Below are 239649 nucleotides of genomic sequence, written 5' to 3'. Positions count from 1 at the left end.
ACATAATAGACAATGAGTCGGATGTAATTAGAAGTTGCACGAATAAAATCATTGTATTTTTTAAGTTGCATTATTAAGAAAGTTTTCAGTTTTTTTTTAACTGATAGTTTTTGGTCTCTCAAAGATATTTTTTGTTTTGTTTACTGGTGTAAGAATCATTTATATATTAAAAGCTGCCACAGAGCGGAGGACAGGTACGGTGGTCCAAGTTCAAAATCCACGTGGTGTTAGAGTGCTGCATCGAGCGCAGCTTGAGCCGGGCAGGGTTTCGGCTGACAGGGGCGCAAGTCCTTTAAGTCCGAGACTGCGAGACGATAGACACATTTTTGTGCACATGTTATCACGACGCGGAGTTGTACGTTGTACTCCTATCGCGCGCAACCCACCAGGTGAGTGTACGTTCTACGTGTGTGTATGTGTGTGTACTATCTCGTATTGTAGGTCAGTGACCGATTATATCAAACAAACCCTTATTCTAAAATTTCAATAGATCATCCATACGCAAAGCAATTGCAAAAATTTACAAAGTTTCTATTTAAAATTCAATTAAAACAAATAAATATATAATTTGAGTATATTTTTTAATCAAAGTTTTTATCAAAAATATTTCATAAGTAGTTAACAAAAATGTATTAGAAACAGTTCCTTTAGGAACATTTCAAACAATATCTACTATATAGTGGATATTTATAAAAATTAGAAATTTCGGATGCAAAAGTTTGATAACAGTAACATGGGTGGTTACGTGTTTATCATCATCATATATACTGTATTCAAATAAAAATACAAAAAAAATCATAATTAGAGATCAGTTTTCGAATTATTATAGGTAATGATAAATTATATTCCGTTAATGATTTTTTTTATCTGTTTTAGCATTAGTCCCTGTGGCTTTAATACATTGAAAACATTTCTACGGTTTTGATTTTCATTTATATCATATATCATATATTTTTGGGTTTCTGGAAAACAAAAGTATATTTGTGTTTATCGAGGAAATCGGTTCATCAACAGGAGACTGTTTACCACAATTCCTTATCCTTAACAATATTAAGTGATTGCTGTCTTAAAACAGTTATGGGTTATTATTTTTAATACTATGTTTATATCTTGAAATCCTGCAATTCAATATTTTTTTTCAATTTATTTGAAATGTGGTCTTATTAACTAATGCAAAAATCAACAACGTTAATTGAAATATTTTGGTTGCATTATGAAATGACATAAAATAAAATAAATCCAAACAAAAACTCCCATAGGAATACTTACCCCTATTAATAAGTAATATCATATTAGTAATGTTGTACGTGTACATTTTTCTATCAAGAAAGTGGATGCGAATTACCAAAATAATTATTATTGTTAGAAAACCTAATAACATGAACAAAAAATGTGTAATGAAAAAGTATAACAAATTCATAAAGATTTTAAGCTAATAGCTAATGAGTATCTTTTTCAACAAATTTCATCAAACAATTATTCTTTAATTTTCTTTATAGTGAAATTCTATCAGATCAGAATATCATCAGAAATTGGCAAGTTCTCATAAAAATCATGGCAGTCTCAATGAGTGTAAGGAAGAACAGCCAAAATATTTTGTTCCTTTTTATAAGGTCTAGCTATCCTTGCGGTTGAAATAAATACATTCTAAATCAATATCGTTGTTTGCAGTTTTCCCAATCGTTTGGAAGACAGTGTTTCAACTTCATTTTCTTCACTGCTGTCTCATATTCAACAATAAATTCTTCAGGAATTTTTGTATTTGTAGTCTTCTTATTCAGAACTGGTGGTCTTTTTAAAATTTGTTAGACATTTCTACGACATTAAACTGGTTTTCTGTTCAGTTGATCTGACCAATTGGTAATGTTGAATGACGAATATGAAAGGTACTTTTGTGATTAATTTCTTTATAGTTCATTTCAGAAATATATAGAGTAATAATATCTCATAAGGTATGCAAAGGGAACACAGAGTGGCCCAATGAATATTTAAGCCACTCTCATAGTTTGGCATTGATTTCATTGTAAAAATTTTATTTTTATCAAGTGCAGTGGATTAGCCTATGGTTATCCATTCACAAACACTGAAAATAATTTTATTTTAACAGCACTGGCTATATTTTTGTCTTGCCACATTTTTGGTACTGTATACCCTTCATTAATCCACGTCTCATCAAGTTAAAAGATTTTCTTCTGCTCTGTTCTGTACTGTTTTATACTTTTTAAGTATTTTCGTCGTCAGCAAACAATTTCATCGCTTTCCAGTGAAAGTGCGTCTCAAAGTGGTCCATAAAAGTTCTTTAGTTATCAACGGAATACTGTCATCCTGGCCAAGCTCCATTAAAATCTTATCTAGGGTGGGTATATCTTTTTTAAAATAAAAAGAATGAACTTTTCTTCGAATTACACTTTTCGTGTCTTCATTAAGGACTTTTACTGATCTGCCTGGACTTTTTTTGGGAGGTTCCACTTGGTCTGCTATCTTTCTTCCCCGCAATAATTTAAAAATGTTGCACTCTCCAACTCCAGTCATTCGGGAACATCGATCGACAGTTTCTTATACATTTAAAATAATAAGTTTCTCAATCACTGATAGTGGAGAATTATTGGAACATCTTTTTGTTGGTGTAAATGTCGCCATTTTATTACTAATCTTATAATACTCTGAGCACTATTTACGGCTTAACAGCAAATACTGATGCGTTAAACTAAACAAATATACTTATAAAGGTCTAAAAATTTTAAGGTTAAACGGTACCTGTTGAACGCAAAACGTAACTGTATAATCTACTACCTAAGGAATCCCTATCCCTACACAATATTTCAAGACCTACACCTATGGCCGACAACGAAATTTAGCCGAAATGAATGGAATTCTCCATTTTATTTCTCTATACATTTTTGAAATATACTATGATATGTGAACATTCTTTTATTATGGCCAAGAACATAGCACTGAGAAAATAATTCTTATTTTGTCCTCTGCACGTGTCTGTATAAAGCATAATTTGTGTTAAGTAATCCAAATACTTTTTTTTAAATAATAATAAATACATGACACAATTAGATTTTCCCCACGTATTCCAATTTATTTGTGTTACATGTAACACGTATCTTCCTTAGACTTGCGGTCATATACTCGTATATTCATGTAAAATATCCAAAGGCTTCTTTTATTACTACATGGACGACGAGGTGTAGGCAAATATTGTTGAATGTCAAACGTTAGGTACCACTAAAATAAAGTATCGTCTACTTTAGCTAATTGCTTATCAGTATCCTCTCGATCATAACCTTTTTGAGGCTTCCTAGTGTTCCGTTAGTATTCTCGTTGTTCTTCTTTTTCTTCAAAAAAATTGTTCGCATCAGTAATTTTAGCTTAGAGTATGTCACAAGTTGAACAGATATACATTTTGGTAGGTTTAAACGAAAGAGTTAGGGAATTAACAAATTTCGTGTATTCCTTTCCTTATTACAGCAGAGCTGAAAATAATTTCAATTATGTCGTACTTGCAATATTTTCGTTTATAAGGTATTTAGTGAAATTATCGCTTTTCACAATGTTTATAAATGTAGTTATGTCTGAAAAGTCTCGATTCATGCTTTTGTGGACCTACTCATATCTGGATAATCAATATTTAAATCGATATACATGACGAGTAATGCCTCTATAATCCTTTTCCCAGAGGATTTCACCTTACAAGAGGTGGGGTAGAAGATTTTATTTTTTTATTTCGTTTTAATGGGTTTAAAAATATCAAAAATGTGACTTAATCTGGGCTCGGTACATCTTTTGGTAGCCGAAAAACCTCGAAATTTTCGGACACTTTTCGGTTTTTTCGCAATATCTCGAAAAGTAGTTCTAGCAAAAAACAGTTCCTATACAAAGTTGTAAAGCATTAAATTACCTATAAATTGTATACTTAACTTTTTCTTCTACGACCAATAGTGAACGAGCTACAGTATCTCAAAGATGGACAATTTTTGTTAAAATGGTAAAAAAGTCAAGTAACGCCTTCTTTTGTGTGTGTTATTGCATTATTTGATTCTATTTTTGACTTAGATTTTTGTCGAATAAGATTCTCCAGACTCCCCTACATCATTTACACCACCAATCCCAGGCTTTAGGAAGAATAAATTCTTGTACTGCTGCCCAGGCCCTGTCATGAGCCCAAGATCAAGATCCTCCCCAATCTGCACCATAGCATCACATTTCTGGGCCTTGGCCTGTCTACTATGTTTCTACTCATGTACTTGATTGACTTTCCACAATCCTTGAACTCTGTTTTGAGTAGCTCAATTAACCTGATCTTGTTATTGGCGTTCGACAGAAACTTGTCTTGAGCAGCTGCGTTGATTGTGGTTTTATCAAAGATCACATCAGGAGAAGTTTGGATCTGTGTTCGGCGTAACCTTTCAGCGCTATTTGTGCCAGACTCTGCGGGGTACCCATCAAAAATAACTGCTAAAATCCGTAATGCCTTGTCAGAAATAAGCAGTAACTTTGTGAAATGGCACTGAAGGAGTCGTTTTTCTGCCAAACCATTTTATGGAGAAGATAGCCACCATCTACAACAGCAAACGGTTTCTTCTCCAATACGTATTCACAGTTCATTGGAGTATAGACAGTTCCTTTTCTCATATAACCTGCTTCAGAGAACAAAGCCATTTGGTAGGGTGCAAGTTCATACTTTAAAAAGTTAGCAATATCCGATTCTTCTTGTTTCGACAGACACATTCTTTGGAAAAGTGTCAGAGGATCGGTGGAAGGTATTTTGAGGTTACCAATTTTGAGACTACTGACAACGGTTTCCAGGGTTTTAACCTTGTTCTTCTTTGAAAAGATCACATTGTTGAAATTGCCACGATCTCGCATCTTTTCTACCACACCCATGCCAATTGATTCTGCCAAATGCCAGTTGATGTCTGGTTCACCAACAATTCCACTGCTTAGCTATTTTACTCCATCGGTGTCTGTAAAGGGGGGTGTTGTGTAAGCCACTCGGGCAACTTGTTGCAGTCACCAGCATCTCGGTCCACTCGCGAACTTCGTACATCTACGTCTTGATGTTTCATATTGTTGATCACAGAAATCTTCAAGTTGATCCCAGACGTTCTGTGAGTATACCATGGCAAACAACCATTTCGCCAAAACACTATATGTAATCCCTCTTTGTATGACACCTCCACGGGATTTCATGTTTTTCTGTTCGAGAGATTGGGACCATTCTTTGTTCCAGTGTTAATATATTCTTCAGATAAAGAAGTGCACTATTGGCGTATAAGTAGTGATCTGATGCGTGAATGAACGGTAATGCATTTTGAACAGAGTCCAGATATGATTTACAGTTGCCTGAGTTCTTAGCTTGGATGAATTGCTTGAGAATTGTAATCATACGAAAATACTGGACCCATAACTTAGCTGTGGGTCCTCTACTTTCGAGTTTCGTCATGGCTTCGCCAAATCTTTCCCTCACACCACAGAGGACTTCACTATCATCATGAGTTCAGTACGCTCATTCTCATCTATCTCAATTTCCTGCCATATAAGAGAAGCCAGTAAAGAGTACATCAGAAAATGAGCTCGTACAGCTCTTGAGTATGCATGGCCAGTCATAATTTTTTCCACACTTTTCTCAGCATATATGGTGGTCAACAATTGTTACAATCCACTGCTAGCCATTATAGTGCCAATAGCTCCCATGTACGACATTGCTAAATGGAAACCTCCAAGTCTCACCATGATGTTCCTCAGCTCAGGGTGACCGCAAGCTCTAAGATCTCTTGCTTTTAGGTACAGAGGCTGATCAAATGTTACAAAACACATGTTGTTACCGACTTTTTCACTTTTCTTTGAAGCCGAAATTAATGATGTGTATGTGGTGTTGAGGTCAGATGGTATGTTGTTTATGAATGGAAGGGCTATAACTTTTAAACGATCGTACGTTTGGTCCTGTGTTATCTGCTCCATTCACAGTTTGATTATTCATCCATTTACTGTAAAACCAAACTACATCAGTGGTCAGTGGCACTATTTCTGTGGAAATTGGTTTCAATTCATGTACTTCTTGCATAGGCACCTTTCTCAATCCTCCAGCGTTTGAAACTGTTAGCAGTTCAATGTGTCCTGCGTCTCCCACACTCTGAGCTGTTGTCAAGTACGAGGCACGTGTCAAACCATCATCAGGGAGTACTGCATCGTAAGGGGTGACACACATGATTCCTCCCATAGCGTGGAAGGTTCCGCTTCCATCAAGTGTCATGACATGATCGGCATTGTCAAAGATGTATTGACAAAATGCATTCTCATTAAATTGGTGTTATATAGGCTCAAGTACAACAGAGGTTTCGAGATGGCAAGCTTTCTTGTAATCAGCTGAAAATCCAAGAAATGATGATATGTTGATGAGATGTTTAGAACCAAACTTTCTGTAAAGGTACGCGCTTATCCTTGTCAGAAGAGATGAAAGAAAAGATCTTGGCCTTGCTGCTTTGATGATTGAGTGTGATAATATAATATATAATATATAATATAATAATACCAGTTGTCAGTATTTTGTATCCAACATTTTTCAAACACACCACAGTACTTTTATTGTTTCCGCGTCTGCTTTGTAACCCCCTTGAATCAACTAAAGCAGGACTTCCATAGGAAATCAACATTCCTCTTGTTCGCTTTTAAGATAGAAGTAAATTGTCTCCATTGCCTCAACAAAATTCGTCTCTGATCGGTAGCCTAGTTTCATCCAACTTTTAGGCCTCCAATACAAGTTCTTATAGCAAAAAACCAAGTCGTTCTCGTTTTTTATTCGGCTTGCCCACTCATCTCCACACAGTTAGGCTTGTGTCATGACACTTTTTTTCAAGCTTCGTGATTCTCCACAACACGTATTTCATTTTTTTTATTCGGCATCCGTCTCTGTTTTCATGGAAGTTTAATGGAAAATGACTCACTTTTTGATCGAACTTTCGGAACCATACCATTTGAACACCCTTGCTCACCTTTTTTTAAAGCTGCTGTTATATTAAACTCCTTGATGTATTGCAAATAGTAGTTACTGTGGACTGTCACTTGTGTTTTGTCCTTCAAAAAACGCTGGCGCGTCTTCTCCTTACGTCTAACACTGCATTACAAAACACGTTCAAGCGATTGTTCACCCAATTTTCGTATTTCACCTTCACTTAACCATTTATCGCATACGAAACAATCGCCTGAATCAGGCGGATGTGAATTCCACAAGGAGACACTTAGATGTATTTGAAAGGTTGATTCGAATTAAACTGGAGCATTGGTAGGATGTTTCACAATACTAAAATGATATTTCTACGTCGCAAGTAAACCCCGTTTGAGAGAATATGAGAGTAAACATTTTAAGTATTATGCCACAAGGGGGCTAATCCTAATTTTACCTGTTCGGAACAATAGGCAAGAGTCTTAACTATGACTTGGGTTGTTTTCAGGTCAACACCGTAACTCCATTGAAGATGAAAAAGTACATTGAACTACAGTAGATGCTAAGCTCAACAAATCAGAAGTTTTACTTTATTTGCAGAAGATGAAAATAAATGCATAAATTTGCTCAAATGTCTAAAATATGCAAAAATATGCTCAAATCTCTAGAATATGCTCAAATATCTAAAACATGCAAAAACATGCAAATTAAATTTGCGATTTGATTCATCATACACACCTAAAAAATATGCAAATATGCAAAAATCCGAGTCCTAGTTATTACAAATAATTTTTATACAAATGAAAAACACTTCTTTGTTAACTTCTCTTTTCATTGGTCAATTTTTCATTGTTTTAATTGTAATTAAATACTTCATTTGCTTAATAACAGTTTTTTTCATACACTTGTTTTCTCACTTTCTCATCTCCTTTATTCCTTTAGTTGGTAATTAATTTTGTCATAGGGGGCTCACAGAAAAGTTATAGATCATTATACATCATTTTCATGGAGAGAGGTAGTCTGAAGAACCTTATTCGACAAAAATCTAAGTTAAAAATAGAATCAAAGAATGCATGGGTTGCAATAACACACATAAGAGAAGGCATTACTTGGCCTTTTTACCATTTTAAAAAAAATTGGCCATCTTTGAGATGCTGTAGCTCGCTCCTTATTGTTAGTAAAAGAAAAAGTTAAGCATTAAATTTGTGGGGAATTTAGTGTTATACAACATTGTATAGGGTTTGTTTTATGCTATAACCACTCCTTCTCGAGATATTGCGAAAAAACCGAAAAATGTCCGAAAAGTTTTTCTGCTATCAAAAGTTGTGCCGAAATCAAATTTAGTCACATTTTTGATATTTTATTCTTTATACCCATTAAAACGAAATAAAAAGATAAAATCTTCTACTCCTACTTTTGTAAGGTGAACCCCTTTTTTGGTCTCTGGGAACTGGACTACTAGTGCTTTTTGGAAATAAGATGTAGAAGTAAAATAGAGTGACACCGATTTGCTAGTGTTGGGCCAGCAGGTGCTTAAAAACGATAAAAATATCGTAAGGGCACAACTCAACTTATTCCTGTTTTCACTAGAGGCAATGGAATAGAGAATGGAATATTTTGCCTTTGAGAGAAAAATTTTTGTGGATTATTCAAAAACAGTAAAGTTACTTCTTTTGTAAATATATCAATCTTCTTTTCACTGTAGAAGTATTCAAAGGCAGATCCATAGAAACATTGATATGAGCTGCTAACTCTGGACTCGTGAGTCGTTAATGACGTTTAATGATAAATAAAATACGTTCATCACCAGTGGTTGTGATTTTTCGAGGCCGCTCGTAACGGTATCGAGGTATTTTTAATTCGGCGGCATAGGTACACTTAATTTTGTCTAGACTATGAACATTCAATCGCTAGTTCCTTGGTTTCACCAATTTTTAAAATTAAATTTGCAAGAATGAAAACAATTCGTATTAAAACTTCACAAAAAGATGTTTTGCTACAAAAAGTATAAATCACAGACGTTCTTGCGTCTCACGGGGCTAACAAGTTTTAACTTGTCACAATCACAGACAAAATATAAATATGCGCTCCTATAGAGTTAACAAATGATGGACACTATTATTTTTGGTTTGTAAGATACCGTATCGATCTCCGCTTGACAATATCTCTTGAAACGTATGATTTTGAAATGTAATGAATGGAGTGGGCAGAAACTTTTAACCGGTAGTGTGTATCTGTATTTTTTATAAACCATATTACCCCATCATCATAAATCTCAAATTTCATGAATTGAGTTGAAATATAAGTTTAATTTAAAGGTGACACAATTTTCTAGCGTACCAATTAAATCCAAAAAAATACTATATTCCAATGACTAAGAAAACTCACCGTTTAACAAAAATAACCCAGGATTCTGGATAAAAATGACCTTGAATTTGTTCATAGACGGTTTTAAGGATTATATAATTAAAGCAGCTCATACATTTGAATTCTAAATGATAGCTTACTGAACTTCCAATCTAAGTTTAGAAGAACGTATTATGATGATTCCATTCTTAAAAATTTTCCCAAGTTCATGCGTCTTACAAATGTTTTTTTTTATTACAAAATTCGCATCAACCGTATACTGGTTATTAGCGATTTAGTAAAGATTAAGTATTTTATCTATGAATATTTTTATTATGAATATTTAAATTAAATTTATAATCGAGATCTGTTTAAGGTAATTTTTAAGGTAAGTAATATTCTATTTTGGTCCTAAAATTTCACGTATTGTTAAGTTAAGAGATGGACATTCTGCGATTATATGTTTTAGAGTCAATTTGCAATTGCAGTTGCTACATTTTGGTTCAGGTTTCGCATCAAATAAGTAGCTATGCGTCAGTCGCGTATGGCCTAGACAGAGACATGTTACAAATGTTATTTATAGCTATTGTTCATCTTTAAAAGCTTTGAGTGATATACTAATTACGCATGCATGTTTTCCTGAGTGTTGAAATTTTATAGTTAACGTGCGATAAAAAGTATTATTGTGGAAAATGGAATACATTTTTTGATATCTGTTGAAAATATACATGTACTTTGATATTTTTATGAATTGGTCAAAGTATGATATTTCCGAATAAATAAATAGTGAAATTTCATGTATCAAATTTCATTATCAAAAAAAAAAAACAAAAACAATCATCCAAATTTTTTTGCTTGCAAATGTAAGAGACTGACCATATTAAACATTTCTATAGAAAAATCAATAACTCCCAATGTATGCAAACATATAATTTTTAATGACTTTATTCGCTGATCACAAAATTATTGCGACGAACATGATCTCTTCTTTTATTGATAGATTTGAAAACCTTGGATCGAATTTATTGGAAATCAATAATTTTTTTCATCCTAGCTCATATAATAATAGATCATTTTGTCGAAATTTCTGGGGTAGATTTACCAAGTTTTCTTTATTTATTGTTAATAACTATTTAATGTATTTCTTTTTATTTAGAACTCTTTCTATGCTATCGAGCATCAGTGTATTGGGGTTATAATTTTTCATTTCCATTTTCATCCATTTTTTATACTCTAGCTGGTCATTTATTTGTGGTATTGTTTCTCATTCTTTCTCCTCCTAGCTTTCTGGGTTAATTGGCGTTTCTTATTCTATTTGCTATCTCTAGGTAAAAATGACTCTGTGGTATTCAAATGTGGTTACACTATCTATTACTTGTCTTTTAATAATTAACCTTTCTGCATGTTCCCCTTTTCAGTTTACTACTATGCCTTTGCATTTTTTATTATTTATTTCCATTTCAAAGTTTACTTTTCCATTTTTTTGAATGCATGTGTATCTATTACAATATCGTCTGCATATACTAATCTTCTATTTTCAGCGGCTCTAGGATACTACAGCCAATTGGTTTCTCCAGTTTCTGGTTCTTTCCTTTTATTGTCTATATCGTCCTACTCATGACTGATATATATATATATATATATATATATATATATATATATATATATATATATATATATATATGTATATATATATATATATATATATATATATATATATAGAAGTGAACTTTTCACTTATATTTCTATCTCAAGCCCTCCCAATCTTCTTTCATATGTTTGAAACTCTCCTCTTACGTTTTCATATATTCTTTTTGTAACCTTTTATATTATGAGAATTCCTATTTGCTCATCTTGTCCCATACTCATGTATATTGAGTGTGATACTTTATATCGATAAATGTAATTTGCACTTATTCTCCCTGTTCTATATTTTTTTCTAATAACCTCTTTAAATATATATGTGTCGTTTGTTTCCTTTTCTATATATACTTTATTCCATTTTCTTCTGAATTTTTGGTATAGTAAATTTACGTATTGCTAGCATTTTATGAAATATTCAATATGTCCATATATACGTAGTGCTCATTTTCTATACTATAGATTTTTTCGGTACGCGTTTAAGCTATTTCGATCTGATAGAATTCGAAGACGAAATCTGACGTAATATATCAACAACATGCTAGCTTATCTAATAACGTTAAAATAACTGTATAATAATAAATAACGATTCAAAATCATTGCATACTCTATTAAGACTGAATGTACCGAATAATTTTTTCAATTAACATTTTTTGGATTTGTAACTTTTCGTGAATCTTAGGAAATGTATACTGTTTTAAGTAGAGGTATTATAGTATATAACTATCATATTTTTCCGTTCTGAAAATCAAATTCAACATTTTCATACGAATATGTAAATTTGAATGATGTGTATCGAACGTCTCATTAGAATGGCTTAAATGTACTTGAAAGTTGGATTCTGAGTATTCAAATTGTTCACTATGCTACATTATTTTCTTTTCTTGTCAAACCAAACGTATTTCTTAGATATTAGTTTTAGGGTCTCATGAAAAATCCTTGCTTCATGTATCGGATGAAAAGAAAACTGTTCTTGTTGGGTAACTATTAGCAGAAAAGAATATCGAGCATTAATTAAATTATTTTTTAACGTAAAAATACACTAGAAGAAATTGAGAAGCTTCGTAAATACAATCCTGAAATTACTCTGTTCTTTGGAATAATTTGTAACTAATTCTTTGCTTTTAAAAGTAACCATATGATTCACAGTAACTACTTCAGAAATTATCAATGAAATTAGTGCATTTGTCCTGGCAATCATCGAATAAAAGTAAGTGATACAGCTAATGATGTAAATATCTCAACCAAATACTGGTACAAAATTTTGCATGAAAAGTTACATAGAAAAAGGAAAAAAAAGTATAAAAAAGGTTATCTGCAAGGTGGGTGCCTAGAGTGCTCGGAATAAAAATTCCAACGACTTTTTTTAATATTTTCGACCCAAGTTCAAGTAAATTTTTCCATAAATATTCACCCAGTGAATGAAACTTGAGTACACTATAATACCCAAGAAATAAAAATGTAGTCGAAACAATAGACTTGCGAGGAACGTGCTACAAGGGGAGCAAAGTACGTTTAGGTCGTGACCTAATTTGTTGAAGGAGAGAGTTTCATTCTATCACGATAATGCACTTCTAAATTTGTCTGCTATTATTTCATAAACTGCGCTAGTATTTATTGCCTTGTCCACAATATTTACCTGATCTGGCTACTTATGACTACTTTCTGTTTCCACAGACAGTAGTTTGTGAAATGTCATATTTTGGATGATTTGCAAAAATTGGCAACCTGCTGGATTAAATGTGTAGAGATGGAAAATAAAATACTTTCTCATAAGTTTTTCATTGAAAAGTCATTTTTACATAATTTAATTAAAAATCTTCACATCTATCATCACAAATATAACTATTTTTTTAAGCCAAATTAAAAAACATTAACAACGTAAGAACAAGATTTTTTCATTATTTCGTGAATGTAGAGTTATAACCAATATTGTTCTCATTTCTCCAGTTTTTTGCATAATACAGATTCTATTCTTTTCCATAGTCAATACGTCAGTAAGATAATTATGTTATACATATTATTTTATGCCGATTTGACTATCCCTACTACAGCTTTTAATTTCGTGATTATGCTTTTAAAACTTAACTTTACTTTTATGCACCAATTTCTGATCACAGTTTTCTATCCAGTTGAATTTATTTTTACGAAAGTGAGTAAAAGAAACTTTCTATAGTAACAATAGTAAGTCTGTAAAACTGCACCACCTTTTTATATTCATTTCCTTGGCACGTAGTTTGTCGCTCCTAGAAGAGGAAAACAGCTACTTTCTTGCTAAATCCTGTGACCAATATTTACTCTCTTTAGAACAACATAATACTGACCTTTTTGTTGATATCGACACCTTTATGGCTAACTCTATTTTATATAGTTTATAAAATAATTATATATGACTATATCCACAAATGTATTTGAGAACAATTGTTTGGCCAGCACTATGGCTTCTTAGCATCTCATCTATTCTGATTTCGAAATATGAGAAACCATAGCGACCTCGAAAATATTGTAATTGATATGATTATATGAAAGTTAGTATACTGTTTTAATTTTCTCTTGTTTCAATTCAGAAACATGTGAAAAAATGCAACGTAGAACTCTAACAAAATTTATTAATAAAGCTTCACAAGACTTTAAAACAATAGTTTTTTTTAAATTATCGGTTAAACGTTGCTGTCAATTGTTTGTTTACTGAGTCATATCATTGGTTCCAAGGAAAAAGTAGGAGATCGAGGAACGGTGTTATTGAGGCCAAAGACAGAGTTTTCAAATATATTCTTTTATTTTTAAAATAATTGAAAATAGACAATTCTTCAAGGTAATAGCATACTCGTATCTTATAGTTTTTCTGTCAACTAGCTCTAATTTTCATTTATTTTATTCGATTAATTTAATGTTAGTCACAAGAAACCCAAATCTTACTCAATCGTACTGATATAAATTGTAGCGACTGTTTGTAGATTATTTTGAAATGATGATAACTTTTCTGATTAATAATAAACTACAAGGCAAATATTTTTGAAATTATTGCAGGAGCCTGATAAGAAGTATTGAGTTACGAAATAAGTTAAAAGAAAATCCAGCTCCGTATAGATTATGAATTTGGTTCGAAAATAATTTGGTTCAAAGTATGTCAAAACCAGTAGAAAATATTTCAAGTTCAATGAACTCAACTTATTTTTAGTACATCCAGTGGACAGTACATTAGTAATGTTTCACTTTCACATAGTTTCATCTCAACAATCAATTTCTCTTGCAATATTCACTTAATTGTATTTTTTGATGATTCAATTTTATAGTGCCGCTATAATTTTCTCTTACTATATACATTTTTTGATTAAATCACTATTAGGTACGTATACTTTCGAGTTAATTCACTTTTAACTTAATATATGAGTTGTTATACCCAAAAGGGACAATTTCTTGACCTTGATTTTTCGTTAATATTATAACCAGCCTGAGATATATACGCTAGGTAGCTAATGAAGTAGATATATCAATTGAGCTGGTTTGGTGGATTCTGCCACGATTGTATTATGCTGATTAAAAGCTCACTAGCCTCAAAAATTCAAAAGAATATTTGGGTATTCTCAAAGTCCAGAATGAGTAATGTATCAAGAAACGTGCTCATAAGAAAGTAAAAGTCGTTTTTCCTACCAAGAACATCACGGTTACAGAAATTTCAATTTCATTGCTGGTACATTTAGATATTAAATTGAGAATAAACGATCTCATTTGATGAAGCAAAGTGTTTTGTGCTATGACGGTAATTCTTCCACTATTGCTGTCAAAAATTTTGCCGATCTGCATTACGATTTGTTGTCTCCTTCTTTGACTACTGTCTGTTTCCAAACTTGAAAAATGGCTCGTTGGGAAACGATTTCAGTCAAACGAAAAGGTGATATCAGAGACACCTATTTTGCAGAACCGAAAGATTATAATTTTTATAGTTTGAAAAATATGGAAACTTGCTGGAATAAATGTGTAGAGAGTTAAAATAAAATTATGATAGAGGTAGTTTTTCATTGCAAAGTGGCTCTTCCGTCAAACAACACTTGTATTTATTTTCAAATCCAGTTAATATTATTTACAACTGAATACCCTTCTGTATCATTCTTCAAATACTTTATTTATTGTAATTCAATACTCGAATAAAATGAATTTGGGCTTCAGATTCTCTACTTGAAACTTCACTGAACTGTCTAATATCATGAAGTAGAGGATGATCAATATTATATAATGCTTTCAAATGCAATCCCGATTATTATCAAGTTGCTCAACTTTGTAATAATATTCTTTTAATATGAAGAAATATTCTAGCAGAAAAGTCGCTTCGAAGTAATATGGAACCTGCACATATCATGTTTCAAAACAAAATAGTCCCTTATTAAATATACTAGCAAACAAAAATATTGAGATAAACCTATTTCAATATGAAAGAGTGATCACAAAAATATGAATAACAAAGTTCAACTTGAGATGTGCTGTTAAATTCTGGAACTTCCTCTGTCTACATCTACAAGATATATACTAATACCGATTTATTTTCGTAACATTAGTATGGACTGTGATTTTATAACATAATAATACCAAGTGTACAGAGCTTTTATATGGAAGTACCTCACAAGAGGTATTTATTGATTTGTGAATTAATAACAATATTATAATTTAAAAATAGACATATCTTCAGTATTATTTAATCAGAATCCTTCATCAACCAAAGTATGAAGTCAAAAACTCATTGGAAATCACCTTTTGGCCGATTATTCATCATGTAATATTGATTCAGAAAAATATTTCGTATAATATCCTCCGATAGCTAAAAAAATTGAACACTCTATTGTCTATTGTATACATTTGAACATTTTTTTGTTAATTTTATATGAAAATAGCCACTAGAAACACATATGACCTAAGTGAAGCTAATAGTGTAAAAACAAACATGGTAAAGGAAAATGTATGCAATTGTCTCTATTTATTAATAAAAGAACTAAATAAGTACATTGAAAAAATGGGAGAGTATATTAAAAGGAGAAAAACTATTGGATTAATTATTCGATGCGTGCAATATACGTAAAGAGTATACGTTAATTTTTTATGACTATCTACCTATCTACCTATCTTCGTTTATAAAATGGAAGGTATTATTAAAACAGAGTATATTTTGAACAGATTTCGGTATATTCTTCTATACACACGGAAATATGTTATTTATGTTATATCCAATCCTGACATCCTAATTGATAAACTGAATCAGATTTTTCCTGATAAATGGGTTAGACGTACAGTTTTATAGCCAACACATGTCTCAGAATTCAATGAGATTCATTCATACATGGAATTTTGTTTGTGGATAGAATAAGGAGGAGTAAGACGAGGACGATCCATGAAATGTATCTCTTTGTTTCTGTATTACCTTCCATATTATTGAGACAGTTGGAGGACAAGGACACGATTTTTAGAATAAGAATAGTCAACACTAGTGTTGAGTGGAAAATGAAAGCAGCAATAGTTTTTATTATTGCTAATGTGATCTAATAAGGATCAATGAAGACAGCCATGGAAGAGATCCTCAAGTCGTGACATCACTATTACCAGCATTTATAAGGTTATATGAAAATGTTTGGATTCATGGAATTTATGAGCAATCTGGATTCCTAATTTATTAACAGATGTTCCCAAAAACTGCTAGTATCGATTGAAGTAGTAGAATATTTGAAAACTAGAGCTATAGTAGATCCAAAGGAGCATACGCAAATGACATCTATATAAGGGAAGACTTACAATCTAAAAAGAGTAACAGAATTCACATATCTAAGTGTACAGCTTACCCTAAATTGAAACAAAAACATAGAGATCAAAAGAAGTATCAACTAAGCAAATAAGGCATACTCCTGCATATATTTAGATCTAGAGATGTACATATAAACAATAACGTCAGATTTTATATGGAACGCAAAGGGAAATATGACGGAAAATACGAGCAACTACACATCTCGAATCTAATAGAGTACAGGACTGCGATGGGCAGGCCACATAGTACGATTGGATTAATAGAAAAAACCAAGAAAAATACTTGTTGGCAATTATTGAAAGACCTCGGTAGGAAGAAATCGCAGAAGACGCAATTATGACAGGAACAACTGTGGAAGAAAACTTAGAGAGGTTAGTATTATATGAGAGGATGAAGATCGAAAGCCGTATACAGAACAGTCACGATGAGTCATGGACTTACAAATATTATCGCTAAATGCCTCGTTTAAATTTGAATAGAAAGCAACCTCCCTAGATTTAGAGGAATTTAGGAGTCAATGTTAATACCAATTCAGTGTAATATAAAGTAATGTGGTTATTTTTCTTTTCTTTGTAATTTATACTCCTTCTATCGAATATCCTGGATTACTCTCAACATTCGAAAAGTTGAAGGATATTATTGCGCTTTCACTTAATAAATAAAAGGCACATATTTGATTGAAATTATGATCATCCGTCTTATAAACTCTGATTTGAATACCCAATAATATTATTTGCTACTACGTGGATACGGAAAACATCTCCTCATGGTTGAGGTCTCTAAAATTCATTTCATTTCAGAGTTGTTCACGGATGTTTTGAAAAGCAATGAAAATATATGTCATGAAATTCATAGCTTCTACTGACTCCTTTAAGATATTACAATACATATCCTAGAAGTCGTCAGTTAAAATTATATAACCTTATTGAAAATATATTTTTATAGTATCTACTTTCACTTACTTACAAGGATATATTGAAAAATTGAAAAAAGTGCAACGTCTCTAGACGTTTCAAAAAAATGTTTCTTCTTGCTCTGCAAACCAGACCTCCACAGCTTTTATTATCTCCTCGTTGGAAGAAAATTTACAACCTTTTAAACTTTTTATCAGTTGAGGAAAGAGATGATAGTTGGACGGAACCAAATATGATGGTCAAGGGGGGTCAAGGTAATTCAAGCCCTAAATCACTAATTTTTTGTATTGCAACATGAGATTTGTGTTCAGGGGCGTTGTCCTACAAAAACAAAACACCTTTGGATAGCTTTCCAAAAAATCAATCAAGATTACTCCATGACAATCTCAAAAAACTGAAGCAGGAACTTTTCCAGCATATTTTTGGACATGAAACTTCTTATGTCTTGTATCTGGATCGTAGAAATGTACCCAAGTCTCATCCATAGTAACAATTCGGTTTAAGAAGTCTACAAGTCTACGGTTTTCAAATCGAGCACAGATCGAATGCGATGCTTCTACCCTTGCACGCTTTTGGTCAATATTGTCATGTCCAAATTGACGTGGGCTATATGATGAACGCGTTCGTATGAAATATTCAGTGCTTCAGATATCCGTTTTAGCTCTATTCACGGTCGCATACGAAGGACATTGATCACCATCTTCGTAAATCTGCTTAACTATTAACCCTTTAAAATACAGGTACTTGATGATGGCTCGATAATTCAATTTTTCGATTTTTACAATTTCGGTGGACATCTGTTTTCTTTTAATTTATTGCGTAACTCTGGTTTACTTTTTTGATGTTGAACTTTACACTGACACTTGTAATAAGTTATTGTTCGTTGCTATGGTAACGCTATATTTTGTTTATGCTTGGAATTGGTCTAGGCTAACTAAATATCAATACATCCTCGTATGTATTGATATTTATTTCTTGTTCAATTGGCCAGCTTTCAAATTTATATCGTTTTCCAAAATGATGCAAACAAATTACTTCACTCTATATATGCTTCGATTTTGAGATTACTTCGATATAGGGGGAAATTCGATTATAAATTTCGACCTCCACCTCTAAGTGATCTGGAAAACATTGGGGCGTCATGCCCCTATCAACGTTTTCTCGTCAATGCAAGGAGAACAATTCCATTTGAAAGTGTGTATGAGAAACCGGGCGTGAAAATGCTGATTCACGTCAATTATTTAAAAAGGATGAATGGAAAATGATGAGATGTTCACCCTGAACTTTTATTCTCATATAACTGCGAATGTAAAAGGGCCATTTTGAACGAATAGCACCCAACACGTTAAATTCTGGGGTGCATTATATAAGTGGAATTTATTTTCACTAGGTACTATTTTGGTTTCAGATATAAAAATAAATCTTAATATCCAGAATGAACTAGTTCTAAGCGCGGATCATGTCTAAATGCTGTTGTTTTACAATCTACAGCATTATCAGTGATGTTTATTTACCAACTAGGTTCCTAGTGATTGCATTTATATAATAAATAGACTTTTGTTAATAATATTTATTTGTTGAAGGTTCTTTCTCTGCGAAAGTCAAAACCACTAAGTACTTTTGTACAAATATCCATTCGAAAAAGCAGCCTTGTACACCATAGTAAATCAGAGCTGTGATTTTCCAAACTATTCCTTATTTAGTATAATTATCAATTGAATGATCATTGTGAAACAATGAACAAACATTGATTTTTGATGTTTGGTTTCGTTAATATATTCATTACTATTTAAAAAAAATATTGGAAAAGTAGTGAATTTACAAATTCAGTTTTTATTTTTTAGCTTAAGTTGTATTAAATTTTTTTTAGAATAATTGAAAAGAAGGTTATTTGGCAATTGATACAAGGGATTTCTGCAAACAGTTTACAACATCACATTTTTAGATTGATATTCATCCAAAAAATCTTGAAGCTTATTTTTCTTTCATTGGAATCAATTACAAAAAAATGTTGTACGGCTCGTTGTCATGATGGAGAAAATGACACTTCCCATATTTTTATTTGTTCAAGAGGTCGAAAACAGTAATTCTCCTCATTCGGCCCATTTCGTGAACTAGTTGGGACTTTTTTACCTATTCGGAAAGATAACTTAATATTCATGTGTTATTTAAGAATCTTGTTTCATGACATAATAGTAGACTGAGAAGTATAAACATCAACACACGTAAGGAAGTGCTACTATAAAATTTCATCGACCCTATTTTTTTGACCACACCGTATAAGTATTTAATTGTAGCCTAAAAAGCTCATTTTAAAAGAATATTTGTACATTAGAAATACCCTGTACCTTTATCTTGATGTAATAGTTGGTAATTCAAGTTTTTTATTATTACAATGTTATTAAAAAACCATTGTAATTTTTTTAAATCGTGTAACTACAGGGAAACCAATACGTTCTGGATGAAATATCATTTATCTTTCTTATCACCCAAGTGATACTAAGATTGATTTAATGAAACAGATGAAAAATAGAGTCCTTAAAACTTAAAATATCAAAGAAAATCAAATTATTAAAAATGACATTAAAAAGTGGTATAACAAACATAACAAATAATATTTACGCACCAACAGAAGAAGCAAAAGACGAAGACAAAGATGAATTCTATGAAAACCTGGTAAGGTATGCGAGGACGTCACAAAAAATGATACATTAATAATTATTGGAGATATAAATGCAAAAGTAGGAAAAGAAGACTATTTGAGTAGTGTGGCAGGAAAACACACCTTACACGAAACAACTAACGATAATGGAAGGCGAATATGTAGTCTAGCCGAGCTTAACATGTATATTAGTAGCATTAGCTTTAAACATAAGACAGAATATAAAATTACGTGAATGATACCAGGAACTACCAAGGAAAACCGAATAGATCACGTCTTAATATCAAAAAGAAGATAAAAAATGATACAATATGTAAAATCGTAAAGAGGAACAGGAGTTGAGCCTGATAATCACTTAGTAATAATCAAAATTGAATTAAGAATAATTAATATAGTGAACAAGGCGATAAAAAGCAGAAAACGGAATATGCAGAAGCTGAAAACGAGGGAGAACGAATACAGAAAAGAAATAGAAAAGCAACGACAAAAGAGTAAAGAAAAAGATACTATTGATGATCAATGGAAAAAGATTAAGAAAAGTATTATAAATGTAACGCAGGAAGTCATTGGTACAAATGTTACAGCTACGAACAAGTATAGAAAAATAAGAAACGAGAGCACAAAGATATTAAAATGGTTAAATAATAATGGACACCTTGTAAAATGGTGATAAAAATATTGTAAAATCATATCAACATATAGAGAAACAAAATAGAAAAACAACTACAACAAATATTAATGAAAAATAATGGAGTAAGTATTTCAAAAAAATTTTAACGGAAGAAGACAGTGAATACGGAGTTGATATGAATGACAATAAAATAGGAGTAATAGGGTATATAATAAATACAAAATTATAATGCTGAGCAACCAAATTAAGAGTATATAAGTCTGCGATAAAACCAGTAGTTACCAGTGAAATTTGGAAATAATGAATATAGAGGACTTATTAACTATGAAATTGAGAATATATCAGGAAGATTTGAATATATAAAGAAGATTTTCTGTGAATAAATTTATTAAATTTATAATTAATCTCTCTGATTGCTATCTGACTACTAGTTTCTGCTTAAATAATTATGCAATATGTTATTTTCACCTTAAAATATCCCTCAATATCCAGGTACTATCGAAGATCAATATTAATAGTTTTAACTCAGTGAAACCGCATTACTCTAAATCATATTTGCTGCCTCTCTTTCCCTAATTTAGTTATTATGGTCGTGTCAGTGGCAATTTTTGGTCTCATGCATTGATGAATGGCCCAGATTAAAATCGGCCTTATTGATTGATTGATAGATAAACGCTCCTCGACGTACTTAGTTATAAGGAACTTAATTTATCAATGAACTCATCACTGTTTTATTGAATCATGTATTTGCTATGCTCACTTGGAAGCAGTCAGGAACTGAGAACTTTCTAACTTAATCTCCATTACGTATGTATATATGTTGTTATATTATAACATTGAAGATAGATGTCTTATTCGATTTATTGTGAAAGTATGCATAAAAAAATGATGAATAGGAGCACTGTACACAACAAGATGACATATACTCTCTCTATATTATCACTTGAACTTATTGATTTTGTTAGTTTCTCCTCTGTATGAATTAATTATTCATGGTCTCCGTCAACCTCTATAAAGTAATTCGTTCCATTTTCTCCAATGCTGTAAATATAATTGTTTTCAATTTACATCCAGGAGAATTCATTATTAGAACACCAGAAGATACAAACATTTATACACGTAGAAGTCAGATTTTACAAAGCATTTATTATTCAAGAGACACTTCCTTGACACATAATTTAAATTTGAAATACTTTATGTCTATCAGTGACAGCTGAAACTTGATTTCCGACAAAATTTACCAACTGAAACAGTTCCCTATATCAAGCTTTTGAAAAACTGATGATTTGAAGTTATGCAAAGTTTGTTGATCATATTTTGTTTTAAAATAATGGACTGTTCATTGTAAATGTATCTTCACGCAAGACTATTATCACCAATGACTGATGAAATATTTCTTCCAGCATCTACTTATATAAGCACGATAAACAGATTAAAAAAAGTGGTTGATACCTTGTGTGTAATAACATGTTTATTCCTTTTTTCTATATTGATTGCCTACACATGTTCTCAAATCTTATCGGTCCCATTCCTGCATTTCCCCAGACAGCATTCCACCATGATCTTATTAGTCTACTACTTCCTCCCTTTTCTGTTGTTATTTATAAGGCTCATTCCTTTAATGTATACAATATAAGTTGACTAATACGACTTTTTTTAGTGTGTCTTCCATTTTTGCATTGACCTTATTGCTATCGTGATTTTTTTCGGCATATTCTTGATTTTGATGTGTACGTAACTATAGTTATTGCAATTGTTTAAGACAGCTTGACTCTCACATTCTTCGGTAATTATTGGGGCTTGCAAATAACAAAATTTAGGTTTGCCCAAATTTAATTGAAACGTGTAACGCCGCCAAGTCAAGACTAAGTTATTCTGTTGTTTCAAATCATGGTTTATCTATATAAGTAGCTTGTTGCCAGTGTACCTTATAATTTTTCTTTTGATAACGGACTTTTGAATCTTTTCTGTTTTGTGTACCGTACTTAAATATATTTACAGTCTTCCCTGTTTTTTTTAAATGACTCTCGAGTTATGCTTTTCAAGTTCTTGTTAGCCCTTTGTTTCATTTTCAGACTATATATATATATATATATATATATTGCAGACCTCATTTACCATCGAAATCTATATTATTCTCGACTTCTTCTCTAGATTTCTACCTGACCAATGGTTTACAGTTGGAAGTGAGGATGGCGCCATTTAATGCTTGCTGGGGAAATGTTTAACTACATGAACCAAATGCGACGCTCTTTAACGTTGTCTTCAGTTCGGATCTCAATCCTGAACGAGGGGTGATAAACTGCTCTGATGAGACGTGATAACGTCGAAATTAGTCAGTAGCTACACTCTCTTCTTGCAATTGCGAGCCATTGGCGATCTTAATATCGACAAAAAGGAAAAGGTAGATTTACGTCACGCTCTTCAGAGGGGTTGTTATTCTATATTCGTCGAGGCATTAGCCAGGAAAGTAGTTGTTTATCCCTTTAAAGAATGGCAAAATATATTCATGAAATATTGATTTTCGAAATTATTTCAGAGGTGAATAGTAGAAGTCCTTTATTTTGATATATCTGTATATACGTAGTAGTAGTAGGGCTTCAAAAAAGGAATTATCACGGCATCGCGCCAGCATGAAGGGAAGATTTTATTAATCCAAATATAGTTGTTTAGTTTAAATAGATAGTTTTTGGTGGTGATTGAGAGTTTTGTTGCAGGTATATGGTCTGGACCAAGAGCTGTCTGTTTTTGCCATTTCAGTGCTTCGTAAAGTTCTCTTTTATTGAAAGGGTAATTCATGGGATTTGTTTCAGTTTCAGGAAAATCTATTAGTTTTTCTCTCTTGATGTCTCTTGTAACTTGTATAAATGTCGGGTTGAGTTTGAATCACTAGAGTTATGTTCGTATTGTGAAGCTACTGTTTCTGCTATTTCACTGGGTTTCGTGATAAGGGTATTATTTGTGGCTAAGAATGAAATTCTTGGTTGTTGTTTATTTCCTGTCATCTTTCAGATATTTTTCCAAACTAAGGATGATGGGTTGAGGATGTTATTGTAGACACGAATTTAGTCCACGATTCGCGTTTACTCTTTTTCATAATACATCTTGCTTGAGCCCTTTGTTTTTTATATATGATTAAATTTTCTGTTAAGTTATGTCGTTTAAACTTGTTAAAGAAGTGTTTATATGTTCTGTTTGCGTTTTGACAATCTTTATTTCACCAAGGTAGGGTTTTGTGGTTTACTAATATTTTACTATATCCTATGTGTGTTTTTGCTGCTTCTATAATAGTAGATAATAGTGGAGGTTTCTATAAGATTTTCTACGTTTGTGATTGACATATCTTCTGTAGTGTTAATCTTAGTCTCAATTGTTTCGCCAAATTTTGTCCAATTGGCATTTTTTAGATTCCATTCTGGGTTTGGTAAACTATTGTTTCAAGGGTAATTAGATGAATATGAAATATTTATGGGAAAATGATCGCTTCCAAATAAATACGGTATTACATCCCAGGTGAATGTAGGTGCTAAAGCTGGTTCGCACAAAGTGTAAATCGAGCTTTGTTGGTCTTCCGTCGTTCAAGATGTTGAGAGGGAGGTTGTCATATTTTCTATCGATTTTCCTTCAGCTGTACCAAACCCAGAATGGAATCTAAAAAATACCAATTGGACAAAATTTAGCAAAACAATATTGAACATCATTTACTGCAACTTAACCTCATCTAACCTTTAAAAGTTCAACGTCTTTCATAATCTAACCAATTAAAAATTGATAAAAATTTCTTGAATAACCAGGATCAATATTTCAATTAATCAATCTTTCTATCAACGTTACTTTAAATATTGGATTTTGAATCCTATGAATTTAAAATTTTTACAAGAATTTATACAACCCAAAGTCACTACAAATCTCAGTTATTATAATTCATTGATAAGAAGTGATCCGATACCGTGGTGTCAATCTACCCACTCCATGCAACGAATTACCCCTTTTCCCTGGTTGATTCCAAGGCCTCAATCTGCCTACTCCTTAAAATTTTATGTTTATATATATACATATATATATATATATATATATATATATATATATATATATATATATATACGAGAAGGCTGTCAATGTCAATAAAAAAGACATAAGGAATTTAAGCAAAATTTCAATGCTCCTTGTAGTAGTAATAGTGGCTGCTAAATATTAATTTTTTTTGTTCAACCAAATTTCTATCTTAGTTTTATTATTATTTTGATATTTATGTTATAGGTGATCTATTGATTGATTGCATGAGTTGTCGATGTCAAGTCATATTTTGATAATGACCGATTATTTGAAATGATTTCCTATTAAAGCCTAAAATCAAAAACATCTTTCATAATGACGTTGGATGTCAACAAATCATCAACATATTTATCTATCTTCTATAGTTCTATGTTGTGTGTTTCCAGTGACATCTTGAACCTTAATAACACCTTTGTGGTAAAAAAGTGTAATTAAATAGAAACGTTTCGTTGTACTTTATCAATCATTCGCATTAAGTTCCTATAAGTATGTGTCACAATTCAAACCATAGAAATATATGTCGTTGTATAGAATCAAAGTAAGCTTACAAAGAGCAAGATGTCAACAATCGATGAGTGCAAAAAGCAGCAAATCATTTATGAAATATGTGTCATTACAAATTTCAATATCTACAGGAGAAAATTGTAGTAGTTTTTAGTACTATCAACCAAAATAATTTAACAGTTACAGTAGAATAAAAAGGTCATTACGTAGCTATTAAATTCCGATCGACCGATGACCATTATTAGTAATCAGAACGTTTTGACATTTGAGAAATATTTATATATGGCTGTGGGGATTTCTCATATGTTAAAAGAATCTCACAAAATGTTGATTGAAGCCGAAAAATTATTATCAAATAAAAATGTGGAGCAATGGAGTCGTTTACAATAATTTATTCCTTTGATCTATAATAGTGTTTTATGTAAGAATATGTATTCAAAGTTTCTCGTTCTCTAAGCATTAAGGAGTAAATAGTGTCGGCATGTGACAACTTTACCTCCCGAAAATAGGGACAGTATTGATTCAGCATTGTATACAAAAATTTTTGTTTGTTGTCACTTAACATACACGTAACACATAATACAAGGGAATATTTAAGAACAAAAAAATTAGAATTGATGCTATAACATATTAACTTGACAACCAATTATTCCTTTTGTTTCTACATATTGTTTAGATAATGGGATTGATCGAAGAATTTGTTGATTCATTTAAACCCACGGTCCAGAACGAACATATCCTGTTCAGATGAAGTACTTTGAAGATCTTAGATATTAATATTTTGAGAAGCTACCAAACTTCATGTGTTTGTTGTCTGTATTCCCAACATTAATTATATCAACCAATGAATTGAGTTACAAAATTTATCTATGGTATTAAATTGATTTGTTGTTCGACATAACACAAAATTGAGTCATACAAATGTCTTATAGGATATTGATTTTAAAAAGTTTGATATTTGTAGTTATCTTAAACGTTTTTTATAAAACTATGGAATAGAGTTGATAGTCCTAATAGCCTTCTGGACCTACGAACCGACGTGTAACAGAAGAATCATCCGTTTCAAGGTACACTATTCATATTTAATATATTTTTTTCTACTGGATAACTCCGAATTCTCAAGAAAAGCGGTAGTCAACACACACAATATATTTCTAGAAGTACAGGTAGACAGAAATACAAACCAAAATCCAATAAATACAGCAGTAAATTATGGACAAAACTAATACAACAACAAATAATTATAAGTATGTACTTCATTCACTAGTTGCACCTAAAATAAAAATTTTGTTTGGAAAGAAAAAACGCAAAATTGCTCAAATCATTGATAACAATGTCGAATCAGATGTCATTCACCTCATAAAAAACTATATCAATCTAGATAGCATTTGTTATATTTTATTTCGAAAACCCCAACAAATTTGAAAAATTTTTAGTAACCTTGCACTAATATTCCAAACATTCTTCTATATTTTTTAAAAGGTACACAAAAAAACTAATAGTTCTTACAAACGAAAACCACGTGAAAGAAATTAAAAAAACTTATTATGAAGGTAAGCCAAACCACATGTTTGACAATTACTTCTGGAAAATTTGCAATGCAAACTTACATAAATAGTTGCGACATTTACCAAAAAAGCAAATATGAAAGGAAGCCCGTAGCAATTAAAATGGATCAAACCCGAATAGCAGCGAGCTCATTCCAATATTTATTTTAGATACGTTGGCTCTTGAAGGAAATAAATTCCTCATAATGTTTGATACATTTTCAAAATATTCTCAAGCATATCGAATCTAAATCGTCAATGGGACCCAATTCAAAACTTCTGGAACTTTACTAAAACTTTTAAATTTGCTTAAAATTGAAATTAATTTTCCATGCCCACAACGTCCCCAATCTCAAAGATCAATTATTGAAAGACTACATTCAACAATTCTAGAATATATTAGTTTATTATATATCCAATGATCTCTCAAAACACCAATTAATTTAAATGCAATACCCTCAACGACAAAAAAACCTATAGACGTAATTAACGGTCATTAAAACTCTGATGATCCTTTTAACCTAGATATTGAAAAAATTCTTATTAATGACTATATCATAGACCAATAGACCACAAAGAAAGACTTAAAATACTATACACTAAAATTGATTAAGACTTCAAATAAAAAGCAGAAACGGATTGAGAAAATTAATAAAAACCGTGATGCTCCAGAGATTTCTCAACAGAATCAAAAGACATATGTAAAAGTTCACAAAAGACAAAAACAATAGAACGGCAATAATAAAAGGTAAACGCACAAAACAATTTAGACCAATTCAAAACCAAAAATTCACATGGACAATTTAAAACGGCTTTCACAAAATACCTAAGATTTTCTTAATTAACCTTCATTATTTTCAATTCCTGATTATTATCATAATTCAGTATATTATTGGGACGTCAACCCGCTTTTCAAAAAATTAATTGTATCTCCAAGAAATTTAGATAAGGTAAATTATCTATAGAGAATTAATAGCTATATTTCTAATAATAGAATTATTCACATGTTACGTACCTATAACTTCACTCGATAATTTCGTTTACTATCATTTGTACCCAATATCAATTGGTAAGTAATATCGGTTAAAACCAATAATTCCTCAAAGACATTTTAAAAAAATAAACAGTTGTCACAACGTATATATGAACAAACTCTGTCCTTAATTTTATCCGACAAATCAGTACTGCGAGAACATCGAACTACAAGACATTGAATCGTCCATTCCTCGAGCGATTGGAAGAAGACAAACGATTGGATTGCCAAATCCTAGAATAAGTAAGTTTCGACACCAATATTTCACCAGATTGTTATTTGAAATCAAGCTAAATTAAAATCTTAAATCAACGACAATGGCCCTGAATCAAATTCTCTACTAGAAATCTACTCAAGGTCCAGTGTATGGATACTAATTTATTATTGTTGTCTTACTGAAATGGTCGGTGGATGCAACCTAAGTTGAATTTTCGAAGGGAGCAGTTATCTCACCACTCCTGATGGGAGCCATTAGGAAATGTTAATCATATAAGTGAGACAAAGTGTCCCTTATTTTACCCTCCTTTAACGTATCGTCTCGGATTACCTAATTTTTGTCTTTTATTAATATGACTGTCAAGGACAATAAATGTCCGTTGTCTACCAGAATTTATAGTTTTTATTGTATACGATAACGTATAATTTAGTATTCAAGTGATTCCAAGTGTCCCTTGGACACTTAAAGTTCAATTAACGTATCAAATTACTTACTTTTATTTTATATTAATGTGAATAAACTATCCTAAATATCCATTTCTATAATTAATAATAGCTTTGGTGAACGATAAAATTTAGTATTTAAAGGAGCTTGTACACGAATACCGCGTTATTAATAGTTTGACATACGTGGAGTGCGCTATTAGGATTATTGACGAAAAGTTAAATTATTTTTTTTTGTCTAATAAATAGTTTTCACAAAGTTGTAAATTAAATTATTCAACTCGTCCCTTTTCCGATTAATCTTTTTCAAAATTCATTTTTGAGATGATCTCGTATAGACGCATTATTATGAAGAGTATGATGAGGGTGTACCATCCTGAAAATATTTGTGGCCAAATATTGAGTGGGACTTCTAATGAAACTGGCAGGTGATTTTGAAATAAATTTGAATGAACGGCACCTATCGATTTCTTTGAAAATTACGGTCAAGTGATTCTTAAAGAATTCCTTGAACAGTGTCGTGACTAATGACTTGCCGTTGTGGAATGTCTCTCACACTTGTATTCAAATCGTTTGTACTTTCATTCCATTTTTTCAGTTAAGGCTTCTTTTGGATTTGGTAACGCTGATCATACTTCTACTGCTTTACAACAAATGCAAGACGAAAGATATCCAAGTAACACAAATAAATAATTTGTTATTACCAATTAATTTATAATTATGTAAACTTATCTACTCCAGACATGCTTTTATACATTACATAGTTTCAAGAGAAATTGATAAGCAAATAGAAAATTGAAAACAGTATTTTTTATAGTATGAGGAATAGTTTAATAGGAGCTAATGCAACAAATCCTATTTCGTACCATAACCTGGCCGAGCAAATGATAGGAAGATCCAAAATTTTAACTGATACTCAATATAAAAATAGAAATTCGTAGATTATTCACCTTCACATTAGAAAAAAATAGGAATTATAAATGCAAAAGGACAAATAAATAAATGACTTTTTGGAACTCTTGATTGAGATAATGAAGAAAGATATGATAATTCAATAAATATTTCACAATAAAATCAAAAACAGATAATTCAAGAAGTAACTATGCAAATATTATCACACAAAAAATTTAATCAATTAACCAACAAAAATTCCATATATCATTAATAAATAAATTAATAACTTAAAATGATAATATTACATTTTGTTCTACACATATATTAATTGATAAAATTGAGAATGCAGGTACATTTTGCATAATATTTTAACATATCTTCTCTTACTGGGTTCCCAAGTAACCTTTCCCAAATCCAAAATAATTTTTACTATCCATATACGTATACTAAAATCCCAAATCGCTGAATTTTTCCACTTTCCACCCTATTGTCTAAAACCAAAAAATATTCATTCCTCACTTGGCCAGAAGAAATTATTATAATAAAAGAAGAATGTCCAATCCTTCACTATAGATTTTTTAAACGGCCGTTCTTCTACAAACTATTGTGAATTTTCAAGAAACTGTTTTGAATAAGTGACTAATAACGAAATTTTAGATTTTGCTAATTTGGTAACTATAGTGTTATCTAAATGTTCTTCAGATCGGTATTTAAGAATAATAGATCATTAGTATTCCAAACAACTGCAACATTCAAGAGGAAAATGAATTATTTTCAACTAATGTAGAAATCATAGAAGGAAAATCGATAATTAAGAACAGAAAAATAATTCCATTATTTCTCAGTTTCAGGAATGGAGGAGTTACGATATAAAAGATTATAAGCGACGCGAAATTATTAAATCGCAAAAAGAAATAATACCTAAAAAACAATATATTTTGTATATACATGAAATCAGCAATATTTTCAATATAAATAGAAATGCTGCTAAATAAGTAGGTATGAATTCAATAGATGAATGAAGATGAATTAACTAGAGATTAAGTTATTTCATTCAATAGTTTAAATTAAGTTTTGATTTTATGAACTTAATAGAGTTTTCTTGTGTCGAAATATATAATTCGTGGAAAATGATTGATTTAATTCCATTAATTTGCCCTTATCTCTGTTTGTAAACAACAAAATATGAGCAATATTATTTTCCAAAATGTTATATGATGTTTAATTATAGGTTTTATTTGTTAGAATTGAACATGTTTCAAACTGGGAACAATAGTTTTATGTGCCCATTTTTTATTATGTTTTTTGATGTAAAGTATTTCTATAGTTGTTGAGAAGTATTATCCGTAGTTGTTCTCCCCACACAAATCTCCCGAACTGAAGTAGAATGGTGAGAATGTAATAATTGCTCTACAAATATGCCTACCCGTTCTCATATCATTGAGCCTCGAAGTTCTCAACTATGTCAATTTTGGGTTACCAGTTGTCGAAAGTGAATACTAAATATTAAGTATGAGAGAATTTTTGCATATGTAACCATCTGGTTTTGTATTTCTAAAATATATCTGGTTCTTACTAATTCTAATATATCATAAGTCAAAAGAAATAAGTATTACATGTCACAAACTACCCATGATTCACAAATTATAAAATTTGGAAAAAATGGTCCTAACTTCTCTGTCAGTATTTCTCTTCGACCAAATTGATATAGTTTTCAACTCGTAAAGGATGATAAGTAAATTTGCCGAACATCTCAGAAAACAAAATAGTTTCAGTAGCTTCAGCATACTTCCACAAATAAGTTCGTGACCTCTCTTTATATCCTCTATATATATATATATATATATATATATATATATATATATATATATATATATAGGGTTTCCCACGACGAGTTAAAACTATTAGGTTTTCGGGAACGATCGTTTAAACTAAAATATGAAAGATGGCACCAAAAAACTGAAGAAGTAATATTATAGATAAAGTGCCTTGTACTAATTCTGTTGCTGTCTACATAGGGCAGACCTCTCAATATTTAGAAAATAGACGAAAAGGTCATCAATACGATAAAAAACATAAATCGGCATTAATGAACCATGAAGTATAAAAAAAAAAACATTCAATTATAAAGATTCAAAAATTCTTGGAATGAAATCTAATTCAAGAAAAAGAGAATTTTTAGTAATGGTTCACATTCGTAAGAACGAAAAAGCTATAAATGATAAACAAGACCTAAATAATTTAAGTCAAATTTATAATTCTATTGTATAAATTATAATAAAACTACCAATAATTTGATTGATTAAGTACTGCCACATATTTGAGATGTAATAAACAAGGAAAAAATTTATTTTTCTTATTAGAACAAATTTCTATTTTGATTTTATTCTTATTTTTATGTTCATGATGTAGGTGATCTATTAATAGATATAAATATGCAAATTGTCAATATCATATTTTAATAAAGACTAAAAATTAGTCGAAACTTCAATTTTTATCTATCTTTTAAAAATTATAGAAAAAACTTATTTTGAAACAGAGCATCGGGAGCAATTAAAATTATTAATATATCGAAAGGTCGAAGAAATAAGAAATTTATATATATATATATATATATATATATATATATATATATATATATATAAATTTTTTAATGTATGCTCTTGATTTTAGGTCTCATCTGTTTCAAAATAAGTTCTTTAATAATTTTTAAAAAATAGAAATAAAAAAAAATTTTTTTCTAGGAAATTCAATTTCAAATATCCAACCTCTTAATTTTTCAGATTGATAATCATTGAGTTTTGATTTACTGTTACAAAATCGATGGTCGTAACGACACACACCTTAATATTATTACTAGTTATAGTTATATATTACTATTATAGTTATAACCAGCAGGCCTGGATTGACGGATTGACTTTATGCATTAAGGTATCTTCATTATTTTCTGTGATCATCATCGGCATAGTCTATTAATGGCATTACAAAAGTAATTTTAGCCTAAGAAGGTCGTCATATATAACGTTTCACAGCGTTGGTCCAAGAACTGAACCTTGAGGTACTCCGCTGCATATCGTTACTACCTCTAAGTTACCTCCGGCTTCCAGTCTGGAAGGGATAAGAAAGAATTATTTATAAGAGATTCTTTTCATTATTTCGTTTTTGAGGTAGCTTATTAGGTTTGCCGAGTAAAACAAGACGCGCTTTCTCCCATTCTTCTGGAAACTCTTCTCTAGTCAAGCCTAGATTAATTTCTATCAAAAATTTGAAAACTTCTGGTGGTATGTAACCTGACCCTAGAATTTGAAAGTCAACTTTTGTATGGACTATATGTGAACAGTTTGGTCACTACGCTCTTCACCGTATTCATTTACAAATATGTATGAAGAGTACCCGCTTATTTTTCTTATGATTATTATATAGCCATCTCTCAGATGTCCTGATTCAGTTCCACTTCAATCCATTTCCTTGTTTTTGCGGTTTTAGTCTCCCACGCATTCCATGCGCAAAAGTGATAATTCTCCTGTCCACTAATAGGCTGGTTTACTATTAAATATACACTGCTTCTTAAAAATATCCGTCAGGTGAATGGAAAATCTTTCAGCACAAGTCGTTATTGTCTTATTTTCGATGCTCCAAAATCAAGTTTTTGTTTGTCCTATTTTCTAACGTTCCATCTTTAAAAGTTTTGTTCGAACGTTTTTGTTGAGAGCTGTAATTATTAATCTATTATAGAGAAGCTTTTGTTTCTACGGTTATATGGGTCCACCACAAAGTATCTGTCAATATCTTACCTCTAAGTCCTCTAGTCCCTTATTTGGTAAGTCATCGCAACTATTTATTGTATGACCTGGAGTTTGTATATAGTCTAAATCAGACTGTATGTCATATGTCTAGTCTTTACTGTTTTGTATTGCCCGACGGTTAGGCTCAGATATAATCAAGATGTCTATATTTATTTTTTTGATGGTAACCAGATCGAATGCCGAATAACTTCTATTCGTATTAACTGGTAATATTTTCATACTTATTTTGTTGTTGCAGCGAGGTAGGATACTTTCCAGAGCTAAATATATCTTTTCACAACTCTATGTACCGGTTCAATAGTACTATGGGCAGATATAAAACTAAACAGGGGGTTTGGAGTAAGATTTCTGCTTTCTAGAATTGGGATCAGTGAAACTTAATAAAGAAACTCTACTAGAATTAATAACATTCATTTTTAATAATACATATTCCTCTCATAATAATAAAAACAAATTTTTGAAACACCTATGGGGTCTTCATTATCCCCCATATTAGCAGATTATGTAGTAGATTATACTTTGGACTTTGTTCTATCTGTTTTACTCTTCAAATTATTCTTCATTAGAAAGTATGTAGATGATATAATTCCATCTCTTCTATATAATGAAATTCAATTTACCATTTTACTTTACATGAGGGAAAAAGCTTATCAAATTATTGATGATTCCGGTGCTGGATAAATTATTAAAAGGTTATGCTTTAGTATATATTGAAAATGTGTCAATCATTATGAGGAATTTATTTCCTTCAAGAGCAAACGTATCTAAATATAAATATTGAAATGGTCTCATTGCTATTCAGGTTTGATTAATTTTAATTGCTATGGAGCTCCTTTTATATCAGCTTTATTGGCAAATATCGCACTTATTTATATAAATTTGTATTGAAGTTTTCATGTAGTACCAGAAATTATTGTCTTGAGTCTTCATGATAAGTTTGTATAATTACTTTTACGTGGTTTGAGTTTGTAATATCTGTTGGTTTTTTGGCACAACTTTCAAATTTTATAGAAAAATGTTAAAAATATTTTTGCAAGATTATTAGAAATTTTTTAAATATGTTATGGGTTCTCGAAATAAATATAATGAAAGCTATCTGTATTGATATAGTTTTTTATGAGGTGAATTACATTTGATTCTGAATTGTTATTAAAGATTTGTACGTTTTTTATTTTCAAAGAAAATTTTTATTTTAGGTGTAACTAGTAAATGAAGTACGTTAATAATAATTATCTGGTTTTGTCCGTAATTTACTGTTATATTTATTGTAGGTATTTTAAAAGTGGGTTTGTGTGTTTTATTAAAATGTATAGTATCATTATCATCATTGTTGTTTTCAAGAATTTCAAGTTCTTTGTTGTCGATATTTTGGTTTGTTGTTCAGATTCGATATTTGTATTTCTATCTACCTGTGTTTCTAGGAATATATTGTCTGTGTTGTCGTTTGTTAATGATACCAGGAAATATTGAAAAATTCTTAACCTACTATAGAACCAAACAAAACTTCAATGTCAAAATATTTTATTACTCAACATATTCTCCTCTTAATTGGATACATCTATTCCAGCGAACCTGTTCTAGACCTTTAAAAAAATGTTTCTTCTTGCTCTCTGCAAACCAGACTTACACAGCTTTTATTACCTCCTCGTTGGTAGAAAATTTACGACCTTTTAAAATTTTTTTCAGTTGAGGAAAGAGACGATATTCGGGCGGAGCTAAATCTGGTGAATAAGGGAGGTGTTCCAGTAATTCAAACCCTAAATCACGAATTTTTTGCATGGCAACATGATATTAGTGTGCAGGGGCGTTGTCCTGCAAAAACAAAAAACCTTTGGATAACTTTCCGTGTCTTTTCTCTTTAATTTTTTCCTTTAGAGTGGTCAGTAATGTCGAATAGTAATCTTCAGTTATTGTTCTACCCTTATCCAAAAAATTAATCATGATTACTCCATGGCAATCTCAAAAAACTGAATCAAGAACTTTTCCAGCAGATTTTTGGAGACGAAACTTCTTAGGTCTTGGAGAACCAGATTGTCGCCATTCCATCGATTATTGCTTTGTTTCTGGATCGTAGAAATGTACCCAAGTCTCATCCATAGTAACAATTCGGTTTAAGAAGTCTACATCGTTTCCAAATCGAGCATAGATCGAACGCGATGCTACTACCCTTGCACGCTTTTGGTCAACATTCAAACATTTGGGGATCCATTTTGCAGCAATTTTTCTCATATCCTAATTGACGTAAACCATATGATGAACGCGTTCGTAAGAAATATTCAGTACTTCAGATATCCGTTTTAGCCCAATTCGATGGTCTGATAAAATCATGTCATGAACTGCATCGATATTTTTGGGAACTGACACAGAAACTGGCCTTCCCGATCGGTCATCATCTTCAATGGAAAATTTACCTCTTTTGAAGCTTGTAGTCCAATTTTTCATGGTCGCATACGTAGGACATTGATCATCAAGGGTATTAAGCATATCTTCGTAAATCTGCTTATCTCTTAACCCTTTTAAATACAGGTACTTGATGATGGCTCGATACTTTTCAATTTTCACAATTTCGGTGGACATCTTTTTTTCTTTTAACTCTGGTTTACTTTTTTGACATCAAACCTCACACTGACACTTCTAATTGTTCGTTGCTATGGTATCGCAATATTTTGTTTATGCATGGAACTGGTCTAGGCTAGATATCAATACATTCTCGTATATCAGGGATTGGTATATTTTCTGAGTATTGGTCAATAAGGTCATTGTCATTACTATGTTGTGGTCGATCATAGTTAAAAAGCTCAAGGTTTTATTTATTGTATGAGTTTACAACTTTTAGAATATCATCCAATTGTTGCCAGAAATGGATTCGTCTCCATAGTGTGGAGTCCAATCCATGATATAGTGTCAGCATTTGAATTAAAACTACCTTCTTTATATATTATGTTGAAATTGAATTCTTCAAGTTTCAATTTTCATCTAGTGGATTTAGAATTTTTTCTTTTATTGAGAAAGCCATTTTAGTGATTTATGGTCAGTTATAATGTTAAACATCTGTCGCCACAAGAACGGCCTACCAATAGGTCGTTGAGAAAGGAAAGCTCCAGGAGTGACATTACTCGCATCAGTTGTAAGGTTTAAAGTTTTGGAAAAATCAGGATATTGTAGAATCGGCTCATTAATTAGTTTATTAGTGCATATTTCAAAGCAATTGATGAATTCTTGATCATATACGATTTTTGCTCCTTTTTTCAAGCATTCAGTCAAAAGTTTTGTTTTAATCGTAAGAATCTTTGTTTAGTAGTAGATGATATTGGGGAATTTTGTATAGCTATTATATCAGGGTTTGCTTTTACGCTGTGTGGTGTAACAATGTGACCTATGTAGGCTACCTCTTTTCTTAAGAATTTTGACTTATCGAGTTGAATTTTGAACTTCGATTCTCTAGGTCACTAAAAAAATTTTTTTAAACGATCAATGTGTTTTTGCAATTACGTTGAAAATATGATTATATCATCTAGATAAACCTAATGTTCCTTTTTCTGGGTACCACATACTATGACACGTGGAAATGTCGCTGATGCTCCTTGGGAACTCCCATTGATCGTTTTCGGTCATAAACGCCGTTTTCTCAATGCCATTTTCATACATTTCGATCTAGTGAAATCCACTGTCCAGATCAAGAGTGGTGAAATACTGACATCTACCGAGTTTATCTAACAAATCTAATTATTTTATCGTCGAACATCTTTTTTATTTGTTTCCTAGCTTTATTTTTACAAATAAGAGGGTATCTATATGGTCGTGTATATACAGGTGTTTCGAAAATTGTATCAATTTTATTTTATTTGTGAGGATTAATAGCAAATCATCTTGATGAAATATGTCTGCGTATTCTGTTAAGTTCGATACGCGACAATTTTGGAAATCCAATATGACAACGGCAGTTAAATAACTCGATTCACAACTTTGTAAAAAACTATTTATTAGGCAAAAACATAAATGAAGATTTTTCAATAATCAGATAATAGCGTACTCAACGAATTTCAAACTATTAAAAATCCCAGGGTCAGTGTACAAACTGCTTAAATACTAAATCTCATCTTATACAATAGTAACTATAAATAATAAAATCAGTATATAAGGATATTTATGGTCTTTTATAATCACATTAATATAAGATAAAAACAAGTAATTGGAGACAATAACTATGTACATCGTATTTATCATTATTAATTCATATACAGCTATTAATTATGGCGTTAGTAACCCACATTTTCAGACAACAATCATAATGTAATTTTTATAGGTGCTTATTTACACAGCATTATTAAAACTTGGAGTTGACCAACAACACTTATAAGTCAATATTCTGCGACGTTTATATTAATTAAAATTTTACAGAGCGTATATTATGTTAAAATCAATTTTATTAAATCGCTTTCAGCAGCTTGCTCGTGGATAGTCATGCCATGGTTTTGTCAACACCTTTGTTATTCTACGCAGACGATTTCATTTGTTTTGTTATATTTCAATCGTATCAGTTTTCGATTTCACGATATGATAAAATTTTATTGACAAAATTTAACGGGAATTTTCTCCATGTACATCGAAATAACATAAAATATTTCCAGTATTACTGAAAATTCGTATTGCACTGAAATTTTATAATTTAAAAATTTTACATAATAAAACTATATCCAGCAAATGTCTCTTCATATTTTGATTATTTGAAATTGGCAAATTGTTGCCTATTGTTAATGACTAATGATAGATTATATCGAGTTACATGAAGAAAATTCTTTAAGGACATTTTCATAAAGCGCAATTGTATTAAATATCGTAAACACTTCATCAGCATTTATTTTATTATAAATATGAATTATTGTAAACAACTTGGCAATGTTTATAGTTAATTCGCTTGAAAGATTAATTGTAACCATTCAATAATTGTAATTTTGGTATCAAATAAATTTTTTAAAAATAAAATTTGATTACCGAAAAATATAATTATTGTATCTATGGAACAATAAATATTATTTGGCTGTTTTATTAGTACTAATGATAAAAAATACTAAATCTCGTTGTGAGACAATTCGATATTCTTGTGAGAGCAAAAATAATAATTATTAGTATGAATAAATTATAACAGTTATTTTCCTTCTATAAAAATCTGATTCTGGACACCAAAAACTGGACTAGTTAATTTCCTGTATACATTGTGTGTCAAATTTTCTGCAATGTTAGTTACGTGGATGACTAGCGATCAAAAAAAGTTTATAGATAACATCAGAAGAAAAAAGAACGCCACGGATTTTCAATCAGCCGTCAATGTAATGATCAAAATCATCACAATCTTGATGACTAAAATGTGTATACAGATAGAAAGGATCTAGTTGTGTATTCTATGTAGTATACAATTATCACTACAAACGAAAATCTGTTTCCTCGTATGCTGTTTCTGGTAAATCCGTTAGATTAAACTGACCCATAAAGAACACATGATAACAAAAACAGAGAATCCTACTTCTTTGACTTTATTGAATACTATTGACTAAATTTCCAACTGAACTGAAACCAATAGACAATATTGTCAATAATAAAAATTATCTAGAATTTAAAAAATCCGATCATAAGGTTGGCAACACTACGATCAATCGACCCGTGTTCGCATCCATCAAACGGAACGGGGAATTCCCTGTCGCTTGTTTTCGGTCGGTGTATTCCGTGTATTGTCTATTACCCTCTGGTTCCTCTGAAAACGAAATTGGTGTTCAGCAGAAGAAAGGTAATACCTATACCGAGGTGGAAAGAAATTTAGAAAATATTTGTTTGAGTTTGAGAAATATGTTGACGTGGGCTTGTGGCCAGATTTGCTAAATAATGATTTTATTAATTTCGTCCTTTCACATGAAATGAATGACTTTCAAAATAAATATCCGAAGAATATATATTCAACTTCAATGAAGAAATATAAAGAACAAAACTGATCTTACAGTTTTTGAACTTAAAAATTTTTCTTTCAATTAAAAATTATAACAAGTTCATTCGAATTAATACAATGTTGAAAAAACGCAAAAGTTATTTATTGTTTTAAATTCCACTTTTAGAAGTAATCTCAGCCTAATTTATTATAAATACGGAGTACCCAAAGTAAGAAATAGAATAAAAATATCTTCAAACAAATATCTGAAAATGTAATAAAATTTGCAAAAAATGTATTCAAGTAATAAATAAGGTTCTCATTCGACTCGATTGATTTGTTAATCATTTTGGTAAAAGATTTCATTATTTTTAAAAATATATAAATGACTTCAGAATGCAATTGACAAGGTGACCATTTTCATTTTTTTATTATTAATTGCGCAACACATGTAAAATGGTGTGCGCATTTTTTTAAGTATTCGAACATTTGAATGTTGACTTTACTCCATAACTGCTTATAATCCTCTAGTGTTAGTTGAACATATTCTCGCGTTTCTCATTTGAAAAATTATTACTAGGTTGCAGTAAATTTTGGACCTAATGGATCATTTCTAACTACTGTACCTAAACTTTATTCATTTAATTAAACTCAATGCGAATAAATCCTACTATAAACATACCTAAAAATTTGAATACACGCATAAACTTGCATGAAAAGTATTTCCAAAGTTTTTCTCGCATTCAAGAGCTTTGAAGATCTATTTCCATAAAAAGAAATCCAAATGCGATATATCCGGTGATCTGTCTCTACAAAAATAAATCCTTACAAAAGTGCCTACAAAAATAAATGTAACAGAAGTAGTGATCTGGCGGGCATTTCTATTACAAACCCTCTGCCAAAATAAAGCACTGAAAAATGTTATTTTAAAAATTGTCGCTTTTTATGATGTGATAGTGCCCTGTCCTCTTTGGAAGTTATTTGGCTCTCTAATATATTCATGTTCCAATGCGTCAGTAATTATCGGGTCCATTCAAGTTTTGAATAAATATACATTACCCGACTTGATGATGGCCTGAGCAATCATGATATGGAGATGACATTTAGATTCATCATCCTAAAACCTTAAAAGATGCTCTGAGTGCTCCTCTTGAATATGATCCAGCCTCGATGGCTCCATATAACAAGATCACAACCATATAAGAAGAATGTGATGAGGATAATGAGGATAAGATCGTCAACTTGTTAAAGGGATAGTCAACAAGAAGCCGAGGAAGCGCAAATGTCGGAATTTTAGTAAGTCAGGACATGTACGCAAATCGTGTAAGCGTCCCGGATTTTCCGCAAATAACAAAGTACAGTTATAGGGGAAACAAAAACGGATCGCCGACGAGGGGAGAGCACCGAACCAAGATTATAAGCTTACCTCCTACCATTGTGGTCATCGGAAAGCCAACACTTTTTCTGGATGCAGTACCCAGCGGACTGTGCCCGGTGCAATGAAGCCGAATCTAAGGAAACTGTAGTTTAGAGAACTACAGTGGTCAACGAAGACTGGTTACCCAGAAGAATCGAAGAAGATCAGGAGAATGATCCTCACCTAAAAATGATTAGGCAATGGAAGAAAAAAAATTGGCGATCTACCTGACAAGAAATGTCAATGGTAATCCCTTGCCCTGTAAGAGGGCCTTGTAGAAAGAATCCTTGAGAATGATGATGGTTCCGTGAAGAGAAGACAGCCAGTATTTACAAGTACGAGAGTAGCCGAGATACTGAAGAAGATACACGACATTTTATCGGGAAGCCATCTGGGAGGTCATCTAGGCAGAAGAAATTTATCTAAGTTAGTCAAGTGATAAGTGAATTATATAAATTATTTAGGTGTAGTGTAAGGTATTTAAATAAATTAGGAACGTGAGAGACAGTGTCTATTAATTTACCCTACGATTAGAGATCGTATAAATAAATAATAAAAACATTACAATACTCATGGAATTTTAGATGTTGTGAGTAGTTGTTATCATTAATTTATATTAATCTATGTATTTTCACTGAATTTTTTTTTCATACTTGTTTCTGTCGCTGTATTATTTTAAAGTCACTCGTGTCTTAACCGTATTCGCAACTGATATAATTCTTGAGCTTCAGAATTCCAGCATGTGTTGGAACTATTAATATTAATTGGAAAAAATAATATATTCATTATTATAGTATAAACTTAATACATGTAGCAAATATAAATTCGAACCTGAGTATTTAGTATTCATCCAGCTTTTACTTTACTATTATTCCTTTTTATTAGAGTTCGACTTTTTTACCCCAATCAGCAAGTATTCCAAATATTCATTTCATTCAATTGGTTAGATAACCTATTTTGGAAAATTAAGTTAAAATGAGATTTCTGATTTTCAATGAGAAATTTTGTTCTTATTCTAGTTATTTTTCTAATTTTATATCCTAATAACGGCAAAAATTCGTAATAGAAGTAATTGAAATCATTTGGTTTACATGCAGAAATTAAAATTGGTTCTACATGAATGCTGATAGGTGATAGGTAATTACTACCAGCTTTAAGGTTGTACCCTCAGCTTCATCTACATCTCTATAGGTCGAATTCAATATTTTTGTAATAAATCTTTGGATTGAAAAACAGACTGTCAACTACAGATACCGTTCTAGATATATAGTGTTCTAAGTATAGCTTAACTATACCAAGAAAATTACTTAGAAGTAAGAAATAACAAAATCATGTCTCTTCCAATTCTTGTATTTGTAATCTTTACTTGAGAACTAAAGTTTTTTTCTCAGAAAAATTAAGGTGAAGAGATAGAATAATTCACATTATTTGGTAATCAAATATTCTAAATTGCTCAAGTTGAACATTACCCAATTTAAGTAGTTCTCATTAAATCTAGAAATACCTTTTCAGTTGATCACATGACAAAAGTAACTTAAAATAATAAGGCAATGCAGTAAATACTAGATATGAAAATTTATTCCATACACTGAGATTTCTGCAAATTTGTGAATCTTCATCATTGTAAGATATACTGAATTGCCAGTTAAACCATATAATTTTAACCATATTTGAGTAAATATTATCATTTAATTATGTTTTAATTATATTGTTGGTGATATTAGTTGAGTGCAGTTAAATTTTTTATTTTACGTACAATGATTTCTATCGTCAGATATATTTTTTTCATGTTGAGTTCGGAAGTAAGTATATTATGTACGATACGGTAGAAGATACCAATATCTTTAAATATTTGTCTGATAGTCAAACGTCCATCTTGCAACTTGAGATACTAAGATTTTTCAACATTTCCGTGTGTGGTAGCGATTGGGGGGACTTCACTTGAGTGTGTATGTGTGCATCTGTAGATCAGCCACATTTAAACTTTACGGCACCAATTTTATACATGAGTCCAGACAAGCCCTCGTAATACTCAAACTATCACCAGCCTCTAACAGAAAATATAGTTTATGTGGCATTAAGACACAGAATCGATATCTGCTTTTTGTTCGGACCAGCTTCATTGTACAATTGTCATTCTGTTCGTTTTTCGCATAATTTGATTCTTTTTCAAATACCGACCGAAGTTTTAAGACCATATTTAAATGGTAAGCACGAATCAAACATCGCATTTCAACGCATCTTTCCTACGATTCATAACAATAATCTTACTGAACTCAAACCAGCCATGCATATATTTTGTGAAGAAAAGAGATACAGAATGTCTAACCGAAACTAAAACATTGTTAAACACACTCCTGAGGTTTATTATTATTAGGATGAGCGAAAATTCAAGATTTAAGCGCTTCTTAGACGTAAGTACATAAATAGGCTGATTTCATTGAATGCTCGCTTAGAAGTATGTAAATATGTGTTATGGTATTATATTTTCTTTAAAGGTCACATAGATTTTAGCAGCTATAGTTAACTCAATACCAACATATATTTTTTTGTCAAGTAAAATAGTCATTTGCTGTGTAAAAATTGAATCCGAATCAAATAACCTATATCGTAGCATAAACATATCTCTATACTGAACAGAGCTCCTAGACAGATATAGTTTTGGGCGAATAAATGTGAAGCCTTTATATTACTGACACGCCCTAGAATCATTCATATAAAACAAGTAATTGTTAAACTTCTTTGAATAGCAATTTGCTTTTTGAAATGTATCAAATATAACGTAAATTACAGTCTAAAGAATTATTTTAGAAGATATTTACTAATGCAAATGAGAGACCTAATACAATATCTGGAAAGATATTGACAATTAAGAGACGGCTCTGTCTCTGGATATGAATGTAATTGATAACCATTTCCATGTGTGGAATATTAGCAAACAATGTATGTTTTTGTGACTCGGCTGCATAGAGACAGATATATGATTGGATGCTGCTTTTAACTTGTAAGAAACTATATCTTTTTTCATTTATTCTTTTTCTTTCCATTTTTCAATTCGAACTTGATCAGTAGTTAATCAAATGGATTACTGTTGACAACTGTTACATTTTCTAATCATAAAGTTTGTTTAGCACCCGATCATATTTATTTTATTGATTTCGCGAATATTTGTAATATATATGAGAATCCATGATTATGATACATGAGGCGTTGAAACTTATTAACTTAACTTAACATGCCTAATTTACCACAATTTCTATTTATCAAAATTTTGATCGAAATTTGCTTCCTATCGAAATTAACAAGGTTCAAAGTCAATCATATATAAGTAGTCATCTTAGAAATAACAAAATCTCTAGAAGTCTTCTCGGTAACTGAAAGATTTATAACAGCGATACAAGTGGTATAATGGCAAAAAGAAATTACCAAAAATGTATCATTGACAGGTATGATAAAAATAAAAGAAACAATAGAACACATTACATAAGGTTGCAGAATACTATATAGATAGACACAAAGCATCAAGAAAAATCGTTTATCAGGAGTTATGAATCAGATATAGGCTAATGAAAATGCATACTATAAATACACACAATCCAACATTATAGAAATTAGAAAATATACTCGGATAGGACCATACTAAATAGGCACAGTATCGCACAATAAACAAGACAAAATGATTGTCAATAAAAACTGGCAAATAAACAAACTACTAAAATAGTACAGAAGGTGAGACAGTAAAGGCCCAATGGACCAAAAGGTTAATACCAGACATCAAGCCGTGGGTTAAGTGCGAGCACCGCCAAGTAGACTACTACCTGACACAGGTCCTAACAGGACATGGCGTCTTTCGATGTTATGCCAAAAGGTTCAGAAAAGACACCACGGATAGATGTATATACTGTGCCGCCGTAGACACTGCCGAACATACCATCTTCGTATGCTACAAGTGGAGAGAGGTCAGAGACAGGACTTGCAGACAGCTGGAATGCGAGCTCACTCCAGACAACATTGTAGAGAAGATGCTTGAAAGCTCAGAGAACTGGAAATCCTAACTCCTAATCCCGAGAGGGGAAGGGAGACGTAGGGTAAAAGGAAACCACTGATAGCCCGTCACTCATGAAGTATGTTCCAGGAACGATGCCATAAGTGACAAAAGGGGCCATAGACGACAAGAAGGACACTCCAACCGTCCGAGCCCCTCTGCTGAGCAGGACTCCGCAGAGGTGGTGAATGTTTCCCAGCAAATTGCTGAGAAGTGTGAGGAAGTCGTTTAAAAAAAAAATAAAATAGTACCGATCGATAATAACATTACACAAAAGGGTCAAGAAAAAGTTACACATGACTAGCAATAGGATTAAAAAAAATATAAAACAAAACAAATCTCAATAGTACTGATAGTTTCGTTATATCAGGGACAGCAATAACAACAAAGAGTTTCACAAAATACCTCACAAGAATAGACATCGGTCCACGGGTTCATAAAAATATACAGAAAGCAGTACTATTGAGAGCAACGGCAATATATAGTAATATTCTTTATCACCAAAAAAAAAAGGAGGAAAACACTAAGATACGGCATGAAACTTAATACTACCAGAATATCGAAAACTGAAGCCCGCCTTCCCAAAATGTAGAGAAGAAAAACATTATTCCTTATAAATCTTACTGTTACACATAATTATATTTCATTAATTGTCTTATTAAAAACAGCTAATATATATATTTTGAATTTTTAATTTTGAAACAGAAGAGACCTAAAATCAAGAACATTTTGGTGCAATATATATATATATATATATATATAGTTTTTTTTGATAATTTTTAAAAGAAAGATTAATTTTGACGTTTCATTAGAATTCACATAATAGAACTATACTTTTTACTCAAATTATTTAGATCTTTTTTATCATTTATAGCTTTTTCGTTCTTATTAATGTGAACCATTTCTAAAAATACCCTTTTTAGTGTGTTAGATTCCGTTTCAAGAATTTTTGAATCTTGAAAGGTTTTTTTATATTTCATGGTTCGTTAATGCAGTTCTATTTTTTATCGTATTGATGACATCTTAGTCTATTTTCTAAATACTGAGTTGTTTGCCCTCTGTAGACAGGGTCACAATTAGTTCAAGGCACTTGATATATAATATTACTTCTTTTGTTTTTTGGTTTTTTAGATTTTAATTTAGTAAAATATTTGTATAATGTATTATATCCTTCATGACATACTAATATCATATTTATTGAAATAATTCGATAATTGTTGGGAAAATCCTTTTATATATGGTAAGGAGAAATGTTTTATATTTTGATGTTTCGTTCCTGTTTTGTTTAAATTGATTATAGTATCTGTTTATCCTTTTCATTTTAATTATCACTAATTTCAAAAATAAATTGGAAAACAAACAACAATAAAACAATATCAAACCTTAAAATATAACTAAAACCAAAAAAAACACCAAAAAACAAATGAAAAACTCAATTCTTATCACAATCGACATAAAATCAAGAACATTTAGAAGCATAAACATATCAAAAAGTCTAAAAAATAAGAAATTGAAGAAATATATATATATATATATATATATATATATATAATGTAATCATCCCTTTTTAGGATAGATAGAAGACTGAAGACTGAAAAATATTTTGGACTTGCTTAGTAGAAAATTTTCGTAACGCCTTCCGTAATCCAGATAAAAAGCTTTAAGGAAAAAAAATGTACACATCTCTTACGATTTTGCTGGTATTTCAATATAAAAAAGGTTATTTAAGAGCCCAAAAAAATAATATGTCAAAATATTGTTCTTGTTGATTGATCCATAAAGTTGTTATTGATGTATTAAGAAGATCAATCAAGTTTTTATGTAAAGATATTTACATATTAACTTCTGGATTTATTTGTTTTTGATTTTGTTCTAAAATATTTATTGAATTATCGTATCTTTCTTCATCATCTGAATCAAGAGTTCCTAAAATACATTTATCAATTTTTCCTACTGCATTTATTAGTCCTTTTTTGACCTAATTTGAGAATAAATATTTACTGATTTTTTATCTCAAGTAATAATTAAAATTCTTATTTTTACCATAATTTGTTCGGCGAAGGTATGGTACGAAATAAAATTTGTAGCGTTATCTTCTACTATTTTTTATACTATAAAAATGTCGCGTTGACTTTTTATCTGTATATCAACTTATCTTAAATCTATAGAATATATAAAAGTTTGTATGGAATATATAAGTTCACTCAGTCCTAAATTAGTTTATAATAACAAGATATTTATTTACGTTACTTCTAAATACTCCATCCTCAATTTTTGGTAAAGGGCTAGAAGTATTTTCTTTCTGCCTTTCTAAATTTAGGTAATTATAATAAAAATGAAAATATGAGAGGGTTGATCAATTCTATTTTCGTTTCTCTCATTATAATGACATATCACTAATTGCATTTATATCGAAAGAGACTGGATTGTTAATATGTCCTCTAATTATTTGAAACCATGTAAATTGAGTAACAGAATGAATTATCACCTCTAAGATATCAAAAATGTTAATTAGATTAAAATTAAATTGTTCAAATATGAATTATCATCTTTTTTTGCAGTAGCAAAATGCAGTTCAATTTTATGTGATGTACAAAAAGGCGTTGTTTTTGAATTCCGATCCACAATAGGTTGTTGTTTTATATGGTAATACATGATGAAATTAATTTAATAAATTATTAGATAAGAATGATTTGCTATTTTAAAACCATCAATATTTATATGACCAAATGGTTTAGTAGCTGTTGAATGGGGTTGAATTGAACTTTTTAATGGAGGATTTCTGTCAGTCTCATTTTTCTAACAAAATTTGTTATGTCTTCTGACATGTTTGGTCAATAATATTTTGCACTAAGTGAATGTTTATGTTTATTAATGTCTATGTCCATTTTTGTATACATGATAATGCTCCATCTTTTTTCTCTGTTATTCAATAGTCATTATATCTTCAACAACATTTATTCAATGAACAAACAAATAATTATTTAGGATCAATAAATTCTTTTATACTTTGAATTATATTTTGTTCATATATTTTTCTCTTTTATTCCTAATATCATTTACTTCACCGCTTGTTATAAGTATATAAGGCTTTATTTGTAATTGAATTATTTGATAATCAAATATATTATTTATTTCATTATTATCACTTTTATTTATACTATTTTCACTATTTTCAATTTTTTTATTCCTATATTCATTACATACTTTCACATTACAAACCTATGTATGTAAATAACATATTGCTGTAATAATAATTCCTCTAATTATATTTTTTTTTCTTTTTTTAATTGACTTCCAGAAATATATCATTAACATAAGCAGTATATTTATAGCGTGTGAATGTAGTAACATTGCTCTGAAAATTAATATCTTCGCCATCATGTGCCTGATTTCTTTCTTTCTACTTTTTATTATTTTCTTGAAAAGTGTGGAGTGATTTCTATTTATTTTGCCATGGAATTTATTATGTTCTAAGATAAATTTTTCTCGAGTTAGTTCATTTTTAGTTTTATCTCGTAATTTGATATTGATAATTTTTCTTTCTCTTCCTAATCTCTTCGATTTCGCTTTTGTAATTCTTTGTTTTCCATCTGCGTCTGTTTCTGTATCGTTTCCAAATGAATCAATTGTTTTGAGTTTTGCGTTATAATAATCATTGTTTTACGGTTCCTTTGACGCGAAATTTGGTTGTTGTTTCTGACTGACAGAAATATTGATTATTATGTCATCTATTATTGTTCATTACTTTAATTCAGAATATGATTAAAATTTCTTAATGTAGCAGACATCAGCTCTGGTCTACAAAGTTTATATACAGGTAACTGATTTGGTCGGGAAACATTTTTATTCAGACCAAATACCTAACCTAACCAAACACCTGTGCATTATTCGGATAATTACGATGTTGTGATGAAGGTTTTATGCTAATCGGTTGACTTGTAAAATTGTTATTATTATTATATATTATGCGAAAGACTTATGCACTACTCAGCTTAAGGCTGATAACATTTAGCACATATAAAGTATCAAAAGGATAAACTTGCGTACTGTGTGGCAAGTATCCAATATTGCAGCCTTTTGAATGACGTCGTAGGTGTTTTTTGGTAATCCCTGTTTGGCGATGCTATCGTACAGGGTCTTAGGCATGACACCAGTTGCTGATATAATATCTAGAACTATTTTCGCTGTGCCACATCTGTTTAATATCAATTGTGATATACGCGTATTCAGCCAGTTTCTCCTGGTGTTTGTTGAGAACGTTAATAGACTCTACTATCAACCAGTACGATGTCAGGCTGTTATTCGTTACCTGTCTATCGGTGAAAATGGACCTACTCGTAATACGATGTATAAATTTTCAGAAGACCGAACCCGTTAGCCAGTTTCTGGTGGATGATGTTACACATTTGATTATGCCGATGTAGATAGTCAGTATTAGCTATCTAACACACTACAAACAGATGTTATAAGTTAAATAGTTTCTGGTGTTAGTTGACACTTTCTGCATTTGTCATATTGAGTGCTAGGATCCTTAATAACATTTTTCCTGTAGTTATTCGTATTAATAACTTGATCCTGGATAGTCAACATGAAGCCTTCGGTCTCTGGAAACAGATTTCCGTTATTAAGCCATCTATATGAAGCTTCTTTGTCAACACGTGGCTGGTAGAGGTCGTGCTGATGTCTACCGTGTAGTGCTTTTGTGTCGTTAGATTCTGGCGATGCAAGGTTGAGGGTTGAGTAATCCTTATACGCCTTGGATATAATTCGATATAGGGCAGAATTTTCTGTTTTTCTCTGAAAGAATTCACGTAGTGTCAAAAGTGAAGGTTAACAAAGTCGATCAAAGTTGTTCTAATAGTGGATAAATTCGGATAGTGATTGTTGTTATTCGTAATCATTGTTCATCTTAACCTCTGAATACCCTCTAGCTCTGCTTTCGTCCACTTCAGTATTTCAAAAAAGTACGTTAAAACAGGCGTGGTGTAGGTGTTGATTGTATGGAGTAAGTTGTCTGCATTTAATTTGGACTTCATATATATATATACATATATATATATATATATATATATATATATATATATATATATATATATATATATATATATAAATGCATCTAAATGTTCTTGATTTTAGGTCTCTTCCGTTTTAAAAAAGTTTTTTTAATAATTTTTGAAAGAAAGATAAAAATGACGTTTCGTCTTTTATTTAAATCTTTATCGAAATTTGATAATATTGACACTGACAATTAATAGTAAAACACAAAAAATTTTAATGATTCAACAGTCATTAATAAATCATAATCTTCCATAGATCTTAATTTTGAATTATACAATACGGTATTATAGAACTTAACTAATCAATTTATAATCTTTTGATAACTCTACACACTTAGTTCAGCAAGTTTCCAGCTTTTTCAAACCATCCTAAATATGATATTTCGGAAGTTTACTAAAATCAGTTTTCACCAAGTAATATTTAGGATATTTAGGAATTAAAAATTAGCGGATGCAATCAGAATAGATAGATATGGCAAATGAGGCAGTAAAACGTAACGTAACGCAGTCTAATTGGAGGATGATGTGATAATAAATGTTGCACTGGACAACGAAAAGCACACGTGTTCTAATGTAATCGAATGTAATGAACTGAAGCGCCCTAATTCAAATACTTCATATGTTTTCAAATACACCCATAATACTATCTGTATCAATTCACAATATTTGAAGAAATGCTGGTTTTATTGAATTATTTTTCAAAATTACTGTCCAAACGTTGACTGTAGAAATTCATGGGCAATGAGCTATTCAAAATAGCTTGTTCAATAAACTAATATGATTCCAAGCTTTTTTCCTCGATAACCAAATCTAAAATTTCATTGTTTCAAGTTAACCTTCCAAACCGGTTAAGCAGACGTTTTTTGAATTGTTTCCAAATAATGATCTGAATCAGCAGCTACTATTATCACGTGAAAATTTTTGGAGGAATAATTTTTTAACTCAAATACATTTATTTTCATAAATGGAGTGATATTTTGTTTCATTACTTACATGAAACTAAATAATATATTGAACAAATATGCGGCTAGAAACATATTAATAGAAAAGATCATCTTATTTCTACATGAACGACTGATTATTTTTTCGTTATCAATACATTCTATGGTGAATTGATACATCTGATTTTATTTTAGAAAACAAAACTAACTTGAAAAAACTACAAATAAATAAAAACTTTCCCGCTAAATGCGTTCCCAAATTCCCTAAAAAGATCAAATGAAGGCAAACAATGTACTATAATATACATAATATTATATTTGATTTTTATATTACTTCTATGATCGTTCTGCTCATATAAATGATTTTCTAAATGATCTTCACAATTATTGTTATTAAATATTTCATGGAAACAATAAAAATTCTAATATTTCAATATTAAACACCTATTTTATAATAAAAACTTTGTTTCAGATACAACAGGTCTGTTGTAATAAAAACAATGATGCTATAGACATGGTTGACCGACACTTTCAGACTATCGACCCAGAAGACATAAAATCCAGGCCAAGGTAAAACTTTGATTGAATTTCAATTAATTTTAATTCAGTTTAAATTTATTATGACTGTTTCACGCATTATGGGTTTCTGCCCAAAAAGTTACTTTTTACTCTATCAAGAAAATAGTAAATAACTAAATTCACTTTTTTTATATCAATTACAAATCGATTTCATATACAGATGCGTCAGTGAGCTGTTGTTTCTGAATTCTTTGTTGAAATTTGAACAAACAAAACTAATGGTAATGATTGATCATCATCTTGGATTTCTGGCCCTTATGGAGTCCTATGTAGAAGTCTGTAGAAGTTTGTACAGTCCTAGTACTCCGTAAATGATTAAAATTGTGTAGATTGAAATCATGCAGAAGTGAGAAGGGTCTTATGCTGATTAATTGGTACTGATTATAGCCGCAGATTGAGTCGAGTTTGGTCTTAACTATGTTTATAAGGTAGTTTTGATTTTTGGCAAGACTCTAGCTTCTCTTAGTAACACGGATTTTCTGTTCGCAAATGTTTCTGTATTTATTCCGAAGTGACATGCTGGATGAAGTTCGATGTGGTATTTCTGGCGTAGTACACGCGTAGAAACTTTAATAGCCTGGGTTCCTACCTGTTGAATAAATGTGCAGTTTATTGAAATATATGAATATTCGCAAAACATTTGATCGTAGGCCAGCTTGATCATTGTTAATAATAATAGTTGTTGTATACATAGATAGTCCATTGATTCGTAGGCTATCTTCTTGATTAGATTATAATTGTTCATACATTTTCAACTACCCCTTTTAACGTTCCTAAGTCAATCACATTCAAAAGTAAAACTGTTTTTCAATCAGTGAAAAGCTGTAGAGCAGTTTAAGCAATTATGTTAAGCTGATCTAATATGTTCTATAATTTTATACAGGGTGTTCAGAGACATGACGTAACAAACTCGGGAGTGAATATATGACGTGAAAATAATACTGTAACATAAACAAAAATTGTATGCCTTTAAAGTTGTGAAATCAGAATTTATATTTTCTAAATTCTATATTCGAACATTAAAATTTTTTATGGATGATTACGATGTCCATGTGATTTGTTTGTCGGAGTAAAAAATTCTACACTACTACCTGAAGACCAGGGGTGGCTCATGCCCAATGGTTTACAATCCCTAGCTTTTACAGGACCAACCTGTACAATCTAAAGATAGCAAAAATAAATTTTTCAATCGATTTTTCAGCAAAAAGGTACTCTTTTGATTCAATCAAAAGTTCTTACATTAAAAATTAGGGGCTATTCAGTTTCAAGAAGTTCTTAAGTATAACATATAATTTCTATATGGTTATTAACGCAATAAATTATATAAGGTATAAAAATAATCAGAAATATAAAATGCATTATTATTTATATCAATTCTCTTGGTCAAAAAGTTATGTAGATGTGATGAAAATAATCTTTGGTACATTTATCAAATATCATCCTGTCCTATTATTCTTATTCTTCAATCGGGAACAACAGAGCATATTAGATGTAATGACATTTTTTTCTCCAACCCAACTGTTTTTTTAATGCAAAAGTATGTCATGATTAAACAGAAATAACAGAAATCAATCTACTATTGGAATCCATATGACTAAATATGCTGCCCTTCTTTGTCTGCAATTTCAATAAATGGTGACTTTGACAATCGTAATTTCCCTGTCACTTGAGGAAACTGTAGTATAACCTATTTAAAGAATCAAACAATATTTTAGTAGTGCCGTTCTATTTCTAACCTGACCTAAGTATAAAATTGTTGAAAATGTTTCGAAATTTGTATGCAACATTAGATTTTATTATTGTTTGTAGATGTTTATATTTGAATTACATATAACAACCAATTTAAGCCTACTGCTTTTATCGTTCTCATTGAAAATGTTCCAATTCAACTGTAGGAAAGAAAATCAATGTTATTCCTATATAAGTGAAGGTTCATCGCAATTTAAGTGAAAAAAAAATATTTGATCAGGTTAATCTAATCTCAGGCGTGTTGCCGAATATATTTTTATCAAAAAATCGACAAATGTAGACATTTATATACTTTGAAGGGATTTGAATGAATTCTGTCTAGTGTTTAAATCTTATTTTTAACGTTCCCAAGACAGAGATGGATGAAATTGGAAAAATTTCCTTTGAAAAACATATTTGTAAAGCACTTAATAGAAATTCTTTATGTAAAAGTTTGATTCGGTGTGCAAACTACGGTTTATCTAGTGAAATATATATTTCCCCATTAATCACTTTAAGTTGAGTGAGCTAAAAAAACCTAACCTAACCAACGTAAAAGTAGTATAGGAGAGCATCTAAAAAATTGTCTGACTTATACTGCTACCACTGACGGATATACTGCACTTGAATTTTCAACTAAGACGCTTATTGTTTAGTTATTATTTTGATGTACGAGAGTTGTTTCTTAAGTTTTGAGACAGACAAATGAAAACAAATATTTATAATTGGGTATGGCTTTATTGTTTTTTCCTAAATATTTTTCATTAAGATCATGCATGCGTTTGAACCAATTATCGGAGCATTTTACATTCCGATTGAGGTATCTCCAAAACATGTGTTTTGGACGCATCAACCACTTCTTCAAGTGTAGAAAAACGTTGACTTAAAATTTATATTTCATCTGTATATATTTCGATGTTATGACTACTCAAAAACATTTTTGTTATAACTGATGTGTGGGAGCTCGTATTGACGTGGTGCCTAGATTTTCCTAACAATATATTTTCATTAATCGGTCAAATCAAAAGTACTACGTTTTAAACCAATATATGTACTATTTTTGCTAAAACCATAACATATAATTATTGAAAGTATTCCTCTGAATTTGTTTGCCTATGCTAAAAATTAAAATGATAATGAGATCAAATAATTATTAGTGCTGTTGAGAGTCTGTTGAGAGTAGCTCTGGTAGTCAAAAGAAATGACTGCTTTCAGTTTTTGCAAATAGCACATCGTAAAATTATGTGCACAAAGTTTGGTTTTATAATAAAGAGCATGCGTAACTAAGTGAAAAATTGTTCTAGAAAAGCCATAGAATCCTTCTTGTATATACCTTCTTTATTAATGTTATTATTAGATGTGTTTACTATCCTATGCTTTGCTGAAGACACCCCTAGTCTATTGTAGACTCCCCAAACCATAAAATTTTTAAATCTGTCTGCATACACAGCTGAATGACCTATTATGCTATTTTTTAAATACTGATTCTGTCCTATTTAGACAGTCCTTGTACTTATGCTAAGGACAAATGTTTTATGTTTTGATGTTTCGTTTCTGTTTTGTTTTTAAATTGATTGTAGTATCTATGTTATACTTTAATTCATGTCATCCTGTCACAAAAAAGATCAGTGATAAAGTTTGGCGGATAGATCTATCCAACTATGAGATTCTGAATTTAGATGCTTAGCTATTTAAAAAGCAAACATTGCATTTAAAGAAAATACTTACCCCGAAAAAAAGACAACATATTAAAGAAATGGATAAATATATACTATAAGCAATTAAGAAGTGAAACAGAAACAAAACATAAAAACAAAAAACATTTCTCCTTGCCATAAATACAAGAACTTTCCTAACAACTGTGGAATTATTCCAATAACTATGATATCAGTATAAGTCATAAAGGACATGATATATTATACAAATATTTCATGAAACTAAAATCTAAAACACCAAAAAACATATCTATATTTTGATGAAGACTAAAAGAAGTCGATACGTAAAATTTTTATTTGTCTTTAATTAAAAAATTATAAGAAAAGAAGAGATCTTATGTATTGATCGTCTGGGAAATAATCAATTAAGATTTCTGGTATTTGAAAATTTTTACAAGCTTCAATAATATCAAAAATCACAAAAATCACAATTAATTATTTCCCAGACGATGAATACATAAGTATTCGAAAGCTAGGAAAATATATTGAAATTAGTCCACTTTGGTTTTCCTTGCCACGTTCCGAATAAAAAACTACTTATATATATACATATATATAAGTAGTATTATTCATATATATTTATTGGCGTTCCATCTATTGTGGATAATAGCCCGCCCTATTGGATTCATCTTTGCGATAAACCAATCATCTGTGAGTTTTTTTCATCCACTCTCCAACTTGTCACAGCTTCAAGTTCGCTTTCCTCACTATCTTGTTCCACTCCTTTGTATCTTTCCTCACCTCCACCGCTGCGATATTCTGCATTACTTGTTGCTTTCAGTGTGCTTTAAGTCCTATGGTTGGTTACAGTCTGTTACCTTCCGCATTAAGGCAAACCATTTAAGCCCTTAGATCTTTATCACTATCATTATGTCACCGTGAATGAATTTATACAATAAAATCCATAAAAATAGATAAACATTACATATGCTAAAGTTCTGTGTGGATTAGATGTGAAACAAACTAAAAAAATATTTCCCAATTTGGCACTAAAGAATCATATATAACCAGTTTTTGTTGCTGCCTTCTCTGAGAGGGAGGTAGGGAGGAGTACACACTTTACTGGGTGATTGTGAATAAGAAAAGCCAAATAATCTTTAGCACAACATATTTGTGAAGCATTGCACTCATATTCTTCATCCAGGTGGAGTGTGTTTACTGTTTAACATTACCTTCAATTATTATAGTGTCTCTCTCTACTGCTCTATGGTCTATCATGAACAGAATTTGAACATTTGAATAGAATGAAATATTTTTGTGAGGTTTGTTAGATCTTGTGTATAAATGTCGTCACTCATGAACTTCTTTTCTTTTCATTTATTTTGCCTGTGGAATAAAAATCCATATTTCTCTATTTCAAAGATATTAGGAGTGATAAACAGATTTAAAAATACAAAATGTTATGCAGATAGTCTAAACGAATAATCTTGGAAATTAATTTGTTTGGTAGAATATAATGTTAACAGCTCTGATTAACAAAATTAGCGATTCTAGACTATTGTAATGTTACATATTTACTTACTTAGATTGTTTATTTTTAATAGTTATATCATTTTTTGAAGCACAAATATTCGGATTCGATAATACGTAATAATTAATTAACAACTGTTTAGAACACTGGTTTTTAATTAATTTGGAAGTGTTGAGGACTCAAAACATATTTGTTAAAATAAATCGTGATAATTAAATAACTTCGACGATTCTGTTTCATCGCCCTGATCGCTTAAAGAATGTGGAGTGTGGTAGAAATCCAGGCAATCCATAAAAATTGAGGATTTTGTCCTTCATCGGCACATCAATCAAATTTGTTCACATCAGACTGGTTCGTTGTTGCTACGAGCTTTCCTAATAAAAGTAGAAAAAGAAGTATAATAAAAAAATATCGGAAATGATTGGAAATTTTCATGTTTTTATATTTCACATGGATAATTTATTGTATTTAAAAAGTTAATATATTTTTAATCAACAAAATTACAACCTGTGATCAAATGAATCTGTATAAGGTGCAAAATAGATACTCAGGAGTCAATCTGATATAGGAACCAAGTATAGCTGAAAATATACTAACAATTCTTCTTGATATTTGACAATTTATTTAGTTAAAAGTTATGAAGATCCGAAATAGTCTAACTCAGCTAACTGCGAAAATTATTTTGGTATCTTCGGAAATATGAGCGAAATTATCCGAGTATTGTATAAATGTTTATTTTGCGGATACTATTTGTATGTAAAAATATACGCATAACTACCAATATTGCCAATCTTATATGGGCAAAAAGGTTCCTCGGTCATTTTGAATAATGAGATAATAACTTGCGTAAAAATGCGAATTCAATGGCTCAAAATCTAAGAATAAACAATAACTTTTAGTCAATCAGTCATAATCCCTCATTTTTTGAATGATCAATTTTAAAAATAATGGTAAAATTCTTATATGGTAGCTTGTATTGCCACCACATATCATTATTGGAGCTTTCATCCAGTTTTTTCTTCGCCTTCAGTAATGCTTTCATGACTCTTGAGTTATAATTCCCCACTGTTCAATAACCACCTCAAGGTATTGGAAAACTGATGTGGTCTTATGTAGTCGGGCGTTTTTCTATATTAACGTGAATCCTTCCTCTATTTGAAACGGCGTATGGAATAACATATTGCTTAATACTTCTTGGATTTGTTGTTGTACAGTCAGATTTCCTAGATGGAGCCCGGATATGAAATTAAACTGAATTTTTCTATAAAAAAATTTCACCCATAATTGTTCAAAAATCTTCTCTAGAAGTGACTCATTTCTCCCTGTATATTTTTTCAAACTCGATCGTCTATTTAAACATAATCTCTAATAACTTCTGACTTATTGTTTGAGTATGCTGCGAACTGAAACCTGAGAGATGGGTCGATTTTTTGCATGCAAGTTTAGTTTGCTAATAATTTAGAAACGTGTGATATAGAAATTTGTAGTTTAATCTTACACTGAGAACTGAAATGCTATTTGGAGCATTTCATATGCTATCAACTTTATGGTTTGGGAACATACAAATATCCATCATTTATATTTATTTCGTTCCTCTTTATTTAACTACCTCTGCATTCATGCATGAAATTTGAAACGGAACTTGGAAAGTAATTAACCAACATTGATCATGTTCGGTTCTCACTGAAAGTTTACAAGCTTGGCAACTTTGCAAGGTTTTCTATTCCGGAGTTTGGAAATATTCCGAATGGACATACATCATTCGGTACACGTGACTGTAAATTTTCATTTCTAATTACGAAAATTACATCAGAATTTAATCTTAATATGTCTATAAACTTTTCATCGGAGTTGACGTATAAAAGATAGTAAAAACTGGGAGAAAACAGCTAAATTGGCATATTATTACTGAAAAATTATTTTTCACATTCACAAGACCGGTCTAGACGCACTGCAGTAGGGTACCAACTTTTTTGTTTTTTTCAGAGGACACCAGTCAATGACAAAAATGCCGTTGAAACCAATGCAACGAATAATCTAAGGGCAAAATCCCCAAATTGATTTCTCAACATGCTTTAAGAAGTGGAAATACCACTGGGATTGTATTATTCAATTTCAAATATTTTTTAAGGATGATACAGAATAAAACCATTTCAAATATAATCAGGATAAATCTCGTATGTCAACGGACTTCTAGTTCTCATGGCACAAGGTATGAGCTGTACTATTAGCTTTCTTGCTAATAGTACTAATTTGAATGTCGTACAATATTGTAATGACATTATTTGGATAAGCAAATCATCAGTCTGCTTCAGATTAAAGCTGCAATTAAAAAGTTTTCATGTCGATAATGTAAAAGGAGAGTTTGTGGTTAAATTTGTGGAGAGAACTGAACTGGATATAATTATTTCTGTTTCATACTAATTGATGATAACTCACACCTTACACCTTACGTTATTTACAAGATACACTTCATAAATTTCAAAACATACCAGTTTTGCAGGGATAGTCTTCAAAGGCTGTGACTAAATCTCGAAAGGTGAGATGAACTGATATCAGTTGATATAATTATTATAATATCAAGGAATCATAAATAAGTGATATGTTTTGGACTACACCTCTTAACAATTTATGTAGATAAACAGGAAAAATAATAATAGTCGCAGTTAATTTCTTAGGTAATTCCAAAAACTGTTACTATTAAAAATTGTTTTGTCCAAACAATCAAATAATATTCTGTAGTATCTAGTGTCGAATTATTTCACTCATAATTGAGAACATTTCGTCAATACTTTTTTTAATTAAGTATTTTCTTTAAAACAAATCCTACAAAAAAGATAAGGTAACAACATGTCTTTCCGTCTTGTTTGGAATAGATCTGTAAATTGATGGAAAAAGGGAAAAAGTTTCCAACAATCTCATGAACACTGAAAGATTTTAAAAGTTTCAAGAGGTTTTCCGGATTGAGTTCAACTTATTTTTCTGATCTTGCACCTGCAATTAATTAAATTATTTCCATAAACATAAATCAAAAATTATATTTCTGAGTCTGACGTCAAATATAGAGTGGCACATAAGATTTTTGAATAAATTTGATTGATATTATGTTACATTATTGTTTCCTAGATTGCTAATCATGGGACGTTAGTATTTCTATGGTAAACATACACTTTCTTATACAATTGTAGATGCCAATTTTGGATTAAAAAATCATTTCCAGTTCATCTTATTTTATTATCTTCATTTGATCACAACTAGAGATAAGAAGGTGAAACTGTACATACAATCCAACAAAAAAATATGCCGTTAAATAATATGCACGTACATAACATGTAATTCGGAAAGAGTCTCAGTAAGTTGAGGGTAATTAGGCAAATAGTTAGTTACTGTTTGTTTATAGGTTGTTTGCCTGGTGTTATATGCCAAAATTTCGAATAAATCTGAATATATACTATTTTCAATATTCATATAAAGAAAACTTTGATTATTTAGTAAAAGAATATCTTTATATTAAAAACCAATTGAAGAATTCTAGGAAAAGTTACTTAAATAGTTTCCGTCGCATAAAATGATTTATTAGTTATTCTCTGCTTTTCACATATAACGACGAATGGTGTTGGAGACCGTCAATTACAGTATTTTTTTCTTAAAATCCCTGCTCTTGTACCTAGCGATCGTTGAATAAAACTACGTGAGATATCAATTCAAAATGAATATGTCAACCAAACAGGTATGCGATATATTGCATATGGGAAAGCTATTACTTATTGCCGATCAAAAGCTCATTCACATTAAAAATTGGTAAGATTCGGATACACCATTTTATCCTAAAAATATAATTACATTCGTAACAACTAGAACGTGGAAAAATCATTTTTTAAGCCAATAAGGCCACGGTTTCTTGATATCGCATATTGATTTAAAAAAAAAACGAAAAAGGCAACTAGCCAATATTATGAAGGTTTGCTTGCACGCTCATTTGCCGAAAAAACTACCTCATTTGTTGGAGAAACTAGTTTTGCACCGTAATGTCAATGCACCTGTCCATTCGTCAGCTATTGTTCAAGAAAAATTAGCCGAACCCAAATTTCAGAAAATTCTTTCAGATAAATAGCTTATTTTAAGGAGCTCCCTTAATTTTATTTATTTTTGGATAATTTAAAAATAAGAAACTTGCTAAACTGAAGATCACTTTTCATTAAGCAATAAAAAAATGTGAAGGTGATATACATTAGGTAGATTAGCTAATGTTCACAAAAAATGTAAAATGAATGAATTTTAGGTTTATATGAAAAGTCGAAATTTGGTCAGTGGGCTGGTTGACCTTTTTCTTAAAATTTATGTACCATACCTTATTCATTTTCTATGAAAAACGTGCAATTTTTTAACAATACCATATCTTACCAAAAAATTATTTCTTAAATATACATAGATCCATATGGCTATGTGAACTAGAAAGTATCAATTTATATGATAAGAATTATGTAAAAAGTCAATATAAACTAGGGAATACAATGATCTGATTATGGCGGTCTCCTTTTAAAGAGAAAGGAAATAGGATGAGTCTTGATTTGATATTAAAATAATATCAAAGTTTCATTGAGTTTCAGTTGAATGATAATCCAACATTATTTGTTCAGTTTCAACATTTTAAAACAGAAAATCACAAAAAATTATGTTTTATATTAAATATTACTTTTTATAGAGTTGTGAAATTATATTATTCTTATTTATTGCAGATGGGGAAGTCTGGCTAACGAGCGAACTCTATTAGAAATATTTGAAAGGGATCACTCGGCACTACAGCCAACATCACTCACTTTAGCAGCCGTTAACTCAAATATCTATGCTAGAAGACATTCTGCACATGCCTACTCCACTTCAGAAGAAAATGCGAAACATCCAGCATCAGTAAGTATATATTTACAAACAAAATGAAATTGATTGAAATTTATGGATGAGAATTGGGTGTTGTTTACACAAATAGAACATATTCGGGAACACAATCCATAGTAAAGAAAAAAAATATGTTCTTTGATTGCTATGAGATTTCGCTCTTGTTATTACTGAGAAGAGAATTTTGAGAATAAAAATATGTTCTTTTAGTATTTATTAAATTATTTATTTTTATTAAAAATTATTTTCTATTATTAAATTATTTTATTACAAGGATTGCAAGGTGGGTCGTAGAAGACTTTCAAATTTTTTGGTATCCTAGCTCTGGGATCACAGTTTTATTTTAGTGGAAACGTGAAATTTCAGGAAATATGTGTGGAAAGTTCACTTATTGTAAACCTCCGTCTCCTCGAAATCGTAGTCCACCAAACTTCTAATAGCAACAAAGTTGCGCCCTTGATTATCTTCGTCATGAGCGGCTGTTCATCCTTCGGAAACTTTACGATACTATTGTCTGACAGCACTGGCACTCATACAGTATTCACCGTACATGACACTCATCTTGTGATAAATATCAGCAGCACTGCATCCTTCATTTCGTACAACACGAATCACAGTTACGACAAAACATGTTTTTATTATTTATACAATCTCTTACACTTCGTATTAACTGTTGGTAAACTTCTTTTCTTGCATAAAAATGTATGTTAAAAGAACTCTGGCAACACGTGACCCGTTCTCGGCAATGCGCCAATGAACAGAAATATGTTTATTTCGATACAAGACCATGAATATCGAAAATTACTCAATGATATTAGCACTTTTTACAGAAATAATATCAATTTATAATTCAAGAGAGCCATTCCAAATACATTTTTGAAATATTCAGTAACTACTTTACTAAATACGCAGGTTTTCTCCAATTAAGTTTCATTCTCTATAAAAATATGTAACATAAACTTGTTCCATTGTTATAGACATAATAATTATGTTATCCATAATTATTATGGATGCTAAGAATTTGCGAAAAAATAATGACGCAATGTTGGTAGTATAATCTTGCATGGTTCAGATAACTTTTAATTTCAGATTCAGGCTTCAATTTCCATACGTCCACCACCAGTACCAAAAAGAAATTTGCCTGTTACTACAAATACAACTAACCAGGTAAAAGTAGTGGCACATGTTAAGTCAGCAGAGCCTCCACCACTTCCTCCAACCCCAAAATGTCGTGCACTACCCACTATATTTTCTGAAAACAAACCCAAACCACCTGCTCGTCATATTTCAAATGAGATCAGTAACATCAATCGACGACTTGATTTCAATAGAAACTCCTGCCCCAAACAAAACTGTAAATCATCTACATATAAGTTGCCGCCAGTACCTATAGGACCTCCCCCTCCCGCACCCGGATCTAAATGTCATAGAACTAATAACTCAACAAACAAAGCTCAAGGCCAGCATTCCCAAGGGAAAGTATCCATAAGACAAGATTCTAGTATATCAAGCGACAGTTTCAGTCAAACTTCATCTCCAAGCTATACAACAAAAACAATGGAAACTCCTTTACTGCCCCCAAAAACTCCCGTGAAAGAAAATGGTGTTCACATATCAAAGGCGAAAACTCCGGATGATGACCCAAATGGAAATCCTATGATTACTAAAAGTGCATCAACACCCGCAAGTCTACAAACTATCGTCAGATTCCACAATGGTTCCAACATGTCTCTTCATCACAGGGTAAGTTCAATCAAAATGATAGATCACAAACCTTTTCGCCTAACTTGATAAGAGATTAAATATGATATTAACCGATTCATAAGGTATAAGGCATAATACCTATTCTAAACCAATGATAAATGGTCAGTTGTTATATTTTCTGTTTTTGTAAATGGGTGTGACACTACCTCTGTAGTAGTAATCTAGTCCTTGTCCCAGGATCCCAGGATATTATTCGATTTAAATTTTTTAGAAATTTTGGAAGTAACCGATGTATGGATTGCTTGATTAAATTGTTTTAAGTATAAATTAGTGAGTGGATCATTCATCTTCTTACCACTGTTATTTCCGAATCAATTAAGTTTTTTGGCATATTTATCAAGTACTTTCGAGTACTATATTATTAGGGAAGCTCATTGACACGAGAGAGGTGAGTTCAATACACTTGCGGTGCATTGGAAAAGCTATTTTCAAATAATAAGTCGCAATTAGCATTTATGTGATTGTATTAGAAGAATTGTGATTTTTCAGATATTATTCTTATGCGTTATACGTATCCAAGGTTTTTTATTACAGATAATTAGAGATATGCGACGACCTTCGTCAATGTACACCAATAGATTAAAGTTCAGATTTGCACAGTTGGTCATTAACGCTGTAGCACTTTTCGCTATTGGAGCTGGAATGGCTGCTTACTTCAAAGGTAAATAAATGAAATGATTTTGATTATTAATGTATTCCCACTATCACTTTATTATTTTCAGCCTACCCTACTTCAGTTAAAGTAGTTAATAAATCTTTAAACGTAACAACTAATCCAATAATAGTAGAAAAGAAGAGTGAAAATCCAGCTCCTGGTATATGCTTGCCAGTCATAGTACAGTTTTGTAAACAGCATAGGATACCGTACAATTTCACAGTTTTCCCAAACTATATTGGTCATTTTGGACAAAGGGATGCAGAACAAGAGTTGGAAGTGTATGATGCTGTGGTCGACGTGAAATGCTATGATTTGGCAGCACTGTTCCTCTGTTCCTTATTTGTTCCAAAGTGTGGGCCAACAGGAGGGGTTGTTAGGCCTTGTAGAAGCTTATGCCTCGGTAAGATTATTTTACGAATAGTTAGTATTAAAACCTGTACCTTGCGTGATGTTAATAATGAAATGAGGTTTTAAAATGCGCAATTTTATGAAAATAATAAGAAAGTTGATAAAACTATGCTCAAAGAAGAAATTGGTTGGATACACAGCTCTATTATTATCGTCCAATTTGTTTTTGACTAGTTATGTATGAGTTGAATTATTTATAATTGTTTTTATTGATGTCAGCTTTGGGTTTATTAGTAATGAAGCTTTTGTATATTGCTGTTTTTTCTAGAAAAATGACTCATCGAAATGAATCTTTCTTGATGTGCAGAATTCTATCACAAATATACTCAATTTCTGGATTGCTGTTATTTAAATTCGTGATAACATGTCCATTATAATACGTATAATATAATAATATGATAACGGCTGCTACTGGATATAATACCCAAATAGTTTTTGGAAAGAGCTCATATTAATATTTTTTTAAATTATTTGTTTTGTAGATAAATCATCTTGAATTTAGGTGTCTTTTAATTATAATGTTGATGTTATATGTTGATTGGTAAAAGGATTTTAGTAATGCTTCAATGAATATCATAGCATAATGTTTCTTTTTCGAAAACTGGACAATTACTACAAATTTATAGAAATGATTTTTGCAGACCTAATTTCGGCGTTTATCATTATCATATATATTACTGCCAGTGTCTGCATCAAGTACTGTTTATAATGCTATACTATAATAAATATACGCTTCTGAGTCTAATAGTGCCATGTTGTGATAAAACAGATTCATTTCTTAATAGGAAAGTAATTTACGTAAGCTTGTCCTAAGCTTGTACATAGTTTGATAGTGATCAACTGTTCATTGTTCTGCAACATCATTATCATCTATTACCAAATTAACGTAGCTCAATTGGAATGTTCTGTATTTACTTCAGGTACAGAGATTTGTGATAGACTGAAGCTTCGATAATTTAATTTAATATAACTAGCGTTAGAAGCTGTTCAATTATTCAAACTGATCCTTAAATAATTTACTTGTTATTCGAATTAAATAAATTTAGAATAGGGAGGCTATCAATGTCACAGAGAGGTGGAATGATATTAGTGAAGAATCTCCATTTTACCGTATTCAGTTGAAAAATATTTTTGTGTTATTTTTCATTTGGTTGTAACAAAATTTGAAAATATTTGCTTAAATTACAACAAGAGCTTCACCTTATCTTTTCAAATGCCTGCGTCGCTGATGGAGCCCATCGTAACTTTTCCTTTCAAGTATTCCTTTAGCATATTGTTTAAAAGGACTTACATGTGCATTGTATGTGGCATACCATTTCGGTAAAAATTTAACATGTCGAGATACTGACGTACATGCTTGGCGGTCTGCAGCTGTGGGTAATCATAATTCTCTGTCGGGGGCTTGATTTCATAGTTATTGATGGCGTAACAAAGGAATACTATCTTGTTGACGCCGAATACGCACTTATGTACGTTGATTATGACGCCTTATTTCGCTAGCCAATTAAACACTTGGTTGGTCTCGATGATGTGCCTCATTATCGGAAACTATGAAATTATCATCTAGATAAAAAAATACCAGATCGAGACCTCGAAGAATTGGTTCCATAAAACATTGGAAGGATTGGGCCGCGTAACTGTGACTGTTGTTAAATCAGATGGTCGTTAAAAAATAGCTAAATATAGGCAACGATAAATCGAAAACGTGAAAGTCGACAGTCACGTACCATTAGACATTAGGCGGCATTAAAATTATAATAAACCTTGTATCTATAACATTCACCTTGTAACTCACAACATGATATTGTTTAAAATATAAGATTGAGCATATACATGCGAACAGTTGTTGATAGTATCAAAGTTATGAAAGTACTCACTCACCGACATATTGTCGGAGATTAGTAACGACAATATTAGATTACGGTTAATTGTTATGGGATATGTGAGTTGAAAATATACCTGAGAATTTGAAGATATGGTTTTATTAAGTTCCCACTGATTGGAAACCCCTCACCTTCAATCAAGACATGGTGACTCTACTATAACTCTTGCCGATCCTACCACAACACATGGCGATCCTGCCCGCATTTATAGTCAAATCAATCATATCAGGGAAAAGCTGATATATCAAAGTTCTAAATACGAATTATATGAGTATTTCAAGGGTATTAAAATCTTGGACTTAGATTTATTTGATGTATATACGATAGTGAATAATCCTAAGAACAAAATGAAAGCACTGTGAATTTAGAGGTCCGGAATATGTGAGGAATGATTGAAGAAGTTTATGTGGAAATTATGCAGACTATTAGTAAGAGACAATATCTCTGTATACATAAAAAATAATCGCACCCCACACTCAAAAACGACAGAACTGTACAGTCAGGTTGAAAAAATTATATCCCAAGGAATTATTGAATCCCTCAATCCCAAGTCCAGTATTTCTTGTTCCGAAGAATTCGATAAGTTATGAAGACGAATGGAGGCTCAGTATAGATAGTCTCAGACTGCAACTATAAAAAGCATTTCCTTATATGTATGATATAGTGGTTATTGGAATTTCAGAAAATCATCATCCAAGCAATCTCAGAAAAGTGTTTCACGCATGTCGTAAACTCAATTTGAAATTAAATCTGCAAAATTGTCAATTCTTCAGGCCAGAGGTTGCGTACGTAGGTTACAATTTGTCAAGTGAAAGTGTTTCCTTTGACAAGGCAAAATATTCAGCTATAGAACAATACCCAGTTCCGAAAAATCGTAGCGAGGTTAAAAGATTTGTTGTATTTTGTTAACTATTACAGACGTTTCATTCCATATCTCTACTTCTAACCTAAATTCCAAGAAAACATGTGAAATTTGAGTGGTCGGGAGAGTGTGAAAACTCATTTCAAATTCTAAAGAAAGCTTTAATCACACCACCAATTTCAATAAACAATGTATATTAACTAGAGATGATAAAAAAATACGTGTTCGGGGATACTCAGTCCAAATTATGACTGTATTGACTTACCTGTAGCATTTGCTATGGGTTGTAAGAGAAGTGAAATTAACAAATCCATAATCATAAAAAAATTGTTAGCAATTCATTAGGGAATAAATCACTCTGAATATTATATCTTATGGCTCATCACAATTTATGGTTAAAACGGATCATAAATCTCTAGCTCATTTATTTTCAATGAAAGACCAACCTCATCAGAATAAGATTTGACTTGGACGAATACAATTTTGGAATACAGTACGTTAAATGAAAAGCAAATTACGCTGACAGCATATCACGATTCTCCATAGGAGAACTCAAAGACTTAAACATAAATAACTCACACATTTTACCGATCACAAGAGCACAAATGCAAAAGGAAAACCCCCAATTAGAAAAAGATATCGTACATGAGCAAAAGGGAGAGGAAATGCCATTAGAATATCCATCAGAGATAGAAGTTTTAAATAACTTAAAATGAGTATAAATTGCCTATTCTATATTTTGAACATAATTGGGTCTCACTTTGGATAAGCGTACGGATCAAAAAACAGGTTGAAATTTAGCGAAGCCCAACCTACCGGAAAATTCAGCTTCGATTTGGGGCGAACGTTGATAAGCTATCGGAAAAATGTGAAGAAAATGAAAATATACGTAATTGATTACTTTTTCAAAAAGTGAACAGTAGAAGAATTCATATAAGAATGTTATAGATGATTAAAGAATGTACAAGTCAGTATCTACGAAGTTCCAAAGATGGTGGAGTAGAAAGATGAAATTAAAAAGATCTTAGAAAGATACCTCAATGATCCAATATTTGGAGGGCATGTAGAAAATAATAGACTATTTGAGAAAACACGAGCAAATGCCAATGAAACAACATGTAGAAAGATGTGTATGTGTATGTACGTATTGTTTTAGTCTCTCTCCTATTTTTTTGCGTTCGCAAATCCAAAGTTTCCAGTCGTTGTTCTTGTAATCTCCGTTTTCCGATAAAGGCATTGAAGATGCCTATCAGATACTAGGAATAGTTTTTCTTATTTTCCTGGCTTACTTCGTTACAGAACTCTTCGAGTTTTTCGTCCGAGTAACTAATTGTTGGGGCGTAGACTTGTACAATTTGTTTATAATATTGGGCCTTGTGAGGCTCATCTCGCACAATCTACCTCAGGCGGGTTAGCAAAGGACGAGGGGTGTTGTCCATCAACTTTCGCTATATACTGGTGAACTTTGAACCCCCGGATTTCAAGTGGACAATTTCTGGTATTCTAAAATATATATAGAATGTATGTATCATAGATCAAAGAAACAAGTACTTGCTTACTCATCGTTCATTTCCTATTTATTCACTTACTTCGTTCCATTGTAGTTGTCACTATTATATTACTTAAGAATTAGGTTATTATTATAGCATACTTCCATTTATCAAATTGAAAATACATCTGTGAATACCGCATAATTCAAGCTTTTTTCATTCTACAGGATATTGATATAAATGGGAACACTTTGTATTTATCAAAATAATAGTAGGAACGAATATGAACAACTAACTCCTTAATCTCACTTCATTCGATATGAAAATTGTCTTCCTTCTTTTATTTTACAGTATCCAAGTATATTATAAAAAGCTGATATCAAGTTGTTATTTCACGGGCTGTTGTCTGTGTTCTATTCAAAGTTCATTCCGGTTATCAAATATAGTCTGTACACACGGTTTTCAGATATCCCCGAAAAAATAAACTAAAGGCGATGAAATCGGACGTCTGGCAAATCTAATTTACCTCTTCTCCCTATTCCAGTTCTTCTTGAAAACCTTCATATAAGTAATTTCGAACAGCAACAATAAGCTTAGTGTTGTATCATCCTACTGAAACCGAATGTCATCACAATTGTTACCAGCTGTATTTGTTTGCAAGAATATTCGATTTTTAAATGAATGCAAATTCAAAAAGAATGATCCAATGTGATTTTTTGAATAAGTCTATCTTACATGTGATATGGGGATCTTTATCCACCTTTTGCTTTATAATAAATCTTATTCTTCTCCATAATGTCACCCTAAGATAATAAGGTAATGCTGTTTTCAGAACAGATGTACACATATTTTTCACAAAACTTTACATAATTTTTCATCATTATTTACAATCTTTTGTCAGTAAGTTTTGGGGCAAATTTTAGTTGGACACACTTCTTCAAAAGTTTCATAATCCTCAAAACTATTTTAGCAAAGATTAAATATGCATAACTGTAAACATAAACAAGGTTTCCTGTGAGAAATATGTTTTGTTTTAAAGTTATTTTGTAGTAAAGGTGCACCTTGTAAACTTCCAATTTACTCTCAGCTATTTTATTCTATATACAGAATTATAGTTTCTTTTTAGTTTAATTAAGTTTTTTGTATTCAACTATAATTCATTTGTTAAATTCTATCTAATTAAAATATCATATGAGTATATTTGCAGTGTAATTATCGTTACACGAAACTCTGTCGGTTAATATAGAACAATCTAGATCTTCATATACTATCCAATGTGTGTACGCTTTTACGTTATGAGTTTATCAAAAATTTAACAGTCAAAAACCTAGATAATGACAACATCGTTATAGTCTTGTATCTTATATTCGATGACAATTTGCCATAGGTGAATGATTCTATTAGTTTCACGCCCTCTTTCGATTGATAATATTTATCTACTACAAAAGCATATTTTTTCTATAATTCAATATACGTTTTGATTTCGAGTATACTAAAAGAATTTCCTCAATGGAATACTGAGAAAATTATATGCTTTGAGAAGTGAAAAGACGGATGAAAGAACAGCAAAGTTTCTCTCGCTCTGTTCAAATCATTCCTATAATAAGACGAGTTAACCCACATACTCTACCCCCTATCTAATATTCTGCCAGGTGAATTATATTATTCGAGTTTGGAAATTAAGTTTATTTGGTATCTATATTTCCAGAATTATAAATATGTTCAGGTACTAAATTACTTATTTCCGATACTATACATGCTTGTAAGAAAGTCTGGTATAAAACTATTACTGAATATACTGTTTACACCAACACTAACAATCATACTGTCTGACGCGTTTCGATAACCAAGTTATCGTCTTCTGAAGGCAAATTAAAATCTAATAACTTACTTACCTGTTTTATTCTAAACTTTCCCACCAATAAGCCAACTCGCGCGAAAAATTAATTCCAGCGGGAAAAAACTCCTTGGCGGGAATCTTCATGTTAATTCTTTGACTTCTAAACTAAAGAGTGGGCTGTAAGGAATTGGCCCTATGTCCCTATTTAAGCTACTCTTACATCTAGTAATTTCAATGCTCTCAAATGCATCCAATAATTTATTATTGGATATATGTTTTAACAATTTTACATTATTAATATTTATGCAATGATTGTGACTGGCAACGTGATCGGCAATACTCGATTTTCCGGTCCGTCCATATTTCAAATGAGCTATGTGTTCTTTAAACCAGACAATAACGGATCTCTAGTCTGCCCAATATACTTTCGGTCACAATCACCACAACTTATTTCATATATACCACTCTTTGCCAAATTTGGTATTTTATCCTTAGGATTGCCTAAAAATTGTTTTAATGTGTTGTTGGATTTATAAACCAATTTTAAACCCACTCTGCTAAATATTCCTTCCAATCCTCTCGTGTAAAGAGGATTGAAAGATATCAAAGCAAATTTTTCTTGTATTTTACTTTGGGTTTGGAAAAAAGTGGTTTCACATAGAGATTACTATAACGATTGATTAACCTATTTACAATTCTTTTTTCATAACCGTTGAGTACAGCTACATCCTGAATGAAAAACTTTACCTTATTGTATCTCTCGATGGTGAGTGGAAAGTGGATTAACCGATGTACCAGAAAATGGATACTGGCCGTTTTATGTTGGATACAATGAAAATAATCAGCGAGAATGTACCTGCACGTAGCGGTATTTTTCTAAATACTTCAAATTCCAACCTATTACTATTCCTAATTACTAAAGTATCTAAAAATGGTAACTTTCCATTTTTCTCCTTTTCATAGGTGATCTTTATAGATGGATATTTTGAGTTGAGTTCCAAAATGAATTCGTCTACGTTTGCCTTCTTCGTATTGAATATGGCGAAAATATCACCCACATACCTGTACCATACCCTTGCTTTTCAAAATGACTCATGAACAGTTCAGTCATGAACGGTGATAGGCAGTTTCCCATTGCTGTTCCTTCATCTTGCTTGTAGAATTCGTTGTTGTACTGGAAATAGTTTTATTCCATACATATTTTTGTTTAAATGTAAATATTCTCTCACATCAGCTCCCAAATTATTAGATCTTAGTAAGTCCTCAAGGTACACGAGGGTCTGCGGAATGGCACGCTGGGAAATATAAAGAATAAACATGAATATTCCCGCCAAGGAGTTTTTTCCCGCTGGAATTAATTTTTCGCGGAAGGTGGCTTATTGGTGGGAAAATTTAGTATAAAACTTGGTTATCGAAACGCGCGTCATACAGTGTAATTGTGAGTGTTGGTGTAGTGGTGTTGTAAACAGTATATTCAGTATGAATATCGTCAACGGTTACAGAAATCTAACTTAGTTAAAACTATTACTGCTTAATCAGTAACATAACCATAGTATGGAACATGGAACTTCAGTTGCAGCTCTACTGCAGCTTACAAATAAAAAGGTATGTCGTGTGTAGAGTTCTTGAAAAATAGCATTAACATTCGTTGAAATTATGTTTACAAAAAAAACTAAGTAATTGAGCAGTTTACTCCAAAAAATTGTTGCATTTTTGTATATAGTTTCTTGGAACTTCAGTTGCAGCTCTACTGCTTCAAAGAAACAGTGCATCGAATTCTTCATTTTATGGAAATAGAATGCTAAATCCAAGTGAAATGTGTAGTTTATTTAAAGCGAAATATGCGAAATATCACATCCACACTATACTTTTAGTGAGATCTTTCACCTTCCATTAATTGGAATATGATACAGTGAGGTACTTTTCCAGAAGTGAGAAGCACTTGTTTGTCCTTGATTTCATCGACCCAAAACGGGTAAGTTCACCAGTTTCCAAAGATGTCATTATGGCAGAATAAACACAGTGACTCAACAATTGGGCAGCTAATTTAACCTTCATTTTTTTGAAAGAATTCGGATTGATGTGCTTATCAGCCAGTTTCAATAAGGCCTTTCCTGTTTTGCTCCTTTTATCAAGATCATAAACTTTTCGAATGTCAGAAAAACATATGAACTGCCCATTAAATATGAAACTATTGTTCAAAAAAATTGTTTCTAACGCATTTCAACAGATGGGGAGCATCAAAAAGAGCATAATATTTTTTCTCATTATGGAAAAAATAAGGTTGGTTTTTGTTAACCCCCAAATGCTTTATGAGTTTCTGATTGGTAGTTGATAAATCACATACTATGCCTATAGTGTCTAGTTTTGTCTCACTAAATTTTTCCAATGCCTTGGTAATTATACATCATATAGAAGCATATGACACCCCACCATTCGATACAAAGTATGCTATAGGAATTTTCCAGTTGCTATAGATTCCTCTGAACATGAGAACTAGAGCTTCACTGGCAGGGAAAGGCTTTCTTCCAAACTCTGTTTTCATGATGTACTCAAGATTCCTCTTAGACATTTCGTCGAACATCAGAATACATTTCTTCTCCGCCTTTGAAGTAAGGTGCATAAAAATTTTTTTATTGAATCCAGGTTTGCCACGGAAATTGGCAGCCCATGATTTCACTGTTGATATTGCTGGCAAAATAAACCTTTTTTGTCGCAAATGTCTATGTCTTAGGTCCTTTATAAAATAATGACAGGGTAGTTTTCTTTTCAGATAGTAGCCATGGGAATTCCATCTTATGTAGTAATTGCATATTCTCAAGAGATTTTGTAAAATTCGTGAGAGTTCCTTCTCCATACAAAACGTTCGCAGAGAATTGCGTTTTCATAACCTTTTTTTTGTAGCTCTCAATTGAGTATTCAGTTATTGACTTTTTTCCTAGCATTGGTTAATTCCTTTCTCAACCGTTCATTTTCTTCTTGCAATGACTGCTTCCTACCTCCAATTTCCATAGAACAAGATGGAAGGTTCTGTAACTCTTTCAACCACTCTTCATCTTCATGGTTACTGATAGAACTATCTGTCATGTCAATGTTTCTAGAATAAATCGGGGCAATAAAATCACTATTTGAATATGTTTGTGGATGTGAGGAAACATTCGATTGGATTATTTGTTCATCCAAATTTTCCCTATTCGAATCACTTTCTGAACCTTCATCATTTTAGTAGCGGAACGGTTTGCCAAAAAAGCATTACCTGAAATAAGTAACATCAATGTTAACATACATATTTATTGTAATGGTTATGGTAAAGTATTTTTTTATGTTCAAAAACTTGAATTTATTTCATTTCAATAACGGGTATAAATGGAATAACGACTAGTAGTACCCTAATTTGGAATTTCCCTAATTGTATCTTATGTTATCGTCGGAATGACAGAATTTTCCCGAATTGTGTTAAGATAATTCCATACCTGTGTATAGTTCTCAAAAACAACTACACATCATTGAAATTTCTTGGTATGCGCACAACAACACAACAACGTTAAAAAAACTCTCATACTTATCTTTAATAAGGGTTTTTAAAATCAAAGAAAAAAGACCAGAAATAAAAAATATACAAATAAGTATATACGTACCAAAGATATCTAAATAATCTGATTTTAATATAAATATTATATTCACTGGCTTTGTATTGAAAGTTACGGATCAATGCGAAAATTTGGATAAGACGAATAAATAAAAAAACTCTTTCTAATAAAGAAAAAAAAATTGTCCTATTAACTAATACCAAAATACCTACTTATAATCGTTTTGTCAGTTTTATCATTGTGTAAAGATATTTATACAAAGGCCTCATCCTTACCGATAAGTGTACCAACTAACCCAGGACCGGTCTCGGTTTTACTTTGAAGAGCCACAAGTTATAATAATCGAAAATATTATTTATTGTATTATCTATTTATACTTTTTGGATTGACCACAAAATAATATAGAAATGTTAAAACTGAGCTCATTGTTGAGTTAAATATATTTATATTACTACTGGTACTAATTTAACAAAATGATTTTATTCACAAATCTGTTATAGGTAAATCAATGACTCATATATTTTTGAAATTATAACCTACTAAAGTGAAATACAAAAAATATATACTATTAAAAATATATCCAAGGCGTCATATTTAATATAGTTATAACCTTAAAAAAAAGACACCAACTACTACAGTTGAAAATAGAAATTGCTCTTCTCCAGGATTTTTTATACATAACATTTTTTAAAAATAATCAATTTGTTCTATAGTTTTAAATAGGCTGTTTCTATTATCACTGTAGGAAGTTATGGATAGGTAAATCTTGAAATAAATAACTAAGATCAATATTTGTTGGGATGATAAATTCATTCATAATGTGCAACTGGAAAAATGTACTTGAAGAGCTTATTGCTACCTTCAACTTTCAGATATTTTACAATGAGAACATAAATGCTTACAAAACCATCTGTTTGTTTAATTGAAACTAAAATTCATTTTTATTGAAAGTATTCAACAATCCCATGATGGTATATGGCATTACTATATTCTTACCCTTGATAGATTCGAGGACAAAAATGAACAATGGACAAAAATGGTGATTATATTATGGAGGGACATTACATTGGTTAAAAAAGTTCTTTTTTATATCGAAAACACCAGGTAATGTTAGTTATTCGAGATAAAAGTGTGGTATATCACTTAAATTGACTAATACTTATAATAAATAAGCATATCCTCATTAAAAACCTATATGTTTGCCTCGTGAAGGCACGAAACGTCGTGTCGAAGATTTGTTGGTACATGTCTATTTGTTTTCAAATTGAACTAGTATTTGATATTATTTAATTCAAACATTCTATGCTGGATGAAACAAAAGCATAATTTTCTTGTATAACTTGGGAATGGAGGAAATTATAATTTTCTCTCTAATTGTTATTATTCTGTTAATCTGTTATGACATAGAATATAGTATTATAACCATATTATATGTGATACACAGTCTATATACATTTGAACAGGTGAAAATTTTTGCCTCATTGACAGGATAATTTCCAAATATAAACACACAGACACACTACCTTATTATTATGTGCTTAGTTCAAAAACATAAAAAAATAACAAAAAATACAATTTCAATTTTTGTGAAATATTAAAGTTCAGTCCTTTGTATTCGGTTATTTGTGTTTATGTATAAGTTTGAAATATTTTCAAAAATGTTTTATTCTATTCTGTTCGTCTTTACTATAAAGGTGGCTTCTAAGTTTAAATTTAGGTATGATTCAAGTACTTTTGATAAGTTTATAAGATTTAATGGATTTGGAATTTGTAGTAAATCATTGTACTCCTATAATATGCAATGCGACCATAATACAAATAAACTCATTATCAGAAGAAACTATTGGACGAATTATCTTTTATTTGACGATAATTAAATACCTACTTATGTTTAGTATTGAACATTTGTAAACAGTCATTTATTCACATTCACTATTTTTTATTCCTTTAGAAAAAATAATTGTCTTAAGAATAACTCACCCGAGTGTATGATCCATTTTTGCATTTTTGACATCTGGTTGGGGCATTCACAGGAAATCGGTATATTTTAATTGTAGGATCTGATCTCTTATTTATTCCACACTTCAAATAAATACACTTATTTCCAGCCATTTCTAAAAAATTGAAAAGAAGAAAGAAGTGATTATTTGTTATATAAATACATTTTAATAAGTAATTCGCTAAATATACAGTTTTTTTTCGAAATTGTAAGCTGTAGCATTTATACATCTAGCGCCTCTTATAATTTAAATATATTAACTAAGAGAGTAGTGATGTATATTAATTGTAATAATATCCACTTACCTTAAAAATGAAATATATATCAAGTTCAAAGATTCCCAAATAAAAAAATAATCCAAATGCACAACCAACGAAACTTAACAATAACACAACGAACACACAATACAATAATGAACTCAAATTGCAACTTTGCTATAGGCACCCAAAATAAGAAACTTTACAACACAGCTTAAGGTTCGAATATAATATTTTAAATAATTTTTGCGCCATCTGTTATTGGGGTAATTCGGCAACCAAAGCTAAGAAAACACGTAATTCAAGCTACGACGTACAGTAAGAAAAGACGTGCTGGGGACGCCAACTCTCCACTGCCATCTATTGGTGTCGTCCACCTCGTCAAATGATGTCCTCATAAGGTTAACCCACTATCCTATTCTTTATACAATGATAGTATGTAATATGATGTGCAATATGATAAAAATTAAATTAATTAATTCAAGAAATATTAGTAAATATATAAGTATGTGTAATTTCATTTCAGAAGGTTGATTGAAAATTTGATTAGGAAATTCCATATAAACACACAAACAGACAAACTAACAGAGTAATTTAAATAAAGCGTGGTAAAAATGAAATATTAATCGATGTTTTGAAAAAAGTAATACTGTCGTATAACAAAATACATAATACCCTTACTTGCACAGGAATCAGCCTAAATTAATAATCGAATTCATTTTTTACAGAAACGAAAAGGCGATGTGGCTTTTTCTTGGATGTATTTGGTTTAGCGCTACCCGACTACCTTGATTGCGAATTATTTCCAGAATCTGTCAATCCTAGTCAATGTGTAGGGCATCATGAAGTTAAGTTATCTAAACTACAAGCTGCTAAACCTGGTGAGTATTTTTTTATGAATGGAGGCATAATAAGGAATTTATTATATTTTTCAAGTAAAAATGTTAAAATCAAGTTGTCTCAGTTGATTGCCGATAACACAGATTTATATTTCGTATTTCTTGCTGGTGTTCCGTCTCTAGTGAATTCTTTTCCGAAGATACCTCATAGCTTTTGAATCTACTGTAAAATTAGTCAAAAAACTGATACAGAAAAAAAATACCCGTTGTCTCTCCCATGCTAAAGGCTTGAGACGGCTATGAAAAATGCGAATTTATGATAAACAATTTATTATTATATGTTTATACAATGTATCAAATTTTATGTTTGTAGGTAGCAGACAAGATGTGCTTAAAATATTTTCATAAACGTCAATTAGAATACCTTTGGCGTAAAATTACATCTAGTATCTGTAATTTGCAATTAACAGGAGAGTTTCTCAATACACGCCAAGTCGGGCAAAAAAAGCGGTACGGCCGTACCATCTTTTTCTCGAAACAGTTCAGGCTATTTTCGACCCCTATAACTACGTTGAGGATTGAACTAGAAGCCTGTATTTCTAGTAACCAAGCAAGCATTGTATAAACACGGTATATTTCAAATTTCATTCAATTTGAACTAGTTGTTTGAGAATTATAACTAGTTCTTTGGTATTGTCACTCACTTACTGATTGATCATCAAAACTCTAAGGCACCTCTAATAGACATAGATATTCAAATTTTGAGTACAATCATTGTTTAGTAAACAAATTAAGGAAAAACTGGAATATTTTGCAATTTCAGACCAGTAGATGTGATGGAATGTACGACTATAGGTATAGGGATATCAATGAGTACGAGAGAGATAACGTCACACGATGTCACCAAAAACAAAACTTTTAAAAAACCAAGTCACGCAACTCAGTCAAATTTTTCAATCGCACTAAAAAATCTTATTTACTACCTATAATATGTATTGTTTGTGAGTTATATTTTGTTTCATTTCATCAAAAGATTTTTAATATTAATGTGATCACTAAAAGATGTTTTCAGATTAGCTAATTATATAATAACTCAAGACAGAAAGTCTCTGAAGTAGGGACTGAATAAATCAATAGACTTGGTATCACATGGATCTCACAACTTTTTACGGTAGAAGAACTGTGTTGCTAGACTGGGTTTTTTTCACAAGTTTTCACATTTCTTAGAATAGAACTTTTTGTAGTCGTAAAAAATTGTACCTGAATGTAGTAAGCACTATATTTATATGTTACATATACACACGTTTGCCATAAATGCATCCTGTTTGGAAAGTTTAACAAGTGACCAAAGTCTGTACTTGTTTAGATGAAATATTCCCGGCACAAAGAACTAAAATTGTTCCTTTTCCTATAGTACTAATTGTAGATGCACTAACAAGAAATAAGAGTGATGAATACTTAAATGGGCCTCTTTTTGTAATCTGCAATAACATAATAAATGTAACTGTCAATGATATTCATTATCAGTTACATTCATTCCATACTTCAATCTCTTCACAACAACACCGATATGTTTAGATAACCATTTGTTAAATAACCACATAATAATCGAGAAAGAAAGAATAATAGTGGCTATGTTAATGTCACATATCCAAGTTCCATTAATAAAATTGTGAAGGAAGGTCTTGTTCCTGGAAGCAGGTTTAATTATAGAGATATACAAAATTCGAGAAAGATACTGCGGATAAAGATAATGACATTTTGGGAGCTATAATATTTCTCAATTTTTCAAAGTTAAACACTTGTTTACCATTGAAAATTAAACTTAAAATTTTTATAATTTGAATCTTGCTCTCAATATTTTCACAAATGATTAAGTAAAACTACTTTTCAATCCATATAGGCTCTTATATATTTTCACGATTGAATTATTATTTCGCATTTATTTTTTGTGGATGACAGTATGTGCTATAAATTATTTCGCTGAATCGGCCAACTAGAAGAAAATTTATTTTATTAAGACATAATTTAAAAAAAAACGAGAGAATCGTTGCTCTAAAACACTGCAAAGTGAAAAATTAATCAAAAACTTAGAATATTTGAGTTCATTAACAATCCTTTGTTTTGTGGAGCAAAATTTATTCCAGTCTAAACTTATCAAACAATACTTCACCCACAACAAACCGCGGGACATCCGTTTGTAGGATTCAATAAATTATTGTAAGCAAAGAATGATATTTTTGTGGAGGAATAAAAAAAGCTAAACAAGTTATATGAACGAGATCAAGTAATCGATATGTTGACTTATCAGCTAAAGAAGTAGCGTTCCAAATAATCAGCCATAATAAACATTCATTTTAAAAATAATTATACTGCGTATAATATTGTATAATATTATCTTCTGAACGAATTATAATCGAGAATGCGCCAACTAGGAAGAAGTTCGGCAGATCTAGAAATTCGTCTTACTCCGCCCTTTATAGTTCGAATATCCTAGTTAGATGGTGGGCGGTATCAGAAACCTCACTATAACGAATTCTTCGGAAAATTGATTTTCGATCTATAGTCGAGAATACAAAGCAATAGAAAAATTTTGATTAGAAAAAAGTGAAATGAGGGCTCTAAACTGAAATATTTGAGCAAAATCAAATATTTGTACCCAAAATAGGCTCATTGTGTTTGTTGATTAGACCCACCTACATTCACAGCGGTTATACATCTTGTTGATCTAAAAATTCTACAAACAATTTTGCTGGCAAACGTTTCAAAATAACGCATCCAAATAGTCCATATTTGAGGTCAAATGGGATTTATTTATAATGATCGTTAAATATATAATGAAAAAGAAGAATTATTATATATTCAGAACATTATTTCAGCATAATTAATAGTGAGTAATGTTATAATAATGTTAAATAATCATTATGTATGTTCATAAAATTAATTATAAAGTTCAAGGAATCATTATCAGTTTTTGAAATCACATAATATGAATTTAAATTTTTTATTATTATTATATACAAATATTTCAATAAATTAAAATCTAAAACACCCAAAAACAAAAGAAGTAATATATCAAGTGCTTTGTACTAATTATGACGCTGTCTACATAGGGAAAATATCTCAGTATTTAGAAAATAGACTAAGAGGTCATCAATATGATAAAAAAATATAACTGCATTAACGAACCATGAAATATCAAAAAAACTGATCAAGGATAACTAGAATATATCTGCAAATTTTGAGAAAAACGTTATATCCGATCCTTTTGTCAGGATAAATTGTGATTTCCATCTTATCTCTGTTCCCGCAAGTACTCACAATAAAAATATAATTGTTGATAGAAAAAATAGGCTGTTGTAATCACATAGATCCAGTAGCATACAGATAACTATTATTCATATAATATTCAAATCAATATAATATAACTTAATAAAAATGTTGGTGACATAAAATTAGTTAGGAAGAATAAATGATATCTTTTAAACAATCAAAGTGATAAGTTTCTAACCGAATGAGTTACATAAGTTATCAAAAAAATCTTTCTATGCAGATTTTTAACAATGTAATTCGAAATACTGCACAATACCGGGTAAATATCTTTTTCAAAGAGACATTTCAGTCCACAAAACAGTACATTAGTGTGACGTGGAAAGTTAGTCTCGTTTCCACACAAGTAAATCTTAGTAAGAAGTATAAAATATGGAGATTGACATCTACCTAATTCACATAATTTTTGTTTAACTTAAATATGCGATGTAACAAGAGATATATCCCCCTATCCTATTCAGTACAAACGAAATTTGTTTTGTTGGTGTTGTTGGCGTCACCAGTCACTTACATTGTTTACACTTTTTTGTTATGAAATTTGACTATTAAATAACGTACCTACAGAAAAAATATGTTTTATCGCTTAACTACTCCTCTCACAGCAGTTCCTCTCGTTCCTGTAAACAATTCAGTATAACTTTAATATCAAGGGTAGGGTATTTGAAATAAATAAAATATCGAAGAAAAAAATGTCTTTAATTTTACTCTTAGATTAAACGTCATATGAGAATAACGTTACGGTAAAACAACAAGCAAACGTACAGTTAAGTGTTATAGGACATCAAAAAGCATGAGTCTTTATGGCACATCTGCCTTGCTGTCACTGGCACCAAAATAAATTCGAAAAAAATTATAACTGATCACCATGATGTAAATATGTGATAATCGTAGAAATTTTTATGTCCTACGAATAAATTGAACAAACAAACAAATGACTTCTCTCAACTAATCCGAAACTGTGCACTAGAAATTCTTACCAGAAGGTGAAACAGCTAATTGAGAATATTATTTTACCCTTATACAGATTCGAATCATAAGGGTTATTAATATACTCTAATAATAAATAATCAAAAAAACTGGTAAATTGAAGAAAGAATGTAATTTCCAATCATCTCAACACACTCTTTTGGTATAAATCATTCCTGTCATGAAATATATTTTGTGAATTCTTGTCTTTCCACAAATATAAATTTTAGAATGAAATACATACATTTTTCAGGTAATCTCATTACGTCAGTATACCATAGTAGTACTTGTTTCCTTAACAACAAACTTCTATATTGAAGCCATGCTAGACAGTGAATATATTAGGTCAAAACCCTGTACGTGGTCTAAATATGTTTGTATGGGTTGTAACTAAGGAATAGATTACTAAATGAGTTAAAATTAACTAAAAAATATGGATATAAAAAAGTCCAGTTCTTTGAAATTATCTAATAAAAATAAAATCTTTATAATATTGGTTATGAAGTTTTGGAATGAAAATGGACTCATATAAGGACATCTAATCTCATAAAAATTGTATGTGGATTATAAATTATAAGTTTATTTTCTACTTATGTTTTATTATGCTTTTCAAATTCTCATTATACATAGTTCAAAAATAGATTATTGCTAAGATGTGATCACATATCGCAATTTATGTAATAACATGAAAACTTATATAAGTAGCATGCACGTGCTTGTATTAATTGATTTTTTTAATGAATCGAGAAATTTGTTAATGCTATAATTAACCATGAAATGACAGAATTTACATTTAGTTTTGATAATATAAAAATTCCTGAATTCTAAATATAAAAAAGTGTTTTCAAAAATTATCTTTAAACATAACAAATCCATAGTTTTAAAATCCATTGTTGTCCTCATTCTATATACATTGACATTAGAACTATTACACCCAGTAGTAAAAAACTGTTGAGCTTAATTTTGGCAGCATCATTAGCATATTTAGAACAATGTTTCAAAATTCAAAACAAATTTTCTCTTTTTTTTATTAAGAAACCTTTTTGAAACAGTTACTTATTAAAAGGAATAAAATAGACAACTAGCTCTGCGAAAACGTTTGAGGCGTCAATTTGCTGAGAAAATCACTATACTGTTCCATCTATATTTTTTCATTTTAATTCTGTATATTCAATATATTTGTACTTAATTCAGATCCTACAATATAGCATTCGTTCTACAATATTTGAGTATCCATTTTTATCATTTTATTTATATCCTTCTCTTCCATTGTTATATCATTATTCATTTCAATCATTTTTCTGTCTTATTCCTTTGCATTTTCTTTCACTTTAATTTACCATCATTTTCAGTTATTTTAAATTCATCTAATTCTGTATACTGTAATTTTACGTCTGACCTCACTTTATCAAATAATTCTGTTTCTAATTGTCTTTTTGTATCACTATACATTTTTTTATTATAATTTTTTCTCCCAAGTTCGTTTCTGTTATATTCAATTTATGTTCGAGATCCGCATATTTTGCCAGTTTCTCCTGGTGTTTGTTGAGAACGTTATGAGTGTATTTTTAAAGTCGTCTGGATTTTGTATAAAAATATTTTCGTAATATAAATAAGTAACACAAAAGCTGTATTTTATATATGCATCAATTGTAATTAATATTATTCTGGAAATACTTTCAATGATTTTTTGGAATGAAATGATAACATTTGCTGGAAATGATTTGCTAACATGATCTAAGAAAGGAATTTAATAATTTGTGTGGCGATCTCTTAACTGAACACACTCCTATGAATATCTATACAACAGCAGGTGTGAAGTCTGCTGGAAGCAACCTTATCTTCGTGGATTGACTGAGCTAGAATTTATGGGGCAAGTTGCTCCTCTCCATCGTTCTCGCTAGGATTCCAATTTGAATGAACAAAGTGGTGATCGGCCCATAATCAAGAGCCTCCCACTCCGACAGTCCTGTGTATAAGTCATTATTAAACCCAATATCACATCAATGGCTATCCCAATCTATTTTTCTTCTTGTTGAGACCAATATAAATTTTATTTGGTTTAAAGAAAACTATATATAATAAGTTAAAATTGGTATTGGTAAGATTGAATAAAGAATTTCACAGTTCATAAATTATTCAAAATATTTCATTGCAGAAATAGAAAAAAAGAAAACAAAGATTAATTATATGAAAATAATTTTACATTTTTCTTCGTACATATGGAATATTTGGAATAAAACATCGCTCCCTATTAAGACGACGAATAAAAATGTAACATGCATATGTGACTGATATTTTTTTGTTAACTGATCTATGAATGAAATTCTATTAGTGATATTTTTATTCAATATTTTCCAGTATGCGATTTCGGATTCCAGTGTGACGTAAAGCGTTGCATTCCAAAAGACTGGCAATGTGATGGCCATGTGGACTGTAAAGATCAATCTGATGAATTGGAGTGTCACAAATGTGGTGCAGGTATGATCAATTGTGGAGCTGATAAATGTATCACGCAGGAACATCTGTGCGATGGTAAAGTCGACTGCCCTTGGGGACAAGATGAGAGGAATTGCCGTGAGTCAACAAAAATGTTCTTTCAGTTATAATACGATTATTAGTTCACATTACAAGGGCCATTTAAATGTTTTTCTTTCATTAACTATGTGTATGTATTTACGCAGGGACTTATGCCTTGTTAAATATAATCGAGTACAATAAATGGTGAATTAAATAGTTATTATACAAGGAGAGAAAATATTGGATTTTAGTTAGGTTATTCTCGTGTATTTATTCTGTGATATACAAGATCTCGATTTCATATTGAAAAAATTATCAAACCATCCAATTTTGCCGTCAGAAAATTATCGATATAAAATATTTGAACTAGTGAGATAATCGATTATCGATTAACTATCATGCGATTTAATTATTTACGTTGTGTTAGATAATATAAAATTAAAAATGTCTGAATCCACCCCTCCACCGGAAGCGTCACAAAAATGTGTGCCAGCTAAGTCGAAGAACATTTACGAAACCTCGTTTTAAAAACTTATGAAATGAGAAATAAAGATATGGAGGACGGTTTTATTGGCTTTTCTCATACAACAAGAGAAGTTATTAAAATCATGGTCTAATTATTCAATTATTAAAATTATTTTAGTTTTAATACAATAATGTATAAATTTCAAAATATTTCAAACTGATTATTACATTTTTGAATTAAAATGGGGGAAAAGCTTGGCCCTGAAATCTGTAATTTCATTGGCAATTCTGCAATTGCTTCGACCAGAATCGATAATGACACACACAAGATCGTAAATAGACAGCTCGAAACAAACTCTAACATCAGAAGGTAGTGTAGTTGAGTTAAGTTTTAAAAATACTATGAATAACCAAATTTATGTTAATTATGTGTTTTTTCCGAGTTACACATTTAATGATACATAACATACTAGGAGGTAGCACGCTTTTGGTAACGCGTCTTTCAGTCTAATGGAATGGTCTGTTGTGTAAAAAACATGATTTCCTAATTTTGACCCAGATAAGTTAATTCAGGAAGAGCGAAGCTGGAGCTGACTACTTTTGACTTCTTCAATTTTTATACATTTCTACTAATACAGGTAACTAGACAGGGGGAACGCCATATTCCTTGAAAATTTTTTGAAACTAGGGCTTCCTCGTGCCAAGATTTTTGCAAAGTAAACAATCATATTTCACATTATCGCTTACATTGGGTCCTAATCTACCGCGTGTTAATATTGAGCTAATGAGAGGCTCGTTCTCAAATGAAGATAGGTCTCTTAATATGTTCATTTGGCTGTCATCGCATTCAAGTATACACTTCTTGTGCCATTTTTTGTCATAATTCCACGGCCTGATTCTAGAACTTCAATCGTCCTATAACAGGAAATCTCACCTAACTGCTAAAACTCTCAAGAAGAGCAAGGGCCTAATAACACTCTTCCGCTTTCTACAAAGATGCTTCTTAATAGACACATTTGAATCTAATAACCTGAATCGTGGTTTGGCCATTTCGGATAACCTGCGAGAAAGATAACATTTGGAATACATGTTCGCCCAAGTGTCTGCCTCCACTTAGTCTTATTCAAGGAGTGACAAATGGTATTCCTCGCAACATGACAACTGCAATTTGTTTGTGATATAAAAAATCAACTTAGCAACCTTAAATTAAGTTCGGTCTGAAAAGTAAAATTAAGTTGCTTCCATATCACCTCGATAATCCAAAGAAGATATGGCGAAGTCTATTCAATGTATATATTCACCACACTACAAAATAATACAAAAACCAAACGTTCAATGCGTTTCCTTCCTCCTACATTGCGGCCTTCCTTGCATAATGGAACAAACATGCAAGGACCTGAATTAGTGCCTAGAGACATATTTCGCATCAATTTGAGCGATATATATATATATATATATATATATATATATATATATATATAAATGATTTTACATGAATTTATTTGTATAGTTGGAATTATATTGTTCTTATTGTGTATTTTATATGTGCGTTGAATTTGCGATATTTTTTGGAATTGTTTTTCGTATTTTCTAGGCAAATGAAAAAATTGAAAACACGATTAATCTTGAAATAGACAAATTGAACAATATGAAACAATTTCAAAAAATAAAAATCGCAAATTCAAAAAAGTTCAACAATTTAATCAGTAACTCGACACAAAACGATATCAAAATAAACTCCGAATTGTGACTAGAAAATATCTCTAATATACACATACACCTAACCAAAAGATATAAGAAAAGTATTAGCATTTGGAAAAAATTTCGCTCTTCCATATATGGATGAAAACGACTTACCATATACAGAATATATTTCAAGTATAGAAGCTGCCATCATAAATAAACCAGATCAAATGAAAGACAATATCAGAGCTGAAGTAGTTAATGTAATCACTAATTATAAAAATGTTGATAAAACTCAAAAACAGATCAAAAAAAATTACAATTTTACAACCAGACAAATGTAATAAAACGGTAATAATGAACATCGATTATAGAAACAATAAAATGATTGAGTTACTAATATAAGTGATACAAACACAATAATAATACATTTATAAAAAAACTTTTAAATAATGGCTCTATCAACGCAAATGAAGCAAAAAATCACAAACACATAATGCTTTACCACCAAAACTACTTGGTCTCCCAAAAATTCAATTAACCGAATTACCAATGCATCCAATATACTCATCATATACTCATTCACCTTTCTACAAATTATCCAAATACCTTGCCAACAGTTTATCAAAAATAACCAAAAATCATTTTTACATAAAAGACTCATTTATGCTCAAGTAGTTTTCAGATACAGTACATATTCCTGACAATTACAAAATCATATCTCTAGACGTTGTCTTAATGTACTCAAATATTCCTAATGATCTCATAACACACATACTGAAAAATAGATGGGATTCAATCAAACAACATACATCATTCAGCTATGACGAATTTCTGGAAAATATTATGCTTATACAAACTAATCATTTTTTCCAATATAAGGACAACTTTTTCCAACAACTAAACGGATGTACAAATGGGATCTTTACTAACTTTAATAAATTTAACCCAAGTATCCAATTAACAATAAATATTATTCAAAAGAAACATGGTCTGGAAGATATCTTAATTTTAACTCATGCCATCCCAAATCACAAAAACAGCATCGTTATAGTATTAACAGATAGAACATTAAAATTAACTTTACCAGAATATCACCGCGAAGTAATAAAAAACTCAAAAATACTTTGGAGAATAATAAATATCATCCGACAACGCACATATAAATTACCCAATAAAAACAATATGAATCCAACTACACAAATAAATTCAAGTAAAGAAAAAGATACATATATAGCACTTCCCTATACAAACCAACTATCAGAAAATTCTAAATACATTTTATCGAAGCATAACATCAATATAAGTCATAGATCATACAACACATTATCACCACTATTCACTACATTAAAAAACAAAACTAAAAACACCAAGAAATCCAATATTATATATTTCATACCATGTCTGAATTGTCCTAAAAATTATATAGGAATGACTACACAATAATTATAGAACAGAATAAATGGTCACAAATGATATACACAAAACAAAATAAATGATAATTATAGTAAAAGGAATATAACAAAAGCAAAAATTCCAGCATTGGTAAAAGTTCTATTTGTAAATTTCCATAAGTATGTGTTATCAAAATTGATTGTTTGACTTTGTTTTTAAAAAACATTTCTGTTTTATGTAAAAGCTTGCACTTATTAATATTTTAAAACCAGAATGTTTTTACTCAATTTTCCCATCAAATAAGTTTTAATGCGAAAGAGATATTTTTATCTCTATTTTGCTGTATTTATTTCGCTTTCGTCTCCACATTCATTGATCTGATATAGACCATCAGCAGCACGTTTTTTTGGGTTGTCACGTTCACAGCTCTTTTTTGTATTTACCAAGAAAACCACTTTTTCCCAAATTATTTGCGTTAGAATGAAGCAAATATACTTTTATTTATGCTCAATGTTTTTTAACCGTTTCAGGGCATTATTTCTGAGATACATGGCTTAAACTTTTTTCAACTGCATTTTGACATTGGCCTATATTTGTTTTGTTATAGCGATTACTTTTAAGCTAACGTCCAGTTATTACTTAAAGCATTTTGTGATAAATCCATTTGAAATATAACACAAAAAGTATCTACTCGTAACAGCCTCTTCTTTAAACCAAGTATATCTGACGCATAAGGTCAATTAAGATTTCTTGATTATATAATATTTATTTTTTACAATGAAGAGATTCAAATGTAAAATCCTAGTATTAGTTAGTATATTCAAGACTGTTCTGCAATTAGATCGACCCGTTCAAATGTATTCCTACCTTTGAGTTTTAATTAACAAGAACTGCTTATTTTTGGTGGTTATCGGGATATGACAACTATGATCAAAGATCTAAGAATTTCAAAATAAAATCCAGTCCTAATGTATATTTTTCAGAAAGCAGACCCGATAAAAAAGAAAATAGATTCATGCGTTCAAATTGACTGTTTTCCATGTTATCTCTTTTTTGTGCAATGAGCAATAATTCTTGTACTTTTTGATGAACAGTAATTAACATATTTCATGCAAACCCCTATAAATCTAACAAAAATTATTTAGTCAAATTACCTCAATGTTAGTAACGTCTCAAAAAATTTTTATCACGTGAATTACGAATCATTGATAACATCGTATTTATTTCCATGCAATTTGATGAGTTATTCTTCATATTTCAGTTAGGCTGAGTGAACGAAATGGAGATGAAGGAAAAGGCCAATTAGAAGTATATCGACCAAATCAAGAAAAATGGGTGCCAGCATGTGTAGTCCACTGGGATGATAGAACGTCTGCCAAAACCATATGTTCGCTACTCGGATATTCGTAAGTACATTTTTTATTATCAAATAACTTCTGAAAAATTGAAGACGATTTGTTCTTTTCAGTCTAGAAATAAGTTTTTGTTAACTAACAATTGTTGCTATACAGGGTGGCATATATTTGAGGAATTAATTTTCATGATATTGTTTCAATTTGTATGAATTAAAATCTAAAACGCCAAAAAACAAAAGAAGTAATATGATATATCAAGTGCCTTGTACTAATTGTGACGCTGTCTACATAGGGCAAACATCTCAGTATTTAGAAAATCGAATAAAAGGTCATAAATACGATTGCATTAAGGAACCACGAAATATGAAAAAAACATAAATTCAATTATAAAGATTCAAAAATTCTTGAAACGGAATCTGATACACAAAAAAGAGAATTTTTAGAAATGGTTCACTTTCATAAGAACGAAAAAGCTATAAATGATAAAAAGGACCTCAACAATTTAAGTAAAATTCATAGCTCTATTTTGTAAATTCTAATACAACTACAAATAATTTAATTGATTGATGACTGCTGCATATTTTTGAGATAAAAAACTAAGGAAAAAATAAATTTCTATTATGATTTTATTTTTATTTGGGTATTCATGATATAGATAATTTATTGATTGATATATATAAGCAAATTGTCAGTGTCAATATCATATTTTGATAAAGACTGATAATTTTGAAAACATAAATATTCATATACATATATTCACATACACATATATACGAGTACATCCGATTTTCAATGCCTCGTTTATAAATGTAGTTTCTTCAATTATTCAATCTTTTGAGGTAAGTAATGAATCCAACTCATCTGAATGGCCCCGAGGTATAATAGAATAGTTTCTTATATTCATATACATTGAACACACTAAAACTATATGTTCGTGTGTTTCCGGTACTAATTTATTACAAATTAAGCATATCAAGGTAGTATCGAATATATAATTTAAGATGTAGTATTTATTTTGTGAGTGTTATTGCTTACGTTTACAGACAGCACATCGCAGTTAACCGTGCGACGATCCTTTTTAATGGGCAGGCAGATAATTGCTTATCATTTGTATTCTGTAAAAGGTATTTATAGGATGCGTATTGTGTACTTAGTTACATACGCGGTTAATCAAGAAAACTTAAAAGCGCAGCAGAAACATTATGCATTCTCAGAAATTTTTACTTAGCAACATATGTAGATAATTCTTATTTCTCTGTTCAGATTTCTAACAATAAACTTGTAATTGCTTTAATAAATATATTTTTTTAAAACGAATTTTTCGTTAAGAAAAATAAAATTGGCGCAATCGGTAGGATTCGCGCAAGTCGTGGAAATTAAAAATTACTAAAACGTTTAGTGCGTAACAAAATTTCGGATCGTGCGGAATAGTTTAATGGCATCACGACTTTAACGTTTCAACGTTTTAATCGCGAATTAACGAACAGTATTATACTAGCAATTATCGAGCAGTAGCCCTTTAGTGATGAACATTGGAGACAACGGGGAATCAACTGATATAATTAATAAAAAGAAATAGTCAATTGATGAGTGAATTAAACTCTAGTAATCTTGATAACATAGTTCAATTGTTTCTTTAGTCGAAAATGACGTAGATCAGACTGGTACTAACAAAATGACTCCTCCTGTAATGAATTGGAATCTTTTCAAATCCAAATTATCAAATATTAAACCTTTTAACGGTCAATGTGAATATTTGAATAAATTTATTACAAGATGTGAGCTTTTAATAGGATTTATAACGATGTAAAATTAAATTTATACATTATAGAATGTATTCAATAGAAATTAGAAGGTAGAGCAGCCTTCATGGTCGATAACAGTTGAATTAAATACTTGGCCAAAATTAAAAACGGCTTTATTCCAGTGTTTAGCTGATAGAAGGGATTTAAATTGTCTTGTGCAACAGTTGATCAGAGCCAAACCATTGAAAAACGAGCATCTAATTTATTTTGAAAGTAGACAATTAATTCGTAGTAGTTTTATTCAAAGAATTAGCAATTAGCATTTACGAAAACCACACTCTTTAGAAGACGCGAGGGCTTATGTGGCCGAATTCGAATAAAAATGATCAACAAAATAAAAAAATATATAAAAACAAAACAAAAAGATATGAGTTGTGTCAAATTAATAAACCTAGTAATTTGTTCATTTACGTGTCATTGCGATTGGTGTGCATTAAATTCGATATAAAATTTACTTCAAAGATGATTCTTACAAACGAAGAACAATTTGATATGATAGGCATTTACTTTGAATGTATGACAAATGCAACTGTTGCGGCTAGGGTATGTGCCATACGATATCCCCAAATATATCACTAGCAACTCGTAGGTCTATGTTGTTTCAGCACGATAGGTGTCTGGCCCATTTCTCCAAACAAATTAGAGAATTTTTAAATAATGCTTACCCTGGTAGGTGAATAGGCCTATTTTTTTGGCTAGTCAGGTCACCAGACTTAACCGTCTTAGATTTCTATCTCTGGGGCTGAATTGAAGACCTTGTTTGTTCATTTAGACCCACTACTAGAGATAACATGATCGAGAGAACACGAAACATCATTCAGAGTATTTCGAGAGCAGAAATAGAGATTGCTGTTCAATCTACTCTTCAAAGAATAAACGCTTGTATCGAAAATAATGGGCGACAATTTGAACATTTAGGTCGTCACTAGTGAGGTACCTTAAGTTATATTTCCATTTTATCTTCCATAACGCAGTTTCTCGGTGACAGCATAAGTAATATTGACATAACAATTGGAACTATTATTAATAGAACAAGGAAAGACAATTTTAAGGAGTCAAAAAATGTTAAAATCCGTTCAGTCAAACCGGAGTAATTCACATTTACACATTTCTTAATATATCTCGTAATACTAAAAATATATCGACATGTGATTTTCGCTATTCTCTTACTAATTTGGTCTACTTTTATATTCCTTAATTAAAACTGCATGTTTCCATTTAAAATTTTTCAATGATAGCTAGATTTAAAAAAATAAATAAATAGCGCCCTCTAGCGTATACGTTACTCATTAGATTGTTTCGAAATTATAACTCTTACATTGGTAGAAAGGAGCTCTCTTCAAAAAGACTAAGTTTGCATAGATAGGTTAAGTAGAACTGGACTTCAGGCGTTTTTTCATAATAGTTCCTGCTTTCCCCCACCTCTTATTTGAAGAGATGGACTGAAATTTGTAAAATCAAATATACGCTGAATTTCTTGAAGAAGACGATAGTCATAGTTTAAATGCATCTTAATTAGGCAAAATTTGTAAATTATCCATTTTATAATTTTTGGTATTCAATTACGCCCTCTGCCGGTGGACCTACAACTCTGTAAATAATTTCCAGGTTTTTCTCGAGGTCACTTTTGTTATAATTTTTTTTCCCCAAAGCTGTACTGTAAACGGTTCCCGAGCTATGGTCGAAAGCCATTCTTATTGGGATACCCGGTACATATGGATGTTTTTAAAACTGCAAATTAAATTTATTTAACAATAACTGATTCTTTTTAGCGTTTCGGACAAGCTTACCCCATAGTAAGTGTTACAGGATTTTCCACAGTAGACTCTTTACTAAATTTCATAACTCACCATGGATTACCTCAAAAAATAACAACTGATAGGGGTTCTGAATTTGAGAATTTCGATTTAGAAGACTTTTGCAAACTTCACCATATAGAATTGCATCATACCACAGCGAAAAATAGCAGCTCCATTTCTCCAATTGAACGATTCCACTCAAGTATTTTAGAACATTATCGATGCATACAGGAAGATAAAAAAAATGAAACTGAATCAAATAATGAAACACGCGATTCTTAGTTATAACAATTCAGTTCATACCGTTACAAAATTCACGCCTTCGGAAATTATAAAAGGATATATAAACAATCCCGACCCGTTTGACCTGAATGATCATTTAGTTATATCTTAATACGTTCAGAATTATAAAGAAGCCAGTAAACACTTATACGAAAAAATTAAACAACAAAACGAACTAACTAAACAAAAAGTTATAGAGTAAATAAGCACAAAAAGGTCCGAACTTTTAGACTATTCAAAACAAAAAATCGCCTATGTAAAAACTAACTTAAGAAATAAGAAGCTCCCGAAACTAAAATAATCAAAGATAAAGGTATTCTGCTTAAAACCGATAAAGGTACTATCATAAAAGTATTGTCCGAAAATCTGGAAGTAATGTTCGGAAATTGTTACAGGATGTCTACGAGCACGCGAATCCTGATGCTTTACCTGATTCTTCGCGTATTTCAAGCGACCTGTAGTGTAGAAGACATATAGGTTACGGAAATTCAAAACTTCCTTCTTCCTTTCCAATTAGGAAACGCTAGATTAATGTGTAGTAAACATACGTTTTTACATTATTTAGATTTAAGCCAACTTATTAAGCAAATAGATAGTCAAGTTACGCATTTCAATTATATAAAAATAGTATTACAACTGTACCCACTACAAACACTATCTCCCATCACGCTTTAACACAGGTCAAAATATGTTAAGAAGAACCGAATATTTGATCAACATTGTACAAAAAAAATTTGAAAATTTAAATCCTCGAATCTGAAATCTAAGAGGCTTACTAAATGGCGTTGGTAAAATAATCAAATTGCTATTTGGAAACCTCGATTCGGATGACGAAATAAAAAATGATAACGCAATTACTTTATTACAACAAAATCAATCAATGAAACTAACCTTCAAATTTCTCTAGTCGCTAGCTAGTAAGTTTACATTACACATCTCCGATACCATAGTTCATAACTGCTGTTATTATGCCCGGGATTTTACAGCCCTTGAAACTGTTGCTGGGGACACTATATTCTTCAAAATCCCTGAAAACATGTCATGAAACGACGTAAATTTTACTAGATGAAAAGTGATAGGTACTTTATAAATAAATTCATAATACTAATATTATAGTTAATGTTTTAATTTAATTTGAATGCAGGATTTAATGAAGCATTCTGCCATATCTATGCTTATTATAAATATATTAATCTGTTACCTACCTAATACGAGGGATGCTCTTTTGTACCGATATTTAGAGAAAAAAAATAAATTATATAAAAAATATGTTCATAAATCTTCAACATATTCGTCTTCGAGATCTTATTAACGTTCGATTTGGCTATCTTTTGTAGCTTTTTCCTTAAATATGTAACAATAACAAACAAAAATAAAAAAACTTCAAAGCAAATGCTCAAAATGTCCACCATTTACTTCAATATACTTTATGATCCGCTTTCGTAAAGATCTCTTAATATCAAATAATCCTTGTTTAATATTTTTAACTACATCCGCGGCTTCTATTTTCCGTCGCAGTTGTGGAAGAGGAGTAATTTTTTCTTTATAAACTAATGCCTTCATTTGCGACCAAATTGAAAAATCCAAAGATTTTAAATCGGGGCCTCTTGGTGGCCAAGCAAACTCACTTCTACAACCAATCCATCGATGCGGAAACTGTTCGTTTAAGTATTGACAAACTTGTAAAGAATAATGTGGTGGTGCTCCGTCGTGCAAAAACCACATATTTTGTCTTAAAGCGAGAGGTATACCTTCTTGTAATTCGTGTAAATGTTCTTGAAGAAAATCTAAATAAAGAGGTCCATTTAAATTGGTTGGAAGTTCAAAAGGACCTATTAAATACCCACATATTACACCACACCAAATGTTAACCTTAAACTCGTGCTGAAAATGTGTTTCCCTCGTGTTTCCATGTAGATTTTCAGAATGCCACAAATGATTATTTTTATAATTAAATATTCCTCGTCTGGTAAATGTTGCCTCATCAGTAAAAAGAATTGTATCCAGAAAATCTGGGTTAACATTTTGTTTATCTTGCAAAAAATGGGCAAATTGTAGACGCTTAGGTAAATCTTGAAGTAATAAATTCTGAACAGGAGTGTAATGATATGGATGCAATATTTCCCTCTTTAGTATTCTAAAAATAGATGATTGGCTTATACTTGTTTGCAGACTTAATCGACGAGTACTGATATCTGGATTCTCCGTAACACAAATTAAAATTTCAACTTCTTCATCGGCAGTGATTGTTTTTGTAGCGCCGTGCTCAGTTTTAGAGCGTAAATACCCCGTTTCACCTAAGCGGTTGTAAATATTTCGGTACAGTTTATAATTGGGTTGCCTTCGATTTGGGTATAATTATGAATATCTTCGAGCCGCAGCTGGACCACTATAATTTGACTGAGCAAACACACAAATCATATCGCGCATCTCATTATTGGAAAAATCGTTATGCCTAGGCATTATTTGATAAATAACTATTACACTTGTTAATTACTAAATTGTTAATAAATGGTATACTAATGTATTTTGAGCATTTGCTTTGAAGTTTTTTATTACTTTTATTACTCGATAACCGATTGAGTTACACGAATTAAAGAAGAGTAACTTTTTTTTGTAGAATATAACGCTTTTTAATTTTTTAGCTGTAAGTTTAGCCCAAAAAAGTTTACTTTGATTTAATTAACACAAACAAGGGTAACTAGCGCCCTCTATTAGTAATGTTAAATTAGAGAGCAAATTATCATTCCTTATGTCAAAAAATGTAAAATTGCCTATTTTCAAATAGAAATTATGAAAACATAAAAAATTATTGCGAAAATCAAAATTTAAATTTAAACTTTGAACACTCCGTATCTCGGAAACTAGCAATATTTGCATAAGGCATGTTAAGCAAAATCGTCATATTTTGAGGTCTAGAATCTACAGTTCAGAGATTGAACATTCTTAATGAATCACCCTGTATACAGAAAATACAGAATTCTTGAAACAATACATGAAAGTGGAAGCTCACATTAAGTCGGCCATACATATAGTCCCAAAAATTTGCTTGCAAAAGGTGAAGAGGACAAAAAAATATTATGGAGAATAAAGCAAAACTGAGAAATTTGGCACGAGATGGATTATACATTAATGAAGACTTAACGAAAAGAGAGAGAAAGAGATAGAAGCTGTCAAGCGACTTTGCCAATACTGAGAAAAGAAATGGAAAATACGCAAAGTATTGATAAATGAAAAGGTGTGGAAATTAAACAAAAGAGAAGGAAAACTCGAAAAAAAGTTAAAGATAATAAAACAAACAATGTAAAATAAAGCTAAAAACAAAAAAAAACTGAAAAAAGACAAAACTAATAAAAAGCGTAACATGGAAAAAGTGATGAAAATATGTGCATGGAACAGTAGAACTATGCTAAGAATAGGAAATATGCAAGAGACTTGGAATTAACAAAGTATGGAACTGATTCGCGGCAGTACAGGAAAGAATATGGGACAAGGAATCATAAAAAAATAAAAATTTCAGCTTCCGATACTTAGTTAATGAAAGGCCAGTGTGAAGTAGGATTCATGATGCTTGGAGGATTGAGACAAAAAGTACTAGCATTCATACTAATTAATGAAACGCTGGCATACTTAAGAATTAAATCAAAACCATCCAATCTCTCAGTATTAAATGTGTACGCCCCAACGGAGGAAAGTAACAAAGAGGACAAAGAACAATTTCATGAAAAAAATATAAGAAGAAATAAAGAATATGTCAAAGCAAGATAAAACATTAATCAAAGGAGATTTCACGCTCTAATAGGGAAGGAAGAAACAATACTTGAAGGAATAAATGATAATGGACAACGATTATGTAATTTAGCTGCACGAACAAATATGATCAGCGGCAATATCAGCAGTACTAGATTCCAGCACCACAAAAATCACAAGAGATATGAGATCGAGAGAAGCATGTGCGAACTCCGATCACTTGATCTTTACGGCGAAAGTAAGACAAAAGAATAACTGACACAAAATATGAATATCATAACAATAAACGATAAAATGAAAACAACCAGAAAGAATATGTTGCACATACAGAGAATTTACTAACAGAAAATGAAAACGAAGGGGAAACTATCAAGAAAGAATGGAACAAATATAAAAAAGACCTGCAAGGGAAAAGAATGTCAGAGACTACGATGGATAAAAAAGGAACAGAATTCAAGATAGAAAACAATACGAAATGGTTAGAAAGGAGAGAAGTGGGCTTATAAAGAAAAGTAAACGTGAGTGGATGGATACTATTGTTAGAGAAATAGAAAAAGAAAGAAATACAAATATTTTGTACGAAAAGTATATAATATAATATAAACAAATATGAGTAGATTACTTTAAGGACTTGCTAACTGAATCAAGCACAAAAAAGGACGAGGAACTAGAGGAGAATGATCAAGTAACCTTATCAGAAGAATTAACAATAGAAGAAGTTAAGGAAAATATAAATAAAACGAAAAATGAAGAAGCACCTGGTTAAGATGAAATAAGCATAGAGCTGATATATGGAGGAACCAATGCATTAAGAAAGAGTATTTAGGCATTAAAGAATTCTTTCTATATATCCATCATCTTTGCAAAATCAAATTTTAATTAAAAGTTCTACACTTCCTGAAAATTAAAAGCAATGATGGTTTCCTAATGTGCATAATGTTTGGCATGAAGTAAATAATAAGATATGTTTTGAATATTTCCAAAATAGTATATTCTATGGCAAAGCACGTTGAAATTATTACCAAGTGTGCAAAAAAAAGAGGGACAATTTTCTTAAACATTGTTGGTGAATTCATAGGAACCGTATTGATGACCATTTTTCCACAAAATTAAAACGGAGAAACATATCTTGAATCTTCAATAGAACTGAAGTGCAATATAATTTTCTACATAATGGATTAGAAGTAGAGGTTTAAATGAATTATCAGCAAAATTTCCTAAATTAACACCACAAAATTTTTTTGGAGGCTTATTTAAAGAGCAAAATTTTTAAAACAGAGTCCGCTTAGTTGAAGGAACGAAAATTACGATTATTACATTTTGATAACAATTGATAACAAAACCTTAACTTACTTAGACAAACAATGTTCTCAGTCTTTCAAAATGATTTTGATCGAATTAATATCAAATTAATTTAAACATTTTTAGTATATTTCAAATTTATTACGTATGCAACCTATCGAAAGTTTGCGGTAATTTTAGCAATATTCGATGGTGTTTTAATGGAAGAGGAGTTTATTTCCAAATTCAATAATATTCGGATATTTTGGCACCACAATGTAACGAATATTTTAATTACTAATACGTCCGAAATATTACGGCTTTATCAATTAGAAGATAAGTATACATTTGAAATGGGAAGACGAACATATCAAAACTTCAATGTGTATGTGTAATTTCATAAGATATAAATTCATATCATATTGAAATTGGATAGAAGTCATGCAACCCACAACCATAGTAGATAATGCTGTTGGTGAGGAAATTTGACTGTATTTACCTAGAATGAATTTTTAAAATTACAAATTTATATACGGTCATAAAAAAATATTAATTTTTGGTTCAAATTTCCAAGCCTCTGATGAATCCACACATTTTAATTTTTGGATCGAGGATCCATTGTGCATCAGGTAAATTTCAATACACCCCACAATTTAATCATAAAATTCCATTGCCCCATTGAGATCTTTTATATTTTCTATCCACTTATACTGCCTCTGAGCGAAACAGTTTTCTTATACTTTGCTCACTCCTCGTGACTGGATTAATATAAATTTTTTGGAAATATGTTTTGTTTTGCTTAAAAATTGACTTTTGCTAATATTTATATGAAATTAAAGCAGTTTTCTTATCTAGCTGGCGTTGACTCGTATGATTTTAACTACGTTTATTAATCCCAATTCATTCCCTTTTGATTGAAATATAATTGATATTCACTAAAACGACAAATTTCAAATTAAAACTCCAAGCTGATTATGCAATATTCGTGTTGACACAGGAATAACTTTCATTAAATATTTCCCTTATTGACGTCGTTTGATTAAATACGATTAATTAGGTCGCCAGTAATATTATTTAATCTAACCACCATAAACAGGAGCTGATCATAACAACGTGTTGGTGCAAAGCACAATTACAGAGATAATATTTTTTTGATTAGTTACTATTACGTCATTATTAGGTACTGCAATATTATATACGAGGATATATCGAAAAGCTTAGCTTACTATAGAACCAAACAAAATTTCAATGTCAAAATATTTTATTACTGCAACGTCTCTAGACCTTTCTTCTTGCTCTGCAAATCAGACTTCCACAGCTTTTATTACCTCCTCGTTGGAAGAAAACTTACGACTTTTTAAACTTTTTTTAGTTGAGAAAAGAGATGATAGTCGGACGGAGCCAAATTTTCTGAATAAGGGGGGTGTTCTAGCATGGCAACATGAGAATTGTGTGCAGTGACGTTGTCCTGCAAAAACAAAACACCTTTGGATAGCATTCCGCGTCTTCTTTTTTTAATTTTTTTCCGTAGAGTGGTCAGTAATATCGAATAGTTATTGTTCTACCCTTATCAAAAAACCAATCAGATTACTCCATGGCAATCCCAAAAAACTGAAGCAAGAATTCTTCCAGCTGATTTTTGGACATGAAACTTATTAGGTCTTGGAGAACCAGAGTGTCGCCATTCCATCGATTGTTGCTTTGTTTCTGGATAGTAGAAATGTACCCAAGTCTCATCCATAGTAACAATTCGGTTTAAGAAATCTACATCGTTCGTTTTCAAATCGAGCACAGATCGATCGCGATGCTTCTACCCTTGCTTGCTTTTGGTCAACATTCAAACATTTGGGTATCCATTTTGCAGCAATTTTTCTCATGTCCAAATAGACGTGAACTATATGATGAACGCGTTAGTATGAAATATTCAGTGCTTCAGATATCCGTTTTACCCCAATTCGACGGTCTGATAAAATCATGTCATGAACTGCATCGATATTTTCGGGGTCTGACACAGAAACTGGCCTTCCCGATCGGTCATCATTTTCATTATATTAATTTCTGTAGAAACTTGAAAATCATGGGATTCAACATTCAATATTAATATGACGTATGATAGAAATATTGATTAATTGAAATATTGATTCTGGTTATTAAAGGAATTTTTATTAATTTATAATTGGTTAGATTATGAATGATGTTGAATTTTTGTAGGTTAGATAAGAATCAGTTGTAGTGAATGATGTTCAATATTGATTGGTTAATTTATGGATGACATTAAATTTTAATAGGCTAGGTCGTTGTAAATATAGCTGAATATTTATTGGTTCAAAAATAAATGATAATAAATTTTATAGGTTAAATCGTTATGAGTGAAGTTGAACTTTATAGGTTAGGTGAGGTTAGTTATTTGTTATTGGCGTTATATTTTTATACAATTTGTTTTTTAAAAATCTAAAAGATATGCATAAATTACACTAAGGTTTTTGAATAAGTTTTCTTATTGATGCATTGATCATTTTGTGCAATATATGTTTCTAAAAATTTTTTCAACTTCGTTTTTTATGCATTTAGTATCTTAAAAAGATAACGATTTTCCTTTTCAATAGTGGATTGTATATGGTGATCGAAACTATTGAAGTAAAATAGTAAATTATCAATTATCATCTTCATACTTTTCAATGAAGAATAATTTGAAGGATAAAACAAAGTCCAAAATATAATCCTTTAAATAATCTGCTAATATGGGGGATATTGAAAACCCCTTTGGTGTTCCAAAAATTTGTTGGTAATTTTTATTATTATAAAAGAACTATATATTGCTAAAAATTAGTGTTTAAACATTGATAAAATGTACATTGGTCAGTCGAAAAGGTCACTCATCAATCATATAACCTCCCACAAGACTGACAACAGATTATATTCTGATATATATTCAATAGCGACTCATGTCTATCATGGAGGACACTATATGAATTATGAATCTGCCAACGTTTTGACAGCAGAAAAAAATTCCAAAAAATGTCTATTCTTAGAAACAACAGATATTGCCCAAAATGATTAACGCATCAGTACGAAAACTGATTTAAATAACATTAGTGTAATCTATGCATATCTTTTGGATTTTGAGAAAACAAATTCTATAAAAATCAACGCCAATAACAACCAACTAACCTCGCCTAACCTATAAATTTCAATTTCACTAATATCGATTAAACCTATAAATTTTTTTGGTCATTTATATTCGAACCAATAAATAATTAGATATATTTATAACGATCTAGCCTATTAAAATTAAATGTTATCCATAACATAACCAATCAATATTGAACATCATTAATTACAACTTATCCTTTTCTAACCTACAAAAATTCAACGTCATTTATAATCTAACCAATTATAAATCAATAAAAATTCCTATAGTAACCAGAATCAATATTTCAATGAATCAATATTTCTATTTAACGTCATTTTGAATATTGAATTTTGAGTCCCATGAATTTCAAATTTTTACAAGAATCAATACAATTTGAAGCCACCACAAATCTTAATTGATTATTGTAAATAAATTTTATTATTATTGATTACATTTTTACATATTTCATATATTGTTCTTAACCATAATTTCAGTCCCAGACGATGAATACGTAAGTATTCGAAAGCTCGAAAAATATATTGAAGTTAGTCTACGGACATAAGACCAAAAAAAAAATATAGACCTATGGTTTTTAACAAATTTCTTAGAAAATACTTGAATTTTTGTTGTCATTATTTACCTATATTAGCAGATATTTACTTAAAACCACTTTTCTGTATTCGATAGTTATTTTAGAAGAAAATAAGGGTCCATTAAAACAAATGATTTCACTTCATCAAATCAAAGGTTTCATGCGGCTAGAACCTACGGCGGTAAGCCTACTGAAGGATAAGGTTAGGTGAATACCATAAAAGGCTCGATTATACACTTTCATTTGAAAAAAAAACTAAATAAAGAAAAAAACATTCCGTGGTGTCTATTGTCCATCTCTCTGAACTCTGTCTACTTCATATCCTCGCCTATTCATTTCTGTTTTTATATCATGTTTCATCGTTATCTGTGGAAAATTCAACTAATTACTGCAAAATCAAAATCGTTCTCTTCTTCCTTTCTAGTGTAAAATCCGACTCACTATCTCACAAAGGTGGTAATGGTGGTTTGTTTATCTTAAATATATGTGTAACAGACATCATAGATACTTATACTGCTGGACATAATACAAATGTTTGATTTATCTTTGGGGAAAAGCCGGAAGGGTTCTCAACTCTAAATTTAAATTTATGTAATACTTTCAATTAAAAGAAATACAAAAAAAACAAATGTAAGCGTTATACTCTCGTACAACAGAAAGGAAGAAATCAAATGCTACCGGAATATCTGTAATTTTAGCCGCGGTGTAATACTTTTTTGATATCGGAAAACAAGATATCAAAAGTCAGTCGTTATTTTTTTAATAAAATTTTTGAATTTGTCTCAAATTCCATGGAAATGTGTAGATGATGATAAAAAATGAGATATCTGATTAGGAAACTAGCAGTAGGATCAAAATAAATCCAACCTTAATACGCAAAAAAAGTGGATATTGAAGTTTTGATACAAAAATGAAATAAGTAAGCTTTAGCTATGAAATGTGAAATTATCAGAGAATTATTTTAAAATTGATCAGTTGTGTCAGGACTTTATTAATGTGAGTAACTAATAATCTGTGATATTAGAAGAATTTGGTTGTTTTTTTTTTCAGGAAGGCGAATTATAGTCGTCTATTACAGGGAGTGGATATTCAATCTCCTATTATTCACGAGACTACAGCAATTTGGAGATTTAATCAACATAAACGCCCTAAGAATTTAATCAGAGAATTTGCAGCTTGTCCAGAAAAGAATTATCCAACTGTGCATCTATCTTGTACCAACTATGGTAAGTTCGATTTTTTTATCATAACATTAATTAACAGCACTTGATTCAATCTATAGAAGTAGATTTTTGAGTATATATATATATGAAGTACAACTTTTAAGTACAGATATTTCTTCCATTTATGAATATTAGTCATTATCAGTTTTAATGCATAATGTCTCAACTCATCTAATTCTATATCTAATAAATATCTGAGTTTGCCATTGCCAACTTACAACATTATATTGATGATGTCCTACGAATAATTTTACTACTTTATTTAAGTGGGCTTCCACAAAAATGCCCCCGCAACTTACCATCGTCTTATGGATAACGTATTGGAGGATATGCAAAACAAAATATGTCTTGTTTACATGGATGACATAATTATATTTTCAACTTCCTTACACGAACATTTTTGCAATGTTAAGCAAGTGTTTAATAAACTCAAAGAAAATTTTCTGAAAGTACCATTAGACAAGTGTGAATTCCTAGGTAAATCGTTTTCGAACATAAACCCGTCCAGGGGTTATTTTCTATGAAACTCGAGTAGTAGGATAATGGAATAATATATAAATAAGGTCAAAATAATTCAAACCTTGATACTCTAATGCCCCAAATTAACGTCGTAGACAAAAAAGATAATGATAATAATTCCCTTTCTTCAACTTTCTACCTTACCTAGATACAGATGATTTAGATGAAATCTTACATACCTTGGATATGGATTTAGAATCAAAAATTATGTAAATTTTATCGAACATAACAATAAAACCCGACAAGGTTGAAGACTAGAATGAAAATGTTGAAAATCAACGAGACAAACTAAAAATCGTATGCTCTAATTTAGAAAATTCCATAATAGGATGAACAAGAACTCATTAACTGCGAAATGTTAGGTAGGTATTTTTTCAATTTGTAGTATAATCCTTCGTGCCATACTTTGTCGAAGGCTTGTGAGATGTCCAGGAAGGCTACTGAGCTATATCTTTTAGTTCAGAATCACTATTTATTTCGTTGATTAGTCGGTGTACCTGTTCTATTGTGCTATGTTTATTTTGGAATCTGAATTGGTGTTGTGGTATGACTTTGGCTTCATTTATGATGCTATTTAGTCTTTTTATGTAGATTTCTTTCAAATACCTTTGACAAGATGGGAAGCAAGCTAATAGGTCTGTGGAGATGTGGCTTATGTTGATCTTTCCCTTGTTTTGGTGGCCTTACCAGTAATTAAGTCTAATCCGGGTGCCTTTCTAATGTCAATTTCTGTCCTGGTCGCTTCTATTACCTTAAATGTTTTGATTTTATAATATGGTAAATCCATTTGGTATGGTGCATCTAGAAATTCCTTATTACACCTTCTTCATCATCGAGTATGTCTCGCGGATATGGTTGGAAAACTTGTTGTAGGTGAGTCACAAAAACATCTTTGCTTTATCTTTGTGACTCCTTGGCCATGTATTTCGACTATCCTTAACTGGTTGATTGTGATGTGTTGATCTTCTCAAGTTCCTAGTTGCTTTCCACGGAGAGTTGTTTGTTACTATTTTTGGTATTAATTTCATCAGAGCTTTGAATTTCTAAGTTCCAGTATCATTTCTTTTAGCTCTTTGGTCGCTTTATTGTATTTGCTATACATTACATTACAATATTATTAAAAAAATAATTTCAAACACGCCAACACCTTCCTGTTGAAAATTCGAAGCCTATTAATGTTTCGAGGAAAAAATTCGTGAGAATTTTTAAATCCTCCTAGATCAATCCTTGAAATGAATTAGGCGAAAATTACGATATGAGAAGAAAATATCAATATAATCAATTCAATAACCGTTATTTAGAGGATTGATCTATTTTGTACCTTTTCATTTTTAGGAATGTTCAAATTTCTCTCATTTATCATTAAACAGCTCCTGCTAGTATTGAAACACGTATAATTTTTTGTCTTAGTTCGCTTACTTTTGAAAAATAATTGACTGGATATATTGTCTCTTCCTCATTATAACATACATCAATTGGCGGTGACTTCAAACATTTTCTTCTAGACTTTTTCAGTATAATTATTCCTATCTCATCTCTCATGATCTTGGAACAACTACAAAGGTATTTATTTACTTTGAATTTTGTTATAATAATTACAGTTTAATAAGTATGATTTGATGTCAGCACATCGCCAATTTTTTTATTGCTTTCGAAATTACTTGTCACATAGCTAAAACTACACAAAAAAACTTTCCATAGAAAATCTTCTTGATATATATAAAAACCAGAAACGAAAAATAATCAGACAATCTTTTCTCAATTTTATGAGTTTGCATCTACGTATTTCTCAAAAATATATGGAAGGCTGTGGCACATCTCGATGAAGTGGTAAAAGCAGCTTTACAATGCAGAAATTTTTGCAAAGACTCCTATGGTAGTAGTAGCAGCAATATAGTTAAAGCTGGAGTTGATTTCGACAATGACGTCTTTAATTATGACAAAAATGCTGCTAAAACTGAAAATGCTACAAGTTTGCAAATATATAGGGCTAACCTAAGTCTCAGCTATTTCCTACATCAGTGGAATATAGCTCAAATCACAATGATACCGAAACCAGAAAAACCGAAAAATAAGTCCATATATACCCATTAGCCTTCCTCCAGTTTTCTCTAAAGTCTTTTGAAAGCTACTACTTAAGAGACTCAATGCAATAATAGAAGAAAAACAAATCATACCTACTTAATTACCAATTTGGATTGCGTCATCGGCACGAAACTACCCAACCAATTCATAAAGTTGTTGAACAAATCAGCAATGATTTGGCAAGACAAAGGATATTGCTCGGTTACATCTTTAAATATAAGTTAAGTCTTCGATAAGATGCGGCACAAAGACCTCCAATGTAAACTAAAGAACCTGGTTTGATATGGACATACACACACACTTATGATACAGAGTATTAATCAATTTAGAGCTTTCTAATAAACTGTATTCTTTGTTTTGTTTTATGGTGCGTAAATAAACAAAGATAACGGTTTCCCGACGCGCGAACACGCCACGTATAATTGCCCATGCGTGAAACAGTTAATTCCGCATACTTTCAACAACTAGCCTTGCGAATTATTTATGGTCATCGCAAAGACCAGACGTACCGAAAATTGTAAAAATTTAAAATCGGATGGTAAATCCGTTGGAATCATCGGTATTTTCCCCCTATGATTGTTGGCAATTCTGATATACGACTATTTTCTGGATCTGTTTCTCTCTGGTCATCAGTGCGGTTAGCACGTGAGGTAGCTCTTCCCACATTTGATTGACTACGATGACCAAAGTCAGGTCATCTTCTCGTCGGCATCGTAAAAAGGCCAGAAACAAAATCTGTTGGTGTCAAATTTTTCGGACCAGTTTTTATAATCCATTTATCACCTGTCTTGAAGAAAAGAACAAAATTAATCAACTATACTAGATAATAGTTCAAAAATACAAAATATCGTTATATAATATGACGCTAATGTATAAGAATATATTTGAACATATATAAAACTACTAATTATAATTGTCAGGAACTGCATCCCAATCAAATAGAGATATTTTAATGGTATCAATCATCTGAGAGTTATGAAGGATAACAATATACAATCTGTTCGATAATAAGAGATTAACAAGATGCTCAAAAAAGAAACTCCGTCAGAATTGAGCATTCAAATAATCTGGTGAAACCCTTAATGAATATCAGGCCCATCAGAAGAAGTCAGGAGAAAACAGTTTACTAAACCTACTCTTTATTACTTACTTTTCTTGTGAATTATTTCGAAAATAAAAATAAATATGTATGGTAGTGAAGTTCTTAGAATGTTATACACGGATAAAAATTATGCGTTTCTATGTTTGTAAAACTATGTGTGTCTGTAAAATTAATTTTTGACATAAATAACTATCAATCTCTTTGCAGCATGTGGTAGAGTTCGTAAAACATACGACGCTTCTGACAACAATAAAAAGAAACATGAACAACGACAAAATAGAATCGTGGGTGGAGTTAGATCCAAGCCAGGTGATTGGCCTTTTTTGGCAGCGCTCCTCGGTGGGCCAGAAGAAATATTTTACTGTGCGGGAGTGCTAATTGCTGATCAATGGGTCCTCACAGCATCACATTGTGTGGGAAAGTAAGTGTACACCGTTATTAATATAATGATATATGTTACCAATTACTTTAATTCACTTCAAAATTTGCATACATGCCACATGTAATTCAAACTTCGCGTCAAGTAACTAAACTTTTTCTTAAGGAACTTGTGCTTCAGAAGATAGAGCCAGGACTCCGGATCGAAAGATCCTGGATTCGATTGTTTCCATTAGTTTGGGGCAAATCCTGGCCCTGTTAGGTTTTTACAATATTGTCTATTATTATGCTTGGAAAGTAGTAACAAAACCTACTCAGAATGTTAATACTTAAACCGGACCTTACAAACGTACATTCTAATTCTTAGTTAAATGTACAGTTAATAATTCAGACAATTATATATAGCTACGATTTAGGTTTGAATTTCTGGAACCGTTATTGATATTCATACTGAACACACTGTTAACTGTTATCACTATACCAACACTCATAAAATTTCTATCGAGTAGGCGTCAAAAAGTGTAATAGTAAGTATTAATATATAGCGATAGTGTGTTCAGAATTGCTATGGTCTGCTTGAAAATAATCAATAAAGGAATTAATACAACTGTAACTTTTATCCTGTAACTAATAAGCTTTATACCTACGTAAAAGTAGTACATACCTATCACCTATGTCTCTAACAAAACATAGAGTACCTCCGTAATGTGAGTATGCCATATCATGTTATTTTTTTTTTTTTCATTTTCAGTCATTCAGACGTATCTGGTTGGACGATTCAGTTAGGCATAACGAGAAGACACGCACATTCTTTTTATGGACAAAAAATGAAAGTCAAACGTGTGGTTCCACATCCTATGTACAATATCGGAGTTGCTCATGATAATGATGTTGCACTTTTCCAGGTAAAACTAATGTTTCTAAGAAACGTTTTGTTACATTGAGTTTTGTATCATCCTTCAATCACGTTGTCAAATATCTTTCGTATCATAATAGATATATCTTGTACTTGTGGGATCATTTTCAAAAACAGGTTTTACTATGAAAGAAAAGACAGAGGAGAATAGATATTCTAGATAAATAAACATATTGAAGTCATTGCAAATCTGCGATATTAGCAGTGAATGAACTTCGATAGAGAAAGGATAAACATAATCAATTTGAATATCCATATCTACTCGCTGAAAATGACCCTTATTAAAAAATACATGGTTAAAACTCAACCTACTAAACTTAAAATTAATTTCGCAATATTGTCATTAGTTTTTACAAAATTGTTTTCGTCAAAATAGTTCTTTGTGTCATTTTCGTCAAATTCTATTTCGTCATATTAATTATATTGATTGACGTGATTATAATCTGAATTAGAACACTGATTTAAATATAACTCTTCAGAAGAAACAAAGTTCGGTTAAGCATTTGGATGTGGTCGGAAAAATCTATCATTATTACTATTGATAGGTTTTGGAGTACGTTCAGTAAAGTTACGTGAAATAAATAAAGGTTTTGGTAATTGATTTTGTGCAAATGATTTGGGTTTGAATACATTTTGGGGAAATTATCATTGAAAATTCCTATATTTGGAAAATTTCTGTATTCTCCATCTCTACTGCTATTGTTTTCAAAATTTTTGTGATGATTCTGATTACAATATTCATTATTATAATTAATATTATTATATTAATGTGCCCTCGAAATACCTAAATAAGCTTCCTCTGAAATAATCTCCATTTCTATTAAAATTGTTACCTCCATTAAAATTGTTACTTCCATTATAATTAAGTATCATTAAAATAATCAATATTATTGTTTAATTTTATTCCAATTCCATTAATATTATTTCCTCTTGGTTATCTTCTCGTTGTTGTTTCATCCGTACAATTAGACTTACTATCTCTAATACCTTTCCCTACATTCTGTCTCAATTGTGTTTATTGGTTTCTCAAATGCTCCATTCCTTTTCAAATTCTTCATTGACATCTTCTAATTCTGTCCTTGTTTCTGTCTTCATTTCATTTCATTTCAGTCTTAATTCTTCTCCCTATCTTTTTTCCATCTTATGCCTGATTTCAAGCATATTCTCTACTTCACCTGATAACCTCAATAATTACTTTGTGAATGTAACCAAAAATTGATCAAATTCCCTTCATGATCCGGTTTCATATCTCCCTGATGCTAATGCTAACTTACACAGTTTTTTCTTTATGCCCGTAGTTTTAGCAGAGCTTCGCAGTATAATTAATAACATCAGTTCATCTGGAACTGATGGACTTACATAAAAAATGTACCGATTGTACATTAAATCACCTTACCACTTTAATTAACGTTTCATTTCAAAATGATATTTTTCGCAATTTCCTTATACCTCTGCATAAAGGAGGAGATAAAAGTCAAGCATCGAATTTTCGCCCAATTGCAGTCCTTTCCACGTTATCTAAGAGCATAGGAAGATTGGCCAAAAAGAGGCTTTTATCATTTCAGTTTAAATATAAAATACTTACTACCCATCAATTTGGGTTTTCAAGTAACAAATGCAAAAATGATGCTATATTCTCCCTCCTTAATAATGTGTACTCTAGCCTTAACAGCCATCACTCCACTGCAACAACTTTTTGTGATTTTTCTAAGGCTTTCGACAACAAATTGCAGTACTACGGTTTAAGGGGAACATCTCTCGCATGGTTTAAGTCATACCTTACCAACAGAAGTCAGACTATAAGGGTTGATACAACGATGTCATCTTGCAAGCCAATAGAATATGAGGTGCCCCAAGGCTCAGTACTAGGTCCTATTTTGTTTCTTCTGTTTATAAACGACATCGCCTATCTAGATATCAGTGGTAAAATATGTCTATTTGCTGACCCTGATCTCACAGCACTCCATAGGACCATATCTAGTGACCTGATAACCCTTAAATTATGGTGCGATTCTAATCTTTTTTGTCTCAACGTTTCTAAAACCAAAGTTGTATCCTATAAAAAGACATTGCAGCCTTTCTTATCAAATAACACTATTACTGACGTCGTTGAATCTGTAAAATTTTTAGGGCTTGTTGTGGACATATTGCCACCTTATCTAAAAAAATAAGTTTCTCTTGCTTTGCGCTGGGATCAGTTTCCAAAGAACTGAACTTATCCACCTCCTTAACAGTTTATTATGCCCTTATTGATTCGCATCTCCGATATTCCCTTCCCTTCTGATGTACGTGTGCTGCGATTCAATTTAAGAGAATCTTCAAACTACAAAAGAGTTAAATATTCACTCGGCATTAAAACAGCAGGGTTCACAGCAGGGACTTCTTTGAAAGATTGTAAATCCTCACTATTCCTTCTTTATTCATCTTTCAATCCTTTTGCGTAATTCGTAAGCACGATTCTCCAATTTCAAAAAGATTGTTGCAAGGCTATCTACTTAGGAATGCGGACCACGAACTTTACCTACCAACTCCACGTTCAGAATTAGTTGAAGGATCAATATTTTACATTGCAAAAAAATACACAATCACTTGCCATTTGAAATTGAATCGATATCATCTTTTCTTGCATTCCGCAATAATTTGAGGACATATTTACTGGAAAGTGCCTTCTACTCTGTAAACGAATAATATTTAATTCTAGATATGCTGCATACTGGTTCAATTTTTGCTATGGACTTATATACTAATTATTACCTATTACTATTAGCTATAATTTTGTTACTGTGGTTGTCTTCTGACAATAAAGCATTTCTTTTTCTGTCTCTCTCTCTCTCTCTGCTTCTTGTCTTATTTCTTGTTTCATTTTTTTTAGAAATCTAAGTAAAATGTCTATATCTAGTTGAGACTTCTCTTTGTATAAGAGACTTTTTCTTGTATTGTGGATGTTTGTTCTTGGACTTGTCCTTCTCTGATTTTCGTTGATCTTGTCTACACTTTGTTATCGATTTTTTTCTAAAATCTGTATGTTGTTTTAGTATAGATTATTTTTTCGCCCCTCTTTGATTTAAGTTTCGCTCATTTTTTTCGTGCCCCACGTTGGGCGCCAAATTGTTATGTTTGACTATGTCTGCGTCTATTGATTGATTGAGAAGAATCATGACGTATTGTCAAACACAATATAAATAAAAAACAAAATCAATTGAAGTAGTTGTAATATCTGTATTCTTCCAAAATTTCAACTACCCTGTATTCTGAATATCTACTTACTGTCTATCAACAAAAGTGGCGATACTTGAAACATTACATGAAGAAACTATTTCTCTCTGTGAGTTTTATAACAATATGTAAAACTTTATAATAGAATTTTGATTAATTAGACTAAACAACTGTATTGATTCAAAGATAATGATCTCTATATAAGAAATATATTATAAATTATCGGCCATTTATGACAGATGTTGAAAAATAGAATTTCCATCTCCAATTTAAATCAAATTTCCAATTTCTGTGAAATATGGACCAATGGAAAGAAATACGTAAACAATGTTCCAATCAGCCACGGAAAACCATTTGTATTACCCAAAATTCCAATAATGACAACAACTCCTTCAAGAAATCTCCAAACGCCAAATATTACTAGAATGGACTTGGACGAACTACGAAAAATTAGTCAAATCTACTAACTAGAACCAGTTAGCAAAATTCAACACAACCCGTATAACAAAAGTATCCTAGGAACTATCATCACTATAATTGTGGCATGTATTCTCATTTTCTGCCTGGTAAAATACAGAATATAGTTACTGAAAGTATTCAGATAGAAGAAAAGCAAATTTCGAAAAACAACTCCGTGTTTCTCTAAACTTAAAGACAGGAGAGGTTATGTCTACGCTGTTATCAAAAGACACCTGAAATATTATCAAAATATGTTTATAATTTTTAACTTCTAATAGGAAATATAAAAGTAGGAAAATGTTTTTTTAATTATTCTTATCTGAAGGATAAATGTAATTATGTATAATATTCGCATCTTTTCAAATTTTATTTTTCAACATCTTCCATAAATGACAGAACCCGAATGACGAAAATTTATAACAAATTTCCTTGATATTTTATCTAGACCATTACGTTTGAATCAATATAACTGTTTAGGCTAATTAATCAAAATTCTGTTATAAATTTAATCAAATTACTTTAATGTTGTTACTGCGGGTATGCGATGAAGAAAATATTCTTTGAGAAATAGAAATTAATTTCTTTTATGGTTATGCAACAGAAATGACTACAGTGTCACATTAATTGATTAACAAAAAAATTAACAAGCCCATTGGCATATTACATTAATCAAGTTCAATTCATTAGGTAAGTAAGATTATAAAAATATTTTAAACGCGATTTGAGTTTAAGTTTTTAGTGATGTTAACTTGTTATAATAGTTGGCATTGCAACGATTGATCCAATTATGTACTTTGTTTCTTTATGAGTAAAAATGTTTATTATTGGTTATTATTAACTAGAAATTGTGAACATAATACATTTTACTTTATTCAAACCTAAAGTCCATTTTGATTTTCTAATAATGCAATAATCCGCCATTTACATCAACCTGAAGGGTTCAGGTTTTTCTTCAACGCTGTGAAAAAGCAAAGATCTACATTATATATTGTTTTCAGCTTTCCAATAGAGTGACATTCCACGAACATCTTTCCCCTGTCTGTCTACCTCCAGCTGATAAAGACCTTAAGCCAGGAACTAAGTGTACAGTAATTGGCTGGGGCAAAAAGGAAGACACCGGATGTGAGTAATATAACCATTTTTTTTTTTTTGGAAATGAATAGAGAATGAATTATATAAAATGAATTTACAAGAAAGTAAGATTTATCTACATATGTTGCTAAGTAAGAATTTTTGAGAATGTACAATGTTTCTGCTGCGCTCACGTTTTTATCAATATTATCCGACAACGGAACTATCATCAATCTAAATAAACCCGCAGGATTTTATTAAAAACTGAATTAAACAAAAGAGTTTTATGCGAGTATTTTTTTTGCTTCTTTTAATACATATTCAGAATTATGCTAAGGTCGTTGATTCTAATAAAATCATGTTCGGTGAAATTTTGAAATAAATTTTAAAACGACCCGGAAAATTCCAAATAGTTTCAATACTGTTGCTCATTATTTATAAAACAAGAACCATTCTCTTAATATTGAGTTATATATAAATAAAAAGTAAACGTTAAAAGGACGTACAGACCATGTACAATCGTTTGTTTCCAGCTCATGATCAAATACCAGAATATTTAGAAACCATTCGAAAACGGTCGCGAAAGTTAGCAAAATATTTCAACTAACCGTCCATTTTCAGTTGGAACAGCTTAGTAGTACCGTTTCTTGATGGTTCTGGATGGAACTGAAACAAATTCATAATCATTGTTTTCGAGATACACGAAAATCAATAATTCAATAAATTGCGGCCGTATTTTATTTATATACATTAGAGAAAATGTACTGAACAAGACAATTTTTTATAGATTAATATTCGAATCTGGGACTGATATACATATATACAGGTATAAAAACCTGTTTTCGAAGATTACGAATATTGTTATTCGCTTTTTCTGAGGTTTCAGAGATTGACATATAATATTCCATTAAAAATTACACTTTAATCATATGATTTGTAGGATAAAACCCTGAAAATAAAATAATAAAACTGGTGTAAAATTATCTTTCTCTAATTGACTCAATTCACCCTCTTATAACTTGAGTCAGGTCAATCCTAAAGTGAGAAAGTTATATCCTTCACTCCAATAAACATTTTTATCTTGATCTATTCCAATTGAATTAGGTTTCCGATGGATTCCTTCGGAGGTGTTCCTTTGTATGAATAAAATGTTTCAACAGTCCAAAAAACCTTTTGAGTGCCGGAACTGTTAGTTAAAGAAAACTGCATACCTGAACAGTAGTTTATGGCGAGCAATAATCACCATCATTGCAACCATCTATGGAAGTCACTGAAAAGATCTTAGTTTTTTTGCCAGTAACAGATCTTATTATCGCAGAAAGTAGGTGTTTTGGAAGTATTAATTTTAGCAATCACATAATTCTCGAAGAAACGATAATTTGTACTGTTTGGATAAGTTGTTCTCTTGAGTTTTTGTAGATATACACATATAAGTCTCTTTATATTTTCATTTATTTCATTTTTTTATGTAGTTTAAATAATTTTAAGAAATTACCAACGATTTTAGGCCTATTTCATCTTTCCCCGTCTAGAGGAAAATTATCCTCTCAATTTTCCATCGCAATTTGCTGGGATATATCAGTTTGAACGGTATACTTTTGTTGTTCATTTTATTCTCACAAATTTCGAAAAACTATATGTAAGGTAATAATTATTGTTAATATTATATTTTCAGTATCCGAATATGAGCCAGAAATCAACGAAGTAGTGGTCCCAGTATTAAATAGAGACCTTTGTAACGCGTGGTTAGAAAATAGGGATTTGAATGTTACCGAAGGAATGATTTGTGCGGGATATAAGGAAGGAGGCAAAGATGCTTGTCAGGTAACTCATTAGTAAAATTATTCGAAGCTAAAACGTATTTTTTGGTAATATTATAAAATTACTTAATGTCTTAACTAAAAGTTGTAATAAAGTATATTTTAAATCATTCCTTGAACTCGGCAATGAATTTTTCTTCTATACATGAATATAATATCTTAGAAAATTGATTACGAATTCAATTAATATACGAAAGCAAAAAAATTTAGATAATTAAAAATATCTTAGGAGAAAATCTAATATTCTTATTTAGTTTGATATTTCGTATTATCATACACTTAGTGACTAGAAGTGTTACACCTAGAATGATTAAATTATCGACCTTGATATTTTAGTAATGGGATAGCCTGGCGTCCAAAATAAAATTAGGAAATTTTCAACAAATTTCATGTAATCAGAAAAAGATCAATGAAATAATTGACGACCCTCTCCTGTGCACTTTCAGATGTCGACAAAAAGAGGTCACTATTTGCTTATAGCACCTCGTTCTAAATAACTTCAAATTTGTGGATTTTGTACAATTTGCTCTCCATTAATATTTGGTAACCAATATGTCCACGGCAAAATATTTATGCCAGCTTTTTAGTTTGATGTGGAATATTTATGTAAGAAGTAAGTTGTACTCGCTAGAACAGAATCGCCATTCGTCGCTGAATACGATTTTATGCTATTATGCCTCCTAGTGCTGTAGTTATTTGTATAATTTCAAACGTTGACGACACTGATCTGCAATCAAATGAGGCACTAATGGTGGACGCTAATAAAGAGACCAAACGCTAAATAGCGCCAAGGCCAAGGTCATATTGTAAATTACTGTATTTTCAAAAAAGTACAACGAAAATGTAAATTATTTTGTGGATGAACTTTGCCAAAAATGAACATAATAACAGAAGCCAGGTAAAAGACATGTAGATCTTATGTTTAACAAAATATGTCGATCGGTTCATTTATCATATATTTAATTTTTGAGATACTTGACGTCTAATTTAATAAATTATTTTCGCAACTATATGAATATTATCAAAAAATATACATTAAAAAACTTAGAATTTGTTTGATGTCACATAGGGATAAAAAAATAATTCAAAATTTGACAGAAATAAATATAATGTTGACTATTTATAATGTAACAAACTAAGTCTTTAAGATAACTATATTCAACAAAAAATGATATTTTTATTCAGTTAATTTCAGTATTTTTTTGTAATTACCGATTATTATAGCCCACCTTAACACTAGTTAGAGAAATATCGCAAGATACAGTCCTACGTTTAACTTTGTCAAACTTGATTAATGGTTGCGTATTATATGTGTTTGTCCTTTTTAAAATCTTGATTTGAGTCACTTCATAACCGAATTGAACTAATTTTTCTGAAGAATACTTAATCGATTTAAAAGAAAAGAAGGCATAAACAATTTGATACATTCTAATTTTTACCTCGCCCACTTTAAAATGATACAATCGCACCCAAGAATATCTACAAACTTGGTAATGGGAATATTTTGATGATAAAGTAAAGTTACGTTAGGTTAGGTACGTAACGTTTTGAAGTACTATGTGTCGTTTGATTGGGTAATTCTTATTTAAAGAATGTGATCCAATATTTTTAAAACTAATTTTAACTAACTATATAGAGTTATGGCTATTATTTTGATAGCTATAGTGATACAAATTTGATATGGAAGTAAAAAGTTTTATCGAATGTATATTATTATATATAATATATTGATATTATAATATATTATTATTATTATGCATTATATTTAATGAATAATGTAAATATTTTTTGTCAATGTTCATTCATTTCTATTTAAAGCGCTTTCAGTCGTTTTTAAATTGGTTTAATTTCATTCCTAATATTTTATGCCAATCCTGAATACATTATTAGATAAGGCAATATATTTTCTAAAAATTATTTGATAAATATTTAATATGCGAAATTAAATACAAACAAAAATTCAACGTCACGCATCTCAAAAACTGACTAACACTCATTTTGAAGATATTTATTGGTCATATATTATTTTCTCAAGGGCGACTCAGGAGGACCGTTATTATGCCATGATACTGAAAATGGGGACTCAGAAACATGGTTTGTTGGAGGAATTGTGAGTTGGGGTATCAAATGCGCTCATCCTCACCTTCCAGGGGTATATGCGTACGTTCCAAAGTATATAAAATGGATAGAACAACAGATAACAAAGTATTCCGGAGATTAGAATGAAAAATTAATAGAAATTATGAGTTTGATATCGACAATAATGAAACAATATTGAATGGTACAAATTATACAAGGTAACCTATATGATTTTCTATGGCAATTTACAAACAAAGAGGAAAACTTTGTTAAACCTCGTGGTATAGCTGAATTTCTTCCTGTCATCATTACTTATACTTCAATACCAGAACTACGCACAATATCTATTGATTGATTGATTGATCCTTTTTAGTGATATCTTGTGACAATTCACACCTAGTGTTCGAGCGGACCGCCACATGTGATTTGAATTATACAGTTGTAAAATTTACACAAATTGTGACATATTTTAAAAACTAACTTTCACCGTTGCATACCCCTTAAGATTACCAGAATTTTTATTAAGCTTCATTCTAAGAGATACTGTTACTAAAAATCTTGAAAACACATAATATTTAATATATATTTCTTTAACTTACCCAAGATTATTTAAATATAAATCAACAATAAAGAAGTTATTCCGCGCTTGTATCATTGTGTAGCAAACGCGAGATTCATGAGAAAAAGAAAATTGTAAAATGAAGGCATGTTAGTTAACATAATATATCAGCTCGTGTGATACAAAAAAATAAAAAAAAGATCTCAGATATTGTGATGTTACTAAAATCAGTACATCAAATATAATATTTCATTGAATATGGGACATTTGCTTAGTACAAAAAATTACCTAGGAAAATGAATACAATTAAGGTGAATTAAATCTGACTTGAGTTGTTCTACCTATATATACTAATTTTTTTTGAAAACGAATAGATATTTGTCTCTAAACTACAGTTACTTTTTAAAATTTCAATACCTTCAAACAACGATTTATTATTTCATACATTTTACATTATTTATACTTATTGTATGATTATGTTTGGCATCGTGCTCATCAATTCCCAATTTTTCTGTCCGTCCATATTTTAAATAAAATAGGGATTCCTTAAATCGAACATTAACAGGTAATACAATAATAACAGTAATAACAGTAAAACAGGTAATTTCGTGAATTCTATTCTTCTCAATACCAGTATTTTATTGTCAAAATTACCTAACAATTGTTCTAAAGATTGTTCGATGTACAAACTTCAAACCTACTATGTTGAAACATTCCAAAATTCTTTTGTAAAGCAGGTTCAAAAAATACTGGAGCTGTTTTTCATTAAGTTTTTTCGAAAATTTAAATAACAACGGAAAGTATGTCGGGCCAACCAGGAGGTCCAGTGTAAGGAGTACATAGACATTTTAGAACATGAATCGACAGAAAAATGGTTCATTGGCGGAATAATTTTGTATACATAAGTAAGGTAAATTAAGTAAGTCTTAGAATACCTTCGGTCTCGGAGACATACGCGTTACATAGTGTAAGTGTGATTTTTTTAGTAGTGGCAGTTAGCAGTATGTTTAGTATTTAAGTTTGAAACTAAATAACAGATATTTGTTGATGTTTTCCAAAATGCGCAAATTTTATATCTTCAGCAAATTTGATATCGGAAAAGTTTCCCTTATAGTGCCTATTTTGATAATAACTGTCAGATAGTATTCTATTTAAACTTTTTGATTACAAATTAGTCTTAAAAAATCATAAAATAATACAATAATGTGATTAGTTATTGTCAAAATTTTTGCATTAGAAAATTTTTGTCTTAATTTGTGGGAAATTTGGTGATTTGTATGAACGAAGTGAAAAAAAATTCACTAATTTCTTTTGTATCGAAAATTTCTTCGACTATTCTCTATTTTCTTTCAATAGATTATTCAATGAAAATTGAAAATTTTTCCATGCGCTATTTTCAAATATCCAAAATTCCAACTTCTTCTTCTTCTACTGCCATGCATCTACAGTGCGATGGCGATTTTCTTTTAGACATCTTTTATAACGGTATGACACAGCTTTTCGGTGTTATTTATGCCAGTCCAGTGTTTTATATTGCGTAGCCTTGAGATTTGTTTTCGGCCTACGCCTCTCTTTCCTTCTATCTTTCCTTGTAGGATCCATTGGGGTATTGTATATCTTTCTCCTCTAAGAACGTGATCCAAGTATCTAACCTTGATCAAGTTGAGCAACCTCTCATCTATGAATATTAGTGTCTTGGTTCCAAAAAATTTGTATTTTAGCAGGAAATCTGATATACATTTTCTCACGATGTTTTAAGTACAAAATTATAAATGTTTGTGAAGTTTGGTAAAAAATATTCGAATTATTAAGTGTATTATTTTTTATTTAATAAGAGCCCCACTGTTACGAAATAAAATTTGGATGTGCCCTATAAAATTTGAACAAACTAAAGAAACATCATTAACTAATGAGCATCGAAAATACATGACTTATCTAACAAAAACAGCAATGCTAGCAGTAATTGAATTATATATAGGGAGAAGGAGGCACCTTTCTACAAATTTACAAACTCTTCTTTACTCTTGTTGAATCAGAAAAACGCACGAATTATCTCGCTACTCCTGATGAGAATCATTCAAGATCTGTTAACCATAAATTAAGTTATACAATATGTCTCTTATTTTATGCTCCATTAACGCATCGTCAAGGATTACCTAGTTTCTCTCTTATATTAATGTGACTGTGAAGAATCATAAATCTACCTACTTACTATTTATTGTATTCGTTTTGTATTGTAAGATTTACTGTAGACTGAGCGTCCTCAGTCTTTATAAGCGGTTCCATATGTCTCTTAGACACTTGAAGTTCCATTAACTTATTAAATCAATTATTTTATTGATGTGACGTGACAACCATGAATATAATTAATTATAGCTTTTGTATACAATTGAAATAGTATTTAAGAGAGCAAAAACTTACATAGATGGTCATATATAATTTCAACATCCAACGAAAACAGTAGCCAAATTACTGAAACCACTGTATTTATTTATATTTTATGTTGATAAATAGTTTTTCAAAGTTGTGAATTAAGATATTTAAGTCGGTACATGATCAAATCTACACATTGGAGGGGCGTAAATGAACTAAATTTAAATCTAAGTAATAATACTATGGTTTTTACCTTATTAAGTGTCAAGAGTTACATAGAAAGTGTACACATTATGAATTTGGACCTTAAGAACAATATCCTCAGATTCCACACTGCTGACGATTTAGACAAGAGGAAAATAAAATTGTGGTTCCCGTTTTCTTAAAAATCGTAGATTGAATACATATCAATATTTTCTTTTACTAGACCAACTTGATACACCACAGTATTTTTTGTGCTGAATTTTACCAGTATATAGTTATTTACTGAGAAATTACTTATTCATCTTTTTCATATAATTCGATGTCTCCCATATCAATATCTTCTAATAGAAAATATTCATTGCTTATCGAGAAATTTGGTTTCTTTTTAACACTTGATAGTTACATTCCTTGTTTTAGGTTTGGGAGTGCGTTGCTTCGTTTAGACTTCACTAGTTGATTAACTTAACTTAATTCACAACTTTGAAAAAATATATTTAAATAAAGTGGTTTCTATAATCTGTCTATTGTTCTCGTTGAATAATCAGAATATTAAGAACACTCTATGCGTGTTTATTCTCTCTTAAATACTAATCCTATTGTATACAAAAGCTATAATTAATTATATTATGGTCGTCACATCATATCAATAAAAAAATAGTGTAAGTAATTTGATAAGTTAATGGAACTTCAAGTGTCTAAGGGACATATGGAACCGCTTAAGTAAGAGGTTGAGGACGGTCAGTTTACAATAAAAATTCATTGAATACAATAATAAGTAGAAGTTGAATAGTTAGATGTAAGATTCTTCACAGTCACATTAATATAAGACAGAAATTAGTTAATCCGAGCCGATACGTTAATGAAGCATAAAATAAGGAGCATATTATATAACTTAATATATTGTTAACAGATCTTAAATAGTTCCGATCAGAAGTAGGGATGCAACATCGCTCATAAAAAACATCGATGTTAGAACATCGATATTTTGAATAGTGAAACATCGATGTTAGAAACATTGAGGTTTATGATCGAAATATCTTGCAGAAATAAGACACAATTTTAAATATTCACTTTGCAAGAATAATCATTATTTTATTTAAACAGAAAACAAGTATGTATTTATTTTTTTAACAGAGTTTAAAAATAATAATGTTGACAACCTGGTGCTCAGTAAGCGGTTCCTCTCCTGGAAATTGAAGTTCCAGCTTCAGAGGATAACCGCTCGCTGGGTACCGAAGTTACCACGATAGGCAAATAGATCATAGCTAAATTATGAAGCCTGGGAAATAATGCCTTCATGTCATCTTACATCTCCAACGCATTTTCCTTTATTGGAGTAACAGTAGATGACATGAACATTTGAAATTCTGTTTCTGCTTTAGTTTTATATTTCGTATTTTTTTTCATATTATTGTGTGTCAATATATTATGGTTGCTCCATATGTCACTTTCATTATAATCGCCTTTTTCCGAATCGTCAGAAGACTAATTTGCGCTCATTCCATTACTGATTAAGCAATTGTTAATGTAATTTATGACTTTTTACTTTGCAATAGGATCTTTAAAATGCATTAAAATGAAACGAGGACCAAGACGGTAGCAATTGCCAACGATAAACAATGCTCTAGTTTGTCAAATCTCCTTGAAACATATTTGTCAATTTCTACTTTTAATGACAGGGTGCATTAAAATGTTGAATATTCATCGAGCATGTTTCGTAAGCAGCTTACAAAAGGAATGACTTTACTCACTGTGATATAATTTTGCCCACAAATTTCTTTTATCAATCTCTCAAAGGGTTGCAAAAGTTGAATGATTTCGCGTAGACAGCCTACTTCACTTGAAGTTATCATTGGTGGTGCAACTGAACGGCATAACAATATCGCGCCAATTGTTTCAAATAAGTCCATAAAACGTTCCAACATATAATAGGTCGAATTCCACCGCGTACGAACGTGTAATATTGATTTCTTTGTTTGTCCTTCCTTCATTCCATTCTCTCTTTGCATTCGTTACTAGCATTGACACTACGTTTTATGAATTTTACAATTTCACATACTTTAATTATCATGGTAGATGCACCTTTAGATTTATTCAATGAAGTCGTGACAACTAAATTCACTGTGTGAGCAAAACAAGGTATAATTTTTTTTCGCCAAACATCTCTCGATTTACTTTCATCACCGTGCTATCATTCACTATAGCTGATACTTTATCAATTGAAACATTATCTGTGAGTCTCTTTTGTCGTATTCAGCTGTAAGTTTTTCAAACAGTTCAAAAACTCCCAGAGATCCGCTCGTGAGCTTGGAATTTTCTAAAAAATGTATAGTGACTCCAACAAACGACTTATTTTGCATTGTCTCCGTCCATACGTAATAGAGTAATGCTCTGCTTCTTTTACATATTTTTTGAAAATTTCTGACATTTCATATTTTTCGTTTATACGTTTATTAAAAGTTTATATTGAAGAAATTTTATATAAAGGCACAACTTCCTTTATTAGTTGTATAAATCCCTTACTTTCTACAACTGAAAACGGTTTATGGTCCATGATGATGAAATTTGTAATCGATTCAGTGATTTTTTTATGTTTGTAAACTTCAGCACTTGATATGCTTTTAATGTGATTAGATAATTCTTGAACATTTGAGGTGGGTCTATCAGGAGTATGTTTCGAATCGACAATAACAGCATTCGTATCTATAAAAAAAAATCAATATTGAGAATTAATTAGTAATACTTAAACATTTTCTTTTGCAAATAACCATTTTTGATAATTCGTTAACAAAATATATTACATGTTAAAATCTTGACAATACACTTAATAGTTTTATTCTTATGTTTAAGTTGTTTGGTTAATATTAATTGTGTTATTTTTAAGTTTAAATTTTCAAGTATTATCAATTAATGAGTCAGACTTGCCAAATACGTTTAATTAGTTAGTATTTTTTTGCCATTTCACACGTGGATATGGAAAGTTTTCATATTATAATAAAAGGCTTTAAATAAAAGTACCCATAAGAATATTAAATATTGAAAAAAAAAGTATAAATTAGTAAAGTTCAAATAATCGAATATCAGAATAACATGTTTTTTTGTTTCTTGAGGCGTTCCTTTAAAAGTGAATTAGTAGTGGATTAATCGATATACATATCCCATCACTATTTTTATAACCAAGCTATCGTAAAAATAATGTCTTATAGACACAACAACTGGAAATCGAGAGACATGTCCCTACTTTAAGTAGGTAATATTAATAGATAATATCTTGAAACTACGTAATATAATAATCAAAGCGACAACAACTCAGACACATTCACATAACCTATTAATAAACTCACTATTTAAACTAAATCAATGAAATAAAGTATAATTATTTTAATAATAGATAATTACTTTATCAATACACAGTTGTATTATCTATCAGAGGTAACAATAACTTCACTTAATTTGCTTAATTGATTGTGACTTCTATGTTACATCAAACAACTAATAAAACAATGGTCGTCAGTACTCTTCAGTGTGGACAAGCGAAGCAACTGCTTCATGATGCGCCTGCGCGCGAGGCGCGTTTGTATTGCAGAGCGAACGAGACACTAAATGGAAAAATCTAAGCTTGTGACAGTTGTGACTAAGAAAGATATATGTTTGTGTGTCATCGTGTGTACCTAACATCGTTCATAAAACATCGATCATGAAGAACGATGTAACATCGATGTTTTAGGTTTCGATATCGATGTTAAAATATCAATATTTATGAATGATATATCGATGCTTGAAAAACATCGATGTATCGCTTGCATCTCTAATCAGAAATGGTGAGATAATTCACGTGTTTTCGAAATAGGTAAAGGATCGAAGTTAAAACCACTTGTCATGCATTGAATACTTATTGAAAAACATTGCCAAGATAATATAAAATAGTATTTATTTATAACCGACAGATAATTCCAACTGTGCAAACATAGTCATGTTGAAAAGTGCCCCTTCCTCCCCTGCATGAAAATGTTTCAAGACAATTTTCAATTTGGATATAAATAAAGCAGTTTCTTGAATATGCCTACCGATAACGTATACCAAATTGAGCGTATAAAACCGTTTATAAAACTTCGTAACATATTTTTGCTTAGAAAATACTTTTGAATTCAAATAAAAAATCCTTGTTTAATGGTTTTCCATTTCATGAAACAAACAATTATCGATCGATTTCTCACCAAAAGCATGTTTGCGCATGAGCCTGGTTGAAGTACAATCAAGAATTTTGATAGAATACTTGAATTCTCATAAAGTCAATTTTGGCCAAATTTTGAATTAATAACTTGAATGTTCTACATTCTCTATGTTTTTCAACGCTCAATCAATTTTACTTTATTTCACATATTCAAATTTTTCAGAGAAAAAAGCTTCAATTCAACATATACTACTCAAGTAAAATAGTTTATCAGTGAAAGTTATTTTCAAATGCAAATTTTCAGTAATATTTTTCAAAATTGACATTCACTTGTGACGTACTTACATGGTTATGATGATGATGATGATTAATATATTTTGTTACGCAGGCAATTATTCTGCATAGCAATAATAGTCGATATATTTTCACTTTTATTTGCCAATTTCATGCATGCTCCCCTATCATTACATTGTGTATGAACTATTTTTAAGTGGCTTCCAGTTTTCATTCGTGTGCATATTTAAATAAATGTTTCCTGTGGTATTTTTTTCTTTACAGGGTCAATGTGCAATGACCGTTATAATTCCCCAGCCAAGGTCATATTCTATTAATAATCGCCGATTTGACTGACAATTTCACTATAACAGGTCTTGAAGTTACATGTGATATTCTCCCTTAATTGGTATTAAAGAAACAAGTAGTATTTTTGAAATAGGACTTACTGAAATTGCAAACTGTGTAGTTCTCAGATTTAGTTATCTTTAAATATCTTGAAAATACAGAATTCGCACTTTCACTGTCATTTGGCCAACAATTCTGAGGTGCTTTTAAACTGTTTAAAAATCTGTTATTCAAACCCTACCGTTAAACATTGATATTCAGTTATATTAATTTCATGCCAACCTCGATCAATCGGTAGAATATATTTTTTGTTGTTTCTTAGAAAACAAACTTTTCCACTTACTCTCCACATATCACTAATTCCTTTTATTCGATGCGCTTTTTAACAAAAACAAAGTATTGATCTTGTTAAATAGCCATTAATGAGAGTAACTGCTCCTAATATAGAATTCTTGAGTTTTAGCACTAATTATACATTTGGACATCTTTTTAAAATATTAATTTCACTTTTCAATATGTTGTCCAAATAACTTTATTTTTTATAAACAACATTTAAATTGTAATGTAGAAAAAACTAATCAACTTCATTTGATTGAAAATCAAATTATACCATTATCTTGAGAACGTATAATAATATAAATATCTGAATCTTTATGGTAATTACAATTAATGGTATGCTGCGGTGGAAAATAGCTATAAATTTTTCACTCATGCCGAGGGTTTCGAAATTTTATTTGTATAATTTTAATGTTATAATAAGGAAATGCTTAAAGTTGTTCAATGTCCCATATTTGGATCTACATGTAAGAATTGTTAAGTAGCTGTTGTAAAACAATTATCAATCGATATATTATTTTTGAATATTGTCCTAATCAAAAATAACTTAATTCGAGAGAATTTTTAAGTGGTTGGTGTTTTGATTTAATAGTTTCCTACAGACGATCGCTACAAAGTATCTTAGGAAGTATAGATTTCATGTTAAGATCAAAGATGATTCAATTTTTGTTCGCAAAATGTATAATTGATTGATTTATCATAATTATCATATAATTCCTGCAGATTTGTGGAATATTGTTTATCCTAATTAATAATGTTCCGATCTTGTTTTTTAACACTCCTCGCCTTCCTACTAACTCTTACTAATAACGTTGGAAATTTTTATAAGTACATTCAAAATCGAAATCATTAACGTGGAAATGATCAAGAAAGAACAATACAAAAAATGGAGAACAACGAGATATAGAATAAAGATTAATTTAAACTATATTAATAATAAGTGCAGAAAGCTGATCTAATCAGTCTGACTCCTCGCTAACTCGTAAGTATTATTCATCGGGATAGTATTTAACAAAAACTTTGTACATTACGTTAAATACCGAAACAGTTGTCATCACATTTAACAGTAGCAATCTTCTGTCGGAAAAATTCACCAAATTCACGAACGATCTACTTATTTTTGAAAAAATGGTTCATTGATCTAACGTAAATGAATTAAATTTATCACATATCGATTAGAATATGTTCAAAAGTTTGTCAAATTTAATGAATGAGAGACAAATCTTGAAAATAATTTTTGGTAGTTAGAATTGTACTAAGTCTGAGAAATGAATAAATGTCAATTTTCCCTTTAAGTACCGTAACCCAAAATTTCTACAATTCTGTCTATCCATTGACAAGAAAATTATTTTTCAGACTTGCAATGAAACAATTAATTGTTAGAAGCATCTCAATAATGTAGGATTGTTTAAAACATAATGAGTAAGACAATTTCACTGTAATGTCTCATTTCAAATAGTGCGGAATGTAAATTCCAAGGTAGCTCATTAGGATGATATAACTATCGTTGACTAAAAACAAAACAATATACGTGGAACAATGGAAATATTTTCATTAAATAAATTGTAGATCATTTTGTTAAGAATATCAATAAGCTTACAAAATGCTACAAAATTGAGTGTCAATACAGATATGACGAGAAAACTCTTCACTCACTTTAAGAAGGTAGTAGTAGAATTTAAAAAATATTCTTAGCTTCACGAACAAAGATTTCTTGAAGTAGTCGTTGCTAATGAGTCACCTAGTACATCAATTAAAAGCATATCTGCCTAGTTAAATGTATGAAGTGTTGTTATAGTTGATTTCGAAGCCTTCTGCAATGCTTAAAATATATTTTATACCTTTAGGAAGAGAAGATATAATAGTTTTCTATAGATTTATAACAATGTTATACATATATAGTGTCTACCATGCCAAAGTCATGAATTTTAAGATATAGGCAAGTTAAAATGGAAACAAATATTTCTATATCAATTAATTTCACTTGCGGATTATGTGAAAAAGATCGATTCAAGCTCAATTATATATTTTCAGTTTTTCAAGATCTTGTTGAGTGATACAATAGTATTAGATTATCAACAAAAGACGTAGAATTTATACTCTTATTGATAGCAAAATTTTTGGTCGCCGAGGTATTTATTAGTGTCAATTATTGCATATTTTACTTGTTTTTTCTATTTCCATCCACCTTTTTGGGTGCCACTCTAGTTTTGAAGCGATGCCGGCCACCAAAGTGTTGACCATCTATTTAAATGCTTTTGGATTGGCAGCTACATGAAACAAATCAACCAATTTTGAAATTCTGGAACCCTTGGTGATATTCAAACTGAGCACACTGCTTACTTCTACCACTACATAGTACAGGATCCCAATGCTCGATTCTGCAGGTATTTGTTAATGAAACTAAAGTAATCACTTCATTGTAATACTAGGGTTGGAGCAAAAGTCATAGCAGCTATTTATTTAAGAAAATGTGGCATATACAGAAAATAGGACAAGTTGTGAATTACATGTGTTGATTATTAATAGCACTGGAATATCGTAACACACTAATTGATTACGGTACAAAAGAATGACAATATGGTACATATAAATTGACATAACAAACCCTGAGACTGTGATCACACGTTGCCAACGATGTTGGAAACGCTGAAATATTTACAAAAAAAAATATAGTTGCTACTACTTGTGCCTCAACCTTCGTCAGTTGATCCTATTCTAATTTTTTATAGGCAACCTATTGCTAATCTAACGTATGCTTTCTTAACATTCATTTAGTTAGTTTCATCAAAAAACAGATACCTGCAGAATCGAGCGGTAGGATCTTAGTTTAATAGTAACACTCACAATCACTCTGTCCGACGAAGTGTCAATAACCTGGTAAACTTTACCTTCTGTCTCTAGGTTATAGATATAAGCGGCAGGCAGTGTAATTGTAAGTGTTGGTGTAGTGGTAGTGTGTTCCCTATTTCTTGGACTATTCGACTTGTCCAATGTGTGATATTACGAAGCCAAGAAAGTATTTTCTCTCCCCTAAATAATTAATCAAAGCATACTGGTGTTAATGCCTTTGATTATACATCCAAATAATCAGATCTTTCTCATTTTAATAATCGTTCTCGCTTGTTACGTAGTGATTCTAACATTCTTTCTTTAGATACATCCATGGTTTCAGCGTCGGTAGTACCATAATTCAAATTCTTCTAATTTGTACAGATCCTTGACCTTCAGTGTGCAGGTTTCGTATGCGCGAAGCAGAACAGACAAAAATACTCTTAGACGCTCGTTTAAAGAGATTTTTCTGTTACATACATCAGCTAATGGATCTTTTACGTCTCAATTATATCATGGTCGATATATCTTCTTAGTTCTGAATTTGACAATCAATACAGATACTCATTCATTGCAGGTGTTATTTAGGTAATTTAATTTAATCCGTATCAAATTTTGCTGCCATTCTATTCAATTTTCATTAATCCCTCACACCTTCAAATTCTTTAGAGGTTTACTGAATGGAAAGAAATTTTCACCTATTATTTTGCCTAAAAAACCTATCTAGAACCATGTTTGTGATCTGTATCACTATATCAGCACTTATTAATATGACTCTTTGTACGTCTTATTTCTGCCATATTGTAACACTTAAGTACCCTCTTTAGATACTATCTAGTGCCTTCAACCACAGGTTTTACTTTACTTACTGGTAATATTATTTTATGTACCGCGCTTGCACAAATTATTCTCTTGTCATTTTAACACTGTTGTTGGTCTCCTTTTATTTTAATTATCTATATGTATAATATTCGCTCACACAATTCTTATCGTTCACTAGATTCTCTTGAGTTTCTTTCATTTTTGCCGATTTCACTTTGAACGTTCAATATGGCGGTAACCCCTCCTGGCAACTATCGGAAAATATGTCCAGTTTTCTTCTTACAACTTTAGTTATTAAATTCTCTACCTCAATTGTCTAGAATCATTTTAGAACAATTTACATGTTATCACGCCACCAGGTACAATGAACATTTGATACAATCTTATTCGAAAAAATAAGTTATATAGACAGTATGTTAGCTACTGAGCTTGTTTTTCAATCTTATCTACCACTTGTGATGAAATTCTTCTGTTCTTCTCATATTTCTATTCTAAATCAAGATATTATTTTATATCAAGCTAGTATTGATCTTATACAGGGTGTATTTCATCCGGAATAAATTTTGGTGTACAGTTATTTCTACCAATCAAAATCCTCAATTCACGTTTGGTGTCATTTGTAATCAAATACAGAATTTAGAAAAAATATTTGAGCCGATTCGTTCTCGATGATATATTTATACAAAAATCATGACTGTGCAATGTTAAACTGAATTGTGTGGGCAATCACTGTTCAAGTATTTTACCTGTTTCTAAAATGAATTTATTTATTAAACTTACATAGAATTAATCCATTGAATGCTTCAGATATGTTTTCATTAATAATTACTTACTACTTATCTAACTTCTTATAGATAAATTTCAACCTAAAAGCTTAAGGAAATATTTTAAGTAAGGGAGACCGGGGTGGTAGAATTGCACAGAAAATTAATTTGGTTAAAGAATTATTTGAACTGTAATCATAGCTCAATTTAACCAACCTCTAATTTTATTATTGTTTTATGCTATTCTTCACATCGCCTGCAGTCGTTGGTGTTAGTAATTTTTTCTTACTTAGATTCATGTATATACTTAATCTTTCTGGGTGATAGCCGAGGAATAGGCACAAAAATCTGGGATATCAACTCACATTCGACAATTAGAATGAAATTTTCTATTTTATCCATTTATTGTTCTAAGTATTTCCCCCTGAAAAAAAGAATGATCTTGATGTATTCAAAAAGAACTAATATAAATCTATTATATGTAGTAAAAATATACCTCTGTATCTTCTTCTTCTTCCTGCTGTGTATAGGCATCATTGCCTGTTTTTCTTCACATCATTGCCTCTGCTCAGTCACCTGGGAGGTTGTCACTCCATCTTTTCCTAGGTGAAAATATCCAATAAAGCATTAAACTTTCATTATCATTCATCATAACAATCTGTTAGATGGAAGTGACCAAATCAAAAAACATTTTATTGAAAATGAGTTTCAATTAATTCATCAGTGAACGGGTTGGTTAAATTATATATCATTAAAATATATTTCTAAGTAATGATTCTAATGATTCTACCCAAACGGTAAACCAATCTAAATGTAGACTTAACTAATTCACATAGTTCATACATGTAATGTAGAAGACTGACATAACTGTAGACAATAACTTAAGTCAATAAAAGAAATTAGAATTTAGTGTAATATTCAAGATAAACATATTCAATCATAGTTAGTAAGAATATTTGCGGAAGAAAGACACAAAAAAGAATTAATATGTACTTATTTTGTTGATAGTCATTCAATGCATTTTCGTTTTCTGGTATAAACCAAAAGATTGAGCACAATAGAATTAAGCAAATAAAAGTTGAACAACATAGTAGACAATTTATCAAATCTGATAAGGTTTTAATGTGCTACCGCTAACTCTATTAACCATGTCAACGAGTAGCATAGCGCTTTAACCTGCTAGAGTATAACAAAAAATTTGTTACATATATTGCTGATATAAAAATTTATCGGTAGAAAATTATTTTACTGAAAATGTTCCTTTTTCGGTAATTTACATAGAAATTTTTGAATTAAAATGGAAGACATAGATTAATCTGGCAGTTTCGAATTCGAATTGTTGATAGGAGATTATTTGATTGAATTCTATTTTGCAGTCTTAAGGTTAATTGTTATTTACCTAGTGTAAATTCAGAACTACTATATTTATATTTAAAAAATCATATTCCTTTACAATTTTTGTCAACCTTGTTGAGGGAACACGAAATTTATTTTAAAACCATACAAGACAATTTCAAAATATGGATATCTAAAAACAGGTATTTTTCCAATTATTCCAGAATAGGATAAGCTTTTGAGGACGGTTGAGGCACAAGTAATAGCAACTATTTTTTTTTTCTAAATATGTTAACGTATCACAAACATAAATACGTCGTGTGGAAGGTCTGTAGGTATAGTGTCAGGGTTTGTAATGTCAATTTTATATGTGCCATATTGTCATTCTTTTGTCCCGTGAAGGCCATATTGCCCTGTATACTATCGTAATCATAATGTGTTACGATATTTCAGTGCTATTAATAATCAACACATGTAATTCACAACTTGTCCTTTTTTCTGTATATGCCACATTTTCTTAAAAAATAGCTGCTATGACTTTGCCCCAACCTTAGTATTGCAATGGAGTGATTACTTTAAGATATTGGATTTTGACTGACTCATTCTGTATCTTTAATGTATAAAATTTTAGTTGCCATATTTATAACTGGAATTTTTATAAGGTTATCTATCATACATAAATTATTACATAAATTTGGCGGTTAAGTATTATTGCGATTATGATATGTTACATATGGATTTAATTGTTAAATTAATAAACATAACAATTGATTTTTCTCAATTACTTCTTTATAGCTTTATGTTCATGTATATTGACTGTATTTTTCTATTAATTTGAATGTTTCTGAAAAAAATTGTTACACTTATTAACGACAACATATCTGAGCAAATGTACTTGTTAGGCTCACATGGAAAATAGAGTTAATAACAAAATTACGTATATTGAAATTAGATCAAGTGATAAACATATCCGACAATATTTTAGACAATATATATTTACATTTACTATATATTTATTAATATTTATAATAAAATTTCTCATGTGAGCTTGAAATGATGAAAAATATGTACGATGAAAAAAGTAAAAGGCTATTTTGATGAAAATCATTCCTATTAACGAGGAAAAATGAAATAACATGCTATAGAACTATGCCAGTAATATTATATTATACGTATTTCACAAAGTAATGCATGAACTAAAAACACAAAAAAGAAACTAGGTAATTCTTATTGAAGACAATTATTTCTTTTTAATGTAGAATTGTCGGTCATATTAAGTAATAACATGTACAGTGTAGTTGTAGAATATTGCATTCATGGAAGTCTCAATTTTGCTTTGGCATCAATTTACTTTCTTATGTTTGTATAACGGATAATTTCACATCGCAGCTTATAATAGTAAAATGGTTTTCTGCTTCACGTCGCATTTGATTTGATAAGAAAATACTGATATTTTTCTTAGCCTTAATCAATTCATATTTTGTAGTTTTTAATTCGATTCGTAGGGTTTCAGAAAAGTCGCATTTTCATTAAACTATAAGTTTGTGTCATAATGTAGATTTTCATTATCTAAATGTTGGTTTTCTCTTCTTCATTGGCATTCATTTCTTACGTACTATGCAATAATCTTTCTTTTTATTATATTAACTATCATATACCTATATTTTTACTACTCTGTCCCTCTTTAGCTCCTCACTTCATTTTTCTTCTAACTTCTATGTATCGATTTTTCAAGTTCTATTTTGTATATCTATTCATTTATTAAATGTCACCACCAATTCTTGTGTCTTTCTTATTTCAACCATTTTTGTTTAATGTCTCTGTATTTATTACCGTTTCATGACCCAAACGTTTTTAGGTCCCCTTGGCCTTCTTTATAATTATCTAATCTTTTGTAAACAGGGGTGAAGACATAATAGAATAGAATATTATAGAGTTGACCTAACTATTATTAATTTTTAAAAAATTGTACTTTCTATTATGAGATCATATTGCAGTCGCTACAAGCAAAATCACTAACCGAAATACCAAAGAAACAGGTATTAAATACTTTGATTTCAAAAAAAAGACTTGGTGAAACCGTGGGTAGGATCCTGAGGTCAAGAGGATAAAATTAATTGAAAATATGGTAAATGAATGTGGTAATACACAAAATAACTCACACAAAATTTCTATTTTTTTACAAGAATTATACGGTTTAAGTCTGGTTGGAAATATTTAGATACGATACCGCCACTTTATGAGTTATTTATTTTAACGCGTGTTTCTCTCATTCATTTCAAAGAGGATAGTTCCATATAATGCAAAGTGTCTAGGTTTAGAAAATTGTTTAATTACCGATATATGATTCGCCCAAAAAAATAAAGAAAATATACCCAATATATCAGAAACAATATTATTAAATTAAATAATTCCATAATTTCGCTAATCATATTTTAAATAGTCTCTTATTTTATGGTACAGGATAGAAATTTCATTCCTTGTAAATCGCACGTTAAATTTAACTGCTAAATTCAATAGCGATATAATTTATACATATATAAATATATTACTTTTAGAATCAAAATAGGACTTTAAAACAGGTATACAGCATACATTATAGTTCACATTTTGATTCCAAGTGAAGTCGCATTGTAGAGAGGGATAACGCGTGTCTGTGCAGATGCATACCGGTGTATGTGTATCGTGATCCAAACTAGACACCCTTAGATATGAAAATAGAAAAAATGATTTCCAAATTGATGGAAAGATATTAAACCCGATGCCAAAGAATTAACGTTATTACTCAATTTGGACAATATAAAGTGAAAGTATCAGCTACGGAAAAAAAAAATATGAAATAAAAAATTAATACAAATAATATTAAGTGAAATTTGTACAAAAATTAATTTTACATTCTTCAATTTATATCCATCTTTGTAGGAAAAATTGATGAAAAAGCAAATCATATAACGTTTTTCTGCTGTATTTGCAGTATAATTTTAATATACAGCATGTGATTCGAATTAATATGACCGAATTTATAATGGTCAGCGAAAATGATACACATAACATAAAGTAATTGCTTGGGTTTGGTAATTGTGACGACATTAATCTATATCAATTAAATTGCTAATGATATTCAATAAAGGACATTATTATACACCGTAATAATTATTTCTTTGAAAAATGAGTACTTTTATAGGTTAGCTAAGCGAATTAAACAAAAAATCTTGTGAAAAAATACTCCCTCTCTCTCTCTCTCTCTCTGATCTCTAAATAATTTCTTCTTATTGCCAACCATAAAATCATTAAACTTTTATTCTTCAATTTCCCATCAAGAGATTGATGTAACTCTGATTTATTGGACCGGATTAGGTGATTAAAATTTGAGTACAGAACATCTGTAACTTCATACGACAAAACTCACAAGTACATCACTCACCATCCACGGCAAATCACTCATAAGACAAATCTCCAATTATGAAAAAAATGTCATACTGCATACTTCCCTTCTTCCCTGGGAATAATGCATTGGCATTGAATAATTTATTCCCTTATTCTTCTTGGAGTTATTTGTATTCTACAGTCTGAATCTACATTTAGTAATTTGAGTACGCTGTCTTTAGTCTAGTAAGTCTTGCAATGCCAATGTAACTTGGCTTCTGAGATTTCAACTCTTATGGATAATTTCCACTAATTTAAGCCTTTGGATATGTTTTAAGAGTTTACCTATCTTTCTAGAGTACCTAATTTTTGCTATGCCTCTCAGGAATATTTGTGCATTTTATTCACTTACGTAGTAGCAACTTACTAGCAAAATTGTCTGGTAGAAGTAAAGTTTTTTTTCACAAAAGCATTTACTCAGGTCTGTACAGAAAGAACTAATCATTTCATTTGTTTTAAACAGAGAAGCATTAACTTAGGTCTGTACAGAAATAACTAATCATTTCGTTTGTTTTAAATAGAGAAGCATTTACTTAGGTCTGTACAGAAAGAACTAATCATTTCATTTGTTTTAAACAGAAAAGCATTAACTTAGGTCTGTAGGAAAAGAACTAATCATTTCGTTTGTTTTAAATAGAGAAGCATTTACTTAGGTCTGTACAAAAAGAACTAATCATTACATTTGTTTTAAAGAGAGAGAATCATTTTCAATAATACACAGATTGAATGTAATTTCTTAACAAATATTTCAACTCACTGATTAGATATGAATATAAATTTTTACTGGCATCTATTAAAATCTTCGATATATGTATCAAATATTCTTTTCGCTGACTGGTCTCGTGCATTGCATTACAAAGATTTTATAAAGAAACTAAACATATGTACGTACTGGCACGTACGATAAATTTTTTAGCTGAAATGAAATTGTTTTAGATTTAGACAACTATACTTAAGTTCCTTGGCTTTTGCTGCTGAAAATTAGTCGATGCAATGAACAATAAATGTGAAATGTTAAATAAAAGCATGATATGTGCTTCCATACCGCTCTTCTGCACTGTAACTACTTGTGTTGAGATGATGTAATCAACCATTATACAGTAAATTAAAGTTTGTGTTTTGTGTATCAGTTTTATTACCCTTCTGGATTTCTTATAGTAAGATTCATTCACCAGCGATGTTATCCTTATATCATACACCTTCCTTCCTTCTTTTTAATTTTTCTTTTATAATAACTTCAAACTAGAGCATTCATAAATTTCTATATTCTTTTGTACTATAACGAAAAATTTAAATATTGACCTAAGTGATATAATAAGATATGTATTAAATGTAATATGTAAAACACTTAATATAAAGCTTCAAAAGTATGTTGCAAAGAACAACAATTTTCACGTGGGAAACATAGTTATTATAAGCGACTATTGTAGCTAAAAGCAACTTATCTACTCAAAATAGAATTTTAGGAACAAAAAACACATCCATTTTGAGTATGCATTTTCAGTTTGAAAAGGATTTCAGGTGTCTAAGTACCTCGAAATTCAAATAAAAATTGTAACGCGATCTTATTCTGAACAAATTCATCCCATATTTCAATAAGACGTTGTTCAATGTTCTCTAGGTTATTAGTTTGGTATGGGAGGATCATTAGACATTCTACCCCATACCATGACTGGTACATAATAAATATGGACTAATAAAGGATTTAATAAAAACCTGCAACGTCTCATTATAGCTAGCTGATTTACAGCAGATAATAGAAGAATAATCTCAACGAGTGGCAATTATAAACTGACAATACGTATGCGCTCAGTAAAAATGAATCGGAACTGTCTGATGATAAATCAGAATAACAATAACAGAAATACTGAACGTCTCTAAAAACAAAAGTATATTGGAAAAAATGCATGCCTGTAACTAAAATTGTCATCTTGTTCTTGAAGTCCAATAAGCTGAACAATAGCACAAAAAATAGTTTAGCCAATGAATCATTTACCAGAGTATTACCAGCATAAAATAAAAACCAAAACAATACTGCATGATCATCAAACCTCCAGAAGTAATGATATTTGTGCAACGTATAAATGCTTTTGTATTTCCTCCAATTTACCCTAAAAATAAAAGAAAAACACACGGTTCTAATTGCCTATTTTTGTTTGATAGCCATTGATTAGTGTATAAACATGAAAAGGGGGCATCCATAAAATACGTCACACGTTAATGGGGAGGGAGGGTACCACCGAAATGTGACATCGTGTGACAAGGGGCATGGGGGGGTCAATAGTTTTGTGACGTCACATGTTAAAATTTAAAATACTAAAACGCAAAGTTTTAATTGAAAATTTTAAAAATTTTATGAAATGTTAGACTTTATGTTGTTTTTATTAGATTATTATTTAATAAAAATAAGTAAAAAATGAAATAGCTGTTTTCTCTCGATTATTTTTAAATACATACATAAATTTAAAAAATGTGTGACGTCACATCGGGAGGGGGATTATAAAAATGTGACAGCCTGTGACAAGGACGGGGGGAGGGGTTCAAAAGTCCTCAAATTCGTGTGACGTACTTTATGGATGGCCCCAAATGTACAGCACAATTACGAAATCAATTGATAATCGATTAAGTACTCACTTCTCAAAGACATATAAGGGGCTTTCAGATAAAGGGAAAAGACTAATAATCATCCATATTGGAAGCGAAGAGGGATTTTTAAAAGAAGGTTTACGGGAGTTTACAACGAGGACATGGATTCGGATGTTTTTGGAGACTATTTTGGTGAAATGATAAAATATCTTCTGGCTGATTCAGTAGTACTTATGGATAACGCAAGTTACCATTCTCGACGCATAGAGAAGACTCCAATTTCATCTTGGAGAAAACAAGAAATTATTGACTGGTTAAACACCACGAGTATTGAATTTGAAGATAATTTAATGAAAAACAAACTATTAGCTATAGCAAATTTACACGAATATCGTTTTATGAAATACGCCGTGGAAGATATAGCAGAAAAACATAGTGTAACTGTGTTGCGCACACCGCCATATTATTTCGAACTAAATCCTATAGAACTTATATGGACACAAGTGAAATGATTTGTAGCAAGACACATCACGACGTTCAAAATGAAAGACTTTAAGCTACTTTTTGATCAAGCCATTAAGGAGGTGACACCAGAGAACTGGCGAAAAGCAGTCCAGCATGGCATTAAAGAAGAGGAGAAAATGTGGGATATCAACTACTTGATCGATCGGACCGTCGACCCGTTAATTATAACGTCAAGAGGAGATGACAGTTCCTCAGATGACGAAGAATATGATTTTTTATGATTTAATTTCTGTATAATGTATTTTTTGTATAATGTTCAATAAAAAACAAGTGTACCTAATACTATGTACATAAAGTCTAATTTTTATTCTGTTAAAATAAAATTCTTTCCTTTTTAGGAGTATCCTACCGGCACGTCTTTGGCACACTATTTTCAGTGTTTGTGAATGGATAACAATAGGCTAAAAACCCATATATTGACCCAAACCCGGGTGGTACTACCTGCACTTGATAAAAAAAAATTTTTACAATAAAATCAATACCAAACTATGAAAGTAGCTTCAATATTCGTTGGGTCACTCTGTGGTTCCTTTGCATATCTAATGAGGTTTTATTAGTCTTTCTGAAATAAACTATAATATTTTGATTTAATCTCAAAGTGAGACTGCCATCCCGAAATTTGAATTTGCAAGGAAACATCATAAAAGTTGCGTTTCCAAAGCTTAATTTCTTGTTACTGCCAAAGTACCGTGACAAACTGGACATTCGAATCCTAATTTTTTTACGCAGCGTTTACAAACCACAAACATTTGCACCGCATAAGAGGAGGCACCATTGTTTCATGACATACTAGACACTGGAGAATTCGGAATATTTCATCCAATAAAACAAAACTGTGAACTATTTCACTTGGTAACAGAACAGGACTGATAGAAGTAAAAAGACAAACCAGAACTTTATCGGGTGGGGGTATGAGATCTATAAGAGTTAGAAAGGCCTGAGATATCCTCGAAGCTACTATCTATTTGTTTCATGGTTTTCTTCTATCTAAACAAAACGAGAATCGTAAAAACTAACTATAGACTAAATAATTATTTTTTTTTCTTAGCAACATAAAGATAATTCTTTAACTATATTTCACTAAACTATCAATTACCAAATGAAGAATAATTGATAATTGTTTATTTAAAAAGTCAGAAATCTCCAAATATCAAGTGTTAGATATAAATAATTAAAAAAATACTCACTGATCGAATAGAGATGAATCCAATATTTTTTTACGAAGTTCACCACTACTACATCAAACTAATGAATAATAAGTATAGATAGACTAGGTAATGGTTCTGAGTAAAATTGGGGGGGAGGTTATTTTATTATTCTAACGTCCAATAAATATTTAAAATTCCCCTTTTGGTTGCTATCCTAAAACTGCATTGGATTTGGCTGATCAAATTAGTAAAAAATAAACACTTCATTCATTCATTTAAACCTATGCAATTTGTGAAAAGTTAGGTTTACTAATTCCAAATTCAGGGTTTTTTTTAGATGTTTTCCGAAATCATAAAAATAGTATTAGAATTAATATATTAATATTTGTAATTCATATTTTTTGTGAAAAGATTCGTAGGAAAAATATTTTGAGGGAAAAATTTGGTTTTACACACGTGAGAAGGCTCGTGTGTCCTACATGTTTAACAAAAACTATTGTAATCAGATTATTAATGGTTTTATACAAATAATGCTAGAATATATCGGCAGAATTAAAAATGTTTAAAATAGGAAACGCGAACACAGGTCTCCGAGGTAAAATACCAAAATGTCCAGTTAAATTACTAGTATATATTAAAAGCACAATACAGAGGAACAGAACTCATATCATTAAACAATGTATGCAATTCATAATAACCAAAACTCCATTAATTAAGACAGTAGAAATATATTAAAATGTTGCGCCTGTTTCATATGTATTAAATATTCATGTGGGTTGGGTCTCTAGAAAAAACAAATCAAAAATGCACTACGTTTCAAAAGTAAAATACTTTTTAATAGTTGTTGTTCAAATGAAGGGAATTTTTTGAACATTAGGTATAGTAAAAAGAAGTTAAACTTTTATTGCAAATTATCGTTTACATATAGAAAGCTTGATAAACAAGGATAGTGAATAAATATACAAAAATGTTGAAAACAATTACAATTATGTTTTCTTCAAAAACTCTCTTTAATACAAACATATATGCAATTTTACAAAAAATATGATTTGCTCAAATGTGACTATATCTTAAAACTACACATGCATAAAAAGTATAGTACAGTGTTTACACTTTTTACAATAAATGTATTAAGATTTGCAAAAAAATTCAGCTTGTAGAATGAATTCTTACCACTCTTAATACACTTACCAAATCTTTAATTTCCGAAAAAAAATAATTTTTAATCAAGTATTTAGTTTGACGTGAACTTCATAAATATAAAAAATTTAAAATAATTCTATAATGAATCAAATAAACTGTTGTGTCATACCTTTAAACTTTTCAGTCAGTCCTCCAAATTTGTAGTACTGATCTTTCAATTTTAAGATTTTTTATGGATTTCCAATAGTTTACTTAACATCAGTAATATACTGTTATGGGTCGCATAGGCATGGTAATTTAAGAGTTCTGTTGATACGTAACTAGTCTTGTGTTTAGTGATTCCACTGGATGATTACCTGGAGGACCATATGGTATTTCGGCGATTCCTCCTCCCATTTAATTGTTTGTCTTTGACAACCGTAAGCAGTATCTCTATTTATTACTATTTCTATAATAATCTTCCTAGAAGCCACTTATAACCTCAAGATCAGACGTTCTTGGCAGAAGGGGTATTGGTAATATTACAAAATTAGATAAATTAACCAAAGCAACTTATTTGGATGAGATATTATCGGAATTATTCTTCATTGTAATATACAAATAAGTAATTATTGTAATATGCATAATTAAAAAAGTTGTAGTAAAACAATTTTTAAAATTTTATGAGAGTCGGTTTATTAATCCTCGTAGACTTTTTTTTTCCAATTATAGCAAACTTTTTTTTGGTTTTAAGTCATATTCAAATTGCAATCAAAAGTGTCGTCAATGTTTGAGCTGGTGCAGATACCTACAGCAATGATAGGCAGAATGGCATATCATACTTAACGACGAATCTTTGAGGGGTATTTGTTTATAGTAGCCTCTCACTTTTTGTTCGAGGCAATACGACAGCTAAGCGATATGCTATGTCCTACTTAACTGCCTTATCTCAATGGGCGTCCTCAAGTCTTTTTCCAGCAAGTCAACAGACATCCACGTGTTGCACGTCAAACCATTGAGTTTCTGAAGGAAGCCGGCATTAATGTTTTCGTGGATACCCCAAATATGTGTGAGATATTATGGTGAAAAGATTATCCAATTTACATCACCCTTCATAAACTTTGGCGCAGTAAATTCACGAAGTTGAAGTTGCTTGGAATTAGATGCCCCAAGTAGACATAAACCACCTCCTTTTGTTAAGTCTAAACTTGTACGAGAGGGTTTTCAGCTACATTGTCGTCTAACAGAATTTTTTTTGAGCACATGTGAAAAAAATTCCTTGCCTATGTTATGATTTAATTCTTGATATAATGCTATCACATTACTAAAAAAGGTTTATAAATAATTGCTCCTGAGTGTATCACTCCTAATGTTGCTGTGTATGTAACTCTACACTCATAACATTAAACAACCAACGTTACAATCAAATCCAATCCAAGACAAAAATACATATATAACTCTGCCCTATACAATCAATACTCTGAGAACTGGCGTTATTATACATAAAAATAATATCATTGTATACCATACAACAAAAAACAATTATCACTATATTTATCAGGTTTATTAGGAAAACAACGTATTATGGTAATACCTGTATAATAAAATAGTTGTCTTGGAATTCTATATGAGAGAGAGAGAAATGCTTTAAGCTAAGGACAAATTTTTAACACGTGTGGTATTACCACGCATTAACACGTGTTATATAAATATCTATTCCGTTATTTTGAATAGATCTATGCATCATATTATTGTGATGTGTCGTCAGAGACCAACAACACGCTTTATCACGTCATAGCGCGTGTTTTCAATATCTACGTTGGTCAGATTTTCGTCAGAAGTGTTACAAAGTATTGTAGGTTATATTCCGTAATATATCTATAATTATCTTTATATTAATTGAGGTACAATTTATAGAAGAGGTACGAAAGTATGAGTTTTTGTACAATTTCCGAAATAAGGACTACCGAAACCAACGAAAACGACAATCTCAAACCAATACTTTTGTTTCAGAAAAGACTCAAGGAAGTCCCTTTGGTTTATTGCATGAACCCAGTATTCCATGAATTAATATTGTAGCACAACCAATGCTGCAGTATCCGCAACCATTTCCTCTTCTTCATCCAACCAATCCATCTCTTCTTGTAGGTGCTCCATTATTTTATGAGCTCCGGAGAATTGTGAATTTGTATTGTATGAACCTGAAGGTCGAGGATACTACTTAACAGGTTAAAAATATCAAAATGTCATCTGGCACACACGTTTTATAACACACATATGTGTCCGGCCTATCTGATGTGTCGCATTCTGTTAACATGTGTCAACACGGCACGTGTTAAAAATGTGTCCTTAGCTTTATTGTCAAAAAATAGTTACAATTTGTACACAACAGCTTGTAAAAACTGAAAAACAAACATAAAAATAACTAAATAAAGATAAAACAAATTAAATATAAATTTCAATATACATAATAAAAATAATATATATATATATATATATATATATATATATATATATATATATATATATATATATATATACGAGGATATATTATATATTGATATCTAGTTAGCCTAGACCAGTTCCATGCATAAACAAAATATTGCGTTACCATAGCAACGAACAATACCTTATTAGAAGTGTCAATGTAAACTTTGACTACAAAAAGTAAACCAGAGTTACGCACTAAATTAAAAAAAAAAGATGTCCACCGAAATTGTGAAAATCGAAAAATTGGAGTATCGAGCCATCATCAAGTACCTGTATTTAAAAGGGTTAAGAGGTAAACAGGTTTACGGAGATAAGCTGATAATAACAAAGGTATTGGTGATCAATGACCGTAAAATATTGTCTACAAGCTTCAAAAGAGGTAAATTTTCCAATGAAGATGATGACCGATCGGGAAGGCCAGTTTCTGTGTCAGTCCCCGAAAATATCTGATATCTGAAGCACTGAATATTTCATAAGAACGCGTTCATCATATAGTTAACGTCATTTTGGACATGAGAAAACTTGCTTCCCAAAATGTTTGAATGTTGACCAAAAGCGTGCAAGCGTAGAAGTATCGCGTTCAATCTGTGCTCGATTTGAAAACGATGTAGACTTCTTAAACCGAATTTCTACTATGGATGAGACTTGAGTACATTTTTACGATCCAGAAACAAAGCAGCAACCGATGGAGTGGCGACACTCTGGTTCTCCGAGACCTAAGAAGTTTCGTGTCCAATAATCTGCTGGAAAAGTTCTTGCTTCAGTTTTTTGGGATTGTCATTGAATAATCATGATTGATTTTTTGGATAAGGGTAGAACAATAACTGGAGATTACTATTCGACATTACTGACCACTCTAAGGAAAACAAATTAAAGAGAAAAGACGCGGAAAATTCGTGCTTTAGGGTTTGAATTACTAGAACACCACCCTTATTCACCAGATTTGGCTCCGCCCGACTATCATCGCTTTCCTCAACTGAAAAAAAGTTTAACAGGTCGTAAATTTTCTTCCAACGAGGAGGTAATAAAAGCTGGTTTACAGAGCAAGAAGAAACATTTTTTTGTAAGGTTTAGAGACGTTGCAGGTTCACTGTAATAAATGTATCCAATTAAGAGGAGAATATGTTGAGTAATAAAATATTTTGACATTTTGTTTGGTTCTATAATTGGCTAAGATATCCTCGTATTTCCGTTTCTGCTGATATACACCTATTCAAAAGTAAAAAATATTTCTAAATCTTCCTGTTTTCGGAATTGAATCGATGAATTAAATGAGATTTAATTTGATGTTGATTTTTTGGGAATTTTTTTATTCAATTTTTTGAATCTATAAGCAGTCGGAATTCAGATTTGCTTATTTTTATTTGTATAAAAATATTGTACAGCTGTACAAAATTTTCAAGACTTTACTTGATTTTGATAATGCAAAGAAAACAATTAACTATCGACATGTAAATGGGGATCATACAAAACTTTAGTTTTTGTTTGAATAATATTTTTTAACGAATTCCTTAATAAATTATTCTGTTCTATTATTTTGTATTAGCTTTTATTCAATTTCCATTATAGAATGGAACTACCATTAAATTTTTTGTTCTAGCTTTTATTTAATAAATATCCTAACTTTTGGACAGCTGTTTATTGTTACCACCATTCATTATACTGATTAGTTTTGAAATAGAAATTCCAAGATGTATTTTATAATAAAAATATGAAATATAGGCAGTAATCACATATAACGACTAACTTAAGTCTTTATCTAAAATCAAGAACATTTAGAAGCATTAATATATCAAAAGGTCAATGAAATATATTTCAACAGACAAAATAAATTCAGAACTTTATTCAATGAGTATGAGCTGAAATTCGTTCAAGAATATATACAGGATTATAGATACCCATTCTTTTCGGATATGAATATATAGGACTAGAACAAATTGATAGGATAAGAATAAAAATGTTATGTTTGACAAAATCAATAATAAACAAGGCCTAAGACAATATTTAATTATTAACTAAACCACACAATTATAATAAAGCGATGAATTTGTTATTAAAAGGTATAAAATTTTTAATACGTACTTCTCTATACATATAACAGCCCGGCAGGTTCAAAGTAACACTTTTCTTTTAAAAATTTCAAGAAAAAATCCAAAGGGTTTGGATCTGGTGATCTATAAGGCAATGGTATAGATCTATTTTGTAAATTTATGATTTAAAAATATTCTTTGTTATATACCATAGTAAGCGCGTTGGAAATCAGGAACTCAATCTAGTTGATAAAGAAGTTCGATCGAGCAATAATACTGATGAATTGTTATTTGATGTAGATATGTTGAGAACGACGCTCCATTTAAGCGGTTATGTACAATGTTAGACCAATTACATCATTATTTAATTAACCAGCCCAACTTTTGTTTATCTTTTACGAGAAAAACAACTGCTTTCCTGGCGTTATGCTGCCATGAATATTGAATAACTACACTTTCGAAGAACATGACGTAAGATTAAGTTCTTTGTCGATGAAGCATATCTGAAAATTTCATCCTAATCTTATGCCACTTTGTTCCCTCATAACAAATGAAGAAAAAGTATGAAATTTTATTCTACGTTTATCCATGATTATTGTAGAATATTGGACTGTAATATGAAATTGGAATCCTAGATGGAAGTATTTGGTATCTGCTGCTATCTTTAAATGAACCAAATAGTAGCATTTTTGTCATCAGTTCAGATAAGACTCTGAACAGTAAGACATTACATTGACGTGACAGGATCTTAATAGCGATTAAGCAAAGAAAATTTATCAAATGTTGAATTGGAACAGAAGTACGTCTGTACTAATGTCTTTTAGATGACCAGATATAAATCCTTTGAATTTCTTTTTCTTGGAATTTTTAAAAGGCTTACCTATAGGCTGCTGAAAGATTGCAAGAAGCAATAACTCGCATTGACGCTACTGTTACATTTATAGTCGAAAAAATTTCTCGTTTCATAATAATGTTTTTTTTTCTATCTAAATAAGATGAAGTACTCAATTTTAGATCTCTGTTTTTAGAATGCACTAACATTTTACTGCTTACTATTCAATTAGTTCACGTCCCCTATATCATATTCAGTAAACGGGCATCATGTTTTTATATACCTTGAATTAATTTACTCAATGTCAGGTCAATTTCATTGAATAACGCGTTTTTATGGAATTGTCGTTTCTGCTACTATTTTAATCTTTGTACCACATCTAAATATTATTACTCACTAAATGACCACGTTATTCCAAAAGATTCGAAGACGGAACGGAATTATATATTTTAGAGAAAATTTTCTTTTATTTGTAATGCAAAATTGGTATTCTCATTAAATTTTACTAAATTATTCTCCTTTTTCTCATCAGCTTCGTCAACAGTTAGCAGTCCCTCTTTTTATGAGCACTGTAGTTGTTTTACAATGGATATAGTGTTTGTCTTACCTGAAAACCCTCTTCTTTACCTTATGCATCACCATAAAACTTCATAGGTCACACCATAATACTCCTTTAAAAGGTAACAGTTACTGTTTATCTAGATACTAGTATTATTCTAGCATTATTTTTTTTACCCTGTACATCTCAATTATAATTACTTGAGTTAGAAATTATTAAAAAAAATAAACTATCCTGATTGATGGATTAACAGTTTTTACCCACCTCATTTGGGGTGTTACTAAATTTAGAACTTTATTTATGGATTTTATTTTGAAATTATAGTTTAGTGTTTTTTACATAGCTGAAATGGAAGTATAACATTTTACACGCACAATCACTTTCAATAAATTTTGAAAATTGTATTAGAACTATGGAATACATAATACATTGAAAAAAACCATTAACTAAATATTACAGGAAAAGTAATCCTGGTGAATTCGTCAACACTACTAAAATAATAATCATCTGAATATAAAGAGTTTCTCAAAATGAGAATCATATAAGTTCATGTAGTTCAAGATATTTCAAATTTACGAAATTCGAGAAAAGAAAAATTATCAAAACCTTTTTACATGTGTAATAAAAGTTTCATCTTTATTTAAAAACTGTAAAAGCCGCACGGTGTTTCCAATACAAGAAAATTGATTTTTATCCATAATTAATCACATGAATAATTTAATACTCTGCTTACCCTTTATATACCATATGAAGAAATAATCAGGTTAAATTGTTTAGGAGAGTATTTTCAAATTTAATAAAAATTCACCATGAAGTGAATAAGAAAAATGAAAATATTTACTTTTTCCTAATAATATTTGAGTTCTCAAATTATAATAAACAATGTAAAACAACTTATTTTTCGTGGTTATTTTCTCTATGCAGATATGAAAGTAACATTCATACAATTTTATGATGAAATTAATGTACAAATGAAAAGCTACACAAAGATATACGAAAAATGGGATTTAGAATTTCTTATTAAATGATGTGAACCGTAACCATATGATATAATTAGTTTTATAATATTTTGAACAAAAATTGAAAAAGATCCGTGAATATATATAATTACAAATAATTTATTATTAATCATACGTTGGTGCTATAATGATTCATTTTCAGTTATTACTTTTTATTTACGAATTAAGTTGTGGTTTATTAAACAAAAACTTGTGACAGAACTTAATAAGGTGTTGAAATGTACTGATTTATTAAAATCAATTCACTATAGCGTTATTCTTTTTAATTATTATTTGATACAATTGTGAAAACACAAGGTCAACTAAAACACTTTCAAGTACAAAATAATAGAAGTCTCTATGGAAATAATATTTTAAAGAGTATAATAGCAAAGACTGAAGGTGAAATTAAATAGAAATTAATTTCAACGGACTTTTTAATTACAGTTTATTTTTTGCTACATAATTGCTTCTAACTGCAATTTGTTAAGAAGCCGTTTTTATATAATAAATCGTATATTATATAATATATAATTATGTTTATATTAACTAAAACAGTGTCTGAAGCTGATGAACTGGATTGAAATAGGCATCAAACAGAGTAATTGTTAGTGTTGTGGTATCTGTAAATAGTATATTTAGTATGAATATCAATTACAGTTATATACATTCTAGCTTTGATCATTTCTATATTTGCTTCACTATTAACATATGGTTACGTATTTGAGAATAGGCTTGATTCCACTAAGAATAAATTGGATGGCTGTGAGTTTCTAATGATTAACCATGATAATTAGTAAATAAAAAAACAACTTTTCTACAAAAATAATAAAAGATTAATAATATTTTTGGAAAATGAAAGCGACAAAATGAGGCGTTTAATCATGCGACATTAAACACCAATCAGAAAAGCGTGACGTCACACCTCGTGAAACGCTATGTTGTAGCTGTCACTTTCGTATAAAGTAACCAGGTTATTTTGAGTTTTCAGCAATTATTGTTAAATTAATAAAGTTCGATTGTAGTTTAACCTTGAAAGACAGGTATAATTTGCCATGGAATCAAGATTTAACAAAGCAAACTACAGTAATTTGCCCAAAATTGACGAAGTTATGTTTGACAAATTTTTTGCATTAAACACATACTTTTGTTCATCGAAAGTCCGCAGTGTTAGAACTTATATGTAAGTATTATTTGAAAAACAAACAAAGTCTTATTTAATTAGCAGTTACCAGTCAAAGAGTCGCATTTACCCACTGTAGAATGAAAATTCTTAACTGATTTTGAGGTTAGGGAATACAAAGTTTCAATAATTTTAACTTAATTAAGTCATAACATGTTATATGTTATGTGTGGTATATTATGGTAGATTTTGTATATTTATAAATAGATACATCAATACAGAAATAATTTGTGGAATTAGTTGTCTCCTTGCCATTTTTAACCATTTTCTTCATATTGCTTTATTGTTTGGAATGTATATGAATCATTTGTCTGGCGTTTTTATCGTTGTACTTTCACATTGGGGCACTATACAGTATTTATAATACGAGGAATTTATTATTTATTAAAGAAACACAATTGACTGTCATAAACAAACACAGCTGATTCGCGAGGTGCGACATCATTCAAGACGCCATGACAGTCTTGGCCTTTTTCGCGGTCAATTTCAAGTTCATTTCTAAAAACTCAAAACACTAACGTAAACAACCCATTTTTCTTAAAATAATATATTTTTGGGGTGAAATAGATGCTAAGCTGTAGTTTTAAACTAATTTCCAAATTTTGTGAACTAGCCTATTATGATAGTTCATTTTAAAACATATATATTTATAATTTGATCTAATCTAAAAGCATGGTTTCTAAATCCCATAAATACAATATTTCTTATGAGAACTAATAAATGTTATTATTGACTGTACTTTTATATCACATTAGTTAGTTAATGCCTGAATGGGATCCAAAGAAGGATAACAAATCCCAGAGTTTTGGAATAACTCGAACGCCAAATACATTTCTAAACCTAAATGACATTAGCATTTGTACCTGAATATCAAGTAAACTAAAGTTGGTTTACATTAAAATACCAACAAAGACAGAATCAGGAACAAACAACAAATTATACACACATGAAATAAATCTTTATTAATATTTAGCGTTGAGTTATTATAACTCAAAGTATAGCAAGGCATTCTCCTAAAAACAAATTAAATAAAAAATAAACACTATTTTTAGAATATAAAAATTACAACAAATCTTTTGATGAGAATAAACTAGTATCTAAAAATCTGATTTGGTGTTTTCATGGGATTTCACTTTCTAATTTTCACTCACTGTAATTTGTACACCAAAATCGTTCAAATATCAAGTAACCATTTTTCATTAATAGCTACAAAAATAGGTAAAGTTCATCTAAATTAAGTATATCACAATATATTTTATGTAAAATGGACGCATACGTCGAAAAATACAAGTACAAGAGGATACTAAATAGATGTTTGGAGTTATAATTTTATCATATGAAATCAAATGCATTGAAAAACAGGATGAAAGGTGGGAGATAGAACCTAATTACATTTTGTGAATATTGTTGACCGGTGAATTTGATCCAAAATTAGTTTATTCATAATTTCTATGTGGAGCTAATCATGTTAAATAAAAAATAAGATTGTAGATATATCCATTAAACTGAAGAAGTTTAATGGATGTGACAATTATTCAAGTTAATATTGAGTATCACAATTAGCAGGAAAAATTAATTAGTTGTTGTAGTGAAGAGGACTTTCAGTTTGCTATTTCTAAAATCGAATTACCTATAAGCTATTTGGTTACCTGATATTCAAATTACTATTAAAACACAGCAAGAGAAAATAATTATTTCTTTAAAAAAACAATGAACAATATAAATGAAGAATAGCAAGTAGTTATTCTAAATATCCTTCAATTATAATCTTGTCTAAAATTCTTTTTACACGAGAAAAAGTAAGTGAGAATGAGACATAAAGTATAAACTAAAAACCATCTACTATACATCAGTCATTGTACCTGAACAAGTCAGTTACTTTAAAACATTTTAATTAAGATCCACAAAAATCACAAAAACCAACTATTTCGTATATTAGATGTTTTATATTAATAAGAAAAATGTACATTCAAAAGTTCATTATGCGCAAGGAAAGATAATTTTGCAAACACAAACTTAACATTACCTTCCTACTTGTCAATATTAGAGGTTTTTAATAGCCACATCTCAGATATGTATATTTGAAGACAATTTTCAAAATTTCATATAAAATAGGCCTCACTCACATTATTTTGCCCAATACTTGCTTGGAAACTAAAAAAATAGACACAAAAAATTTAAATGACAGAGAGTAACATCTGAAAAAGAAGTAAAATGAATATAGTTATGACTATTCTACAATAGATGACATTGTAAAAAAATATGAATTATCATTTAGCTTAATATTTGAGCAAAAGTAGATACAAAAATAGTTTTACTAGACTTGATCCATTTTGCTTGATAATTTTCAATTCGAATATTTAATTGTAAATGAATAGTACAATCAAAATTATAGAGGTGAACAGATAAAATACTTCACAAACTGAAAAGAGTAGTTAATAATTATGAAGCTTACAGTAATAAAAAAATTGGTACTGCCGTTTACCAAAAGGGTTTTAAGGAATAATTTTAAACAAAAATTAATTTTCCACGTTCTTATCTAACTGCCATATAAAAATCATTCATGTTCATTTACATACATTAATTTGGAAACTAGTAGCATGATTATGCTGCAAAAACTTCAATTGTGTTAAACTTAAAATTTGAGAAGCCTATGAAATCCATTTTTCTAATTAATGATTTGTCATTCTATTAACGTTCATCAATAGCCTTTCCCTATTTGGAACTACATAAACTTATGATATGCGTCATATTTTGCAGTAAACACTTCTCACTCACCAGTAGTTAATATTTGCGATTCTGCTAATGTGAAATTAATATTAAGATTTGTACATATTAATTACTTGTAAACTTTCTATACAGTTTCTTATAGAAGTTAGAAAAATAAGAATGATTCTGTGTTATATTTTACAAACCATTTACAGCTTCGAGAGAACTTTTTTTATATAAAGTTAAATGAGAAATATCTAACAAGGATGGTAAAACATATGGGGAATTTTGTTTTATGCATTTAATTAATCACTATTGAAATAATCCTATGATTAAATAATCTCCAGATTGTTTTCGTTACTTCTTGAGAGTTTCTTAATTCTTCTCGAACCTGTATCACAAATAGTTTCTGTAGCAGAGAATCATTCGTAATGATCCATCTCTACCTATAAGTATATTTGATGTAGAATGTTTTGCTGCTGTATTAAACCTGACGAAAAGAAAATGATACTAGACAAAATTTCTAAAAAACATTAGACTAAATAAAAGTAACTGTCTCATTATCACCTAATTTTGAAAGGTCGTACTGTTTAGCAAACTAAGGAAATGGTAACATTAATACCTAAATTTCCATTGTCTGCAAAATGTTGTGCAATGGAATTATCAAAGACCAGACAGTCACTACCCATAATTGCTGATGCTACTCCTTCATGACTTGACCTGGGCATGGCCTCCCAAATCAGTCTCCTTCTATTTCCATTAAGTTCCAATCTATAGGAAAAAAACAAATTAAAGTATGACATAATTTCATATTTTAGGCATATATTATATATATATATATATATATATATATATATATATATATATATATATATATATATATATATATGATAATTTTATTATTGAAATACACAGGCTCAACTTATAAAAACCGCTATATTATGAGTAGTTTTTTATTGGGAATGTGGCAAGGAAACACCAAAGTGGACTAACTTCAATATATTTTCCGATAAGAATCAAGAACATTTAGAAGCATTAACATATATATAAAAAGGTCTTAAAAATAAGAAATTAAAGAAATATATATTTCCCATTACAAAGCACTGGAAATGCCTTGTCAATGATGAGATATGTATATTAAAAATAATTTCAATTTCAGAATTTTTCCATTACCTGTACTTTATAGTTTATCCGATTTTTATAGTGAAAATATTCTAATTTATTAAAACGTGTAAAACTTCTCAAAGAAATGCAGGAGTGACTTTTTTGGGGATATTTGTTCTAATAAAACATTTGACTCACAGTGAGACACATTTGAAAAACTTTGCTCTAAAGATCGATCTCTAAACTAAATCCACCCTTCTTTTTGTATGCCTCTAGGTAAATTTAAAAAAAACAAAACAATACTGTTTTGTTAATGACTTAATGAAATACATAGACGATGAAAAAATTAATACAGTTCTTCATCTTACATAACAATTAATTTGAAATTTGGAATTATGGCCCCTTCAACTTTTCAGAGAATAGTGTAATTGTGAGTCATATGGTAATAGCAGTTTATATGTTGAATAAGCATCAGCAACAGTTCCTAAGTTCCAACTCAATTACAGCTGTACTTTATAAACCTGTTCTGTTCACAACACAATGCTAAGATTAACTTTAGGCTATCCTCTAACAGTAACATACAAAATATTGATGAACCAATGTCAAGCTATATGGTCCATAAATAGTTTGAAATAAACAGCTACATTATCTAATTATGTCTTAAAATCAATTTACAATGATACATTCAATAACAGATACCAAGAACAATTAACTGTCATGCATTCTATAATAAATTGCACCAGCATTGAAAGATAGCTAAGCTAAAATACCAAGCCCCCTAAAATCTAGATTTACTTTTAGGTGAAAGCTGAAATTTCAAATTTGACTGAATAAAGTTCAATATTATATATTATTAAACCATTTTACTGTCACTTTATTGATAATTGTAAGGTACCTGTAAGCGAAGTGCTCAGCTTGTTTTCGAGATCCAATAAGTTGAACAATGGCAAAGAATTGTGTATGACCATCATTCTTCTCTTGTTTTTCCAACACCAACATAAAATGGTGACCGAAACAACTTTGCATCATGACCCAATCTACAGCACCAGCTAAATTTATTTCTGTAGCTAAGAACACTATATCTTCTCCATTAAGAGTAGTTATATTTTTGTGAGCATGTTGTAAGTGCACCATTACTTTATCCAATTGTCCCTAAAAACATCATACTATATCTTAATAATGCATATTTTAGTAAGTTTTTTCTCTTCATAAAAAAATATAATCTAATATAATTGAGAATAAACATAAATTGAAAAAATAATATACAATTATCTGGCTTTTTTTGTTTCTTCTATCAAAAATGATTGCCTGATAATTTGAGTTCAAGCAAGGGACCTTTTAGAATCCTAATGGCTAGTTTGCTTGTTAAGCTGGCAAGCCAATTGCTATTATTTTATGAATGTGAGATTGGAAGCGTTGAGGAATCTTATGGCAGTTCATTTCATATTCAATATTCAATTAAAATAGTTCAAATGCATTCTGAAATACAGAAATTTCAGTCACTTTCTCAGACTCCAACAAGTTTCAAAATTTGCTTTACTTATACAACATCAAATTCTGTTGAGGACAGGGCCAAATTTGTATGCCTCTAATCTATATTATTTCTAAATATTCAAAACACTAAATGCAGGTGAAAAAATTAGTATTAGGGAAAGTTCACATTAGTTAATAATGGTTGAAAGAGTTAAGTTGCAATTTATAATGAAATGGTTATAACGTTACAGTAATATAGGGACTAATCTTAACATTAAATCTATCTTATATGGAGTGACAAAGATAGATAAAAATAAGGAAGGTAAAGATAACAAAAGAATAGAAAATATTACCAGTGCAGTGTTAATATAGACAATCAAAAAGAATATGGGAATAATAAACAATAGAGAAGATCAAAGTAAAATCGAAATAAGATAACAGGAATATTGAGTATTAAAAGCAGAATGTGGAACAAAGCAAAGGCCATTGCGAATAATAGAAAAGAATGAAAAGACAAAAATTACATTTTGGGTTTATTATTGATACCCAACACCACCAGTCATCAAATATCTAAACTGAGATCTATAGAGTAAATGACTCAGGTAATAAAATAAAATAAAATAGCATTCTCAATTATCTTAAAAATGTGTAAATATAAGTTATATTCAATATAAAATAAAGATATGAAAGTGGAACTACCTATATTAATAATTATGCACATTTAATTATATATGATGTAGACAGATAAATACAATAACTATATTTTGCTAATACCTATATAATACTTTCTATACAATTACCTGCCAAGAACATGAGGCACCAGGACAAGGACAACTGTAGGGACGAAATTCACAAATTTCTTCATGCTCTGCTTTCTCATTGAGTCCAAGAGACATGCGACAGCCAGTAGATTTGTGTTTACAAGGAAACATTAGGTTATTTGCTACCTTTTCCATGGCCAAATTTCTTATATTTCCTAAAGTACCTCGGCAAGTAGGACAACAGGATAATTTTGGGCGGCAGCTAGCACAAACTAAATGACCAACTTGACATTGCATAATAGGAGGTAGAACAACTTCAAAGCATACTGGGCACTCAAAAAGTGCAGCTAGTTCATCTGTAAGAGTTCCAGGAGCAGTACCTAAGGCAGACAGTTGACTGGTAGAACTTGAAGATGCTGAAGGAGTTTCACCGGTACTGATCCCACGGCCCCTTTTTTGACTAACTACTTGAGCCATGATTTTTCTTCGAGTTCTAGCTAAAAAATAATTTACATTGCAAAAGTACAGAAATGGAATAAATTTTGTGTGTAAAGCTACAAGAGATTCACTAAATGGTTATTTACCCATCGTAAAAACCTATCATTTTACAAATATAAGGATTTGCTTTAATCTGCACCAATTGTGGAAATAATTTCAATAACCTATCTACTTTTGTATTTGTATTAAAATGTTTTAAACAATTTTCTAGTTGCTTAATTGGGAAGGATGAAACTTTATAATTATAAATCTTACGAAAGATGAATTAAAAAACAGTGAAAAAGACTGACCAAATTTTCTATATTCCTCTACACATCCTCTGCAAAATATTCCTATGAGTACATATTCTATTTTGTTATACAATGTAAGTATTATTATCCTAAAATTATTCAACTTACTCTTTGATTTTGAAAAAATACTGGTTTCATAATAACATATATACAATGATGTAGTTTAAAAATTGTGTGCCTTATTTATCAGCTTTAATATAATTTTGACTATTGCATATTACTCTACTTTAAAATTTATGAAATGCTAAATTATAATTATACTGATATAACATACATTATGCATTATATCAATCCAAAAGCTCACCTGGATATTGGTCATTATTTTTCTGATTTGCTTTTGATACTAGGGAACGTTTCATTTTAGTAAATGATTTGATTTGACTTTATAATTCAAAACCTTATCCAATTTTACTTGTATCCAATTAAATGTAATAAGAAATTAAAATAGAAATGTTTTGACATAATCAATGTTATTTGTTTTTAAGGTAAAGAATAGGTTATACCTAGTTTAAACATTCTAATGCTTAATCAAATTATTAGTCATTTGGGACATTAAGAACTCATTATTGGTAGATGCTATTTAGTTGCTAAAAAAGAAATGACAAACGTTATTAATTTACCCGTACATTATTTATATACTGGTCTTGAGATATGCAAATTATGATTGCCAATTATGAGTCGAAACCGACAGTACGAAATTTTATTTTTCGCCTGCGGACATTGGGCCTGTAAATCATAATGTTTCAAGCAGTAAATCGTTAAAATAGTTCATAATTGTGTAAAGATTTATTTTCACTGCTAAAAAATACTACGACACCATCACGTCTATCACTGTTTTTACTATTGTCACTTGTACCACCATTGCAAAACATGAAATTTCTAGAGAATGGAAGAATAAAGTTGACATTTTAGGTTTGATCTCTTGCTGATCTTGCACTAGTGTACACTGTTGACACCGAAGCGCTCTTTATTGCAATGCAACGCATATATGTATTACATGTATGGTGCAAAGTAGACCAAACTATATATGAACCACTCCTAGGTCAAACTAAACGATTATAGAGACAAAGGATTGCTCAGCTCTATTTAATCTGTGCTAGAAATTTTGAAAGGGATAGAAAGAAGACTGTTGAAAAGTCATCTGACGTGACCATCGGTGCTGACGTTCAGTTGGAGTATCATTTTTTTAAATAAATTTGTTTTCTCAAGTTCTTTTAGTGCTGCTTTAATATATTTTCCGAGCTTTCGAATACTTATATATTCATCGTCTGTGACTGAAATTATGGTCAAATACAATATAAGAAATATGTATAAATGTATAACAATAATAAGTGATGTTTGATATTATTAATGCTTGTATACATTTTTAAAGTCATAGAATTCAATATTCTGAAATATTGATTGTGGTCACTATAGGAATTGTCATTAATTTTTTATTGGTTAGATTATGAATGACGTTGAATTTTTATAGGTTAGTTATAGTTGTAGTGAATGATGTTTAGTAATGATTGGCTAATTTATGGATAACATTAAATTTCAATAGGTTAGGTCATTATGAACGTAGTTGAATATTCATTGGCTAGAATATAAATGACAATAAATTTTATATGTTAGGTCGTTATAAGTGAAGTTGAAATTTATAGGTTAGGTGAGGCTAGTTGGTTGTTAATGACGTTGAATTTTTATAGAAGTTGTTTTTTCAAAACTTAAGAGATATGCATAAATTACACTGAGGTTATTTAAATCAGTTTTCTTATTAATGCATTAATCATTTTGGGTAATATATGTTGTTTCTAAAAATAAACGTTTTTTGTAGTTTTTTTCAGTTGTCAAAACTTTGACAGATTCATAATTCATATTGTGTCCTTTATGATAGACATGAGTCGCTAATGATCATCTATCAGGATATAATCTGCTATCACTCTTGTGAGAAGTTTTCTGACTGATCAGTGACCTTTTCAACTGACCAATGTACTTTTTGTGTAATTTATGCATATCTTTTAGATTTTGAAAATACCTATAAATTTCAACTTCACTTATAACGACCTAACATATAAAATTTATTGTCATCTATATTCTAGCCAATGAATATTCAATTTAATGTTATCCATAAATTTACCAATCAATATTAAACATCATTCAGTACAACTTATCTTTATCTAACCTATAAAAATTCAACGTCATTCATAATCTAACCAATTAAAAATTAATAAAATTACTATAGTAACCACAATCAATATTTCAATTAAACAATATTTCTACCAACGTCAATAAGAATATTGAATTTTGAATTCTATGATTCTAAAAATTTATACAAGACCATAATTTCAGTCCCAGACTATGAATACGTAAATATTCGAAAGCTCGGAAAATATATTAAAGTTAGTCTATTTTGGTGTTTACTTCTTTTGTTTTTTGGTGTTTTAGATTTTAGTTTAGTGAAATATTTGGATAATGTATTATGTCCTCTATGACTTATACTAATGTCATATTTATTGAAATAATTCGATAATTGTTGGGAAAGTCCTTGTTTTGATGTTTCGTTTCTGTTTTGAATACAACACCAATCATCTAAATAACGAAATTCAAATTAAAATAAGATTTGATACTTGTGATATTATCACTAATTTCCAAAATAAATTGAAAAACAAACAACAACAAAACAATATCAAACCTCAAAATATAACTAAAACCAAAGAATTCATAAATAAAAGTATCAAAATTTTGGCAGAAGATAAATCTAATAAAACTGTTATCATGAAGTCAGAAGATGATAATAATAAAATGATGAAATTATTAAACGATAAGACAACTTACAAAAAAAAATTAAACAAGACCCTACGAATTCTTATTAAAAACAAAATAATGAGCTAATTCGATCTTGCAAAGAATAACTTTTTATTTCTCCATCATACGTAAAAAAATTGAAAATTCACAATGCCTTATACCCTAAAATATATGGTTTACCAAAACAGAATGGTATACGAAACAACCTTGGTCGTCAAGATATTTAAACTTCAATTCGTGTCATCCTATGTCACAAAAAAGATCAGTGATAATAAGTTTGGCTGATAGATCTATCCAGCTATCAGATCCTGAATTTAAATGCTTAGCTATTCAAAAAGCAAAAACTGCAATGAAAGAAAATAATTTTCCGGAAAAAACGATAAATAACATATTCAAGAAAAGGATAAACAGATACTACAATTAATTTAAAAGCAAAACAGAAACGAAACATCAAACATAAAACATTTTTCCTTACCATATGTACAAGGACTTTCATAACAATTATCGACTTATTTCAATAAATATGATATTAGTATAAGTCATAGAGGACATAATACATTATCCAAATATTTCACTAAATTGAAATCTAAAACACCAAGAAACAAAAGAAGTAATATTATATTTCAAGTGCCTTGCACTAACTGTGACGCTGTCTACATAGGGCAATCATCTCAGTATTTAGAAAATAGACTAAAAGGTCATCAATACGATAAAAAAATAGAACTGCATTAACGAACCATGAAAGATCTAGAAAATATAAATCACTTGTAAAAATTCAAAAATTCTTGAACGGAATTTAATACACGAAAAAGAGAATTTTTAGAAATGGTTCACATTCATTAGAACGAAAAGGCTATAAATGATAAAAAAGATCTAAATAATTTAAGTAAAATTTATAGCTCTATTTTGTAAATTGTAATAAATTTAATTGAATACGGCTATATATTTGAGATTTTTCTTATTGGCAAAAAAGGTCTAAGTTGATTTTATTCTTATTTTGATATTCATGATAAAGGTGATCTATAGATCAATATAAATAAGCAAATTGTCAGTGGCAATATCATATTTTGATAAAGACTTAAAGAAAAGTCGAAACGTCAAAATTTATCTAAAAATTATCAAAAAAACTAATTTTAAAATTGAAGAGACCTAAAATCAATAATAATAATAACAATAATAATAATGATGGAAAAATGTTACTATCAAAACGAACTGAATTTTTTAAGTAATGTTATGTTTTGCGACGGGGCCACTTTTTGTATTAATGGAAACGTAATTGTAGATACTGGTCACGTAACAATCCTCGTTGGATGCTTGAATCCCACATTCAATATCCCTAAAAACTGAATGTATGGGTTGAAATAACAGGGGACAAAATAATTAGTCCATTTTTCATTGAGGATAACTTAAATGGTCCGGCGTATTTAGATTTATTGGAAAATAGTATTATACCTGAGTTGGCTCGGATATTTCAAAATCCAAGTAAGTATTTTCAATAGCATTGAAAAAAACTTCAGTATTAGAAAATTGCAGACGATAACAATATCCTAAACGACAATATTTGGCTACAACAAGATGGTGTCCCACCTCATTATGAATGTGTTGTGAAGCAATACCTAGTAGTGTGTTTCCCAGAAGATGGATTGGAAGGCGTGGTTTCATCGAATAGTCCCCGCGATCACCCGACATGAATCGTTTAGACTATTTCCTGTGGGGTCACTTAAAAAACATCGTTTATAAAATAATACCTGCCAATATTGAGAAATTAAAAGATATGATTACCACAGAGATAAAAAGAATTGAGCAGTCAGGGATGCTGATGAAAAATTTTAAAAATCATATGGCTTTTTGTATTGAAGTAAATGGACTTTTGAACATCTGCTGTAATCGCCTTTAATGTATGCTTCCTGAAATTCGTTATTATTCTACTCCACAAATGTGGATCTACTTCTAACGTGACACAAACATTTAAAGATTTGTCTTCAGTTGTAGGTTTTCTGCAAATTACGTTACTAAGCTTCGAGAAGGCGTTTTTAAAAAACGAATTACACGTTGAGAAACGTTTATTCAATACATTGATAAAACAGAATCTGATACTATTATAAGTTTACAATATTTATATATTTTACAAAGTGCCTCGTCGGCGTTATGCAATAAAGATTAAAATTAAATTTGTAGTTTATTAAAACTACTTTTTAAAAAATAATTTTTATTTCTACAATCTAAAAATGAGACCTTACAACTCAAAACCTAAATAAAATCTAATTATGACATTGAAATATGTTATGATCAAAGGTATCTGTGGGATTGCAATTCAGCAGTCTAGCGGTGTCGGGTTACTAGAAGCGTTCCCATAACTCCTCCGCCGTTAGACAGAAATTCAAGGACTATGTTGAATTTCAAAGTTCCAAATTTTGGGGACCATTCTGAATTTCTTGGCCTTGGCTTCTTTCTCTGGTTCTTCCTGCTTGGATGAATTTTACAGTTCAATACAAAGTGATAATTATTATAATGAAATAAATAAAAACAGTCCAAATATTCAAATTTGTCGATATTATTGGAGATGAAATATTTGAGATTTTCAGTTTTTGAATGTCTAAAGCACTTTGAATATGTTTAAATTCGTCTAAATTGGTAGAATGTAGTTGAGTTGGTTCCATTTGAAATTTTGATATTTCACTTGGAAACGTTAAATTTGGAAAGTTTATTAATTTGAGTTCGGTTTGATGATTTTCAAAATGATTAATTTTAATACCGTTTATGTCCACTTCACACTCCGAGTCAAGTTCTAAAATAAAAATTCCCTGAATTGGAAAATTGTCTTTGTTAGATCCGCACTTTTGATTAACTACACTTATTTCAGTAGATATTAGAATCCAATGATTTTTCTGTAATTTTTGGATTCGTAATTTTGGCATTCGGATAGCTAACTGTTGACATGATGAGACGTTCTTGAAGTAGCGGAGCATTTGAATTCCACATGGGGTTTCTTCTTGAATGATGACGGGTCCATTCTGGTTGCAAATGTATTGTTCGAATGAGACTTCTTGACAATTCTCGTCAAAAAACAAATAGGAAAGGTAATTTAGGATGAGGAATTTTGCTTGAGGTAGAATTACTTTGAAGGAATTCTGAGTGGGAACAAGCAATGAGTATATGTGGAAATAATTGTACATTTCGCTTTCTACTATAGGAATTTCCAAGATAAATACTATTTTGTATCCCTTGGTATAACATTTTATTTCTGTGACCTTTTAATATAAAAGAATATTTTCTACTCTTAGTTCAAATGAAAGCATATTAAATTTCAATTGTTCATTCACAATCTTTCATCTAATAGTTCTCTAGGTTCAATTATTGAATTATGAACTGTATTTAATTTGGAAAATGTGATAGCTACTTCGATTTCCTCTAGAATGTTGTAAATTCATTGATAAGTTGGAGCGATTTGAGAAACCAGTATATCGGTGACAAAAAAGTGATCTGATTGTCTGTAATAAGTTTCAATTTCCTCTATTCGTTTCAATAACGTTTGTTGGTTTTGTGCCAATGTGTTTGTATTGTTTTTAAAAATGTTAATAGAATTTTGAAGAAGTGTTATTTGTGAATTAACTATATTTTTTAATTTTGATTGATTGTCAGAAAGTGTGTTAATTGCTTTATCGTATTTTTCTGCATCGTTTTGGTCTAGATTGCCCGTTAAAGATTTAATTATTGAGCCAAGTCCATTTATTAATCCTCTTTTGATTCTTATATTGAAAACTGGATTTATTTGATTTAACTGAGTTTGTATTTTTTGCTCCAGATTTAAGATTAGGTTGCATATACTTTGAAATTCATTAATTAAGACCGATTTATCTTTATCTCTTGGAAATGTTTGCTGAATTCTTTTAAAGTGGTTTTGTATGATTTTGAAATGATTTACTATATCTGAAATGTCGAAAGTTTTAATAAAAGACCAAAAATCGATTTTATTTTGAGCATTGCCTAATTTGTAAGGTAGAAGACCAGGGTTATTATTATTTAAGTTATGGAGTCTTGGGTGCTTTGATCCCTCATGGATATGGGTGGACAACCTGTACCAATTGGAGGTTGTTTAGTTCCTTTATATGTATTATTTCCTTTTTATTTTTATTTTATTTTTACTTTATTCCTATCTAAAATTTCTGTTATTTCATAAGGTCCTATAAATTTATTATCCTTTTTACTATGATAACGAAGATTTTTCTTAAATACTATTTGTCCTAACTTAAAATTAGTATTAATACTACCTTTTTGATTATTTTTATCTACGATTTCATTCTTTTGTTTTTCTATGGTTTCTTTTACATTTTCGTATACATGCTTAAGTTTCTTTTTATGATTTCCAGCATAATCTGAATAAAATGCTACAGGTGTAAAAATTTCGTTTGGATTTCGGGAATTAGTGTGTCCGAAGGTTAATTCAAAAGGAGTGAATTTAGTACTACTATGTATTGAGCTGTTATAGCCTAAGATTGCATAGTCAATTAAATCATCTTCATTGGGGTGCATCTCTTTTAAAATTCTGAGATGTTCTATTAGACTGGAATTAAAACGATCTGCTATACTGTTCGATTCATGTTGTCCTACAGTGCCAAAATGTATTTTTATTTTATGTAGATTTAAAATTTCTTTTACAGTATCATTATTAAATTCAGTACCACGATCAAGAATTATTTTTTCTGGTACTCCAAAAGAACAAAAGTATTTTATTAATGCTTTACTTATATGAATAGCCGTTTTGCCTTCAACTTGATATGCTTGTGCAAATTTGGAAAATGCGTCAATAATAATTAAGTTTATTTTACTGTTGTAATGGAATGAATCTATATGAACAATTTGAAAAGGTTTTGATACTGTTTCGGTTATTACTAGAGGTGTGTAAGGAGGATGTCTGCCGTATTTTGTTCGTTGTCAAATATCACACGAGTTTATATATTCGGTAACAGTAGTTTTCATGTTTTTCCAATAATAATTTCGTTTTAAATATTCGTACGTTTCTACAATACCACGATGGTTAGTTTTACCAACGTAATGATGTTTTATTTTAACATTATTTGTTCTTCTTTTTCCTTGATTGTATTTACTTGTTTTAAGCATCTAATTAATTTTAGACCTTTTTTCGAAAAGTGTTCTAAATAAATTTTATTAAAATAATTATATTAAGAGAATCATTGTGAAAAAACATGCAGTAAAAACGTTTCGTAATTATGTAGTCCTTTAAAAATTCGAGTATAAAATTTTCATTGTTTTGAGTTGGAATTTTAACATTTATTATTTTATGATTTCCGTAGGTTTCCTGCTCAACTAATAGTTTATGAAATGGATGGGGTGTTACTATAATTTGATTGACTTTATAATTAATTATTTCGTCATAAATTCGTATACCGTCATTTGTTGTTTCATTACAAGTGGTGTGGTGTGTATGTGAATCGGTGTGAATTGTGTCAGGTATGTGCAAATTGGCATCTGTTATGTTGTCATTTAGTTGATGAGGATCTGTCATTTCGTCAGGATTATTAATCATTGAATCGTTTTCTAGTGCATTAATAACTACTCTAGAAAGTGCATCGCAATTAGTACCTTTTTTATAAATTATTTCATAGTCAAATTCTTCTAAACCTAATCTCCAGCGAATCAATTTTGAATTCGATTCTCTAAGATTGAATAGCCAAATTAAAGGACGATGATCACAATATATTTTAAATCGCTTGCCGTAGAGATATGGTCTAAAATATTTACAAGCCCACACTATGGCAAATAATTCTCTCTCGATAGTGCTATATTTTTGTTATTTAGTGTTTTCGAAGCGTATGCAATTGGTCTATCTGAACCAATTGGACCTTGAAATAATACTGCACCTAGTGCAACGTTTGAAGCGTCAGTCTTCAAAACAAAGGGTTTGGAAAAGTCTGGGCACTGAAGTATAGGTGGATTAATTAATAGATTTTTACAAGTATTGAAGGCTGAGATAAAATTTTGATCATGTTTTACTTTAGCATTCTTTTTCAGACATAAAGTTAACGGTTTAGTTATTTTAGCAAAATCTTTAATGTAGCGTCTATAATATCCTAATAGTCCTAAAAAGCTTTTGATTTCTTTTTGAGTTCTTGGTATTGGGTAATTTTTTATTGCACTTACTTTCTCAGGATTTGGCTTTACTCTGTCTGGTGTAATGATATGCCCTAAGTACGCGACTTCTTTCCTAAGAAAATCAGATTTATCTAGTTGGATTTTGAAATTTGAATGTCGTAAGCGGTCAAATACTGTTTTCAGTCTCTCTACGTGTTCTTGCAAGGATGTAGAGTAGATTACAATGTCGTCTAAGTCTACTAAACATATTTCGTTGTTTAAACCTCGTAAAATTTTGTCCATAACTCTTTGGAATGTAGAAGGAGATGAACGTAGTCCCATTGGCATACGTTTAAATTCCCAATGTCTGTTTTGAGTTGAAAATGCTGTCTTCGGAAAGTCCTCTTCATGTATTTGAATTTGGTAGAATCCACTAGCTAAGTCTAAATTACTGAAATACTGACTTTTGCCTAATTTGTCTAGTATTTCTGTAATGTTTGGTAAAGGGTATTTATCAGGGATGGTTTTTTCATTTAATTTTCGGTAATCTATTACTAAACGAAATTTCTTTTTATTTGATTTATCTGCTTTCTTTGGAACGATCGAAATAGGAGATGAGTAGGGAGAATTGGAAGGTTGGATAATACCTTGATCCAGTATTTTGTTTATTTGTGTTTTGACTTCTTTATAATTTTCGAGGTAGCGATATGTTTTTGTAAATATTGGAATAACATCTGTTAAATTTATCTTATATTTTATTTTGATTAGTGAAAGAGAGCACTTCACAATAAAAAATATCACGAAATTCATAACATAATTTTTTAATAACATCTTTCTCTTCTGGATTACAATGATTTAGGTCAATATTTTTTAAATTTGTTTTTAAAATACGATCATGTTCTTCACTAATTTCATGATCAGTTTGCATTATTTCTAGAAAATTAATTTCGTTTATATTCAAAATTTCAATTCGAAAAATTTGATTTTTTCGGATTTAGTGTTAGAATTTATGATTGTGGTAAGAGCAAAGTAATTTTCGAAATTCACTACAGCGACCAGCATCGGCATCTCGATATGAGGTGCAAACTTTTTATATTCCAATAGTCCATATTAGTGGTATTTTTAGGGGGCTGTAATTGTATGTCTGACATAATATTTATTTTTGATTAATTTTACTCATCGGTAGAATTGTTTTCTTGTTCTAAAGAGTTTTGGAACTCTCGTAAGAATTCTAAAATTTCGTCATTTGCGTCACCAGGGTTATTAATAGTTGAATCGGTTTCTAAAGCGTTAATTGATATTCTACTTAGACAGTCAGATTCAACATTTGAAGATCCATATTTGTAAAATGTATTATAGTCGTATTCTTTTAATTTCAAACGCCATCTCACTAATTTTGAGTTGGATTCTTTTAATTTGAAAAGACAGGTTAGGGGTTTATGGTCAGTATATATGGGAAACTGTCGTCCATACAAATAAGGTCGAAAGTGTTTGCAAGCCCATACGATTGCAAGTAATTCCTTTTCAATCGTAGAGTAATTGATTTCTGGATCGTTCAGGGCACGTGAGGCGTAAGCTATAGGTTTGTCATTGGGAACGGTGCCTTGTGATAATATTGATCCAAGGGTATAGTTACTACTGTCGGTTGTTAGAATCATTGGTTTTGAAAAGTCTGGATATTGTAATATAGGATCGTTTGTTAGAATTTCTTAAGAATTTTGAAAAAAGTCTGTGAATTCCTTATCATGAATTATTCGCATTCCTTTTTTCAAGCATTTCGTCATGGGTTTGGTCAGTTTGGCAAAATTTAGTATAAAACGGCGGTAATATCCAAGAAGACCAAGGAAACTTTTGATTTCGGTTTGGGTTTTGGGATCGGGAAGTTTTTGATTACAGAAATTTTCTCAGGATTAGGTTTTACACCTTCGGGGGTAATTATATGATCTCGCTTATTATTGGTTTTGGATATCGGTTTTGAATTGTTTTTCATTTAGTTTGTGGTAATCTATTACTACCTCCATTTTTTCTTGCGGAAGCATTTTGGTACGATCCAAATAGGTACATAAAACGATGAAGTAGATTCTTTTATAATACCTTCTTTCAACATTTCTCCCATTTATCTTTTCACTTCCTCTCGATGAATTTCCGGGAACCGATAAGATTTAGTTTATATTGGACTATCGTCGGTTAACTTAATTTTATGTTTGATTTCGTTGGTAAAACTCAAAGCAATAAAGAATGCCTCTGTATTCATGCAAAGTTTTCTTAACGCTTCCTTTTCTTCTCTATTGCAATGATCTAATCTTATTTTTTTTTAAATTTTCTTTCAATTTATTGTCATTGGAATTACCTAAGTTTATTTCTGATTCTACTTCCATTTTTTCTGAAAAAATTACTTCAACTAAATTCAAGGGTTCTATGTTAAAAGGTTCATGAATATCTTGACAGGGTTCTCATTTGAATTTATTATTGTGGTTATTGCAAAATTATTGACTATATTTACTAATGCTTTTGGTGTTTCAAGACCAATAAACTAACTTTTCGTAATCTAATATTCCAATGATATTTTTATAATTAACCGGTAATTTTACAACTTCTTGAGTACGACCTTGAGTAATTGAGTAATAATTTGCTTTTTACTAAGGTTAACACTAGCATTTAATTGTTTAAGTAAATCTATGTCTATAATTCCATCAAATTTTTCACTAAACTTGAAAAGATAAAGTTTGTGAAAATCTTGTAAATTAAAAATATTGAACAATGGAATATATGCTACCTCGTCGTGATAACTAAAATTATGAGCCGTTTGAATATTAAATTTGTAATATGTAATTCTTATAAAATGTATACGCTAGTTTCGGATTTATAAGTGACTTTGAACTTTCTGTGTCGACTAAAAATTTTGCATTTATTTCTGGAATTTCTATAAATGGCAGATTTCTTTTTAATGCGTTCACATAGATTAAGTAATTTTGCTTGGGCTCGTGAGAGTATGAAAATCATGAGTCTGATTATTTGATATTCTGATATGAGAATCAGAATTATCTACAGCTTGATTAAAAAGTTCTGCAGATGTGAATTTGGGTCTCGAATGGAATTTAAGTACAGTATTTCCTGAGAGATGTCCATTGGTTCTGGTTTGAAACATTGGAAATTATTTGGATTATATTGCGGATTGTTAGGACGAATATTCTGAGGTAGATTAAAATTGTGTGGTTGTTGTGAGGGTCTTTGTATCAGGTTGTAATTTTGGTTTGTAAGAAATGGACTTTGGTTTGGATGACGTTGAGTTGGATAGTTGTTATTTGGACGCCAATTACTGTAAGACGGATTTGTAGGAGAATGTTGTGTATACCTCGGTGGGTATGATGCTGGAGGACGAGTTATTAAATTAGGTGGAAATATTGGACGGGGTGGTTGAAATGATTGTACATTGTTATGATTTGTGGGATAATAATTAAGATTTTGCGTTCTAGTAGGTGTAACTCTTAAACTAGGTTTGAATGACACATTTGAATTCAAATTACTTAATCTTTGAGTAGATTACAAGAAGTTTTCTTCTTCTACAATTAAGCTCATTAACTTTTCTAGACTGTCAGGTGATCGTAAACTTATGTTCATGTGTATAGGTAAAGGTAAGCCACGAACAAAAGTTTTTAAAGCTAAATTATCGTAGTTCCTAAGATGTAATCGTTTTTCACTTAAGTCTAAATGTAAAGTGTTTAATTTAGAGATAATGAGGCTCCTAGAATCTTGGCATCGCATACCAAAATTATAAGGGGTTTCATTCTTAAATGGTTTTAGGTTAATAAGATCTTGAACTAAACAGTCAATGTCTCGTTGATCTCCAAAACTTAAATTTAAAGCTTGTTTAATTTCATCCTATGTTTTTAATTCTGTGCGCGAACCAATTAATATTTGAGCTCTACCTGTTAATTTTCCTATAATAACTCTAAGTAAAAACGCATTATTTGAATTACTAACAAACGCAGAAATAAAACTTTCACAATTACCTATGAATATATTAAGCGTATGAGGATTTCCATCAAAATTTGGAATTGAAACTAAATATAATTTAAGTAATTGGTAGTTTAGACCTGATGCGGTCATTTTTAAATCTATATTTTCTAAACTATTTTCAAAATTATTATCTTCGCTTTCCGAAATATCCTACTCACTGCGCCAATTACTTTACTGAACTTCGAGGAGGCGTTTTAAAAAAAAGAATTACACGTTGAGAAACTTTTATTCAATACATTGACAAAACAGAATCTGATACTATTATAAGTTTACAATATTTATATGTTTTACAAAATGCCTCGTCGGCGTTATGCAATAAAGATTAATAAGGGATGTTCATTAACATAACTTGCGCCATGATTTGGATAAATATTTTACTGCACCAGTTTCATTAAACTTTTTACTAACTTACTGACATTAGACCTTGTTGGGAGATTTGTGTCAGCACATGAATTATTAAAGAATATTCAAATTAAACGAGTTTATTCAATCGTAGCCATCTAAATGTACAATATTTATTGTAACTTTGATGGAGATATTGTAAATGTAGCTATAACTCCTAAATATTGCCTAAAAAATAATCAGTATTTCTTAAGGATTTCTAAAAACACTAAATATATGGGGTGATCCATTCATTATTTTTCCAGAAAAATGAAATATTTTACAACAATATAGATACCACCATAATACCGGCTGTATCAAAAGATCTGAGCGCACAAAAATTTATAAAAATCATACTAGCCTTTTCTGAGATAATTGAGGCGTTCCATACATTAAACTCACTCTGTATAATGGATGCTTTGGGGCGGCTAATTGTACCAGGGCAGTGAGTACTTATGCACAGTTCTTTATAATGAACCAGACTAAGTGTGTCATTCTAACAGATTTTTTTGGGAGTTACACAGTCGGCTAACGTGCTGATTCATTACTGAATCAAAAGAAGCAGTCATCTCAACAGATGTTAGAAAATTTCCATTATCATGTTCGAAAAGTAATTTAGAAGAACCTTAAAATACCAAGCATTTTGTAGATAAATATTTAACAATCGGACAGATAAAAACTGAAAATAAGATCTTTAACAGTTAACACAAAGACAAGTGTACAATTCTAAGTATGATATATTATATTTTACATATTTAGCAAATTCTCAGCTCGTAACTCCTACTACCGTAGGATGAAAACATAATGTAATTATTTTTATGGGTGGAAATCTAATTCCCCTCTTTTGCTGCATTTCGAATTACTATGTCTTCTTTTCGATAAATAGTAAGCTATTATTATTGCGAATAATTTTTTTTGAGTAGAGGTTTATAAATTGCATGCTTTTAATTTTCCTGTAAAAGTTTAATTGCATTGTCATAAAGCTCACCATCATCAGAGTCTAAATTGCTAAATACCCATATATTAGTTTTGCCTATTAGTTTGATTAGACCTCTCTGAACGCATATGGGGATTTAGGTTTTCGAATTTTCTGTCTATAAGTGTTTAATATCATTTTTATCTAGATCACTTGGTGGTGTTGATATTACGGAATTAGAATCTTGAAATTCTGTCGCATCGATAGTCTACGTGGAATCTTAATTGTTTTACAAGAAGATTCAGCTATTTTCCCCTAATTCCTATATTAAACTGATTTGATCTTAGAGCCCTAAAAAACCGTACGAAATGGTTTTTTAAAAAGATCGATAGCATAAAAAGTAAGCCAGTTATGGATGAAAAACCAATTACTTTTTTAAACTCCTACATGACATTCCAATTAATAAAAAGATATTTGGGTAAAAAAATGAAATATAACCAGTATCCTATAAACTAGGGAAGACTTACCATTTTATAAAAAATCAAACCGTTGAAATTGCAGTCAGCAGGTATTCAGCACTTTAATTTTTAGAAAAAAAGTAATAAACGAATAATTATACAACACTTGATAAAATAAAAATAACTTCAAATGTAAAAACTAATAGGATTACTTGTTTTTATTCATTTGTTGCACGGACCAGTGAATTAACCAACTTGAAAACTTCTCTGGTGAAGCATCGCTTTTATATAACTCCAGGCATTATTCATATCAGAACATGAACAATTAAGAAACTACCACCTGGCTTGTTCTCGCAACACAGGAATAGACAGTAACTGGATGATAAACTAATAAAATTTCTTGTATATTTATACCTAATCCTATCGAATTTCTAAACTTATATTTTAAAATTATTTTTTGTTTTTTTCTGCAGTTTTTTTTGAAATTTTTTTCTACCCTGGGTTTTGGCGTCCGTTTGAATTGCACACTTTGCACATATGGTAGCAGGAGTCCTGTATTTGATAGTGGTACATGTCTAAACTATTTTTCTAAAAAAAAATTATGAATAATATTTACTCCACTCAGTCTGGTTCATAGTAAAGAGCTGTACGTGGAAGCTTACTACACTGATACAATTAACCGATCCAAAGTATGCGCGTTACTACAAGGAAAACTTATTTAATCTTTTTTAATATTACATTAAACAGACCAAATATCTATATAAGCTGGACAATTATCAGCGAATGCTTCTCGGTCGTGTTCAGTTTTTTTCGTGAGGCACTAAAATTTCTCTATGACCTTGGTATAACTGGCGATCAAAATTCCACACTTGGGGTGACCATAGTTAGCAAGTCTGTTTTGTTGAATTATTCTTTTTAACGGTCGTTTAACTTTGTCTGACAATTTCGATTTTCTTACGTACCGGCATTTAGGGACAATCGAAACATTTGCTTTATACAAGCGAATTATATTTCGAACACTGTATTTTGACATGTTTACAACTTTTCTGAGTTCTTCTCCACATTTTTTAATAAGTTTATGATTAATCGAATTTTTTCATCAATAACTTTTCCTCTCTACCCATTTTAAAAATTATACTCACATTATTTCAAAAATCTATCTGTCACTTAAAAAAACATTTTGTGAAAATATGACTTACACAGCCTACTTTATTATTTGCGAATTTTAGACCTAATGAAACTTTGAACACAATTTTCGAAACAATGTACCCTTGTATATGCATAAAAAAATATTATCTATTTCCATCATATTAAATATCATTCAAAATATTTGACAATATTCATCCAAAACCTATTTTAGACGTAAAACTAAAATTTTAAAACATTTTACTAACAGCTACTTTTTGGCATTTTAAAATAAAGTTTAATAATTTCGAATTTTTCTAAGTGGGTCAACTGAAATGGGACGGGGCTCGTAGCACAATTGGTAATGGAAGATCTTGAGGAAACTGTTCTAAGCAAACTTGATATAAATATTCCATTCTTTTTCCGATATGTAGATGATTGCATTACTGCTGTACGAATCTGTAAGAATCAAATTGAAAACATAAGTAAAAAATTCAATTCTTATCATGAAAAACTTCAATTCACAATTGTTCAATGGTTCACATTCATAAGAACGAAAAAGCTATAAATGCTAAAAAAGATCTAAATAATTTAAGTAAAATTTATAGCTCTATTTTGTAAATTCTAATAAAACTACAAATAATTTAAAGGATTACTGCTATATATTTGAGATGTAGGGACCAAGGAAAAATTGATTTTTCTTATTAGAACAAGGTTCAAAGTTGATTTTATCCTTATTTTGATATTCATGATGAAGATGATCTATAGATCAATAAAAATAAGCAAATTCTCAGTGTCACTATCATATTTTGATAAATACTTAAAGAAAAGTGGAAACATCAAAATTTATTTCTTTTAAAAATTTAAAAAAAAAACTAATTATAAAAAAGAACAGACCTAAAATCAGAAATCCTTAAGAAAACTGATTATTTTTCATGCAATATTCTCTATGTTTTTTAAGTGATCCCACAGGAAATAGTCTAAACGTTTTATGTCTGGTGATCCATCTTCTGGGAAACACATTACTAGGTATTGCCTCACCACACACGCATAGCCAAATATTGTCGTTTGGGATATTGTTATCGTCTGAATATTGTTAATAATGAAGTTTTTTTCAAATGTAATCTAAAATACTCACTTAAATTTGGTAATATCCGGGCCAACTCAGATAAAATATTATTTTCCAATAAATATCAATACATAGGACCATTTACATTACCCTCAATAAAAAAAGAAAGAAATCAATTGTTTTGTCGCCTACTATTCCAATCCATAAATTCAGTTTTTCAGGATATTAGGTGTGGGGATTCACGTATCCAACGAGGATTGTTAGGGGACCAGTATCTACAATTATGCTGAAAGTGGTGGCCACATTGCAAAATGAAACATTTTCCATCAATATATGTATATATATATATATATATATATATATATATATATATGTAAAAATATGTAATAACAATAATAAAATTTTACTTATAATAATTAATTAAGATGTTGGATATTGTTAATGCTTGTAAAAATTTTTAAACTTCAAAAATTCAAAATTCAATATTGAAATTGGCGTTGATAGAAATATTGAATACTTGAAATATTGATTCTGGCCAGGAAACACCAAAGTGGACTAACTTATAATACTAACTAACTAATATATTTTCCGAGCTTTCGTATACTTATGTATTCATCGTCAAGGACTGAAATTATGGTCAAATACAATACAAGAAATATGTATAAATGTATAACAATAATAAATATAATAAAATACAGGATAACTTAAATTTACAAATTTCAGTTACATAATTTTTTTTGTTTTGTTTTCATGACATTTTTTCACAATATTATTAAAAGATATTATGTAGAAAGCACTAATTATTCTCAAAAGTCCTAATACAGTAGCTTCCATTATTACATCAAGAAATGTGGAAAAAGGGCTCATACCAGTACATAGGGTAGTTACCATATATGATTCAAATCCAACATAACTAAAGAATTTGCCTGTCTGTAACATAAATAAAAATACAAAAGATTGTAATTCAGATTATTACACACTTTTTCAACATACTTTCATAATTATTTGGCTTTCTCAGATAAGTTAACAGGCCATTGTCTCATCCAGCAACAGTTCTTTAAAAATTGATTATAATTAAGATGTAGAAAAAAAAGCTAATTTCAGAACCAGTAAGTATTATCCAAGATCATATTTCAGAGTTTATGTATATTTTTTAATAAAAAAAAATATACATAATAATAATTCATTTATCATGGAAAATTATATACTTAATTTTATGGAATCAAAAACATCTTTCAATGAAAAAAATAGTGTACATAAAATACTTAATTCTACTTACCAAAGCATCATTAACAAGTTTCTTTGCCACTTTTTCTGGAGTTGCAAGTCCTGCAGTATCTGATATCAATTTAGTTTCAGTAGGTTTAGTCTTATTTTCGTTTGCAAATCCTGGAGTGTCAGTATCAGGAGGTAGAGCTAATGTGACAGATATATTATAAGGTTTCACTTCCATATAAAGGGATTCAGCTAGACCCCTCAGGGCAAATTTACAACTTGAATATACAGAATACCCATACATTCCCATTAAAGTTACCTGGGACCCCGTAAGAACTATAATTCCTTCTTTTCTCATTTTGAATTTTGGTACAATAGCTTTTACAGAATAGAGGCTTCCTAGGAAATTAATATCAACCAGTTGTTTAATTTCGTCCAAAGTGAATTTTTCTACTTCACCACATATAGCCATTCCAGCACAGTTGACCATCATGAAAATAGGTCCTACTATAGTTTCTATTTTGCTAAAATTTTGTTCTAAAGATTCATAATCGCAAATGTCCACTGAAATTTTGCTGATAATTTGTTCTTTACAACACTTATAAGATTCAATTTCTTTCTGAGCGTAATTCAGTTTTTCTACATTTCTAGCTATAATTGTCACATTAGCACCTTCTTTCGCTGCTACAATGGCTACACTTTTCCCTATTCCGCTAGAACCTCCTATCACAACTACATGTTTCCCATTTACAGATTTTTTTGGTAAAGACCTTAGGTATACAACTACAGGTATTAGAATACAAGGTACAAATATAATGCACAACCATATGAACAGCATTTTAAAGGACAAATGAACAAATTAATAACTCTAATGAAGCTTACTCCAAAATAACCTCAGTTTAGTTTTAAAATTGAGTACCAATGACAATTTCATGGATGTCAATGTCAACGTCATTGTACTAAATAATCCAACTTCAAAATATCGATGATTTCAGACACTAATGAATTGACTTGATATCGAAAAATTGCTTCCACAATTTTTGGAATCTTGATCAATTTGAGCACCCGCTTTCCACATGTTTTCACAATAGATGGATGTTCTTAACTATCACAAATCAATCGATTTCTCAATAAAGTCGTCAATATTTTTTTCTTGATTTTTTGATGTATATTAAAGTGTTTTGATTCAATTTTACAGGTGGTTCATTTTCAATTTTCACTATACAAGTTTATCATGTGCTGTATTTTACTACGCACCCACGAGGATCAAGTTTACGACCACAGTTTTTCCTGTTTAAATTAAGGCCACTTTTATAACCTAGGGTAAAACGGGGGATTAAACCAAAGCTTAAACTCTAGTTTAAACCAAGAATGAGCAAGATTGCTGTATTTAACAGACTTGCCACAAATATAACCAAAATTTTCTGATATTAATTTCAAAGTTAAATTGTTTAAAAAAGACGTATAAACAAAACTGAATTAAGAACAAAAAAATGGTGAAATTTCTTTGAAGTAGTGCTTTTGATTAGCCTTGTGAAGAAATAAAAAGAAACAATCGAATCCAAAAAAAGTGATACAGTAACTTGGAAGGAAAAGAAAAAAATTGGGAGGAGTTGACAAGGGAATTTAATGGTGAAAATAACATAAATGGTTACGTTTTCTATAGAGCCACAACAAATGTAAAAAATGTGGGACAATTAAAAGATTTTCTCTAGAACGACTAACTTTTTGTTTTCTCGGTGCATCGAAAATGTTAATAATTTCTTCATCATCATCGTCAAGCTCATCAAATATAAAGTGCAAATCTCCAATAATTCTATCAAAACCCTTCATAATATTGTATAAATGTAAACAATTCGAAAAAGCTCGGATCCTCTGTTTCATGTTAAAGATTAAACTACCCTCAGATCGTCGGTAACGTTTAAACCAAAGTTTGTCAGTAAATGTCATCTATAAAACGTGAAAAAACTGAATCTGTAGTTTAAACCGACTTCTGAAGTTTAAATAGGTTATGGAAACTCGCCGGCGAGGGAGGGAAAAATGCCCCGTAGCGTCCTCTCTTGATTCATGAACACAACTAAGTTTATAGATTTGAAGATAGGTAATGCTTTGGGATATGATGTCGAGCCAATTACAAAACAGCATTGACATTTGACATATTATAGTGAATACGTATTTGATCTGGGACAGATGCCTACCAATAATCACGATCATTTTGGTTGATACAACTCCACTGAATTGCTTCGAAAAATAACTGAGCAAAAGATTTGAATTTGAAGTATGCCGTTAAAAGCAGAAAGGAAACTATTATTTTTTGTATACTGAAATGAAAACTCGAGTTGGCTAACTATAAGTTGTGGTTCATCTATGAGTTTAAACTTCACTTGTAAAATTGAGCCTTAGTCCAGAGCATTATAATCGTAAATCTAAGTGGTGGAATGGATTATAAAGTATTTTGTGCGTTAGTGTTAGGGTAAATAATAACAAATGGCAAAATAGAAAAATGTGAGGAAAAGTTTTAAGAGGTAATGTCAAACTTTTGAAAACAAATAAATCTAATAAAACTGTTATTCTGAAATGAGAAGATCATAATATTAATAAAATGATCAAAATTATTGAATGATTAGACATCTTACATACAAATGAAACAGGACATAATATATTAAACAAATATTACACTGAACTAAAATCTAAAACATCTAAAAACAAAAGAAATAATATCAAAAACCTTGTAATAATTATGACACTATATACATAGGGCAGATATCTCAGTATTTAGAAAATAGACTAAAAGGACATCAATACGATAAAAAATGACACTGCATTTACGAACTGCAAAATATCAAACAAAGTATCAATTCAATTATAAAACGAAAATTAATGGAATAGAAAAAAAATAGGAAGCTATCAATTTGACTCCTAGCAGCTACATATTTTTGAGATATAAAAACTAAAAAAAAATTAATTTTTCATGTTAAAACAGATTTCTATTCTGATTTTATTTTTATTTTGATATACATGATGTAGGTGATCTATTGATTAATATAAATACGCAAATTGTTAGCGTCAAATCTTAAGAGAGTGATGGTGAGTCGGAAAAGAAGAGAACGTGTGATCCTGGAAAGTATAAAAGGAATGTTTAAAAAATTCTATAGTTAAAAGACTTATATTATAGCTTATACTAATTATCGAGGAAGACAAATAGCTCCGAGATCTACCGGGGAAATGGCAGAAAAGTTTAGCATAAACCTTTATTCAATTCAAGTTTTTTATTATCGGGGCTTATATAAACCTAATATATCGTTTATTTATTGCAGATGTAAGAAGGAATGTTTTGCGAATTTGGATAAGATGTTAGGATGTTGCAATTCAAAAATTAACTTTTTTAGCAAAGAATGAACAGGACATATTTCTTCAAACACTTATTGATAAATTACATATAAAACACAGGCGCCCTCAAAATAATGGTACACAGAGGCACAATGCTTTTCAATTCTATGTTTTAAAACAAACTGATAAAGTTAAAGTCTGCAAGAGAGAATTTATTAGCCTATATGGAGTTACTGAAGCCATAGTTCGCAGACTTTGTGATTTGGTTAATGAAGAGAAGAGTCCTACAGATAACAGAGATTGTCACTCTAAATCAAATACAGTTCATCCTAAAATATGCCAAAAAATACACGAACACATCCTCTGCTTTTCTAGGAAAAAGACACATTATGTAGGAAAAGAAATCGAATATCTTGATGCACGATTGGATGTTTAACGAAAAATATCCAGATCTCGGTGTAAAGTAAAAGTTTTATTAACAATACTTTAATAAAAACTTTTCCCTTGGATTTGGTTGACCACAAGTCGACACATGTATAACTTGCGAAGAACTATCAATAAAAATCAAACAATGAAACTTATTAGAAAATGCAAAACGTTCGGTAGAAGCTCATTCAAGGATCCATAAAAGACGTGTAAAGAAGTCTTTAGGAAATTTCATCAATTCCTGATCTTTGTAAGGAACAATATGATGTTGCAGTAACATTAAATTTTATGCAAAATCTACCATTGCCTTACATACCTATACAAAACATTTTTCATTTACGGCAATTATGGGTTGACTGCTTTGATATTAAGGATTTAAAAACAAGCAAATCGATATTTTACATGTATCACGAAGGCATTGCTAACAAAGGAGCCAATGAGGTATATTCAATGTTGATGCATTATATAATATAAAAAATAATATTGGCCCACATATTAAGTATTTATATCTTTTTTCCGACGGCTGCCATGGTCAAAATAATATATTGTTGAGATTTATGTTGGCTTTGACTGAAACTGAAAAAAAAAGTCCCAAAGGACCAGAAAAAGTCGTTCGCATCTGCGACATACATAAGTTTTCAGTATGATTCAGATCGGAAAGGAGCTATCGTAGCCGAGGAATATATTGAAGGAGTGATTAAACATTCATTCTCATTAATTATAAAAAACTGTTCTGTTTCCCTTCCATCAACCAAAGCCTATGATTTGAAAGTGCCTATCAATGAAAAGAAAATAGAAGATTTAAAACAAGTTTAAGATAGCATTCTGGAAGAGCATATGCCATTTTATAACAACATTTTTAGGTGGCCAACTACAAATCTTGAAGATAATCCAAAAGAGCATGATTGAGAATATGACTACCATAAATAGATTGAAACATGACAAATTAATACATCTAAAATGTTAAGATTATTTTTAAGTGTAATTCTCTAGTATAAGCATTAAAAAATATGATTACTACGATTGTTTTGGATAAATTATATACCACTAACCCATAAGCCAAAACTGTTTTTTAGGTTTTTTTCATTGTTTCTATCAATAAACTTTAAAGATTATTCGTTATTTTAATTTTTTACCATTCAACTACCAAATTAAACATAAAACTCATTTGTTTGAATTTTTAACAATTTTTATTGGTTTCTCAAAAATTGTAATTGTGTGACATATGAGGCTTTTGAAACGACCGATTCAATTGCATTATCTATTAAATACAACGAAACCTAAGCTAAGCGCTCCAATTGTTTACCTTCAGCTAAAATACAATGATATTTTGTGGTCTATATTGTCAATCATAATAACGGTCTTACATACAGGTCTGGAAACCAGGCCTAGTATTTTAAATATCCATGGCACGCTGCTATCTGAAGATGTTAGAGATGGACGTGGTTAGGGCAGAGATGAAAATTTTAAAGCATAAAGCATGTAACCTAAAATCGGCGAATGTAGGCAACCTCCTTCCTCGTTTCCAGACCTGTATGTAAGGTCATAATATAGGTCAAAAGTTAACGATATATTATATTTGTACTTATCGAAATAAAATTAAATAAAATTCTTAAAAGAACTGATTTTAACAATAAATACACGTTCAATGAAAAAATTCGTTAAAAACAATACAGTTAACAAATCTCACGTCAAATTCAACCTTTAGTTTAATTCATGAATATTGGATTCCAATTCAATGAAGTTGTCTAATGCAGCTTTCATAAAGACCGCTTTGTTCTTTTATTATAAAGTTTAGTAAGAGATATTGGTCGGTATGAACTTATCTTAGTTCTTGGGCAATTTGGTTTTGGTATGGGTATGACAATCGCCTGTGTCCAAGTGGATAAGAAAATATTTTTTCTCCAGATCAGGTAGTATATTTGTAGAAAGTATGATTTGGAAACATGTGGAAGTTTTTGAAGAAAGCTTAGTAGAATGTTGTCACATCCTGGAGATCAGTTCATCTAAGATTAATGGGATATTAAGTATGTTGTCATCATGATTATCTGAATCTAAATATTCACTGTAATTCGTAGTTTTTAACTCGATATATTCTTGTGTGTAATTGCCAGAATTTTGCTCAAAATATGTGGTAAATGATTCGGATATATCTTGGTTATTTGAAATTGTTCTATTGTTATGGGCAAGAAAAGGAATTTTTCCATTTTTTTCCTGATATTTTTCGTACACAAAGCTTAAGGGTATGGAGCTGTTTATTATAGATGTGAACGCTATCCAGGAGTTTTTTATTGTAGTTTTTGTGACGTATCATGCTAGGGCATTTTTCTTCTTATAGTCTGCTCGGTTCCTGATTGATTTATTTTGTTTTAGTTTATTATGTAAGTGGTTTCGTTTTTTCTATATATTTTTTTGCTGCATCAGTAATATTTTGTGAATTTGTTTGAGACGTTATAAATGCTATCGTTTTCTAAGTTGATTAGTATTAGAGCGAAGTTTTCTTCGATGTAATCGGTGAACTTTGGCCAATCAGCATGTTTGATTTTCCATTTTGGGAAGGTAGAGTAAGTGGTGCTAGTATTTTGTTCTTCGTTATCATTTTGATATTAGCTCTTGTTGGTCTACCGTCGTTTAGAGAACACAGATTATATGCATCTTCAAGATATTCTCCATCATTCTGTTTTTGGCGTTGGAGCCTGTTGAGCACCATACATGATTGTGACTATAGAAATTACTTAATAAAATTATATGTGATGGAATTTGCGTTATAATATTAGTGATCTCTGTTGAGGTTGATCAGGAGGGATATAAATTTTGCAAATGTTAATTGTTTGAGGAATTTTGATAAAAATTACTACAGCTTCTAAATTTGTATTTAGTGTTATATTACGTGCTAGCTTTTGCCGCATTGTTTCTGTTTATGAATAAACATCAGTAGTTGTTGAGGTTGTGATTTTGTTATACTTTAAAGTTAGTTTTCTGAAGGCAAACAATTATTGGAGATGTTGTTATGACTAATTTATTTGAGCAGATAACTAATTTAGCTTTGGGTAAAACGTTCGAAAAGGTACTGAAAAACAAACAACGTGTTGACGCCATTGAATGTGTTTATTAACTACAACTCAAAGGGAAAGAAAACAAAGGAAGACAATACATTCATTAGATTACAATAAATGAACATAGATGTCGCCACACGGCTCGTGAACTTTTGTTACTATTTCCAAAAGGAGTATTTTGAGCATTTCGTTATGGGTGTAAAACCTATTTATATTCCATTGCAGTAAATAGAGTAATTGCATTTTTTGAAAATTATTTATTTTTTTGTTTATTTTATAAGTTCTTGATATGAAATAATATTAGAAAGTAAAATATTTAATGAAAAGTGAAAAAATATCTGAATATTTAATTTAAAATAGCAAAAATTTCAAATGTATAACTACATAAGAAAACGATTCTCATTGGTTTTCAGTTGTGACGTCATAAAATCAATAAAAACATTGAGCAGTTGTCTGCTTAATGATGGGTGTTCCGTATAAATGAAACATTTTTCTATATATATTAGAATAAAGTAAATAAACCATTTATAGGTTAAGTACTTACATTATTACATAGTCACGTTAAAAATTAAAATCGTAATAAACTAAATTACTATAAAATATTGAAACAAGTTAAATTGGAATCTTACATCAAAATGATCTTGGCAACAAAAATAATTACATCTCGCAGGATCGTCAAAACGACCAACACTTTCAAACTATTTTTGTTTCGAATTTCATAAAAAAAAATTTATCGGATGTTTTAGTCGTGGTATTTTTACATCCTGACACAAAACACGATTTATATATCATTTTTCAGATTAATCACCAAGAGAGACAGAGAGGGAATAACTGTCGTATCATATGTTCAGTGTTTATTTTATACCTATGACGTCACGCAACTAACGGCCTTACTAAAATGTAACTACCTACAACATAAATATTGATCAAAGAATTGAAAAAATACACAATAAAAGTTGTATACAAACTATCAAAAACTAATTTTTTCTCAAATCAGTACCCTATTGAATGTAACATATAAGTTCAGTGTGGCGAGAGAAAAGTCGGATTCATTATCTTCTTCTCCTGAGAGCTTTAATTGTTTAATGATACTCTTTTTTCATTTTAGTCTATTTCCTCTTTATTTGACGATCGGAGGTGTGTGTATGTATTGCAGTAATTTCAGTATATTAGGGGTATAAGCTTTTGCTGTACTAAAAGGGTCAGCTAATCAGCTAATTTTTAAACATTTTTAAAATTTTCATATAATTCTTTTCCTGTTTTTGGTAACGGTTTATTTTGATAATTATTTTTGTCTGAACTGAATATCAAAATTTTAACAATCACCTAACGCAAGTGAAGGCTCTAAGTCGAAATCTGCAATCAAATAATTCACATTTTTAAATTAATTTTTGTGAAAATGCCCTTAAATGTTATGTAACAACGGTTTTGATTCAAAATTGCCATAAGAAATTGTCTTGGTTATGGTGATGGATAATTTTCAATCTATCAATATTCAAATCATTAAAATATTTCAAAGGTAAAACACTAGATTCAGCTACTATGTCAAGCTTAAACATTATATCAGTATTATAAAAAGTTATTGTTGCATATCAACAAGAACTTTGATTATTTTTATTTTGTTTATATATGAAAATATTAGTTTCGGCACATTTCATTCACAAAATTAGAATTATGAGTATTTACATTACCCTGTTCCTACTGATGCTGCTTGTCCTTGAAAAACAAACTTTAGTGAAATGACCTTTTACATTGACAAATGCACAAGTTCGATTATTAACAGAGCATTGTTTTAGTTGATTAAATCACATCTACATTTACGAGGAAAATTGATGGCATTCAGTATTTCTTCTGCATTATTATTTAATAACTCAATATTCTTCATTGTCACGTGACATTAATAGCTTAATAACCATTATCTAAACAGCTAGTTTTGATCATTTCACACACAAACGAACAATTAGCTGCTTGTCTTTTTAATTCAGATAAAAATCATTTATATATTTTGACATTTTTTTTTTGTTTAATATTGTTAAACTTGCTTACATTTCTTTTGGGTAAAAAGTGATCTTCAAAACAAGATAACACGTCTTCTAGTTTCGTGGTTTTTGTTTTATCAAATGTTTCATAGATACCTAAACATGCTTCTCTAAGAATATGTAACTGTTAAGCTACTGTAACCTTTTCATCTGCAGTGTTTTTTTCAACAAAAAGAAATATCTAAAATCTTTGCCCCCATTTTGGCTATCCCTGAGGCCAAGTATTCTATTCTTTATTATTTTTTTGTAGTTTTACACAAGCTTACTGGTTTTATGCCCACTAAATTTTGGAGGAAAAATGGCTTTCTATTGACCTTTATTCCTTTTAATTTTCTGTGATTTTTTAGAACACACCTGATACTATTCGTTCGCTACCACAAAAAAACATGAGAATAGTTTTTTGTCACGAGAAGGATAGATTGTTTTCCCATTTTTTGTAATGTTTCTTTTGCTGAAGAAAATAATGGAATATTAGTCTTTACTTCATGACTAGTGTTTGTGTTGTATTCTACTATATTCTTTAAGTGTTAATGATGACAACGACAGTTTGGTTTTGACTGTAACCATACTCATATAGTTGGAAAGTTCCCTAATACATTTTGCGAAAATAGGTGAATGGCTCGTTCTATTTTCCTGGACACGCTAATAAATTATTTTTTAATATTTGTTTGATTATTTTCCTTCTACTTTTCCTCAAATACAATACAATACGGTAATATTGTATTGTATATAATAAAATATTGTATTTATTATTATACTTTTAATATTTATTCACTAATATGCTAATAATTGTGATTGCTAAATTAATTATTTGGCGATATTGAAAATAAAGTATTTTTTTGAACCTGTGAATAACACTGTAGATAAAATAAGCAGTTTTTGAAAAGGGATAGGGAATCAATGTCAACACTTTTTGATAATAATTTTATTAAGAAATTCCAGAACTTTTTGGGAATTGATGTATATAAGCAAACATTCACGATTTCAAAACGAATCATACAAATATTGACTTTTCATCTACACGTACTTATTGAGAACTGTATAGTCTATAGATTATCTGTCAGATAAATTTATTTTGTTTGCTAATTTGTTATAGAAAGTGTTGGGCTAAGTATCTAACACATATTATGAGTTAGACACTTGAAAGAAGTATGTGACTATAAATTGTCAGTTACCTAAAAATATTTTAAGTAGGTTTCCAAGTTACCATTCTTAACTTTATATTAATTTGATCCAAAATTGACTGACAATGCTGTTGAAGTTCTGGAGTCAGTTTGGTTAATGCTTCATCATCTTCCTCTTCATCCTTCTTAACCTTTTTTTTCTTAGATTTCCCATTATCTTTTTTATTATCTTCTTCCTCTTCATTATCACATTCACTTGTTCTTTTTTTAATCTGAAAATTATATAAACTTACTTGTCTAAATTAAACTCTAGTTCAAAATTATATTACTGTCATTATACTGCATGTCAGTTCACAAAGATAAAAGCAATAATTTTATTGTTCCTATCATTTTAGATCGACTCAATCATTATTTAGATGCACCGATTCACTTTTTTGCTAGTTAGCATTCCTACCATCAATATTTATACTATTTGAAAACAAAGGAGCAAAACATTATTAAATAACAATTGATCAGTCAGAGCTGTAACATTTCTAAAGAAGAAAAAAGTATGTTTAATGACTAAGTCATTCATCTCCGAAAAAAAATTGAGCATGTGCTAAGTACATACCACATCACAACAAAATCAGAATTTCTCGTTGTCATGAGCCTAACATACATTGTGCTTGTCAGCATAGCCTGTATTAATTTCCCTAATTCATTAGTTGGTAGATTAAACAGTAATAAGCACTTCAGTACCTTAAAATGTATGTCTTGTTTCTATAAACAAAGCAGAAATAATTAAAGATGTATAAAGGTGCAGATAATAAATTTAATGGCTCAAATTTCTATAATCAATTAACACAGAAGTTAAATGATACAAATCACCGATGCGTTAGATCTGGCATAGGTTTATGGAGGAAGTTTGGTGAGTTACTGGAATAACTTCAGAATGGATTCTGTTACTAGTTTGTAACAAATCATACTTTCCATAAATCATAATATGTGGAAACCATTACTTAATTTGAAGGAGCAAAAACAAGTGCCCCTTGTTACCTTGGCAGTGGCAAGTTGTGGAAAAGGGTCTGGTTAAAAAAACTACCATTCAAAATCTGTTTTATTGAAGTGCGAGTAGAGGAGGAAGCAATTGACAGAAGGTATTATAAATAATTTTAAAGAAATAACTTTATACAGGTTAGTTCATACTCATTGAGATGGAAACTAATGGTAAAACCAACAAAGACATTATAAATTTCTTTGGGATAGATACCTAGGTCAAAGGCGGATGCAATTTGAAATTTGTCAGATATATATATATATATATATATATATATATATATATATATATATATATATATAAATAAATAATTTAACTTGGTTCATTCCCTTTTGTTTTGGACATATATATATATATATATATATATATATATATATATATATATATATATATATATATATATATATATATATGTCCAAAACAAAAGGGAATGAACCAAGTTAAATTATTTATTTATATATATATATATATATATATATATATATATATATATATATATATATATATATATATATATGTCCAAAACAAAAGGGAATGGACCAAGTTAAATTATTTTCCAATAAAATGCCCCGGTTTTAATATGAAACTGATATTTACAAAAAAAATAATATCACTTTACTGAAGGTTGTATACATTAATAATAGTTTTCGATTTATTTGAAGAAAAATTCTAAAAATTATATAATTACTCTTGATTATACAGTTTGTCCACGTAAGTTGGCGGCATACAAGAAACTTTTTCAATATTAATTTTACGAAAAAAAGTTATTCTTTATGAAAACTTCTGCATGGTCCAAAACCTAAAATTCAATCATCAGATGTTAATTTTTTTCAGTCGTATACGAGGTTTGTCAAAAAATGTATTTTTTGCTCTAGAGTGAAGGACCTTTCCTTTTGACAATATCGAAAATTGTTATAAAGAAAAGATGTTTAGAATTAAAAATAGCTTTCAAATATTAAACATTGTTTATTTACATTAAAAAATATTTTTTTTTACATTTTCTCTAGTATTGCGTTGGAAATTTTGCACATTAATGCATAATTAATCTAGGATACACTGGCATTTTTTAAAACTGAAAATTAAAGTAGGCTTTGAGAACTGTCTAAATATCGAACTTTCGAAAAAAACGTCAACAATCGTATTTCAAAAAGTGCCACGGTATAAACACAATAAACAAATAAATACAAATATCATCCTTACAAACCTCAAAAAATTCATACTTTAAGACCTGGAGATAATGATAGACGATTTGAATTCTGTTGTGACATATAGGTAATTTAGTAGATAACCCGTTTATGTCAAGGTGTATTATTTTTACGGATGAAGCAACATTCTCATCAAATGGGACAGTTTCTAGCCAAAACTGTCGTTAATAGAGTGATACAAATCCACATTTTACGTTGAAAACTCGGGACCAATATTCGTTCAAAACAAATATGTGGTGCGGAATGTATAAAAATCAAATAATTGAACCTTTTTTTTATCAGAGGAACCTTGACTGCTGATCGTTATTTGTGCTTTTTAAATAATAAAATAAATGATTTTCTTGACAACCTTCCCTTACTTGAACGTCAGCAGATATGGTTCTTGCAGGATGGTGCTCCAAGTTACAGCAGATTAGATGTATGTCGATACATTGAAAATATTTTCAATGGAAGGGTTTTTCATCGTTTTTCGGAAATACCTTGGCCTCCGCGGTCTCCAGATTTAACCCCACTTTTTTCTTGTGGGGTTACTTAAAGCAAAAAGTTTACCTTCAAAAGCCATTTCAAGATGTTAACAATTTAGACAGAATAATTGCAGAAGTGGTTCGTAATATAACTCCCCATATGGTTAGCAATGTCTTAAGAGAATTTTGTAATAGAACTGTTTCATGTATAAACAGAAATGGGGGATATGTGGAGGCATTAGTTAATTGAAGATAGTGATTATTCATTAGTGTTTATTATAACAAAGTAAATTATGCATACACACTTCATTTAAATGCATCGTTAAAATGTTACAAACTATTGATTAATCAACTTAAAGGTTATCAGATAATTGTTTTTAAAAGTTTATTTAGAATTATTTAATCAAATTTATAATTAATAAATACAATGCATTAATGAGCAAACATAAATTTCCAACGTACTCGCAGAGAAAATGTAGAAAAAAATATTTTTTCAATGTAAATAAACAATGTTGAATATTTGAAAGCTATTTTTACTTCTAAACATCTTTTCTTTATAACAATTTTCGATATTGTCAAAAAGAAATGTACTTTACTCTAGAGCAAAAATCACAACCTCGTATACGACTGAAAAAATTTAACATCTGCTGATTGAATTTTTGGTTTTGGACCATGCAAAACTTTTTATAAAGAATAACTTTTTTTCGTAAAATTAATGATAAAAAAGTTTCCCATATGCCGCCAACTTATGTAGATTATAGATAGAGCTATAAATTTCACTCAAATTATTTAGGAATTTTTTAACATTGATTGTTTTCTCGTTCCTATGAATGTGAATCATTTCTAAAAATTCTCTAATTCATCTGTTTCCAGAGTTTTTTGATCTTTACAATCGAATTTATGTTTTTTTTTGATATTTCGTGGTTCATTATGGCAGTTTTATTTTTATTATCGTATTGATGACCTTTTAGTATATTTGCCCTTATGTAAGATGAAGATTTTTCGATTACTACCACTTCGGAACATTCTCTCTTTTTTAAATTGTTTCCTGTTTTGATAATTTTAAAAAAATATATACTGACATGACTCTAGATGAAGTTATATATGCTCAGGAGCTAACCATTAATTCTACGCACTTCTTATTTGAAAATGAAATGTTTAAGCAAATAGAAGGATGTGCCTGGCGTTAATCAATATCCAGCAGTATAGCACGAATACTTATGGAAGAACTTTAGGAGCAAACAATAAAAAATCTTAAATATGGAATTCCATTTTTTTATGGATATGTTGATGAATACATAACAACAGTACCTAAAGATAAAGAAGAAAATATCAGAAGTCAGAATAAAATTTGAAAAAAATAATAACATTAACTTTCTAGATACTCACAAAAATAACACTATAGAAACATAATTATCCACAAACCACAGAATAATAATAAGACTAGTAGTTAAAATAAACAACAATCTATATATCATCCCTTCATAAATGATTTATCACAAACAATAACATTTATTCAAGAAATATGATTTGAAAATATGTTGTAAACCCAATAACCTTTTATCAAAACACTTCTCTGTACTAAAATCAATAACACTAATATCAAAGACGAGTAATAATGTTCATGAAGTTCCAAGTAATAACTGAGAAGCTACATATATTGGTCAAACAAGCCAATACATTGAAAATGAAATAAAAAGTCACAAATATGACAAAACATAATGGTTACAACCTTAACAAAACATGAGAAAGAGAAGAAACATCAGTTCTATTATAGAAATACAAAAATTTATAAAGCAGAAAACGATTTTAAAAAGATATAATTTTTCAAAAATCTTCATCTTACATAAATGATAATAAAGAAATAAACACAATACCATTTATATTCCAATGGTTTGAATTGCAACTTGTTCTAGCCGCCGTGTCAGACCATACCACTGGTTGACATTTTAATACCATATATTATTTCCATCAGTATAAATATTCATCATATTTTAATATCAAAAATATCAACAAATAGTTTTTAATTGAAATATAAATGTTTTTGAATTTAAAAGTGCAATGTACATATATATATATATATATATATATATATATAAAAATAATATAATAATAATATAAATATATATATATATATATATATATATATATATATATATATATATATATATATATATATATATATATAGTGTAATTTATGCATATCTTTTAGATTTTGAAAAAACAAATTCCATAAAATTTCAACACCATTAACAACTAACCTCACCTAACCTATAAATTTTAACTTCACCTATAACGACCTAACCTATGAAATTTATTATCATTAAATTTTAGCCAATGTATATTCAACTACGTTCATAACGACCTAACCTATTGAAATGTAATGTTATCCATAAATTTACCAATCATTATTAAACATCATTTACCAAAACTTATCCTTATCTAACGTATAAAAATTCAACGTCATTCATAATCTAAATAATCAAATATTGATGAAAATTCCTATAGTCACCAGAATCAATATTTCCTTTAATCAAAATTTCTATCAACATCAATTTGAAACATGAATTTTGAAGTCTATGAGTTTAAAATTTTTAAAAGCATTAACAATATCAAAAATCACCGAAAATCTTAATTAATTATTGAAAGTTAAATTTTATTATTGTTATACATTCATACATATTTCTTATAATGTATTCAACTATAATTTCAATCGATGATGAATACATAAGTATTCGAAAGTTTGAAATATATTGAAAGTTAGTCCACTTTTATGTTTCCTTGCCATGTTTCCAAAAATAACCACTCATTATATAGCTGGCAAAGACTTCTTTACAATTCATATACATATGTGTATACACATATATATACAATATATATACATATATAAATGCATTAATATATCAAAAAGTCTAAGAAATTGAAGAAATTTATATATATATATATATATATATATATATATATATATATATATATATATATATATGAATGTAAATGAGGATGTATTGATATCTAGTTAGCCTAAATCAGTTCCATGCATAAACAAAATATTGCGTTACCATATGCTTAACACCCTTAGTAATCACTGTACTTCATATGCGACTGTGAAAAATTGGACTGCAAGCTTCTAAAGTGGTAAATTTTCCATTGAAGATGATGACCAATCGAAAAGGCCAGTTTCTGTGTCAGTCCCCGAAAATATTGTAGTTCATGACATGATTTTATCAGACAGTCGAATTGAGCTGAAATGGATATCTGAACCACTATATATTTCATATGAACGCGTTCATTATATAGTTCACGTCAATTTGGACATGAGAATAGGTTCGATTGTTGATCAAAAGCGTGCAAGCTTCGCATTCGATCTGCGCTCGTTTTGAAAAGGATGTAGATTTCTTAAACCGAATTGTTACTATGGATGAGACTTGGGTACATTTCTACGATCCAGAAACAAAGCAACAATCGATGGAATGGTGACACTCTGGTTATCAAAGACCTAAGTTTCGGGCTAGAAAAGTTCTTGCTTCAGTTTTTTGGGATTACCATGGAGTAATCATGATTGATTTTTTGGAGTTGGAGATCTGGTTTGCAGAGCAGGAAGAAACACTTTTTTTAAATTTTGTTTGGTTCTATAGTAGGCTAAGAATTTTTCAATATATCATATACATCATATATATATATATATATATATATATATATATATATAAATATATATATATATATATATGTATATGTATATATATATATATATATATATATATATATATATATATATATATTTCTCACCCCTTAGACCTATTTTATTTGGCTTTGGAAATATGTAATTTCTCAACAGTTTGGTTTCTAATTTGAATTCATTAGCAAGAGAAAAAGATTATTTTTTCATTAATCTAGAAAATGAAGCCAAACTGCATACTCGACGTAAAAATATATATTAATTCTTCAAATATTTTAACAAATCTTACTTTCTTTATATGCTTATCAAACTCAAGGGCATCATAATAATTAGGTTTCCCTCTTCGAACACGAGAAGTACGTCTTCTATAATCAGCCTCTATAGCAAACTCTCTCGCAATGCGTTTAGCATTATAAAAGAAATGCCCACAGGGACATGATTTACATGCTACTGGAACCTGAAAATAAGAATTGCTGTTGAAAATCACTTTTAAAAGGAACAAATAAATATTACTTGTTGTTTGCAAGTTGGGCAAATCTTAGCAATCATAGTTTTCTTAGGCATAGCAGTGTTTATTCTAGAATTTGTGACATAACTTGTTTTTCACTATAGATTAAAGTACAATGAAATATTGTCAATAGTAAAAAATACTGCAGAAAGTATATAATTTAAAATACATGATTAGTTCTTTTTACACACTTCACAGAAATCACATCTACCTACTACTTTTTTAATTAATTACTACACTGTTTTTGTTTTCTGTTATTGACAAAATAGCATGTACTTCGAAATATACATCACTACCCTGGTGAGGTGAGTAGTAATGACGTCATTAATTCGGGCGCTGTCATATTTTCTCGCCATAATGGTAGCTGTACTCGTCTTAATTTCCAAGATTTATAATAAAGTTATTATAAATTTAAGAAGGTTGAATTTGAATTACAATCTATACCCAAAGAATGGAATTGTTAGAATAATCGTGTTGGTTTTTAAATACAATTTGACTAAGATAAAGATTCTGATAATAAAGACTAGATATTGCTTGTTTTTTGTGATATTGACAAATAAGGAATTCCAACGGTGCATTCCATTAAGCGTTCACGCAGCCTGAAATACTCTTTTGTGCGTTCCACATAGCAACTATGATCGTTGTAGTCTCGGCGAAAACGTCACTCATGACGTCATGACTAATGTTCACGTCGACCTTTGTCATGAGATGAGTCGAAATGGGAGTTGAAAGTATTAAAGGAATTTTCAAAACTTAAGGAACACAGATTGCAACAATGAGAATATATTTCATTACATTACAACAAATATTTTACAATCGCCGCACAAGATATTTTGATTTAACTTTAATGTAAATCAGTTAAGCATTCTACTAAAAAATTCAATAATTACAAATTATAATATAATCTCTGAAAGCTTTCGCTTTATTTTTTTCTGTTTTGTCAATAATTAATATTTAAAAAGCCATTCCACTTAGGTTTGGGAACGAGAAAGATCGTGATCGTGGTGTATTGACTAGTAAAAGCTAAAAGTACTTGTTTTGATTCGTGTTTCGGCTTTCGAAAAGGTAACACGTGCGTAAGAAAAGTAAGTGCCATTTTAGAAGGATAATTGGTAAGTGAACTTATACTAACATAAACCTTTGTATAGAACAACCTTCATGCCTGGAAACATTTCTTCTTAAAATTTTTTTTTTTATTTTTAATATATTTAACAGGGATAAAATAAATTAACAGTCAAGGGAAGCAATGGAAAAATCAGGGAGGCTTGGCCCTCCTGAAAGGTATAAAAATTGCGAAAACGTAATACAAATGAATGTGGAAGAAATTAATATCGATTGTCAAGAACCGGCAGGATCGAAAAAAGACAAACAAAATATAAAAAGTAGTGATAAATACTCGTATTTAGACAAAGCACCGTTCGAAGTTTATATTGAAGCAGGTTCGGAAAATAAAAATATTGGAAACTATAATTATCTTGCAATTGCTAGAGAAATGTTTGACTTGAAAATAAATAATGTTAAAAAAATTAATAAAAAAGGGAAAAACACGATCAGTGTAGAATTTTCAAAATATACCCGCTAATGAGTTTTTGATAAATCAAGATGTCAGGAATAAAGGGTACGAAGTTTTTATAACCAAAACATTTCATGTAAAGGAATAGTCAAATACATAGACACATCAATTTCGGATGAATAAATAAATATTCACAAGTAAATAATGGGGCAATAAAAGTTTTAGAAGCAAAGCGATTTCTAAGGAAAAAGAAATTCATAGACCGGGTAGATTTAAGGGAGGAAACAACAAATAATTTGAAGGATGTTGAGGAAGAAACTAATAAGGTAGAATTAGTGCCAACAGAGACTATAAGATATACGTTTTCGGGAACAACCCTGCCGATAAGTGTGAAGATATGCGGAATAGAGCACAGAGTACTACCATACATTATGCCAATTTTACAATGTTACAACTGTTTAAACTACGGACATATAAAAAAACACTATAAAACCAAAAAGAGAAATTGCTTGAATTGTGGAGAAACACACTTAGAAGAAGACAGAGCGGAATGCATAATGAAATCTAAACACTGCGCGAGTATGGAGCACAACAGCGTTAGCAGGAATTGTCCAGAGAGAGAGAGAGAGAGGCACCAACTTTAAGAGAAGCAATTGACAGGAAATTGACTTCAAGGACAATATTAAATATTTAGGGGTAATAATGAAAGAACACTTAAATTGGGGATCATACATTCAACACATTGAAAACAAAGTAAACAAAGGGTTAAACATAATGAGAGCTGTTTGTGGAACATACTGGGGAGCAGATCCAGTTACATTATTACTACTATATATATATATATATATATATATATATATATATATATATATATATATATTGATTAAACTAGATCAAAATCAATATAAGGGACTAAGAATCATAACTGGAACCATGAAATCTACTCCAACTAATAGTCTCTTAGCAGAATGTGGAGAAATGGCGTTAGAATACCGTAGAAAATTATTAAGTATTAAATTCTACTTGAAAATATATAGAAGATCAAAATCCTTTAAAAGAATTAACTGACAAACTTTGGGAAAAGTGTAGAGAAAAAACAGGGTACTGGAAAAACAAAGAATGTTGAAGCAAAAAATCGAATTGAAGAAACAAATCAAAATATTTACGCAAGCGAAATAGACCCATGCTTTAAAGAAGAAATAAAATAACAAACAGAGGGAATTAATACGGTATTTTCTGAAACAAAAAATATATTCACAACAAAAATTCATCAACGAATTTGCACCGAAATGCAGTGAATATACATAGATTTTCACAGATGGATCCTTGAATCCGGAAGACAACAAGGTTGGTAATCAAATAACAGGCAAATTTAAATACACCACGTTAATGGGGTAAAAATTAATAGTGGATTTGGTAAAGGAAAATAACAATATTGTTCTAGCATGGATTTCGGGACACGCTGTAGTCATAGGGAATGAAATTGCTGACCAACTTGCGCAAATCGGAAGAAATCTTAATGTACCTACCAGCCGAAAATTTTAAAATAGATAAAGAAGACATTTAGATACATTTTAAAGAATAAATTAAAACAGAATACAAGGAACACTGGAAAAACTGATTTGCAAACAAAGGAAAATGGTACAATTCGATTCAACACGACTTCCCGAAAACACCTTTCTTCTACAAAATTCCATTTATAGATAAAAGGCATCTGTGAACAAACGGAAGATCTAAACCATATTTTTTTTCAGATGCCCTATTAATCGAACCCCCAATTTTGATTTATATAACAAACTAATTGAACTAAAAATACCTACACCAATTACATTATCCAACATTTTAAACACAGAAAACTAAAACATTATAATCATAAAATTTATCAAAATATACAAAATTGAGATATAAACAAAAATAATTATTATACTACACATATACATTTAAAACTAAATATGAAAATGAGTCAAACGAGAATCCTTCCTATCAAGATCCTGGTCCTATTTTTCCTAACCGAGGCAACATCTAAAATGTGTGAAATGCTCGGCCGTTGCCGAATTCATCAAAAAAGAAACAGAAAAAGTATAAGCTTTGGTTTAAAATAAATCAAAGCGAAAACCAGCGCTGGCCAAACACTGTTTAGGTGGAGGCCAAAATAGAGAAGAAGAAGAAGTACATTGTTTTATATATAAAAAATGACTGTCGAACAAACCTCTGCAGGTGAGTAATAAAAAAAAATTCGTAAGTTGACTAATTATTGAATATAATAATTCCTGAAGTTAAGTGTAGAGACGTAAATTTGAAGTTTGTTTTATTTACATCGAAATCAAAGAAGATTATAATAAAAGATAAACTTATAAAATATATTTGTTTAATTTTAAAAGCCGAATAGCATGTTACAAATATATGAAATTAATGAATGGTTTTTATCATTGAGGCGTTATTCTACTTTGGACGACTGAAAAAATGCTTTATTATTATTTATTTAAATGTTGAATTTTAGTAAATACAATGCATATATAAGATCATTTTTATTATACAGCTGCTGAACATTAAAAACATTGTACAGTATGGTGCTAAAAATAAAAAATTAAACTTAAAAATTCCAAACAAATTACTTCAAGTATATCAGTTCACACCAATACAGGATGCAATAAAAGATAGGTCCGCACATCTTTACAAAGAGAAAGTGAATAAACTTAATGAAATCAGCCAATTGTACTTCTAGGAAAGGCTTCGAGATACATCTACCGAGAACTACTGCAAATCTCCATTTTCTAGAGCTATTACACAAATAAATATTTAGCAAAAAGTTAGCCATGTATCTCGTAGATACACGCGCGACTAATGGAAGGTTAATCGTGTTGATCCGACACGACATGGGCAGTGAAGCTGGTCCTGTCCGTTTATAATGTAATTCCAACATTTGGCGAATTAGCGGCGCCTCTGACCCTTTTCAATAAATAGCGGCGAGTTGTTCATGTTATTTTTTTAGAACTAATTCTAGAAATGTCTTTTTATTTGTTTTTGTTTCGAGCACGTTTAGCGGAGTTAGTTTAGTTTAATTGTAAGTCATAATGAAGGGAAAAACAAAGAAAACTAACTGGTGAATTCAAATAAATTATATAAGTTCATTACGTATTCCGTTTAAATTCACCCCGCCGATATAAATAGTATAAATAAATAAGAAAAACATTATAGTGTGAAGTTGACTGATGCCGATACATTTTTTTAATCGCTAGAGAGACTAAGAGAGTAATTATTTCAATAAATATTAAATGATTACATAGGGTGTAAATTATTCAAGGGACTGTAGGATTGAAGCACTTCTGGTGTGCGCCGTGCACTTACTCAATATATGTAAGCCCAAACAAACTCATGTGACTACAGGACTAATATAATATCAAATAATCGTAATAATTGAACCAAATCGGGTCAAATCCGTAATATAACGGTGTTATTTGAGGCAGATGGATTAGTAAAAGTAAATTCGAGGTGCTACAAATTGTCCAATGCTTATGATTTGTCCGTAAAAGAGCGAGTGTCGTGACATGTTATCCAAATATTCTACGATTCGCTTGATGAGCCTCTGCAGTGGGAGCGTATCGTGAGAAGGAAAACGTAAAAGTTTCGTTCTTCACTCGATTGATCATTGACTATTTTTTTTATGTTCCTTTTTATCGGTCATGAGAATTGAACTTTTCCAAAATATAGAAAGAATTGAACTTTTCCAAAATATAGAAAGGATTGAAAGCTGTAAGTGAGCCATGAAAAGTACAAAGTTGCTAAAATTCGAATTTTAAAATTCTATTTCTAGTTCCCACTAACATCACTCAGACTAAACTCCCTTTATTCTTATGTTCTTTTTCTTATTGCTGCAATATTCTTCATGTTATGTCATAGTTTTAGTTAACCGCTGTATTTCCTGCTATTTTTACAGAGTCAAAGTCTGTCAAAAATAAAGCGATATCATTCTATTATAAATTAAATTATAGAATATTTAGCGACAATTTGAAATTAATAGTAAAATAACCTAATAATTTTAATAAATTGTAGTTATTATTAATTGATGTTAGAATTTCAGCACCTTGGCAAATTTACAGCTTTCCTTTTATGTTCAAGCCTCTGAATTTCGACTAGAAATGTGTGGGAAGTCAAAGGTGGTGCCTCCTTTCGTAGCTTGCTCCTCGGCCGCAAGGTTATGACGAGAATGATATATAGGTACTTTTTAAAAAACGAAAAATTACAATGTTTCTTCACTAAATTACATACAAATAATCTTAATTTTTACATAACAAAATTGTTTTTATACATTCTAAGAAATTACAAAATAATCATATTTTTCATTGTGACTCAGTCTTTGTCGTTTCTTAAATCCTCCGGCCGAAGAGAAAACTATGGGACTTCTTTAATTGTGTATTACTTGTTTATCTATTTTTTTATTTCGTTTCAATGTTTTTCTAGATATTTCTACTTTATATTTATCTAAAATTTTTGTTAGAAAAATCTTTTATCTTGTTTATTTATTTGAGATACCTTGTACGTTAGTTTTTTCTACAACTTTTTGCTTCTTTTTCTTTATATTTTTTGTTAATATATTCTAGTTTTTCTTCATGTTTATTAATGTAATCTCAATAAAATGAATATATGAAAATTTCATTAGGATTTCTAGTTTTTATGTCTAAAAGTGAGGTCAAATGGTGTGACATTTCTAGCACTATGTATCGAATTGTTGTAAGCAAATATAGCATAATCCATTAAATCAGTTTTATGGGGGTAAATTTCTCTTGGAAGTCTTAAGTGCTCTATCAAAGTGGAGTGTAATCCATCAGATACTGAGTTTAATTCGTGGTGACCTGGGGTAGTGAAATAAACTTTTATTTCATATAGATCTCGGAGTTCTTTCACTGTTTCATTATTAAACTCGGCGTCTTTATTAACAATTATCAATTGAGGAATGCCAGAAGAAACGAAATATTTTATGAGTGCTTTCCTTATAACTACTGAGGATTTTCTTGGAATTGATATCGCCTGTGAAAATTTTCTAAAATCATAAATTAAAGTTCTCTCTCCATCAAAAATAAAAACATCCATATGCATAATTTGGAAGGATTTTGTGGCTGTTTTTGTCAACATAGGAGGAACATAAGGATTCTGTCTCTAATATTTATTGTTTTGACAAATACTACAATTATTAATATAGTTTGTGACTGTTCTCGTGTTTTTCTAATAATAAAGTTCATGTAATTGCTCTAAAGTTTCATTAATTCCTCTTTAGTTATATTTAGTTATATATTTTAGTTTTTGTTCTTCGTCTTTAATAGTAGTGAGTAATTTTGTATGGGTGTCTCAATAAGAATGGTTCTCGGCCATATCTCGGGAACCATTTATAGAGAACTCCTTTCTACCAATGTAAGAGTTATAATTTCGAAATAACCTAATGAGTAACGTATACGCTAGAGGGCGCTATTTTATTTGTTTAAATCTACCTACCCTTGAAAAATGTTGAATGAAAACATGTAGTTTTAATTTAGGAATATAAAATTAGATCAAATTAGCAACAGAATACCGAAACAAAATTTTCATCCTGTAGCGTATCAAAAGGTTTTTCTTGTAATTTTGAGTCACCTGAACTATTCTTAAGGGCCACTTTTTTTCTATAATCTCTTTCAGTATGGGTGATTTCATTATTTACTGTGCCTTGATTATTAAATAGTGTTATAGCACAAGTGAGCTCCATGTTTTCTTCTACAACATTATCGATTAGGTCCACACATTTTACGTTATCAGAAATTTGATAAGCGCATATAAATTGCATGTTTTCTATTTCGTTTGTTGTTTTTTCCGCATTATCTGTTGAATATATTTTGGATGTTTTATCTTCTAATTTTCTCTACGTATTTTCTATTTGCATTTTACTAGCTATTGCAAAATTTTGTAAGACATTTGTGAACTCCATATCTTGCTCAGAATTTGAAGTAACGTTTGCTTCGAAAAAGAGAGATTTATTTTTGAAGTCGCTATCACTAAACGGATTAATCATTATATAATTTTCTTTATCGCATTCTTTGAAATCTGTTACTTCCAAAGTCATGTCTAGAATTTCATGGTCATTAGATCTGGTTGAATCAGCGAGCACTTCTTCATAAGTGTTATCCCAAATTGTATTTTTTTCAGGATCTGCTGCAAACAGCCTGAAAGTAACGAATGATTAATTTATATAAAAAAATCTGTAAGTACTGGGTGGTCAAGAAAGTTTAAAGATGATGGTGATGATGTGAATGATAAAGGGGACCAAAAATGCAAATCTATTGTTTCAAACGATCTTGTTATCCACAAACACGAATACCTTTACATCTAAATTAAACGTAATTAAATTTTTTTAATAGCAAAGATTTATTATATGATTTTCTGCAACGGATTTTAGACCCGAGTATTGTAAAGAAAATTTCAAAACGAAAGTGAATCAATTCAATCTAGTCTGACAAATATTTTTTATATACAGTTAACAAAAACCCTCCTATATTCTGGAATTATAAAAAATAACTCACTTAATAAAATTGCTACTGGCAAAACTAACTCTTCTTACTTCTCTATAATCAGTTGTTGAATCATTGAATTCACTGACACATTTGTTGAGCTTCAAAATCTATAATACAAAAAAACATAAATTTCAAAATTATTTTTTGATATTTATCTCATACTGAATATTAACCAATTAAAAGTTTTACATTAGATTAGATAAGGTAAGGTGTAAGATCTGAAGAAGAAGCTAAATTATTGATAACAAAATTAATACTGAGACTAATAAATCCAGAAAACAAAATATATTAAGAACAAATAATAATAATAGGCTTAACACCTCTAACAGGGTTACATTGAAAAAATGCGATCTATATCCTCATGTAGAGGTAGATAAGTCCCCATAAACCATCTCTACACTTTCTCGCTTATTTTCACCACAACTTCTGGTTTCCTGTCTTTTCCTGCCTGATTCTCCTACTCTACTCCAGTCATACCACAGAGATTCATGAAATGAAGATTTGAAATTTTCCATTTTCAACCAACTTAATTCGTTAAGGATAGCAAATAAGATTACAGTAAGTAAATAAAAACAATACCAAACATTCACAAAGTTTTTTCCTAATTTTAAAATGATGTTAGTCCTAAGTTTTTAGCAAATTGCTTGAATACCAACATCTCACTGCGCGCAACTTCAATTTTAAATTTTGTTGCAAATTTTCTGTAGGTCTCTGAGAATAAAATAGCAAAACTAAAATCTTATTTGCATTCAGTTTTAAATTATGTTCAGTAGAATATTCAAGGATGCTTAACAGATCTCTGTTTAGGTGTGCAGCTGCTGCTTGTAGATCTCAGTGCAGGACCTGAGTGTCATCAGCATATGATTGCATGTGAGAGTGAGAGACACTGTCACATATATCAAAAACATATACGAGGAACAAAAGTGGGTCAAGTATTGAACCCTGTGGCACACCAAATACTTTTTTGCTAGTCTTAGATAAGCTCTGATCCGTGCAAACTCTCTGCCTTCTTCCTTTCAAGTAAGACCCCAAAAGAATGTATTAATACTCAATTTCTCAAAATGAATTGAGAAGTTATCAGTTATCAATAGAAAAAACAGGGTGAGAATCATAACATTTTTGTTCTATTTTATTTTGAAAAAAATATTCAATAAGAAATTCACATGAGACTTCAAGGTTTGCATTATAAAACAATGATTTATCAAAATTTTATTGAAATTTGTTGAAATAATATTATTGAAAAAAGCCCAGGAGCTTTAATTACAACCTTTTCCTACCAACTTGTGATAAGGAAGAAAAATTATGAGTACAATAGACAATTGCTGCTTTTCAATCCAAATTCGAAGGGTACTTCCTAGTACCTTATTAGTTTTTTTTCTATTTTCAGCCTTAATTTGATGTAAGTATGTATTTCTTTCTCTGATAAACTATTTGAATAAATAAATCAGTATCATTAAATTGTTCACATATAAATAGCTCAAGTAACGAATGAAATAAAATTGGAATTTCTAAATTACATTTGGTAATAGATCAACTAAAAATGAACAGAAGTGTATTAACATAAAACTTACTGAAGTCCTAAACTTACTATCCATATTGTTTTCAGACAACGCAAATTCCAATTTTATCTACTTTTATTAATAGAAAACTATTATTACAATATCTCTACTGCATAATCACATCTCAATACATATTTGGACTTTGTATAATCACTTTACGAAATGTTTTCAATATACTTATATAGTATTAAAAGCACTTATAATGAGTTCTTAAACGTCTGCACTATATTAAAATATTTTAACAATTCATTAATTATGCTGCAAAACAGAATTCCTATGAGTATAAACCTAAACACAATTTGAAAATTACATATAAACGACCATTTATGTTTGAATATGAAATGTCTGTCAAAATTGTCAAAAATTGACTGATTTGTTAAGGTTCGATTTCATGTTGACGCTCGTCGCTGGTTTACAGCGTCAAATAAGGTCACGTGGTATAATTTTGACTGCAATGTCATCTTAAATTATTGCAGCATACAAACTAAACATTGTTTAGCTTGTACATTCGTGTATTCTACTTAAGAATGTGACACGTGAACGCTCATTAATATTGCATCAATATAAAATTGCACCTTTATTCTAAATTTCTTTTGAATCTGACACAATTTTTAAGTTACGGCTATGAAAATCATTTGGATTGTGGTTCGATTTCCATTGTTTGGGTTACCCATCCCAATTCAAGTTAATATCTTATCCTATAATATATAAAAAATCGTTAGTAGTGCCACAACATAGAACACATATGTGTATTACATATATGGAACATACCCTGTTGAATGTTCTGTGTGCCACAACGTTATTGGTAGATTGAACATAGAATATTTGCTATTAGCTCGGTCTTAGGTACGTGATCATTTAACAGCAAACAATTCAAAGTACATATACCTGCAATTCTTTTTATCAAAAATTGATAATACCGATACCAATTTTTACCTGTTATATTTAACTGCTTTCCTATCAAACGAGACAAACCTCAACTGATACGACTCATCACGTAAAATATATAAAATGGTCTAATAAACAAAAGTTGGGAAATAATTACAATTATAACTCCCTGGATAGATAGTCTATGGATTTAGTCCAACATCACAGAATAAAAAGAAGACATTTTGTAGGTTATGTTTATGTGAAGAGTGTCACTCACTATATAATTAAACGTTTAAAGCTTCTTAAATTACATATGTAATGTTATTTAATTTTAAGATAATATTTAAGCTAATAATTATTGTAGTGAGTAATGGTAATAGGATGACAAACACACTTGTTATGCTCATAATTTGAAAAAACATTTAAAAATATGTAATGCTAGACCCTGCTGACAGATCCCTATATTTCCAATGAGTTAATTATGCAGATTCAGAAGATGATAATTCATATAAACTATTATCTACATTTCCGGAAGACGACTATTGAAAACTATTTCAAAAGTTGATACTGTTTGTAACAAATATATAAACATATTTGTAAGTAGCAGATATTAATTAGTAATGTGGTAATGTTTTATTAATGATAAAATTTTATTTTTATTTATTTATTAAAGTTATTGGGAGTGATCAATAACTAACTTCATTGCCGCTGAACATTTTTCAAATCATAAATTATTAGAAGATGAAATGTTGAAACCTGAGTATGGATTTAAAACTAAAAAACATCTAAAATAAATTTCATCCAGTTTGGGATTAATTACAGAATATGGAAGGATGAAACCTGCAAGTTGTTATAATGAATTTGGTGTAGGTAAAGGGCAATTGAGTTTTTGGTTAGCTAAAGCATGCAAAGATAATAAAGAATCAAAAGTTTTACTTATCAAGAGGGCATCACCCAAACATAAAAAGAATAATAAAATAGCAAGAAATTCAGTTTGCAGGATAAGAGCAGATATATCGGATATAATTTTGGGTAGGTTTCATTAAACTAAACATTCAACAAAATAATATTACGTCATTTCTTTATATTTTTTTTCTTTACAAATTTACAATCCACTTCTATTAACACATTCGTCATCCTAGAAATGGCTAAAATGGTAATACTCAATTTTAAATTTATTATGATCTGGAAGGTGAATTAAAATGAATGTTTCATAATTTGTATACTTTTTTCCAAAAAAAAAAAAATTTTTAATAGGCGGTCACTCGCCACTGGAATAATTTCATTACACTGAGCCGAATCGGTCACACGCTGCTGGGCACACATCTGACTCAACGAAAATGTATTTAGGTAGTGAGAGACAAAAAAATATCTGTGGTTGATTTCAGAAAAGCACTCTTGTCTTATCTTTGTACAGAAACAAGTCACACAAAAATAGCAACTATTTCAAGATCCAGACAGATTAAGCATGAGCTGAAACGTGAAGATGGTCCAGTGAGGATGACTAGAAAGTAGTGTAATGCATGTTATCACAACAACGTGATAAGCCATGACAGAAAGTACGCAAAAAATAAAACAAAAAAAGTAGCAATTTACTATCCTGAATGCCCTTCCCAACCCCACTACTGTTTGTTGTGTTTCAACAAAAACATCGTTATTGATCAAAACATTTATTTCTGTTCATGTAAATATGTTTGTAGTAGTCTAACATTAAAGCTTTTTTTATTTTTGTAACGTTTATGAAAGAATATTAAAAATGTTATTTTTTCAATGCATATTTTACTATAGGAACCTATATTATCATGTTTCTAAAATATGTATTCAGGCCAATCTACAGGAACATACAAAGGGGTCATGCCGGTCACCCAAAATAATAAAACGCACATAAAATGTGCCTGGTGACTCCCACGGCGATGACTGTGTTAAGTTAGTCACAGATCTTTGGACCATTATTTTTCAAGTCTTCTTCCTTACTTTGGAGGATAAACACAATGGTGATGTATTTACCTCTAAGAACAGTTTAAGTAATTACTCCCCCAGCTCCCTGGTTAACACCTGCCCTCAAGGCACTAATAGGCTTAAAAAAAACTTGGAGATACATTGAGACTATCCGAGTCAGTCAGAAGAGAAAAATGAGTATCTCAAGTTTCTGGATGATATAAATGATACAAAGGCACTTTAGGGATTTAGAAATATTTACTCCAGAATATCCTCAAATCTGCCTACAAGTTTGTAATAAAGCAATGAGATCAATAAATATTTATATCCTGGCTAATGCCTCGATGAATATTGAATTAGATCTTTTCTGAAGATACCACACCGATCACGCGTAATAACGTCGAAAATAGTTAGTGGTCACAATCATCTCCTTGCTAATGCGAGCCATTGAGGATGTAATTCAATGTACGTCGCGGCATTAGCCAGAAAAGTAGTTGTTTTCTCCTTTGAAGAACAGTAAACAATAATTTCGAATTAATAAAATAAAACATAGTAAAAATCATGTTTTTTCAATAATCACATCACCTACTTCTTTGCTTCGGCCAAAGCAAGTTGCTCTAGTTCTTCTCGAGATTGTACATGCAAAGGCCGATTTTCTTTTTGGCTGTGCCAATCTGTTGATTAATTTTGGAATTTTGAAAATGTATGAGTTATTAGAGATTGGTCAAAACCTAGTTGCAAGGAGAGCTTTGCAACTACTGACTAGTTTTGACGTTATTACGTCTCGTCAAAGTGGTTTAACAACTCTTGAGACCCCAAGACAACGTCAAAGAGCGTCGTTATTTGGTTCATGTAGTTAAACATTCTATTATCGACGACTACGCTAGATTTCTACCTGACCAGTGGTTCGTAGTTGGAAGTGAGGATGGCGCCAATTAGCGTTCGCTTGAGAATGCTGGACAACGCGACCCAAATAGCAACGCTCTTTGACGTTGTCTTCAGTTTGGGTCTGAAGCCTGAACGAGAGTTGTTAAACCACTCTGATTAGACGTAATAACGTCGAAACTAGTCATGGTTCATGGGGATGTTTATATCGGCAAAAAGGTCGATTGATATCACGCTCTTCAGAGGAGATGTAATTCAATATTCGTCGAGGCATTAGCCGGGAAAGTAGTTGTGTTCTCTTTTGAAGAACGACTGAAAACAACAAAATCAAACAACTAATATGGTATGAACATGTAAAAAGAATGCAAAAGAACAGGTCTTATAGTGGACAACAGAAGGGAAAAGGAGAAGAGGAAGACTAAGAAGAAGCTGGAGAAACTAACAGAAGATCTATAGCAGAAAGATGTCGAAGAACGTTGTAAACCGAATTGAAACACAAGATTGGCACATTAACAATCGGAGAATAAATATTTTGTGAGCTACCCAGGCGAAACGGCCAACTTGTCAAGTTTTTTAGACTAGTATATTCAAATAGCTTAAAATTGACATAACCAATTATGGACACGTAGAATGCGATGTAAGAGAAGTAGTCAGAGCAAATTAGTTCGCAGAATGTCTTCAGAACATTGTATGGCGGGATAAACACCCAAGACATAAAATAAAAGCACGAATTTACAAAGCAACAGCAGATTTCTACATCGGAAAGATAAAAAAAACGAAGCGGCTTTTGGAGACCACAAAGTTGAAAATTCTCAGGCAGATTTTTGTGTCACAGCGTAAAATACAATGGGAACCAACATAAAAATCGAACTGGGAGTCGAATAGAAATCGATCACGGAAGAGGTGGAATGACAACTTAGTGTCAGGGTTAGGAGATATATTGAAGAAGGAATAAACCTATTATGGAAAAAAGAAGAAGATGAATAAACATTTTATTTTTGTTGATTTTGACATGGAGTCTGGGACGTGATCCATACCTTAAACAGCAAAACAAAACTATTAGTAAATTTATACAGTTTTTCGAATGATATCGATTTTTTCAAAATTGTGAAGACTAACTTGAGATTTACAACCACAAATGCCTGAAGAACCAGCTTTACAGTTAACTGTTTGTTCTGAATAATAGTTTTCCCGACTAAGGTCATTTTCTTCTTCACCGTTTTCACAGTCATGTGCGTATTGTTTACCACTCCTGAAAATTTTATATTGGGATAGAGAAGTTTCATAGAAATATGGTCAGATACAGGTTTGGTAAGCACAGAGTTGTCTTACTGGTGAGTGATGGCTGCAAGTTCCAGCTCGTTTGGTCACTCGGACAACAATTAGTTTTTTGAGAACATTGTAAGTTTTCTAGTTCACCTACAATTAACAAGTCAACGGTTACCATTTCATATTAATACACAATCTGATTATAAAGTATCACAACTTGCTTATAGTAAATATTAGCTGACTTGATAGACTTCGTACTGCCTCATTCGATAAATAAAAGGCCTAAACTTGTATAAAATATACTCAAAACAAACAAAATGGATCCTTTTTTTATTAAAACAAATAAAAAGAAAATACTCGGTATCAATGACTTCCAACGACTGGCCTTGCGATTTATTTATAGTCATTGCACCGGCCAGACGTACCGGAAATTGTAAACGTTTAAAATCGATTTTCCCTTTATGACTTTTCACAATTCTGACATAACAATACGAATATTTTCTTGATCTGTCTCTGGTCATCAGTGCGGTAGCTCTTTGCACGTGATTGACTTAAGTCTTCTCCTCGGAATCATAAATTTCAATTAATCAAAGTGAGAAAAGTTCTCGCGCAGTCAGCAGTAAAGTGTCACTATCACAAATCCCTTAGATAAAAAAAAAATCTGAATCTGACCCGTAAAACTCTCTCCCACTCTTCATGCGTGCAATATGTTCTTTAGCCCATTGCAACCTCTTCATTTTATTTTGGCGTTTCTTCACTGCTACTCTTAAAAAAGGGAAGCTTTCACTGTCGTAGTACTTCTCTAGATTCGTTGATCTGAGCTGTTGTCTCTGGGCCTGTGAGACGTTTACTAATTAACACAATACGTTTATCTTCAGCAGTTTTGGTTTTTCGAGGCTATCCTAAACGTTTTATATCGCCAAAGCTCCTGGTGGTTGCATATTTTTTTACGTTGCAGTCCACGGTACGTCGAGGTATTTTTAATTCAATGGAAACGGCGCGAGTTTCAACTGATAGTTCGATAACGAAAAAAATTCGTATACGAACTTCACAAATGTCTAGGTCCAAAAATTATCTAGCACGTTCTTGCATGTTACAAAACTTACTAGGACTAAACTAGAATAATAAACACCAGTTAAATAGTAATAAACAAATCAAATTTAATTAAGGACTATGTGGTGAACAAAATCTTGCTTCCTTCCAACACTTAGATGAAGATTAACTCAGGAACATGATTTTCTTAAAAGATGTACAGTAATAATCGCATTGTGTTTAGTTGTACGTTGACTTGAAATATAGTTTTTTGAAAACAACAATTTGTTCGTGTACCATTTACCTTGTCAGTTATTTTTTCACTTTCCAACCTCGCTAACTGTTCAGTTCGCATTAGTAATGTTTCAGTATGTAAGTCAATATCCAAATCTTGAGAAATTTCATCCATGTTTAAAGTTCAAGAGAATTAACAAACTGGAAAGAAAATTGAATAAATCAATATAGTCATTAAGTACTATTGAAATTCAGATTTAACTATAAAATTAACATAAAAACATTTTTGAGATTAAAATTTTTTTAATTCCGACGATTACTATAAAATATGACATATTCCATACAGTTTTTATTCAATGATAATTGAAATAAAAGAAGTTTCTGAAAACTAAATTATAGTAAGGGTACCCCACGACGAGTTAAAACTATCTGTATATGGCAAAATACTTATAGTGACAAAATAACTTTGTTATTTTGAATAGAACACCCTGTAGATTAATACATTTTTGAAATCTATGTGATATTTTATTTCGACAAATGCATACTTTTTGAGTTACTGTTTTTGTAAAAAATTTGACTGCTGCAGACCCTTATAAATTATTTTTTTACGAGGATTCCCTCGAAGATATGAAAATGGTTTTTATTCAGCTGCTTTTAGCAAGGTCAGACGTATTCGAATCTATGTTGTAAGAGTTTTCATCTATACAGGGTGTGTATAAAAAGTTTTCAAAGATTAACTTTTTAAATATCAAATATCTTTATTTCTTTAAATACAACTACCCGATTTTTTTATTCTAATGCATTCAGGGGTAAAAAATAAGGCAAATTCATGCATACTTTCCAAATAGTAAATGTTTTCTGTAAATTTTAAGAGATTCAGAATTATAATAATAAAAATACATAATATAATTCTATTCCTTTAAAACACTTATTAAACTGTCTTTTTTTTAAATTTAAAAGGGCACTTTACTTCAATATGACAGGTACTGTTAATATATCTATCTGGATTTGCCCTCAAAAAGCTACTTGTTTGATCTTTCCCCACTCAATAGCCTGAATACCACTTAAATCATATCCCTCAAAAAGGCTTGAAAATAATGATTTCAAGAACTAGTTTCTTTTACGAGCAGCAATAATCAAACCAAATTTGCTTGTCAGCCTATACTTTCTGGCTTTGAGCCAGTTCTCCTTTTGTGATTGGCCTCTTTTCAGTTGCTCCTCTTCTTTTATTGTTTTGTTCATTACTTCACAGGCTTTTTTAAGGAGTTCTTCATTGCCAGATGTAGAATATTTCTCAGAAAAAATAATTTTCTGGATATCTGGAAAAGTATTTGTTTTGACTGAGGGCTCAGAAATCAAATACAATGTAAACCCTACTGGATTGGTATGTCCTAAGCTATTTTTAAAGCCAATAATTTCAGTACCTGTGGCTTGTCTACCAACAGCCATGTATCCATTCTTTTTGGCTTATATATCACAAAGTTCTTCGACTTCTTCACTATTTAAAGGTTTCTTCTGATTCCACTTACTTGCTTTATCAGTCACACTGATATTATAGTGAGCATGTAGACACAAAGCCATATGGTGAAAAACTGCTTATCCTCTTGGACAAAAACACTGGACATTAACAATTCCATAATCACAGTCAACATAAAAGTTTTTATTTTTGGACCAAACATTTACCTATATCCTTTATTTTGTTTTATTACAAGCTTACTTCTGTTTGAAAATATACCTCCAATTTATAAGATTTGTTTTTTATGCCTGCTCCAACTTCTCCTTGAGTTAAAACAGAGGATATTTCACATTCAAACAGCATTTTTTTCAACATAACTACTCATAAGAGTTTTCACCTTTTTGAAGTTGGGCCATATTTTCCTCGGAAAACTCAACTATAACAGAAAGATTTAACGTGCTTCGATGCTACTGAAAAAAAAAAGAAAATATGTTAATCTAACATAAAACCTAGTGAAGAAAGTTGTAAGTAGATATCTGAGTAAAGTTGTAATAAATTTTCACGAAAGGCCCAAAGTCTTAGAATAAAGATTATTTCTTCCAGACTTTAATAATACAAAGTATTTTTTATTTATTTAGATTTACAAATAAGTTTCAAATAATGATATAATCTATAAAATGAAGAAATAGATAATTGTATTTATATTTCCTAGTTGAGAGTTACTTTTTCATAATTTTTAGATAAAATATGCACGTTTACTTACTTTTTTAAAAATAGTTTTGTTTAAAAACACTTAGAAATCCTCAAAATCAACAGTAGACTAACGAACAATGTAATTTAAATGAGACTCAAAGTTTATTTAGATATAGGATTTCACTTATCAATTTAGGTAACGTCACACTAATAGAGCGTATTGGACTTTATTTCCAGACCTGTATATAACAGATAAGTTAGAGAATAAAAGCAATCAACTGATTAATTTCTGTGCTTGGTTATTTTTTATCCATTCTTATAAACAGTGTGATTGGCAGACTACAGAGGCTTGCGATTCATATAGCTTTCAGGCTTTCCGATATAAAAATAGTTTATAGTTATAAAATACCTGTTTGTTGATAATTGCACTTAAAATCTGTTACATGTCCGATTCATGAAAAAAATTTAATTATAAATTAACAATAAAAATAAAAAGTTTTGTAGTTGCGGTTTTAGATTAGAACTCGATAATAATGTCTGATCTAAGATCCGGAATCAACTGATAGGTGATCTACTTGATTCCATATCGTAGTTTCCAATAAGCCTCCAAGTCCATATAAGTTTACAGTCTGGTTCCGAAGTGAGATAAAGTAATTTTGTCTAGTATAAAAGTGAGATGGGCAATAAAAGTATACAAGCAGTTGGTACCAATGTTAGTTGATTATTTTCATGTCCACCATTATATGGCTTGGTTTAACGAAAAGTGAATAATTTTGTAGTTGATTATCAAAAACTATGCTAGAATATTGTAACAAGTTGAATATTCTCATAACATAACAAATGGCATCTTATAATATATTGGCAACAGTTATAAGTATATGTGAAAAATATACCATGGAGAACATAATTTGAAGATAAATCAAACAATAAGAAAAAGCCGCGGATTATCAATCATAAGATTAAGGGAGCTAGCTTTCATGTTTTTTATAATTTTGTTACCAATAGTCTCGCTTAAAATGAAAATATATCATTGTGTTGATTATAAGACTGTTAATATTATACTATTAAGAGTATAAATTGAAGATCTGGTGATTTAAAAGTGTGATACAAAATTTTCAGCATGGAAGACTATAACAGTGAAGCCCTGAAAACGGTCGAGGACGTAGCCAATAGTATTCCCATGGGTACATCAGATATGATTAAAAATGATGTTTTGAATGAACTTGAATATCAGAAAATTTCTAGTGTAAATAGTGATAATCAGATGGGTGTAATTAGTGAAAATATAGCAAATATGAATTATCTCCAAACTGGTTTAGAATCTAACATGTTACATACAACTATGAATCAGAAAACAGAAGAATCTTCCAGTGTACATAATAAAGAGTTGGACATAGGTTCTCCAAATATAGAATCTGAATTGGAAAAAAATAGTAGTTCTGCTGGTGATTCTATTGAGAATATAATTAATAGTGGAACAGTTGATGAAAACTCAGAGAAAAGAATGGATTGTAGTGAAAATGTGATTGAAAATTTCAATACTTCTGATATTACTAGTAGTAGTAGTTTTATAACCAGAGACTCTGTAAGTGAGGTTATTGAAAATACATGTGCAGGTCCAGATGGTTCATTACATTCAGACAATAATTGTGAAGGAAATAGTCAACCTATAGAAAGTTGTGTTATTCCAGAATCAATTATAGAAAAACAATTTCACCAAACTTCCAATCCTTCCAATGATTTACATGAATCAGAAATAAATACTTTTCATTCTGAGAACTCATCGAAAGATAAAGGTATTGAACTTGCAGAACAAAGTCCGGGATTAACAATGTTGGAAGATCTATCAGAAATTCCAAGTGAAAGTTTTCCAGATCTAGAACCTGATAAAGAAAAATTGACAACTGATAGTGAAATTGCTACAGGTACATCTGATACTAATTCAGACAGAGAACTTGAAATCATGGATTTTCATACAGAAAGTATTTCCACTCAGGTATTTCTGTTTTTAATGTAATATATATTTTTGTACAAAAAGAATATATTCAATTTATTTTCATTGTATTAGTACTTATTTTTCTATGTTATGGATGTTATATACCCAAAATATTTTGAACACATCTTATGGCATTTCAAAATTTTTATTTAAATTATAATTGTGTCAATAATATTAAATATTTTTTACTGTTATAAACTTGATTTCTAAAGACATTATGGTGTATTTATTGGTAAAATTGTTCACTGGACTTATTTGAATGAAATTTGATTCAGATTCATTTAAACCAAATTAAATAACCATATATATAATATTCATGTATGAGGATGAAACATTTTGGGGAAGTACTGACCAAAAGAGTTGCTTAAAAATTTTTGTAGAATAAATCTTCTATTAAGGCAGTTACAACTTTATGGGTAAGCAAGAACATATCTTGTTGACATAATTCTTTTAATTTTTTTATTTGAAATTATGCATCGACCAATCAACCACATGGGTCATTAACATCATTAAGGTTTGCAAATAGTATTTTATACATAAACTAATTTAAATCTATATGAATATATAACTGAGTCTCTGAGCATTGATCTATGTTAAAAAGTCTTTCAAATTATGCACATCACATTAGGATCCTAGGGTCTGATAGTTTGTCAGAAGGAAGTTGCGCTTGATGCCCTTGCATTCTTAATTGTGGACACTGAGAAAGTAAGTGTTTCAAAGGAAGTATTTCATTGCTGTAGCTGCATTTTAGTTTAGGATTCTTGCTGATAAGATGGCCGTGTGTTAGCTGGTTGTGGCCTAGGCGAGGTCGAGTTAGCAGCACTTGGTTTCGTCGATTTTTAGGTAACACGGACCAGGCCTTTTTTGACTTTTTTACTTCATTTAATATACTTGTCCATTGGTCTTCTGACACACTTCATTTTGGATTTTATATCCAAACTCACTATGATGTAAATAACTAACTCCATTATGTCACTTTTTGCGCCTTCTGTGCCATATTTATCTGCTTTTCGTTACCATGGATTTCAATTGGGGATGGAATAATGAAAACAACAGTTTTGTTCAGTAAAATGAAGTTCCTCTCAGATTTTAGAAATAGTGGAGTGGTCTGAGTAGGTGGTTGGTATGACTTTTAGAGCACTGAGAGAATCCGAAAGAATGAGGTTCTTTATAGAATTGATAGTGAGTTCTTAATTAATTAAATTGGAACTGTGAATGTTCCAACTGGACACTGGATTTCTTAGCTTCCAAACTTCCAAAATATATTTTTTAGGAAAAACAAAATAAAAAACCGTTGGAAGCAACTACTTCTGCAAATCAAATATTATTGTCAGAAGAAAAAAGTACTGATGTCATAAACATAGATGATACAGAAAAAGATGATATAGTAGAAGAAAAACAAAATGTCATTGAAACAGAAAACAGTTTAGAGAGTCCAAATGATAACGAAGAGAAGCAATCGCAGAAAACTACTTCAAATATGTCAAAATGCAGCAGCAATAATTTTAGTGAAAATGTAGTTGATAATGAAAATGAAAAGGAAGAAGTGTCTGCTACAAGTAAAAATTTTCACACTGATCTCTTAGATAGTAATGAAAACAGGGAAGGTGCAGATGCTGAATTGTGTATAATACCTGATACAGAAAGAGTTATATCTCAGGTAATATTCATTTTGTAATTTATTTAATAATTGATTATGCAATATAAAGTACAATTGAACATAACAAATAGATAAAAGTAATACCCAATAGACATTATTTTTCTTTTTTAAGATTAAAGTGCTCTCCAATCCATGTAGGTCTAGGACATTATACAACTAATTTAACTATCAAATTCTATTTCTAAAGTTCTTTATTTTCTGTTACTTTTCTTTAACCACTTCAGAATATATTTTCAGAACTAAATCTATTCACGTGTTTGTTTATGGATACAACTTTGTAATTCTCTCGATTCAAATAGTGCCTAACCTAACCTAAGCTAACAATAATACATGTAGAAAATTAAATTTCTCTAAACTATAATTGAAAGATGATGCCAAAGTATTTTTGTTAACCTTAGAATATTGTTATATAATTTTTATTTGTTCTCTGAGAGTAAACATTTACAATGTAATTATTGAATAGAAAGAACATTTGTTTATTAATTTTCTGTTGTCTCAATGGTTTCTTAGGCTGAAAAAGAAGCCGCTTCATCTATTCCACCTCTTCGTGATATCAGAGAAGCAAGTGCTCAGTCACAATTCAACGATATAATCAGTCCTTCAGATCACAATAACTCACCCATTGTTGTGTACAAATATGAGAAAGATGATTTGCAAATTTGTAATGAATGTAAATTGGTAAGTATAATTAAAAATAAGAGACTTGCCAATTCATATATAATATTTTTTAGAAAAGAAAAGTAAAATATTACTGTTCTATGAAAGATGAAGAAACAAAATATCTATGTGATGATAATTGCTTAACTATCTTTAAAAGTAATCAAGAGGATAAGGTTGCTTTAAATTGGGAAGATGGTAGTTTAAGAGTTAAAGATTTTAGTGGTGTTTCTAAAGACCCCCCTTCTCTTTCATTTATCAGAAGATGTGCAGCTTGTAATAAAGAAACAAATGATATTGTACAAAATTTGACTTGGGAAATTATGGATTTCTGCAATGAATTTTGTTTGACAAAGTATCAAAAAGACACTGGCTCTTATTGTTCAAATTGTAAAGGGGATGTAAAATCTAACTCACTTGGGAAATATTGCGTGCGATTTGGGAATGACATACGTCAGTTCTGTACAAGTTTATGTCTTGAAAAATATAAAAAAGGATTAAAAGTTTGTTCATACTGCCAGCAAGACACCTCAGGTACCGGTACAGGATTTTTAGCACCAGTTGGTGATAAAGGCCAGTTTAAAGACTTCTGTTCTCAAGCATGTATGGAAAAATATGATATTATGACAAATGATAAACCTCCAAAAGTCCTCCCAGGAACAATTTGTTCAGTTTGTAAAACTGAAAAAACAATTTCCATACAGTTTGAATTGGATGGAATTCCCAATTACTTTTGTGGGGAACCATGCTTTGTTGCTTTCTGCTTCGTTAATAATATTTCACCAGGAAAGTGCGCTATGTGCCGTAGACATTTTCCAAAATCTATCTTGGAAAAACATACAATGTATTATGATAATGTTCAACATAGTTTTTGTTCGACTAGCTGTGAAAATATTTACATTATTTCTCATCGAAAGATTGTACCTTGTAGTTGGTGCAAAGTGAAAAAATACAATTTTGACATGATTAGAAGATATTCAAAAGTGGGATCCGTGATAAATATGTGCAGTGTAAACTGCCTTGGTTTATACAGATTGTCTATAGAGACAAATTTAAGACAAGATTGTTGCAATTTTTGTCAGAAATCCACACATGCCATGTATCACTTATCAATGTCAGATTCTTCAGTAAGGAATTTCTGCTCTTATAACTGTGTTATAAACTTTCAAAATCAATACCCCAAACAACTATTGGCTGTAAACAGTGGAGAATATCCTATTCCCACAGGAATTCCCAGAAAAAATAAAAAGTTCCATGGATCTGACTCAGGTAAGCCTTTATTACTCTTTTTAAGTTTAATAATAAATATAAAATAAATATGGCTGTTAAAGGTATGAATACTGTTTTCCAATTTAGAGGGTTTACATAAAATGAATAGAATATAATAAATAAGTTAATTGCTGTAATAAAAAATCATTTACAGCTGTTCCTGGAGATGCTGTGCCTATTCCAATGATTACAAGTGTTCAAAGTCTTGCAAACACGAATGGAACATTAGGCAATTCTTCAACAGTTCCTCCTAGCCTCACTCCTATCAACAGTCGATCTACTCGATCTAAAAGTTCTCTTAGTTCACCAGTTATAAATTCCACACCACAAGTGATAAACTCATTTTCTGAAATACCATTCCAAGTTCAAATCAAACATCATTTTATTGTTAGACCAGCACCTCTACCAGAACAAAGAAATGTTAGTACAATGTGTTATACTCATAAATTGAATAAAGGTATAACTGCAAAACCTACAGTGATGGATCAAGAAGTGCAGACTGAAGAACGAGAAGCAAAGAAGATTCTTATACCAGTACCAGTTCCCATTTATGTACCAACTCCCATGCATATGTACAGCACCCCAACACCTGTTCCTGTGCCTATCCCTGTACCAATACCTATTCCTATATTTATTCCTACTACCAGGAACTCAGCTGCAGGAATTATGAAAGAGATTAAGGTAAAGTTGATGTTTTATATCATTAAAATTGATAAGAGCCAATCACACTCATTTTAGAAAATTCAAGTTAAGATACCCACTGATCCATATGAAGCTGAACTTCTTATGATGGCAGAAATGGTTGCTGAAGAAAAGAAAGACGATATAACAGATTCTGAAAGCGATGTTGATGATAGTGGAGGTCCAGAAGACAGCTATAGTCCTGAACCAGTAGATCATAGTAATACTTTTGGAGATGACATGTTACAGATGGCTCTTAAAATGGCTACAGAGCTAGATGAACCCGCTGTAGATCTAGAAGGAGCATTAACTGCAAATACAATAACAGGTTTCTGAATGCTTTAATGATCTATATGTTCTAAATTATGAATTGGATGTAAACATTGTATTGAAATTAACATACAAAGAGGATTTTAGTAATGGCAAGTTAAAATTCTGTGGTACAGTTTTTGTAAAAATTCTTGAATATATTAGATTGGATATTTACAAAAAAATTGACATTACTAAGACGCTTCGTAAATTAGTCCATAGAACTCTAATCTACTTTTCTATAGCACCACAAGGTGGTGAACAGCATCACAATCAAGATGAGAATGTTGATGATCCTCAACCTCTGCACCATCATATGATTGATAGAAGTCCTTCTGCAAGAGGTAGGAAGAGAGGCATGCGACAATCGAGAGGTGGAGCTAAACGAGGAAGAAGAATGTCCCATCATCAAGTCGACATGCCCATGATGCAACATCATCAAGTACAACAACCTCCACCACCACCAGAACCTGCAGAGAAGCCTGATGCAAATATGTGTCTCAAGGTAAACTCACTATAGTGAGTGAAACACATAGTATGGTCCATGAGTTGACCTCAATTAGTACACATCAGTAACAAGCTTTACACGAAGTTTCAACTTCCTGCTTTGATCCATTTTATTATATGAGGATATATTGAAAAATTCTTAACCTACTATAGAACCAAACAAAATTTCAATGACAAAATATTTTATTACTCAACATATTCTCCTCTCAATTGGATACATTTATTATAGCGAACCTGCAACGTCTCTTGAACTTCCAAAAAAAAATGTTTCTTGCTCTGCAAATCATGAATTGTTTGCATGGCACATGAGATTTGTGTGCAGAACCAGAGTGTAGCCGTTCTATCTATTGTTGCTTTGTTTCTGGATTGTAGGAATGTACCCAAGTCTCATCCATAGTAACAATTCAGTTTAAGAAGTCTACATCGTTTTCAAATCGAGCACAGATCGAACGCAATGCTTCTACCCTTGCACGCTTTTGGTCAACATCCAAACATTTGGGGATCCATTTTGCAGCAATTTTTCTCATGTCCAATTGACTTGAACTATATGATGAACGCGTTCGTATGAAATATTCAGTGCTTCAGATATCCATTTTAGCATAATTCTACTGTCACTAAGGGTATTAAGCATATCTTCGTACATCTGCTTACATCTTAACCCTTTTAAATACAGGTACTTGACGATGACTCGATACTCTTAATTTTTCGATTTTCACAATTTCGGTGGACATCTTTTTTTGTTCCAATTTACTGCGTAACTCTGTTTTACTTTTTTGACGTCAAACTTTACATTGACACTTCTAAGTTTTTGTTCGTTGCTATAGTAATGCAATATTTTGTTTATGCATGGAACTGGTCTAGGCTAACTAGATATCAATACATCCTCGTAGTATAGCTTGAACGATCACTCAGTCAAGTTGTTTTGAAAACGTCTCTAATTAAGTTTCGCACTGTCATAAAATTTTTCACTACAGAAGGATTAACACCAACACAAATCAGAAACAGAATAATTCTGTTTACAAAATCAGCCGAGATGTGCCCTTGCTTCATGGCATTGCTCCAGTCCACACTACTTCGCTTTCCAAGGCTGCTGTACATGAATGTCTTCTTGCAAGTCAATAGAATGTGGAGTGCCCCAAGGCTCAGTACTAGGCCCTATTTTGCGTCTTCTGTTTATAAATGATGTCGCAAATCTAGACATCAGTGGTAATATCTTTGATTTCATGGCACTTCAAAGGACCATATCTAGTGACCTAATCACCCTTAAATCATGGTGCCATTCTAATCTTCTCTGTCTCAACATTTCTAATACTGAAGTTTTATCATATAAAAATACATTGCTGCTTTTTTTTATCAAATAACACCACCATTGACGTCGTTGAATCTGTAAAATTCCTAGGGCTTGTTGTGGACAATTCCTTTAAATGGGAGTTACATATTGCCGCTTTTTCTAAAAAATTAAGTTCCTCCTGTTTTGCGATAAGATCAGTTTTCAGAGAACTGAATTTATCCATCCAACAGTTTATTATGCCCTCATTGAGTCGTATCTCCCATATCACCTTCCCTTTTGGGGTACGTGTGGTGCGACTCAATTTGAGCGAATCTTGAAATTACAATTAAAAATCTTCCTTCCTTATTCATCTTTGAATCCGTTTGCTTAATTCGTAAGCACACTTCTTCAATTTCAGAAAGTTCGTTGCACGGCCATCCTCTTAGGAATTAGTTAAGGGCAATAGTTTACAATGCAAAAAATGCACAATCACTTGCCAATTGAAATCAAATCGATATCATATTTTTCCGCATTCCGCAATGATTCGATTGTAAACAACTTCTATTCTAATAATAAAATTTAATACCGAGCATGCTGCATACTGGTTTAATTTTGCTATGGACTTATATAGTAATTATTAGCTATTACTATTATCTATAATTGTATTGCTCAATGTGGTTTTCTTTTATATATTGAAATTTTATTTTATTTGTATCTCTATTTAGTTATATTTATTTTTGTTTTTTTAGTTTTTACTAGCTTTTGTCTACAAATTGTAATAATTTTTCGACAATAAAGCATTTCTCTCTCTCACACACACACACACACACACACACTAAGATTGAACACCTATCATATAGCTCTGATCTGGCTTTGTTTGACTATTTTTTATTTGCAAAGCTGAAAACCCAGTTAGGAGTAAACGATTTAACAGCGACAATGAAATAAAGATGCATCATATTTTTATAGTGGCATAGAACCTTTAGTGAGACGTCTTGAAAAGTGTGTGGAAATGAAGGTAGAATATATTGATGAATAATCAGTTCTGATTTTCGTCCTTTCTTCCTATGTTAGGCTAAAAACTCATGGGCCACTCTACATATATATGATATCAACTTAATTTATAGATTAATGGATTTTAATATTCTTCATTTCAGTATACATTTGGTGTTAACGCATGGAAACAGTGGGTAACCACTAAAAACGCTGAACTGGAAAAAACACGACTTGTGAAGTTATTCAAAACTGAAATTCTCCAACTCACTGCTGATGAACTCAACTTTTCACTTTGCCTATTTGTTAAAGAAGTTAGGAAGCCCAATGGAGCTGAATATGCCCCAGATACTATTTACTATTTGTGTCTTGGCATTCAACAGTACCTGTTTGAAAATGGCCGTATTGATAATATATTTTGTGATCCTTACTATGAGAAATTCACTGACTGCTTAGACGAAGTCGCTAAGAAGTTTTCGGTACTCTATAACGACTCTCATTACATTGTAACTAGAGTAGAGGAAGAACATTTATGGGAGAGTAAACAGTTAGGTGCTCATTCACCTCACGTACTACTTAGTACTTTGATGTTTTTTAATACAAAACATTTTAATCTTACAGTAAGTATCTACATATTTTTTGATTTCTTTCAATTAATTCTTCTCGTTTCCATTTTTAGAGTGTTGATGAACACATGCAGTTATCTTTTTCACATATTATGAAACATTGGAAAAGAAATCCCAATCAACCTGGCGCATCAAAAGTACCTGGTTCCAGAAATGTACTTTTGCGGTTCTATCCTCCACAAAGTGCGATACGTAAGCTCCAGATCTTTTTTATACTTTCAAGCTGATTCATTACATTGTTTTCAGAAAATAATGCTAGGAAAAAGAAGGTGTATGAACAACAAGAAAATGAAGAAAATCCTTTAAGATGTCCTGTAAAATTGTACGAATTTTATTTGTCCAAATGGTAAGTGATACAATAAATTGTAAATTAACATAAATTAATTTTTGAAAAACAAGATAAAAATTTATTTTCACAAAAAAAATTAAGATTAACGGGACAAATTAGAAAATATATGATATACAAATAATGAAGAACATACAGTAGTCTTAATCTTAACTAAACAAATAATATATATTACAAAATAATTGCACTTTGAATCCTCTTATCTGACTGAACATTGCTGTTTCCGGGTCCGTCACTATTCAATCCTCAAGATTAAAAAATGATGGGAGTTATTTGGATAATTAATGCTAAAAGTGTATAAAGTATAAATTATGGTGGATGTCTTTTAACCCTCAATTTGTCAAATAGTCTAGATATTTTTTGCTAATTTGGTAGAATCCTTCAAAATAAATTTGGTTCAAAATTTGTATATTCAAAAATTTTTCTTCTTCGCTTTGAAGTTTACAGTTTTCTGAAATTCTAATGATTGATGGGCGGTTGATCTCAAAGTATTGATCTTACATTTGGTTAACACCTTTATTGTAGGTATTTCATTTGTTATTTGTACTCTAATAGGTTCTTGAAGGTTCATGTCAATGGCATACTTTGAGTGAATGGAGTCAGTAGTTTTTTTTTTATTTGAATTCTTGTCGATAGTAGTACTTGTTTTCCAGTATCTTCTTTTATGAGCGTTACTTATTTACGTGGTTTTGGCCAAGTATGGGTGTATTGGACAGAGTTCTGTGGTTTCCGGGTTTAATATGGGTATATGGAAATTTTGGAATTTATTCTTTATAAATTGTATGTAAATATGTAAATACTTACTGAATTACTGAATAGTGCAAATCAATTTGCAGAAAGCATATGAAGTTATTTATATCATCTTTAAATGTAATTAAGTTTTGACAATCCAGATTAATTTTTAACGGTGTAGGGTAGAACTGTAGAAAGTTATTAAGTAGGTTATTATTTCATTTTCTGTTAATATATGGACTTTTTCTAAATTTTCTTGATTTTGCCACAATGTTGATAGTAATCTTTTATAGTGATGAATTAATTTTTTCATATATAGATATTTGCAAATTGGTTTCATGGATATATTTTTCATTTTGCTGTGAAATATATGTTCCTCTATTATATCTTTATCTTTAATATATTATTTCTGAGACCTTTTAATATGTTTATGATTTTAAATGTTCTTGATTTTAGGTTATAGTTTAGTATTTTACAAAATTTTGTAATATAGAAATATTGCCTTGAGGTTTCTATCTGTTTAACTTCTTTTCTTAGTTTTGTTTTAACGTAGAGAAAATTTTGATTGGAATAATATAATGCCCTAATTGTATTTAGTTTTCATATTATTTTTTCGTGGAAAAGTATTTTCTTTAGTTCTCCAATTACTGTATATTTATTTCAATTGAATAATATATAAAAATTCCCCTGTTTAATATTTATATTTTGTTTAATTATAATGTCTTGTATTGTATACCATACAAAAACATAATATTTTAAAAGTATCCTTATTATTTCTTTCAATTTTAGAATCAACATTATTCTATTCAATTTATTAATATTTAAATAATTCACTCTAAATATTGATTACAACTTTTGAACATATGATATTCTTTGCAGTAACAATCTGATTCATTTAACTATTTTTCAACTAATAATTTTTTGTAATAGCTGTCAAATCGTGATTCATAGTCTTCTCAAAGTCTGTCATCAATAATCTTTTTAGGTTTTAACTTTTTTTTGGAAGTTTTATTTTGAGAAACTTAACAATCTAAAGGTATATTATTACTTCAAAACTCTCGTTGTAACCATTACCAGTTTCAAGTTTGTCCTAATGTAATTCATTATCAGTTCTTAAATTATGTCTACTTTGTGTGTATTGTTTACCTTTTGTTTTTCACATATTTTATTCATTTGAATTTCGAAATGTATGGAATTGTTATTCTTTCAATATATTTCGCGATAAAAAGTGAATTGATAAAACTAGTTTGTACCTCCTACACAACAATTAGCAACTCATTCTTTGTATTTTATACTGATAAATAACACTAAATAAACAAAAAAAACTGAAATGGACTTTAACACATCGGCGATGGCCCTCACTTTACAGCCAAGCCAGACAATTATTAACTCTAGTGAAACACTGATGATTCAACCTGGATGTTTTACAAACCACCAACCAATGGCGTACGTTTCGCAATTACAAGTTCATAATTATCAACTGCCACAGCCCCAAACATTGTGACAACTTTATCCCGTATACCAATATTAATCATTTAGTCATTACACACCAAATCAATGATGAATATTATTTCAACGCTCGTCAATAAAATATCCTAATGGCACAACTAATTAAACTCGCCGAATGGAACGCCAATGGCTTATGTCAACATGCACAAGACATTAAAATATTTATACAAAATAATGACATATATATCATGTTTGTAGCAGAAACACAGTATAAATGAAAGCTACTTTAAAATACCAGGCTATATTACATATCCTACAGAATACCAGAATACCCAGAGGGTACAGCACACGGAGGTACCCTATTATTGTTAGACATAAACTTAAACATCGCACACCTGAAGCATACAGAAGAGAAAACTTATAAGCCACCACAATTTGCCTTCAGACTCATGCGGGTAACAGTAATATCAGCTACCTACTGTCCGCCCAAGCATAATAACAAAAGACGAGAATACGAAAAATTTCTCAAAACACTAGGAAGGAAATACATAACTGGCGGAGATTGAAACGCCAAACATACCCAGTGGGGTTCCAGAGTAGTAAACAGCAAAGGTAGAGAACTACTCGCTGCTATGGAAACTAATGTGGCAAACCACCTCAGCACTGGCCCAGCGATCCAAGAAAATGCCGAATTTATTAGATTTTTTGATTATAAAAGGTATTAATATTAACCAACTCAGATAGATTCTTCTCTAAACTTATCATCAGATAATTCGCCAATAATTGCTTCCATACATAGCAAGACTGTACAAAATACAAGACCACCTAGGCAATATAGTCACAGAACAGACTAGTCAAAATTTAGAGAAAGTGTAAACTTACAGATTTTAACATAAATTTCGTTAAAAACGTCGGATAAAGTAGACCAAGCAATTTACCAACTAACTGGAGCCATACAAAAGGCCACAAGGGCTGCAACTTCAGACAATAGTCGCTCAGAAAGTACAATTAATATTCCTATTGTAATTAGACAGAAAATAGCTGAAAAAAGACAGTTACGAAGAAAATGGCAGAGTTCGAGAAGTGAAAACGATAAATCCAAATTAAAGAAAGCCACGAACAATCTGAAGAAGCTGCTTTTAGAAATCAAAAATAAATCAGTCCAAGACTGCTTAGGCTCTTTAACTGCCACTGAAGCCACAGATTATTCCCTTTGGAAGGCGACAAAGAAACTAAAAAGACCGCAACAATTTTACCTTTCAGTACGTGATAGCAACAGAAAATGAGCAAGGAATGGCATAGAAAAGGCAACAGTTTTTGCTAATTACCTGATGAAAATATTTGAACCAAACGAAGCAGACTCCGCTATGGAAGAGATAAATGACTTTTTGGGCACTCTTCTGCAAATGGACTTACCGATAAAAAAATCAGTCTAACGGAAATAAAAAATACAATTAAGAACAACTTAAATCCAAAGAAGGCACCGGGGTATGATCTTGTGACTGGTAAAATATTACAAGAACTTTTAAGTAAAGGTCTCAAAATGCTACAACAGATCTTTGATGCAGTTTTAAGGTCTAGTCACTATCCCGGTCAATGGAAACTATTGCAGATCATAATGATACCAAAACCAGAAGAGTTAACATCATATAGGCCAATAAGCTTACTACCTATAATTTCAAAGGTATTCGAAAAGTTCCTTTTAACATGACTAACCCCAGTTCTAGAGAACAAAAAACTTATATTCCAGATCATCAATTTGGCTTTAGAGCAAGACATGGCACAATAGAGTAAGTACGTCGAATGGTTCAGGAAATCAAAAATGCGCTAGAAAAGAATTCCTTCCTCTCAGCAGCTTTCTTAGACATTAGTGAAGCATTCGATAAGATCTGGCACGAGAGCCTACTCTACAAGATAAAGAAACAAATACCACATTTTTTTTCCCCTCCTAAAGTCATATCTGACGGATAGGTTCTTCCTAGTCAAGTAGCAATATCAATATACGCCACTACATCCCATCACTGCTGCCGTACCGCAAGGATGCGTCCTGGGACCTATCCTCTACCTTCTGCATACCGCAGACCTTCCTTCCAGTAGGGACACAAAAGTTGCAACTTTTGCAGATGACACTGGAATCGTGGATTTACATCCACATCCTCTTGAAAAGCATCTCAAAATCTCCAGAATAATCTTAATCAAATAGAAATCTTATTAAAAAAATGGCGTGTCAAAGCAAAAGAAGCCAAGTCTGTTAGGCATCTTAAATCACGTGATGAGTGATATTTTTTTAATTATAGATTGAAAACGACTGAATTGTATTAAAATGTATTCAAACGATTTCAGTGGTAGTGAATTGGTGAGGGGATAAGTAATAAGAAATTTAGAATAAAAATTAATGTCTACTAAATTGAAAAATAGATAAAAAAAGATATAATTAACTTATATTGTGGCAAAATAGCGAACTTTTCATTTCGTAGAGAGAAAAAATTGTATATATGTCTCGCGGAAAGGCTCGGGTAACAAAATTTCTCTGCCGAGAATACCCTATTTTTTCCCTTGGCAAATAATGTGTTATTTAATCTTGGTTGATTTCAGTATACAATAGTACGTTCTTTAATGTTAGTTTCTATTATCTCTTTTGACTTGTTTATGAAGTTTTCTGAAAATTTTGATTATGTTCTGCATCGTTTATTACAGAGTGAGCGAAATATTCGAAGCCATTCTTTGTCGTCAGTTTAATTTTCATAATTATTAGTATACAATTCTTCAGATACAAAATTGGTCTATAACTTTTGTTTAGGAAGTTTTGATTATAATATTGAGGTTTGTTTGCATTATTTAGAGAAATATAATTACTATTAATTATTTCTAGTATTGTAAAAGATACAAAATACTGAATTGAACAAATTAAAAGAAATATGATGTCTTAACTAAACAAATAGTGTACATTATAAAATTATCACTGACTTTGAGTCTTCTTATCTAACTAAACATTGTGGTTTTCAAGTCCGAAACTAAGACTTTTAAATTTTTTTGTTGATCATATAACATCACAAATGTATAGTTTTTGGAATATTGAGAATAACTCGATTCATAAAAATTTTAAATGGTTATAGAGGTTACTATATAGTATTTCTTTAAATATGTTTCAGCATAAGTTTCTGATTATTGCTTGTTTCATTGTTTCCTTTTGTTAATAAATATAGTAAACATTCAGTTTTTATAGAGTAGAATCCGAACTCAACAGTGTTATTAAAGACATAAATGTTTAATTTTGTTTTGTAATTTTACATAAGACAATATATTTCCCTGAGTTTTACACATGTTAATCTGGGAATTTTTTCATTATGTATAAAAAATAGAATACATAGATTCTTTTTAAATATGAAGATTATTATATATTGATTTTTATCCTATTGTAGGCTGGCAAAAGTGATCAAGGAATCCTTGTGATTAACTAGATTGACTGTCAGATCTGTAAATATGTATCGTAAAATAATGCATTGAGAGACAATTAATTGGACAGGATTCTTGGAAATTGTAGTATACAAAAAGACAAATTTCAATTCTATATGCAACATGCTAGTCTTGGTTGAATTTTTGTCTTTAATCTAAAAAGGCTACTGAGCAGTGTTTTTTGTCAGTTTGATTTTTTACAAATTGTTCCATTTGACCCAACCTTGTATTATAATTGTAATTTTTTGTCAGGAATCTACATAGTTTATGGACGTAGTGGTTTACATTGCAATTGTAGATCCAGTATTACTATTATTTTTGAATATTATCAAAATAAAAAATATGTTTAATTTGATTTGCAAGATTTTGATAATATTTTGTTTATTTTTTTTTAGCCCCGAAAGTGTTAAAACAAGAAATGATGTTTTTTATCTTCAGCCAGAACGTTCTTGTGTGCCAGACAGCCCAGTTTGGTATTCTACAATGCCATTACCACGAGAAGCACTTGAAAAAATGCTTCATAGAGTCAAAATGGTTAAAGAAATTAATGTAGCTCTTCTCACCAGCTAAGTGAATGTATAACTCATATTGTGTGTAGTAATGTTAAAAGAGAAATAATGGTAATCAACTTTATTTTGACATTGATTCATCTGCGTATGTTATATTATGTATAGGGTAATAGTAAATATACACAATTTTTTTAGCACGGGTAATTGATGAATTTGTTATTTTATCCTGAAATTTTTCATCTCATTACTTGATTAAATTTTGGATCTGAATATTTTATTAAGAGCATAAAAAACTTCAACTTGGATTGAAGCATCAATATATTCTTATGTAATATAATTTATATGTTTTATTTATAGAGCATTGATGGTATTTAAGAAAAAATGACAAAACACTAAATTGAAATTATAAAACCTGAGTATTTTTTGATGTTTCATCAAATTTTTAACAGTTAGTCCATCTATATATTACATTATTTATCACTGCCTCTCTGTTATCATCTCCTTCAGATGAAATTATCAGCCTTGTATATTGAAATGAACTCCATTTAGGTGAAAAAGAGAAACTTCGTCATGAATGACTATACCTTTACTATTTGACACACATTATCGATTGTGGCCTTGGCGACTTATTAATCAAATCGCATATTACAAACTATGTGCATTACCATAAAAAATATCTACACATAAATATATGGTTTGACCAGAAAAAAATATTTTAGCTTATAACAAAAAAAAGATTGTATTAATAGGAAATCGACGATTATAATGACATATTCCAAATCATTTATTTTTGACGAATTATAAAAAAAATATCAACTGTCAAGGAAAACTTGACGGAAGTCGGAACCATGTATCTAGTAATCTTTTTATTCTTAGTTTTATAAAGTTCTATTTATAAAAAGCTTCTATATCAATATACGGATGGAAAACGTCAAACAGCAAGTTATATTTTATAACATACTGGATATGCTGGCTCTGTAAAGTGCGGGGGAAAATGTTCAGTAATTTTAAATATGGCAAGTCATTATAAGACTCATGTCTGTGCAGCTATCATAAACTACCGAAATCTGAATAGAAATATTCAGCATGTACAGTTATAAAAACTTTTAATTTGAAGATGATGGATATTATTCACAATAATTTTAATAAAAAACAACATAAGCAGGTTGCTAGTGATTATACAAAATTTCAAATAGTGCTTATATTTGTATTAAAACATATTAAAATGTAATTGAGAAAAAATGTATTCAATCTGGAAAGTAGAATGACAAATCTAAATGTGTCCATACATTACGAAAAGTTAGGACAGGCAGTTTGAATTATTCTTCGTTGATATGAGTAGAATACATTTAATACATTTGATTCTCAAGAATAAAAAATAACCATATACATTTTATAATGAGATATATCCAATGATAATAAGGTAAAAACTGAATTATATACAATAAATTCCTGATCAGGGCTATATCCAAAATATAATTCACGTCATCCAATAATACAAAATATTAACAGAAAAACCATATCATTCAAATCAAATTTATAGAATCATTGGATCTCTTCTCAGCTTGATATGACAATTTCTTTATTGTAGTTACAAAAAATTTTTATTTCGATATTCATGATTTTAATGATCTATTAAATTAGAATTTCTGGAATCGTTGGTAATATTCATAAATAAAACAAATTAATAAGTCTAATTTAATCATTCCCAAATGGAGCAGTCTAAATTTTAAAAATTCTTATTTTGATAAATCTAGTATAAAATAATATGTTTCAAAATTTATTTATTGATTGATTCTAAAGTTCAATAAACTCCGAAAAATGCATTGTTACCCTATTATGACAGGTAACTTGATAAAGGATTTAAAAAGCAAGTGATTGGGGAAGATCGGAAGATATAAAGCAGTCAAAATCGTGCTGAAGAACTTTCCAGACAAGACATTTGATTCCATTTCTCCAGTTGTTATGAATATTTGGTTCTTGTATCTGTTTAATACTCTTTCAGTAATTGGAATAGAAAAAATAGGACGACGTATGTTGAGTTTCAATATCAGATTCCGAGTTTGAATCTTGAGGTCTGTCTGATTCTTTTTGTATGTCTCGAACTACATTTGTTTCTTGATTTACGGTGTTAGTGGGTCCTATATTATTCAGTATTTCCTCGAGATCAGGACTAGAGAGTGGAGGAATTTCGTCAGGATTTTGTAGGAAGTTTTCTATTATTTCATCCGCATCTCCTACGTTATTTATTGATTAATTATCCATAGTATTCAATTCTATGAATGGATTTCTCCTTAGGGCGATATGGTTTGGAGAGGAACGGCGATGTCTTGCCAGTTGATAATGAGGAATTGGAGGTCTTCCGTTTATTTGTCTATGTCTTCTGTAGTCCGAAGAAGAGTGGGTTGGTGAAAATTTGATGTAATATGATTTGCGAAAGAGCTCCAAACGGCTTTTCTGAAATCGCAAAAGGTGAAGCTGGTTGGATATTTTATTAGAAGAACAGATGTGTTGACCAGTAAAGGAACGTGGTCTGAGGAAATTGGATCGCCTTCAGAGCATTTGTCTTCGACCATGATAAATAATCTGTCAGTGTAGATTATATGGCCGAAAATGAAAGAGTTCAGGTGACTTAAGAGTGTTGCATTGAGGTTTTTCATCCGAGATAGGGGAAGAGAAACTAAAGTATTGGCGAGAATTATGCGGGCTGTGTTGGTTCTACTATTACCAAAAAGGGTATTCCGGTAATTGAAGTCACCTATGATAATGACTCTAGGAAGAGTGGATGCATATGCGAGAAGGTCGATAGAAATCGTTTCAAGTGGGTGTTTGTAAGGATAAGATGGTGGTAGTTTCGTTATTCAACGAAATATTGATGGCTATGGTTCTGTTGAAATAGAAATTGAGGAAGTTGGTGAGGTGACAAGGGGAGAACGATAAATAAAATTTGAATATTGTGGAAGCTTAAGAGATGCTTCACTAGGTGACACTTTACTAAACCTTGGCGATTAACGGTCCCGATTGTGAAGCCCATAGAACGTTATAAATTTAATGATGAGAACTAAAAGCGAAGAGGATGCGATTTACACGCCTTGGAATTATACTTTCGGGTGAGGTTTAGAGAGAAGGTAAGTACGAAATTGTTGTTGTTGTTGGGTGGAGCTGGTAGGTTGAGGTTTTTGGTTTTGATATGGATAGCGCGTGATGGTTGAGAGGTTTTGGGATTTCTTGGTGTGGGTTGGGGTTTTTGAGGAACAGTATTCAACGAATCGATAGAATACTTTTGATCTAGTTGTGGAGAATTTCACCAAAGTTAACGTTCTACGTTGAAAAAGTGGATTTAGTAGGTACGGAAGGCAGGCGGAATTTCTATTAAGAGGTGGTAGATAAGGGTTTGTTTTGTTTTGTTAGTACCTATCGAGCTTGGCTATGAAAGCCGATAGTGGACTGACGCTTGGAGGGAGTTTTCCTCTGTTTAAAGAATTCCTGAGCCTTTTGATGGCCTGTTTGTTTTAATGGATAAAATAAGTGAATATAATTATATTATATTATCCCCTTATTTATAAACATCCTCATCGCTCATCAAACATTGTTTGTCCAACACTTATTTCACATTCCAAAGAAATTCCTCACGGCACTCAAAAGTGCTCCCATGGGATCCCCTCTCTCTTCCGTCATTGCCAACACTTTCATGGATCATTTTGAAAATAAAGCACTATCCGCCTCCCCTCTCCGTCCAAGCTGTTGGCTACGATATGTTGATGACATTTTTGTCATTTGTCCCCTTGTAAAAGATACTTTAGATTCCTTCCTGCTCCATCTGAATGGCGTAGATCCTTGTATACAGTTTACGATGGAGGTGGAGGAGAAGTCATCTCTGCCGTTCCTTGACGTCATAATCAGAAAACTTTCTCCGCACGGTTTCTTTCACTCCTATCGCAAACCCACTCATACCAATCATTTCCTCAACGCTCAATCTCACCACCATCCGGCCCAACTTAACTCTGTCATTGAAACACTCTTATCACGATCCATCTCGTTGACTGACGAATCCAGTCGACCAACTGAAATCAATTTTTTGAGACAAACGTTGATTCAGAATGGTTACAACAAATCCAAAATTTCTAGGAGTATCCACAACTCCTCCATCCTTCTGCACTGGTTTGAAAAATGAATTGACGGTATCCCTTCCTTACATCAAAGATATAACAGACAAAATTTGCAGAATCTTTAAACTCCACGGTATTCGCACAATCTTCAAACCCAATTAGAAACTCTCCCGTCTAATCAGATCCGTCAAAGACAAAATACCCAATGAACACCATGAAATCCCCTGCTTGGATTGCCCCCATTCCTATGTTGACCAGACAAATCGACGTATTTACGTCAAAGCCAAGGAACAATTGTTGTCTGTCACCAATTCTTATATTTCCTCCATCCTTGCCCAACATCGTAACCATATGGGACACACTATCCATTTCAATAGAACCAAAACCATCACCTTACTCCGCTCCTTCGGGTCCAGGATCATTCGAAAAGCTATCGAAATAGAGAAACGTCCAAACCAGTCATGTCAAAGATACGGCTCGCGATCGCAATGTGTCACAGAATGAAGAATCATGTTTTTTAGAGCTTTTAGACTTTATTCGATTCCTCTACGGATGTTTTAAATACTCGTACTCTCAAGTCTGCGGATGTTTAAAGTAATTTCAAGCGCGTGCCTAGACAAGCGAAAGAGAGTATCGCCATCTCTTAGAAGCAAGCGAAAATATACTATTATTTTTGTCGAGAACGCTTCGAATCTAGACTAGCCAACAAAATTGAGGCTGTGGGAAATCAGGTAAAAAGCCAAACTCTGGACCATTTCCCTTATTTAAAATCATTTGGCACAATGAACCAAAAAAAAGTGGATGAATATTCTCAACTTCTGCAAAATTTGATTACGGAATTCAACAAGCATTTTGCAGACTTTCACAAAATGAACGAAATGGAATTCAAAATTTTCAACAATCCATTCAATTTTAAAGCTTCACAGGCACCATTTCATTTGCAAATGGAGTTGATAGATCTTCAATCGAACAGTATTTTGAAAGAAAAGTTTAATGAGATTGATGCTCTTACATTTTATACACAATATTCCAAGAGTTTGGATAATTACCCGGGATTAAAAAAAGCATGCAACATGCATTCTCTGCATGTTTGATAGCACCTATTTATGTGAGCAATGTTTTCAGTTATGAAAATGAATAAGAACAAACCTCGCACAAGACTTACGAATGAACATCTCCAATCAATTCTTAAAATAACTACAACGAATATGATACCTGACATCAATGAACTTGTCAAAAACAAGATAAGTCAGGTATCTGGATCCTCGAGCTCAACATAATTAAATTTGTTAAAATAAAACTAATTTGTGAATGTCGCACCACGTGTATTTATTAAACATATTAACAAAAGCCGCTGTATTAGAATCGTACCAAAGTACCAAGCACTGGCCTCAACCCCCCATGCCTGTTGAGCCAATTAATTGTAACTTTTAATTGACTCGTACATAGATGGCGGTACAGCTATCAAATAAATATATAATTGTTGACCTATATAAAACATCCCCTCCTTTAAGTTTAGTTTGTCCGGTTTTTTTATCACACAACCACATCATGATCTAAAACTTTTGGACTGGATAATAAACATTCGGGGGGAGCCTCCAGCAAAGAATTTCCATTCTTGAGTGACACAGTCGTTAGATTGTGTATAGTACGGGCTGCGCAAAATGATTTCAAAATCCCAGTTTTTTGCAAACGTCTTAAACTCTCCACTATCAAAAGGCACGTTATCAGCAGTTATTTTATCTGGTGACCCATGAACAGAAAAAATAGATTTTAAAGCTAAAATAACTGATTTTGCCAACTTGTCTTTAAATTGAGTGGTTTCCAACCAATTGGAATATGAATCAAACAATGAGAAAAATTTTGTTGGCATACGAAAAAATATCTAATCCCAATCTCTACCATGGCCGATTCGGTAACTCATATGGTAAAAGCGACTCTTTTGGCTGTTACGTCGCAAAAGTTTCACAAATACTGCATTTTTTATGTATGCTTTTCAATATCAACAGATTGCCCTGGCCAATAAAATATACGTCTTACACGATTTTTGCATTTTTCAATCCCAAAGTGACCCTCGTGCAATAATTTGAGCATATCACCCTTTATGACAAATGGCACAACAATTTTCTCACCAAAAAAAAACAGCAATTTATCAACATAGCTGAGGTGGTCTTTGATTTTAAAGTAATGCCTCAGAGAAGCAGGCATTTGATGTTTATTATTGGGCTAGCCTTTTCTATGGAAGTTGATAACTTGTTTCAGAATCTCATCTTTCACGATTTCCTGCCAGAATTGTTCCTTCCGCTTTTCAGACATGGCTAAATTTTTTGATAAAGAGTGTATTGCAAAATTAAATTCTTGATCAGACTTTAGCACAGTTTCTGGTAAAAACGCTCTTGAAAGCGTTTTTGCCACAAACGGAAATTTAGTAAGCAAAGTCTCATCCGTTGTAGGCGGGAAGAAATAGATGCTAGATCTTTTTTCATGATCGCTTCCAAAAGTTTATGATCAGTGTTGATTTTCACATCAAATCCATAAATAAAATAATAAAACTTTTGAGTAGCAAAAACAATCGCCAGCATATTTTTCTCTATCTGCGCATACAGGGGGTTAAGCACCTGGATGCTAAAGCTATTGGGCGACCTTCTTGAGATATAAAAGCACCTAGACCATCCTTGGAAGCGTCAGTGTCTATTTCTATAGGTTTTGTTGAATCAAAAAATTACAAATTTGGGGCCTTGGTTAATGTATCTTCAAGTCTAGTTAAAGATTCATCATGCAATTTAATCCATTGCCAATCAACATCACTCCTGGTTAAATTTCTAAGTGGAGCCTAAATACTTAGCCATGCCTAATATTCTTAATAGTTCTGTTTTATCTTTGGGTTTTGGCATCTCTAGATTCGGTTTCACATAATTTCTGTTCAGTTTCGACACCTTCCTTTGAGTGAATTTGACCCATAAACTTAACACTTCTAGATTTAAATTGAATTTTGTCTCTATTAAATTTTATATTATATTTTTGTGCTCTTTCCAAAACTAACCATAAATTAACATGTTCCTTTTCATTACTGCCGGTTATAATCATTAAAGTAAAGACCTACACCTTCAATGTCACCAAATATTTCATAGTTTTGTTTTTGAAAGACTTCAGGGGATGAGCAAATTCCAAAAGGTAGAAGACAAAATGCAAACCTTCCAAAGGGTGTTCCAAAGACACAATATTGACTTTGTTCATCAATTCGAATTTAAAAGTAACCGTCTCTCATATTTTCTATAGGTGATTCGTTGCGTGGAGTAGGCAAATTGAGACCACGGAATATATCCTTTCATTTCTATTTTATTCTTTCCTATTTATATACTAGAACCTTAAGTTCGCCATTTTACCGACCTTTCCCTTATTCATGGTAATAAACAATCAAGTAACCAACACTAGTTTACCGGCCATTTATACTTCAATTTGAATATTGTATTTGTGTATCAATTGAGAAAGGTGAGAAAGTAATATAACATTATCAATCTTTAACACACAATATAATGAACAAAAAGTATAAATTACTATAAAGATTAAAAAAACTCTTATTATTCTGATTTCTTCTCAGAATTGCTTGCATGGTCGTTATCAACATCATCTGATTGGCTTGCAGCACCGAAATTTTGAGGATCCAAAGAACGTCTCAAATTTTCTACGAAGTCAGGATCTGCCGATTGCATTCTGTTAGCTAATGTCTGACCACTAAAAAATGCACATTATTTAATACTGTGGTACAACCATCATCAGAGATGTAACATTCTGACTAACAAAATAACACATACACACACAATACAAACTTCACGTTAGGCAACAACAACGACTACCTTATTTTCATGAGAACGACGCTACGTTACTACTACTACGTTATCCACGAAATAAATTCTGAAGTTTTTTCATATAACAAATTTTATTTCAATGTTATGTAAAATAGTTACCATTATTATTTTCGACCATTTATTTTTGTATAAGTTTTGTAATTCAATAAAATTATTTTTAATAGTCAGAAGTGACTTCGTGATTATTACAATGACGTAGTCAGTAGGGTTTCTAAATGTATTAACGATATTGTTCTAAGTTCTAGCATAATTTTTTTTGTTTACCATAATAATTATTCAAACTATAAACTAAATGCCTGTAATACTAATGATCTTCCAGCTACCAAAATAGTTCCTGTTGCTTAAGCCAATCGAGCGACAAATTTTGAACCTTATAGACTACCCGCATTTTATGAAAATGCTTGTAAAACAACTTATAGAATAATCGACAATGACCAAAAAGTATTTACAAATCTTCACTATAAAAAAAACTCAAAGGGCATTAAATCACTTAGAATATTTTTGCGACTTAATTTCTCTAATTTAAGACTTCTAAAGAATTAAACACAGATAGAGTCGCCTTCAAGTTTTGTTTTGAGATTGCAAACTTTAGGAAAACAACAATACTTAACCATAGATCAAAATGTATCACAAACACGTCACACAGTATCATTAACTCTAAATACCCTATTAACTGGGTTTATTCTGGCTACTTTAATCCAACAAGGGTTCTATCGGCCATTTCATGAACCAAGGGAACTTCAATTGAACTATGAAAACCACAAACTTCGAAACTTCGAAATGTTAAATATATCTGAGTATTCTTTTTACTGGTAGGTTGAAACGTCAAATTTTTATCTGTCTCTCAAAAATTATAAAAACTAATTTAAAACAGAAGAGACCTTGAATCAAGACAGTTTAGAAACATAAACATATATAAAAAGTTTAAGAAATAATATATATATATATATATATATATATATATATACATATATATATATACATATATATATATATATATATACATATATATATATACATATATATATATATATATATACATATATATATATACATATATACCTAGATATAAAAACGTTATATAATGTTTGCTTTGTAAAACTTACGCTTGAATTAGTGCATCTAAATTCGAATCTCCGCTCTGATTTGTTGTCATAAACCGGGACATCCTACAAACACAATATAAAACTTATATTGAGCTTGAAAATTTGGAAGCAATTATAAATTATGCAACAAAAATATGAGAACTTAACTAAGTATGTAGGATATATAGGCGAGAGCCTTTTTATTGGTACAATAGTCTACCAGCTTAAAACTTCAAATTTTTCTTCCACAACATTTTTATTTCAATATACTGGAATATTTTCTCAACATCAAATCGTATTTTTTTTGTCACAGAAAAAAATAATATGAACATCAATAAGGAACCTATTTAAATTGATAATCTGGTATGGATGAATATTACCTATCATTGGTGCATTTCACTAAGCATTCACAGCGCCAGAAATACTCTTTTGGGCTATCCACATAGCGACTACGATCATTGTGGTCGCGGTGAGAATGTCATTCATGACGTCATGACTAACACTCATAATGACCCTTGTCAAGAGGTGCGTCAAAGTGAGAGTTGAAAAAATTAATGTAATATTCAAAACTCAAGCAACACAGAATATAACTATGAGAATTTATCCAATTTATCCCATTATTTGATGCAAATGGGATATTAAAAATACTTTTGAAGTATTCTAGTGACTCATCACCAAATATTTTCTCCACAGAAGATATTTTGATTTTACTGTAATGTAAATTAGCTAAACACTCAAAAAATTCAATGACTTACAAATTTGAATATAAGTTCCTAAAGCTTGTGCACTATTTTTTCCATTTTGCAATTTGTCATTATTTACTTTGGTTTACAATTAACTCTAACTCTCTTGACCAAGTGAAATAGGAAATACCTTAGTCGTGAATGTGAACATCGTGCTTAGTGGAATGCACTACATGTTTCATGAAGTACTTACAAACTTCTAAAATTACTATCACTGAGCATTTGTGTGGCCATATTAATCAGGTTAGGGTTATTAATAAATTGAGAAATATCTAAAGGTCGATGTTCAGGTGGAGCAGCACTTTCTGCAACAGAAAACTTTTTGTATAAATTATCAATTGACAATAATAATAGTATACCCATGGAGGCAAACATCTTTTCTTGGGCTAATTTCAAATTTGTTTCGTACATTGGATTATTTGGATCATATTTTAATGCTTGTGCATATGATTTACATGCATCTTCATACTTATTGAGATTGGAGTATGCGATTCCTAGACGTCCATAAGCTTTTCCATAGCATGGATCTAATTCTATAGCTTTTTTACAATCACTTATGGCATCTAAATGTTTTTCTAATCGACTGTATGCAGCCGCTCTATTACAATAGTATACAGGATTATATGGATTCATTCTGATTGCTCTAAAAATAATAATTTTAATAAATGAATCTTCTCAATTGTTGTGCAATTTTCCAACTTCATCTTACATTTATTTTAACTTTTAGGTGCAATTTTTATCATTCTCAAAATATTATAAATTATTATTATTAAAAACATTATATTGGAGAAAATACATCATTCAAAATTATTTCATTTGTCTCATAAACCTATTAATTCCAATAAATTATTTTTGCCAAATGTCCACATTTTGTTTACTAGTATTACTCCTGCTTTATTTTTGAAATTTTAAACAATGTCTAAAAGACTAATAGTAATAATTTTTTACAGACTCTGTACTAAGAGTACTAAGTATTTATTTATTTACATCTACATACTTTGTATATTCTACTATCGCCTGTTCATACTCAGAATTCTTCATGTGTGAATTTCCATCATTCTTAAATCCTTCAGCTTTATCAATTTGTTCTTCCGTGAGTTCACCCTACAGAAAATATTTTTATATGTCCAAAGTGAATATGCTATTAGTTTTGGTTTGCAATAAGAGAATATTTAAATTCAAAACTATATTATCAGATGTATTTTAAATTATATGATTAATTAATTCTCAAACTGTAAGAACAACCTCAGAAGTGCATAAAAAATTCAAGTCCAGCTCCAAATGAGTAATTTATTATTTGAAAATGAAGTTTTTCATTTTTCTAAATAACCTCCGCAGTTTCATCACAGTAATACGTGACTTTAAATGGTTCCATTATGCTTATTATTTTGATTTAATATAGGTACTTAAAAAATACAATGTAAATATTGTTCTTAATTGTTAATTACAATAAAATTACAATCTAACTTGTAGTCAAAGGCGTCGCAAGAGAGGGCAGGAGGGGGCAGTTGCCACCCTCCCCCATAGAGATCAAATGTAGCCGCAAAGCTACCAAAGTACTAAGGACGTGCGAGCAATTGACTTCCTTACCTATTAATAAATTCCACATCTCATGACAAATTAAGGTTTAATGTATATTGTAGAAAGTATTGATATATTCAGAATAACATTAAGATTTTGAGATCCATTTTTAAAATCACCGTCATTTTCATCACGACTATATTAGATTTGCAAAAACGCCATTAAACCTTGTAAAAATATGTAGGTAGGTATGGTGTGTGTGTGTGTGTGTGTGCATTGCATTTCTTTCTATGACAGCCGTTCACCAGCATTTATGTTAGTTTTGTATAATTTGTGTGTGTCATAGAAGCAATAATCCAGCAGAAAGCCCCTCAGAATACTTTAGTAATACCATACTTGGATTCAATTATCACCTCCCTTGAAGTATGTTTTACTGAAGAAAACACACCATCATTCACATTATCCAAGTTGCACCCGGCACAGATGCAAAAGATAACAATTGAAAATCTAAAACAAACTTGTGAATCTATTGCCCAGTTTTATGATTTACCTAACATAAAGAATGAAATTGAACTTTGGCAGCAACTGTGGTGTAATAGACTTAATCTAACAAATCTAACAGTTGTTGATGTCCTAAAAGAAACAAATTTCTTCTTTCCCGAAACAGAAAAGGCATTAAAAATTTTTATCGCTTTACCATGCATGACCTGTATAATAAAGCAATCCTTAGCAGCCTCAGAAGACTAAAAACATGGCTAAGAAGCACCATGGCAGAAGATTGCCTTAATGATCTGGCCATGATGAGTGGACACAGAACTATAATAAATAAAAACCTAAATAATTTTAATGATAAAGTGGTTGAATGTTTTGCAAAAAATCCTCGCAGGTTAAGTTTTAATTAAATATTATTTTTGTTAGAATAAATAATTATTACTGTGTTTAAAACTTAGTTATTGTGCTATCAAGGGCTTGTGAAGTTTTATACATTGATATTGATATTAGAATCGTTCTCATCACAATTGTCATCGATGCAAAGACATCCAAAGTGTAATGCTTCATGCTCTTGACTGTACCAGGAGTTCATATTTTTTTATCCTCCATAATATTGCATTATTGCCTCCCTCTTAGTTATAAGCTGATGATGCCCTTGCCTGTAGTGACAATTAAAGTTGATAGCAGATTCCATCACCACAGTATTCATTTAAATAGTGATGAGTAGTCTCAAATAATTTAATTCAATATAAATTATTTCTAATACCTTATGGATTTTGCGAGACCATTTGGAAAAACTTTCCAATATTCATTCGTCAATTTCGAAAAACCGAGAGTAATTTTTGAATATATAGGCAATATAAAATTTATTAAATCTTTAATTACCTTATTAGTTGGAGGAAAGAGTGAAAGCAGGTCTACTTTGTCTATTTCTGTTTTCGTTTTGATATCCATGTCAATTTCGTATGCCGTTTCAAGGCACTGTATTGCAACTTCAACTGATTCTTTTTTTTCACTATTCATGTTACTGTTCAGTAAGTCTTCTTGTAAAAAATTTATCACATAAGCTATGAAATTTTGTTTTTTAATTCCAGGATTTAAATTCATGACCTAAAACATACAGCATACTTTTCAAGAAACTTTTCTGCTCAATAAAATGAAACTTAGAAGAAAATTAAAAGGTTATGTATTTATTTGAATAAATCTGCTTACTTTTTAACCTAACAAATATTAATTCCAATTGAGAGAAATTGTGAGAAATAGTTGGTAAACTATAAAATTCACACCACTATCTTGCTGCAAATAAACTAAAAATGACAGTTCCAAATCAAATGAAAATAGGATTTAGTTGTTTTTTTTAGATAGAAAGTAGTGATTTTAGGCAAAAGACAACTTTGACACTTAATTAATTATTTACATTTGAGAAAGTCAAATCAAAAAGAGTGCGCAATAAGCACATTCTTACATACGGCATGGCACAGAACATATCCATGTATGTAATACTATATGGACAATTCTTATAAGAAAAAACAAAAAAACGTCTCTACGTTATGGTGCCGAGTGTATTTATTTTCTCTCTAGTTGAAGACATTTTATCTATACTGCGCATGCTTCATGCGCGGAAAAGACGCGCCGAACTAATTGAAGCGCTCGAAGGAAAGAGAGAACGATATACTATTTGTTTCACTTAGTCGGAACACTTTCCACTTATAGAAACTGTCCATATGCGAGTATCACATATATGAACATACCCTAAGGTTTGTTTTGTGCGGCAGGGTATGGAAACTCGCTGGTGCAAGAGGGGGAAATGAATCGTAGCTTCCTCTCTTGATCTCTGAGCATGACTAATACATTTATAGCATTAATAGATTTGACAATAGGTAAACCATAGATGAACCACATCTTATATTTTTCGAGGTGTTATTAGTGATTTTAATTCTGCTTTAAAACTTGTTGAGGTTATGTCTATTTTATTTTTGCAGTACCTTTTTGTTTGTTTTATTTGCATATCCTTTTGTTGGTAACAAAATGATGGCTTTTAAACATGTCCTAAAACTTTTCAGCATCAGTGTTTTTATAGATGAGCATAAAATTATAAAAAGGGGTTATCTAAGTGAATTTGCAAAAGTGTGTGATTGTCACTTTTTCAATAAAGAAAAAAGAATGGGCCAACGTTATTTGATTTCAATATTCAGAAGAAGTTTAATATAAAATCATCAGAAAAAAGCTATGTATTTGGTTGCAAAAAGTCCATTAGTCTAATAAAACACTTTTTTTAGGAAGCGAACTGTAAAAAACCTTGTGACCGGTTGAAGGTACTACCAGGACCTTCAACTGAGCCACTACCAGGACCTTCAACTTAGCCACTATCAGGACCTTCAACCAAACTACTGCCAGGGTCTTCAAAATGAGATCATGAAGTGACTCAAATTAAACTTGATGCTTCACTCCTGAGTCCATCATCTGCATTTCAGGATGCTAAGAATTAATTTTGCGGCAGCAGGTGGTCGAATTAACTGAGAAACTGGAAAAGTTATCAACAAGGTTCGGCTATAAAATTGTGAAGATCAAGGATGCTCATGTACTAATGTATACTGGTATTCCAATCAATGAGCTGTTCATGGTTTTTTTGAACTAATGGACAGCATTAAATTGAAATATGTGCTGGATAGAATGTTCAGATCGTTCCTAAAATTGATCAACTGTTTATAACCTTAATGAAGCTAAGGGTTAATCTTCCACATAAAGATTTGAGTAGGAGATTTAGTTGTAATAATTGACCAATATTATAATGACGTGGATCTATGCTCTACATGAAGTCCTTTTCAATAATTTGATGAAAACTATACTGTTAAGACAATGGAATCAAGCCTGCCTCCTTATTACTTTTACGAATTTTAAAAATTGTAGGATAATTTTGGATTGTACCGAAATTTATTCAGCAGTTCCAGCAAGCATTGAAAACCAGAGATTGACCTACATAGTACATAGAGATATTATAATTTTGAGTTTTAAATATTTTTTATTGTAGCAATATATTTCCTTATTAGACGTTTTTTTGTAAAAAGTTTAGAAATTATTATTTAAAAAATGTATATTTAGATTTTACTTAATTTATAAATGACTTGATCCAATACAATTATTGTTAAAAGTAATAATAATACTGTTTCTCTAATTTAATAAAAGTCTGTAAATCCTACCACAATACATAAATAAATACAATTTGATTTCTTGACAATAGACTACAGTCTTTACAATCATCAAATAAATTATTGAGCCACAAGCAGTATTTTAGTTTATTTTACAAGTTTTGTGTACAGAAAAAAAATCATTCAACTATAGCAATTTAAAATAGCTAAAGTTTGTTTCAAAAATCTTTATTGACAAAAAGGCATTGTACATTTATATTAAAAAACATCATTTCCTAATATCAGCAAACAAAAATTTGTATAGAGTGGCTTTTCAGTCTAAAATGAATAGTAAAGATTTTTCCAACTGTATACTCTATCTGCTAACACCAACTTTGGCAAGTATTGTTCTATATAGAAATTTTCCAAGAGTGAAATGTTTTCTTTCCATGAATCGTCAAACTCTACAATTGTCACATCCTTTTCCTCTGAGGTTTTAATACATAAGTAACATTTCTTTTATAAAATATGTAAAGTTCCTTGAATTTGGTGATTTGATTTGGTGAAAAACTATATATTTATTAAAATTCCTCAATTTTTTGGACAACTTATCATTTCTGAAAGAATATGGGCAAGTCCTGAATTTGTAAGCTATACTCCAGTTGGCCAAACATTTAAATTATAAATCTGCTTCAAATGATCTAGAGCATCTTTTTCATGAGTTCTACCCCACTGGATTGCTTTGATACCATCCAAATTTGTATTCACCTGGAAAAATAATGAATTGATTATAATAAAAAATGTATGTCAAATTAAACTAAAGTAAGGAAATGCTACATAAAATACCATTTTTGAAAAGACTACTTTTTGAAAAATCAAGCTAAGAGGCTTAATAAGCAAATTATTGATAACATCTTTGACTAAACTATGTATAAATTTATGATTTATTACTCACCTAAGAGTGTGTTGAACAAACTCACTAGGAATCTGTTTCTCCTGCATGCTGCAATAATAGCACTAAAATTGCTAGCAGTTAATCTAAATTTTCTTGTAAGGTACCTTTTTTCATTTGACACCTGGCCAGTAGTGGTGACAGAGATTTCTTTTATTAGCTGATCACCAACAGCACATTTTTCTTTGTGGCCTCCAAAAAGTTCTTGGAAGAAATAATTTCTTCAATTACTGGAAATCCATTTTCCAGCAAATTTATTGATTTCTTGTTCAATAGCCCGGTAAAACCAACAGTATTTCCCAAGCTGTGTAGCCTTTCCTTCAATCTGTTGATTGATGCTTCTGGTACCCCACCTTCAAGAGGTGTATAGGGCTTTAGTGGGTAAAGCTCTTCTGCATATTTCACTGGCACAACCTTCGGTTTAGGTATTGCCTTCCATGCACACGCTTATCTGTTACAGATATATTGTAATGCCCAAAAAGTGCCAACGCCGCAATGTGATGGCATTTTATATCCCTGGGACAAGTGCAGGCTTCTTTAATGTCACCATTCTTTTCCAACACTACAATAAAATTACAACCGGATTAATTCCATATT

General features: G+C 30.5%; 7 protein-coding genes and 2 long non-coding RNA genes across 21 annotated transcripts; 2 read left to right on the top strand and 7 right to left on the bottom strand.

The window, feature by feature from the left end:
- Positions 1 to 315: 315 nt before the first annotated feature.
- Positions 316 to 116781, top strand: LOC130451739 (atrial natriuretic peptide-converting enzyme). The gene is made up of 15 exons (XM_056790955.1): positions 316 to 389; positions 51293 to 51390; positions 61053 to 61224; positions 62299 to 62952; positions 63508 to 63634; positions 63696 to 64031; positions 76689 to 76841; positions 83457 to 83672; positions 88420 to 88564; positions 102206 to 102381; positions 106292 to 106505; positions 107214 to 107367; positions 112052 to 112175; positions 113800 to 113948; positions 115980 to 116781. The coding sequence occupies exons 2-15, from the start codon at positions 51335 to 51337 to the stop codon at positions 116163 to 116165; spliced, it is 2862 nt and encodes a 953-aa protein (XP_056646933.1). The 5' UTR covers positions 316 to 389; positions 51293 to 51334; the 3' UTR covers positions 116166 to 116781.
- Positions 116782 to 120218: 3437 nt separating this feature from the next.
- Positions 120219 to 123824, bottom strand: LOC130451740 (uncharacterized). Its single transcript, XR_008910788.1, has 2 exons — positions 123679 to 123824; positions 120219 to 121862 (listed from the first exon to the last, which is right to left on the bottom strand). It is a non-coding gene; the product is annotated as an uncharacterized LOC130451740 (long non-coding RNA).
- Positions 123825 to 147878: 24054 nt separating this feature from the next.
- LOC130451186 (E3 ubiquitin-protein ligase SIAH1A-like) lies at positions 147879 to 154665 on the bottom strand. Of its 5 annotated transcripts, XM_056790031.1 has the most exons (5): positions 154082 to 154665; positions 153029 to 153486; positions 151651 to 151907; positions 150274 to 150422; positions 147879 to 149096 (listed from the first exon to the last, which is right to left on the bottom strand). In XM_056790031.1, the coding sequence occupies exons 1-5, from the start codon at positions 154134 to 154136 to the stop codon at positions 149065 to 149067; spliced, it is 951 nt and encodes a 316-aa protein (XP_056646009.1). In that variant the 5' UTR covers positions 154137 to 154665; the 3' UTR covers positions 147879 to 149064. The 5 variants fall into 5 exon arrangements, with proteins under 5 accessions (XP_056646009.1, XP_056646008.1, XP_056646012.1 ...); XM_056790030.1 differs by having other exon boundaries at positions 147879 to 150422; positions 154082 to 154644; XM_056790034.1 differs by having other exon boundaries at positions 147879 to 150422; positions 154398 to 154644.
- Positions 154666 to 166884: 12219 nt separating this feature from the next.
- On the bottom strand, positions 166885 to 172788 carry LOC130451158 (3-ketodihydrosphingosine reductase). 4 transcript variants are annotated; one of them, XR_008910681.1, is made up of 3 exons: positions 171906 to 172767; positions 170455 to 171556; positions 166885 to 170016 (listed from the first exon to the last, which is right to left on the bottom strand). XR_008910681.1 is itself a non-coding variant. In XM_056789989.1 (3 exons), the coding sequence occupies exons 1-2, from the start codon at positions 172677 to 172679 to the stop codon at positions 171628 to 171630; spliced, it is 828 nt and encodes a 275-aa protein (XP_056645967.1). In that variant the 5' UTR covers positions 172680 to 172767; the 3' UTR covers positions 171418 to 171556; positions 171620 to 171627. The 4 variants fall into 4 exon arrangements, 2 of the variants coding, with proteins under 2 accessions (XP_056645966.1, XP_056645967.1); XR_008910680.1 differs by having other exon boundaries at positions 170696 to 171556; XM_056789989.1 differs by lacking the exon at positions 166885 to 170016 and adding an exon at positions 171620 to 171681 and having other exon boundaries at positions 171418 to 171556.
- An 8814-nt stretch (positions 172789 to 181602) lies between these two features.
- On the bottom strand, positions 181603 to 189189 carry LOC130451159 (UPF0547 protein C16orf87 homolog). Its single transcript, XM_056789990.1, has 3 exons — positions 188711 to 189189; positions 188487 to 188654; positions 181603 to 182088 (listed from the first exon to the last, which is right to left on the bottom strand). Exons 1-3 carry the CDS (start codon positions 188759 to 188761, stop codon positions 181879 to 181881), a joined length of 429 nt encoding a protein of 142 aa, XP_056645968.1. The 5' UTR covers positions 188762 to 189189; the 3' UTR covers positions 181603 to 181878.
- A 6178-nt stretch (positions 189190 to 195367) lies between these two features.
- Positions 195368 to 198666, bottom strand: LOC130450818 (uncharacterized). Its single transcript, XM_056789459.1, has 3 exons — positions 198329 to 198666; positions 196767 to 196864; positions 195368 to 196409 (listed from the first exon to the last, which is right to left on the bottom strand). The coding sequence occupies exons 1-3, from the start codon at positions 198350 to 198352 to the stop codon at positions 196109 to 196111; spliced, it is 423 nt and encodes a 140-aa protein (XP_056645437.1). The 5' UTR covers positions 198353 to 198666; the 3' UTR covers positions 195368 to 196108.
- Positions 198667 to 200843: 2177 nt separating this feature from the next.
- Positions 200844 to 207257, bottom strand: LOC130451660 (uncharacterized). Of its 4 annotated transcripts, none has more exons than XR_008910770.1 (4): positions 206764 to 207223; positions 206280 to 206470; positions 204615 to 204745; positions 200844 to 203428 (listed from the first exon to the last, which is right to left on the bottom strand). It is a non-coding gene; the product is annotated as an uncharacterized LOC130451660 (long non-coding RNA). The 4 variants fall into 4 exon arrangements; XR_008910773.1 differs by lacking the exon at positions 200844 to 203428 and having other exon boundaries at positions 203567 to 204745; positions 206764 to 206932; positions 207103 to 207254; XR_008910772.1 differs by having other exon boundaries at positions 200844 to 204745; positions 206764 to 207257.
- Positions 207258 to 207317: 60 nt separating this feature from the next.
- On the top strand, positions 207318 to 223549 carry LOC130451659 (zinc finger MYM-type protein 3). 2 transcript variants are annotated; one of them, XM_056790816.1, is made up of 11 exons: positions 207318 to 208689; positions 209963 to 210349; positions 210860 to 211027; positions 211081 to 212275; positions 212430 to 212956; positions 213014 to 213284; positions 213511 to 213770; positions 216200 to 216655; positions 216715 to 216853; positions 216908 to 217007; positions 223040 to 223548. In XM_056790816.1, the coding sequence occupies exons 1-11, from the start codon at positions 207814 to 207816 to the stop codon at positions 223212 to 223214; spliced, it is 4554 nt and encodes a 1517-aa protein (XP_056646794.1). In that variant the 5' UTR covers positions 207318 to 207813; the 3' UTR covers positions 223215 to 223548. The 2 variants fall into 2 exon arrangements, with proteins under 2 accessions (XP_056646794.1, XP_056646796.1); XM_056790818.1 differs by having other exon boundaries at positions 207400 to 208689; positions 213520 to 213770; positions 223040 to 223549.
- Positions 223550 to 230776: 7227 nt separating this feature from the next.
- Positions 230777 to 236476, bottom strand: LOC130451657 (small glutamine-rich tetratricopeptide repeat-containing protein beta-like). 2 transcript variants are annotated; one of them, XM_056790815.1, is made up of 7 exons: positions 236185 to 236476; positions 235858 to 236082; positions 233957 to 234063; positions 233319 to 233602; positions 233153 to 233264; positions 232238 to 232300; positions 230777 to 230997 (listed from the first exon to the last, which is right to left on the bottom strand). In XM_056790815.1, the coding sequence occupies exons 2-7, from the start codon at positions 236077 to 236079 to the stop codon at positions 230844 to 230846; spliced, it is 942 nt and encodes a 313-aa protein (XP_056646793.1). In that variant the 5' UTR covers positions 236080 to 236082; positions 236185 to 236476; the 3' UTR covers positions 230777 to 230843. The 2 variants fall into 2 exon arrangements, with proteins under 2 accessions (XP_056646793.1, XP_056646792.1); XM_056790814.1 differs by having other exon boundaries at positions 233153 to 233602; positions 236185 to 236321.
- Between the last annotated feature and the right edge of the window lie 3173 nt (positions 236477 to 239649).

The sequence above is a fragment of the Diorhabda sublineata genome, chromosome X, assembly GCF_026230105.1.
Source record: "Diorhabda sublineata isolate icDioSubl1.1 chromosome X, icDioSubl1.1, whole genome shotgun sequence".
In the NCBI taxonomy this organism is placed as follows: Eukaryota; Metazoa; Arthropoda; class Insecta; order Coleoptera; family Chrysomelidae; genus Diorhabda; species Diorhabda sublineata.
Note: the sequence above shows the minus strand (reverse complement) of the source record. Positions and strands in the feature narration are given on the sequence as shown.

Coding starts and splice junctions, on each gene's coding strand:
- LOC130451159 (XM_056789990.1), bottom strand. CDS start 188,761: ATGCCTAAGAAAACTATGATTGCTAAGATTTGCCCAACTTGCAAACAA. Junction 188,655..188,710: donor GCCCAACTTGCAAACAACAA/GTAATATTTATT, acceptor TCTTATTTTCAG/GTTCCAGTAGCATGTAAATC. Junction 182,089..188,486: donor TTGATAAGCATATAAAGAAA/GTAAGATTTGTT, acceptor TATAATTTTCAG/ATTAAAAAAAGAACAAGTGA.
- LOC130450818 (XM_056789459.1), bottom strand. CDS start 198,352: ATGGATAGTAAGTTTAGGACTTCA. Junction 196,865..198,328: donor ATAGTAAGTTTAGGACTTCA/GTAAGTTTTATG, acceptor TTTGTATTATAG/ATTTTGAAGCTCAACAAATG. Junction 196,410..196,766: donor GCCAGTAGCAATTTTATTAA/GTGAGTTATTTT, acceptor CGTTACTTTCAG/GCTGTTTGCAGCAGATCCTG.
- LOC130451739 (XM_056790955.1), top strand. CDS start 51,335: ATGGTTGACCGACACTTTCAGACTATCGACCCAGAAGACATAAAATCC. Junction 83,673..88,419: donor ACAAGATGAGAGGAATTGCC/GTGAGTCAACAA, acceptor TTCATATTTCAG/TTAGGCTGAGTGAACGAAAT. Junction 88,565..102,205: donor TGTTCGCTACTCGGATATTC/GTAAGTACATTT, acceptor TTTTTTTTTCAG/GAAGGCGAATTATAGTCGTC.
- LOC130451158 (XM_056789988.1), bottom strand. CDS start 172,679: ATGCTGTTCATATGGTTGTGCATTATATTTGTACCTTGTATTCTAATA. Junction 171,557..171,905: donor AACTTGTTAATGATGCTTTG/GTAAGTAGAATT, acceptor TTTATGTTACAG/ACAGGCAAATTCTTTAGTTA.
- LOC130451657 (XM_056790814.1), bottom strand. CDS start 236,079: ATGAATTTAAATCCTGGAATTAAAAAACAAAATTTCATAGCTTATGTG. Junction 234,064..235,857: donor TCTTTCCTCCAACTAATAAG/GTAATTAAAGAT, acceptor TATTTTCTGTAG/GGTGAACTCACGGAAGAACA. Junction 230,998..232,237: donor TTAGATGCACTAATTCAAGC/GTAAGTTTTACA, acceptor TGCATTTTTTAG/TGGTCAGACATTAGCTAACA.
- LOC130451659 (XM_056790816.1), top strand. CDS start 207,814: ATGGAAGACTATAACAGTGAAGCCCTGAAAACGGTCGAGGACGTAGCC. Junction 212,957..213,013: donor GAATTATGAAAGAGATTAAG/GTAAAGTTGATG, acceptor CACTCATTTTAG/AAAATTCAAGTTAAGATACC. Junction 217,008..223,039: donor GAATTTTATTTGTCCAAATG/GTAAGTGATACA, acceptor ATTTTTTTTTAG/CCCCGAAAGTGTTAAAACAA.
- LOC130451186 (XM_056790031.1), bottom strand. CDS start 154,136: ATGAAACGTTCCCTAGTATCAAAAGCAAATCAGAAAAATAATGACCAA. Junction 150,423..151,650: donor GCTGAGCACTTCGCTTACAG/GTACCTTACAAT, acceptor TTTTTCCTATAG/ATTGGAACTTAATGGAAATA. Junction 149,097..150,273: donor TGCAGACAATGGAAATTTAG/GTATTAATGTTA, acceptor CTATTTTTTTAG/TTTCCAAGCAAGTATTGGGC.